Source organism: Python bivittatus, unplaced genomic scaffold, assembly GCF_059951505.1.
Source record: "Python bivittatus isolate LINGU-HERP-01145 unplaced genomic scaffold, Pbiv_v1 ctg000980_np1212, whole genome shotgun sequence".
Lineage (NCBI taxonomy): Eukaryota > Metazoa > Chordata > Lepidosauria > Squamata > Pythonidae > Python > Python bivittatus.
In genome coordinates, this window is record NW_028277125.1 from 33003955 (window position 1) to 33292312 (window position 288358).

The window sequence follows — 288358 nt, forward strand, 5'->3', positions numbered from 1 at the left end:
AATTTCTAATTGCTATTTTTTTGGGGGGAGGACCCTTTCAAATGTCCTTTAAAATTCTGATGAAAGATTGTGTAAATCAACAGCTAAGTATTTAATATATATAGTGTATACATTTAAAAAGTGTCATTTACTGGTACAGGTATGCAGTATATTAATTCCATCTTTTTCACATATATAATTTTATATTTAATAAATAATAAGCAAGCTTAGAAATAGCTTGTTAGTTGTTAATCTAACTCCAATAAGGTCAGTGAGAAGGCTTCACAGGCATAACTGAGCTTTAAACCAGGTTTCTCATGTATTACTGTTTACAGTAACAGCTATATTTTGACTGACAATAGCCTTTTTTCCCCAATATATTGCAAGAAGCTTGTTAGCAAGTTGTGTATTTAATGACCAGCTATAGAGCAAATAACAATATAATCAGTCTGTAAATGCCTTGAAAACCATGCAACATTGACTATAAGTGGGTTTGTCAAAAATAAATGTTATCAGACTTTCATGGGAATACTATGAAAAAATATATACAATAGGGTTATTACTGGGGGGGGGCAGTTGAAAATTACTCTTCTGAACTTAATGCTCAAGACGTTAAAATAGTAAGAAATTTCACTTCAATAATTATGGCAGATGTTTCTTCACCTTTTTTGAGGTGATGTAAGAAGGTCTGTTAAGCAGCCACACTGAGCCTTCAAGAAGACACAGTGCCTCAGTGCTTCAAATATATAACACACATAATATATCCTGACTTCAACAAAACATTTGACAAGACAAACATGGCATTCTGATTAGTAACATAGGTTTGTGTGGGCCAAATGGCAAGATAATTATGTGAATACATAGGTAGGTCAGAAACTGTCTGGAATATATGTTCATTAGTGATTTGTCATCAAACTGGAATGAAATATCAAGTTAGAGTGCCACAAGTCTCAGTCCTGGGCTCTATATTCTTCAACATTTTTATTAATTATTTGGATAGCAAAGCAGAAGGCAACTTTATTAAATTTTCAGGTGAAACAAATTGGGTAGGACAGAAGGAGATAGAAAAAGGAAAAAAATGATTTAATTTAATTATAACAGACATTCCCTATTCCTAATCATTGTTTTCCAACATCCTTTCTATTTCACATAGAAAGTATTTACATTAGCAAGGATGTAATTAACTAATTCCTTCCTCTAAAAAGTATTGGAGGGAGGTTCAGTTCAGAACATCTCTGTTCACACCTGGACAAATTCATTAAGATAGTTTTGCACATCTTGCTGTGTTCTCTCTATACCTCACTTGACACTTTGAATTAATATCCCCTCTCCCCATAGCAAATTGCTTGAGGTACAATACTTTCCCTCCCACACACACACACCCTTCCTTGAATCCTCACTCTTTGGATAGCAGCTTGGTAGTTCCTGCTGCTCCCATTTATCTTCCAAGGGCCACCTCACCTTGTGTCCACTCCTCAACCCTGGTGTGTGACATAGATAAGTCTCTCATACTCTGTGCTGTTTTTCTGGCAATTAAAAAGTAAAAATAGAAAAGATGGGATAATCTCTATAATGCTGGCCATGTGGTATAATAGGCATGGTGACTAGAGGATTCAGTGTTTCCTTCCCACCCCCTTGGGAGAAAAATAACTCACAGGAAAGAAACAGAATAAAACTTTATAAAAAAAGAAAAGAAAAGAAAGAAAAGCCTAGTGTAGATTACTGGCTGCATGTCAAGCTTCATGCAGCTGGGCAAGATCAAGGAAGGAAGAGCTACAAAGAATACGGTATCTTTAATACCACCCTGGGATAAATACAGAACCTTGGAAACAGTAAGAGAAATTTCCCAGCTTTATTTATAGTGAATTTATTAAGGTAGAGTGATTGGAAATAGTTCTTTCCAGTTTCTTGCCTCCTAGGCTAACATGCTGCTTGTGAGAACCTGCCAACAGACTTGCCTTGTCTAAATTTTGATTGTTTATGTCTGCACTCCCTTCCGTTCCTTCTTCAGCCTCCCCATAATCTCTCACACATATTTAACTATTTCTACAGGTAAAATTGGTTACATGGATCCATTTCAATGAGATATCAGACCTGGCAAGGGACAAAACCTGATTTTTTAATTGTTCTTGTAGATACCCTACATCTGCATCAGGTTCTAGATCACTGTTTTTAAAACTTGGCAACTTTAAGTTGTGTGGACTTCACCTCCCAGAATTCCAGTTGCCAAGTTTCAAAAACACTGTTCTAGATGGAGGGAATGAAGCCCTCCTAGATTTTTCAATAAAATTCAGTACCTTTAACTATGATTTAGCTCCTCTTGGACTAGCAACTCAAAGACAGTTGGGTAGAACATTATTCTGGCCATGAGGAAGTTTCTAAGAGAACTCATTTTCTTCCCTCTTGTGAGGATTACAAAGGATATAAAGCGGGGAGGGAAGAGTCAAGAACTGAGCCCATTCTGAAGCCAATTCAGCATAGATTTTCTGTGAAATGAAACATATAGGCTGTGTCAAGTTAACTATACATTGCAGATAGTCCTCAACTTACGACCACAATAGGGACTGGAAAATTCATCATTAAGTGGTGTGGTCATTAAGCAAGGCATCACATGACTGCACCCGATTTTGCAACATTCACCATGGTCATTAAGTAAATAATATGGTCATTAAGCAGATCACACAGTTGTTAAATGAATCATGTGGTTCCCCATTGATTTTGCTTGTTAGAAACTGGCTGGGAAGGTTTCAAATTGCAATCACATGACCCTGGGATGCTGCAACCGTTGTAAATGCTGGTTGCCAAGTGCACAAATTTTGATCACATGACCGAAGGGACACTGATGGTCCGAGGACTGGTGCAAGAACTGGTCATAAGTCACTTTTGTCAGCACTATCATAACTTTGAATGGTCACTAAATGAATGGTCATAAGTCAAGGACTACCTGTACTCAACCCAATTTTCTCCATTCACATAGAACTTCCTGAAACTTTAGTCATTTGCTAAAGTCATGCAACTAAATGTGATATATAAGTTTGTGGCTCCATATGTTGTGCAGTCAGGAAACTGAGTTAATTTGGTAGACAAAAGAAAGACTGGGTGAAACCTGGATGTTTGAGTGCCCAGAGGAAAGTAATCAGGCCTCCCCATGATAATTTACTGTACCTACTTCTGACCATTTTCAAATTTCTACATGAAATGCAGCTGCAAAGGTATATGATTTATGGAATAATTGTACTCTTCTTATATCTTTAATACTACTCTTTGTTATTAAAAATGAAAGAGCGGCTGATCTGTTGGCATCTCCTGAATGTCCCTTTCCCTACACAGACACAGGAAGATTATGGGATACTATTTCAAATTCCTGGCAAGAGTAGTCTGCAGTTTCCTGAAACATGGATTTGCAGTACGGAAATTGGGTGGTGAGATTATAGATGAATGAAGTTCATTCCCATACAGATGAATCACAGTCATTCAAGGGGTAGATTGTGTCTTGCATGAATGCAAATGCCACAGTAAGATGAAAGAAAAGCAATTAGTTCATAGCAGAAAAGTTGCATTTACCTGTCATGACACTGTTGTAGAGATTTCTATTTGACTGAAGAGTGGGGGTGACAGAAGCTTAGTTAGTGCAACACCATCTTTGGGGTCCTAATATGTCCCCAAATACCATCCTTGGTGCCTACATTACTTCTTAAAAAGGATTCTTTTAATAAAATAGCCATATTTCACTGTCAAGCTTGCCTGTTCCTGAAGTAATCTATAAGGTTAGTCATGGCTATTTTCATGAGCTTTGCCTTCAGCCCAATTTGATTTAGCAGTTTGAACAAATACAGTCTTTCAGGTAAAATAGCAATCATGACAAATTATGCTTTCTCAACTGTCTATGTAAAAAATATTTGTAATCTATTTTTCCCCCCTTTTCATATCGGAACAAGCAGGATGCAGGAATAATTGTGGCATTTCAGTATTTCATCCATAATAATTATTATTGTGCTTTTTTATTGTTACTATCAGTGGCATTTTAAGATCTTTATAAATGGACATAAATTTACACTATTTTCATCTAGTGGTTAAGGCACCAGGATAGAATCCAGGAGACTGTGTGTTCTAGTTCCACCTTAGGCATGAATGGGTGACTTTGGACCAGTCACTCTCTCAGTCCAACTCACCTCACAGGGTTGTTGTTGTGGGAAAAATAGAAGGAGGAAGGAATACTAGATATGTTCACTGCCTTCAGTTATTTATAAAAATAATAAAGGTGGCATAAAAAAAATCTAAAAAAAAATGAAATGAAAGTCACTGAGCCCAAAGGTAATTAATTTATGAAATGAGAGATGCTGAGTCTCCACCTTGGCTAAAAATATAGTCTCCAACCCTACATGTTTATATCTTATTTACAATTACATAGCCTCTTGCTATGGTTGTTTAGGTCCAACAAGATATGACTTTTATTACCTAGTTTCGCAGTGCACAAAGCCATGGTTTTTATTAGCCATGGTTTGTCAAATACACTGTAATAACCTGAATCACTGTGGCTGATTTGTATAAGACATTGAGCCAAAACCAAAGCTGTAAACCCAGAAATATTCTGTACTTATATAGTCAACCAACCTCTACTAGTGGAGAAGAAAAAGGTAGATGTATTTATTGTCTGGAATGTAAGAAAGATTTTATTTATCTGGGAAAACTTGCCTTCTGTGGTGTTCAGAATGATCTAGTTAGCTTTGGATATTAAGAAGGATCCACATTACTGGATTGCTTTATTGGTATTGTGGGAAAATTTCTGGGTGTATAAAATGATGTGTCTCCAACTATAAATCTTGATTTTTCATAGTGTCATCTTGTTATCTTGCTTCTATGCATTTCTCATGGTAAACACATGATTTTGAACAAAATGGACAGTAATGAATGGTTTATTTAGGCTCATAAACCTCATTTTTCTCAATTATCTTTATAATCATATAAAACTAGGATAGCAATCTTCAACTGTCTCACAGGTGCACTGAAGAGATTAAAGTAGAATGCTAAAAATGAAAAAAAATTATAAAGTTACATGGGAAAATAAATCAGTATTTTCAGACTTTGAAAATTGATTTTTGGACTTCTAACTACAAGTACTATTTTTTAAAAAAATGAACACTTTTGAAATACAAAGAAATAGAATGCAAAGAATTATAGATCATTAATAATTTAGGCATAATGAATAATTGTAAGGTTCCTGAATACTTTCCTTCAATACATTCATAGAGAAGTAAGTACAACATGACTGAATATATATCTGTCTAAATATGAGATTTTTCATCTAATGATAAAGAATTATGGTGTAGGAATTTAATTACCATCTGGGCATCTACTATTCATTTATTAATTTATGTCATTTTTTCCCATACCTCTAAATTATCAACAAGGGAGATCTGAAATTATAGCATCTCACAGAATAAGGTAGCATGAAAGAAACTATGCCCACTTCCTCATTAACCAATTTCTCTCCAAGGAGTCATCATTAAATTTTACTACTTTGCCTGTCTGGGTGATGTGTGCTTTCTAATTTAGCATTTAAGAAACTGAAGCAGTGAATTTTCATACCATTACTTTATTTGTTTTTGGAAAAGGAAGGGAGACATTCTTTCTAAGTTCTTCATTCTGAAGAACTCTGGAGTGTTAGTATGTTTCCTAGACCTGTCTTATACCTAATGTACATGAAATCCAAAATCTCTCAAATATTTTTATTTATTACTTTCCTCAATTTGTGAAGATGTAACCCACCCAGGGCAGCATCAGTATAACTTGGCCCACTCCCCACAAGGTCTGGACTAAAGTAATAGCTGCCTTCTTTTAGCATGTGGATCAAATTCTCATTACATCTGCAGACCCAGGTAAAACCGACTATGAGATTCTATTTTCAGTATCATCTTTTTGGTTTATTATGATATTTGCATACTGTTAATTCAAAAAAGACTTTGCAGTATCTTTAGATATATTCAATAAAAGCAACCACATAAGACAGTTTTAAGATATCCATTACCAATCCTCCTAGATTTGCTGTCCCATTAATGATCTTATAAATAAAAGGGTCTGTAAAAGAGCTTTGTTTTGTGGAGTCATTAGTGCTCTCTGAGCTTGGTTGTTTGATTGCAGACATTTCACTACCAAGCTAGGTAACATCATGAATGTGGGGTTTACTCCTTGTTTATGTACAGTAGTTTGCCCTGTCACTGTTGGTGGGGGTGTGGTTTTCTCCTTGGTAGTTCCTGGCTTAGGGTATTATTTTCTGCTTGATTGTTTGTCCGGTGTTAATCCCTGCTTATCTGGGTGTTGGCTGCTGGAGAGGATGTGTCCTGGTCTTTTTGCTTCCTTCTTAGCTTTTTTATTGTCTCTTTTGAATGGTGTGTAAATATGTTTTATCTCTATGTGTCTGTGAGATTTGTTTTAACCAGATCTCTGGGGATAGGTTATTCTAGAGGCTGGAGCCTAGACTGAAGACTATTGTCTCCTACTCACTTTTCACTGAACCTTATGTAAGGACAGAAATGTCATCACTCTAACTTGGATGACTGAACCAGATGGACTGGTTCTGCCTAAAGGAGGCAGACCTGGACACAAAGGCGCAAAGGCTGTGATTTGTACTTGGAAGCCTACTGGAAGCCAATGCAGTACCTGTAACATGGTGTTGTATGAGTATTGCAGCTCTAATCAAGCAACAGACAAGCTGCTGTATTTTGTACCAGCTATAGCTTTTGGGTATAGTAAACAATCCTAGAGGTGATAAGGGCATGGGCAACTGTCATGAGGGCCTCCCATTACAAGTAGGGCCACAAGTGGCACACCAGCAAAGCTAAGCAAAGGGCTCCCAATCCACAGCCACTACCAGTGCCTCCTACTGATGCTCCAGAAAGATAGCATGGTCAAAAAGACCAGGAGGAACCCTCTGCCTGAACAATGTCCTAACGAAGGTTATCTACCAGAAGGACCAAGGCATTCTCATTGTCCTGGCCTGAACCATGCCCAGGCCTGAACCCTGACTAGAAAGGATCCAGATAATACAGGTAGTCCTCATTTAGTGACTACAATTGGGACTGGCAATTCTGTCACTAAGCAAAACATCACATGACCATGATGGACAAACTTCCAATTTGATCATTAAGTGAGTCACTGCAGTTCGGGAAGTAAGATATCACATAACCACAACTTGTGATTTTACTCCTGGCTTCTCCATTGACTCTGCTTGTCAGAAGCTGGTTGTGAAGCACACAAATGGTGATCACATGACTGCAGGATGCTGCAACTGTCACAAATGTGAGAACTGGTCATAAAGCTACTTTTTCAATGTTGTTGTAACTTTGAACAGTCGCTAAGCAGGGTAGTCTTTAAGTGAGGTCTACCTGTATGTTTCATCTAAGACCTTCCCTAAAAAGGGAAGACTGGAGGCCAAATAGATATCTAAAATAGCTGGACCCAAAGAAGGCTTCTTCAAGGGGAACATGCCACCACCTCTTTTAAGGCAGATAATATAACACCCTCACCAAGAAAGGTGTTGACCTCTAGAATTAACACCATCAATCACCCTGCCTGCTTCCTTGGAATTCATAAATCAAAAGGAATGCTAGGTCATCTTGCAAGGCACTACCTGATTTGCCTCCTTAGATTGCCCATGTGGAGTTGGGAGATGAGCAAATTTATGTTATTTTTATCAGTGAAATGTTGCACAAACTGCCAGTCTTTGAACCAGCTATTTATCAGTATGCCCTCCCTGCCATTCTATAGCTACTGTAGAGAGTAAAGAAAATGATCTTGATGGAAAAATGCAGGAATCTTTACCTAGGCAAAAGGGTCTGAAACATTTTAAAATCAGAAACAATGAGATAACATTTGGAACTGACTCAGACAGATGCCATCCCTGATTCCCTGATCATGAAGCCACTTCACTTCTGGACATCTGTCTTCAGAGGCCAGATATCCAGCTAAGCCATTTTCAATGCCCTACCAACTCTCTTGCCAGTCCCCCAAATACTAACCTTATATACGGTATCTCTTATCTTTAGTCATGATACCTTTCTAGTGTGATATTTATCAAATATTCAGTTCAGGAAACAGATAGAAGCTAGCATTTCACAATTTGAAAGAGAAATTGCGAGTATAGAAAGCAAGAGTTTGCTAAAGTAAAGGCAACTTTAATGAAAATAAGCATTTTCCTTTTCTAAAGTTATTTGACATATCTTTTATGAAATACAGTCAATTTGCAATGCATTCTTACTTGAATGAAACTCTACTGCTGCTTCTAAAATTTCATTTGGATAAGTGGAAAGCACAGCAAATTTAAATTCTTGGCAGAATTAACAAAAGTAATGGGGAATAGTTTGGTGACAAACTTTGATGAGAATATAAATACTTTCACTCTAAAACATGTGAGTGTTGTGTCTGTGTGAAAGGGCTATGCACATTTTGAAAATTATTGGACTAAATGCTATTCATTGAATTAGCTATGTCTTTTTACAAGCTTGCTTGTGAGCCTAAAAACAAGAAGCCGCTGCTTTAAAGAATCTACTTATTAAAAGTAGTGCAACTCTTACAGCAATGTCACCTTTTTCAGGCTCACAGGATAGCTTGAAAAAGTCAGGCTGTTGAAATGAATATCAGAGGAATGTGGTGCTTTAAAAACATAATTTTTGAAGCATACATAATCTAAACCACCGAGAATTGCAGTTTGACACAGTATTTAATTAATGTCAATCTACTATTATTGTGGATTTTTCTAGAACTAAACCAAGTCCATATAATAAGTAAAAGTAATTTTAAAATATAGAAATTATAAACCAGAATTATTAGAAGTTTACTGCGATATTAATTTAATTATTGTATTATAATCCATGCTGGAATTCATTTGTAACATTAATTTGACATTTTAGGGGACTCAGAGTTTTTATGCTGTCATAGTATTATCTATCCTAACTTTAAAATTTTGTGATCCCCCCCCCCCATAATATCATACGAATGCTTCCTAATTTCTTAGTTGCAACCAAGTTTCAATCTATATACAGATACTTCCCAAACATTATGCATTGTATTAATTTCTTACTTTTCTTTTTCCACTTACAAGGAATCAGCTGTGCAGAACCAAGGGCTCTATTCTAGAAGAATGGAACCTATTGGATTAAATCATAGATTATAATGATAACCACAAAACTGGTGTGTCTTGAACAATGATAATGCATTACAGACATAGCATGGCAAGGCCAGAATATCATATTTCTATTACATATCCCACTTTCTTTATTAAGAATGAATAATAGTATAACATTTAATAATGGGTGGAAATGGTATGCTGCATTTTAAAATGTATCTATACATTATCTGCATATTTATGTACCCATTAGCATATTTTTTGCCATCCCTTGTGTCAAGATCCTGATGGACTTAATCTAGAGAATATAAAACATGTGTGGCAACATGTTATGTACTAGGGGTAGGCATCACCTTGGAGGAGGTGGTTTGCAGTGTGTGGGAGACAGAGTATGTAAAAAACACCTCTTTTCAACTCATTAAAGCAGCCATTTCTTCTTCCAGGCTCATGCAGCTGCTTCTTAAGTGGCTTCCAGCTACCTTTCCATCCATGTCCATAACCACTTTGGTTCATTTTATTCCCAATGCATGCCCAGGGATGCAGAGTCAACCAGCAGGAGTTTATGGAGCAAGCTGCACAAGTTGCAGTTGTTTTAATCAGTCGAAGAGAGGTTTTCATGCACATTCCTGAGCTTTATTAACATCCCTACTACTTTTTAAATATAGTGTCTAATTTGGCCTTCAGAGTGCTGCCAATAGTTTTTGAAATGCTTTCACTAATTTTTAGAATTGTTTTCCTCCAGACACCAGAACAGAACAGAACAGAGATGAGGTGAGATGCCAACAGCATGGGTTAATATGGTCTCGTCATCTGAGGAATTTCCAGCTAGATGGCTGGGGTGGATGTTCTAATCATCTGACACTGAGGTTAAAAGTTATATTATATTGTTTGACCCTGTATAGGTGATTCTTTTGAAACAAACAGCCAGGGTCAGAATGAGGAAAAGTGTATCCCATGCACACACATGTAAGGCCAGATACATTTTCTATGACACTTGAAACAGGGACTCATGCTACTGTCGTAAGACCAAAACAAAAAACAAAAAAACAAAAAAAAACCCTTGCTCAAGGAAAAATGTGTGTGTGTGTGTGTGTGTGTTAGCAGAGATACACTGTGGAAATCCATTATGACATGAGATCAAGAGATATGCATTTCCTTGCTCTGTGAATGTATATGTACTGTATTTGACTTTGCCTACTATGTTTAATAATTTATTGTTTTGCTTTACACAGGAAATAATAGGAACATGATTTAATCTTCCTGTCTGACGTTTGCATGTTTATTCAACATTTCATTAAAGGCACGAGAAAATAATTTAATGATCTCTCACAACAACTCAAGTCAAACCTATCACATTACAGCCTAAACTGACAGGGCAAAGACAGTAGAAGACTTCAAAGAGAAGGTTCTCTTATCTTGAGTAATAAAGCTGAGAAACAGAAAAGGTAGGATACCAAGTATTAATTCACATTTCAATACTTAGAACTATCTTGATGGATTTTCAAAATGATTTAAACATTTGCATCCTAATAAGCATGAATATATCTTGCTGTAAGAGCACATAGCATCAAAAGTATAAATCCTGACATTTGCAATGAATGGGCCAAACATTTCTATTTAAATTATATTTACACTAGAAAGTAGAGAAATGGAGACAGATATACTCTGACATATGGACTAGCTTTCTACCGAAGCCTTCATACTTGGAAACTTGTCTTCTTAGCATTGGATTATAAGACGTTTCTCTCTTTTTTTAGTCAGCTATGACAGCTGAAGAGCTAATCTGTTCATAAAATACTTAATGCATTTTAAGTATTTCTTTTAAACTGGCTAGGACAGCTAAAAGACTAATCAGTTCACAGCTGCAATACATAATTTCTGCTTAATATAGATAAAAAGGCTTAACAATCTATTAGGTTTTAGGAAAGCCTAAAATGTACATAGGTACATTTGTGTGTATATATATGTGTGTGCATGTGTATGTACACACACACACACACACACTCCGACACACACAGACACGGATACATGTGTCTGTATATTGTAGAAAATTATATGCCTACTGTTACTGTCTATTTTTCCTGACTTGTCTGTTCAAAAACAAGCCTATAGAGTTTATGTGTGTTTAGAAGCAATGCCTGGCTCTAAGATAATTAGGTGTACTTTATGATTGTTGCAGCCTTAATTTTCTCATTCCCTTATTACATTGTATATTTTTCTTTGTAAATAATGCAGAATTCAGGATAATTACAAATTGCATGTTCTGACATTCATTACCAGGTTATTGCTGAAGGATTTGCTGGCCACAAATATGCATAATGTAATACTTTAATCTCAACGCTATATATTCTTATCCTTCCTAATTCCTTTCAGATTCCATTTTTCCATCACTTATTTTACTAGTTACTTTCCTATGAATGAGTGTCAGAAGTCAGTTCTCTCGTAAAGCAAGCTGACCTATATATGTACAATACAATTATTCTGAGTTATGGGTATGGATTTTTTTTTTTAATGGAGAGCTAAACAGCAGATATGACTAAGAATGGGATGGAAATGGAGGGATATCTGTGGCTTCCTAAAGAATATAGATAAAAAAATAATAAGTTTTTTCACTGCATTAGAGAAAGTATGTCAGGAACTGGAGTGTGGATAAGACCATAATGATTAGTAGAAGAGCCAGAAATGGGAGGAGCCAGATCCCATGTTTCCATTCACACATACTTAATTTTCATTTATCCTTCTCTGCACACATCCATGAATCCATTTGCACATGCTTCACATTTTATACATGACATCCAGTCATAATCTCCTTGTGGGTCTTATCTATCCCTCCCTCCCCAACCTGCAGCTATCCATTCCTACTTCTTCATCCTTTCTCCTTCCCTCATTCACATACCTTCTACAAAAGGCAATATTCGGTCCTCTTTTCCAGCTGACTTCCTCTCAAGTAAGGATATATCTTAAAAGCTCAGATTCAGTGGGACTGTTCCTTTGATAGACCTCTCTCCCTGATTTTTATAATAAAATAGACTATTGGGAAATCATGGTTCAAAATGAAAGCATGAGTGTGTCATTTTCAAGTTATTGCACATCGTAATTGAGGCTTTTGAAGAAATTAGTGACTGTTTTAGACCAGGATTGTTAGTGTTTTAAAAACTAAGTCACATCAGGGATATCATAACTTTAAATAACAAAAATACAGTAGCCATGAAAAAAGCACCTAAGGATTGGCTTTTTGAAAATCCAATTTAGCTAAAAAGGATTTTATAATACAGATATGTTCATGTTCAGTCCTTTAATGAAACAGGCCCATAATTTTAGCTCCATAAAGTGCAGTATTATTTTAAGTGTAACTAGATCTCTCATTAGAATTTTTGAGTGCTTATCTTCTAAACCTTTGCACAGTTGTACACTAAAGCACCATTACTAATACTTTATGATAGACACCCAGGTCAGTTTAAAAAACAAGTTCTATAATTTGCCCATTTTTAGCCTATTCTTTGATGTTTTGTGGATTTTGTTCTCTGATGCTCTGCCAATTATAGCTTATGAAGAAACATATGGAATTCTTTCACAAGGATACTAAAAGTCTTTTCTACCTAGAAATAAGAAAGAAAATGTGGTAGTGATTTACAGTTTCTAAAAGAGTTAGGTAGACTGTTCATTGTACAAAAGCCTGATGTATAAATCAGTCCAAATGATTTTTTTTTAAAATTATAATTAAGGTCAGTATAGATCATCTTGCAGTGCTAAGCATGCATGTTCCTATTCACTAAGACAGTTTCCATTTTCTGGATCTTGGTAAATAATTTCCTAAATAATCTTTGGCTTGGCCTTTTGCAAAGATTTTGGGTTGTTTTTTTAAAAAAATATTTTTAGCATATGTGCACTAGAAAGTTTATACTTCTGTTTTTAGCTCCCCTGTACTAAACTGCTAGAAATTTAAGAAGACCTTTCCAGGTAAAATAAATACAGTAATGTGAAAAAGAAAGTACACCCTCTTTGAGTTCTATGGTTTTACGTATCAGGATATAAAAAAAACAAAACAAAACATCTGCTCCTTAGCAATTCTCAAAACTTTGGCTTTTATAGAGGTAGTCACACTTGCTGATGATCAATTGATGAAGGGCATTTGATTAGCAGCACCTGGCTGCTACTTAGCCTCTTCATACCTATGGAAGCAGTAAGGGTGTACTTAGTTTTTCACACATGGCTTCTCCATTTTGGCTTTCTTTTTGTAAAATAAATGATGACATGGTGTAATATGTCATGTGTTGTTCATCTGAGGTTATATTTATCTACTTTTGAGAACAGCTAAGGACCAGATGATTTTTATTATATCCTGATATGTAAAATCATAGAACTCAAAGAGGGTGTACTTTCTTTCTCACACAACTGTATATTTACATCATAATATGTTATTTGTGTGTGTGTAAATACATGTATGTAAGTGATTTCATTGATTACTGCTAAGGATAAACACTCAGCTGACCATCAGGGATAAAGTCCAAAAGAAATCCAATGGACAAGCATAGACAATCCAATACAGAAAAAGGATATGATTAGGCAAGATCAACAGAAGGACCCATATTGTCCAATCAAGGCTTATCAGTCAAGACTCCTGGCATATATACCTATAGATGTGAAGCCAACAATAATAATAAAATGAATGAGGTATACTAAAACTGTGTGTGACTATTGTGTGTATTAATGTGCCTTTGGAATTTGCAACTTTTAGAACAAAGCTACAGAAAGATAATAGTTTAGAATGTTTAAGATGCTTATATTCATCCTCATCACTCCAAAATCTAATACAGTAGAAAAAAGGACAGTAAAACAATAGCCAGGAGTTTCCTTAAGGATTCCGCAACTGGGGTACCATAACTGAAGAGGGACTTTTTCTCATCACTGCTTACTCTCCTAGATGGAAATAAAGCTGTATAGTTTTCTGTATCTCTGTGCTGCCATGTAGTGGCCATATGCATTTTTGCAGCAAATACTATAGCCCCTGAGCATGAAACTGAGCAAACTCAGGGAGGCAGTGAAAGACAGGAAGGCCTGGTGCAATATGGTTCATGGGGTCACGAAGAGTCGGACACAACTTAACGACTGAACAACAACACTATAGCCCCAGCCTAATATATCTGGGTCAGCAAAGGCAGCTGAAGGAAGTCTCTGAATATAACTGCGTAAGATTGTATGGACTTCTAAATATATTTTAAAAGAAACTGTTATGTTCAGTTTATTAACACAACAGCTGAGAAATTTGTTTTAGGAGTCTGGGTTTGTAAAGAGTGCATGCGATCATTTTATGATTTTGCACTTTTCAGTGTGAAAAGTTTATTCCTCTTTTTTAAATATAATCTCTGAAATATTGGAGAGTATAAACATGATTAGAATGTATTTTCCAATGAGATAAGTTATATAAGGGTGCACATGCAGGATTGCATTCCCAAAAGTAATAAGTGGAGCCAGGATAAAAATGAAATTTAATTTAATTCCATTTATTATTAATTCAAATTAAAAATAGTTAATATTACTAGTAAGGCTGTGCCCACTCCTCTCTTATATTCATCAACATAGCTCAATTTCTTCAGACTTTCACACATGGCTTAAAAAAAAGATGATATTAGCTTTAGGAATCTACTAATTCAAGTAAGGGGGACACGGTGGTGCAGCGGCTTAATGACACTGAAAGTTGCCGGCCAGAAATGGTCGACGCTTCAGCGGTTCGAGTCCAGCCTTCACGTTAAACAGGGTGAGCTCCTGTTTCCTCCCCAGTTCCTGTCGACCCAACAGGTCGAAAACTCATGTGAGTAGATAAATGGGTACTCTCACTCCGGTGGGAGGAAAAATGCTGGCGGTGCCTTGCAAAAAGGAGTTGGGAGCAGTTGCCGGTAAGTGCGAAAAACCGCGCATGCCCGAAAAGGGCGTGAAGCAACGGAAACCCCGCCTCCTGCACGCGCCAGCTGGGTTCTGCTCTAGGAAGGAGGGTCTGGCAAACCACTTCCGAAAAACAATTGCCTTGAAAACTGCAAGGACTTGTCCAAGCAGTCACTGCAGGGTCAGCAATGACTGAGCGCAGACAAAAAAAAAAAAAATTCAAGTAAATTTTTAAACCAACAATATCTTATTTCAGCCTAGCAGGGAACCTTGAAAAAAGATGGTCTGCTTTGGAACCAACTTTTCAAGTCTCAAAGCTTATGACCTCAGGTTATCTCTTCTGAAGGAATTACTTTATAATGGGATGTAGACAAGTTTAAGCAGAAATATTCCTAAATGTAACTGATATATGTGCATGTCTACATGCGTGCATTTTGCTGTTTTTTAATTGGGCCTCAGTGATGGTGCTTTTATGCTTTCAGATCTGAACCGGTTCAAAGCCAGAGATTCACAGTGCTCCCACCTAATTGACTTTCCATAAACTGTTAATAACTTGGTTGCCGTTCCAAGACTTGGGACAGGATAGTGATTAAGTCCCCTTGGTTTGTAGTTTGTTCTGTGATGTGGAGTTTGCCTTCCAGTTGGCTGCATTCTTTTTTGATATGGGTTCTTTCTTTATTATAAGCCACCCAGAGTTGTTGTTGAGTTGGGGGGCCTTGAAATGGAATTAATCCATTAAACCAAGGGGGTTGCTTCTAGTTTGTTATCGGAATCTATTTTTGTGACATGGGATTGTTCTGGGATTCTGTGCAGAACACCCATGCTCAGTGCTTGTCAGCTTCAGTTAAACTTGGGACTGGACAGCAAGTATTGTGAAAAAGTTACTTTAGTGATACTTGTCATGTCTGCCTTCTTTCCACCATTTTATCATGGATGAGGTTAGATTTATCACTGAGAAACCTGGCATTCAAAAACACCAATGTAAGCCAAGGTGCCCAGCAGTGCAGCCACCTGGATTACAAAATGAGATTGGGGGCCTGAATTAAAGATTGGCACCAGATTTCCAATTTCACTTGCCCCAGAATGGTTCATAAATAAAAACGATAGAGGCAAAATAAAACTAATAGCTTTGGTAGAACAGTCTTCGGAAAATATCCTTAATAATAACATAAACAGTTATTATGCATTCTATTCTTTGTTACTGCTGTTGTTACAGATTTGGCCACCTTGTAGTATTGTAATAACCTGTAGAACTTTGTATCTCCAAGTCTTTTAAAAATGCAAAATATGGAGGCTGTTTATAATAGACATGGCAATAAAAATATTTATTATACCTTCCTTTTCAGGCTGACAACATCCTGCACACGTTTGCCAGGCACAAATAGCAAAATTATTTTTAATTTGACTTTTTTACTTTTTAACAAACTTGGTCAGAGGACTGTGGCTCTTTGTTGGGAAAAGGAGATTTAAACATATATATTTGTGTCTGGCAGAAATATCTAGAAACTTTCCTCCCCCATATCTCAGCTATGTGTTATTAGTATGTAATATAGAAATAATGTAATCTCCACACTATAACTTACATCTTAAAAGAAACATTGCAGAAATCTAATCTTTATGGTACACTTCTCCAATTATTATGGATTTTATGCCTGCATTTTCCAGGTGTGAGTAACCAGTAGTTTTTTCTTGCAAGTTTCCATTTGATTTACCTCCTTTCATCTCAAATGTGTCCCTTAGAACAGGGTTCCTCAACTTCAGCAACTAAGGTAGGGTTCCTCAACTTCAGCAACTTTAAGATGGGTGGACTTCAACTCCAAGAATTCCCTAGCCAGCCATCTTAAAGTTGCTGAAGTTGAGGAATCCTACCTTAGAACACTGTATTACACAGAGCTGGGCAACAAGGTTATGTCACTTGTGGCTTTCATGCTCCCACTGAATTATTTTCTGGGCCCCTGCAGCTCCTCCAAGATACCCTAGTGAAATTTGGCAGCCAGTTACCAAAGAATGGCAACACAGTTTCCTACTGATTTTTGGCAGGTTATGAAAGAAAACTGATGTGTAAGTTTTGGACAGTTTTCAGAGTATGGTCAGTTTTAGCCCAACTAGAAAACTGGGAGAGAAAAATGGAGTAAAACCTCTGGTGCTGCACCTTTCTTGACATCACTTCACCATCCCCCTTTTCTCCTGGGAAAAATTAAAAAGCTGCCAAAAAGTGACTTACTCTGATATAAATCACAAGGTGTACAAACTTTCAAAGAAGACCCATTCAAGTATAATTGCAAAGTAAAAACCGCTCCCTCTTTTTTTCTTCTCTCCTCCACAGATGGAAAATTTCCTTTTCAGGGTTGAGGTTTAGGACAGGAAATTGTATGGCTTTGATCAGTTCCATCATGAATGATTCATCAGGGTTAGAAACAGCAGGTTGATGGCATCAGAAAGGCATCTATGCTATTTTAGAGACGTGGAAGGCTCCCCCCCCCCTTTCTAATTGTGTCAAACTTTAAAGGAACATTATTGTTGCTTTGACATAGTTTTATTTTAAGTTAGCTTCTGTTCTGGAATGAAAAACTATGTTTGCTACATTACTGCTAATACTATCTATGCTTAATTTGCATATGTTTTAATATAATTATCATAGTGTATTTTTTGAATTTCAGTATCATTTGATTCTTGTATTCACCTTTTTCCCTCTACATCTGAACATAGGTTGCTTATGTATCTTTCTGTTTATAATAAAACATTTAATGAAGCTGCCTTTAATTTTGGGGAGTTTATGCCATAATAAAGTTATTAGTGTTGATAAGACCATCAATTTGAAAGCCACTAAAATAACTATTTCTCTTGAGATATTTATGAATTTTTAAGTCTGTTTGCTGACAAATTGCTTCAGTTCTGCAAATAAAAGCTCAGTGGATATCTGAATCTTTTGGGTATAGGCGGAACAAAATGGCACATTTTAAAAGCTTGCTCTTGGGTGCATTCAATATTAAATTGTAAAGAGAGAAGGGAGACAGAGAGGGAGAGAGAGAGACAGAGAAAATATGTGTGATTGCTATTTTGTTCTGTTTTATGCTTCATAATATATCCTAATCTAAATGCTTGTAGAGAATAATCAAGTCATTGAAATTGTTGTTACCTTTCTGTCCTTTTCCATTGAGAAATCTATAATGCCAGGAAAGATGGAAAGAAAAAGAAGAATATCAGCAGCAAGGTGGATGGACTCAAAATAGTGATGGGTGTACCGTTGGGAAACCTGAAGGGCTAGGTTGGGGACAGATCATCCATCAGAAGTTGGTTACTAAAAGAAAACACTGACTTGATGGCACTTAATCAATTTGTCTCTGTCACATTCTAAATTATGTCCATAAATTTGCACTACCAATTCCTGGCCTGCAAGGTCCCCCTCCTTAACAGCTGTGATATGAGGAGTTCCACAGGTGTGATTCTGCTTAATCTGGTGTCAGGAAACTGTGTATGTGTCTGTGTAGGTATATATGTGTATGAATAGAATAGAATAGAATAGAATAGAATAGAATAGAATAGAATAGAATAGAATAGAATAGAATAGAATAGAATAGAATAGAATAGCACACATGTATATAGAAGAGGCCTGAATTGCCTAAGTTTTAGAAAATAAAGCTTGGTGAGATTAGATTTCTATCCACTGAGAAGTGGATCCAAAATGATACAGAGGATGTTAGACGAGACAAAATCCATGTGGGTGAACTCAGATACATGATGTTTTTTTCTTTGATGAAAAATAAAGATATGAAGATGTGTTTTTTCACCAGGATTCCCATGAATGTATAGCTCCTTTGACATTTTGCATTACTTCTCTATCTATGGTAATTGGTCAGCAATGTAGTAGGAATTTACAGCTCCTCGTGCTGCCAATATCACAGAAATAGCCATAAACATGGAAGAGGAGGCCATACTGTGATTGGTATGGAGCAGACAGTGCATGAGTTGCTCTGACACAGTATAGCCTTCTCATGTTTCCAGAGCAGATACAGTATTGTGCAACCCTACCCTAACATTCCAGGTTCTGTGGTACCAGATTTGTGGTGATTCATATATGCCATTATTTTTACTGCTTATTACATTTCCCTCTCCCTTTCTTCTACATTTTATAGTGGACATTGTCAGATCCCATCTCTATTTCATAATGGCTCTTGAGATAGGTTGGGCTGAGAGATGTCCCAGCTGAACGGCCCAGAAGCTTGAGTTCTCAATGCCCTTTATGAAAGAATTCCTAAATCTGGAGCTATGGAAGGGATGGAAGGGATTCAAAAGAGTGACTATATGAAAAGGACTGGGAACAGGAAAGCCTGTTCAACTTTAAAAGTATTGAAAAATAATTTGGTTTTGTGTATTGGTATGTATGTGCCTACAGGATCTTGCAGGACCAGAATGACAAAAGCAGCATCGTGGCACATTGCTGCAAGTTCCGCCCTTTCGAGACATATGCGATGTGATGCAGCCAGAAAAGGGGTGGGGCTTGTGTTGCCATGCTGTGATACTGCTTTCATCAATCTGATCTTCTTGCACCCCCACTCCCTAGATGCCACTGTACTGGCATTCAGCTGGTAGAAATACTTTTAAAGCTTTATTAAACCATAACTTTAATCTGAGTAAGACATCTTATTATGGGGGGAAAAAAAGAAACCCAACAACTCAGTTATAAATGCCAGTAAGCCATTTAGGGATTTAAAAAGTCAACTCAGCTTCTTAAACTAGGCCCAGGAGGCAATTGGTAGCCAAGATGTTTCAGTGCAGGCACCGTAGGATCCTTGTAGCTTTCATAGGTCAGCAATCTGGCTGATCCACTGTGTATCAACTGCATTTTAAGGACTCTTTTTAAGTCTGACTGGCTCAAGTACAGTTGCAGTTGGTGCACCAGCCTTCATGGTGTGAACAGGCTCTTCAACCCAGCTGTCACCTGCAAATCCAGTGACAACCAGGAAAAGGGTCAAGCATTTCTTTCTGGGGGATCCTAATCCCATCAAGAAGAAGCTTCGCCTCGGTCTCAGAGTCCACTCTTTTCCTTACCAACAATTCAATTTCAGCTTGTTCTCCATCTTTCAGCCTACTGAAATCAGGCAATGTTCAAGGTGCTGATTGTTTCCTTGGAGGTGGAAGACAGAAAGAGCTAGGATTTATTAGCATATCTGAGGACATGATACTGCAAAGATCTGAGTCACGTCCTCCAGTGGTTTCATATAGACGTTAAACAAGGAAAAAAAGAAAAAAAGAAGAAAAAAGAAAAAAGAAAAAAGAAAGAAAGTGAAACAACATAGACCCCTAGGAGGATCACACATCATGGACAGTATCAAAAGCCTCTAAGTCTTCCAAGATAATTAAGCAACTACCTTATTCTCAAGAGGCCTATAACTGAAAAGCTATTTTATGTAAAAGAAGAATGTTTTCAATAAAGTTCGTATAATCACTTCCTTTTAGTTCTCAGGGACACATTCCACATCTCCCCTAAGCATGGAGCTAGTCCCCATCTGGCCTATTTAATCAGCCAGGAAGGACAAGGGTTGCCCAAGGATGTGGCACTGCTCATTCTTGAGAAACCTGATGAGCAGTTTCCAAGGTGAAATCCAAGTGAGGCGAACCGATTTTAATTCCTACTCTATTGCAGCAGTCCTCAAATTTCCGAGCTGCCCGTGTATGCCAATCCATTCTGAGCGAAGTCAAGCCTCTCCGTCGCTCCTTACGGACTCTTCCGAAGGAAAAGGCCGGCGCTAGGACCCCGTGGGAGCGATTTGTGCGGTCCATCCGCAGCTCCTCGTTCTACCGTGACTGGTGGGTGGCGATGGCAGCAGGGCGGAGTAGCGAAGGCAGCGGATCTTAAGTCCCGTATTTTCTTTCACCCCGGGCGCTTTCGGATCTGACTTCATAAGCCAGGGCAGACAAGGACGCGCAGGGAAAAAGACTTACGGCGGCCGTAAGGGCGGCAGATGAAGTTCGGCACGGAGCTCCTGGTGCGAGGTTGGCCGCAAGGACGCTGCTCCCGCAAGCTCCAGTGCAGGATCGCGCGGTGAGCGACTTACTCTTTGGCGTGCCCGCCCTTGTCTGGAATCTTTTTACCGCGGGCGGCTGGGTGGATGTGTGCGTGTGTGTAGGAAGGGTCTTACTCTGATCTGTTGCTCTGCTGCTGCCGGCCCTGCCATTTCCCCTGGAAAATGAGCGCGTGTGGCTCGGGAGACAGGCGAGCGCGCGGGCGGGTGTGGAGGCAGCCACTCCCTTCTTCGTCTTGAGTTGGGGCTCCGGGGTTCAGCAGATCCCAAGCTCAGAACCCGGGGGAAGAAGGAGCCCGAGGCAGGGGAAGGGGGAAGGGCGGTCTCGCTGTTGTCCTTGAAAGTTTGGAAGCAGCGGTGGTCGGCGGTCTTCTTGCTCCTGTCTGGATGCAGGGTGGTGGAATGCAAAGGCTGTTTTGCGGGGGGGCGGTCTCTTTACCTTGCCGGATCGTCCAGGTTTAGAGTTGATCGTGGTCACATTCTCTGCTCAGAGGCTCAAGCGACGCTGGCAAAGGTGGTTTGGAGTTGCTGTTTGTCAGTGTGTCTTGAAAAACCCGCATCAATCCCATGATTTTGTTTTTCTTTTGGTTTTAGATGTCAAAGCCCTGTAGGAACTAAGCCACAGCCCTGTGACTACCGAGAAAAATCTCTCTCTCTTCTTTATGTGACTTAAAGTACAATAGTGGAGTGAAATCCATCATTGTTTCAACAGGATTTTTTTCCTCCCAAATCATAAGTGAGTTCATGTCTTGATAGATAAACCAATTGATCTCCCGAGAATCCGCAAAACTCTTTCTCCTCTATATCTGTGCTTTTATAAATGGTTGCCTTGAAGTTTCTCTCCCTGCTGCCCTTCTGAATTTCTTTTTATGATTGTATTCCTCTGGCTAGAAGCATACAGTATGGGAAAAAGTTTTCCAGTGGATCTGCTAAGTCACATAATTGCTGGCATTTCCAACTTGTATGTGCTAGACGGATGAAGGGCTGACTTAAAAGCTGGGGATGATGAATGTCAAGAGCAGCTCTACCAGCATCATGCTATTGCTACAGGCAAAAATGAAGGCACAGATTTTCTGCTCTTTTCCTGTGTGGAAGCTTTTCAGGGTACTGACCATATTTCGGTCAATTGGTGATTAAGCCTTTCACCTGATATGGGGACTTTTCTTTTCTCCCTCCTACGCTTGTACATCCAATCTTTCATTAGACTGAGTTCACATATTGCACTACACCAAAGTCTGGTTTCATTCTGGTCACTCAGCCAATTATCGTTTATTCAGTAAACCATGGCCTAATAAACCATGGCAGAGTGCAGCATGTACATTCGACCAGTGAGTTTACCCTTGGGCTGGTTTATTTACTTATGCTATAAGCATGTCCATGTCCAGGATTATAATCAGTGTGTACTCTTTCATAGGTTGAAATGTGTACAGTGTTATTTCAGTGTAAGTCTTGGTGTGCATGCAAAGGATTGTGGTTTTATTTATTTGATTTTTATGCTGCTCTTCGCTGTTCCTTCTAGCAGAGTCCAGAGGAAAAACATAGGAAAAAAGCCATCTACAGTAAAAAGCATAATACAACAAGCATGTAACATTTAAGATGCTGGGGCAACTGCTATCCTAGTAACACCTGTGTGAGCAAATATGCCTTTCAAGGCTTAGTAGTACTGAGGTCAGGCTAAGGTTTCCTGGGAGAGGTCTACATACGGGGCAGCATCACTGAAAAGACCTTAGTCCTAGTCTCCGCCCTGTAAGACAGACCTTCAAGTGGGGCTCGGCTGACCTTAGAACATGATTTAGGTCAGGTGATTCAAAGTCATGGCCTTTTAGATAATTTTCAGTGGCCTGAACAATACTTAGAGGAAGAAGTAAGCTTGTATGTCTCGGCTAGCCCAAAAGTCAGCAGCTTTGCTTCCTGTCTATTTCAGTGGGTGCAGCAAGCAAGATGGATGGACTGGCAGAGACAAGGACAGAGGGAAGAAAGGGGGGGGGGGGCTTGCCTGCCGGCTACAGCAGCAGAAAGCCACTCACTCACCACTTACTCAGTCAGAGAAGGGCTGTTGAGATTAGGGCAGCAGCTTGTCAGTCTCAGCCAGGTGCTGTGGATCCTTCCTGGAGCTGCAGCTGAGCTCCAGCCAACGGGCTGAAATGCTCAAGGCTGTGGCATGCAACAGATTCAGAACAGACTCTGGACTGAAAAGGGAAAAAGAACAACAACATCCAGACACAGCAGGCTTCTAGTCCCACAGCAGGCTGCTTTTACCCACATGCCTGTTCCCACCACTGCTAGAGCCTCCCCTGGCTGCCAGCAGCAGGTGTCTTGTGTCTGCTGGAGTGACTAAAGACTTTTATATCAATATATGAAGAGTCTTCATAGTTGCTGCCCTTGGGCTAATGAACTAGTCCTCATGGAGTACTCATGATAGTTGAGTCTGAGCATCCTGGTTTGGTGAGGCAGTCTTTTTTGTATTCTGTTGTTGTTATCTTTACTGTTAACTCTGGGACCAAAATAAATAAAATATAGACACAATGGCTTCATTCACACTATATACTCAGTCTAGTTTCTGAATTAAAGATAAACTAACCAGGTAGGCTGGTTTGTACTGCAGGCCAAGCAAACAAAAAGCTACCTTAGGATGTTGTATGAGTCACATCTTTACCTGACCTAGTTGTGCTGTGTGTACACCAATTTTTCAAGATTGAGTTACCAATTATCAAAGCCAGCAGAAGTAGAACTTGCATCAAAGGGAGATTTATAATAAACAATTTTCTGTTTATTTCAATATAACTGGTTTATGGCTAACTTTAAATGTATCTTTTGGGGGGGATGGAATACCTCTTTTAACCTATGTAAGTTATTGTTAGTTATTCAAGTAACATATTTTATAATCATAAAAACAATTTGCTTCAATTTCGTCAGATATCTTATTGGTTATGAATGTCCAAAGCAGCTGATGTTGGTTTACTATTGCTGGAGATTTCAAAAACTTGCACACTTTCTGTCATTTTGTTTGGTCCTTTATAAAGCTGTTTCCCAACTATAGATGATTAAAATTGCAAACGTGCCTACTAATAAAACATAATTGCCTATTCAGTTATACAGAATAGAGTCAGGAGAAAAAAAATCCTGTAGTAAGATGAATTTTGAAATATGGTCTATTAAAATAATCTTGTATCATTTCATCAGAGTTCTTCTTATATAAGGCTGTTTTTTTTTTAATGTGAACTGACAGCACTGTCCTAAATATATCTTTGGTAAATATATCCGTCGATAACATATCTAAATCACAGGCTCACTTCAGTGTAAGGTTCAGATAAATGGCTGGTGATGATGTGGAATTCTGAGGACAAGTTTTGTTTTACAATTCTTTTCTTTTCCTTCATATGTGGAAAAAAAAAGTTTCTGGTTGCAGTTTTGAACAAATGGGAGCTTCTTGCTACATCTATATGTGTGCATCTGGTTTGTACTAGCTAATGCTAGTTTGGATGAGCCAAAATCAAATTCTAGTTCTGCATCCAGGTTTAGGTAAAGCCATTATTTTCTGAGTTTGTGGTTCATTGTAGCTCTAGGATCTCCCTCTATGGGTTTTAACAGCAGACAATTGTTACCCTGTTTGCAGTGGACGCTGCCTCGCACGGCACTTTGGTTACTAAGACTTTATTATTTAGCTATTTTAAACTCAATTTTTCTTCAAGGAGCTCACTAAGGCACTTATTTCATTATGTATTTTATTTATTTATATTTATAGCCCACCTTTCTTCCTGAAAATGCCCATGCCCATTTTAACCACATAACAACTCTATGATGTAGATTAGGCAGAGAAAGAATGACAGAACTCCAGTCATTCAGAGAGCTTTATGGCAGAAATGGGGATTTGAACCTGAACCTTCTTAGTTTTAATCATTCTTGGCTCTCTAAATGACCCTTACCTCCTATCTGTCTGTCTGTCTGTCTGTCTGTCTATCTGTCTATCTGTCTATCTATCAAATTTATACAGCTGCCCATCTCACAGACGTGAGACAAATTCTGACAGAACTATGTGAGATAGCTAAATGAAAGTGATTAGCCCCAAATTTTAGAAAGTTCATTGAAGTATGTGTGTAACTCTAAGTCCAGTTGCTTTGAATGGGGTACACCAGAGTACTATCAGTAAAGGCACTTTCATATCTCCGTCACCTTCAAAAGTGCTTGATGGTACTTTTTTTATTGCCTTTTGCTGGCTTGATATGTTGAAAACAAGAACCGACAATCAGTCTTTCACCCTGAGCTACTGCGTGTCCTGCAGTAACAAAACAGTTAAACAAGCAAGGTCCTTTTATGCTGGAGAGAAAGAGAGAATGACAAAACTCTTGTCAATTTCAACCCTTCTCCTTTCCCCTGGACTTCTGATGGAGAGCTGCAAAACCCTCAGACTTGAATTTGTCCTACAAGACCCAAAGTTTAAGAACTAAGAGGAGGGTTAAGGCAAACATTTATTCCAATGAAGAAGTAGTCACAACACCTCACCAACGAAGAAAAATACCCCCTCCCTGCATGTCAGCCCCAAAGATTAAGCAGCTCTCCCCCTTCCTTCCTCCCCAAATCACAACAATACTATGCAAATCAGTTATTTCTAAGAAGCAGCAATTCCAGTTAGGAGAGCTTATATTACATTTCTTCTCAGTAAAGTCATTTTAATGTTCAATATTCATAACCTAGTTTTCTAAATCTGTATTCTAGTGAACTCCGTTTAGGTTTTGGCTCTGTTCAATATGTTTGATTATCATTTCCATCCTATTTTTTTCTTTTTCTGTAGTTTTTAATGAGTCAATTTAAAAGGAAAAAAAAGGGCTTATGAATGATGTTCAATTAGAGTTCAGGATCCAAGCTGCAACTGAATAGAATATTTTAGCATTTAACATTCTCAACTATTGGTTCATATTTATTTTATTTCTGACACAATTACAGTACATATTGTGTAATATTTTATTCCTTGTAAAGGAATGTTCATAATGTTTTGTTACTACTGATATGTGGTGGTAGTAATCAGGTCTGAAAATGGTTGGACTATGGTAGTATGCAGACTCTTTTCAGCTGTTACGTAATTGCCTAAATCAAGCCTCTCTCAACCTAATATTCTCTAGACGTATTGAAGTTGCAAAAGAGTCCCACTGCCAGTTTGGGGAGACTACTCTGAATGCGGAGGTGATTAATTAAATATTTTGGTCAGAAATCAAAAACCTCCCCACTGTAATGTGCAATTGTAAACCCAGTTCAATCTCCTCAAGTCCTGCTGTTCTGTCTCCTTCTGGCAACTGTGTGTGTGTGCCTTCCTCGGAAGGATGAGCAAAGAATGCCAGGAGTGTATGCTGACCGTATATAATCCCAGGAGGGTCACCCAAGGCATGAAGATTGTCACAGCTGCCCATCTATAGCAAGCAGAAACCTATATTGGGCAGCAGTAGTATAGAAAGATGCTGGAAGCAGATGATCACTTTAGTAACAATAGCAAAGGCAGCATAATGTGCAGGAATACAGGAGTACTTGCAAAGATCAGAATGGGGCTGGTGTTCTCTGTGTCCATCTATGAAAGTGCAAATTGAAGTAGACTAGAAAGAGTATTGTGCTTTTGAACTTTGATCTTGGAGAAGACTCTCGAGAATACCATGGTTAGGCAAGAAAACAAACACATGGGTCTTAGGACAAATCAACTCAGAGTTCTCACTTGAGGCCAAATGACTAGGTTCAAATTATATTTTGGACACATGCAAAGACCCAGCTCTGGAGAAGTCTATAATGCTGGGAAGGCTGGAAAGAAAGAAAAAGAGGATGACTAGCAGCAAGATGGATGGATTCAATTACAGCGGCAGTGGGTACACCATTGGGCAATCTGAAGGACCAGGTTGGGGACAGATCACTCTGGACAAAAACTATTTATCTTAACCAAAATCTGTCCTGGTTAAGAGCTGACATCAACCTGATGGTACATCATCAGCCCCATTTCAATATCTGATTTTCAGTCATTGTTTGACAGCAGTTTTTGTTTCGTAGTTCTAAACCACAGTTGTAAATCAGAAATACAAACTTCTAAAACTTGGAAGAGTGAGAAGATATTCATGTACAAAAGGAAAGAGGAGGCATAAAATGAAATAACATACTGAAGTTTGGCAATTGGGTTGTACAGAATCTACAGAGCTTTCACTTCTGATAGTAGCAGATTGTTTTGAATTGGGATGTCACAGAAGAATCAGTATCTGGCCATCTCTCAACATTGACCTATTTTTTTACATCCACATATTATATTGAAGCTTTTCAAGAATTTATAAAGCATGTAGTTTTTACTCATGAGGGAAGTGAGAAGACGTGCTACATCAATCTCCTCTGCCATCATTCTTGGAATTCTCACAGCTAGAGAAGAACTGTTTGCAGAAGAAAAAATGTATACTTCTCAATCCCAAAGTGTCATGATCCCATGCAGACATAAACCAACAACAATTTAACAGTTGTCCATGGTTAATTTTGTAGCCATAGAAGCCCCATTTTATTTCTAGAAGAAGTTTCCAAAGGCCTGGGGGCATTGCTTTTTACTTTGAATACTTCCATTGAGGTCTGCCTTCTCCCCCCCCCCCCCCCATGAATTAACATGCTTTCAAACTTAACACAGCAAACTCATCATAATGGTTTTTTCTATTATTCCTATGTGATTCTGAACAGAGCACTATACCTGTTTAAATTGGACTAAATTTATCCAATTGCTTTTATATTTAAAAGAATCACAACAGGTGGCAGCACCTACTAATATTGCCTGATGTTGAAGAAACTAAGCAGGTTCAGGCCTGGTTAGTAATTGGACAGCAGACTGTCAGGAAAACTTGAGGTTGTAGACTAGAATAGGAAATTGAAGAAACATCCAGGAAGAAGGTAGTGGTTCACCATCTCCATATGGTTAAATAAGAGGGACATGTCCATGTAGCCATCGGAAGTCATGTTTGACTAGCAGGAGATTTAAAATTAATAGAACAACTTGATACAGTATTTCTAGGTTGGTTACTCTTTTTACATAATACTCTGATAAAAACAATATCCCAATCCTAATACAATGTGGACTCTTTACAAGGACACCTTGATGTAAGCAAGGTTTTTCTTCATTAATTGTAAGACCACAGAAGCAAAACACTAAATGGACTGAAGCTCACAGACTTAACAAGACAAAGGCAACTTAAAGCTTAGTACTGGGATTGCGTGACTGTGGATTTATCCTTGAAATTATTGATCCAGATGAAGTAGAATTGGATTAGATATTGATTTAGTCTATTTGATTTAAGCAAACACATTTCTGTCTACCGTTTTTTATCATAATATTTATGCATATTGGATCTAAGTCAGTTTCTGATTACAGCTGCTCTCTCCCTCTCTCTTGGTTCCATTCAACAATTCAAGCTATTGTGCAAGGAAGATGTTTGAATGGAAGCTTGTTTTCAGATTCTCCACTGCATGTGGTCTGCATAGGAAATGTGATTACCCTCTCTCTAGCAGAATTTCTCAATTAAAGATACTGACATCACTGGTAGTTTCAAAACAACAAACAGGTGGCCTCTCTGATTTTCCCATTTGACCTCTTGCCCTGGAATGAGTAAACCAATAAAGCAAAGTTGGTCAATTGAAGAGTCTGAGCTTTTTCCCCATTTTGTAGTAAAGACTTGGAGGGCAGAGAATTGCTTGCTTTTTAAAAAAAAAAACTCTTTCTCATTTAATTAACTAACCAACATGATAAACAGTATTTCCAGATTTGGTATAGGAAAAGTAGGAAAAAATATTTAAAAGGAGGAATAGGACTCATCGCAGGATTACTTATACAATAGCTAAATTCTATGCCCAAGCCATAAAACTTTACTATGTTCAGACCAATAACAGAAGTAGGTGATTTACTTAATTAATGAGATTTTATTGCACTCTCAAATTGTATTTGGTTGTTTTAAATTTTACAATCTGGTCTTGGACTGTAATAAAGTGTTCGCTCATTGTAGCTGCCTGCAGGAAATGTTTGGAAGCTATTATTTCTGCCAAAAGTGTTACATAGTACTGACTGATAGGGTGTGCAGACTTTTGGGCACACCATATTTATTATTTTCACATTTTGAATTTGTAAACATCTGCCTTTAAATAGTATGTTCTCAAATTTGCAGCAAGATGTCATATTTATCTTTGCACCATGTAGAGATGGCCTCAGCTTCTGTTCACATAAGGACTGATCCTCCATGAATTTGTTTCTTTTTAAAACTATCTAAATTGTGGACCATTTTGACAATGAAATCCATAGTTTAACTGTGCTTTATATAAATAGGTACAACCTTTTCTGAGCAAATATATCCTGCTTGTAATTTCAGTGGATAATTGTATTTGGTTAGTTATGTTTTCATCTTTGATGCATTAATTCCAGGGATTGATCTGATTTAGCAATTCTGTATAATCTAAAATCACAGATTAGTCCCATTCCACATTTTTTATGAAAGCTTTTAGGGCGAGGTTAAGATGAGCTTCCTCTGAGGCCTTAAAGATGAGCTTTAAGGTCCCAGAGGAAGCAGTGACAAGAATTCTTGTTGCTCTTCTCCATTAAGGATAGGTAGATTAACTTTTAGTAGTCTAGTTTTTTTTAAAAAAATGTTCTTATTTTTCATGTCCATATAACTGAATGGATAGATATCAGGGTTTTTAACAATATTTTTTGTTTTAAAAAAATAGTATTATATAACATCTAAGTGGAGAAAGAGCAAGTAGGCAACAAATCAGAGATTAGAATAATTTAATACATTCTTTATCAGCTAGTTACAACAAATCACAACATAAACAGTATTCAGAGAGGACCAGCACCTGTTGGAGATAGTGGGGAGAGAGTAGATGCTTTGATGGGGAGAAAATTAGTATCTAATAAGATATTAGAAGGGAGATATAAGAAGAGGCTGATCTGTTTTGGAGATAGGGATTAGAAAGTGGGTAATTTAGCTTGTTGTAGTGGGAGTATGTTTTCTAGAGAAATAGGCGATAAGTTGCTTAAGAGATTCTATTGAATTCTATATGGTATGGAACAAACATAAATCAGTTCTTGACCTCTCCAAACTGGACGCTGCTCTCCCCAAATAAAATGAATGTGGTATGATTCTAAAAAGATGACTAAAGTTCTTTTGAACACTCAAAATGATTAATTTCAGAAACTGAATCAGATCATTAAACTGAATCAGACTATTCACCCATCTAATCCAATGGGTTTTTACATTGATGGTGCCTCTTCATGGTCTTGAGGATGGAACCTGGAATTTGTGCAGCCAAATAATTTGTTCTACTACTGAGATATACTACTTCTCAAAATGCACAAAGTAGGATTTGTGTGGAAGCTTATGCATAGATATCTATAGTCAGGATGGCATGATCTTAGAAGTAGGACTTATTTATGGGTGAAAACATTCATCTAGCGCTGTCTTTTATTTCACCTGCTCAGTTATGTAAACCAAGCATGGGTTCAATATCCAAGTATGGGTTCAGATGGTTCCATTTTAATAGTAACCAATTAACAAATTTTGGATAGCTTAGCAGCTTCTTATAGCCTGAAGAGTGCACTAGGGGATAATATAGAGATGTTGTGTTATAACTGTCTTGAAAGGTGTTATAAAACACAAGCATAAGAATAATCATAAAAATGGTCTAAGACTATAAATTACATAAAATGTGAAATCTAGATTAGCAGACCAATGCATAGCAATATGGTTGTGCCTACAATTGTTTCAAACAACTCTGCAGAAACGTCTCATTTACAGGCCAATGTAGGCCCTGTAATTACTTGCAGTTTACAAAATCCAGAGTAATTACACTGACTGGAATGATTTGGCTTTATTCAAAACGCAATACACCTCACTCCCTTCCCACCTCAGATTATATATCCCGAAAGCTATGGAACTAATGAGACTGCAAACAAGGTATGTATGTATGTATGTATGTATGTATGTATGTATGTATGTATGTATGTATGTATGAAAAATGTCTTTGAACCATTATTGGTCAAGTTAACTGTTATATTCAGATGAAGAACAAAAGACATTTTACATTAGGCAGTGGTCTCAAGTAATCTAAGGACCTGTTCTGCTGCACTGCTTTATTCTTTATAGTATAAATTGGATGTTTCTGATAAGATGTATAGATATATTTTACTCGAAGGTTCATTTCTTTCTCTGAGTCTCTTGTTTTCTATTTATAAAGCTATTGGTTAATTGTTACTAGAGAATGTCAGGTTAGGGGAAATGTAGAGTGTGAGTGCCAGCAAATATTCTGCATTTGTCAGAGGTAGGTTTTGTTTTTTAAAAAAATTGAATCCAAAGTGGTTTTATTATTTTTATCTGCATGCTTTCATGTTTGACACCAAGGGATTTAAACCTATTTAGCTGTCTTGAAGCTTTTGTTTCCATTCAACGGTAATGTTATCTAGAAGCCAGTGGTCTCTAAAGTGAAATAAGTATGATAAACATTTTAGTCTGCTGTGTATGAAATAGTTGATTAAATTTACAGTGTGCTTGCTTGAAAAAGACTGACAGGTGAACTGACTTTCATTTTTCAGAGTAGCCACCCAGATGTGTCTGTTCACAAACAAGACATGGTGACATAGGCCTCCCCACTGCTGAGAAGGAAACAGCATAATATAAAAGAATATTGGCAGGGCTTTACAAATTTTGTTATGCCATGGACATGGTTTGCTCAGTTTTAGTTCAGCTTGCGTGATCCCAGTTTTTTGGTTTACAATTCCTCACTTGTGCCTTAGTGTGAAGTGTGAATCCAGCCAATTTTACTTTATTCAATAATCAATGGTTAAACAAATAGGTACTTAGTTATTTGCTAATTTATGCCCCCATCTCTGCTGCTGAAGCTAAAATTTTCTTGAAAGGAAGTGGGGTGGAATGAGCAAGTCTATCTTTCGTATCACAGAAGTTTCCTGGATTTATATTGTGATTATTGCATCCTCTGCCCTTTGATAAAAGAAAAGGTATAAAGCATTGGATATTCACTTATTCATACCATTGTTGTTTGGCCTTTCTGGTCATAGAGCATTCAGGATGGCTAACAATAAAAAAGATGATAAACATGACAATAAAAAAGACACTGAAAGAGGACCAAATCTCTTCATTGTCATGGAGGTTATTTGAAACCACTGTATTTGAGCTTTGGCAACTAGAATGAATTCCACAATGTAAGAAAGGACTACTCCAATCCAGGAAGTCACCATGATGGCTTTCTAATAGTGTCCATTAAACTATGAAAGTCAAGAAGTCTTTCTTCTGGTAACAGAATTTTAAACTGATTGAATTGTCAACCAAATGCAAATGCAGCTCAGTTTTATTAAGTGTAAAGAGTAAATTGAGGCAAAAGTCCTTAACTTCAATATACATTGATGGAGTATGAGCTGTCTGTAATTAAGCAGCAAAAAGAACTTGAGCTCATTGTAGCCAGCTCAGTGGACATATCAACTCAGTGTGTGGAGTTGTGAAAATGAAACATTCCATACCAGTGACTGTTAGGAAAGGGACTGAAAATAAAATTGCCAACATTGTGATGCCCTTTAGTATCTGTGATATGTCTGCTTTTGAAAACTGTATATAGTTCGTAGTAGTATATTTGTAAAATGTTAGGATAGAGCTGTAAAAATGCAGAAAATGTGATCAAAATGATTGGGAGTGTGTATGAATAACTAGTTTAGGAAAAAGGCCAGTAAGGGAGGACATGATTGAGGGGTATAAAACCATGCAAGTCATGGAAAAAAATAGATAATTTGTCTTTCTCAAAACAATAGGGCCAGGGGCAATCCAGTGAAGCTGTATGGAAGGGCATTTAACAGGAAGCATTTCTTCATACAATGTATAATTAAGCTGTGGAACTGATTGTCACAAGATGTGGTAATAGCTTTAAAAGGGGATTGGATAAATCCATGAATGACAGACCTTGAAGATTCAGTATCTTTTCTGAGATGTGGTAACATGCTTCCCAATACCACTTGCAGGGAAAAAGCAGAGGGAAGGGCTATGTCTCCATGTCTTGTTTGTGACATGGAGACATCTGGATAGCTACTCTGAAAAACAAAATACTAGTGTAAGATGATCCAGCAGGGCTGTTCCTATGTTCTTAGGTGTAGAATATGACATTCTACTACTTGGAGTGGTATCATTGTAAGAATAAGATTGTAAGATGAATCAGTTACTAGTCATATACATAATATTCTGCTTCCCTGGTAAGGGAGGATATGCAGCTGGAATAGTATGAAGAGTAGAGTATAAGGAGGATTTCAATCTTCTTTTTATTCTCCAAAGTATTACAGGATTTTGTCTAACAAGAAATATTTGTATAATTTCAAGGAAACAGCAGGCTACATTTTAGCAAGTTGATTTTTGGTTATTAAATGGCTTGGAAAAGAATTGTAGAAGAACAAAATTTAATAGCACATCAAAAGGTGTGTTGCATTTATCTATAACAATCTCTTACTAATTGCAGAAGTAAAACCCCCCACAGTTTTAGAATAATATGATTTTCTTTGAGTTAGTTAGGTAATACTTCAACTTGTAAAGGCCCCTGGGATTTATTCTTCTTCCTCTAGATGAGATTGGTGTTTGTAAGAGAGAGGCTGGCTAACAATTTCTTGAAACTTTAATAAAAGGAAGATTATTTCAATTGAATTTGAAGTGCATTTACAGCATTACCTCTCTGCTCATTAGAGAATGGTACTGAAATAAAATTAATGGATATTTTTTTACAATCCCTTTCATCTAACCATTTAAAATAGCCCTTTCTATTTTAATGTTATCTAGCAATGTTGTCCATATTAACGGTGATGGGATAATTTCTGATAGAACATCTTGTGATGGAGAGTTGTAGTAAAATATGAAGAAATGATGCTAGAGCCTCACTAGGCCTGGTGTTTGATTTAAATGGGATATACTTTTGGGGCCCGCCAAGCTTTCTAATACAATTTGAAAAATAATTTAATTTAAACTAACAAGAAGCTGGTATTCTGTAAACAAAGCACCAGCTTCCAACATAATCTTTTATTCCAAGAATACCTCTGGATCCAGATGGATCACATAAGCTTTCTTAGACTGTAAAATACTGGAGAGTTCCAGTCCTTTGCTTAGCTTGGATTTATTTAGACAAAAGGATAAGAGTAAACAGGAATACTGGAAAGTGTATTCTGGGAAGAGGACTAGAGGGGATAGCAGATTACATTCTGGTAAATCAGTGATTTGTGACTGGATATGTGTGCCCCGTCTCCCCTGTTGGCAACCATTTGGTGAATGGGCAAATCCTCCAGCATCATTTTACAATACCATCCACCATATTTTGTCAACATACATAGTACCCACCAGCTTTAAAACATTAGAGACCCCTAAACTTAGCCAATTAATCTATGTTTAATAACATCTAAGAGCAGGCTAAAATTTACAATCAGACAATCAGCAAGCAGTATCCAATAATAAATTAATTGTGGATATAAATGGATTGATAAGAAAGTTTCTCTGTGAAGGACAAACCCCTAGATTTCTAGGTGTTACCAGTCTCTGCCACCTCCCTGGTTTGAAATTTGGAAAGGGGAAAATAATATTTATTTGGGCAAACTGATGCTATTCTCCTTGCTGGAGAGTCTATTTTCTTCTCCGCAGTTTATGACACATTCAGGCAATGGATCCAACAACACTCATTCCCTAACACCAAGGCTAGAAGAGGATACTAGATGCCAGTACCTGGAGGCACACAGTTTGCTTTCAAGCTGTAGAATATAGTAGCATTAGTTCCCTGCCAACCAAAGTTCATAAACATCTGATGAAAGGTGATTAAAAATGTATATGTTGAGTACTTGATGTACAGCAATATCGTATCCATCCAAAAGAAACAATTTAGTCATCCAAAATTGTGGTGCGACATCATTATGTCTGGAGCTTAGCCACCTTTATTTTACTTCATTGATTACTGCTATGAAAAGCAGAGAATATGGAATATAAGAATTCAGATATTTAAAATCACTGGATGTTACCAAGGGAAAATTATGGGATGCAGATTTGCTGCTTTTGGCAGGAGGCCGAGTCACTCCTTTGTGGTGCCTCCCTTATTATTCCATATCGCATTGAAAGGGAAAGTCCCAGGGAAAGTCTGAACACACAGGTAGTAGAAAGATCCTTTACTGTAGACAATTTTGGAAAAACTGCATCTCACAGGATCTGCTATAGGCTGTAAATTATTTCTACTGGTATTAGTCAAACCTTATCTCCATTGATAAAACCATGGCCCTTCAGATCAAGAGTACATTAAAATAGATCTCAATTTTTTGGAAAGGCTATCACATGAAATATTCACAAAATTGCTATGCAGATGATACTTGACTGCACAATGCGACATAACAGTAGTTTTAGTGCTGACTTTGCAGCTTCATTGCTGCTGTTAATATTCAGATCTTTTAAAGATGTGGCACATTTTGAATAATGTTAGACTTAAAGACAAAGGATAAGAGTTTTTTCTCAGAAAAAAAATTGGTAACTGTTTATAAGAATAATTATTATTGCATATTTTGGAAAATATTCTTTGACTAGTAGAGTGACTAACATAAGTTCAATACCTTCACTTCCTGGCCTTTTGGGAGGTTACAATGGGTTTGGGAACATCACTGAAATCATTCTTCCAGCATCACGGAGAATTGGAAGAAATAGACAGGGACTCTGTATCTCCCAAAATGGTAGCCCTTGGCCTGGTTAGAATGATCATACAGTATACTGCCAAGAGATATGATATGCTATCATAATTTTGATTCCTGTATTCTTGATTTGCCAAAAGGGAGTTAAAATACTTCTCCCCAATTTGGTCATTTAAATTGGCAATGGTTTTAATGCAGGTTAGGGATTTATCTAGCTCGGTTTTGATCTGATGGGTAACACTCTTTCTTGGTGTTTGTGGAAAAGTATTAGTAGTGTGTGTGTGTGTGTATATATATATATAATTAATTAATTAATTAATTTTCAGGATAGTTTATATAATAAGGCCAAATTGGTCACTTATTTCTCTGTGGAGGAAGACAGATTAGTACAATTTTTTTGTATCTGCCATTTTAATTAAACTGCTACCATAAATACCGAATTACTTTTTCTCCTTTTATTCTAAAAGTATCATCAAAATGCATTAAAATAAAAAAAAGTTGCTTCTTGCTTCATTATAAAAGTAATGACAGTTTTCTATCAGTTATACACAGTAAAAGCTTAGTTGCTTTTTATATCATTCTGTTTTTTAATCTTCCTTAGCCTTTTGCTAGTTCATGAAATTTCTGTAAAAATATTACATGATTTTTTAAAAATTATGTTCTCTATTACTGTTTTTGTCTGCAATGTTATAAAAGCCACTTTCAGTAAACACAATCTTTTGAACTTCTTTTCTTTCAGGATTTTTTTAAAAAATGTTGTTCCTCTTTGTCATTTACAATGTCTCCTTTTCTGTTAAGGAAGATGCTTTGCATGCTCTGTTCTTAAAATTCAAATGGTTAATACTGCCGATATCACCATTACCACAAGAAAATGGGCTTAAAAATTAAAACTTTTTCTGTTTATGGAACAATTCAGACATAATTTCTTTCTGTACTACAAATAACTCCTTTGTAACGTAAAAGAACTAGATTCTGCCAGTTCTGGCACTGAGTTTTATCCTTTGTAGATTCTTAACTTTGCACAGTATGCTTGGTTCTGACATGCAGTAGGTATCAAGTAACAATTTTTATCTTCAGATAATAATGCTGTGTGTATGTAAATACTTTCTGATTTATTATTTTGTTAGCATATTAAGTATGTCTAGAATGTTCTCCATGTGACAAGTTCTGTGGTAATTACCTGGTCCACATGTGCATTGTCATTCTCTGTGGTTCATCTGTGGCTATATATGAGATTGGTTCTAACTCTAGGTTCAAGAGTTGTAGGAATAGAGTACTGTCTTCTTTAGATTGACACTTGATTGTACTCATTGCACTTTTCACAGGGATTTGTGTTCATTAAATTTGTAGCCTAACTAAAGTTATCTTTTTTTATGCTTTAGGAATTATAAATAGACATTGAAAAAAGTAGCAATAAAAGTACTGAAGTATCTCTCATCTGCAGCTTTTGTGAAAGCCACTGACTGTGGTGAAATGGATAAAAATCAGGCAGATTTAATTGACAGGCAGGTGCTCCACAAAAAACAGTGCAGCAAAAGCCATCTTGTTCAGGACTTAGATGAGGCATGGTAGAATTGTGAGAGAAATATGATGGGAAACAAATGTATTAAGCTTGAATTGGGCAGAATCTTCTGGACAAGAACAATGGAACTTATTAGGGTAACTCACATCTCCAGAAGGAGTTAATGGAATTAGCCTATAGCAGTCTTGTCCAAACTTGGCCACTTTAAGATGAGTGGACTGCAACTCCCAGAATTCCCCAGCCAGCATGGCTGGCTGGGGAATTCTGAGAGTTGAAGTCCACTCATCTTAAAGTGGCCAAGTTTGGACAACACTGGCCTATAGTGACAGCATAACTTCCACCTTCGCACTATCCCAAGCCTAACTGCAGAAGTTCTAGTCATTGTGGTGGTGGTGATGATGATAGACATGAAAAAAAGAGGCAACCATTTTTTTTTACTGTTAATAATAACTCTTAGAATTTTAATAATTTTATTGGCTTCTGTTTTATAGCAATCTTCAGTATCCAAGGATATACAGAACAGCAAAGTAATAACACCTACTGGAATCTGCTACACCTGCTTCACAGTAACACTGATTTTTTGGCATCTTTGGGTCATGCATATGGAGTCCTGAAGATAGTTAAAAGTCAACTGAAAAGTTAGGAAACTGCAGGTTTTCCCAACTTCTTTGATGTAGTTTTGCTTAGGAAGTGAGAAAATGAATTTCTAAGATCTTCTCAGAGAGTTTCAACTATTTAAATGTATATTTCACAACACTTAAAAAAAAGAAACCTTTGAAAATACAATTTTACAAGAAGATGGATTTGTTATTAAGATCCATAATAATCAAAACAGATAACAAATTCCTAAAATCAGCAGCTTATCTTTCCATTTCTTAATAAGGTCTATGATGAATATTTTGATTTCGGTATATACCTGGAAATAGTTAAAAGTGGGCCTTAAAATCAGCAATGCCTCTGAACACTCATTCTGAAATGCTGCATAAAAGGTAGCACACTATATAGGAAGAAATGGAGAAGGAAAGGGCGAATTCCTGTGGTTTATGCTGGCCAGGGTTGAATGTAGGATTTCTTTCCAGTGTTGCTAATATAGGGAATAGTTTTGAAGGGTATCACAAGATTCAGTTTATATAAAATATAACTGCTAGATTGCTTTTTAGTGCATTATACTGGGATCATATTGTGTCCTTGATGAACTGTACATTCAGCAGGAGCATAATATGGGTGCACATTATTTTCTAGGTACTTTTTGTTTAGTTATTTGCCAACATGTGCTATCTCAATCACACAGTGTTGAAAATGGTGCCTTTAAAACCCTAACCAATTTAGGAGATAACTAACTAAAACACTTCCATTTTCTGGAATGGATAAACCTATGCAAACAATAGAGTGGCAGGAGAGGCATTCATAAAAACCAGTACAATTTCAGAGGCCCAGTTCTTGGGGGTATGGGAGAAAGCCTTCTACACTAAATTGAATTCCTACTCTTGTCTACCTTTAGGCTGAGCCAAGATCATCCTTTTCAACCAGGCCTTTTGAGTACGTGTGTAAAATTTTAGATATTATTCTAGATATTTTTAATTCTGTCTCAACTGTTTTATATTATTTTGTCAAGAGTTGATGATTGGACAAATGGATGGAAAAACATTGGATGGCTGCCCATTTGCTTCTGCTTTTAAGTACACGCTGCCATCTCTCCCTAAACTTTAAGCAACAAAGTAAGTTGCCATTGCTCATTTTGCCCACAGTCAAGAGATTGTGTGTGCCACAGGCATTGCACAAATTATGATCAGTAGATATGCTATAATTTTTTAAAGAATTTTAATTATAATAGTACAGTGGTACCTCGGGATACGAACTTAATCCGTTCCGTGACTCTGGGCGCATCCCGAGTTGGTCGTAACCCGAAGGAAATTTCCCCATAGGGTTCAATGTAAATCTGGTTAATCCGTTCCACCCTCCAAATTTGGTCGCACCCCGAGGCAAATTTCCCCATAGGGTTCAATGTAAATCCGGTTAATCCGTTCCGCCCTCCACCCAAATTTGGTCGCAACCCGAGGCAATTTCCCATAAGGTTCAATGTAATTACCGTTAATCCGTTCTGGCATCCACGGACCACGCGTCGGGCGGGAAAGCAGCCGGGCGTGGCATGGTGCGGCGCGACAACGGCCGGGTGCGGTGCGGTGCGGCGCGGCGCGAAAACGGCCCGGCGCGGCGCGAAAACGGCCCGGTGCGAAAACGGCCTGGCACGGTGCGGCGCGAAAACGGCCCGGCGCGGCGCGGCGCGGTGCGAAAACAGCCCGGCGTGGCGCGAAAACGGCTGCGGACCACGCGGCAGGGCCGGAAAAACAGCCGCGGACCACGTGGCACGGGTGGAAAAATGGCTGCGGACCACGTGGCATGGGCAGAAAATGGCTGCGGACCACGTGGCACGGGCGGAAAATGGCCACAGACCACGTGTCACGGTGGAAAATGGCCGCCGATCCGGTTCGTACCCCGAGGTGGAGTTCGCAAACCAAGGTAAATTTTTGGGGCCGGAGCTGGTCATAACCGGAAAAATTCGCAAGCAGAGGCGTTCGTATCCCGAGGTATCACTGTAAATCTAATACAAATTAAACTTAAAGAAAGAGAAGACAAAAAAGGGATAAAAAGTACAAGGAAAAAGAAAAAGAGAGCAAAAAGAAAAAAGTAAGAATATAATGAAGAGAAAAGAAATCTATAAAGAGGTGACTTCCAACTTTCATCACAACAAATATAAACAAATTTAGTGACTCTTCGCCACCTCTAAGGTTGCAATTATCTCTTCATCCCATAATCCATCCCTTATCTAGTCAAATCTATAAAGCATCATCTTTTCAGTCATGGTGTCAGCAGAAAGTCCATAAAAGGTTACCAGAAGTAATAACTTCTTGCTTTAATCTTGATCAAATAAACCAACTTTATATTCCTTACTTTTACTTCTAGTAGTCTTAATCTTTAGTTCATTCAAATATTGTCATAGGATTTGATTTCATTCTTCTTTGTCCCATCACACAGAATTCTTCAAGACTTAAATAAGCCTCTTCTGTAAATTCAGCAGAAAAAAATTGTTCCAGGTCACTCTCTTGGTTTATCATTTGTATTTTCCTTTTAAATTTTAAAGCATCAGCCAATTTCTTTTGTAGATCCAGTGAAATACCGTTTTCCAAGTCATTCTCTTGACCTGTCAGTTGTAAATCTACTTTAAATACCATCTCTATCTTGTCAGATAAAATTTGTCTACATTTGTCGTTTCTTTAATAACATATTTTGGACATAGTCTATCCATAGAAGCAGACATCATTACTGACATTGTTGATATTGTGGTTACTGCTTTCTGACTCCATTCTTCAAAAGTCTCCTTCAGTATTTTCATTGTTATAACGTTTTACATTTTATAGCCTTGCATTTTTTTCTACCTAAAATCTTTAGTCCCCTCTAGTGTCCAGTTTTTAAATAGTGAAATTGCTTATTTCTGTTATGCCTTCCAAAAACCAAAATAAATCCATTTCCCATGAGAAGCTGTTTGTTCTTTATAATTAATTCCAAAATCTTATTGTAAAAGTTTCAATATTCCAAATTCATCTGGACCCTTAGTCGATTTATAATTTTCTAAGATCAAAACCGTATTTAGCTTTTTGATGTTTATTTCAGATTCTTTAAGTTCTTAAGCTTCTAATTAATTTTTCTTTTGTTCAGAGTTAAAGATAAACTCACCTGATGAAGACTTTCCAAACTTGTCATTTGATGGTTTCCAATAGCTTTAAAATTATTAATAGGTAATTTCCAAAAGTGATTAGAAAGTGAGGTTTGTGATCTTAGTGGCCTTTAAAAGGCTCTGCCGTGGTTGCAAGCAAGATGGCAAATCCCTTCATCTCCTGGTGCTCAAACCCACAAAAAACTGTTATCCTGCAGCCTGGAGTCTCCTCATGAGGAGCAGCTGTCCAGGGCACATGTCCAGCACATAGGCAATCTCCCATCCTCTCCTTATCTGGAGAGGTTTCTAATCACTGGTTCCTTGAACTTTGCCACAGTTGTCGGCTTTTCAGTTTGCCATACCTCCCCCGGGAGTCACGTGATCAGTGGATTTGCAATGAGCACACCAATTCTGTGCTTAGGTTCAATAGGCTTATGAAGCTGCATGGACGTGAGACTGCTGAAAGTGTTTTAAAATGTTCAGGTAGATTTCAAAGCCTAGGTTTCTAAGCAGGTTCTAATAAAACTTGGCTAAAGTTTGTTGTGTTTTTCCATAGAACCATTACTTTCTCAAATGAAACAGTACTATCATTGTTTACACTGCTTTGCAAGACATACTAGTGTATATTGTGAATCTAACATGGGGGGAAGAGTCACAATAAAAAAAAAGTACTTTTATTTTATTTCATAAAAAAGTTTTTACAAAAATACACAAATGTTGACAGAGAAAAAATAGAAGACAAAAAACAATAACTAACTAAAGTAAGGCAAAAAGAACAATTACAATCTATCTAAGCATATCACATATATCAAGTAATAAATAACATATAAAAGTTTCTAACTTAAAGATAATAAATGATAATTCTCTATTGTAAAATAACATGAAATCTGTGCCAAAGGGAAACATATTGTACGGTACATCATTTTTTGATTAATAGATAAATTGCCTTTCCAAAAAAGATTACAAGATCCAATCCTTAATATTAGAAGTAGTGCTACTTTTTCAATTTCTCAAAATGATCCTCTAAGCAGTGGGAGGGATCACAAATTATACCAATAATGGATAAACCTTTTCTCCATTGTTAGGCTAAAAGTTAATTTTTCGGTGATTTTCTTTTAATTTCTTAAAGTTTAGAATTAAAATATTCAAAATATTAGAGATTAAAAGATATTTTAAATGACGTGCCACATTTTAAGTTGTTGAAGATTAGGATTGTGAAATCTTCAAAAGAATCTTTTCTTTGAAATACTAAAACAGCTGCATCTTCCAATTTTGGGAAGTTGCTACCAGCTATCTTCACTTCACACGCACATGTGGCAGATAGCAACCAGCAATTTACAAAGCAGTCATGCACCCTGGAAAAAGGCATGAAGACTTTAGTGATTTGAGGAGAGGTATTTCATATGCATTCTTTCAGGTTGCCATGTGCTTCTTTGAAGAATTTGCATAGTTCTATGGATATGTCATGAAGCATTTAAAAAATGATAGGCCCAAATGCATGCCACACAGAGACTTATTTCTTAGAACATTATAGAGCCTGTAATTAAAGGAAGTGTTGTTCATGTCTATAATTAATGTGTATGTGATGCAAATAATTATTTTTTCAAATCTGGTGTAGCATAGGTGCAGTTTTTGTAATAGCCATGTAGAACAGCAAACTCAAATTCTGTTAATATCCCACTGTGAGAAAGAAGTGATAACAGAAGTGGTGAAGTGAAGAATGTAGTGTTTAGCAGAGAAAGATATTATTAAGTACAGAGAAAGTTTCAACCTTAAAAACTGAAATGTAATTAGAAGGAATTGAACAAACATTTAGAAATATAAAGGGATAAGCATTGGACAATGATTCAGATAAAAAAGCAGTCTTGAGTATGCAACAATCCAAGTTATATTTGTATATTTGTACAATAAAGCCTTTTTTGTAATAAAGCCTGATTTATGCCTGGTTGCCATAATTCCTTAGGGAAAAAAAAAAAGATACCAATCATCTATGTATGAAGAACTCTACTTTTGTTGCTGTAGTGCAAAATAAAACAATATCACAAGATTTACTGGGCAGAAACATGCATCAAGAACTTGATTTAAAGGGTACCTTAAATACTTTTAAAGATTTATATTAGTAGGGTTGTATGTGTGCGCACGCATGTGTGTGTGTGAGAGAGAGGGAAGGAGCATGGACAAAGGCATTTGTGTTTCAAGGAAAATGCTTTTCTGATTAATTCTTTCATTCCTTGAGTCCAGCTATCCTAAAAACTTGCAAAACAAAAGGAGTGTGACAAGAAGCTGGTGAAGTAGAGGAAACAAAATGCTGATCAAAGAAACTTTCAGGCATATTCTTCAAAATAAAGTCTTTTTGTCTCAACTGGGACTTAACAAAATCTTGATCTGTTCCTACACATATGTCTTGTGCCTAGCTGTAATCCAGTTGCAATCATATGCATTCCCTGGATAGCACATGTTTAAGGTTGCAATTTGAATTTTCAGTAAGTTCTAGAGAATATAGTGGATTTGTTTCTAAGTCAACGTACATGGGAATGTGCTAACATATCTGCAAGGATTCCCTTTATATGAAGAGTATTGGTTTAGCCTGTACCAGCATATAGCAGATGAATATAATTTTCTTCTGTTGTGTTTGCCAGATTAAGCCCTATACAAGCCCTTATGCCCTTTATACATACACTATGGACACACATTAGAAGCAGAAAGTCAGTAATCTTGAATGAAATCACTGGAAGTTCAGGAGAAGTTTTCTCTCTCCCAATGATCTTGCTGCTGGTGGCAGATGGGAAACAGTGCCCCTGAGCAGGCTGAATGGGGAGGAAGTGGAGGCAATAGTATTTTCTTCTACTTTCCAGCTACTTCCACTATACAGCATGGTTTTCCCACTGACATTAACAGCCCATTGATTCAACAACATGAACATTGACAAGAATTATAGGTGAGGTATTCTCTCTGAATGCAGTTCCCTCCTGAGAGTTACACAGCTGACTCAGCTATGGCTGTTTATGAGAAAGTTTTAAACATTCATCTGTTCCTTTGATTTTAATTGAACATTTATACTGCATCCACTCTTCATGGATAGTTTGGCACTCATTTTTTAAATTTGCCTTTAATTTTAGATAATTTTATTTGTAGTCAAAGACTAGCCAGTTAAATGATGAAGATGCAAACAGATACAAATGAAATGAACTATAATCAGATCAAAACATCTAAATTGTATAAGTCAAATTATTCCCTGTAAGTAACTTAAACATATGTCAACAAAGAGTAACTGCAAAAGCAAAAAACAAACAACAACAATCAACCCCTAACAACTCTTAGTAACGTATTCATCCTAATGCAAGAGCTAAAAGATTGCAAGGATGCACAAAACCGTCTTCTGGACATGGAGGTTTCATGGAATATCCTAGTTTCCCTTGCAATGTGCCAGTCTAGCGACGTACTCTGGGAGTTTCTCATTTTCCAGAATGAAGACATTGCATTGAGCCAGGCTAAGGACTCTTGTAGTATGTGAGCATCTAGCTGGAGTACAACCCTTCTTTTCTCATATGACTCCTCCAAACACAGGTGTTGAGCTGGGCATTCTTTGCAACTCAGTGTCTTCACCATTTGCTTAAACACCACTTGGGCTCTATCCATCCCTGAAGAAATTAACATTGGCTTGTAAAAACATTGTGATAAAAATCCTGCTCTAAAAATGTTTGCCATGAGGAATGAAATGTACCTTGCAAAACCAGAAACACCAAGCTATCTGAGGAAAGTCTACCAATGATTAAAAAAGCAGTATCTATTCCTGCTTCCAAAGTACTACATACATGGCATAATCATCAGGACCTTCCAAAGACGTTGTTTAAATATTTTGAACTGATTCAAATATTGTCTTTGTACATGCAGGTTTGTGAGCCATATATCAGTTTTGTAACAGCCTTGGTTTAAAAGATTTTATAGGTCTGCTGTAATATAGCCCAAATCTCCCAGTTATAATTCTTTTCTCTTCACAATTACTGCTGTATTCCTTTGGGCTCTTTTTTTTTATCACATTGATTTGCACAGTGTATTTAAAGTATTTAAAGAATTTGACTTGTTTTATCTTATTGCCCTTTATTTATCAGTTATGGTTTGTCTTTGAAATGCTACAACCTTGGTCTTCTGATCTTTTATGGTCAGATGTTCCTTCTTACAATAGACAACCGATAAGTGTAGAGCTTTTTTTATTCCTGTGGCTGAAACCGATAGAATGAATCGCAACATTTATTCACAAAGTTCGAGTGTTTATTTAAAATGTTTACATTTACCATGATTTCATTAATATATTTTATTTTTATCTTGGGAAATCTGTAACCTTGGCAGGCAGTTAAATGGAGAAAATAAACATGTGTGTAAGTTGCCTCTTCCCTTTTATATTAGATTATTTAACTAATTTCTGGAAGGAATTTTGTTTTGAACATGTGGTTTTCCTCTTCAAGCATCATGATATCCAAACAGGCATATTTTTACTTCATCCAAACAATTTCAGTTTTTCTCCATCTTCAGTTGCATTTTACATTTCCCAGCGTGCTATACTTATTTTTTTTACTGTGAAACTTGGCATAGATGGCCCCAAGGCTTTCCAAATATTAACTATCTGAGTAAGCACAATAGTTATACAAGCATTCAGTAAAAGAGCCCTTATTCTATCCTGTGTATTACTTGAAAGAACTATTTGCTTCTTACATGTGATGTGCTTTTAATGCATTTCTCATAATCTTCCCTTTTATTTTATTTAAACAATTTTTATGGCCACCATCTCACTACTGTGATTCTGGATTGCAAACAAGTCATTAAAACCCAAAACCAACAAAGCAACTCAACTGATTAAAAAGAAATTACAAGAAATTAATATGTAAGATGCTTGACACAAAAAGTGCCCTGCTAGTCTTTGGTAGCCAAAAATCAGGAATCTGGTAATACCCTTTCAGACTAACCTTTGTTATTAAAAGATATAAGCGCTTGTGAGCTTATGAAAGTGAATTAAAAAATTAAAGTTATCCTTTAATAGCTAAATTCTTTCCCTTTCTTTCTCCTTCACATGAAGATTGTTTCAGGTAAATAGTTTCCTGTTTGAAGTTGAAGGCATTGTTTAAGGGTGGGTAATCTTTTGGTGGCCAGACGTCTGCTCACTATTAATATGGATTAATGATACAGAGTAGGTAGAGTTATAGCATATACATGGTTGGGGCCAAGATTTTCTCTTGTTTTCCTGAGTTTGTTTTCTTCCTTTAAACTTCTGTAATTTTTGTATGTTTCCCGCTTCAACATGTCAGGAAATGGAGCTGCCAATTAAAAAAAAAAAAATCAAATAAATGGTTTTAAAAATGGCTACTGGATGGTCTGGTGGCTCCAGAAAACGGCTCAGGAGCTAAAAGTGGCTTAAGGACCTCAGTTTGCCCAACAAAGGCAGAGTACTTTATAGAAGATTAAAAAGGCGTAGCAAGAACCGGCCTTTATATATATAACGGGGGAAAAAACTATTATATTAAAGAATATATGTCATAATAGGATTTCATCTCCATAGACAGGAGACTTAACATACATGGTCTTGGTGAATTTATTCCATTGTTGTTATTTTCGACATTGAACCAAATAGTGTTGCTTCTTTTACTTTTCAAAATGTTATGAACCTGTTGAATTTGGAACTCTTTTTTTTCTTCGGTGTTTGAACTTGGACTTCTGTGGCTCTGGCAGATAAGATCCCCTACATGGAGGTCACTGAGGAGAAATGGATTATATTTATAGATGTAAGCTTTATGAACATAATTAAATTCTAATGAAACTGAAGTACCTGTATCTCTCTTCTGTGGGAGAAGATTACAAAGCAGCGATGACATAGATAAATTATGGTGGAAAAGTTGAAAGATATTTAAGCCAAACAGATTTATATGAAGAAAATGGTCCTTAGTATAGGTGCCATGAATGATCTATTCCCTCTCCAGCAAGTCACCCAAATTAGCTTTCTGAAGCCAGTGAGATTTCTTATATTTTCAGTCTCAACAATTTGAAGGGTGTTTGAAAAATGTATTGGTGTAATAGGAACACTAAGCAACTGAGAAAAAAAAAATCTGGATACTAATGCTCAGAATCTCTCTGGTAGTCCCAGAATCTTTCAGATGAAAGGATTGAGTTCCTTAAGACTGCATTAATTCGGAACCAAGAATAAATCAATAAGATGCCTACTCAGAAATCCAGTCTCCACCGTAATTTATTGCTACTGCAGATTCTGAAAAATCAAACTATTTTCCTACTCTAATCACCAGTGCCATTCTAGTTTGGTGAAGTGTGAGGGGTAAAGATCAGGATTGTGTAAAACCTCAGAAAGAAGCACATGGGAACATGTACAAAACACTTATTTTAGAAGTATTAAAGCAGCTATGTCATGTGCATGTAGAACAGTTTTTGAAGGAACCAAATGAACCTTGAAAATGGTGCAGCTGCTTTAATTATTCTAAAAAAAGCACTTTGTATATAATCCCATAAATTTCATGGGTTCTTTTTTTAAAGTGTTACACAAGTTCAGTAAAGAGGTAATCATTAACTAGTTAATTATGATTCTTTCTTTTGTGGATAATTTTCATGTAATTGTCCTTATTGCTGAAATAAGTTTAATATCTTGAAAATATCTTGTGGATGAAGGCTGCTAATGACTTAAGAAATGTCTGTTAGCATTTAAATCCTTCAGTTACTCTAGGTATGTGATTAACTTTTCAGAACATAAATATTATTCCTAGGCACCCATGATTGGTAATGTCCGTGGGCTAATTGTTCTAAATTTATGCATATGGAAGGATACATAAACTACAGTGGTACCTCGGTTCACAAACGCTTCTGTTCACAAACAATTCGGTTCACGAACAGCTCCGTTCACAAAATTTTGCCTCCGTTTGCGAAGGCCGGATCAGGTTACGAACAGGATCCGCGGCCATTTTCCCTGCCGTGACACGTGGTCGTGGCTTCCTGTGGGGAGGGGGACTCTCCCTCCAAGCAGTAACTGCCTCCCCACCCGCCTTCCTGTCCTCCGCGCCAGAAGTCGCGTCGAGCAAGGTTAGCTTTCTCTCTCTTCGTACTGTACTTTGTGTCATATTTTTGCAGTTAAAAAAAAACAAAAACATATGGTTCAGAATGGATTAACCGTAATTACATTGAACCTTATGGGGAAATTTGATTCGGGACGCGATCAAAAATCGGTTGGCGACCAAATTTGGAGGGGTCAGAACGGATTAACCGTATTTACATTGAACCTTATGGGAAAATTTGATTCGGTTCACAACCAATTCGGTTCGCAACCAGAGTCGTGGAACGAATTAAGTTCGTGAACCAAGGTACCACTGTATATATGTATATGCACATTTCCTCAGAGAAAACAGTATGTGGTCAAGTGTTTAAAGAAGGATTCTCCAGTGATTCAGTAAGAGGAAGGCAAAGTTGCTGAAAACTGACCCAGAAATGCTACACACTGAAATAATGAGAATTTCTGTAATCTTCAGGATGCATAGATAGCCCTTTGTCCTTTTATATCATATCCTTAAAAATTATATAGGAAAATGTATAGAAATTAATCATTACATTTTACTGCATTTGTCAACTTTACGATGCAGTGGCCTATGTCTAAAGTACGTCAATTGCTTAGAAAACATGCTTGAAATACAACAGATCTTCGAAAACAACAGACAAAATACCCAGCAGTAAAAAGGTATGTTTGTGGCTTCACATAACTGACTCATTTTAACAACAGTTACAAGAAGCTTAAATATTGTATATCTGTCTGTAATCCTGTTCATGCAATATTTTGTGGACAGATATTGGTGAGCAAGGAATAGTACTTTTCCTCTGATGTGCTGGTGATATCAGTGAATTGTCAATGGGTCAGAAAAATTGCCTGCCACACAGATCCTCCATGTATGCACTAAGGCCCCCATGTGAGCTGGAAACCTGTAATAGCACAGAAAGGCATTACCTGATCAGGGCTTATGGATTTTACAAGAGCAGTGCTCCAAACATTCAAGAGACAGTTTTAATATATTAATTAAAAGCACAAAAATGTGAACTACCAACTCTAACAATATTGAAACTTGTCTTTTTGCTCTATTCTGCAAATATCTAAAAGTTCTTAGATTGCTGTTCAGTAACATGCTTTTTGAGAAACTCTGTATATCACAAATGATGTCTAAACCAACCACAGCTTTTAAGCAGATACTCAGTCTTTTTCTGTCGTCCTCAAATGGAAATGTCCTGAAGAATGATCTGCTAAATATTGTTTATGTTGACATCTGTGATAGCCAAAATGATGGGCCTCAGGTATTGTCATGAACAAGCAAGTAAAAGGGACAATTGGAGAGCAGTTGAGCATGAAATTTCATTCAGAAGAATGAAGAATGTGATTTTATTGAAGAAAAAAGCAGTTCTGTAGTGTCCATGTGGAAGGTTTTACACTGTATTTGTGGGGAGGGAAAATTACTTACCATGAAAGAGATTTTGTGATCTAGTTTGCAAATTGCTGTGAAAAATGCAGGTAGCATGTTGGGAATAATTAGGAAATTTATTTTAAAAAATATTCCAGTAATATAATCATTTTATACAAATAATATAACCTTATGGAATAGTCTGTAGTTTGCTCACCGCATCTCAGAATCAAGAAGGATGAAGAGATTGGCAATCCAAATAATCAGCTGGCTAGCAGTTGTTGAGGTTTGGGGTTAGGGTCTGTGTGAGAACATGGTAGAAATTCTGAAAGATGGATAGGAAAGAATTATGTTTTCTCTATCATAATAACAGCAACTGGATCCACCCAATGAAGTGAATGACAGGTAACTTTAGGATATGTAAAAGTGTGAGGGTTCTTTGCTTTGCAAAGACTGGACACACCACAGCATAGTAAATCTGTACAAATGCTTTATTGCAGCACACACCTTCCCCCAACAACAGACTATTGCTCTCTACCCATCTAGGACTTGCAAGGTGATGCTGCCATGTAAATATGTCTTTAATACTCAGTCCTTTAATACTTAGTTCAAGCAAAAGTCTGTAAGTCTGTAAAGTGGCATACAACCTTTGCCTTCTTCCAAAAGTTCTTACTCTGGTTGGGATGAGGTGTTGCTTCAATGTGGTTGTTCTTCTTCTAGTTGCTAGTGAGTTCTCAGCAAAGCTCCAGGCAAGACTCCGACCAGGATATGCTGCTCACCATAACTTGTGGTCTTGGCAGTTGAATGATAGTCCTCTTGACTGCTTGTAGTGGCTACCGATCTTTAGACGTCACCTCCGCTTCCCTGTCTGTATGCAGTTTGCTTATCACCTTTCCTCCTGCGCACACACACACACACACCTATCCACTCTGTCTTAGCATTTGTTTTTGTAAGCTAAGAGCCTGGATGGGGTGAGGCTGCCTCTGGATGTTGGCACTGTAATGCATCCAAGCTGGAATTACAGGCAGCTGGAATGCTGGCTTGTGAGTAAAGTCTGAGTTAGGGAAATGAGGGAAATGGAAGCGTTTCTGCCTGGCTGCAGCTACTTTTCCCAAGTGCAGATAGCAACCCCAACTTCACTCCCTCACAAAAAGAAAATACTTATTCATACAGTGCATTATTAAACTGTAGAAATTGCTACCTATGAGTCCTTTGAGGTTGTCCAGATCTGGAAACTGATTCCTCAAGTGTGACTGGAACTATACTTTATTGCTATAAGGTTCAGAAACAGAATCTTGAAAGCCTGACTGCATTTTCCCTTCTCTCCCTCTTATACCCCAGGAAGTTAGGGTGGAGTCAGTCTGAGTTTCTTCCTAATGTTTTCTTTATTTCCCAGGGTTAAAGCATGTTTCTGTAGTTTCTCCAAAGTCATCTCTGTGACTCCCTACATCACCACTATGGTGGTAGTCATCAACTTAGAGGATTATACAAATTAATAAAGGCTAGTCATTATGACTGTATTATCCTGAACAACACAAATAATGTTTCTCAGAATTAATTGCTCATGAACAAGAGTGGGAAGGTGGTGGTGTACTCATATCCTGGTTGTGGGCTTTTGAGATAAATCTTGTAGAACACTATAGGAATAAAACATCAGAGTAGGATGATCTTTGACTGAGCAGGGTTTATGCTCATAACCTCTCTCTGCTTTCTTTCTCAGATATCCTAAGGTTACTTTTTACATATCTCCTAATTACTTTATAGAAAATATGTGTTATAACACAAATATACCTTGGTCCTTATATAGGACACATAATCATATGTGGGCTAGGGAGTCATAACTGAAATATATTGGTCACCTATTGAGAGGAACCAACAAAGTTTTCTTTAAAGATTACTGAATATTTAACATGTATTTGGTAAGTGAATTGCAAACTGACTTCACATAACAGGCACTTACCTATGTAATGTGGAGAAGTAGCAGTTGATTTTTAAGACATTTTAGGTTGGACATTTTGTTTATTTAATATTTATTTATTTAAACAATTTATACTGTCTCCCATCTCATTCTCACAACACAGGGTGGCTAACAATATATTAAAACCACCATAGAAAACCCATTAAAATTAAAAGGAACTATAACAGGACCAAAACTATCTAAACAGTGTGCAATATTCAGTACTAAAAACAATCCTCAACTCAACCACATAAGTTGGGCTTATCTAGCATCTAGGCTCAAGTGAATGGGGGAAGAGGCAAGTTTTTAAGGCCCTCATAAAGATTAGCAAGGTGGGGCTATCCAAATATTGAAGGGAATGCTCTTTCAACTGGCAGGTGTCATAACAGAGAAGGCCTGGATCCCGTTAGATGACCTGCTTCATAGAGTGGACATGAAGCATGTCGACTGTGCCAAATCTAGTGAGACAAGCAGGCACAATCTGAGATAGGTGATCTCTCAAATAACCTGGCCCTATGCTATGTAGACCTTTATAGGCCAAGCACCTTTAAATGTACCCAGACGTTTACTGGGAAGCCACTGCAGCTCACAAAGCAGTGGTGCTAGTTGGGTGTGTCATGGTGCATCCAAAACTACTTGTGCCACTGCATGCAAATTGCAATTTCTGAATGCTCTTGAAGGGCAGCCCCATGTAGAGTACATTGCTAAACTCCAAAAGGGAGGTGATTAAAGCATGAGTGACTGTGAGCAGGGCCTTCCTGGTCTAAGAATGTACACAATTAGTGCACAGGATATTTTTGTGCAGAAGTCTTCTTAATCACGTGTGCCACTTGCTCTTTGAGCAGGAGCCATTGAATCCAAGAGGACTCCCAAATTGCACACTAACTCCATTTAGTGGAGTATCTACACCAGTCAGCATCAAAGATCAAAAATCTTCTGATCCATGGGAATTAAGCCAAAGATTTTTCTTCCCTATCCAACCCCTCACAGACTCCAGATACTGGGGGGGAAAAAAAACCTTTGTCAGCATTACTCAGTCAGCCAGGGGTGGAGATGTATAATTTAGTATGCTGATGATATTTCACCTTGTGTTGATGGATAACATTGTCTGGCAGTTTCATGTAGAAGTTGAATAGTAATGAAGAGAAAGTAGAGATCTGAGGCACTCTGCAAAGTAAGAGTCTAGGGCTAGACCTTTATCCCGCCCCCACCAACACTGATTGTAACTAGCCTCAAAGGAAGGAGAACCACCACAGAACAGTGCCCCCAACTCACAAGCCTGACAGAGGTCATCAACAAGTGAAGTCAATGCCTTCTAAGGTCTGAATTCCAACAGAAAAGGTCCAGATAATCTGTTTCCACCAGGACCCTTTGTAGATGAAGACCAACAATCTTCTCAACAGCCTTCCCTAGAAAGAGAAAGTTGAAGATTGGATGAAAATTGCCCATTCTGTTGGATCCAACGATGGACCTTCAGGAGATGGTGAACCACTGCCTCTTTAAGAGCTAGTGGCCCAACTCTCTCATTTACCATCACACAGAATCAACTACCTTTAACCACCTGGGAGGCTTTGACAGCCAGTAGGAACATGGAGCAGCTCAGGCAGGGAGGCTACTATGCAGCTGGGAGGCTGGTACAAGTAGCATTCTCATCTGATCCCTATAGCCTAAATTGAGAAACAGTCTCACATCTAATAAGCTACAGAGCAGTGCCCCTGGAAGCCATCAATCTCTTGGCTAACAATAAGTCACGCCTCTACCCCTACCCTGAAGTCACAGCTGGTCTACCCATGAAACCCAGACAGACACATTTCTTAGAGTGGAACACCCATCTCCACACCCAGCAAGGTTCAGATAAAGCATTGAAGGTTGGCCCTCTCATCCACAGTAAGACAATGAATGAGGAGAGCTTAGTAACATCAAGCAGCAGTAGCCAGAAACCAGGGCCACTTGGGCTTCACTCTCGCGCCAATGCCATATTCCAGCCCCTGTTCTCACTGCATTGATGCAAGACACCAAGGACACCTTCCCTGTGAACAGCCCACTCCCAGTATCCCACTATATCTCTCCCTGCCTATCAACACTGTGATGGTATCACCTTCCCTGATGGAAAATAGCCCCTCCTCCAACTCTGTCAATTCTCCCCAGGTCAGAAGGCTCCATCGTGCAACCCACACTGCAAACCACCTACCCAGCTGTTGGCCTGGACATCCAAGATGCTTCTGCTTATGTCAGCCCTTCAAGATAGGCCAGGTCAGGAACAAACAAAATCAAGGCAGGGCTATTTTGAGTTTCTTTCTCATGCTTCTCACTTTCTCAGGACCATATACTTTCTTCTGCAAGTCCCCCCTTAACAGCCTAGCACTTAGTGTCCCCTAGCCCAGACCTCCAGCCTAAATGCTAAATCCTATACCTATCCACACACTAATCCCACCAACCTCTCACCTCTCTCTCAGCCAGGTAAACTGAGAGAATAAAAACTTCTACCTACAAAGCTAGAGTATGTCAGACACCCCTTCCCACCTCTCACTCAGGGAGGGAGCAACAACTGTGTCCCTGTTGACATTAGCCCCTCAGTACAAGGTGTACTTTGTGTTATGTTGAAGTATTATGTTGAAGGATCTGAGTGATTTAAAAACCTTATTTTCTTTTTGCCTCAAGTTAAAGTATCTTTCCTGTTCCTTATTTTTTTATATGGCTTCTTGCCCAAAAGTCAAGATTATTTTTTTAATGATATTGATTTGGTGCCTCTAGGGCTTGCTAGAGGTTCTTAAAAATCATGATCATTAAGGTAAAGAGGTGACAGTTGCAAACTGAATTTTGTAAAGTGTAAACTAGCTTCTCTGCCAATAAATCCGCTTTACTGGCTGAGTTCCATAGAAATAAAGGGCCAGTTCTCACTTCTCCCCTTTTTTTATGCTCAAGAAAAGGGAATGGCTCAGGCTTCCTTTAGCACTTTGAAACATGTACTAAATATACCCTCAATATTTGTTTATTCACTATGTTACAGATTGATCAATAAATATGTAACACAGTGAATAATTAAAAATACATTTTAAAAATAAACAAAATAGTCATATCTTGCTATATAGTATGTGCTGTTTTATCAATCAGCCAACAGATTAATAAGACCTTGGCCCAGCCATGTATCATTTGTATCCCACAGTTATATTGGATTTTATCAAAATTGGTCCTCTTCATGTACAACTGTTTCCTCCATTTGGAGAAAGGATTTCAGTTTCATTAACCAAACAAATGAACCCTCTATAAATGCAGAAATGTTAGCAAGTTGTCAGATGTTACACTAAAAGATTGGGGGGGGGGAAAAACCTAGAATGATTTCAGATTAAAATTCACAGAAAATATTAGCCTTTAAGTGAAAAAAAGCATTAAGGGCTTCTATCCTTTCCTTCAACATATCATGTAAGTAGATTTTCAGCATTCAGTGTAATTGTGATCATATATTAAAATTGGCAGAACATTATACTGATGCTAAAAAAAAACTTGCTCTTGATGAAATACCCATATACAGTATGTAAGTTTATATATTCCATTAAAACTGATAAATATTGTATTAAATGTATGGAAAATGAAAGAGTAACATTAAAATATTTAATCTCAATATTCTTCTTTCTCCTCTTTTCTTTTTAAAGAAATATTCATGGGTGTGTGTGTATGCGCCCCCCTCTCTCTATATATACTGTATATACTGTATATAGTTTGATAGTTTAAAGTTTAAGACACTGCACTGGAAGATCTTACTACCCTGGAGTAGATTTACTGGAGGCCTGCAAACGGAAGGATTCATGAATAGAAACTGCTTCCCTCATGCTTCCCCAATATCAAAATTTCACTCCTGATATTCTGAATCCAAGACACAGATATGATTCACGCATTTCACTAACCCCAACTATTATTTGCTTACTTTTACTTTGATGAGTCAAGCCCCTATGATTTGTAAGTCATCAGCTGTGGCTTAGCATGTGACCCCAGCCAATTGTAAATTATCCTGTAAACCAATCTTAGCAAACTATGACTGAGTGAGCTGTAAGTCCAATCCATGTAGTTTCCATCTTGCCATAAAAACACCTCCTGTTAACAAAATACTTGAGCCCGTTACTTTTATTTAAGAAGCTATCAGCTAACTTTCAATCTGTTCGTTAGAGTCATTCAGTCAACACGTATCATTGATTTGATATGATGCTATTTCTTATACATTCTTCTGATATGTGCAATTTCCAGTGGCTTGCTATGTGAAGAAATCTGTTCTATTGCAACACTAAGCCTGTATTAAAATGTATCCTTGGGATTTTAAGTTTTGCCCAAACTTCTAATAACCCATAGTCATTAAGTTATGGGATGCTTAGCAGAAGATTTGTAGATGCAGTCTGTTATTTCAAGGGTGCCTTTGGATATATCATCAGTAGACTTTGTCATAAATAGTGATAAAACTGTCCTTAGCTGTAAATACTAGATGGTTGTTTGTAAAATCTTATTTGTGCTTATGTTCTGTCACAGATGGATTCTGCATTAGCACTGTGCTTTGACTTATCTACAATCAAGTTTGTCATCACTTCGAATTAGAAAGATTTCCTGAGGAAGCAGCTGCTTTCCTTGATGAAACAATCTCATCTAATAGACTGTTGTAGAATCACTGCAGATTTAATAGTTAAAACAAACCATAAGATTGTATTACAACAGGCCTTTTTTCAGTAGGATTGCTTAATGTAAACAATTGTCTTCAAATAGATGGGACTTTTTTTAAATAGCAAAGACCTTAGGAGCTAGTTTAAAGTTATGAGATCGTATTAGCACTATTCATGCTCATCTGAAAAAAAAATCCTTGCAGAAAGAAATGAACAAAAAAAGTTTCAGAGACAAATCTTTAGATAGCTGCATGAATAGAGGATAAATACTGTGAGCTTGGATTTCTGGCTACAACTGGTCAGCACAGACATACCATTTGCCTACTGTACATAGATATCTGCTGAAATCCTTCAGAATTATCCCAGTTTCTGGATTTAACATCAGAACTTACGTAGTCTGCTTTTGGATAGATTTTTTTTTTCAAAGATGAGCCTATTATTTATTTAGGCAATGCATACATCATCTGCCCTGCTAGGTGACAGCAGTTAACCAACATTGGCTGATTTGAAAAGTTGAAATAGGGTTAGGCTGGATTACTACTTGGATAGGAAACTACTAAAAATTCCAGGTGTATAAACTAGGCTGGCAAATTGGAAAAACATTCCAGAAAAACATCTTGGTAAACGACTACCTGGCTAAGAAAATGCCTGAAGTCAGCTCAAAGCAGACTTTACTTTGTTATGCATCATCTCTAAAAATGCATTTAAGAGGTACTGTATAAAGTACATCTTTAAGCTGCCCAGAGTTGTTTTTAAGATGCCTTATACACGTTACAAACAAACAAACAAAGCCATTTTATGCATGTCCCCAAACTTATGGGGAGCTTAAACAGGGGAAAGAACAAACTTGTTTGGAGTCCCACCCCAGTTTCTTAGCATTTAACCATATTCAACAGGAGATCAAAAGGGGCACTGTATATTTGTGTTTGCCTGCAACTGTTAGCATGGTCCAGGATAGATCATTTATTTGGATCCTGAATCCAAGTGATCTGTACACATGTTTAAAGATGTTACATCCAAGATTTCCCAATAATTTCCTTTGTCGAGTAGATACCAGATCTTCATGGTCTTAATCTATTATATTCTACTTTTAAAATTCTTTATCTGTATTCTTTTGCTGTGCTGTGTTCTTTGGGCCAGTCACTATCTCTCAGATCAACCTACCTTGCATGTTTGTTGTGGAAAAATTAGAAGAGGACTTGCTATGGACATTAAATTTTGTACCTGGAGGAAAAGCAGAATATAAATCAAATAAATAAATAAAATCCAAATATGGTTGGTAATACCTTGTGAGGAGTTTACCACATTTATCTGGTGATTACTTTTTGAAGCTGAATGGAACCTCACTGAGACTCTAGAAAATGTGTGGGGTCCATGAATAAAGAAACCTCTCTCTATCCATGTATTCCAGACATATGCCTGGAAACCTCCCTCTTGGTAAGAAATAAATGACATTGTCTTTTTTATCTGCATCATTGGAGACACCCTCTGCAAGTGGAGGGCAGACAGATTTACGGTGTTACTCCTTGAATGAGAATAAACTATTGCAAGGTTTCATAATAATTAGGTGGACTAGAAGCATTAAGGATACTTTCTGGGAGTAAGAGCCACTGAATTTGGTTTGACATGATCATGTACATATTTGTGCTTCTGAGCCCTGCACAAATGCTTGTTGAACATAAGCTTGGCTTAGCGTTTATTTCCTCTCCAGTTAGCTTTTCATTCTCTCATCCCATCCCATGTCATTCCCCCTTTCTCTTCAATCCCTTCCCAGTGCGGCTATCTGACTTACTATATTCTTTTACATCCTTCTCTTCTCTTCTCTTCTCTTCTCTTCTCTTCTCTTCTCTTCTCTTCTCTTCTCTTCTCTTCTCTTCTCTTCTCTTCGAAGAAGGGAAGGGAATGTTTATATGTGTATGGAAGAGAGAAAATAGTTCGTGAAATGAGATCTATTACTTTTACAAGTAGAGTGCCTTACTTTACAGGCAATTAATTGGAATGTGGCTTCTGGGCAATATGCATATAACACACACACACACACACACACACACACACACACACATATATATATATATATATATATTTATAATGGGGGGATTTCCAGCATTGATTCCAACTAAATTTGGCAACCTAAATTCAGGGTAGACTTCCATGCTCTTTCAAAATAGTTTGTTATTTTTGCTTATACCCATGAAATGGGGGGATACCGGGATGGGAGAAAAGAAAGATTAGTCGCTATCTGGGAACTGAAATTTTATATGACTCTTTTCAGAGGCCCTCCTCAAGCTTCCTTGATGTGTGAAAGATGATGAAACCATAATCTACTGTAGCATAGTTTTAGAAGTGCAGTTAGTTTCTCACTTGTGTTCCTCATGTAAATAAGGATGTCCTCTTTTTAAGGAATTTTGCTTAAAAATTCTGTTATCCATTATACTGTACACAGAGAGTATGAACAGCCTTGCTGGATATAGCAGGAGCACCAATGATTAGTGTATGATCACCAATCACTTTCTACAGCTGAAGAAGGGGCTCATTTGCAATCTGAAATTGCTTCAACCCAAGGTGAACAGTGCAACTGTTACATTTCATTACGATGGGTACCATGCAGTGGCGTTTTGATGCAGAACTAATCCAATAAACTAATGAGTTGAACAGATGTTCCAGACTTTTAGGACAGGTGTAATCTTGTGAACCATTTTGCCCTTTCCTTTCCCAGGAGAAAAGGAAGCCTGGGCCGATAGCCAGAAATCTGTATTGTTTCCTCCAGGCGCACGCTGTGCCACTTTCTATCTTCACTTCTTCTTTATCATTAGTGTTGGTGTAGGAGTTCATTTTTCGTCAGGAAGCAATTCCAGCTCAGTTTATTTAGGATTATGTGTAGTTAATGGAGATTAATGGAGGCAATTCAACCTTTCCATACGAAGTTCATAGCTACAGTTTTCAGCTGCACAAACATTTTGTAAAAAGGAAGGATTTATGGAATATCAGTTGGAAGAAGAATAATTACACCTTACATCAATTAATGTTTATTGTATTTTTGTTAGGTATAGAGCGATGTAAATTCTTGCTTTTTTCCTCAATTGATAATGCCTAAGTTCACTGAAAACAGTAACTTGAAGTGAAGCACATTATGTCTCTATTTCTAAAAGATCAATCAATCAACAAATACTCATAAATAGGAATGGACATTATTTTAAATTATTTTATAAGCTGTTTTGCAGGACCCAGGAAGTGTGCCTCTTCTGTTGCAATTCCTGCCCTCTAGAATGATCTTTCCTGGAGACTCATGTGGCTCCCATCCTTATATTTTTCAGGAAATTGTTGAAATTCTGGTTATTCTCCCAGGCCTTGGGAACAGGGTGATTGTGGAGCTCCCCATTTTTTGTTTTGTTTTGATTAGTTTTGTTTTGATTTTTTTGTACTGTGCTCTTATGATCTGTTGTATTTTTCTTTTAATAAGATAGTTTTTAGTTGTAAACCACACAGCTGATTGGGAATTGGATAGTCTGTAAATTAAATAAATTAAATTAACTAAACAGTTCATAGATAATTATCCCTAGCCATATGGAATTCCATGTAGAGTGATGCTGTGTCATAGAAATTGCTGGGTGCCAAGAAAAAATGCATTTCAGGCTTCAGTCGAAATAATCTGGAATGGACAAGCTTTGGTCTAAGTTTTATGTTTTCTTTAAAGCAAGGATGGATACTCTTTGGTGGCTGTGGACCACATTTTATACTTTCAAGAGGCCTGAAGGCTGCAGTAGGTGGAGCAATGATATAGTGTACACTGAGACACATCATACATGTGGATGGTGCCAGCATTTGTGGGAAAGAAATTTTTTGGAATTTTTTGAAATATATTAACACTATCTTAGGGCAAGTGCCCCTTCATGGATCACTGCCTTGTCGTGGTGAAGGGGCTTGCGTAACTCAGTGAAGCCATGAGCTATACCGTGTAGGGCCACCCAAGACAGACAGGTCATGACAGAGAGTTCTGACAAAATGTGGTCCACTGGAGAAGAAAATGGCAACCCACTCCAGTATCCTTGCCAAGAAAACCCCATGGACAATGTTAAAAGGCTAAAAGATATGACGCCGGAAGATGAGCCCCTCAGGTCGGAAGGTGTCCAATATGCTACTGGGGAAGAGCGGAGGGCAATTCCAAGTAGCTCCAGAAAGAGTGAAGCGTTGGGCCAAAGCCGAAAGGACGTTCAGCTGTGGATGTATCTGGAAGCGAAAAGAAGGTCCGATGCTGTAAAGAACAATATTGTATAGGTACCTGGAATGTGAGCATGAAACTGAGCAAACTCAGGGAGCCAGTGAAGGACAGGAAGGCCTGGCGCAATATGGTTCATGGGGTCACGAAGAGTCGGACATGACTTAACGACTAAACAACAACAACAAGGGCAAGTAGTATAGTTTCCCTGAATTTCCCATTTTTGTTTTGAAAAGTGGCAAGAGCATGGTCAAAAGAAACTTTGGAAGTTATAAAAAGAGGCTGTAAGTTACTCATCCCTGATGGAAAGCAGATTAAGTAAATGTAGAGGAAGAGGTCACATTTCACACATTATAGTAGCGGGATTCAATCTGTGAAGTGAATCTACAGAGGGAAACAAAGCACAAATTGTCCATTGTACCTAGATAATGGTAATTCTTGAGAGTTTCCATTATTGAAGTTCTTAGAGAAAGAAGAATCAGCCTCTCAATTGTGCATTGTTCCAATATCTGCTGAGCTAAATGTGATAAAAAGTCATGATAGTCTAAATTGGACTTCCTCAACCACATGTCTACAAATTGTGTTGAACTTCAATTCCCATAGGTCCCAACCAGGATCTCTTTCTGCCATGCTGCATTAGAATTTGGGACATTGAAGACTAAAACATCTGGAGGATACCAGATTCAAGAAGGCTGTTTTTACTCCTGCATAAAGGAGAGCACAGTTCAGATTCCAAAGTCTCATACATCAGAGCAAAGTTTCACAAGCTAAGGAAGTAGACCATTTGAGGAAAAAAGAAAGCCTAGCATGTAAGAAGATAAAAGATCTGGGAGCAGCTTTGGTGAATAGACAGGGAATAAATGGGTCTGAAGTAGACAAAAGTAGTACTGTAGAGAGTTTTTTTTTTTTTAATTTGCTACCTTCAATTTATTGGCAGTGGATCATCTTTAGCTTGAGAATATGGCTATTCCACAGAAGTGACATATCTCACATGAGGTGGGAACATAGAGCATACCTTGCTTACTCAGTTGTGTAGGATGGGCAGATTCTGTCTGAAGGTAACCAGGTCCCAACCCATAAATGGCTTTACTCAAGACTTTGAATTGTACTCAGAAATCTATAGGCAATCAGCACAATGACCAGAGAAGAGGTTTTTGTCCTGCTTAATAGGTTTTTGTCAGTCAGCCCATAGGCCACCAGATTCTGTACCAATTGAACTTTCTGAATACTTTTCAAAGGCAGCTGCAAGCAAAATGTTTTGCAGAAGTTTAAACACAAGAAGATGAGAGTGTAAACGACTGTAGCTAGCATACTGAGTTCTAAGAAGGATCACATCTGGTGTATCAGTCAAAACTAGGCAAAAGTTCTAGCCATGGCTTTTACCTGCTATTCTAGCAAGAGACATGAGTGGAAGAGAACATCCAGATCACAGACCTCCTACTTCTGGAGGAGCAGAACGCAGTCTAGACGGAACTTCCAAGGAGCCAGGTGATTTAATTATTTAGCTATCATATATTGGTTTATATATATATACAATAAAAAAGTAGATAATACATACACACATCAATTTAACACTGCCCAACAGAAAAATGCAAAAAAGGTAGGAGCCTATTGCGGTCTGTATTTTCTGTGGTTGGGGTAGTATTGTAACATGTTTTGTTGGAATGTCATTGTTAGCTTCTTGTCTTAAAGCTGATAGGCACACAAAAGCTGAACAAAGGAATATTTAAATGATTTTTAATCATATTGCAATAAGAAATAACATACTTTAAAGCTCTTTATTTTTCTTTTACTTTGCATGATTATCATTGCATTATTGTGACCAAGAGTGGATTCTTATGCTGCATTTTATATTCATGGAATATTTATATATTGGTGCTTTCTCTTTAAAATATAGCTAAAATTATCCAGCTTCCACACTGCATATTTTAAAGGATTAGCAATGATGATTCATTCACAACCTGTGTGGTATGTTTGCATATTGTAATGACTTATTTACATCATGGTGAAATTGTTGAAATACAGTTAATTCTGTCATTCCCCATCTCCGTCCCAAATATCTCTGGGATGTGTAGCTGTTTAATGCCTCATGTTATATTATTCTGCTTTTAACAAATGCATATTTGTTAATGTTTATTGCTATTAAAGGCTGTAATACTAGTTTTGAAATATCTCCAACTATTTTTACAAGGCAGATCAAAAACCTATTTTGGAAACAAATTCTTTAAAATTCTAGTTTACGGTGAGAATCTGTCATCAAACGTCCCTAAGTCAGAACTTTTATCAAGTCACAGTTTAGAAAAACATAATTTTATCTATTCAAACTAGATAGATAGAACCTGGATGTTTTGATGGATCCTTCCTGGATATTTGTATTTGTTTGGCAAATTTTATTCTTATTACCATCAAATTTAAGATAGGGATACAGTATGGAATAATACTGTAAATCAAATACTTTACTTACCATTTGATTCTGAAATTTTTGTCCAAATGCAGCTGTGTAAACAGTGGAGTGAATCATTATGCCTTGGGGAAGAGCTGAATTCAGAAGTGGAGCAAATAGTTTTCTTATAGAAACTACCAAATTCAACTTCCAGATAAGGCTCAGAAAGTCTTCTGTATGAAGTATGGAGATATTGCTGAATATGATGAGCTAAAAGGACAATGACCTTAGTTGCTTGCTGTGAATCAGCTTTATATGACTGCAGTGTAGGGTTACCAAATACTGAACAGGCAGAGGAGGACACAGACAATTGGAAAGGAGGATAAATGGGAAAAGGAAGACACACTATTTAACTTTCTTGGCATCCATGACAAAAATTACAGTGAAAAATTGCAGAATGTTTTTACTTAGGCCTACATGTATATAAAATCATCAGAAGGACTGGTTTTTCAATTGCAGCCCTGAGGAGGCAAAAACCTTCAGCATGTAACTGATGAGGGTCTTGTCAATTTCAGACAGCAGGGCAAGCAGGGGAAGGGTACGAATCAACTAATTAAGGTCACAGAACGGACCTTGTTAACTTGCAGTTAGCACTTATTAGGGAACTGCTGAACAATGGAGAAAAGCTGCTCAGGAAGAGATACTCAAAAAGCTGGACAATATTTGATTTTAAGGCTATGCTGGGTGGAGGACATGAGGACAAAAAGGAGGACATATCCTCCTCATGCCAGAGGTCTGGTAACCCTACTGAAGTGCCATGTGCTATTTGTCTAATGCTTTTTCCATTTGGAGAAAACACAGAATTGGATTTTGCTTATTTACTGTACTCTATTAGGTTCCACCACACCTATTTCAATTCCAGATCATAGGATCAACCAGTTCTGGATTTAACCATGCTTTCCTCCCATCGAAAGAAATTGGATAAGTTCACCAGAGGTTAATATATTTTTAACCTATTTTTGCTATACATTTATGCATGACAGTCTCTACCCCTCATTGTTGCTGTGGATTTTGAATCAGCTGAAGGTGATCTGTTTTCCTTGGGGTTGTGTTCATGAAAACAGCCAGCCTTGGAACATGTAACCTGCTTTAGTTATTAACTCCAGTATTGGATTGTGTAGTTTTTCTGTCGTGATAATTTGAATAATATTTATTAATGGAGCCCAACACATAATTGTGGGTATTCAGGGGAATGAATGATGAATGAATCCCCAGGAGAAACACTTTATTTATTTATTTAATTTGTTTCTCAAATTTATATATGCTGCCCATCTTGCTTTCATTTGAGCCTTTCAGCCCATGGTACTGCAGGGGGTGGGGGGAGATATGTAGCAGATTGTCAGTCACTTTTGTTGCTTTCCTGGAAGCATATGGAGGAAGTTTTGTACTCATTGCTGAGAGGCAGAATTAGCCAGTTCAGGTATAGCTGAAGGACCAACAATCTACCTTGTCCCAATCGTCTCTTAAGCAACCCGTTTTAGGACATACTCTACTAATAACAGATTTACAGGTTGTGAATGTCCCATAGATAGAGTTAGGCTTTGTCAGCTCACCAAAAGATTCCCATTTAGACCTCAGAGGTTCAGTGTCACTCATCCCCAAAACATGGCTGTCATATTTTCAAATGTTTTATAAATGATGTCTATTAAGTGTAGCTTTATTTACTGGTCAACATTCTAATGAAGATACAGTACATTTCACATGCTTAACTGCCACAGTGCATTTAGAGGTAGTTAAGTGTTAATATTTACATTGGCTAATTAGTAATAGTTATGTATTGGCTTACCTACAAATATTGTTTACTTAGACATGGAAGTACTATTGCTTTTATTTTAAAAATGTGCACAGTATCAATGTGAATAATGAAAATATTCACACATGTAAGGTTAAAATGCTGCATAGTATTATGTAATGCTAACCCATCATATTATGTGGAGGAAAGCGTGTATTGTAATCTGAATAATCTCTTATTGATTACTTTTATGCTAATTTGGGTTCCCTCTTGGCTATTTAAACAAAATGGAAAATACAGTCTGACCATAGCATTAAAAATGACCCAAATTCAGTAATAGTCAGAACTGTCTTTGGAGTTTTTTGATGATGATTAGCAGTAATCAGTGCCTGTTCAGCCCTAGGGCTCACAGGAGATGGGGAAACCCAGTCAGGGAATAGCTGGAGGAGAACTCTTCTCCAGAAGTAGAAACACCTGAAGAAGAGGAACTGCTATAATAAGGTTTCTTCCCACCAATCCTAGAGAGCAGAGATGCAGTGAGTGGCCGAGGCTCACTGATTATTCAAGTAGCATTTAAGATGACTTTCCTAGCATATTTAAGCAACTTTGCTGTCTTCAGCTGAAAATCTTGCCCAGATTTTAATTTCATGATGGTCTTGAATCTTTGGACTTAAGTTTTATGACTTTTTTTTTTTTTTTACCAGTTCTTTGAATCTGACCATTGCCTTAAGAATCCTGCTGCAACCTAGTTAGGACATGGTTTATACTTCTAGTAAGTTGATGTCCTTTTCTAACTCTCTGCTTTTTTCCCCTTGCCTCCTTTTAACTCCAGGTCCACTGTTTCCCTACCAGCAAAATTCATAACTACTGTAGCTAGGACAGATTCTACATTTGGAGAAGAGTAGACCTCCAACTCTTTTGAGTCCTGGCCTTGAAGAGTCACCAGCCCCTCATCAGAGGATTTTTAGAGGCAGTACAGACAATAGTAAGGCATTTTTAACTCTCTCCATGTTCCAGTCATGTGTATATTTCTCAAGGAACCATTTTCACAGATATTTAATTTTATCCTTCCCCCATATGTCTGAGATTGGAATCTGGCTTTCATCTTGTAATTTATGATGGATTTTAATAAGTTTATTTTTCCATATTAGTTCTACCTTTTCTGCTTCATAATTCAGCACTGAAGTTGGTGAGTTGAGGAAATGTGTCTTTGATAATGCTGAAGCAATATGCAAAAGTATGTTTATATGCTGTTTTCTTGAGCTGTTTATTACACATATTTATATATCATCCCATCCCAAGACTGGGTAGTTTCCAAAATCACACTTAATACAAACCATAAAATCCAGAGACTAGTGAGGTAAAAGCAAAGATAGTACTTCTGTCAAATGGCCCACATAATACTGTTTGCTGGGTTCTGGATGATCTTCTGCTGGATCCCATATTTTACTGGCCCAATGGATAAGAAATCCATAGTGGTCTCACTTGGTCAAAGTATATTCGTAATGACCCTCGTTGATATCTTCCTAATCAAAAGAAGAGGAACAGGAAACGTACTTTGTGATTGTGATGGTATGAAACTGACAGTAGACCCTTTTGCATTCCCCAACCTCAGATTCTTCAGATATGAATGACTAGGCCTATCTGGGATTATAAGAGTACTGTTCTAAATATGTGGAGGCATATGGTTAGAAAAGAAATGTCCTTACCTTTTTTTAGTAGTGCTATACTCATACAAATGAGTAGATATTGTCTTAGTTCCACCTCCTTTGTTAACTGAATGGAATGTACAGCCACAATGGTTTTGAAAGAAGCAAATGCTTAGAAACCAACATTAAGTGTCTCTTGTGGTATGTTCAGAAGAGGAAAAAGGTAAGGGTAATGGAATTCACCTATTCTGTGACCTAGATAAAATATATATATAAATAAAACATCTCAAAGCAATCATCTATTTTTCATACTTATCTCAAAGGAACTATAATTGTATCCATGGATGCTTTATGCTTAAGTTACATCTATCTGTAGCTTCTATAATTTTATATATAATTGAATATTTAAAATAAACACTACGACATAATTTATATAAATGATTAAGAATTTCCTTCTCCTCAAATTTTATATAATTTGCCTCTTGAAAGCTCCCTTTTTCCATTCCATTTTCAACAAGTTTTAGCAGCTGCTGCCTTAGTTGAGAAGCCTAAAAAATAAGTGATGTAGTTATAACCTTCCTCTATACTTGTAATGCTGCTTAAGGGAACATTCCAGAGTTCAAAGTTAGAGTTTCCTTAAGCACCATTATGGATGCCTTTGAGAATATTGCTTCAGAAGAACCGGAGGCCTTAACATTCATACAGCTGATCACAGGTGGCAGCAATAATCTAGTACAAAGGCTTTTATACCAGGTAATTGCCTTATGACCAATAGTGTTTAACCAATCTCTTTCTATGTTGCCCTCAGGACTGTAGTTTCTTTCAGCAAAACGAGGAATTGTGATTGAATCTGAGTTAAGTCAAAATCTAGCTCTGGATATCTTCAAAAGGACAGGGATTGATATATCTATATCAGTTAACAATGTTTTTGGTATGAGTGTTTTAGCCTAGGCCATTCATTTAAAGACTGGTCAAGACATATTTGATGAACTTGATGTCGCAAGTAAAAAATGAATATAAATTAAATAAAATTAGTTTGGCCAAATCATCCTTTCCTTGAAACAGACAGTGATGGTGTATCTAAAACTAAGTTTAAGGTTACCTGTTCATTTCTGACACTTGAACTTCTAGAAGAATTCTGGATCCAAGTATACCTTGAGACTAGAAAACAATTGTATGGTGACTATAAGGAAGGAACTCTGTCAGTATCTTCTGATAATAAGCAACTTTTTAATTTGGTTTACTTCCTGGTACTTGAATATTATGTTCCTGGATTTCCTTGAAGCATTTCATATTTTTATCTCAAATTCCCCAAGAAATTATCTGTAGCCTCCATTCATTCTACATTTCTCAGGTGCATATTTTAAACCAGAGTTTGGATTTATTAAGTAAATCATTTGAAACTTCAGCCTTTTATTTTTTCTCTTTGGATGACATGGTCTAGTGCATTTTATTTTAGCTTGTTGACTTTTCAGCTTGTATTTATCAGTTTTGCAGAGCTGAGAGTTTTTACAATTGAAATGAAGAGATATCTGGTGAGAGTGTATGCTGCATGTAAAGAGGCTGCACATAGCATGTGTGGTGGGCATAATTAAGTCATTGTGCAAGACAGCAAAATGAGTTCTCAAGAAGGGGAATCTGAAAAAGAAACTATTATCTTAATACACAGATGTGACCATATTTTGTCATACAAATAGTAGGCAACAGAAATTTTATTTTTTTCTGGCAGGCAGAAAACACTTGGAACTCCCCAAATCTGATACAGTATTACCACAGCAGATAGATTTACTAAATGGATTTACTAAAGGCTCCTTTGTCATAATCTGTAACCAACTTTCATGATCTTGATGTTCTGCAGATGTGATATACTACAAATTCTGTAATTTGCAATGGAAAAGGGACTAACGACTGGGAATTTTGGAAGTTTCAGTCTTGCATATGAATAATGCCAGATTAGGGAAAGCTGGTTTGCACTTTACCAATTGGTGTAACAACTAATAGCATAATATGTCAGAGGTTGCAGGCATTCAGTTTCCTCTCAAATATATATTTCAATTCACTTAGGCTTCTTACTATATATATATTTATACAATATATTAAAATTGCTGCAAGTCTAGTCGTACTTAAACAAAACACATTGATTCCTTTGTAGGTTAAAAAAAAAAAAAAAGGAAGAAACTAAATAGTTACTTAATTCCTACTCTCCCCTCCCATTCTTATGCCTCTTTTCAAAATGAAATTTTTCCAGAGTTAAATACAACAAATCTTAAAGTTGGAGATGATTTTAAATATTGTGTTACATATATAGAATTAGGTTACATTAAAAATCCATTACAGTGGTCACGGCAAAGCCTGAAAAAGGCCTTCTCTCTTTAATGAATAGCAAAGTGGTGGTGGTGTTGCACAAAGACCCAAGCACTTTTTCTGAATTGCTTTTGAAGTGTGCATAGTCCATATACAAATACAAAGATAATGCTGTTGTTTTCTGTAGTAAAAAAAATGACAACTAGATTTGTGCTAAATTAGGGTAGGTAGTTTAGTGGAATAGTTTTATGCCAATAAAACTACTGAAACAGTTTATCCTCAAAACATTAAAAGATCCAGCACTACCCAGTTATAATTTATTCCCCATTTACATTATGATATGGAACTCAATAGACCTCTACTAAGAAGAAATTTGCATTTTCCAGAGAGTTCACGCTTATAAATTAATGTAAGCTGTAGAGAGGTAAATTGGATTGGCAAATGAAGAAAAAATGCCAAGAATTCAAACAGTACCAACTTGCCTATCTAAAAGTAATAGAAGTGATTTGGATTAATGCTTGCTTGTATGCATGAACTTTACAACTTGTCTTTGAATTATGCCTCAGAGCTACTGTTGTCTGGAAACTGGAAAGGAGGGTTTATGGTATACTTTTGTAGCACAGAAGCATAAGTGTTTATAGTGGAGGCCCAGTATAGCCATACAGTGTGTGAAAACTTGTGGGCCTAGTTTGGAATGAACATAGCTGCAGTGCATACCAGAAGATAAAGCCAGCCGATTCATGACATTGGGGATAAAATGGAAGTATACACGGAAAGCCTGGTTTCATTGTATTATGCTAGCCAAAACATTTACAGTTCCTTAAACTTTGGCTACTGGGAGTGATAATTAAATAATAATAAAGGTACCTTTCAATATAGTTAAACAGGAAATCATATTACTATGAGGACACAACGTAAAGCTGATTTGATCTGGAGCTGTGCAGAGCTGATAATGGCAACTTTTTCTTCTGAGAAAAAATATTTTCTTTCTCCTCATCATAATGATTTTTTCAAATTCTCTGTCTCTGATGGAAAATTCCTACTGACTCCCCAGTACTTACTGCAACAACTACACTTACTAATCTAGATCAGTCAATTTTCTTTAGGTCCACATCAGGCCTGTGATTCAATTTGAAAGGGAGAGATTTCTATCTTGAAAAGTAAGCAGACCAGTCCCTCTTAAATCTCCCCTTCTTTTAAAGAACCATTAACTATTGCCTGGCTTTAACTCCCTTTCCCCTCCCTGAATACTTTGACAAGCCAGGTTGGTCAAGGGTTGAGTTTAGAAGTGGTGGAAAGAACTCTGCCCACTTCTTCAAGATCCATGGGCTCAAAACCCTCCTAGGTACAAGTACCAAAGTACTCTTTAAACTCATCTTTAAACTCCCAGTAGCCAAAGTTTAAGGAACTGTATACGTTTTGGCTAGCATAATACAATGAAACCAGGCTTTCCGTGTATACTTCCATTTTATCCCCAATGTCATGAATTGGCTGGCTTTATCTTCTGGTATGCACTGCAGCTATGTTCATTCCAAACTAGGCCCACAAGCCTAGTACACAAAGTACACAAACTACTCTTGGTAGTAAAGGTAGCTGTTCACCAATGCATGTGAATCACAAAGGTCATCATGTAGAGGAACTGGCTACTTGCCTGCAGCTAGAGTTTAAGTACCCATCTGTAAATTCGCATAGCCACCCACCTAGCCCACTTGGTGTTGGTTGACATTAATATTCCTTCCTGGTTGGGCTGTGTTGGTCACAGATGCCTTGCCTATTCATGAGCTCTGCTCAGGACCATAACCAATGTGTGTGAGTTTAAAAATGACCATTTGAAAGATTCCAGTTATTAATAGTTCTTTTTCAGATTTCTCATTCTGTCTCTGATATTCCTTCTTTCCAGGAGTGTAAAATGATTATTTACAGACATCACTGGGGATGTAGGTAGTCCTAGGGCCAGACATTTCCTACACCTGGTTGATAGGATATTTCAAGTTTAGTAATGGGAGACATAGTAGTTTCTTTCCATGCTACTGAGGTAATCCAAGAATTCTTAAGGTATAATGTATGAATCGTTTCATACTATAGTTGCTCAGTAGACTTTATGCTGGCGTGAGTTAGATCACTGCAACATGATCTTATCTCATGTCATGAGGCACCTCTGACAAGTGTTTCATATCATAATGATTTTATTTAATCCTGATTCAGCCTTGTTTCCTTTTCTCTTATTCTGTATCAATAATTTATTGTAAAAAAGTAGTTTATTAACTCAGTTGAAGGCCATAATTCACAAGAGAAAATTATTACCTTTTAATTCTGTCTGAACTAAATTCACTTTCCCAAATTAGTCCATTAAAGCAAATGGTAGCATTTCTCAGTTCATGACCATTTCTGGCTGAGAAGCTTACTAGGTACCTGACTAGGCAAGATAATTTATAAACTAACATTATTATAATGCAACAGTTTGTTTTTGCTGTAACATTCAAAACTGTTATCTCTCTGAAGTTTTTTACTTTAATGAATCAAATATTGACTATGATTCTTGTAGGTTAAATTGAATAGGGTGCTCAGTGAAATTCAGTTAGAAAAGCTGCAGACAGTTGCATAAATGAATGTTTCAAGGAACATAAAATATAAATATAGAAAATGAAGTGGTGAATTCCAGATCGATACGTACATATGGAACTTCTATATAAAATTTACATGAGATGTTTGCAGTTATAATGAGTTTTGCATTATTCCTGTTATGTGAAGAATGGATTGGAATTTAAACTGGTGTTACAAATGTCAATACTAGAGAATAAAGGAAACTGTAACTGTGGTATAATTTTGCAGGTGTTACTTGTCTACATAGCAGAAGATGGACAGAAGGAAATAGGAAAAGATCTGTTTTGTTTGCAGATAAAGGCTGATTTCCATTTAAATCAAGTTAACCAAAGAATCAGTGAATTAAGAATAATATTTAAACAGCTCAATAGCCAAGTGCAGAGCTAAAAATCTACAGTTTTTAATAGGCTTCAGGATTTTGCCCACAAAATGTCCTTCAGGAACTAAATGCCACCTATATTTACTTTTTCATGAGGCTCTACTTGCTTATCAATAGTTACTTCTAAATATATGGGGTTATTCCTTTTTTCAATCTGAAAAGCAATACATATTTCATTTTTTGAAACAGATGATGGTGCTTTCTGTTCTCTTTTAATTTGAAAATCGATCAATGTGTTGTTTTTTTTAAAAAGGGAGTGCTAAAAGAATATTTGTACTTGAAAAAGATGAATATACCACAGTTATTTATGCAAACAAGGCAAATGCTTTAAAAGAATTTGAGAAATGCTTAGAAATGTGGCAGTGTAATGTATATATTTTTGTGCAAAATCACAAAATTGCCTCCTTCCTAGAGCCGAGAGAATGTGACTGGCCCAAGGTCACCCAGCTGGCTTTGTGCCTAAGGCAGGACTAGAACTCATGGTCTCTAGCCTGATGCCTTAACCACTACACCATACTGGCTCTCCGGTACACACATGCACACTGTGTATGTGTCAATACACTGCAAATCCCTCCTGGTGATGGAATACAGGCAACAGTATATTGGCTTGCAGGGTAACTTCTAGAAGAGAATAGCATGGATATAGTTACACTTGTGGCACATTGGCTAAAATTTGCCAGATCTGACTGGTACTGTTCTTATTGCTAACAGAGAATGCTACATGGGTGTACAAGTATGACTGAGGCTGGTAACCAAGTCCATTCCCTCCTTATTGTATTAAGAATTGTTATAGGTAAACCTAATTGACCAAACCATGACAGGCAGTGCTTGGTATCTGTGGATGACAGTCACTGCTTATGGGATATTGTAACTTGGAATATAAGAGCAGTAAAGAGTAAGTAACATGAATTAATGCATGTAATGCATGTAAAAATGTGTGTTTGGGAGACTAAGAGAAATGGAAAGATGTAATAGATATAAATATCTGTTTTGATGAATGTATGAATATATGGAAACTGAAATATAGGTTTCATTAAGAATGAAGTTATGTCAGAAATTATGGAATCATCTAGGTTGTTATGAGTGCTGATGAAAGTAAGAATCTATAGATTGATAGCAGTTATGCTTCAGTGAATGGTGATACTGGAAGAACCAGAAAATAAGTTGTTTAAGCATAAGTGAATTTATATATACATGTGGCAAAGGAATGTATATAAATCTGAAAGCATGACTGATTTGATTTATTATGATGAAAGACTGAGAGAATTAGTAATGGATACAAGACTGATTAGAGGTTTTACCTCTCAGTATCCAAACCACAGCCTCCTTTCTACAATTTCACTGAGCAGTAAAAATATGGTGCTTTAGGAAGACATTTGGGGATGAATAAATCCCCAAATGGAGGTAATTGGTATGTATATCTGTATAATACTTATTGTAATAATACTTTGTAAGCCAGTCATGAGTCTAGAAATGGAACAGCATGTAAGTTGAAGAATGAAATAAATACATAAATAAATAAAATGGAAGCAAAGTATGTGTCAGAACAAATGGAATGGGTAGGGTATAGTTCATAATTGAGCAGGGAGAAAAACAATATCTCTTGGTTGTTTAATGTATAATTAGTGCTTGTGGTGACATTAAATAATTTGGTTGGGAACATAAATGTACTTTTCTGTGCAGATGATGCCATATTGTTGATTCACAACCCAAATAATTTGCAGGGAATGTTAGATAGACTCTATAATTTAACAAGTGGTATGAATCTGAAAATTAATGTATCAAATACAAAGATAATGGTGATTGCCTTCTTCAACCACTTCTTCAATATTAGCTAGGATCAGATCTACAACACCCAATCCCATTGTTTCTTGTTCTTCAAACTTGTGAAAAATGAAACAATCGGACAACCACTAAGGAACTTTTGGAAAACTTGCCATCTTGGCCAAGTTAGTTTTCTAATAGATGGCTGTGTAGATAAATTCTCCCATTATTACTATGTCTCTGTTCCTTGAAAGTTCTATTATCTGGTCCAGGAGGGCATTATCCAGATTTTCTGTCTGATTTGGTGGTATATGACAGACACATAGTAATATTATTGTTTTCTCCCTTCCTTGTGTTGTCCAAATGGTGTAGACAGGACCCTCACATTCCTGGATCTCAATGTGTTTTCTTCATGTATAATGCAACTCTCCTTCCTCTTTTGCCTGCTCTATTCCTTATAAGTTGTACCCTTCAATCCTTGTATTTAAGTTTTGTTTTACAAGATTTCAGTAATGACGACTAAATCATGTTCACTTTCCTGCATTAAGACTTCTGATTCTTCCTGTTTGATCCCTGAACTCTGTGCATTTGTACAGGGGTATTGGAATCTTTACGTCTTATAATTTGACCTATTCCTTCATGTATTTACATGCTCGTTATTGGGTGCCTTCCAAATGTTGCATACCAATTCTAGTTCCATAGCATCACTCTATTTTATGGACTCTCTTCTCGCTCCTTGTATTGGCATTGTGGAAGCTTGGGTGAGAAGGTATAGTGGAGTGCCAAATTTCTTTTTCCTCACATGAACAGGCTAAAAGTAGTTTACTGCTTTTCCCATATCTATTCGCACTTGAACTTCTCGTGTAGAAAAAAATAACACAAAGCTATGTAGATGAATTTTCTGCCTAGAACCAGACTATTTCCTAATGAGCACGTTTGCAAAGACCCAGACATACTCAGATAAGGATGTCCTTGGCCCTTGGCCCATGGACAAGCTTATGGTCACAACAAAGTGAGAGAAGATATAAAAGGCAGTCAGAGACAGTTGCACTTTTGGGGCCTTCAGCATACATCATCTGGAAAGTGCTGTGCTCCATTAGATTTGCTGAAGTGTCATCCGCTGCCTTGAAGAAGCCTGTGGCAGCAGAACGGGGATGTGTTTCTCTTCTCTTATGCTTCTCTTTCTACTTTGAATCCTATGCCAGATACACTTCTATTGCATTACCTATACTCCTTAGGTATCATTACTGCCTTTGAATACTGAAAGAACCTCTTGGTTTGGCTGGCTGTCCTTTATCGAAGATGCATATTGTTCTTATACAATTACTTGACAGATGATTTGGGTCATATCTTCCAGCATCCTCAGTTGTTGGCTATGCTGGGTCAGTTGTTGAAAATTATATAAAACATCTGAATTTTCCACCCTTGAATCTAATGAAAATCCTATTTTTACTTCATTTACCTTTTTTGTGCTATAGGAGTCTTGGAGGGCAGGGAATTTAAGCCTGCATTATATATAAACAGATAAAGCCTCCTTCAAGTTAAGCTCAACTCCTGATAACTTCAAGAACATCACCATGGAGTTTTCTTGGCAACGGTATGGAAATGGTTAGTGGTCTTCCTTCTTTCAAGATACTTGTGGATCTCCCAGACTAGAATTGAACCCTGGTATTCCCTGGTAAACTGCCATCCATGTACACACTAGGGCAGTGATGGCGAACCCATGACGTGTGTCAAACGTAACATGCCATGATGTTTTGAGTGACACGCCAGCATTCACCAACACCCAGCAACAACTATTCTCCCTGTTTGAGTTACCAAAGAAACTGAGTTTGTTTTACTCATATTTGATTTTTGTAATTATTTGACGTTTCTTTATATAATATATAGCACCACACATGATTGGACTGTATTTTTTTTAAGTTAATGAATATGTAAAGAATTGTTTCTCTTTTGTTTGTGTGTGTGTGAGAGAAAGAGAGACACCAGCAGAATCAAGTTAGGCATTTTCTGAAATTTTGACATGCCAAGACCAAAAGGTTCACCATCACTGCACTAGGGTCACCCATGCTTATCTTTCAAGTCCAGCTGAAGTCGGTTAGGGACCGGCACTTGCTAAGGCATGTATCATGTATAAATGACAACACGGCATTGTTTAGAGTATAAAAAGAAATATGTATAAAAGCTATATTTCTTTTGATTCTGGCCAGGTGCATATAAAAATGTAAGTTAATTTAATATATTTTAAAACGTTATGTCTCAAAGTGGTAACCTTTTTCTTTAGAAGATGTTGAAAGCAGAGAAGAAGCATAAGAATCTCCCTTACAAACCACTGATTTTAAAAATAATTTACTAGAACACAGGAAATTGATTTGAGTCTAATAAGATATGTTAGTAACATATTATCTCTGTATCAGGAAGAAATACTGAATACAGTCTCAGATATCAGACACAAAGGAGAGATATAGATAATATAGTTGCAAGATTTCATTTTATTCAAATGTATTCCACTGATTGGAGCCAAATGATACCTCTGCTTCCTTTTATATTTTTTAAGTAATTGATTATCATCAATGGAAGTATAGCAGCAACTCAAATTTGGTACCATAAATTTTAATGTAATCATTTTCCTTTCTGAAGTGTAATCCAGAATAATATACAAAACAACTGAAAGCTTCTATTAAGACTTGGAATACAGAACTGTCTGTGAAATTGGCACCAAATATTTAAACAATGTTTCTAAAGCAAGTAATCCCCCTTTGGATGTTGTACCAAACAAGAGTATGTGCAGTTGTAAGATCCTGCCTGTTGCATCTAGCCAGATATGTTTTTCTTCTGTCCTTCCCCATTAACTGTCTTTTTGCTGACCCTACTTTTTTATTAAGATTTTTTAATATTAAAGATGAGATAAAGGCAGATGAGTTTCCCTGATTATTTTAACCTTCTTTATTCAGATGCTTACCCCAAAGTCCCACTAATTAGTCTATAATGGCAGTTTATCAGCAATATCTTAGTTTGGGGATTGTCAGTACTTACAAGGCTCAGCCAGAATTGCCAGTGTTCAGTGATTAAGGAACTAGCAGTACAAAACATCTGAAAGTTTGGAGTCCTTGGTGCTCCCTGAGCTTGGTTGTTTGCTTGCACATGTTTCATTACCCGACTAAGTAACATCATCAGAGCACCGATGCTGTTACCTAATCGGAAGCACTGATGATGTTACCTAGTCAGGTAATGAAATGTCTACAAGAAAACAACCAAGCTCAGGGAGCACCAAGGACTCCACAGTTCAACCCTGAGCTACTTGTATTCTCTTCTATTAGGATCTGAGAGTTTATCTTTTTCATGGTCTGTCCAATTGCTTGAAAAACTTTCAGATCCTGTTTTCAAGAACAACTCCCTTCTACCTCTTGAAGAGACAAAAATATCTGATACTTTTTTTATACCTCTTAATTGGACTAAGATAGTCCTACTATGAATTTTGTGGTTTTTCTTATCCTTAATATAGTTATATATGCTTCATATTGGAATAGGTCCAATACTGGTCACATTCTCAGTATCCAATTCTGGAAGATCAATATATGCCTGTTGATTTATATATATTATGCTCATAGGCAAGCTATTACAGTGCCATGCCAGACATTTCCTCTGAAAGAACTGATGTAATAAATTCTTAAAATATAGTTCTAGAGGTCCCTTCTTTATAATCGCATTGTCAGGTAGTAGTGTATTATTGCTGTACTACTCCCATACTTGGCTTTCATTGAAGACTGACTTTACCTTATTTCCTCTATTACAGTGATTTCAAATGATTGTAGTGAATTTCAAATGCCATTTGGTTAGCTCATTTACTTGGAAGTAAATTCCATTGAGTTCAATAGAGCTTATAGCCAAGAAAATTTTGAAGAAATTGCAGCCTGAAGCACATTCTGGAGGTAAATAGTATTACCAAATTATTTTTGTAAGTACTATTTAGTCCAATTTGTGCCATTTTCCAAAATCACAAAACTGTTTTGCCACAGATCTGAATGTTTCAATGTCCTGGAGTGTGTTACTATATTTTTATGCAAATATCCTTTGGCTAATGTACACCAAGAGTAAAAAAAATGTAAGAAGTGCAGTGCACATATATTAGATGGGACTACTCAGTTACTTGTAGTGTTGTGTGGATTGTTAGTTGTGACAGTTTAAAATAATAGATTAAGTAGCTCATTCCTATTTGCATGATTATGCACTAAGGAAGCGAGCAAGCTAATTTTCTTTTCACCTGTGAAATGTAATTACAGCATGGCTTATGTTAAGCAGTTCAGCTTGTCTTAGCAGTTATATTATTTGCTCCTAATTTTAGGGATTTATAATAGAGGCATTTTATAATGAATAGTAAATGACTGCCAATGAAAAGGCTACTGGGACATTTTATTAAAGCAGCAACGAACAACTGACTAGCTTTAGTGAGGAATAGAAGGAGAGCAATAGAACAGATAAACCTGAAAGAAAATGGAATGATTCTCTGCTGCAGTTTGATGTTTAATTTTAAAGCTGGCTCAAGTTATGTGTTGCCTGTGCTACAGCATACGAAAAGAAGCAGGTGTGTCAAACTTCCAAGTTCTGTGATAAGTCAACAGCGTTCCTTAGAAAGTCTGTAAACTAGCCATAGGCTAACAACCCTGGCCAAATCTCAACTATATCCTCAATGTGCATTCAAATGTGGAACTCTCAGCACAGTGTTTTGCCCAATTAAAACTGGAGAGCTCTTTTGCAGTTCAAATAGAGCCAGTTTGGCGTAGTGGTTAAGGCACCAGGCTAAAAACCAGGGGACTGTGAGTTCTAGGCATGAAAGCTGGCTGGGTGGCTTTGGGTCAGTCACTTTCTCTCAGCCCAACTCGCCTCACAGGGTTGTTGTGGGGAAAACAGGAGGAGGAGAATTTAAGTATGTTCGCCACCTTGAGTTATTTATAAAAATAATAAAGGCGGGATACACACAGACACACACACATAGAGTGGGCTTAAGTGCTAGGTTGTTTTTGTGACCTGCTAAGTAGATGAGTAGTATTACAATTAGAGGAAATTGGAAAGAACAGCACTCAGTGTTTAAGAATTTTGAGTTTCTGATCTCAGTTTCCCCTAAGTATGAGTCTTTGCTCTCAACCTAATTCTTCTTAAGAAGATATAAAATGAGCTCAAGATGCTCTCACATAGCCCATCACCTTTGTAGGATCAGAAATCAAAGGTCCTTCTTAGGGTAATATGTAACAAGCAAAATTAGACAGACTTGTTTATTTTATTTGGAATTCTTAATATGCAATATTTATTTTTTCTTGTAAAAATAAAAATAGGGAGAACACTTTTTTTAAAAAATAAATCCTCATTAATACTTCACTCACATGCAGGACTAGATGATAGTATGGCTATTTTTTGTACTACTTAGATTTCCAGAGTGTTCTCTTTCTCTATTTGCAGCAAGGAAATCTAAAACACTTCTATTTTCTTCTATTGTTTGATCATAAGGAAGCATTCTTAATTAAAAACAAAGCTGACAGGCCTGGATTTTTCAAGAGGTGATTGTGGTCAAAATTCTCCTTTTGAAGGAGGAGTCCCTGATACAAGAAATAATCCTAAATCCTTAAAGGTCTGCAGATTAAAGCATAGGTATAATGGATAGCCTAGAATATTTCAAATACAATGTAGTAATCCAACTTACTTGTTTATTCTACTACAGAAATGCTGTAATATATATAATCTGAAGTGTTATAATTGTGAGAACTTTTTATATAAACATTAGGGAAATAGACTCATACAGGACGCTAAAGTGAATGAGTTGAGAAGAAAGGGAAAACAAAGAACATCATGGTTGAATGGAATTGATGAAATCCTAAACATTGTAAGAAATTTAAAGAATAAAAGCCAAAGGCTGATTTGCAAGGAGAGAAGGGTAGGAGTGGTATAGTGAATTGTGTTGGTATAAACTAGGCTTAGTTAAGTTTTCCTTTTTTTTTCTTTCTACTCTCTTTAACTGAAAGGGTGATGGGCATGTATCTATGAGTGAAACTTCCAAAACCTTTTAGGAACATAGGAAACCACCTTTTGCCAAGTCAGATCATTAGTCTAGGTAGCTTTCTACGATCTAGTGCCCTCTAGAAGTGTTTTGACTGCAGTTCCCTCTAGTCATAGGCATAGGGCCAGACTGTGATGGTCATCTGTCTTCTGTAGTTTTTGCCAGCCCTGTACTGTCTGGCAGAGTCAACATGCTCCAGGTCCCATCAGTTAAAAAGACAAAATCCAGGAAGTGTGCCTTTTCTTTTGCAGCATCTGCCCTCTGGAGCAGCATCTCCCCAGAGATCTGCATGGCCTCCACTCTAAATGCATCTTTAAAAACTGGCTTTTCTGCTAGGCCTTGGGCTAGAGTGGTTGGTGGACCCTTTAAGGGGTGTTTATTTTGGTACAGTTGGCGTTCTATTTTTGGAGATTTTTGTAGAATCATTGTATTATTACATTTCTAGCTGTCTTGCCTTGTATACTACCCAGAAGGTACAGAGTTGGGCAGCCTATAAATTTAATTAAAAAATAGTCTAAAAACTAGGGCTGGGCATACTTCAAAAATAATGTGCTTCAGACCTCACACAAATGCAAGACCAGCACTTTTCTGCTATTCATTAAAGCAGCCTTTCATTTTTCAAGACTGAAAAAAATTAAGCTGCTTTAAGGAATCCACTTATCAGAGATAATGCAGTTTAGTTTATTAAAATATATGGTCATAGACCAAATGGAGTTAATGCAACCCTTAAAGCAGCCACTACTAACACAGAAGGATAGAGTGTTAGCAGCCCCTTTGCAAAATGTTAGGCAAATTCTCCCTACCTGGATATACAGCCTGGAGGGTTCTCTCTACAAATTGCATGCCTTGTCACTGAATAACAGTTCCTCCTGTAAGAAATGGCACTAACTGAAATAATGCCTTTTTAAAGTGATTTTGTGTGGACTTTTAAGAATCGCATTAGTAGAAAAGTATATCCTGTTCTTTTGAATACATAAATATACTGTGCTTGAGGTATGCTCCAGGCAAATAATAGATTTAATAAGAAAAAATAGGCATCAAGATAAGCTATCCTTTTACTAATAATCATGCTACCAGCCACAGACGCATGAGCCAAAGGGAACATCTTGCATGAAGAAAACCTATAGAGTAACATGTTCTTCCTTGTCCAGTTCTTATCAGGATATTAATATTGAATGTGGATGACCTTGTAGTCCTTCCCCGGATTTTGGAGTTTAATTTATGTTACTCCAAAGCAGAGGTTTTTTTCATTTTTTTGTTTGTTTGTGTTTTCAGAATCCTGGAGACAGATATTGTAGTTAACACTAAAAATGTTTTATATTTTTGTAAGTAAATAAAGGGCTTTCCTAAAGCTTTGAAAAAGTCATCTGGATATGAAATCACCAAATAGGAAGATCAATCTGTATAGGAATTCTCTACTTATATCGCTAAGACCAGTTTTGCAATTTGTAGAAGAGTGAGTGACGTAGATCTGATAAATCAGTTTACAATAGCTCATGCATTTCAAATTCTTTCTGCAGTCATCGCCAGAAATCATGAATATATATTATTAGGACAAAAATACTGTATTCGTTATTTAAGTTGTCAGATTTGTTAAGGCCAACCAATTCCAAAAAGACTCTGGGTGGTTTTCAAAATATCAAATATATAATTAAAACACCGTTAAAACTCAAGGTAACAAAACATAATTACCTGGATAAGACAACAACAGTAACAGTAAAAGAGCCCAACAGGGCTCTACAAGCACCCTAACCCCAGGCCTAGGAGCAGAGGCAGGTCTTAACACTTGGAGAGGGGGAGCCATACCTATCTCTGGGAGATGCTATTCCAGTGGGCAGGACCTACAACAGAGGAGGCATGCTTCCTCAGTCCCACAAGATGACAACATTTAATTAAGGGGACTTGGAGCACACTCACTGTACCTGAATAACCTTCAGACCCTTGGTCAGTACATTGACAGCTTCACCTGCACAGCCTAGGGTTGAGATGTGCAATTGGATATCATCCACTTATTGATATACTGGGCCCCAAACTGATGGTCATCCAGTGGTTTCATGTAGATGTTAAACAGGAACAGGGTCAGAATGTATCATCTACTAGGCTTCTGAATGTTTTGGGACACCATATCCTATCCAAGGGATGTAAGCACAGTGTGAAGCTTAGCAAGCCAAATTCAGGTACACAGGATGCACGCAGGAAGAGTAGAGAGAAAACAGCAAGAATAATGAAAAGTCCAATCCAAACGCTATCAGATAAAAAAAAGAACAAGCACATAAAAAATCCACCAGAGACAAGCTCACATGGAAAGCTGCAAACTCCTTTTTCTGTTCTTCAAAGCAAGGCTATTATAGACCAATTATTACCACCTATTGACAGAACCTGTACATTCACAATAATTAACAAATCCCACAACAATATCAGCAAGAGCTGCAAAGCATCTTTTCAAATAACCCTGCTACTAAGCATTCTTCTTTAAAAAAGGAATATTTAACAATGGACTTCTGTCAGTATTTTAATGCAGACAGTCTCCAAGGATATGATTGGATTTTTTTTCCCTCTCTTCCCCAAACATTGCATAGTCTCATTGTGTCCCTTCTGATTCTGAAGATATTTCTTCTTAATGCCCAATCACCTGACAGGACTCTGAAGAGATTAACTTGTTTCATCTGTCCCAGATAGTTAAAACCCCAAAAATCATTCAAACCAGGAGAGATGGAATCAGCTCTTCTTCCTGTATGCCTAAACTCCCACTGTCTCTGCTGTTAATTTATAATCATCTGTTTACGCCTGCATTTGATCTCTAAATGAGAAACAAAGAGAGGAATATCTCTGCCAGTGTGATCCAAACCCTCCTTAACTGCATGTTTTACTTTTTCATTTCCCCAAAATATTCATGTTCTTAGGCTAAAGAGAAGTGAAATAAGAAACTTACTATGAGCAATTCTATGCTCATAAACTAATTTAATTCACCAGATTGTTTTTCATCCCATTCCTCCATAAGAGACAGCCATCAATCCTAGTAAATAATTTATTACCATTATTTTAGTTTGGACCTCCCTAATCCATTCCAAAGCTCAGAGTAGTATTGACTCCAATGCTCATATATACTTAAGAACCTCAGCTTTAGATTCTATAGACCAGTGTTTTTCAAACTTGGTAACTTTAAGATGCATGGATTTCAGCTCCCAGAATTCCCCAGCCAGCATTTTGGGAGTTGATGTTCACACATCTTTAAGTTGCCAAGTTTGAACTGCTGTAGACCAAAGACCAAAGATTAATGTCTTCCCCTGCACTCCTCCAAACTGTTATACACCATTGAAAGTTTCTGCATCCATGGAGGGACAAAAAACCCATCTTCCAATAAGGAAGCTACAGTTCCATTTTACCAACACTAGACCAAGAACAAATTCTTCTTACATAGAAATTAACATGTACTGCCTCTTTCAGAAATTAAATTCCCAACAGTCTGTGTATATGTTTATTCTTAAAATTTCATGACTGGACTTCAAGCTACCCTTCAGAACCTGATCCAACAATTTCTGTGCCAGACATGTAAGCCATCCCCATTAGTCCTTGCATAACACTGCATGGAAGGGTAAGAAATGCTCCACAAATCAGCCTTAAAGCCTTTGTTTGAATGACACCCAGTCTACAGATTTTGGAACTGATGCATATGCTTATAAAAATTCAGTTTTAACATTTCTTTCATGTAAATGTCATACTAAAGGTCTTAGCCAATGAAAACTAGAAATAGCATGCATCTCCCCATTCTTCAGTTCAATTAAAGCTTTATTTAATTCACTCATAACTATGTCCACTGTCTTATGTCTAACATATAGTATAATCAGCTGTATATATAGAATTATTTAGCCTTCAAACCAGATTATATAATTCAAGTAGCTTTACTATGCAACCCCAAAGTAAATATTGTAACATCTCATACATCATACAATTCCCACCTGAGGAGACATTGTTACATTTATCTAAGCAGTTCTTTGTTTCACATTCAAGGCATCATCTCCTGATAATTAGCCATGCAGAAAAACACACTGTAAACTTAAATATAAGGCTTTTGTCCATTGCCTAAAACTTTTTGACCAATTTCTGAATTGCTAACTTTCATAAAAACATTTTCCATGGGTTCAGCTTTATTGGTATCAGTGGTATACATGGAAAAATCTTTTAGTATGAGTAAAAGTATATTTTTCTTCCAAGATCTAATTCCATTCCTTATCCATCTGTAGACCAGAGCTATGGGCATATCCACACAGATTTCTAAAAATATGTTTCCAACTATTTCTTCAGCTTTTCCAATGGTTTTCCTAACTACAGCTTTAAAACATTTACTTTCCAAAATATCATCCCCTGCTAACGTTCACTGACATTGTCTAAATGCAGCATTATGCTCCTGAATCACTTAAACACATTCAGCACTCCACTATGGAATCAGAGTTTGATTTTTTTTTTTAGTAGGCTTCTATGGAGGTATAGCTTGATTGGCTGAAGTAAGTATATCACCCATCAAATGTTTGGAAAATTCTTCTGGATCAGTTTGTTCATCATAAGGTTCAACATAATGTGCATATTTTCACCTAAAGAGATCCCAATTTTTTTTTAATTCTTCATAAGAACCTGCTTTGCTTCATCAGTAATTGTCACATGTTCATAAGCCAGTGTTGTCCAAGCTTGGCCACTTTAAGATGAGTGGACTTCAACTCCCAGAATTCCCCAGCCAGCCATGCTGGCTGGGGAATTCTGGGAGTTGAAGTCCATTCATCTTAAAGTGGCCAAGTTTGGACAACACTGCCATAAGCAATACACACAGGGAAATTGCGACTTCCTTTGTGGTAATCTTGGAGAACTTCCCAACCACAATGAGACATGAGACATGTGGAAACTATTCCTAAATGTAAAGAGGAAAATGTACACATAAATGAATCAAACTGAGTAAGGGTGCCATCCTTAAAGAAAACCAAATCAAACTCTTCATTAAACTTTTCCAGTGATTTCCCACTCTTATGCATCTTACAATTTTTCCATAAAGTGTTTTGAATATTGAAATCCTCATATAGCATCCAAGATGTCTTCATATCTGCACTTGACAATTGAACCCATCTATATTTAGAGGAAGACACAGGAATGAATACATGTATCTCATTAGAGATCACCCAGTTTGTTCAAAGGAATTCCAACTGAAATAGGTTCCAATAATGTTTCAGGATTATTCAATTTTATGCAATTTAAATAGAAATATAGCTATTCTTCATCCCCTTTATGAAGACCAAGACAACCATGGATTCTAAAATCCAAGGTTTCCATAACAATATTTTTTGAACATAGATCAGGACTTCCAAATTGTCCAAAAATATTTTTGTTACTGACCATGAGCCATCAAACTATGCGCTTTCCAACTCAAGATCTGTAGACCAATTATGACTCAGGATGCTCTAAACATTCACAAACACACTTTCTTTCCTCAGTTTTTTCCCAATGCCTTCAGAATAATCAAGAGCTTTTCAGGCTTTTTCTTGGTACTGTCTAAATAACTTCCACAGTAAATACTACAAAACATTTCTTTTAACCAGTAACAAATGAGGGTCTATTTTTTTTCTCCACAGCTATTTTTTTAAAAGATTTTTTAATGCCACCTTTATTTTTATAAATAACTCAAGGCTGCAAACATACCTAATATTCCTTCCTCCTCCTATTTTCCCTACAACAACAACCCTGTGTAGTGAGTTGGGCTGAGAGAGGGTGACTGGCCCAAAGTCACCCAGCTGGTTGAAAACTGGCTGGCTGGCTGGCTGGCTGGCTGGCTGGCTGGCTGGCTGGCTGGCTGGCTGGCTGGCTGGCTGCCTGCCTGCCTGCCTGCCTGCCTGCCTGCCTGCCTGCCTGCCTGCCTGCCTGCCTGCCTTCCTTCCTTCCTTCCTTCCTTCCTTCCTTCCTTCCTTCCTTCCTTCCTTCCTTCCTTCCTTCCTTCCTTTTTCCACTTATCTATCAGAAGGACTAGCTATTCATGTGCTCTGAATATCCCATGCCCTCTTAACAGCCATGCATCCCTTGTACATTGAGCTATGACCACTCCAGAGTTACAATAAACCAGAATAGGGGTCTGCTGACATTGATCAAATGTGTGTGTGAACTACTGCATGAAAGGTCAATCAAAAGCAGGTCTGGCTGATTTGATAACTTCTCTGAATGTTAATGTCACATACCTTCCTCCCCAAGCTTCATTAACAATAACAACGCTCACTGAGATGTGCCACACACACAATTGCTGAAAATAGGTGTATATCCACCAGTTGGTAGGAAGAAACAAAATGGGATGGCCTAAAAATTACCTTGAAGAGTTGGAAGTGGTGTATCTCTCTGCTTATTTTTTGGTTGCAATTTTTAATGCAAGAATAGGTGGGCGATTATACTTTTTACACCTCAGAATATTGCCCTATGGGTAATTATGTCAAAGTATGGCCTACTAGTAATAGGAAATCTAAAGATAACTATGCAGGACCCAATCTAACCCAGTCTAAGCTCAAACTGAAGGCATGGTTGATAGTTTAAAGGTGGGGAAGGCAATGAATTTAGAGAATATACTTTTAACTCTATGAAGGGGGGTAATGTGGTGAACTACATAATGGTCTCTGGTCACTTAAAGAACTATAGTAAATATTTTCAGTTTTATTGATCATCATCACCTTACTACAGAACTACCCATACTGTGTTTCCAGAATTACTATATATATACAACACAGACTTCTGTCCTAAGGCCAGTAGCATGTTCAGGAAGGAGTTAGCTTAAACCAAAACATTAAAGAGCTTTGGATGTGTCCTTTTTAAAAAAGGAGTAAGCAACTGCTTTATTCAATACAGGGTGAATAATGACAGAGAATTATTATGCTGATCTATGGCCATTATAAAGATTTGATTTGATTTGACAGAGAATTATTATCACTTTATGTGCAATTAAAAATGAGTACCTTAATACCAACAAAGAAAAAGGCAATAGAGAAAGAAATTTGGTCCCAGTTGAAAGAAGGCTCATATAAGAATGATAATAAAACTTTCTGGCACATTGCTCCAGGAACCTGGAAATGTGCACATGATATTAAGGATTGCTGCATTTCGGCAACAGTATGGGAGTGCCACTTTTTCCTCTATCTTCAGTGTTGCACCCAAGGAACAGACAGGAGTAACATCTAAATTAGTAAGTGAAGAATCCAGAATATGGAATCCAGTATAGGAGTAAGAGGTGCCTAGCCATTACACAGTGGAAGCAAAGCACCCGGGCCTGACTTTATATCAAAATAAATATTGAATGGAGGCTACACGATGGCATTCCTGCTGTCTCATATTGCTAATACCGGACTCCTTCAATGCAGTCAGAAAGAGGTAATAATTGTACTTCTTCATAAAGGATCATGCGGCTGATTTTTAATCTTTTGGCAGAAAAATGCTTTAAAAAAATTAAAAGGGCAAGCATATACAATCTTTGTCAATCAGAAATAATCATTTGGCTCTATGAACGTCTATGGGGAAAAGCTGGGAAAATTATAGACAAGGAACTGTTATTTCTGATCAAAAGCCTTTACATTGGGACTTTGTAAAAAGTACCCTGCAGCCCAGAAGGGCACTTACAAAGACAATTCTGATGACAAGAGAGGCCAAAGAGGGATACTGTCAGCTCTCCTTTTATTTAATCTTTATATAAATGATTTTGCTCCTATTGTCTATCCCCCAAATTATTGCCTTCCAGAATTAGCTGGAAAGGAAATCTCTATTCTATTTTGTGATGCAGCATTGTATCAGAAAACCAGAATCAGAATATGTAGATACCCATTCACTTAACAACCAGAATTTGAACCAGAAACTCCATTGCTAAGTGATGTGGTAGTTAAGCATAACATCATGTGACTGCCCCACTTAGCGACAACAGTTCTGGCAGTCTTTGTTGCCAAGGAAATCCCACACGGTCATTGGCAAGGACTCACCCTGATCCAATCCATTCCCAGCTTCGTCCCTCCCCAGCCCCAAAGTCGTCGAGAAGTGCTGCTTCAAGCCCCTCGCTGTGGCAAGCTGCTGTGTGCCATGGTGTAAAGCTGCCCTCAGGCTCTACTTCAGCCCCAGTGCTGCCACCACTGCTGCTGAAGAATGGTGCCTCAAGCCCTGTGCCACAGCAAGCTGCCCCATTGCTGCCCCATGGTGCAAAGCTTCAGCCCTGCCATGTGGCAAGAACATGATGATCACGCTGGGGAGGAGGACCTGGAGAAAGGTGACCTGGGGGTGGCGGCAGCAGGGGGCGGTTGTAAATGCAGGCAGGCCCAAATTTTTATCATGTGACCAGGAGATGCTGCAACGGTCATAAGTCCATTTTTTTTAGCACTGTCGTAACTTCAAATGAATGAATGCACGTTAAGTGAGGACCACCCATATGTATACTGTATGTGAGGCTCTATGTGAGGCTCTTTCAATAAATTCTGAGAATACTAAGGTTTTAGTCTTTTCTGGAGGACATAAGAGATATAAATGGACTACAGATGGGCATCCAATTGAACAAGTGAAACTTTTTAACTATTTAAGAACTATATTCCAAACATCTCTTAGCTGGGTGAGGCACAGAGATTATGCCTTACAGAGTAGAGCTCCTCTGTCAACAGCTGTGATATGGTTTTTCAATACAAAAGAGAAAGATATATCCCCTTAGCTCTGGTGGTGTATAAAGCTAAGGTAATCACTAAATTACTACATGGCATTCAACTTTGGTATTTAGGATTGAATAAAAGCATGGGAAAAGTCCAGTGTACATTTCTGAGCACTAATTTGAGTTTACGCAGATGTGCTAGGAATGTTGGACTGAGAGTGGAAGCAGATCTCCCTGCAACTGATACTTTAGCTTGGACATGCATGCTGAACTTTTGGATCAGCACACACCAAAATTTAGCCACAAAGAATTACTTTCCCCTAGTGTTAACGGATACTTATGTCAGCGCCTGACAGAAGGGACTTAACTCTAAAGCTAATTCAATCAGTCTCTCTTTCATGTGTCAAGTCATGGTTGTACGGAGGCAAAAAGACAAATTAGAAACCAATTGCTGGATACTGATTTTCAGAGGGTCAAAGCACAGTTGTTCTCCATTAAAATGGGGCAAAGGGCAGAATGTTGGTCTACCTGCAGTTACCTTCATATACCAACCCAAATATAGAAAAAGTTATTCTGCTGTTCAATTTCTCTCCCCATTGCTGTTATACAGTAGGAGGTTGATTCAAAAATATTCCTTTGGAATGGAGAGTATGCCTTTGTGAGATGGGATTGTGAAATGGGAACAGGCATTGATGGTATGTACTTTTTAATGACAGTATAAGGATCAAATTTATTGCCCCGCTTTTGTTCTTATTCCACTATGCTGAATATTTCATCTCTGGCTTTGATAAAGTAAATATACCTTGTCAAATGGGTAAATGTCTTGTTGCTGTTCTGTACTAAGCTTAGAAATAGTTAAACTGAACTAATTGACAGAAAAATATATTGTGCTGTGTATAATGTTTTATGAATTATCTTATGTAAGATTGTGAATGGTTCTTATTTGTGAACTGTACAATGGCCCTTATGGGTCTTGTTTGATGTTTTTAAATTTCTCTGTCCTTAGTTTTGGTTGAAAGAACTGTTGACCACATTTTAATTTCAAAAATGTGCTGTTCAATATCCATGCTTTAGGATGTTCACAACCCTGAATTATAAACTGCACAGCTCTGGAGGAAGCCAACTCTCCACTTCACTGAAATAGTAAACATTTAACTATGATAACCCTTTCCTGCCACAAGGATCACTTTATGTCAGCCACATGACAGAACTCCCATAATTACTCTTTTCTTTTCCACCATGGATCTTGGTAATTGACACACAACTTTAAACATTTAATATCTTTTGTACTTGTTCTACACATCTGCATTCCAGGATATATTTTCTCTGCTTTCATTGAGCCTGAGCACCATCTCCCACCATTTTTCTCAATCCCTTCTGCTATTTTCATGGGGCATATATCCCACCATTTCATATCCTTTATTGAGGCTTTGACTACTACTGACAGTAGCTTGTTCTTTCTTCTGTACTAGGGCCTACATTTTCTTGTTACTTCCATCCAAGCAATGTTGGCTTAATAGTATATGGTGCCCCTAGGCCATATTGACTGATGGCACCATCTCCTGTTGCAAAGATTTGCATTTTTAGAATGATTCAGAAGGAGGGCAGGTGTTGGTACCACCTAAGCTTTGGTGACCTAAGCCAGTGTCTAAAGCTAGCCCTGCATCCATGAATGCCCTTTCCTTCCTTCCTTCCTTCCTTCCTTCCTTCCTTCCTTCCTTCCTTCCTTCCTTCCTTCCTTCCTTCCTTCCTTCCTTCCTTCCTTCCTTCCTCTCTCTGATCCTCCTTCAATCTTATACTCTCCCTCAAAATGTTTCTCCTTATTTTTCCATGTGGAAACCAAAACCACTTTTTTTCTATCTAACAACCACTGTCAGTCCAATCTCCAGAAACAGTCAAGTTTCCTCTCATCCTCAGTGTCTCCTCCATATATCCAAAATATCTATCCTAGATGCTCCTGCCAGACTGCCCAGCCAACAGCTTCCAGACTCTTCGCCAGCCAGCTTAATTCCAATTGCCCCTCAACCAGCAATTCATTAAGCCTCCTCATCAGCCCAGCTTTTGCTTTGGTTGTATCCATCTAACCTGCTATTAACTATCTACATTCTGCTAGGGCATATATGCAGAACCAGTAGAAAGTTCTACCCAATCTGAGCTGTACCTTATTAGTTCCCATCAAACATGATCAGGTCAGGATAAATCCCTAACTTTTGAGCAGTGTTTTTCTCCCAAGAAGCCTAGCCTGGATTCTTGTATTTCTTCACCATTATTTCAGAATTCTGGCATCTGGATAACAGGTTCAAAAGAAGTAGAAGGCACTACTCTAAATTCATGGCTAAATCTGAGATCACAGGAAAACAGGTTTCTTCTGGCACTAAGGAGGTTCTCTTCCATTCCTCCTTTGTCAAGTTCTGATGAGCATTTATGAAAGCAGTCCTGAAACATATTGTTTCATTAGGCTTGAAGTGTAGATAATCCAAAATACATCATACACTTCTAGTGTTCCATAATTGGATGCATTGAATTGCTGTTTGAATCATCCATAGGAATTAAGGGTGAAGCATCCTGTTTTTCTTTCAGTATGGTATTATGTTAAGATAACTATTATTAAATTAATGTTATTGATATACAAAACAGTTGCTCATGCTAATCTTTTCATGCATTCTGGGATTATCTGATAGAAAGGAAAAAATGGCTAATAGCCACACCTCCATTAGCGATGTTTGCAATTTTAATGAGAAAGGGAGTATTAGCTAATGAAGATTCCTGATCTGGTTCAGTTGTACATATGTAGGGCTTCATTCATGCTATTTCTAAATATATGTCACTACAGGTATGACTAGTGCATGAGTTCATATCAAGGTTGTGATCTTTTATGGCTTATATATTCACTGACCTTGTAATATTGGAGAATTATATAAACTATAGGGCATCATACAATATAATGCCCATATTAGTTTGCTTATTAAATGTCAGTTTTGTCTTATCTTTTTTTTAATAGCCCATTGTGATCCAGCATTTGTTCTACTGTAGCCTGTAGTTAATGCTAGCAAAAAGCCCAAAACTGGGACATGAAGGCAGTAACATCTTCTTATAATATTCCCCAGCAAGTGGAACTGAGAGGCAAAAGTGTCTGATACTATAGACTTATTCTCTATGAATTTGTATTATTCCAGTTTAAAGCTATTCCAGTTAGTGGCCATATATGCACGCTGTGGTGGCAAATTAAACATATCAGCTTTGTTATGCATGACATAATAGCTAAGACTATTTTCTACACTGGGTTGACAACACAGGTGCCTTCAGAAAAGTGAGATTATGTCAAAATAACAATAAGGATGCAGTGATGTCATGATGCAAATCCCACCCTTATGTATTTGCATTCCACATTGTATATGTGACGCAATATGCTATGATATTTCTGTTATGATGTGAGTCTCATAATTTGCTCCTCCCTCTCTCACCTTCCCCCCATGTGGATGGGGACAGCCTTTCCGTAGGCCTCTTAATTTGTTTATGCCTTAAATCTTGCAATGTTATCAAATATCAAAAGGTTTTAGGAACATCATGCAAAGCAGCCCTGAGAACTCATGCAAGTATGCCCAAATATTCTTGCCTGAGAACTTATGAAATTTGGTTGTTTCATGTGATATTGTCTCTTATTATTTAAATAAAACAATAACATAAACGGGAATCAGAAAACAGGTAATGTAAGGGTAATCTTTTACTTAAAAACAACAACCCTGCTTTCTATTCTTCAGGTTAACATTACAGCTAAATATTTCATAAGGCAATGATTGAAGTTTCCATTTGGTTACCTCATTTCTTTCCTTCGGTTAGGTTCTGCACTGAAGTATATAAAGAATGATAAACCAATCCTGATCATCAGTCTTTCTCTCAAGAATTCACTTCAGTGACTAGAAGAGGGCATCTGTCAACACTTAACATTTCTTTGCTGCATCAGTGACATGACTGTTTAGGGACATGTGTTTATTTATTTATTTGATTGATTGATTTAAAGCTATCTGACTCCAGAGTGACTCTGGGCAGCTTATTTTATAAAGAATAAAAAGCAGTAATAAACAAAGACATGAGCTTTTATTGCAGTCTTTGTTCATAACAACATTTACCTTCATAGAACTGTACTATATTATCTTTCTATGCCAATGATCTTTCATCATGAGATGCCCATTGTATAAAAATATGTGCATCTCCAAGTTGTCTGATTTGACGATTCAGGCATCTGACTTCTACTATAGGTGTTACCTATGAATATCACTTGCCACAGTCTTCTCCAATTTGATGCACTTCCTAAGAATAATCCTTGCCCAGCATGCTTTATTTAGCATTATTTTATTTAGAAAATTTAGAAAATAAATTTTATTTAGAAAATTAAATGCTTTTTCTTGGAGGAGTTTATTTCTGAAAATGCACATATTCTGCAAATATACCCCTTTGTTATCATGTACAAGAAATAGTGATTCATTTACACATTATATTAAGCCATGGCTTGCTTAACCTAGTTTATTGAATGAACCACAATTGGGTGAGTTTTACAATATGCTAAGCCATAAATTGTGTTTTACAACCACAGTGGCTAGGTTCACATAATGCTCTAATCTGAAATCAGGCAAACCTGTTATGGTTCACAGGATGTGGGACAGTGTCAGTGTCTTCTGTTTTTCATTCTGATTGTCTTTGAAATGAAAATTTTGGCACTCAAATTTACTTAAATTAAGAAACAAGTGATAGTGCCCCCTTTACACAAGTCAGTATAATAGATTCTGGTGAATTTGCCAGAGTCTTCATCATTAATGTAATGTATTAGAATTGTAAGGATTTAGTAGGATACTGAGTGGAAACGTTTTCAATTAAAAGACATAAGGAAGCTTATATTTGTATTCTTCCCCCCCCCTTCATAATTACATTGCTATTTCTGTTTTGAAATATACTCTTTTTGATGTTTTATGTAACATCAGAAGCTTTGGTTCCAGACTTCAACCAGCAGGATTTTTCTAAGTTGCCTAAACATATCAGTGATGGCCTCCAGATTCACTCTCTAAGCCTTTCTGGCTTTGAGAGTGACTAGGTATGGCCTCACCAAAGTTTTCCCACTACCAGTGTCTACCTCCTGGCCATTGATCTCTGTGGGTTCCAGGCTGTGGAAAATCTACTGTACAGTGTAGGCTAATGTGTTTTAGATACTGTGATTCTCTAAAGAACTAAAGAATATGTATGCATATTTTATTGTATTTACATAAGCCGAAATACTCTCTGTGTAGTAGCCAATCATGCTGAGTTAATTAGTTGCATACACAATTTGTGATCTTCCAGAGTAGTTAAGCAAACTGTTTATATGCAAATTGCCTTTTGAGTGTTCTACAACTTCATATATGTTGAATATAATTTTTTTCTTGTATGAAAAATGCATTAAAGGAAAAAAACTTGCATGCTTATTAATTTTGTGGCATTCTTTGTTTTATTTTATTAGTCATTGAATAGATATAATGATAACCAAAACATTAGTATTCTTAAATTAGAAAAACCCTAAAACCTTTTAAGTGAAACTGGTTGCTAGTGAATATATAAAGGATAAGACTGACTGGGGATAGATAGGTTCAAATGCCAAGTTGACTGTGGAATTTACTGGATAATTTTGGGCTAATCCTGATTCCTCATTTAAACCTACCTCATAGGATCTTGTTTTGAAAATAAAATGGAGAATTCCACTTTTTCAGCTCTTGGAGGAAAAATGGGATACAAATGTAATAATAATTTAAATAACCCAAATAATTACAAGCCATTTTAAGATTTGATGTTGTACTTCTACTTCAAGAACATGCGAACAGCATACGGCCTGTTGATACCAACAGACTGTAATTTTACTTTCTTAGCCCAACTTCTTCCATTGATTTCAAATTACAGCTGTTGCTTTGAGGGGAAAGTTGTAACCTTCTGACAGTCTTCTCTAGATCAGCCAGAGGCATCCATGCAGAGGTAAGGAGGCAGAGTGGATAAATGATGAAAGGAGTGTTATGCAATTACAGTTCAAGCTTACCTCTTTTGTATGTGTGACATGAAATTGCAGGAACATAGAAAATGGGCAAAGCTTGCATTATGTAGCATGATGCTGCTTTTCCTTTTGATGAAAGCATTGGATCCCAGAAGCACTTCTGAGACAAGGCTGTTAAAACACACACACACACACACACACACACACACACCTGCCTGGCATAGTCTCAGTAGTACAAAAAACTATTGTATTGTCTAGCAAGAAACTAGACTAGAATTGCACAGGCTGTGGTTTGAAGGGCTGCATCTGGGGAAAGTTTCTGGGTTTTTTTTTTAGGAGATAAAGTATTTCCTGATATATCTTGTCTCATCTCCCAACTAATTCAGTGCAGGAGCTTGTCCAAAGCTGCTTCTTGCATTCAACTAAATCTTTAGTCCGTGTAGCCCAATACAGACACGCAGCTGTCTGGGATTTCGAACGGAAAGTCTTTTAGCCCATCTCTAAAATCCTTTTAGCTAAAAGATACTGGAACGGGCTAATTTCTCAAGGACCTGAAATTGGGAATGGGGAGACCATTCAGGTACAATACTTTCCAGAGATGCTGCTGCCTATCTCTGTATTCCAGGATGTAACTAAAGCCTCAACAGAATTGCCCACTAGGGGCTTGGGAAATACTCCAAGCACCCTTTGAAAACCAAGTGGATCCATTAGATGCCTGGGGCAAATCGATCCATCTTCCTTGCAGAGGTTGGTTGTACTGATCAATTCTGTAACACTGAGAGAGCGATCTGATCATGACAAAGGACAGGTGTTAATATCTGTTACTTTCAGATCATGTCATACAAGCTCCAAGATGAAACCCAGATCTAATGTGTGGTTTCCCATGGGAGTGGGAACTGTGATAGGACAGACCCATGGTTCCCATGTGGCCAAGTACTCCTGGGTGGCCTATACCTCCATCTCAAGGAAAGCAAGTTGTTGTCCCCAGCACCATAGGCTTGAGATGAGGCATAGCAATTCAGACAGAGACACAGCTTTCAGAAGGGATGGGATGGAGGTGGTTCAACAGCAATAGTCCTAAACTGTCCCTAAAGCCAACTTCAAAGAGAGGGTCTCACATCCTGTTATCTGTGATTAGTGCCTCTTGTCTCCTTCATCAGATGGGCACATTTCTAAGAAGGATATGTCCTTTCCTCTCCTCCCAGTCCATCCGGATCTCAGTGATGCAACCAGATCTGCCCTCTTGTCCACAGAGGTTGTTTGCTGAATTGTTTAGATTGTTGAAGAGGAGAGATTTATTACAGGCAGACCTGGTATTCAGTGGCAACAGCTGGCCCAGAGCCTTCAAAAGCAATGTAATGGCAAGTGAACTTGGGAGCTGAGGACAGAAATATTTATCAATCTTACCTGTTATGGTGGCCTCAGCATTGTTGTCAGTTCTGTCAAAATGCAATTATTTCATACTTTAGATAAAATGTGCAAAGTTTCATAAATTGTTAATTATTCATAGATTTTTTTAGGTACAAGGTTATTGCAAGAAACTAAGACCTTATATGTCCTTTTAAAACAGTTACCTTAAAGTTTACTTTCCTTTGAAAACACTATATACCTTTACAATATAATGATTATGCAAAATCACTACTGGTTATCTGTGACTATAAACAGATCAGAAAACCAATAGTGGTTTTTCTTTTTCCCTTCCTTTAAAGCTTTTTACTGAGGTGGTTCTTGGGCACATGCTGCAGAATCCTCATAAGACGTTTGATGCCTTCCCTCAGCCTCTTTGGTTCCCCCCTCCCTCCATCAGCCTATTTTACCTGGTAAATCCCACCTAACTATACTGCTTTGTAGCAACAAGGCAAAGCAAAAGGCTAGACATGCCAGCTCTTAAACACCGCCTGGTCTTTAGAGCATCTTTTTTTCTAAAAACAGGAATTGTCAGAGATGCTGTGGGAATATTAACACAATAAGTACCATGCCTGTTCATTTTAGTTAGCCTCTGTCCCTGAATCTGCCCAGAAAGAAGCAGCTTACTTTTTATCTGTCCAGAAAGGAGAAGCTTAAGCAAACCTTCACAGGCATCTTCCTGCCATCAAGCCACCCCATCCTTAGTGGCTGCTAGAAGCTTTTTTGGGAAGCTCAATGTTATTGTGTGGAGTAGACATTGCTTTGAGAAACAGATGCTGCCAGATGAAACAGGGAAAAATATTAGGGGAGAGCTGTTTTTGTTTTGTTTTTAAGAGGCAAGAAGCCAACCAACAGAAAGTGCATGTACCAGAAATGTTGGAGGATAACATGGAGCAGCCTTTCTCATCTTGGGTCCCTCCAGATGTATAGTTCCCAGAATACTGAGCTGATAGGGCGAATGGTTCTCTGAATTCCCAAATGCAAATTCATATTGTACTCCAGTAAATCTAGAGGGAAACATGTTCAGAAGAAAAAGCTTCTATAATTGGCTGGCTAGCTTCAAAGGTGCACTGGACTTTACCAGGCAAAACATTTTCTGCAGACTTCAGATTATACCAGGGAAAAAGGAAGGCAGAATTGCCCAGAAGTGGATACACATATCTCTCTGTGGCTGATTTCAAGCCATTTTGGAAGAAGACAGTGACAAATCATTTCTATATTGTTGCCAATACTGGACTAGGAGGAATATTTATTTTAAAGATACAATTAATTAATGTTGCCAGCAGCTTCAAATTAATCCCTATTGTTGCTGCATTTAACGTCAAATGCAGATAACTGTACTGTGATATTTACTTCGTCCTCATGCAGTTGCAGAAAACTGCTTGTCATATTAAGAGTTTTTATATTTGGAGCTAAGAGGAGAGAAAAAGGGCTCAGTTTATAGGGCAGGAGATGACAGAATGTTGTTATAGAAAAAAGAAGTAAATAGAGTAATGAATAGAGGAAAGGAAGTCATAAAATGGATACATTCCTTTCCCCTGTCTGGGAACCATGAAGGATCCTAAATGGAAACTGGGAAGATGGAACAACTTATTTTTCAGTTTACAGTTTTACTGCTTAATATCTGCTACTAAAAGCACAATTTATTCAAGGGTTGGTTTATCATACACTGAGGATTAATAACTTTTCAACTGTAATGGTCCTAGCACTGAATCGAAAACATTTTTTTTCCCAGCAGTGAAATATATATATTTGTTTTGCATAAATATGTGAGCAGATTGGATATTGCTCCTGGGCAATGGTTAATGCATGCAAAAAGCTGGATATAAACGTTTTAAAGAAAAAGATATGTACAAGTAAAAGAGTGACCATACTGCAGTGGTTCTAAGCCAGTTTTTGCCAGTAAACTAACAACTTTATTTCACTGGTTGATGCCTTTGTCCTTAGAAAAGGCTGTTTCTCCCAGAGCCACTGGTTGTTAGGTATAACTATAGAATAGTTGAGGAATGTCCCTGTCTGATGATGATGATGATGATTTAAACTTGTATTCTGCCCAACTCTCAATGACTCTGGGCAGCTCACAACAATCAAAGAAATTACAATAAAATCAGTAAAACAAAACAAAAGATTAAAAATGACAAGCACAATGAAGTGAGTGGTCTTGCTCTCCCTTCTCTGGGGAGGGAGGGAGGGAGGGAGGGAGGGAGGGATAGATAGATAGATAATTTGCTGAATTTTTATTGCCTGTTTATCTTCTGTAGTGTGTGTATGTGTGTGTATGTACAGTATGTATGTGTGTATACACACACACACACATACATGTACATATACGCATACACCCCCACACACACACACAGGGACATGTGCAGCTATAGAGTTATTTCCTCTACTATATTTAAAAACAAAATCCAGAATTACCAATGATAGGAAAATGCAATTACAGTGGTACCTCGGGATACGAACTTAATGCGTTCCGTGACTCTGGGTGTATCCCGAGTTGGTCGTAACCCGACGCAAATTTCCCCATAGGGTTCAATGTAAATCCAGTTAATCCATTCCGCCCTCCGAATTTGGTCGCACCCCGAAGCAAATTTTCCCATAAGGTTCAATGTAATTACCATTAATCCATTCTGGCATCCACGGACCATGCGTCAGGGGTGGGAGAACGGCTGGGCGCTGCGCGGCGTGGCGGGAGAATGGCCGGGCATGGCGCGGTGCGGCGGGAGAACAGCCGGGCGCGGCGTGGCGGGAGAACGGCCAGGCACGGCGCGGCGGGAAAACGGCCGCGGACCACGTGTCGGGCGGAAAATGGCCACGGACCACGTGTGACCGTACCCCGAGGCGGAGTTCGCACATCGAGGTAAATTTTTGCAGCCGGAGCTGGTCGTAACCCGAAAAGTTCGTTAGTAGAGGCGTTCGTATCCCGAGGTACCACTGTATATTATTATACTACTAGCCATCTAGTAGTTATGGGGTTCTGCATTGTATTTAGATACAATGGATAAATAAGGATTGATATGTTTCAGACAACTGGGTGTCTGTACAAAAGTGACTTCTTCATTGTTTTAAATTCAGAAAATAAATGTATAATTTTGTGGCAAGGTTTCAGGTGTCCAGAGTCATGTGCTATTTAGTTACTTTAGACCACATTTACTTCTTGTATATGTACAGGATATGGAGGAGCAGAAGGTTGGAAACAAATCAGCTAACCTAGTCCCTATTTTGCTTCTCATTGAATTCACTATATGAACATAGTTATTTCCTGGCTGCCAAATGTAGGACATCCCTTTATTTTATTGGATGGAAGCCAAATTTTGAGGTTCATATTTAATACAACTGTCTTGGAACCATGGTGGATAATTTAAGTGAAACTTTAACATCCTGTATGGCTGTTTGACAGGCAAATTCTATCCTTAAAATCATTAAAAAGGAATTGAAAATCTAAAAAGCTAGTGTAATAACTTGGAATATTATGGAATGTTATATACAATACTAGCCACCAAACTGGAAAAAAATGGTGGGGATGGAAAAGGTGCAGAAGGGAACCAAGATGATTAAGTGTCTCCTATGAAGAAAGAATGAAGCATTTGGAGCTTTCAGGTCTGGAGTGAAAGTGGGTCATGAGATAGGTGTAAAATCATACATGAAATGGAAAATGTGGCCAAAACTGTGTTTTCCTTCTTTCCTTACACTGCTGGAATTTGGGGTTTTCCAGTGAAAATATAAGGAAACTTGAGATGTATACAAAGAACTGTTTCTTTACCTATATAGTTGAACCTAAATTTGCAGCCATTAGATACAATGATGGCCATGAGTTCAGACAAAAATTATTGGACAAACTCATAATGGAGGATTGGGGTATGAATGGCTGCTAATGTAGATACCTGTTCACTATTCTCTGAATTCACTGATAGCATCCCTTAAATATGAGCCACTAGGAAGCAATATAGGATGAGGGATTTGCTCTGTAAAGTTTCCAAATACCTTTGGTTGGCCATTGTGTGGTTCAGAATGCTGGACCAGATGGGCTACTAGTTGCTCCAGTGGTGAGTTCTTAATGATTTCTGGCAAGGATGTAAAGCTATTGTTTTCCTTATTGCTGGCCTCAGCTACTTCTAGTGATTTACTATAACTTTCAATTTGCTATGTTTTGATTATGGGTCTGTTAATCTTCTGTAGTTATTTATTGAAGTCATGTTTTATTTTTTATGGGAAGAAGAAATATATTAAATAAGATAAGCATCATATTTACTTGGTTCATTTTTATTGAATACTCAGTACAAGTACATTTTTGAGCATAGAGAAGATTACTATAACATCATTAATAATCTAACAAAAGCAAACACATTTTGTTTGGAGGAAATTGAGTCATGGACATTTTTTTTCAGCAATTTGGGAATCTAAATTGTGCAGCAATTCAAACTGCTTTAGAAAATAGGCTACAGGTGGCATAAAACATTTAAAAAGATTTTAAATCTCATCAGATTAAGACATAGAAACTGACTTGGTTCACATATAGCACTAAGCCATAATATGGTTTGTTTGTTTGTTTGTTTTGCTTAGTATAATGTGTGAAACTATTTACTATGGCTTATTTTAGTCAGCTCAGCTACTGAGTAGTGGTTTGATCTGTTTTCTACTTGTAGTTCATATTGCTAGAAAGAAGGGCTGATAATGATATCTCTGTGGAACACACATACAAAGAACAAAAATCCAGGTTTACATAGAGAGGCTGCAATCTTATGCACTTTTTATTGTGATTAAAGTCCAGCGAATACAATAAAATGTATTGTTCCTTTTAATGAACTTTACTCAAGATAAGAGGTAATGTATGTCTGTAGGCTGTTGACTGATATATCCTTATATCACCGTTTCCTAGTTTTTTGTGTCTCTGTATTCATTTTTATTGATAGTCAACACTTCACTGAATAAATCCATTGTATTATGCAGCTCTATACTGTACATCATTTATTGCTAAAAAGCCAGCATTTAAAATGTTGCTTCTGTTTTATGTTTTTAGTCTTTCTTCAATCACTTCAGTTTTACCAAGTACAGATATGGCCAAATAATCTACAGATAGTTCTTGCTTAACAACAGTAATTGGGACTGGAATTTCTGTTGCTAAGCAACACGGTTGTAAAGCATGACATCACATGACTTCATTGCTTAGAGATGGTGATCTCAGCAGTCCTGGTTGCTGTTGTTAAGTAAGGATCGCGGATCATTAAGCGAGGACCTCCTTGTGACTTCCTGCCAGCTTCCAACAGACAAAATCAATGGGGGAGCTGGCAGGAAGTTGCATGTCCTGGGTGGCTCGCAAGCAGGCCAGCGGGTGGGTAAGTGGCTGCTGCAGCACAGCACAAGTGTGTCCAGTTGGGGGGTGGCTGCTGCTATGTGTGGGAGGATGTGCAGGTGGCTACTGTGACATACCACGAGCGCAGCCAGGTGGGCAAGCAGGTGCTATGGAGAGGCCGGGTCAGGTGCTGCAGGTGGGTGCACGCTGCTGCATCAGAAATCCCCAGGAGGAGTATGAGATCCCTAGGATCTTGAACTCTGTAGCCAGGCTCCTTGGGAGAAAAAGTGGTGGGAGCATCAGTGACTTACAGGAGCAACTTGTGACCTTTCCTGCCAGCTTCCCCATTGACTTTGCTTGTGGGAAGCAGCAGGAAAAGTCACAAATGGTGATCACATGTCAGGCCTAGCCCAGGAACTCCAAGAGACAATGCAAATTCAGTTCAGCTATGTTTATTAGCTACAACCTCTAGCAAGAATCTTCCCAGACTGAAACCCCATCTCCCAAGTCAGCCAGCCACAACCTTGTGAATTCCTCAGGGAGGTCCCAGTCTCAAGCTCTTATATCTCCCACACTCCTCCGTCGAGCTAAGAAAATGTTTATCTCTCTGAGCCTGGCCTTCATAATTCCATTCCATTCCATTCCATCACATCACATGATCATGGGACGCTGCAACCATTGTAAGTGGGAGTTGTTTGCCAAGCGCCCAGATCACAATCACACAACCATGATTATGCCAGAACTTCGAGGATTGGTCATAAGTGCCACTCGTTCAGCGCTGTCATAACTTCAAACAGACACTGACTGAGTGGTCATAAAGCTAGGGCTGCCTGTAACTGGCTGTTCCCAGGCTTTGATGATGTGAAATAAGGAATAGTAGAGATACATCTGGCTATCAGAGTACTTTCAGTTATCAGCTTTAACAGCAACATGTAATAAGTCTCTTTCTCTTAACTTCACAGTTCCTTGTTTTCTATAAAAAGGGGCAGTATTTCCCTTCCTAGAAAGGAAATAATAGCAAAAATGGTGAAACTGGAAAATAAGCATAATAGAAAAGAGAAAAAGGTAGTAAGTGAAATAAAAGTATCCAAGAAAACTGAACAGGGTAAAGATATCCAAGGACTAAAACAGTATCTTTTATCTTTTGTGAAGTAGATGAGTAGATTACTTTATCATGTTTCAGAGCAGCTGAAAAAGGGAGATGCAAAAACATTCTGATTTTTTGTTGTATTCATTATATAGATACTAGTTATATGTTCTTTTTTTTTTCCTGTGAACTAGATCAAACTTGTTGAAATAGTTTCAATGCTTTAAAAATCCCTCTCTCCTTCTGTGCCCCCCTTTTCAGGTTTTTCAGCCACATCTGTTAGGATAACATATAGGCTAAGCCTTAGCAAATGGTAGACCAGTCTTATTTGGATTTGGAAGCTAAAGAAAGCTGGGTCTGGCTAGTACTTGGATGAGGGACCACCAGGGACTACCAGGGCTGTAGACTATTCTGGGAAGTTGAAAACATTCCTGAACAAGGCAATGACAAACCACTGTCATTGCTAAGACCACTGTATGGCTGCATCCATTCAGTCACTAGCATCAAGCATGATTCAAAAGAGACTTTACTTTTTTAATAGGTAGGCTGGGTTGTCCTTTGCACCAAGTGCTTATTTTCAGAGCAGCTACCTAGATTCATTTCTGCATAGTATTATATTCCGAGTGATTTAAAAAAAAAAAAATCACAGGTCTTCCACATTCTAGATTCCAGATACATTTTTTAGCTTAAAAGAACGTTGTGTGGAAACCAATTCTTGAGAAGGGCATAGAGAGTAGATGGGATAAGAGCAGAAAATTACTGTGTTCAAAGTGGACATAAATAATATATACAGTATATAGGCTGGATTAACACATTGTCTTTTCTTGCATATGGAATAAGGGTTGATTGATTTTTGGAATATTGTGAGGAACGCTAGAGGTAGATAACAGATAAAGCTTTGAAACAGTGCATAGGCCTAGGTTATTATGAAAAGGAATCTGTGGTCTATCCTGTTCATAAGGATAAACATCATGGAGGTATTCCTTCAGAGCTAGTTATTATGCTGCCAGCACAATAGAGGAAAACATTTTTAAAGACATTTTGTCAGCAAAGGTTCATTTTGATTTTTTAAACAGACTGTTGGTGCTGCAGCTGCTTGGTAGTTTATTTCTTGATTCCTCTACCAGGATTATCATCTTCCATACAGAGAAACAGTCCTTCAGTCAACGTCTTCCAACTGTCTGTGTTTGCATGCCAACTGCAAACTGGACTACCTGCAAAGGCTGAAACTCAGAAGCACCATACCAGTGGTTCTGTTTCTATAAGAGCAGGTGATTTTAGTCAGTAATTACAGTGGGAGAACACTTGAGTCCTTGGTTATTCAAATGCGGGGTTCTACAAAGCTTAGTGTTCACCCTAATGTTATGTAACATTTATATCAAATATCTGAGAGAGGTTACCTGTCAATTTGGGGTGAGGTGTTGCCGTTCTGCTGGTGATACACAGCTATACATCATCAGCCCAATCCAAGGCAGAAGGGCTATGGAAAACCAGAACCAGTGCCTCGAAGCTGTCAAGAACTGGATGGGACAAAACAACTCAGATGAAATCCTATGAGATAGAGCTGCTATTCATCAACTAACATTTGGGCAACCAGTAACGGCTCCATTGTTACATGCCTCCCTTTCTTTTTTGTTTCACAAATAGACAACATATGATATTCACCACTGTTGCCCCTTATGCTTTGGTCAATCAAGGCTTTCACATAAAGCTTTCAGTAAGATTGAGAATCATAGCGTTGGAAACAGCCATCCAACTCTCATTGTGAAATCTACTGAAGCATTTTGGACAGATGGTTATCTAGCCTCTGTTTGAAGACTTTTAATAAAGGAGAACATATCACTTCATGAGGAAACTAGTTGAAATATCTTGCCATCAGAAGATTCCTCCTAATATCTAATCTGAATCTATTTCCCTGGGGTTTCAACCCATTAGTTCTGGCCTTGCCACCAAGGACAGCAGACAACAAGTCAGTTCCTTTCTGTATATCATAATCTGTTACCTACCTGAAAATAACTCTCATATTTCCCCTCAGTCTTCTTTTTAGCAGTCCCTTTAAGTGTTCTTCATAGAATTTGATTCTAGAAGTACATGAAGACAAGCACTGACTTAGATTTGCTGTGGCACTGGGGAGGGGAGGCTTCAGCAGTGCACCATAATTTCTACCAGGATTTTCTCACTGTATCTCATGTTTTAATTTCTGTTCAATATAGTTATATCACTCAACTTTATTATGATTAGAAACACTTCTGGCTAATGATATTTGTCTCAGCGGACTTTGAAATAAAATTTATGGCCTAGAGGTTTGAAACAGATGTTGGATCCTGGAATCCCCTTTTGGGAACACATATTCTCTCCCCTTTCTCCACCATTAATATTTCATGCAAGCCCACCTTATATTAACCAGTGTAAATACTAGTGCATTTTTAAAGTTTTACCACTGGTTTGGAACTGTCTCTGATAATAGTTCATAATAGTTTAGGATCAGGTATAACACTAATTCCAAACAAAAGGCAGTAGGAATTTAAATCAGATAAAATATTTGTTCCTTAGATTGGCCCTTTATTTACTCTCATAGTTTGTAGAGAGTTAATCATACATTTCAGCCAGACTATTTAAACCCTTCATGAATTTAGGAAGGTGCTGTTGGTTTTAAACTAGAACCAGTGTATTATAATCAGTATGTCACATTAACCTTTCTCATGTGGGTATTTTAGTCAAGATCTTACAGTTATCTAAGATACAAGTATTGGAAAATTGTGGGTAGATGTCATAATTTTATGGTTAAATTATCCAATTTTTATGTCTCATGAAATTTCAGTGAACGTAGGGCAAGTAGGATGTAGACTTCTTTTTCCCTTCATGCATTTTCAATTTAAAGTGCTTAGTTGCATTCATTTAAAAGTAATTAGAGTAGTATCCATTATTGTGAAAACTGTAAGATTTTAGTTCTGGTCACTTATCCACTGAATTGGGATAAATGAATACTCCTTATTTGGCACTATAAAGAAGAGAATATAATAGAGAGGCTTTGGGAGATATTAAAAATAACTCAAAATTTTCTAAGGTTTTCAATTATGAAGAAATGCATTGGTTAACTTTGTGCTGGGGTTTTCATTCATATCTCAGCATATGGTTTGATAGCTTCTTCTATGCCAGGTTCACAGAATATGGCAGCCTGAAAAAAAGTCAATAATGGATTTTGCACCTATGTTGCTTAGAGGAAAGAGTCATTTGGATTCACTTTAGCCTGGCATAAGATTTTACTTGAGCAGTATGGTGTGACTCACCCAAACTGACCATCCACAGTCTGAAATTGTGTATTGGATTTAGAGATATATCATGAGTCTCTAAATACAATGAGTCTCATCATCTTAAATCTAAATATTTTAATACAGGTAGTCCTCAACATATGACCATTCATTCAGCAACTGTTCGAAGTTATGGCTGAATGAAGAGACTTATGACCTGTCTTCAAAACTATGGCTATTGCAGCGCCCCCGGAGTCTGGTGATCAAAATTCAGGTGCTTGGCAGCCTACCCACACTTATGACCACAGGGGCACTTCAACTCCCCCCACCCACCTACTTCCCCCTATCTATGCCCTTTTGGCCTCTTATACTCTGCAGCCCCTGCTGCCCTAGCTAAACTTTGCCATCTTCTTGCTCCTACTGCTGACCAAGCATGCCCAGCCTAGCCTTTCTAAGGCAGCTAATGGCTGTGTGAGGCTTTCTTCCCAAGGTTGTGCACAGAGGTTTCCTCACAAGACCTAGGGAAGATGGCCTCACATGTCCAGCAGCTGCCTCGTGAAGGGCCAGGCCAGGCATGCCTCATCAGCAGTGGGAGCAAGAACACTGGGTGTGCTTAGTCAGCAGTGGGAGCAAGAAGTTGGTGAAGATCAGTTAGGGCAAGCAGGGGCTGTGGAATACAGGGGGCCAAAAGGGTGTAGATGGGGGAAAATAGGTGCGTGGGGGGAGTTGGTGCCCCTGTGGTCATAGGTTTGGGTGGGTTGCCAAGCACCCAACTTTTGATTATGTGACCGTAGGGTGCTGCAACGGTGTAACTTCGGGGACCAGTTGTAAGTCAGTAACTTTGAACAGTCACTGAACGGATGGTCGTAGGATGAGAACTATCTATATTAAAGTATTTGTCTACCCAAGCTTATGATATTAGAAGGTTTCTAGTCTTAGCATGAAAACTATTTCTCCAACTAATCACTAAATAGAAGACTATTAACTGATTATTGCTTTCTCAAACAAAAGTGATCTACTAATATAGTGCTTAGAATTTTGTGAGCTCAGATTGAAATTCAGAAGTGCACCAAATATTTTCTATTAGATGAAACACAGTGTTGTCAAAAGTTTAAAAAGAATGTCCATTGAAAACTTGACCAATTTAGATATATCTTGTAATCATTCATAAATACCGATATTCTTTCCCACTAGTATTCAAACCTGGGGCAAGGATCACTATTTGTTGACATCTAATTTGTTCAGGAGCTAGGGGGGAATGTTGCCACATGAACTGCTATATCAGGACTGGGAATGACATAACATTATAGCCCATGGGATTGAGTTATTTATCATGTTGGTAATATTTTTAAAAATATACCTGTAGGAAATAGAAATACTAGAGAAATTTAGCATACCAGCCATTCTAATCAAGCAATTAAAGACATTGTGCACTGCACAATGTTTGCTATATGAAGAATTTTTGTCCAGAATGCTAAAGCTCTGCATATTAAGACTCATGTAAATTAAAGTGCAAGATTATCCACTGTGGTAACTGAATCTAAAGACTTTACTTCCATCAAAGTAGTACAGGAGATGTGGATTAAATTCGTCTCATTTTTCTGAAAAGAGTTTGGAGTACTACATATTCATATTGATTCAGTAGCAAGTTCAACTTTATTTTAGGGGATTAACCTTCCAAATGCTTCCTTGGAACAAGATTGTTAGCTGGTGCTGGTGTGATTTCCAATCCAGTAGTTATTGAAAATCAATTTCCTTCAGTCCATTTTTTAAGCTGTGTGAAATAAATGAAAGGAAGAATATGCTATTACAAAGGGAGACCTATTGTTAGATGTGGAAGGAATACAAAGATATTCAAAGGGAGCTTGATTACCAAATAAGCATCAGGTAAATATTTCAATTATTTATGCAATCACCCATAGAGAATTTATTTTTGTATTAAGCTGCAGCACCCAAAGAGGTAGGATTGAAAAGAGAATCAAAATGAACCCAATTTCAGAACACAACTTTTTCTTAAAGCATAGAATGATAGTGTCCTTTCCAGTAGTTTCTTGCCTCCAGGTGGAGAGACTATCTGCTGTGTTTACTTGCTACCTTGGAAAGGGTTCTCAGCTGCTGCAATTGAAACTAAACCACAGAGCTACCATGAAAAATTCATACGTGCTGTTCCCAAGTGACCTAGAGAGCTTTCATGAGATTAGAGAGTTCCCACTTTAATTTCCTGTGCTGTACCACTAGCTCGAGAAGTAGGAGAAGAAAGTATAAATCCCCTGACATTCATGAATGACTAGCCTATCTTTATGGCATATAGCCAAGCAGAGATTATGGGTAAGGGTGAAGCACCGCTGAAAATGTTCATAACTATTATTTAATCATTACAGATTTACAAGCAAGGTTTTAAAGACACAGTCTTCCATGCTGTCCTTTCTCATGTATCTCTACTGAAACTAAGATGTTAAGACATTAGATTCAGTGTGTAATGCTTCACATGAAGAAGAACATTTATTTATTTATTTATTTATTTATTTATTTATTTATTTATATTTCAAATTTAGATACCACCCATCTCACAAAAAGTGACTCTGGGCGGTTCACAATAAAACAGCAATAAATATTAAAATACAATAAAACAATATAAAATACAGTAAAAATAGAATCGTATCTCATAATATATCATAAATCAAACACATCTTAAGTTTGTGGATGTCAGGCTGGTCAGAGAATAGTAGTGCAGTATTGATTGTTATTAAAAGTGAGCTATGATTTTCTACAAACTGATATAGTATACTGTAAAAAAAGAAAAGAAAGGAAAGGAAACAAAACCAGTAACAATAACCTAAACTCTAAGCATTGTTGGAATAGACTTTCCCCTTGGATGGGCATAAATTGTGCCATTCCTTTTTTTCCCCCCCTTCCTCTCAACGAAGGCTACACAGTGGACCCTTGTATGGACTGCCAGGTGTTTAAACAGGTTTGTTGCAATCAGTGTTATCATTTGTGAGCCATTCTCTGAGAATAGACTTTTAGGGTACAGACTGAAACTGTTTTAATTTCCTTGTGTTCCTCCAAGCCTCCTACTGTGACTCCATAATTGGTGGCTCCCTTTGAGAGAGCGTTTGAATCCTCTGCATGCAGACAATACCAAGGAGATTAACTCATTTAATTCAACCAAGGCAAAATGAAAAAGAGAGATAAAAGCCCTACCACTTCCCAGATCATGGTTCCAGCAAGCTCAGATTCCTCTCCACAACCACCTTTTACAGCTCCACTACCACTGGTTCCACCATTGATGACTCCCCAAGTCTAGGCTTCACCAGCTCCTCTTTAGATAGAGGAGTTGATTTTTGGAAGGAGAGCTTGAGACAAATCTTTCTTAAGACTGACTCCACCATTTTTGTTTATTCCTTTCTTGTTTATCAGAATAGTTGAATTTTATCCCTTTGTCTGTTTCAAAATCATTAAGATTGTAGATGGTCACCATCACTAAATCCTATCCAACATCTAGTGAGATTTGTGATGTCTGTCAGCTTGGTGACTATGTCTTACTAGTCTTAATGACACCTTCTTTAACATTGTCACCCAATACTTGGATGGAGGACCAGATGCCAAGCCATCCTTCAAAAGGTCCAGTTCATGTCTGAAACAAAGGTTGTCAGTCTTGCAAACAGATAAAGCAAATTGTTCTGCACCCAGATATTCTCTCCTGTCATTGGCACTTCACAGAGCAGAGCCAAAACACTAATCTCAAGGTTCCAACCAGTTTTGACTTTGAGATTCTCCATACAGACTATTCAAGAATCATCTGTCTGAGCTTCAAGGTGTGTGGGCTACTAAAACAACTTTATATTGTTTTTCAGAGTTAAATGTGTTCTCGGCTAATGCCATATCAAACGATCTTATTATTTCTAAGGTATATCCAGACTTTTGTTAGATTTCCATCCTCCCTACAAAAAGGCTATTGAGAGCATTTCTCCAGGGGACTAGACTTTACTTAATGGTTAGGTATGTAACCATTCCTAGGAGACGCGGTGGCGCAGCGGCTTAATGACGCTGAAAGTTTGCGGCCAGAAATGGTCGACACTTCAGTGGTTCGAGCCCAGCCTTCGCATAGCAGAGTGAGCTCCTGCTTCCTCCCCCAGTTCCTGTCAACCCAACAGTTTGAAAACTCACGTGAGTAGATAAATGGGTACTCTCACTCCGGTGGGAGGAAAAATGCTGGCTGCGCCTTGCAAAAAGGAGTCGGGAGCAGTTGCCGATAGCGCGAAACCATGCTCACCCGAAAAAGGCAAAGCAACGGAAACCCCACCTTCTGCGCTCGCCAGCTGGGCTCTGCTCTAGGAAGGAGGCACTGGCAAACCACTTCCGAAACATCTTCCCTTGAAAACTACAAAGGACTCGTCCAAAAGCAGTCACTGCAGAGTCGGTAATGACTGAGTGCAGGGAGAAAAAAAAAATTCCTAAAAAGAATGGTGGGATCACATCTATGTTGGACTTTCACTGTCTCAACTATTTTCTCATTTCAGGATGATATTGATATTTTGATTCATCTTTCCTTATAGAAGGGACCATAATTCACATCTCTAAATTATCAGGATATAACTGGTATTATAACATATTTGTATTATCGTACCATCACCTCTTCCTTTGCTTTATAGTAGATGTTTTATAGTAGACCCTTTGCTTTATAGTACAGGTAGTCCTCGCTTAATGACTGTTTAGTGACCATTCGAAGTTATGACGGCACTAAAAAAAAAATGACTTATGAGTGGTGCCTGAAGTTACAAATCTCGCAGCACCCCTCCAGTCACATGATCACGGTCCAGGTGCTTGGCAGCCAGCTCGCACTTATGACAGTTGCAGAGTCCCAGGGTCATGTAATCACCATTTGCAACCTTCTTGGCCGGCTTCTGGCAAGTAAAATCCATGGGGAACCATGTGATTCACTTAAAGACTGCTGATCACTTAACAACCATGTGATTTATTTAATGATTGTGGCAATTCATTTAACAACCACGGCAAAAAATGTCATAAAATCGGGTCCAGTCATGTGATGATTTGCTTAATGACTGCATTGCTTATCAATCTAAATTCCGATTGTTAATCTAGATTGTTAACAACTAATCTAAGTTCTAGTTAAGTGAGGAATACCTGTAGATCCATTTACCAATGTAATGTCTTAACATCTGGCCTTTCCGTAACCCAGAGGTTTTTCTAAATGTATGGCACATATGGTTGTGTTTGTCTCCAAGGTAACATTTTATTTCCTTATTGTATATTGCTATGTTGTGCTGTCTAGCGATATACTTCAACTCCTTCTGTTCCTGCAGTTCCTTGGCCTCTAGGTGAAGGATGAAAAGTCTTCCCTTGCAGATTATTTGTTTCAGAAGGACAACATATAATACCAAAGGACCATCTTTTCTACCGTTGCATAAATCTGTAAACTTCAAGTGCCTGGTTACCCTCCTCTCTAACAAAAGTTGAAACATATTTTGTGTTTGCTACCTACAGAGTCACAATTGCAAGATGGGTGGCTACATAAATTGATTAAATATGAGTAAATGAATGCCATGACTTAACATTGATCTTTAATTTTATGGACTGAACAATTATAGCTTAATGTACCTAGTTTGGAAATATTTGGAGAATTAAAATTCCAAAGTATTTTATGTGTTTATGGCAAATCTTAAAATGATATTTATCCCTTAATCCTTTCTGTAACTTGAGGATGATACTGATAAATAAAACTTCTTTTTTTTAAAAAAAATTCTAAACCTGCTACCTTCTCAGATTTCAATATTTATTTTATGTCTAAAGTGATATCCTTATTTGGCTTAGACAGCATCAGAGCAATGTCATCTGCAAAAGCATTCACAAGCACTTACCTTTGTAATTATTACTAACATTACTGTTTGAGTTATTCAGTAATGTCAGTAAAAGGGGCACCAGTGACTTTGTAGAGAGCAGAGAGAGCAGAGTAGCACTCTCTCCCCTCCAACCCCCAGGAAAAATTACTGTTTGATTTTACTTTTAAAATGTTCTTAAATTATAAACTGTATATTATTAAATATATTATAAAATCCATGCAAATTTAAGTGGGCTTCCTCTAAGTAGGCAAGTTTCTATTGGCAGGAATTCCTGCCTTGTCCTGCATTTTAGCTGCCGGGATTTTCACCCCAGGCGGGGCAGACTAAAGAGGGAAAAACAATAAATGCATCCCAAACATTATAAAGAAACTTCAGGCTAATTCTAGGGTCTTGATTGCTTTCAGATTTCCTGAACAACAGATTGGTTGCTAAAGATAAAAGGGCTCATCTGGGCAGTAAGAAATATCAAATATTTTGAAGTCTTTGATTCTTTAAAAAATGGTAAGACTTCAGGGCCCAACTATTTTCTCCACCAGTTCATATGTTTCCCTCCTGAATTTCCAAGGTGGAACCGTAATCAGGTAAGTATTGTGATCAGAAAAGTATTACTAGGTAGACATATATTCCCAGAAATCTGCTTTAGACTCATTAAGGAAAAAAACAGTTACAAGTAGTTGTTGATTTACAACCTTTCATTCAGTGACCATTCGAAGTTGTTATGGTACTGAACGAATGGTGGTTATGACTGGTCCTTGGAGTTCTGGCCATCCCAGCACCCTCGTGGTCACATGATCGCAATCTGGGCACTTGACAACCAGCTTGCCCTTACAACTGACCAGTTGCAGTGCCCCACAATCACGTGACTGCCATTTGCGACCTTCCCTGCCAGCTTCCCCAGAAAGTCATTGGGGAAGTCACTGGGATGTCTCTCCCACCTGCATACTTTCCCCCAGCCCCTCTGTACTCACGCCAGCCACTTGCACACCCCTGGGCACCTTCCCTGAGTGTCATGTGCCTCCCTTTCACCCTCCCTCATGCACCATGCATTCTCGCTCAACCTCCCCAAGCATCACTGTACCTCCTTTGCACCCTTACACATCCTCCCTGAGCCTTACTGCAGCTCCCTCACACCCCTGTGCACCCTTGTGGGTCCTCTCTGAACCTTGCTGTGCCTCCCTTGCTGTGGTAGACTGCAGCAGAGAGGAAGGCTATCAGGAAGGAGGGAGTACATGCCAGGAAGGGAAAGGAGACAAAAGACAACACAGTCTGGAGGTGTAGCATGGGAAGGCTGAGAGGTTCAGGACAGCCAGAAGTCTCCCAGGTTATATCCACTTGTTGCAGTAGTATAGATTTAGTCTGGCAAGATTCTGTCTATACGGTGTAAGCAAATAAAGGAACTGAACTCATCTGGACTGTTTCACTGTTGTTCTTAGGCTGGGCCTGACACTCGCACCCCCCATGCATCCTCTCCAAGCTTCCCTGCACTTCCCTTGCACCCACACACACCCTTCCCAAGCCTTGCTGTGCCTCCCTCGCACCTCCATGCATCCTGTCCAAGCCTTGCCATGTGTCTCTCACACCTTTACTCACTGCCTCACACCCTCCCCCACTGGGCAGCAGCCACCTGCCTGCCTGCCTGCAAGCCACCTGGGGACTTGCAACTTCCTGCCAGCTTTCCCAGTGACTTGGTTGTGGGAAACCAGCGGGAATTTGCCTCACCTAATGACTGTGGGATTCTGTGGGATTAATGACGGCAACTGGGACTTTATGATCATACTGCTTAGCAATGGAAATTTTGGTCCCAATTGGCGTCATAATTCAAGGACTACCTGTACTCTTCTTTATTCAGTCAGTAATAGAAGTATGTAAAAAAACAATAACAGCTGGTCTTGACAAGCTTCTTAGCTTCAGTCTCTTTCCTTTGAATTAGACATTTGAATAATGTTTATATGGCATAAAAATACACATGAATATAGTTCCTGTGTAACAATAATTTTAGTAATTCATCTGTACACAAAAATAGCATGTGAGGAAGAGAACTAAGCAATGGTTTGTTATATAGGTAGTTCTCATTTAGTGACTGCCTCATTTAGCAACAGTTCACAGTTATGACAGTGATGAAGAAAGTAACTTTACAATCAGTTGTCACATTTATGACCTCTGCAGATCTGTAAAGCAAAAGAAAGCCGAAGTAAGTTCATAGGCACAGTTATGGTTTCACTTAGCAACTGCTTGGCTTAATGACAAAATTGCCCATCCCTATTATGGTTGCTAAATGATGACTACCTGTATTAGTTATTTATGTGCAGGATGTGTATCCTTTACAGGATTACAATCACTTTTTTCTGTTCCATATTTGAGTTAAAAGCCATGTTTGTCAAGAACAGATATAATAGTAAAGGATCAGGACTTCAGAGAACTCACTGATAAGCTTGATTTAAATGTAGGCAGATGAATGAAAGACTTAGTGACAGGGAATAATATAGTAATAACAACTGCATGAGTAATGGAAGTCATCCTGCATGAGATTAGTGCACGAACACTTTGATGTCTATTTGGAAAAGCAGCATGCATCTGCATGTATATAATGAGGTCATCACCTCAGAAAGGAGAAACCAAATGTTGAGGAAAATATGAATTCTTTTCTCAAATATTTGTGGAATCAGGTCAAATTGTGTAGGAAAAAATTCAAGTCAATGTTGGTTAGTGGGATGTATATAATGGAATGTTTGTTTGCCTACCTAGTATAGTTTGTTTTTAGTGAGAACAGCTTGTTGCTTGATCTCAGAGAATGTATTTCTAGCTGATCCTTTTAGATGCAGATTTGTGGGATTGAATCTTGGACCTTCTGTAGACAAGGCATGTGCTTTGCTGCTGAACTATAGCCCCTTTCTGAGAGGTTTATTATATAATGAAGGCACTAGAAATAATCTCAGTTAGAAGAATTCATTCATAAACATGACTTGAACCACAAAAATGTAAATATGGCCCTTAATGTATGTTTACATACTGTAGCTACTCATGGATTCATGAAGCAGCTGTGACCATGTAGGGGGTTGGTTGATCTGCAGTTGCTCCTCATTTGGTTGGGGCCATAGCTCAGTATTCATTCTGACAAGGTTGCTGACATCTCCAGCCAGGGTGGGAGAAATTCCAGGCTGAAACTTTGAAGAGCTATGCCAGTCTACATGGATAGCACTGAGCTAGAGAAAACAATGGGCTTGAATTGGAATAAGACAATTTCTATGAATTTTCAAATACTGCAAAAAAAAATACTGCAATCAAAACAAGCACATTTTCTGGTGATCTTTTGGCACTCCATTGATGCCTAGGATAACTCTCTGAACATGACAGACTGACACCTGATAGCTATTACTCTTTGGAATGGTTCAAAACATTTGCAGTTTCATACCCATTAACGGAGGAACTGCTATTTTTGAATGTTTATAAACAATGGAATAATTGCTGCTTTTGTGATCCACTGATCCCAATTTTAATAGAATCTGCAGGGAAAAATCATTTATATTTTAATAGCATTTCTTCACATATGCATGCAAATGACTTGAATTCTTGTAAGTAATTTTATTTTCATGAAATTATCCCTGATAATTTTGGAAAATATGGTCTTGGATGATGGTCAGGGAAATCATAGTTCATTATTAAAAATGGCATGTTGTGCCACTGATATTCTTGATTAAAACAGTTTATGTAACACATATTTTCTCTGAGACCCTAAGGAGACAACATTTGTGTTGGCATTATTGGGCTAGATAATGTAGACTTACAAGAACTTTCAATATTCATAAACAATTCAAACACAAGCTATTTTTTATGGCTCTTGGAGTCTACTTCAACAGAACTATAGAAAACCTGTAGTGTTTGCCTTAAAATAGACAATATTCCTTCCTCAAAATTCTCCCCTCCAAACCCATCACTTTTTTATCATTACTATCTTTACTGCATTCTCTCATTCTCCCCAAAATATTATATATGAAACCAGCTACCATGCCTGATTTAATGTAAAAAAGGCCTATGTAGTATTGTCACAATACAATAGTGTACTTGAATGAGTTAATTCCTAAACTCAAAAGGGACCATTTGTTATAGCTATACCAGAAAAGCACACATGTTATCATACCATTTTTTTTTATTCCTATGTTGTCTTTGTATGAAGAATGGTAAGGGCCTTTAAGCCAGCTATATTTTCTATATAAGCTTTTTGGGGGGGAAAATGTCAGCTACATATTTTTCAAGATCTGAGCAATAAAATCTGTTGGTTTTCCAGTGTGCTCTCTTTTTGTAAGCTTTATAGTCATTGGGGACAAGTTATGGTATATATTGTAACAAAGCAGGAAGAAAAAATTGGGTTTGTCTGAAAAAGCCCTTTTAATATAATATTGAAATAATTTTACATGTCCTCTGACAGTTAATTTGAGTTATATTGTACATCACTTCCAGTACTGCCAAAAACAACAAGCACCAACTTTTTTGAAATTATATTAATGTATAACAAGGTACCAGGGACATCTGAAATGACTGTTTCAGGAACTATAATCAAATGGAAGGTCATAATAAAATTGAATCAGTCTCTCTCTCTCTCTCTCCCTCCCTCTCTCTCTGCGTAGGGTTTGTATGAACAAAAACATTAAGCCTTTTCTTTAGAAATATAACTAACACTATGTATGATAAAAAATATGTAACCCAATAATACAATCCTTGTGATGCATTAATTTAAAAGAAATGGGTTTCTTTTAAAAGCCTTTGTGGATTGCATGACAACATAAAGCAGTTTTTAAAAAGCTTCAGCTACCTTAGTTTGTTACTGGGTCAGTGTCTCTTCCTTTCTTCTGAATTATTAAGTATTTTCCTTCAGCAAGCTTAAATAATCGTACTGTTATAGACATGGGGGTTGTTATTTCCAAATCCATGATTGTTCCATTCACTAAAGGTCTGTAGAACCTTCAGAAATATGATTGTCACTTGTGATGTTCCCTGCCAGCTTTCCACAAGCAAAGTCAATGGGAAGCTGGCAGGGAAGATCGCAAGTTGCTCCCGCCGCATTTTCTCCCAAGGATCCCCACTACAGAGTACAGGTTCCCAGGAATCTTGTATTCCATAGCATCCCTCAGCTTGTCCACACACCGTAGCGTGGGATATATAGGTCTCACCAGCCCGCCCACGCTTCCTAGTACCCATCTGCGGCACCCCCATCCCTGCACTCCTTGCCTGGGTCTCCCGCCTTTTCCTGCTTAACAACCTGCGTTGTTAATCATAACCTGGAGTTATGATAGTAACTGGGACTGCCAGGATTGCCATTGTTAAGCTATGCAGTCATGTGACATCACAATTTATGACCGCATCACTTAGTGATGGTAATCCTGGTCCCAATTGCCATTGTAACCTGAGCACTACTTGTAGCAGAAAAAGAAGTTCTTGCTGCTGGGTAGCTCTGTGTTAACGTTTGAATTTTGCAAGCTTGTTGATTCTATATGCTAGCTGGTAATTCTGAGAATTGTACTTCCAACACATCTGAATGACAGCAGTTTGGGGAAGATTAGTTTGTGCTGTGGAGAATGGATGGGCAGTTATAGCTCATGGGCCACATGAGGTTCCTGGACTTCCTTTTGTATGGCCTTTAATAGACTATCAAATGGATTATCTCTATCACTGCAGTGCAGCAACAAAGTGACAAGTATCAGGACGTGGCTACAAGAGTGAAATGACCAATTTATTTATATTTTTATATATATATACTATATATATATATAGTTGCCGGCCAGAAATGGTCGACGCTTCAGCGGTTCGAGACCAGCCTTCGCATTAAACAGGGTGAGCTCCTGTTTCCTCCCCAGTTCCTGTCAACCCAACAGTTCGAAAACTTATGTGAGTAGATAAATGGGTACTCTCACTCCGGTGGGAGGAAAAATGCTGGCGGCGCCTTGCAAAAAAGGAGTTGGGAGCAGTTGCCGGTAAGCGTGAAAAACCGTGCGCGCCCGAAAAGGGCGCGAAGCAACGGAAACCCCGCCTCCTGTGCTCACCAGCTGGGCTCTGCCCTAGGAAGGAGGCTCTGGCAAACCACTTCCGAAAAACAGTTGCCTTGAAAACTGCAAGGACTCATCCAAGCAGTCACTGCAGGGTCAGCAATGACTGAGCGCAGACAAAAACAAAAACAAAAAACATACATACACACACACACACACACACACACACACACACAATTGGGGTGGTGGTGGAAGAAAAACCTAGAAAATCATGTTTCTATCCTTTTCTATTATGTAGCCTTGTCTATTCAGACCCCTTGACCAGAAAAAAAAAATTATAAAGCATTGCTTCTAGACTCAGAACTATTATTTACCTTTGATACAGAGACTATTTCATTTCAGCAGTCTTTTTACCAACTTTGACTTACTAAGATAGCAATGAATTCAAGTTAACATGGTACTTGTTCAGGAGCAATAAAGCATATAAAGGTGTATTATGCTACTTTGAGATGCAAAATATGGAAGTGTATAGATAATAACAAAACTTAGTGAATGCTATTCTATGAAGACTTGAGCAGAAAATATAACATTAAGAATGTTTATAGGTGTATGTTCTATATAAAGTATTAGTTCTCTGTCCTTGCACTTTATCTAGTCCTGATCTTCCAGCAGCATTCCATCACTTGTATACTAATGATTAGGCCTGTGCAAGGTGATTTAAAATTGATCTGTTAATGGATTTACAACATGGAGATAATGTGATTTTCTTCACCAAAGTAAATAAGCAACCTGATTCACCTTCTCAAAGGAATTCATACTGCTTCAATCCCCTTGGGCCAATGTTGAAGACTTTTCCAGCAGTTCTGGCCAAAGGTCTTCTAGGCTGGCTGCATTCTGTACATGCTACATGATGCAATGTTTGCCAAAGCCACCCAACCTGGAAACATTTTAGCCTATGTTGCAGGGGAAGGCTCTTCTTAGCTTTCTCCTGAAATCCAGAACAGCTGGCTGGGGAATTCTGGGAGTTGAAGTCCATACATCTTAAAGTTGCCAAGTTTGAAAAACACCATTCTAGAATATCAATAAGGCACATAGGGAAATTAGATGCAAGGTTTACAGCCTTAGGTCTCATCATTTTAAGTTGATATGTGTACAGCCTTTGGTATTTCCTGGTGATTTTCTTGGCCAGCTTTGTAGAATAATTAAAATATTTTCTAATTTGTTCTGTCATTAAGAAGGCTGTTTTTTAATGGTAATGTTTAACTAAATACATAAAATATTGCTGGGCAATATATATCAGGCAAAAAGATTGGCTTAGCTCTTTTACAATATGTGAAAAGGAAAGTGCAGTTATTTTTCTCCTTACCAGGCACCATAATTGCAGAAATCTTTCATTTTCAAGAATAAGGAATTGTTAAGGGAATAAACTGAAAGGGCAAATAGATTTTAAAACTACAGAAATTTCTGAGAGAGTGTGCGGGTGTTAGAAATAAGCAGAAATATGCTGCTAAAATTGCAACCCAGTTTAATTAATATGAAGACAAGGTTTGCTTACTTTATGTTGCAGTATCCTAAGGTATAAGCAGCTGCATATAGTAAATGCACCTTTCTACTACTCAAAGAAAAGGAGCCTTACCTGTGGCTTGTTGGGGTGAGAGATTTATGGCATCCTCAGAAAAAGCCTGAAGGAAGAGTCAAATACAGAGTGAAAACAAGGAAGGATGGAGGGACAGACAGAAGGCAAACAAACACAGAGAAGCAACTAGCTTTTTGAGATAACTCCTAAAAAGATGCTGAGAATCATCCCTCAGCCAGAAGAGCATGTTACTTAACACCACCTGGCTGTTTAATTCAGCAAGAAAGATTGTCATTGGAAGGGACCTGGGCCACTCCTAACAAATTTGAGGAGGAAGTAATAATGCAAAGAAAACAGAGTACTTTGATCTGTCTTCCAAGAATGAAGGAATCCTTTTGCTCCAGCTATACTTGTCTTGTGTTGTCTGTAAAATTTAGTGAAGGAAATATAGACTATGATAGCCCTTTTTGTGAAGCAGCGTTGATATGGCTGGTGTTTCAAAGGAATGGGGATTCCAAATGTCTTATGCAGGGACAAGTCAGGGCTGTTTATATGTAGTTAAATAGAAAATGAAGCCACTTCAGTGACAATTTACATGATAATTGTAGCAAACTACTTTCATACATGAATTTCCCAGCAATAATTCTCAAACAGACCGATTTTCAGAGTTTAGAGTTTGTTTGTTAACTGTGTCTTCTGAAATGCAAATGCAGTGTGTCTTTTCTGCTATGCTTCAAAATGCTGGCCTGTAATTTTTCCTTCACTATGCAATAGCAATTGTATATTGGCATTTGGAATACAAATATTCATTAATCACAGGTGCTTCTCTCCTATCTGTTCTATGTATTAATAAAGAAAGAAGCATGGTTTGAATTTTGATATATTACTAATTTTGCAGGACAGATGTGTCCATGGCCAATGTCAACATTTGGCTTCAGGTTTAGATCTAGAATCCTAGCTTGGGATCATAGGTTTATTATCTATGGGCTGGTTATAATGAGGAAAACTTATAGTGAATGTTAGGATCTAGAAAATAAAGAACATGATCAGTAAAAGATGAGCAGAGAAGATTATGTTGATCAAGGATGGTTAAATAGAAATATCTGGCAAAAGTTCAGTCTGAGAATAAGTTCTTCTTTCACAGGAAGCAACTTGAAGTTCTTTGGTTTATTAGATCTCTTGAAATGCCAGCTCTTGACAGCTAAGAATTGAAATGCATATTCTATTGTAATGTTTTAATATATTTAGTTGCCAGGTTTTGCTGTCTTCTTGACATGTTCAATGTCAGTGGTATTTGTAGTATTATAAGGACATGCATGATTATGTTTCCTGGGCAGAGGGTTACATTAAGAGTAACAAGAATAACAAAGCTGCTATTAAACTGAATGGATATAACTTTGAGTCAAATCATTAGAAAAGCCTTTGAACTGATTACAGATAGAGCACTGTGTCTTCCACCAAATACTTATCTGCCTATCATTATTTCAATAATAAAATGTGACAGGCAATACTTTCCTAGAGGGATTATTATGTGTCTTCTGATGTAGGAAACAAGGAGGCTAAAGACTAAATGTCTTCCAGTCCACTGGCTTCTGGAACAAGCACTAAAATTCAAATGTAGCTGTGCTAGTTTTTTATTTGTTACAATTCAATATTTATCAAGGGGAAAACTGCATTCACACACCTTTGACCTTTAATCTGACCTTGTGCTAATACATTATAACATATACATAAATATTTTACTTATTGACATTTTACATCAATATATAAAATGTACAAATACAATTTGTAAGTACAATATGTAATTTAGGACCACACGTTTACAAGAAAAATGCAACAATATACTTTTAATTACAGTTCTGTTCCAACAATGTGTCCTAAATTTTGGAAGACCAATTCACCTTTCTTAAACATTGAGAAATTTAATCAACATGAATATCAATTTAACGTATTGCACATTGTATAAGTATTTGCCTTATATAAGTATCTTGACTGTCCAGGTGGATATTACTATATATTCAGGGAGTCTCTGATGATATTCAGAAATAGGATATATTAGTAAAAGAGAAAAATCAATGAGAGCTGAGACATAGTCACATTAGATTAATCTAAATCATGGATGGGTAAACCAGCTACATTTTTTCCTTGTTGGCTAGCTGATTAGCATGATAGCCTTTCACAGTACTAATCTCAGGAGGAAAGCCAGCCATCTGCAATGCATTTCTGAAAAGGAAGAAAAGCTTTTGTTTCTTCTTTCTTTTTTTAAATAACTTTTATTAAAAGACCATCTAACAAAGATTATACATAATTTTTATTGAAGATTTTAATTACAATAATACAAACTAATACAAACTAAACCCAGAGAAAGAAAGGAAAGTAAAAAGAGAGAGTAAAAACTACAAAGAAGGGAAAAGGGAAAAGGAAAGAGTGAGATAAAGAAAAAGAAAAATATATAGAGAAGTGACTTCTAATCTTCATCACAAGTATAAACAAATTTGGTAATTCTTCACCCTCTATAAGGTTACAAACAGGTATCTCTTCTTTCCATAAACCATCCCTTATCTATAAGCAAATCCATAAGGCATCAACTTTTCAATCCTGTAGTCAGCAAAAAGTCCATAAAGAGTTGACAGAACTTCATAAAAACATGTCTTATTTTAACCTTGATCAAATAAACCAAATTTATATTCCTTCCTTTTACTTCTGAAAATTTTAATATTTAATTCATTCAAATAGTGTTGTAGGATTTGATCTCTCTTCAATTCTTCTTTATCCCATCACAAAGGCTTCTTTGAGTCTTTAAGAAGCCTCTTTTGTAAATCCAATAAAAAGACATCCAGGTCATTCTCTTGGTTTATCATTTGTATTTCCCCTTTCATTTTTAAAACTTCAGCCAGCTTATTTTTTATATCCAGTAGAGTCCTTATCCGGGTCATTCTCTTGGCCTGTCACTTGTATTTCCACTTTAAATGCCTTCTCTGTCTTGTAATTCACACTTTTTAATACAATATTTCTGATTCTATTATTTCTGCATCAAGAAAGATTTGTATCACATCTATAATTCCTTCATTAACATCTTTTGAACATAGTTTATCCATAGAAGCAGACATTGTTACTGATATTGTTGATATTGTGACTTCTAATTTTTGGCCTCATTCTTTGAAGATCTCCTGTAATATTTCAAATGTTGTAGCATTTTGTGTCATTTCATAAATTCCAATACTGATCAAAACCAAAAGCTGGTGTACTTGCCTGGAATCTTTAGTCCTATCTAGTATCCAATTTAAATAATAAAGTCTTTAACCTCTGTTATGACTTAACAGTAGACAAAATAATTTTGGTTCTCACAAAAAACTGTTTATTTTATATAGTTAGTTCCAAAATCTTATAGTAAAAGTTTCAATGTTCCAAATTTGTCTGGACCCTTAATTTATTTATAACTTTCTTAGTTCAAAATCTTATTTAGCTTTTTGCCATTTATTTCAAATTCTTTAAGTTCTTAAACTTACAGTTAATTTTTGTTTTGTTCAGAAATGAAGATAGACTCACCAGGTGGCTTTTCATACTTGTTCTGAAGATCTCTAATAGTGTTAAGATGGTTAAATGAGCAATTTCTGAAAGTGATTAGAAAGCAAGGTTAGTGCTTAGTGACCTTTAAAAGGCTCTGCCGCAGTTTTGAGCTTGATGACTGATCTCTTTGTCTCCTGGCCCTCAAACTCATGGGAGACTGCTGTCTTGTGGTCTCCAAGTGAGGAGCAGCCATCTGGAACATGTGTGGGCAATCTCTCATGCTCTCCTTGTCCAGGGAGGTTCTGAAGAACCGGTCTACTCACTGGTTCTTCGGTCTTTGCTGCAGTCATCTCCACAATTCCGGAGACATGCTTAGCTCACCATGCCTCCCCCGGAAGTCCAATTTTACAAAGATTTAAAAACCTAAACATAAAAGAAGTAGAAAAAGAAATAAATAGTAAAAGGGTAAAATGAAAAGTGAAGGATAACAAAAAAAGAAGGGGAAAAAGTGACTTCCGATCTTCTTTGCAGCAGTTACAAACACAGCAGTTACCATCTTCACCCTCCCATATTGCATATCATGGTCCCTCCTTCCCCTAGACAAACCTAATCAAGCAGTAAATCCCAAAATCACCAGTTCATTTTTTATCCATTTTCAGCAAAAAGTCCATAAAGAGTTTTCGGTCTTTTTTAAAAATAGTTGTAGTTCCCTCCTTAATCAAACAAGTCAATTTAGCCATTTCTGCAAATTCAGCCATCTTCACAATCCGTTCCTCCATTATTCGTGTTTCTGTAGTCTTCCATCTCTGTGCTTCCTCGCTGCAGTTATCCTATATAAAAGCAATCGTCCATGAGCCTTTTCTAGTTGACTGTCCATAAGTTGCTTTTGTTTGTTGTTTCTAATAGTATTAGAAGTTCTTGTCTTTATCATGAACCTATAACCAAGGATAAAACAAACATAGGACAAAAATAATAGTACTATAATGTACTGCAGTCAAGTATAAAATTGTAATATAAAATAAGCCTCTGAAGGATAAAATCAACATCTGTGCATTAATAAGTAAAGAAAAAGAAAAATGTTGATGGGTTCACAGTGATCAAGAAAAAGAAGAATCAATGCTGGCATAGTAATCAGATCAAATGCCCTGGCCCATCAGCCACCAATAAAACTTTCAAATAGCTGAGAACACCCATACACAGGGCACTATGTGTCAATACCAGCAATTTACACCAGTATATTTCACAGATACCCAGCCAAAGTAAGAATTGGGAATAAAAAGAGCTAGTGGTAAAATAAGATTCATAATAGTATGAACAACAGCATTCTGGACACAAATCTAGGGCCAGAGTGAGGTCTTGGATAACCGAACCTAAAGGCTGCTACAATAATCCAAGCACAATGCAATCAGCTCATGAACCACCTATTTAGCCATCTTGATAATTAGGAAATGACAGGCCATATGAACCCTCATTAAATGAAATGTTCAGATCTTAACAGTTTTATGATGAAAGCCATTGAAGTGGACTCCCAGATTCCTCACAACCAAGGAGACCTGCAGTTGGTAGCCTTGAAAACTAATGGAAGAAACAGGAAAAAAAGGGATGAGCTAGGATAGAATACAGTCATTACTGTCTTATCCATGTTCAGTTTAAGACAGTGGGAACACATCTGTTCTTTGGTCTAAAGACTCAGCAAGTCTGCTTGTCTGTCTCTTCCTCCCGGTTACCTGCACAAAAAGCTGGGAGTGGGTTATCATGTTTGCAGAGTTTTAAATTAGTTGGCATCATATCACTATTCTAAAGTCAGTAAAAATCTAACATTTGCTGCAGGTAATCCTTATTCAACATATTCCTCTTCTTATTCCCACAAACCTCTAATCTCAGCTCAATAGTTTCTCTTTGTGAAAATTCTGGGCACAATATTCCAAAGGATCAGGACAGTGTGGAGCCAGGCCAGAAGTTCCAGTTGGGTCAATGTTATGGAAGGATAAAATATAGGAATAAGCTGAACTACAGAATACAGAGTTATAGACTGTAAAAGTGTAGTTTAAGTAAAGCAGAAGATAAAATAGAAAACATAGAAGTTAGGAAACAAATAGAATAGTTTATAGAAATAAGAATGAAGTTCTTTGTTTTATAAAAAGTTGTGTGTGTGTGTGTGTGTGCATAATTTTATTAAACATTACAATTAAAAAGATAAAAACTAATACAAACTAAGAAAAATAAAAGAATAAAAAGAAAAAATAGAAAGAAAAGAAAAAAATAGAAAGAAAAATAGAAAAGAAAGAAAAAGTAAGAATATAGTAAAGAAAAGAAATACATAAAGAAATGACTTCCCCCTTCATCACAAGTATAAACAATTTTAGTAACTTATCATCTTTTCTAAAAATACAGCAAATGATCTCTTCTTCCCATAACTAATCTCTTATCTATAAATAAATCCTTAAAACCTCGTAGTTCAGTCCTGATCAGCAAAAGTCCATTAAAGGTTACCAGAGATAACAACATAATCTATTTTAACCTTGTTCAGATAAACCAACTATAAATTCCTTCCTTTTACTTTTAACTATCTTGATCTTCAATCCTGTCAAATAATGTCCTAGACCTTGATTTTTTCCTTTTTTTTTTTTTTTGTCCCTTCTCACAAAATTCTTCAAAACTTTAAGAAGTCTCTTGTAAATCCAATATAGGAAAGTTATCCAAGTCTGTAATGGTATGTGGGAAAGACCTTGGGAGACTGGGGAAAGAGAGACTGCCAAGGGAATGGTCAGATAAGAGACAGCATAGCATGCAACTGGGTAGTGGGTGGAGCAAGAGGCTCAAAAGAGACCCTCCCTAATTTCTTTGGCTGTAAAGGAGATGGGGGTGGGGGAGAATTGTACTTTCAGACTTTCAAGATTCTGTCAATGTAGCTTTATAATAAAGTAGAGTTAGCTCATCTGGTTGTGATTCCTACCTGGTTTACTCCACAAGGCCAACAAGTCACTCTTCTGGTTTGTTATTTGTATATCTTTTTAAATTAATAAGACATCAACCAGTTTCACTTGTATATCCAGTGTAGTATCTTTTTCTATGTCATTCTTGTTAGCTTGTCATTTTAAAATCCCCTTTCAAATCAGTCTCAGTCTTGTCCAGTACATCTTGTTCCTCTTCCATAATATCTTTTAAACACAGTCTATCTATAATGGCAGACACTCTTAAAATTAACTTCTGGGTCCGTTGTTCACAAATACTCTTGAATGTGTCCATGTGTTAAAATATTTTGCTCCATTCTGTATTAGTAAGTCAAATTTAAGTGTTCTTTTCCTTCAGTTGTAAGCTTTAGTTCCTTCTGGTTCCTTCTGTCCAACCTTTAAAGTCTCATCTGACCATGTTTTGTTTTGTTTTGTTTTGTTTTGAATAATTCAAAACAACAGCATTTTCCCAAAGGAAGGATTCTTATAATTAATTTAAAAATCTTATTTCAAATCCATCTGGACCCTTAGTCCATTTGTAACTTTCCAAAATCAAAGTTCTAATTACCCTTTTGCTGTTTATTCCAAAAGAAAAAGAGCTGGTCCTTAAACTTATATCTAAAACTTCTTTCACTAAGGATTAAAGGAAACTCACCTGATGCTGTAAAACTTGTCATTCCAAAGGATCCTAATAGCTGAAAAGCAGTTAATAAGCAATTTCCAAAAGTGATTTAAAAAGGAAGCATGTGAACTCTGCATCCATAAAGGTGCCAATTGTGGTTTGGGCAAAGATGACATTCCCTCATCTCTCAGAACTCTAAGACCACAGGAGACTGTTGTCTTATGGTCTCCTTGCAAGGGGCAACTGTCTGGACGCTTGTGGGTGGTTTCAAGTCCTCTCCTTGTCCAGAGAAAAGTCCTGAAGAGCTGGTACAGTCGCCAATTCTTCATTCCACTGTGGTCATCAGCTTCGCTCCCAGTGAAGTTTTAGTTTGCCATTTCTTCCCTAGAAGTCAGAATATCCCATTTATAAGGGAATTATGTGTCTCCCTTCCTTTGACTGATGGTATCTCACAAGTTGCAACAGGTAGATTTTTTTTTAAATGGCCATGCTAATTTCAAGGCAATTTTTTTCTCCTGTATAGCTATAATTAGCAATACAGCTAAATTCTGATCCAAGAAGGGTCAAATCACCAATATTCCTAAAAGAGCTAGGAACACATTCCAGTATAGGAAGTGTATGATATGCTGGTTTCATTATATACAGTACAGCAGAACTGTTTCTCTTTGCTCATTCAAGTTTAACATGATGTATTTGCATCTGAAAATAATTCCAGAATGCTACTCCGGATAATGCAGTTTTCCTTCTATTTGTGAAATAATGATTGATCCTGGTTCTTGGTGGAAATGATAAAAAATCTGAATATTCTGTGAATGGTTCTGATTAACTTGAATATCTTCTTCATAGATGTTTGATCCCCTGCCAAAACTATTGTAAATCATTATAAAGAAGCTAAAGTCATGCCCAGAAATTATCCTGTGTACTTTCTACCAGTTCCCATTCAGTTTCATACAAGAGAATTTTTTTAAGATTCCTTACCCACATTATGACTTGGTACAATGTAATAAAACTTAATGATTTTCTTCATCATTCTCACACTGAATCTTACAAGTCTTTGGGAAATTTTGTGTATCACTTATTTCAAGCAGTAGCATGAAACTATCAAGTAATCCAGGAGTCATTGCCCCCACCCCTAATCCCCCCATTTTGCTGGTGTAGAGTTGGGGGTTTCTGTTTAAAAGCATATTTTTAACGCACATGCTTGAACTATAAGAAATACATGGATGTCTTCATGAATTCACCTGGAGTTAAACTTGACTCAAAGGAACTCGACTTTCTAATGGACTAAAATGTATCTTATAAAAATCTAAAGAAATAGAAATTGGCAGCATTTTGACAAAGAACTTCCTATATTTCAGGAAGCAGATCTCAATCTTTTCCCAAATACTTTGATATCCAAAGAATAACATGCATATAGAGTAGTTGAATGACTTTTCCATAATTTTCAGGATCACTTAACTGTTTGAAAAATCTTAGGTATTTTCAAGTGCTCAAGAAAATATGTGATAATGATGGGGTACAGTTAATTTAAAATGTTGCGCATAAGACTTTGTAATCCTGTGTTGGTTTATTCAAAAGAAATCCTTCAGTGCCTCTATTCCAGAGATATTGTCCAGAGAACTGCAGATCAGTGATTTACAACAAGAATAGGATTGGACTGCATAGTTGCACAGTTACAAAAAATGTTTTGCGTAGGCTTATATTAGAAAGTAAATAAGATAGTATGTTTAATTTGTAAATAAGTTATTTGCCAAATATAGAATAAAAAAGTGGGGCAGGGTAGAGAGATGTAACTCTCTGCATGCATAGAATTTTTTTTGAAAGTATACTTCCTAGAACATTTTTTTTGGGGGGGTATAATTTGTAGATGACAATGTGTCCTTTTAGTTTTTATGGATGCCATCCTTGCCTAGTTACACTAAGCCAATTCATGTGACTGCTAAAGCAAAAGCCTGTGAAAAAGTAGGCTGCTTTAACAAATAGCAGAGAGGTGCTGTGCTTATGAGCAGTTTTTTTGTCCTAATTTTTGAAGCCTCTACATATTCTAATATTTATATTCTACTGGCTCTGCTCTAGTAGTGTCCACCACTCATGTGGATCTCTGAAGAAACAGAAGCCTTTTTACCTTCTATAAACAGAGGATAAGACTTTTTGCTTCAGTAGTAAACTGTATTTTGGAAATTAAAAATTCCAGTTATGAAATCTCTTAACTGAACGGATCAAGATGCCATTGGTGCCACAGTGTCATGTAACTGCCAGAAAGTGTGTTTCTTTTCTTTCTAAATTTCTTTATTCAATCTTAATTTGATTGAATAAAGAGAGGGGAAAAGAACTCTTTGATCTTTTATTGTATTGTTCTAGCTTTTTATGGTTTAAACTGCCAGAGTCATTGGGAGTTGGGGAAGTTTTAAATCTGCATAAAAATGAATGAATAAAGCTGACCCCTGTGGCACTCCACAAGCAACTAGCTACAGGCCAACCTTGCCTGTCTCACTACCACTGACTGAAACTGCCCATTTAGTTAGAAACAGAACCTCTATAACACAGTGACCCCAGGGCACAGCCTCTTATAGGCAGCCCAGAAGAATATTATGGCTAATGGTATGAAAAACTACCAAAAGGGTACATAGGACCAAGACAGGTATACCTACCCCCAGCTAGGTCCCAACTAAAGCCATTCACTAAATGACCAGTGCTGTCTTTGTCCCACACTCCAGGACTAAATCCTGACTGAAAAGAGTCCAGCTAACCACTTTTCTCTGGATTGTTTTGCAACCAAATAACCGCCAGGTGCTCAACAACCTTCTCCCAAAAGGAAAGGTTAGAGACTGGGTGATAATTATAAAATACTTTTAAGTATTTTAGGAGATCCTTTTAAGCAGGGAGTGTACAAGTGCTTCTTTCAAGGCTGCTGGATTCACTGCCTCCCAAAGAAAAACAATGATAATCTGGTTCTAGGTTGCCTTGAACTTCTGATGCTATCAAGAAGCTAGTAGAACCATTGGTCAAGTCTGCAAATGGCAGGATTGATTCAGGGATAAGGGCTAAAAGCATACCTATGCTTCCCATTGCTAAAATAATTCTCCCTTCATGTGAGAAGATATAAATATTTTATTAATCTTCATTCCATTTTTCTTTTTAGAAGTAAGCCTTCTGCTAAGCCTTCAACTTCAGTGCTTAATTCTTATTTCTTTTCTAGTATATGGCTCCTATTGTGATAAAGTTTGATGCCCCTCCTTTTAAAGCACTGTAAACTGTCATAACTGTTGATGGCACTATATTAAACATAAATATTCAATATTGTGTTATTTAATGTTTGCATCAAAACAGATTAGTTCTCCCCCCACACACACACAATTTTATTTATGACAAATAGAAACATGAACATTTAGAACTTAGAAGAACTTATAAAAGCCAGAATCATTGGGCCAAATCCAGAAAAGCCATGATATCATGATTCTTGCAGAAAACGGTGGGGATTCAGATGTGTTCATGACCATCACTTCCCCTTCTCATCCCAGATTCCCCAAATTTTGGAAGATACTGCAAAGAAGTGTAGAAGGTGATCCAGAAGGCTGAAGACAAATCAGTCAATAATGTTCAGTTAATACGATAGAAATATCACTAAATACAAGTAGGTCCTCCTTTTATAGAATGACTGTTATGGATTCAAATTTTAGAAGTTATTATGAAATATGAAAAGACTCAAACATATATTTGTGAATGGAATATATCATATTATAATGGACTGGCTATACACGTGAAAATAATTAGGAAGAATGTTATTAATGTGGCTAATAAATGGTGACCAAATTTGATTCAATTTGCTCTTCACTGGGTAGTTTTCCAAAGCCTTTGTTGCAATCAAAACCATTTAAATTTCATTGTATTTGGTTTTCCAGTGTTTTGCAATAACAGTCCTTGCAACTAACTTAATCATTTTCTTATCAGCATTAGGAAATACAGACAATAAACTAACCCCAGGTTCGTTATGAAAGACTATTCAGTATTTTTTCCAGAGTCTTCGAAAGCATTCAATCAAAATTTCTAGTTGGGCATTCCCAGTTATATCACAGAGGTTCACCAGGTATTTTTAAGCCAGGTATTTTATTTTTAGTGGATACATTTGGAATGTTGAGAATAACGTGATCACTTTCACAAAATGGTTACCATAGGGACTTCCAGAGGAAGAAATGGCAAAAAGCGGAGCTGACGGTTACAGCGAAGAACGAAGAGCTGGTGAGTAGACTGGCTCTCCGAATCTCTCCAGAAAAAGAAATGATGGGAGATTGCCCACAAGTACTCCAGACAGTTGCTCCTTGTGAGGAGACTGCAGGACAGTGGTCTCCAGTGCGTTTTGAGCACTGGGAGATGAGAGAATAGCCATCTTGCTCAAACCATGGTTGGCACTTTAAAAAGAACACTTAGTTCACATACTTCTTTTTCTAATCATATTTGGAAATTGCATGTTAACTACTTTTCAGCTGTTAGAAACCTTTGGATCGACAAGTCTGAAAACACCAGGTGAGTCTGCCTTCAATCCTTAATGAAATAAAATATTGACTACAAGGTTAAGAACCTAAAAAAAAAAAAAAGGAAATGAAATAAATAGCAAAAAGCTAATTAAGACTTTGATTTTAGAAAGTCATAAATAGATTAAGGGTTCAGATAAATTTGAAATAAGATTTTGGAATTAATTATAAAAAATCCTTCCTGTGGGAAAGTTGATTTGTTTTGAACATAAAAGAGATAAACAATTTCAAAAATTGGACACTAGAGGGAACTAAAGATTTTAAAGGAGAAGAATACATAAACCTGATTAACAGCTACAGAATGACACAAAATATTATAACATTGGAAATACTGAAGGACACTTTCAAAAATGGAATTAGAAGTTAATATCAACAATGTCAATAGTGACGTTTGCTTCTATGGATAGACTGTGTCCAAAAGATGCTTTGGAAAAGGAGGAACATGTTTTATCTGACAAGACAGTGATGACATTGAAAGTGGATCTACAAATGACAGGCTACAAGAATGACATGGAAAAATATGTTTCATTGGACATACATAAGAAATTGGTTGAATTACAAATAACCAAGAGAGTGACCTGGATAATTCTTTTATACTAGATTTACAAAAGAGGTTGGATGAAAATTGTGAGAAGGGGTATAAAAGAAATCAACTTCTAAGACATTACTCGAAGGAGCTAAAGATTAAGATTGTTAGAAGTAAAGGGAAGGAATATAAAGTTGGTTTATTTGATCAAGGTTAAAATAGATATGTTGTTATTTCTGGCAACCCTTAATGCACTTTTTCAGTCCTTAATGCAGGACTGAAATGACGGTGCTTTATGGATTTGATAAGAGATGGGACATGGGATGAAGAGATCATTGATTGTAAATTAAGAGGAGGAGTGTTTATACTTGTGGAAGTCACTTCTTTATATATTTATATTGTTTTTCTTTATTATATTCTTTTCTTTCCTTTTCCTTTTTTTTCTTTTCCTTTGCACTTTTTACTTTCCTTCTACTCTTCTTTATTTTAGTTTGTGTTAGTTTTTACTATTGCAATTATAATCTTTAATAAAATTATTTTAACAAAATGTTTATTGTAGGGTCTTACCTATTCATAAAATACTGCTCCAATGGATTGCCTGTTCCCCAAACTTTTTTTATTTATGTACATTTTTTAACAAATCAAAACATTCTGCACAATAAAGTTACATAATAGTGAGCCTCTACAAAATCAGATTCAAGCATGAGACAAAATTTCAAAAGCCATTTATATCACAGTGGTTCCCAGAGTCTTGGAATGGGTGGGCTACACATTTTAGTAAATAAGTAAACAAATAGCTCAAGGAGAAATAATCTAATGGTAATAATAAATTGTACCATAAAATAATTAATAAGCATTACTGAAAAGACAGAACCACAGTGTGTGATCTAAGCCTAATTGGGTCAAATGTAGAGGGGATGGGGATATTCATTTACCAGATGGCAAATTTATGAGATTACTTCCTGCTATTTATCTCTCCAGTTTATCTTTTTTTCTGGGAAAAGCAATATCCTTTCAAGCAATGTACTGGGCTGCAACTATCTACCATTTTAATTTTATAAAAATGCTGAAGATTCGTTCTTTGCTCTGCACCATGCCAGCTTTTTTAATTAAAAAATTTAAGTTCTTCAACGTAAAAATCTTGGATGGAGCAGAAATGTATCAGTAAGCACAATGCTTACAGTTATAATTTCTACCCAATAGTTTCTGGTAAGTTTATATTCTCAGTATGTATTTGTAAGATATGTAGTTTTCAAATTTGAAAAAAAATGTACATAGGCTTGAACTATTATAATCCTTGAAGAAGGAAGCAGGGAGGGAGAAAATCTTCCAAATTTAAGTTATTTAATGCAAGTTTTTGGAAATAGTTTTTTTTTTCTGTAATACTTTTCAAGAACATTTTATCAGAATGCTACAGAATTTTTAACAAATACCTCTTTGCATAGTTTAGGTTAGTTGATTGATTTGCAAATCCAGATATGTAATGAACAATTATTCTCATATTTAAGTTTTGTAGAGAGTGCCTTGCAATTTCCCCCCCTCCTTCTCCTCTCCCTCCCCAACTCCCAGTAACAAAAGCACCAGATACAGTGCTGGCTAGTCCATCGGACTACGCACACAAAACACAAAGCCTCCTCCCCAGCAATCTCCATGCAGCTGAAATTGTGGAAATAAAAGTTTAAGCTATTCCCTGCCCCCTCTCCACTTGCCTGGCTTCTCCTGAATTACCAGTATCATTACAGCTGCTGCCACATTTCCTGAGAGTTCTATCCCTGCAACAATGTTCTTCTCCATTGTCTCTTCTAACATTTGCTTTCTAAGGAAAACCCAGTTTCTCTATGGAATTTGGTCTCATGTCGTTTTATTATCTAGCTGTAATTGCTAGCTGCTAACTCTCATCTCTGGCACATTTACAGGCAATGCAATTAATTGATTTATATGGGATGTTAATTTGATTTAACTGTTTGAAGTAAAAGAGCCACATATTATGTCATCTGTATATTGCTTACAGTCAGACCAAACTCATTAAATGTCTAGGAATATACAGTTTATAGAAAACAGACTGAGGTTGACTCCTACAAGTCTTCCAAGAAATGTTTATCATTTTCTATGGGAAGAGGCTTGCCCACTACCTGGAGCAATTATCCTGGACCTGCAAATATACAAGGAGATCACATCAAAACTGAAAAACATACAATTTAAGAAAAGAAACAGAAATCTGGAAGTGGGAACCTTGATCAGTTCAGATTATAGGTTTTTCAAACCTTATTTTTATCAACTTTGGAAGAATTGCATCTCAAAGAACAAGAAGTTCAGTTTTTGAAATGTTTAATCAATGTTTTAAAATGAATATATTTACTTGTATCCCCTCCCCCACAAGCATTTAACTGCAGTTCCCATCAGACTCACTCTTGAAAGGCCTAAGATCTAGAACTCTCAGATATGTAGCTACTTTGTGTTGCAAAGCTCAAGCACTTCTTTCTGGAGCATCTTCTAGGACAGGAATTGACAACTTTTTTGTCTGTAAGTACTACACTGAGAGGATAGTAGAATCCACAGCAGTCAAGAGGATGATATAGAACAAATGGACATGTATCATGCAGGTAGATAGGAACATGATTTATTTTTTTCTGAGAGTTTTATTTTTTCTTATGTGAACCCATTCTTGGGCTTAATACTAAAGTTTTAGTGCATTTCCTGCTTTAAAATAGCAGGGAATTCCACTATCAGTTTTAGCAACTGTGGTTGAAGGGGCTTCATGATTCCAAAAGGAGATTTGGGGCCACATGCATCACCGCAATAGTTTACTCACTCCTCTTCTAGATCAATAAAGTGTTGTCAAAGTTGGGACTGCTCTCTTCTGATCAGGTAATCCATTTGACCTTCCTAGAGAAGAATGGCTATAAGAGGTATTAGAGTCACAGTAGCCTTTTTATGCTTAGCTTCTGATTTCTTGGTCCTACTCTTGGTTTTTGGCTTCTCTCTGACAGCAGTGACATGATAGTCTTCAGATATGTTACTGAATGTGGGCTAAATTGAGTAGGAAGAAAAGATTGGAAATGTTGGCCCCATATTTTCATTCTCCTGCTGCCTTGTACCTTCCTTTCTTTAGACTTGTATTCAGGAAGGAATATGAGGAGGCACTGTACACAAATTCAGTTAAAGTCAAATAGTGTGATTGAAAATCCTAATAAATCAGGGCCACAATTGAGTTCTGCACTTGCAGTTGAACAAATGCATGTAGAACACCTCTTCATTCCTTCCCACTGAATATAAGGATCTTTCAGGAGGTGGAAGGGGAAGATGAGCAAAGTTGGCAAAGAAAGGTGATGATACCAGCATATACGACTTCATCATCCTACCCCGCTTAGTCACAATACTTTCAGTAAAATACATAAGGATCTTTCTGATAAAAGGACAGCTTGGAACTCTAGTTGAGAATAAGATCTGTTTGCACACATCTTGATGCTTCAAACAGCGAATTGCTCTGTACTGATAAATATTTCTACTCAAAGTTAGCTATCCCACCTTTCCTCTTTCTCTGTTTAGTTGCTGTGAATTATGCCTATCATTTTATAGACATTGTTTCTGCTATTAATATTTTACTTAATTTTCTGTTGTGAAACTTTGTCTGATCAGCAGTATACAAACCTTATAAATAAATGGGTCTTTTTAGCAACAAGTCTGAAGGAAATAATGCTATTTGCTATATTTGACCAAAAAAACAAAAAACAAAACAGAGTATTTAGCAGTTTTTTATTGAGGTGTGAATTTTCCTGGGATAAAATCCAGGATTTGAGGCCAAACTCAGACTGTGATTTGCAAGAAAATTGTATCAGGAATTCTGGCAGAATCCCTGACATATTCAGCAGGGGGAGTGAACTGGGGTAGATTTGGTTGTAACATATTGAATGCAAAGATATAATTGTTTTAGCTAATCCTTTGTGTCTTAGGGAGTAATTAGATCAGAATAAATTCTGCAAGGACACAGACATCTCTCTTCCCTTTTCCTTTTCCCTTTTTCTTCAGTAGGAAAAATACATTTAAAAACATCCCAATAAAACTAGTATGTATTCAAAACAAACCTTTTTAAAGATTCTTGCAGTTCTGATTGTAATAGTTTCTGCAGAGTTCAGATAGTAAAGGGATTAGGGTTAGGGTGAGGGTTAGGGTTAGGGTTAGGGTTTTCTATTAAATCTCAGCTTTTCCAGCTTCCCAAAAGATGTTTGTTTTCTGTCTCTTCACTTTGATCATGATATTTGAGTCTTCTGCCATTAAACCTAGTCTCCCCTCCCATACAAAAGGGAGCTAGAACTAAACTGTAAAACAAAGTACAGTAAATACTTCGTCAGCTTTTCTAAACTTCCTTTGTATCTGAGCTTGGAATAAATAAAACAATTGATTCTCTTAAGAGCAAATGTTGTAATTCATGCCAATTGCATTAAAAGTTGGATTCATTCATTTTGTTTTTTAAAGAAATTTCCTAAAGGTTTTTAAAAAATCAGGCCCACAGATTATCTGAGTTACTAATAAATGGCATAAAACTGCTTTTAGTCTCCCATGTATTGAACAAGTCTATTGGACATCTTTAAGTATGTTCCCAAATATTACTTTAAGAAGCTGCAGCATAATGCTGGCCTGTGCTTCTCAGGTAATGCCAGAAATTCTACATTGTATAGAAATAAATTATACTGTGCCCTGTTCCCATGTCAGTATTCTATGCCAAGAGGAACTGTTACATTTTAGGTCCCTGAATTTATAATTTACCTGGGCTCTGACAAAGAAAGTGAAAAGTATATACTAAAAACATAGTAAGTGTAGATTGCTATGAGGAAAATCAGTGTATGAAGGCTTAAAGTGCCACCTTGCTATATGGACTTTCTCCAATGTGGTGCTCTCCAGACTTGCCAAACTTCAATTCCCCTGTCAGATGGTATAGCTAAAATTGTGAAAGGCACCAAGATATTACATTGTAACTGATGGAATGAGTACTGAACATGGTGGTCGACAGACCTATCTCACAAGCTAACTTCACCCAGCAGAAAGGTACCTAAAAGTAACAGAACAGCCAACTTTGGGGAGCGGTGGTGGGTGGTGAGAAGAACAGTGATTCTGCTTCCATAATAGCAAGAATATTATTGATTATGCTGCAAGAGCTAATAATTGGAGGTCTTGCAGAAAGCAAGTACATTCTGCTAAGCAGCATTTAAAGCCTGGCAGATGACTGTGTTGGAGGATTCCACATGCCTTAGGAATTGTTGGGAGGAATAGTCCAAGTTGATAGAGCTGGCATGACTGCTTCTTCCCCTCTGTAAGAGCTTAAACAGATACCATAATGTTCCTGCTAGGGCAAGTAGGCATACCAAGAGCGATGAAGTAATGTGAGTTTAACTCAGGGACAGGGGAGGAGACCATTGAGCCATTACAAAAATATATATCTAAGTCCTGGGATAGTAGAAAGTATGAGAAAGAAACTCAAAACAACTTTCCTTGATTGTGTCAGACGTAAGTTGAAATGGCGGGGAGGGGGGGGGGCTTTGACAGGCTTTCAATTTCTATTACAATACCTTAGCTGCATTAAAGTACATTTTAAGACTCCTAGCAACTCCTGTTTCCTGACCTTGCCTACTTGCAGGGCTGACAAGGCTCTACCTTTTAGCCTGAGTAACAACCCATTAGTACTTAATTTTATATGAAAGACAGACTACCTTTATGAGAAAGTCATATCATTATGTAAACAGTAGAAATGCCAACTCTTAAGGATTGATGACATCTCTGTGTATTGAATAGTTTTCATAACTACTGTAGTACCAGAGTCAACTTGCAAATCTGTATGTCTTAAATCATCTTTGAAGGACCCCTATCACATATCATGTTACTCCAGTGCGTACATTGTTCCTTTTGCTTTCTCTATAAAGCAGGACCACAGGATATACAGACCCTGTAGGTGGGAGCTCTGCCCTCTTTAGTCTCCTTATCTTTAATGGGAGCAGATGCTGCTCTTGTGAAGGCAGATGGACTACAGAGGCAATGTATATTCATGTTTCAGTTTTCTTCTACAGTAGACAAAATCAAACAATAGACTACTTGCCTTCAGGGGTTTTGAGCATATATATGGACAAAAAGACATTAGATGGAGAATGACATTTGGTGGACTATTTTTAATTTGAAAGTTGGCTTTTCAATGGGGGTGGGAAATAATAGTTGAAGGATCATATTATAAGAGGATTTTAAAAATTTGGGGTGTTTGTTGTAAATGAAAGCAGCAGTGCAGTAGTCTGTTTTTTTCTCTATTAGCGACACAAGAAGTCAGAATTTGAAGTTAGGATTTGTTCTTAACTTCAGATTCTTAGCTTGCTTGGGAGCAACACACTAGGAATCCTCATTCATTTGTAACATGAAATGAAGTGTTGGGACTTCCGGATTTAATTAGCCTCTCCTGCCAACAAGCAGGGTGAGGGACATGCACAATTGTACTGCTCTGAAATGATAAGCCAAAATTAATAGCCATCACATTTTATCAATATTTGCAAACAAGGCCAATAAACCATCCTCATCTTTTGTTTTTGTATTTTTGACTCACAAATCTAGACATTCTTCATATATTTAACATTTAAAAAATTATTAAAGATCAGTGAATTGATTTACTCATAAATCAGTTCTTTAGCAATTTGTTTTCTGCTTGGGTAAGGAAGTCACTAGAATCCCATATATTGGGTTTCTTAACATGTATCCTGTCTGGGGAGTCAGTATCACCCACAGGAAGATTCTCTCAGGGAGAACATCCTTCTAAATCTTCCCAGTCTGATGATATAGTCTTCCATTCATACTTAAGTTCTCAGGATGACTTTCTAGAGCTTCTCCTGTTCTTCAACCATGCAGGATGAAGACATTACAGAAAAAGCTTTAAACCATTTAAGGATTATCATCAGAGTCCAATAGCAGCAGAATTTCAGGAAGGCCTGGCTTTGCTTATCTACATGGTTTTGATGGGACAACAGTTCTTGATGGAATATTCCACCCAGTATCTACAGCTTATGATCTTCAAGATCCTGTCCAAGGAGACTTAGGAACATTTCTGAGCTAGAAGAGGTCAGCAAAACAGAGTGGTGAAAGCTTTGAAAAGGAAGTATAAAGGTTATCTTAGCTGGCTCCAGGAAGCATTTGGAAGTTTTTATTAAGACAACAAGCTAGAAACCAGGAGACTGTGAGTTCTAGTCCCACCTTAAGCACAAAGCCAGCTGGGTGACTTTGGACTAGTCATTCTCTCTCTGCCCTAGGAAGTAGGCAATGGCAAACCACTTCCAAATCTTGCCAAGAAAACTGCAGAGGTAGCCACCAGGAGTCAACACTGACTCAAAGGCACCAAAGGGAAAAAGAGACATTACAAAGTACTGAAGGTTATCCAAACACCTGCCATACTCATTATTTTCTTATTTTATATCTGAAAATAACTGCATGTAAATAGTAATTGTACATTTGAATTTGCAGAAAGATGTTACATTTAACTCTGTACCATGCAAATGCTGTGTCAAGTTCTGTTCATAAGGGGTTCACTGAGCATAGAATTTGACTGGAGTGCTTCAATTTTGTGTATAACTACATATGTAACTATTAAAATTGTGATTAGCACTGATGTGGGATTCTTTTATTTGCAACTATATGGAGGAAAACCAGGGATTACAGGACTGAGTGAGCTTCCAAAGAGTTTTCAAGATTAAGGACGTTTCCAAGCAGGTTGTGAAAAGAGTGAGTAAATTTATAGGTGGGTGAAGCATGCTTTAACCTAAAGTAAATAGCTCCACTGACATTGTTGTCCTATGAAGTATTGTCTTCTTGGATTGCAAGATTACAATTTTATATCCCATAAAGTATGTTTCCCTTCCAGACGTACGTTATCAGAATTCCAAAGACAAGTGTTTAATTCAGGGATAGAATGGCTCACTTAGTTGGCCCACATGTATTGTTTATTTTTCGCTTTTGTTCACCATCTGTCCCAGCGAGAACTGATGGCTGCCATCTGAGGACTGCCTCCCTGATGTTTAGCGCTGATTAGATGCTCCTGCATTCTTTTTAAGGGAAAAGGACCTTCACCCACAACAAAAGACAATGGGGAATCTTTGTGTTGCACACGTCCAAATCCCCAAGGTTTCTTTATATTTTCACTCTGACTAGCAGCCTTTTTGTGTTCCTAGCCCCCAGATGGTTGTCTGCAGCCACATACTTTTTTGTATTCAAACTGTGTAAGAGATTATTCACTGTTTTTTGAATTTTTATACTAATTGGCCACTTATAGGAATTTAAACTAGATAGGCGGTTTGCTTCAGAATTTTGTGTTTGTTGAAATCTTGATGGCGTGACTAGGTTAAAGTATTATGTCAAAAACATTATTAAATGCAATTCATTAAATTGAATACAATTTAATACAACATTAAATTAAATATGCTCTAAAGTATTAGTTTCTGTTTTCTTTTCACAATCTGATATTAAGACTCAGATTGTAGATGGAATCTAGTGAACAACAGAATGGCTAAATACCACTGAAATTATTAGAGTGCAAAATGTAAAAATTAGTGCTTACTCTAAATTTGAGGTACTTGGTTTGCCTAATTCATATTACAATGCAGTGTACATTTTCAAATGAGTTATTATATTCAGCTACATGGTGAGGTTTGTATGATGCTGTCAAATTATTATGAATTATTATGTGCTATTTTTGATTATTGAAAAAGAAAGACAACTGTTAGTTTTTGAGCCTGTCAGAGCCCTTCATTCCAACAGATTTTTTTTCTTGCCTTGACTTTATCGCTAGTATTATTTTACAGCATTTTATGGATGTTAATGAATGTCTTGATTTTAAATCATCTGCTTCTTTAATGCTATTTTGAATATTGAAATATTAACATTATTTTTATTATTATTAAATTGTGCACTACAATGAGAGTTTCATACTAAACCTTAATTCTACAAAATTAAAGATTAAATAATGAAATAAAAGTATGGGCATAATGCTTCTGAGATACTCTGGAATGGAGGAGAAAATAAATATGAATATACAATGGACAATGCCTTCATTATTAGTTTAGGTGTTACAAACTGTGAATGTCAGAACATAGAGTGTTGAATTGTTACTAACATGAATGTTGCTGCTTATGTAGCACAGAGCATTATGTTTAATGAAATAAATACATTTTAATGAAGGGATACAGGCTGTGGTTGTATTTAACATGCTAATGAAAGAATTATCTGGTATTTAAGGATCAGCTAATATGATGGAAAGATGTTTCCTGTTATAAAAGAAAACTTAGATAAGAGCATTTAATAATCATCCCATCTTCTAAATATGTATGGCTTTATCTTGAGAAAGCAATTACTACTTCAGAGATGTGTGAAATCATTACATCCATGTCCAATTACTATAATGTGTCCTGTTTATGTTGGACTACTCTTATGGATGGTTCAGGAAATAGTAGTAACAACACAGAAAGTAGTAGTCTGATCATGTTTTGTCTAAGTTATATTGTTATACTGATTACCCATTCATTTCTAAATCTAATTTAAGCACTAGAATTAATCATCAAAGCTTTAAGATGCCTGAATGTGAATACATATAATTGCCCAAGCCTATGATAATATCTGAGGTCCTACTCTATGGCTTAGCAGAGAGACCTGTAAGCTGGTCAATATGAGGACAGGAATGGGGAGCAGGGCTGCAACTGTGCACCTCTAAAATATTTCCCAGCGACAGGCACCTTTGGCCTTTAGGAGGGTCTTAAAGACCTTTGTCTTCTAGACAATTTGTGAATGGTTCATAATTCTGTAACATATTATTTTCAGCAGATACATATCACCTGTTAATGCAAAATATACTTCAATCATAACATATTAAAACTTTAAAATCAGATACATTGTTACCTTAACACAGAACAAACTAAACAGATAAAACTTGCAATAATAAAGCAATGTTATGAGAAAAATATTTATTTATTTATTCTAAAAATATTTACTTAAAAAAAACGATACTGGTTATTCAGAAATAAAAGATGCATTCAATACCATTTATTATCCATTGCATTCCCAATAACTATCCTTTCCTGGATAAGGAATTCCAGAGACATGGGGCATTCATTTAAAAGGCCCTATGGCTGATACCTACAACTTGATTATAGGACATAGACAAATCCATAAGGGCCCAAATAGTCCCTTAGTCCCAGACAGTCAAGGACTTTAAAGGTTCACGTTAGTACTTTAAACTGAAGTTGAAATGAACAGCAAACCAATGCTGAGCTGCAAAACTGATATGATCAAGCAGCCAAGCAGCCGCTAGCATCTGGATGGTTGAGTTTTGCATTAGCTGACATTTCCAGGGTGTCTTTAAAGATAAATCTACTTACACATTAAAGCAGTCTTGTCTGGATGCAACAAATACTTATATGACTGACGCAAGGTCTACTTTCTCCAGATAGAGTTGCAACTGGCAATAAAAAGCACTCCTAGCTACTAAAATCAGCAAATTCCTGTAGCCATGAATTCAGGAAATGACAGTGCTTTCCTTTTTCTCTGTCCAGCTGCAGAGGAATTGGTAGTAACACAGAACTGCATATTAATCACTAATGTATATAGTCATTCCTTTCAAGTATCACATGAGTATAACTCTGAAATTCAGCTCTCCAGACATTAATGGCTTATTCAGGGAGTGGTTACTGGGCAGTAGTCTCACAGATACAACTAGGGTTTTGCATACAAAAATTAAACAGTACCCATACAGGAGATCTGCCTCAGTAGTACAGAAAGTAAGCGTGTATATAAATCTATGCTGTAGAGTTTAAATTCTGGGTTTTTTGTTCCTGCCCTTTTGAATAGACATTCTCGAAACAGGCCTGAAAGGGACTAGCACCTGATATATATTGACATAATGGCACTTTCTGGCTTGGGAAATTCTGGTTCCTAAGCTTCATTTCTTACAATTACGTAAGAACAAGGCTAGAAAACATTTTGGCCAAGATCAAATTTAAAGAATTGAAATTATGACATTGATCCTCCTTTAAGGAGAATTATGCAAATTATATAGGAAGCATATTAACATATTATATGTGCTGAAATATAACAAGTTCTTACTGTAAGAAGAACTTACATCTTGCATTATGAAGAAACAGTAACAGGACAGATGAGAGTTATTTTTAACAGGTTGAGAATAAACTTCAGTGAATGTATTTGCCACTTTTAGTAGATACTGATGTGCTATTTTGAGACCTAGATAAAGGCTTTATTTATTTCTTTATAGTAGCAGGCTTTAATATAGAAACTAATTGGGTGTTTCCAAATAAACTTCATTTGAAAAAAAAATCACTTTTATAAGCATCTATTATTAACTGCAAATTAATGTACTGGTACGGTACCAAAGATTTCTCACCTCGAGTTTAGGAAGCAATCCAGCCAGGGAGAAGATTTCACCCCTGTAGTCTGAAAAAGGGATGGAACTACCCTTACACTTACTTTCTACTTTGTGGCAAGAGGGGATATTGGAATGACTCCTGTACTAGTATACAAAGAAAACAAAGAAAAATGAAAAGAGGGCAGGTATGAAGAAGATTGCAAACTGAAACTATGGGTGAGCACTCATCTAGCGCACAGGAGTGCCCTTGGTAGGAAAGTCAGTGCCACCCCTCTCCTCCATCCAAGGCAGGAAGCCTCCATAACCACTATGTACTTTAGAAACACTGATGGGAACTTTTCATTTTACCAACAAGTACAGTAAGCTATGCAAAATATTTATTTCAGTTTCAGTACAAAACACATTATACATTAGAAAGCTTACACAGATCCAGAGTCCTCTGTGACCATAGCCATGACACAGTCTGCATAGTCAAATGCAAGGAGTGTGCTGTACAGGCAAATAATGCTGTGACTTTGCCAGACCTTAAAGCATAGATCTGATCTATGCCTGCTTGGGAGACTGTGTGGGATGGCTATGAACACTGCCTTGAATCTAGAAGAAAGATTGGATACAAGTATAGTAACTAACTAATAGATTAAATTGGCATTGTTGGTATTGGTTGATCTACTTAAAACACGTACTACTTTTTAAGAAAATAACAAAGATGTACTTTTTATTACTGATTTTTAACATTTTTATTGCCTTATTTTGTATACCTTGCAAAGCAGGTAATCATGGCTATGATATGAAATCTGTGCAGAAGAGTCATGTCCTGTGTTTTATGAATTTGTAGAAGGGAGCTGTGTTTGCTGGCTTCACACTTGAAATAGAAAGTCTCTTCTGAACGCTATTCCAAATATGTAGGTACTAGATTCTGTTCACATCAGAAATGGGGTGGAGCCCTGCTCTTGCCTCCACACATTCAGGGAGTAGGTTTGTATAAGGAATCAATAATACAAAATACTGTTTTATATTCTTGCTCAAATGGAATCTTGATCTGGAATCTTGGTCTCCATAGCTTTGTTTGAATGTAGTTCAAGATCTGTTCATTAATTCTTTGGGACAGAGTAAATGGGTAGACTGGGGCAGTTTTGCCAGGAAAAAAAATTACCTCTTCCTATAATGGTATTTTCAAATCCCTTAATTTCTCATATTGACAAAGATAGATACATAAAATGCTATCTATCTATCTATCTATCTATCTATCTATCTATCTATCTATCTATCTATCTATCTATCTATCCCTAGTAGACATTGTAGGAAAATAGCCATGTTAGTCTATGATAGCCAAAAAATCAAGAGGAGACTGGTGCTATTTTTTCAGACTAATACATTTTAGTAAAAGGCATATGCCTTTTTTTTTTTTTTTAACAAAAAGCTATCGGCTAATGCCTTTAACTAACATTTGGTAGTCTGAAAGATGCTACCAGATTCCTTCTGATTTTTCATTATAGTAGATAATTAGATTGGCCTCCATCAAAAGAAATTTGAAAGGTACATGTGAAGTGCACACAGAATCATGCTATATCTTTCCATTAGGAGCTCCTGTAATATGCGCAATTATGTTTCAAGTACATAAAGCGCATTTTCCTACTGAATACATATGAGTAGCTAGCCTAAACATTCTGGGGCACTAAATAAAAACAGGGCAAAGCTTTCTTGATTTTGTACATTTAGAGGAATGACCATCTTAGAGCCACTGGCCTACTTGCAAAATGAGCATTGGGTGAAAGTCCTTTCAGCTATTTTGGCCTCTTGTGTATTTTAAACCATCCAGTTTTCTTTCAAACAGTTCTTAAGAATTTTTCAAAGGATTCACTCTGAAGCTTGCTGCTTTTACCTATTGCACTTTTTAAATCCACCTGACCAGAAATATTGCACCAAAGACTGTCATAGAAATAAAAATATCTTCAAAAATACTTAAAGTGAGGGGGCGGAAGAGCTAATCCAAAATGGATGAAAGGCATTTTAGAAACACTCTACTATTGGATATTTCAGATCAAAGAATGTTAATAGCTGTAGAATAGACCCTCAGTTTCTCCATACAAAATAAAACTGTTGATGCATGAACCATCCAAAAACATTTAAATAAAATAAGAGGCTTTCAGTTTTCAGCATATTTTCCTATGGATATATATATATAAATCACATTTGAAATCATTTCAAGAGAATCAGTTGATTTATTAGACTAAATCAAAAGACTGGAACAACCCAATTAGGAGGAAGTTACAGTAGCAGCAACTTTTTAGTCTAGGAAAAAGGATGCATTTGAAGTATATAAAATTATGCATCATACAGAGAAAGCTGAAGTGGCAGAAGGATTTATATGCAGTCTTAAAACATTTTTAACCAGATGTTTTAGATATTTTATGGTTTTAATTGGTAGGTTGAATTTTATTGTTACAATATGTAACAATATAATAATTACAGTATAGTAATTTGTAAACTGTAGTGCTTTTGGGCTTGAAGAGCATATGTATCTGTTAAACAGTTCTAGATTCAGGCACATATAAAAGAAATTATTTTTTCAGTTATATTATGGAATTCATCTGCAGATGGTTTGCCCACCATGGGTACCACCACTTTAAAAAAAATTACGAAAATAAGACTTATCAGTGGTTTTAAATACTGTCATTATAACAAGCTGTAGGCCTCTTCAAACCAGCTGCTGGAGGGCATGAAGGGAGGAGAATCCCAGATTGCATGAAGGTTGAGCCCTCAAGTGTTCTTAGTTCATTGTTCTGTCCATTTGCATGTCTTAACAACAGAAAGTACTTGTTGGGTAAAAAAAAAAGTTATACCCGAGTTAGAATGGTGCTTATACTGATAAAATGTGGTAATTTTGCAAGAGAAGCATTATTTCAATGAAAGACTTTGAGACTGCCCAGAACCAAAAATGCAAATAGGCTTCAGATGCAAATTTAATCCTACCTGTTGAATTCTCATTCACTGCACGAGATTTGGGATTTTTTGTTTTCCTTCAGGATCAACATTCTGTTTATTTACCCATCAAAAGAGGAGCCTTCATTTTTATATTAACAACTTTTCTTTTTTAAAAAAGGGGGTGGGGTGGGAGCATTAATGCTTGGAATAAAGCCATCTGCATGACATTCAATCGATTCAAAAGAAAGAGCTGGATGCTTGGGTATCACTAACAATTTTGAAAAAGAGTTAGCATCTTTTGGAAACAACGAAAGCATGCTTGTTATGAACCCGTTTCTCAAAATCGCAGACATCAAGGAACTTCTTTCCTGACTGTAAAGTACTAATTATGCACGAGGAGTTAAATAATGCAGCTCCCGCCTGTGAAACTCTGGCAGAGAAGTGTGTATACAGACAGGAAATGCAGTCTGGGCCACCGGGAGACCAGTTCTGTTGCCCTTCTGCAGTCTGTTGGTGGACTCGCACTTCGTGTTCGTGTGGGCGTTCGCGCGCGCGCGTGCGCGCCCTCCGTCGCTCGCGGGCGGGCTTTTTTTTTCTTCTTCTTCTTCGCTTGTATGCTAAGCGGTGATGCGAGTTGGGGGGGGGGGGAGAGAGAAGGGGCGTCACCATCTGTTGTTAATTCTCCGGTCATTGGATTAGTAGCCCTCGGTGATGAGATCAGCAAGATCAGCTTTCAGGATGGGGTGCTGGACTGGCTTTAGCTGCAGGCTCTTCCCATCTGGGCTGTCTGTGTCATAAAAGGGGAGAGGAGGAAAGGGGCGGGGGAGAGGCTGGGCAGAGAGAGAAGAAAGCCGAGGCATAAAAGCTGGAAGAATCTTTGAAGAAACAACAGCGAGGCAGCCGGGGCGGCAAAGGGCAGGCTGCCCAGAGGCACTTTTCCTTCTGCCGAGAGTTTACAGCGGGGAGTTTCCTGTCGGTGCGGCTCGCCTCGATTGTCTCCTGCGAACGCGTGGACCACGCGAAGTCAAGAAACCGGCGCCGGGCGGGGAGCGGGGGGCGACGGGCTATTTCTGCCGACTTTTGCCGCCAGCGCCCCCAGCCCCTATCACCACGCCGTGATGAGGCTCTTCCACGGCGTTGAGCTCCAACTTTTCTGAGTCCCCCCCCCGGAGCGGGAATAGCGTAGCAAAATCAGCCGTTGGGGTGAGCAGTAGTGGGGTGTGGACGTTTTCCCTGTTGAAGGAAACCTTCTCGTAACGTCCCAAGATTCTCTGCTGCTGGCTCTGCTTCCAAGCGGCTTGTCCTTCTCTATGAATTTTACGTAGATGTTAAAAAGAACCAGGTCTTTTTACTGTAAATCCAGGTCATGCGGGATCGACGACGAGATGCTTCCTTGTTTTTATGGTAAGTGTCTGGAAAAAGTGACCGCTAATCGGGAATGATTTACTCAGCTGGCTTATAACACGTCAACATTTAACTGTGTCTCAAAAAGTGTAACGTTTAAGCGAAACAATGCTTGGCTCGGCGATTAAACAGCTGTGTAGAACTTCACCGGCCTGTTGTAGATGCAGATTTAAAGTCTGTCCAAGCTTGACTTGTTCGTATGATAAATAAGTGGCTGATTGTCCGAGAACAAATGAGCGTGTGGTAGGTTACATACAGTGACTGAAACCATTATATTTTGCTAGGCTGTTATAAACGGAGCGGAGCGGAGACGAGGTTTAATTTACCAGGCTCGCTTGTTCTGAGAGATGCAAGAATAATTTACCTGTGATCAAAGCTTCTTTAACGCAGAACTTTGATGGTAGGGGTCTGCATGTGCTGAGCCTTGTAAAAACTAATGTAGGTTTTACAATAAATGTCACGTGTTCATGCTAAAGATGCTTCCCAGAAAGCCTGAGTTCTTTTCCATAATCTGGCATTTCACATGAAACTTACTGGATTTTTAACCACCAATAACTAATTTATTATAGGGGAAAAAAAAAGGGGGGGGGGAGTACCACAGCGAGTCCTGGGGTTGCATGTGCATTTTATGTACGCCAGAGGAAAACAGTCCAGAAGTTCTGTGTCCAAAGATAATTATTGCCTTAATCACAGCTTTGCTTACAAGCTTTGTCTCTTGCCTTCCCATTCCCCCCTTTCCACAGTACTCCTTGTCCCGGGTGGTAGAAACTGTTCACTGCAAGATAAGGTTGCATTGTGAAATAACTCATCCGAGACATGCGTTTGCATGCTTTAGACCTAGGGCTGGGAAGAGGCAGCACTCAGCTAGTTATCTTTCAGCTTCTGGCTGTTTACATTTGATTGGTCAATATATCTTGAGGCATTGTGGATGCTCCATGGCCCTGTCTCTGAAACAAAACTGGTCTGTAGCTGTTTATGGTGATATATTTAATTAATTTTGTAAACGGCAAAATGGAATTATGTATGGGGGGCAGTAAATATTTACTCCAGCAGCAATAACTGTAGAGGTAGCGTGGGTGAAGAGAGCTTCCCAAGACCTAAAATGCAAGAATGGAAGCCATTCTTCTATTTGTGTCTTGTTACTTGACCTAGCACAACCCCTCTTTGCTCAGTTTCATCACTTGCACTTAGGGGAAAAGTAATACTTTCCTTTCTGGCAAGGGCACTGAAGCTTAATTTATTGATGCATTTGAGACACTCTTGAGTTTCTCAAGACACTGCTGAAGAAGAAAAACAGAGTATGCATTGGAAGCTGTGAAATGAAACACCAGATTTCTGTAGTAACTGTGAGAAACAATGGATTAGACTGGGAGTCCACTGTTTAAGGCAGCAGTTCTAATGAAACCCATTATTTCATGGTAGTTTTACAAGCAATGATCCTATTAGGAACTGTTTTGTATAGAACTGTAAAGAAAAAGATCGTGAAAGGGTACCTTCATTTATATCCTGGGCATACCCCTAGTTTGCAAATAGCTAGCAGACTTGAAAGGAGTGTCCTTACCAGGTCACATAGGTGTATACATCAACCTGTAAAAAAACCGAAACTTGGAGTAACTGCAGTGCAGTTAAGCCATGTAAGCCATTTCAGTCCCAGTAAAACCAGTGGGACACATAGGTCATAAGCCGTAGTACTTTCAAAGGAACTGCCATAGACTGGATCCAACTCAGTTGGTCCCACTGATCATGGTTATTGGATAGATAAGGGGGCAAATATTTTAGACTTCCAAGGAAAACTTTTCATTGCAGATCCTTGTTAGCTTCCAAAATAAATAGCCTCATGTAGCACAAAGCCTGCTGAGTGAAAACTGTCTCCTGCTGCTTTGTGGCAATACTCATTAAGTCTCCAGACTTCTTGTGGTAGTGTAAGCTTAGCATAATGGATTTTCCGTGTACCAAGAGTAGACAACTATTCCTGTCTCCCTTCCTCCCTAGATACTGTTTGTCCCAGTTCTGTGTGTAGGTCACTGTCTAACTCTCTTTGAAGTGAAACATTTGTCACAGTCAGTCTTTCGTGTCCTGTTTACTGGTGTTCCATCTGCTGGTTGATGATGTCTTGAGGAACAGGAATTTATTTTCCTGTTCATTCAGCATCTCTGTTCCCATGCTCAGTTCTCTCAAAGAATTTATTGCATATTTATTCCACTTACATCCCTGACTGACTGGTTTGCCATTGGCAGGCAAAATAGGGTTTGTCACAGTCCAAAGCTGAAAATTGTATTTGTTATTCCTGGACATACCCATTATTTTGCTAGAACAGCATACAGAACACAGCAAGGCTGAATCTGCTAGTAAGGACTGAAATTAAAAGGCTACTTTTTCTCATATTTTCCTTGGAATAATAGTTGGCTTGTACGGTAGGTGTGCATTTTCTCCCTCCCTCCCTCTGAGATCTATCTAACACATGGATTTTTAAACACTTTTTACTAGGTCAGGATCTAGTGCATTTTTTAAAAGAAGTTATATTTTTAAGTAGCTTCCCTTTCTTTTCTCTTCTGATTTTGAAAGTGCTAATTCCAGCTGGTACTACTGTTTTTCATACATCCTTTATTTACAGCATTCTTCCAGGACAGCAATATTACTTCAGTAAAAATGCTTTGAAACTATAAGTAAGATCCCCAAGCTTCAGTCGTAACCATCTGAGGATAACATACTTGTTATGTACTTGAAGGAAACTGAGTAATTGCTGGAGTTTCATCAATTTTCAAATACTATTGGAACATGTAAATCCCAAGCCTTGGGCCAATAGAATATGGAACCAGCAGTGGATCCTATTCCTTGGGGGTATATGGCCTCATCTTGTAATGTAAAAGCAAACCATACTATGATCATTGAACAGGAGCAAGCCCATGATATATTTTGTAGAAAGACTATTAAAAATTTAGAATGTCAGTATTAGAGAAGAGGATAGCCAGAAGCAACGTGGAGGTATTCAATTACAGCAGTGATAGGTGCACAGTTTGAAGTTCTGAAGGGTCAGCCTAGGTACAGGTAATCCTGGAGAAGGCCTACTTATGTGGTTGCTAACAGTTGATGCTGACCTGATGGTATATAATTAATTACTTAATCCAGTAACTATCAATGCTAGGTTGAAGATGGCTTGGCCTACTGACACTTTTAAAAGTATATTTCTTATATTACATGGACACATATTTCTGTCACCTTTGATTTATGTAGAATGAGCAGCTTCATTCATGAATGTGTTCTTTGCAATTTATCTGAACATGATTTCTCTATCATAGATTTCTCCATTCCAGCTTACACTGCTTCTTGTCCTCTAGTTGAATCTTGTACATCTGTTGCTTTTCTTGGTGTTGGTTTGCTAAGATTATTCCAAGGTAAACAGTCTGTTCCCAGAATGTGTGGCCAGCACTTTCCCGTTGTTTTGCCTTTTTGTATTTTTGTCTGCATTTGAAATCACTCTTCGTCTTTAAAATCAAAGCTGTCTTTCAGATTGTACTGTGGATGGAGAAGCAGAAGAAAAGCCTATCTGTCTGTCTATTTGATATAGGAAAAACACTTTTATCTCTGTCTTAGGGAGAAAATAGATATAAACTAAAGGATAGTGATGGAAAGGTGCAAGAATATTCTTATTCTAAGCTAATAGATCTTGGAAAGAGAGAGAATATGTATTTATTGATCAGCTAGAAATTTTGGTGTAAAACAGAATAACTAAATAAAACACTAACTATGTATGAGTTTGTATGTATGAGGGGCAAGTGACATTGTGTGCAACATAATGTCATCATGGCTTCTACTAGACTATATGAACAGTGCTTTGTACGTTTGAGATAACGTGACTATTTCAACTACAGTGCATAGATTGGCCTTATCTTCATCAGTACAGTCTTTTGCTAATGGACTGTGGATGCACAGTAAAGTTCCATTTGCAGATACAAAAAATGATATTTCCCACATGGAGGCATGACCACTACAGTTCTTACTACAAGGTAAAGCTACATGGTAAATCAGCCTTCCCAGACCTGCTATTGTCCAGATGTGTTGGACAAATTCTTCATGCATCATTGCCAATAATCTTCCTGGTTAGGGGACTATGGAGCCTGAAGTTCAAGTGTTGGAAAAATATCTGGCTGGGGAAGATTATGGTAAATTGAAACCTGTAGATGTAGCTGCAAGTTTATATTGCTGGGAAATCCAGAGTGTGTAATTTTATGTATTGCAGTTCAAGTTAGACAAAAAGTCAATTTCTCCCTAAAATTAAAACCCACATAAATCAACAAAATTGCAGTAGAATTTAACAACTCAGAAGTTAATGTCAAGTGCAAAATATATTGAGCATACTACATAGTCTGAATCAGTTTACATGTTAAGTCAAAATGTTGTTTGTTTAGTCTTAGCTTAGTGCAACATCTGATAATTTGTAGTTTTACGTTTATAGTGTAGTATTGAAACAAATCATAGCTTAGCATATGATTACAAACCTAATCAGTGTACTTTAATAGTTAACACAGCCTTCCCCAATATAGTGGTCTCCAGATATGGTGGGCTATAATCCCATCACCCTCAGCATGGAGATGCTAAGCCATGTTTTTCTTAAATATAGTTTATGGAATAAGTTACAAATGGACATATTTATTTATGTATTAACTAGATTTATAAGGCCACCCAACACAACAGTGTAACTCTGGGGAGCCTGAAACACAAAAAAACAACCTCTCCCCCAAAAATGAACCAAACCATATAGCATTAACAAATGGACAATATAAAATGGCAACCAAGCACTAAAACAAAACAACCAAAGGGGGACTCCACTCAGCTGGCTCTGAATGTCTGGGGGAAAAGCCAGGTCTTAACAGCTTTCTTAAAGGTTAGAAGAGTTGGGGCCTGTCATATATCAGGGGGAGATCATTCCAGAGAACAGGGGCAGCTACAGAAAAGGCATGCTTCTCAAGCGCCATAAGATGACAAGATTTAAAAGAAGCCACTTGGATGAACTGTCTCTGTGAGAGCATGTGGGACATGCAGATGTTCTCAGAAGAAGGCAGTCCCTCAAGTAACCCAGTCCTATGCCATGTAGGGCTTTAAAGGTGATAACCAGCACCTTGAATCATACCTGGAAGCCTATTTAAAACCAGTGCAGCTTGCAGAGTGGTGGTGTTCCATGGGCATAATAAGATGTGCCTGCAGCTACTTGCACTGCTGCGTTCTGGAATAACTAAAGCTTCTGGATGATCTTCAAAGGCAGCCCCAACTAGAGCAAATAGCAGTAATCCAATCAGGAGGTGACCAAGGTGTAAGTGACCATGAGCAGGGCCTCCTGCTGTAGGAATGGGCACAACTGGTGCACAGGACACAGCTATGCAAAGAGTACCCCCCCATCTCAGTTGTCATCTGCTGCTCAAGCAGAAACTACAAATCCAGGAGACCCCCAAGATTATACATCAAGTCTGAACAGAGTAGTGCCACATCATCCAGAACCAAAGATGGAAATTCTGCAGCTCCCAGTTCTGGGGGGGGCCAAAATCCATAGCTACTCAGTGTTGGCAGGGTTGAGCTGCAACCTGTTCTTCCCCATCTGGACACTGGAAAAGAACCTTGACAGTTTCACTGGGATGGCCAGGAACAGAGATGTATAACTGGGTATCATTCACATATTGATGATACCTCACCCCATACTGATAGATGATTTCCCCAAGTGGCTTCATGTAGATATTTAAAGGAGGGGAGAGAGGGTCAAACCCTGAGGCACTCTACAAAGCGGGAGCCTAGGGCTTCAGTGCTCCCCCCACCCCAACACCACTGGAACTGATCTCAGAGGAAAGAGGAGAACCACCACAGAACAGTGATGCCCACTCCCAACCCCCTCAGCCAGTTACACAATAGTAAACCAAAGCCAAACTCCATTATGGCTTAGCTTGACTGATGAGTGAACACATCTTATAACCCTTATAAAACCCTTATGAAATACAACTTGAACCCTTATAAAATACAACTTGGAACCACAGTGTTTCTTGTAAGTATCCACTGTAAACTAATTCAGCCACCCACCAAATTATACCCCTTTTTTAATTATAAAAACAATACAATGTACTTTGCTTGGTGTGATTTATTTTTTATTAATGTTAAATTGAGCATTAATTATACTACTTCAGTAATTCTCTGCTTATTGATATTAACTTTTCTGAAAACGTATCTTTATTTTAAACAAACAAACACATGAATAGACTGATTTTACCTAACACATTAAACCAAAACATGAGATCTTGGCATGGTGTCTGAACCCAGTCATTGTAGGTTGTAGACCATGGTTGATGGCTTAGTGTGCTGTATGAATTAAGCTAATAATGGCTTATTCAGCCAATCATGGTTTAGTGTAATCCATGAATTCAGTTATATTGTAACTGGATTTTTTTTGCCTGATTCAGGGACTGGTATGTTGATAATAGTTAATAATAGAATCATACAGTTTGAAGAGATTTTTAACATCATCTAATCCAACCTCCTACTCCATTCAGGATCCACTGGCATATCTCCAACAGAAGTCCACCCAGTCCCTCTCTGAAGACCTTCAGCAAAGGAGAATTCACCACTTCATGTGGCAGCCTGTTCCTTGTCTACTGGCTAATAGCTCTTAATGTCAGAAAGTTTCTTCTGATGTCTAGCCTGAAGCTACATCCTTGTAGTTCTAATGTATTGATTCTGTTCCTATCCTTGGGGGCAATAGATTTCCTGTTTGCTCCTATTAATGTAATAGTTACTGACTAGGCAGTGGGGTTTTTTTCCCCCCCTTACCAAATGGAATTTAGTACAGAATATAATGTCTATTTTGAGAAATCTATTCAGGCACCTGAATAATTAAGAATCAAGAGCAGTATGAAGCCCAGATACCTCAGCGCTGTAAAAGAACTGACATTCTGTGATGAGGATCAGCTGCCAGCTCAGTGGATTCTAGAACATTGCCTGGAAGGAAATCAAGGAACTTGAAGTACATCTTCCTTTTATAACCAATCCAAATAGAGACCTTATTCAGATGAAGACATTAGATTGAATTCTTGGGGTTTATTTCTATTCTACACTTATCACAGGCTGGTCTGTCACAATAAAAATGGAAAGCCCCTTCTTAATTAGGAAGCTTGAGATCAATCCAGTTTGGTACTAATTTCTTTTGGACTAGTCTCTCAGAAAGCAAATTGCAACATAATATTTATTCAAAAACTTGGAATCTCCTCTTCCCCTCCTTCCTCACAAGTAAAACAAAGCATCTGTTTCATGAGGGCAATTCCATATCTTTTGGATATTGCATTAAGCAACATATACATGTTTTGCAAAACTTTATCCAGTAGGAGACTCATAATTGTGTTCAACCCTGGCAGTTAAATCTTGTACTTTCCTCTTCAGAATTAAGACACGTTAAATTTAGTGGGCTTACTTCCAGGTATGAAAGGTTCCAGATTTTGACAGATTGTGTTTCTTGTACAATTTTAACTGAAAGCAGAGAGTAGGATCACTTTTGGGCAAGTATGAAGTATTTGTGGTAAAGACAGTAGAGTTTGTTAAAGCTGGTAAGATTTGATTGCTGATACCCTGGCTGAAATACATCTCATTGTAATTTGTTTTTATTTTCTTAAGTCTTTTTTTACAGTATTTGGCTAAGAGATTATAGTTTGTGATAGCAGTGTCAGATATTTAAATTTTTCAGATCATCAAAGTGATATCTATCTCTTACATACTCTCATGATGAAATAAAACCATTCTGTATGAAATTGAAAGTTTGATAGATGTCATTTCCATACATTCTCTTCTTAAATTACAGAAGCATTTCATATAGCTATCAAGCAGAGTTGTAGGGCTACATATGTGAGCTGCAAAAATCTTGGTGACTATGAGATGGCAACAAAGAGATACAGAAAAGTACAACTTTTTGTTGCTATCTAGTGATCATCCAGACTTTTGCAGCCCAGATGTAGTAGATCAACATGGATTTTTTTTTCTAGAATCTATTTTAAAGTGTTCATATTTTATTTGAAATATTCATAGAGTGGAAGGGTTAGAATGGGTGTTGGCTATCATCTAGGCCCAACTTCCTGCCCAACATAGGAATCCAGTAATTATGCATCCCTGGCAGAAGGCCATCTGGTTTCTGTTGAAACTCTCTATGAAGAACAGTTCACCATCTCTCAAGGTGTTTTTTTCCCAATGTCTAACTGAAATCTACTTCCTTCTCATTTAAGCTCTTTATTTATTGTCCTATCTTCTGGACCATTTCTGCCCTTTTTCACGATAGCCCTTTAGATACTTGAAGACAGCTATCATGCCTCCCAACAGTTTTCTCCACCTAAACATATCCAATCTTTCAAACAGTCCCTCCTCCCCCTCCCCCCCCAGCTCACTAGCCTCTTGGTCACTCTCATCTGGATATGCTCTAATTTATTGATGTACAGATCTTTTGTGCATATATAGTTGTATTATTATAACAGATTCCTATATCTATCAAACTTTGTCTGCTACTGTAGTGGTCCATAAGAATAACCTTGGGAGACAAGAGGAAGACCCACAGCCTAGACAGTGGTCTGAAAAATGAAATTTGAGTCCAAAGGAGGAATGGGGGTGGAGTAAGCATCTCAGAAGAGACCTTCCCTAGTTCTCTGGAAAGTAAAGGCATGAGAGGGGGGAAGTACTTTCAGACATGCAAGATTCTGTTCCTGTAACCTTACGATAAAGGTACTTATGGTGTTGGTTTCCTGTCTGGACTACCTTGTCTGGACTACACTCCTCCAGGAATGTATGTGTCATTTTAGACAAGGGATAAGGAATATCTTGTTCCTCAAACATTTTGGATTTCAATCTCATCACTCTCAGCCAGCTTAGCCAATGGCAAGAGATGGAGAAGAATGCTTGTCATTCAGAAACATCTGACTAGTTAACACTAAAATGACCACAGTTGGTATGTTTTACAATACATTCAGTGAATAATCCACACAATCCCATCTTTATTTGACATTAAAATCCATGGAGTTCACTGGGTTTTATTTGTAGTCAATATGTTCAGAATGTTTCAAAATGATTTGGAGGAAGAGCTTCAGACCTTGCTCAAACATAGCACCTCTCCACTTTCATTAAAGGAGTCCAACATTTTCAGTAGATGCTGCTTCAAGAAATCCATTTATTAAAGTTAATTATGACTCTTAAAGCTTTGGCGTCTTTTTTCAAACTTACACAGAAGCTGAAAGAAAAGGCTGGGCTTTAATGAATAGCAGAGAAGTGCTTTACTTGCATAGTTCTAAAGCATTTCTTCCGAATCATTTTTGAAGTCTGCATATCCTTAATGTTTAGGCCTGCTGCCATTGCACCACTGATTGTTTTTACTCCAGATTTAATAAGCTTACATTATTATGGAACAGGAACTTAAATAGGGGGACATACCTTTCCTAGTTTTCATATTCTTTATGCCAGTACTGATATTCTCTCAATCAGCTTGACTGAATCATCTTTTTCTGTAAACCATGATTGACCCAGTGGCATTTGAACCAGTTAGTTTCTGGTAAACATTTCTGAGAATAATATTTACAAGAATTGGAACCTAGTGTATCACTCAGAACTACTTGGAGAAAGGGGAGAATAAAAACAAATTCCTCCCTCCCTCCCCCCCCCAAAAACCCTCAAAATTTCCTTTCTCCTCCCAAAGATGATGGAGAGAGTTTTTTCTGCCAAACTGTAAGTCTAGTTTTCATCCAGGATGTTTTATCTGAAGAGCTACACCTACCTGTACTAAACCGTGTTTGATTTAGTTGCAAATTATGGTTTCTTTACTTATTTAGTTTTCCTTATTCAGTTTATACTCTTGGCTTTTTACTTAAACAAGTATTTGACAATAAAACATACTTTAAATTGGATACTAAAATTAACTAAAGCAAAAACAGGTATCTTTGTATGTTTTCTAAGCACCAAGATAGCAACAGACAAAAACAGTTCCAGAAAATGTGCATTCCATAGTGTGGGAGCAACACAAGAGAAAGCCCTTGTCTGCATGCTGGGTAATATGTTCAAGTAAAATCAAGACAGCTATCTCAAGTATTTTAATCTATATTCCTGCACAAATTGGACTCAGTGGTTTAAAGAGCCCTTTCAGCTGCATGATTTGATGATTTTATTCTTTCATTTAGATCTTAACGCCCAGAAAAAAGAGAGAGAGAGAGAGGTAGCCTCCTAGATAGTCAGATCTTAAGCCATTTAGTGCTTTAAAAGTAAATATGAGTGCAACCAGCAAGCTGGGCAGATCTTTCAGTACTGGCTTCATAGGAGCCTGGCACTTTGCATTGTGTAGCAGCCAGGCACTTTTTAAGTGTAACCTTAAGTTGTACGCATGGTAGTAGTCAAATTGAAATGTAAGGAAGGTAAGAGTAGCTATGAGGTCCATGGTCTAGGGCTGCTCCACTATCACTGGATTTATAGGTGAAAGCTGTGGCAAGGACATTGCATCACTAGGGCCACTGGGCCAGCTGCAAATCCTCCTAAACTGTCCAGATCTGGTGATAGAAGCATTGCCCCTTATGTATGTGACATCATGACAGATGTATAAATGAGCCAAATTTGCAACACAATGGTCATTTTTTTTGCTTGTCCTGCTTTACTTCTCCCTTTCAGATGATGGAAGCCCCACCTCTTTTGTTCACATGTTGATGTGCACACATACAAACAGTCGGAGCTTCCACCATGATGCTGCATTTTACCATCTTGCTTGTTTTATCTTTTGACCCCCAGGACTTGCACCATTAGAGGCTTGCAACCATGTCCAGAATTAGCCAAACTGCAGTCGCCCAATTTCCTATTTACCAGTGGTACCTCTTGGCACTGTTGGTATTTTATTTCTGCTTCATTAAGTGGAATGTTATACAGAATGTGACATTAAGTTCTGTACAAGTTGTTTTGATAAATAGTTATTTCCAGTAACAATGGCAAGACCCAGAATTTATGTTCTATATGTAACAAGTAAGACGAAAGGCTATAGCCAGTAAGGATACTATTTTGCAAAACAAAACAAATCAAAAATGTTTTTTTGTTAAAATACTCTTAAGAGTTTCTGTAACACTCAATTTAATTGCAGTTGCTAATTAAAACTGGATTCTGTGCCTCTCCTAATTTGGCCTCAAAAGTTAGAAATTCCAGTCCCACGGAATTATTTGTTCAAATTTGGAATTCTGAACCAGTAATTCTTGAAGTAAATCTGCATAAGATTACTGCATTGTGGCTTTCGGTTATTTTACCATTCTGTAGGTCAGGGATGGGTAATATGTGGCTGAATTATAACTCCTGCTATGCTTTATTATTTCTGGGGAATGGTGAAGTTACATACAGTTTTCCTATCCCTGTTCTACATTTTATCATATAATAGAGAAATTAGTTTGGGTAAATATATTTCATACCTTTGTCTTGCAGCATTTAAAAAATTTAAACTGGCTTGATTATAAATTACTTAACATTTTAGTTTATTCTTTTCCCGAGGAAAAAGATAATCACTAAACAATCAGGAAGGGATGGAAGTTACTACGATCTGTGATTATGGTTCTTAATATTCTGATTTTTAAAGTTTTCTCCCAAACAGTAGTGCTTTTTGGAAAGTATTCAAAGATTTGAAACTTCTAAGAAAGATTATACTAAGCTGCAAATCCCCAACAACAGCTGATATATAGTATTCATTCAGGTTCTATTCATGTTCTTATAATTGAAATTCTCTAACAGTGTCACTACATAGCATAAAGAGATCTTCAGTCTGCCAGTCTCCTTTACCACCAAAGTCTTTTCAGCTGTTGCATTGTTGAAAGCCATTGTTGCATAATCAACAGATAGTAGTAGAAGTTTGAAAGTAAAGAATGCCTGTTCTCAGTGGGGTGTATTCTTGCCTTTTGTCATTGGCAAACCAATCAACCTCACATTGAGTGCTTAGCTGAATACTTCCTCAAAATTCCACCAGAAAGGTCTTTCTCCAAGGGAGTATCCTGTAATCCCTTAATCTTTTTTTTTTAATACAATTGACAGCTCTCCTCAATGTTATAGTATCTCTCCCTAATGAAAACATATTGTTCACTTTTTTTCCTATACTTTTTGTTGTTGTTGTTGTTGTTGTTGATAAAGGTAAGATCTCGAGGAACTTCTACTTGCCCATCTGTGATACTTGGAAGTTGAGTTGAAAGTATTTAAACAGATGCGAGAAAGTAAGATCCTCAACTAGGATGGACTGCAAGTTATTCTCAGAGTTTTATTTATGTTATTCATGATGAAGTACAAGAAATGGGCAAGGATTTTACGTTATGTAGTTGTGTTTATTCATGTGTTGCCATAATTAAAATATTAGCCTTTCCCAGACTGGAGGTAAATGATGCAATCTTTTATACTGTTTTAAACACTTTATACATTTCTGAAAGTTCATGCAAAATTATGTTTTGGTTCCTGAAAAATGAAATTACATTTTCAAATTACCTGATAAATTAATCAAGATACAATGAAAACAATGGAGACATATTAAAATCAAGTTTGTGTAGTTTTTTTTTTTGAAATGCCTTGTAAAGAAAAATAAATTATATCAAGAGTTTAAAGAAGACCAATCTTTCTTTCATTAAGTTGAAATGTATACTATATTGATGTAGTATTAAAGTATCCATAATTTTGGTATCTCTCTTATTTTTCTGGGTATCAGCAAACATTGTAGGTGTGTTTCACCCACACGTTTAATATTAATTAATATTAATATTAATATTCACACATTTAACAATGGGTCAAGCTTTCTTGTGAGATGTAGGAACTGTGGTACAGCAGTGTAATGTTAGATGGATTAGACAGTCGATATCTAAGAATAAAGATTTTTAAGATCATGCTGATTTCACTTGGCTTGTGCTTGTAAGTTTACTCTAGTTTTGCTATCTTAGAAAGCTGAGACAAGTTCAAATACTGAGAACAGGCTCAGGATTGACAAATAGTAAAAGAAGCTGCAAGGCTTGAGGAAGGTGGAAAATATCTTACATTTCTGCATGTTCACTTTTGCTCTGTGCATCTGTGACCCAATAATCATCTTAATTATTCATAGTTGAATCATGGTGGCCTGACGGCAAGTCAAGAGCAATAGGTACATCAAGAGCTCTCATAATTAAGGTGCATGTACTATTACCCTAATTAAAATTATTACATTACTGTCCAGCATTTTCTATTCTTTCTGTTGTTGCAATTGCCATGTACATCAGAAGATTTCATTAATTAATTGGATTGTCTTAAAAATATGCTTTTAGGTAATATGCTTTTTTACCTCTTTAAGTAATATGCTTTTTTACCTCTTTGAATCTGAATAGTGATTTTTTTCCCTCCACCTCATGACTTGCAACTAAAATTCCAGATGTCTTCAGTCCTAATGTCAGCTCCTAAAATATTTTAATAGTGTATTTCACTGGTGTGCTATGAATTCCTGCCCAGCCTTCCCCCAAGTACTTCTTAATGGCTTCTACAAGGGTGGCTTCAGGATAGAACTGGTAGAAGTATTAGCACATTTCATGGCTTGCTTACATGTATGTGCCAGTTTCTTCAGGGAAAACCGATATTCAGAAAGAACATTTAAAAATCTTGGAAGTTTTGGGTTTGTTTGTTTCTGTTTATTTTATCTCTATAGCACCTATTGCCAATATTGTTTTCTTTTCAATGTTTGGTGGATGCTTTTGTTCTTCCCCTAATATGGATTAATATAACTTTTCTTTTTTAAAAAAATGTATTTTATAGTTAGGTATTTTACCTTTTTTTTTAGTAATCATCCTACTATAGATGCTTTGTTGAATGAAAGTATGTTTATTTTACATACAAATATTATCATATTTACATACAATACATATGATAATATAAAATAGGCCTTTTGTCCAATATAACAGTAAAACTATACATTATAGTTATGTCAGCCCTGACTGTCTACACTTATTTCTCCTCTTGCCCCTTTTGTCTGATAATGTGCCACAACTGCCTGCATAGTCCATGTATTAATATATACTGAAATCAATTTCTGTGGATGCTTGTAAGCCTGAAACAGTAGTCAGTTTGTAAGACTTCCAAATTTCCCCCCAACACACTTAGCCATCCATTAAGCACAGCTTATCTTTGCTCTAGTACATAAACTGTGCTGTAATGGATGGCTAAGTCTGTTGGGGGAAAGTTTGGAAGTCTTAAACCTCCAATCCAGAAGTTCTCTGGGTCCTCACTCTGGCATTGCCTCCTGCTTTGGAGCAGCAGCCTGGTAATTTCTACTGCCACCATTTGTCTTCCAGGGAAGCTTCACCTGGCATCCGGCCCCTAAACCTGTGTGAGAAAGATAGGACTCTCACACTCTTTGCTGCCTTTCTTGTAATTAAAATGTCAAATTACAAAGAGTTGAAATACTTTTACAGTGTTTCTTTATGTCCCTATAGTATAGAGGTGTAGCTAGAAGATTCAGTCCTTCTTTGCAAGTTAGACCAATCTAATGGGAGATAAACAAAATCAAACTTTATTGGGAAAAACATAAAGTACAAAATATAAAGCCCTTTTAAACTTTAAATATTGAAATGCAGACGTCCCTGGTAAAGGAAATAAACCACAAAAGCTGTTCAGGTCCTGGGAGAACAGCTGCTTAAACTTATAAACGGAAATGCGGTGCTCTGAGCAGACCACAAGATGACAGTGGTCTGCTAGAAATTAAAAAATAGTTTTCTATAAAAAGAGATTGAAGCAAGTTTCAACTTATAACAAGTCACAATAAAATTATATATAAAAATACCTTCATGTCCATATTCATGAACAAAGAGGTCACTTGGCTGATTAGAAAAAGAAGAACATGGGACAATAAGATTTATTCCAATTAAACCTAGTGCAGGTTCTGGCTGAATAGTTTACCTCACCCCTAACAGCAGCACACAATCAAGAAAGCTATGTTCTCACGAAGTCGTCTCTTTCTTCAAGGAACAAGGAGTTAGATTACAGAATATTGGGAAGTGAATATGTGAATATACAGTACTTATTTGTCAGTGAATATGTTAAGCCAGAGCCTCCTTGATACATTTGATCCTATTTCTAACTGTTTACTCAGGGGGAATTTCCTACCCACTTAGCAGACATGAGATGAATATCCCTCTGTACATTTTCTGCAATTTTTAGAAATATAAAGCCATCCAGAGTCACTTTTGTTTGTTCATTTGTTTGGGCATACACATTTTATTTATTTATCAATCACAGTCCCAGAGAATCCCATGACATATCTATTTCTTCAGAAATTGCTCTACCTAAAGGATGACTTAGAGGATGGGTTCTTACCACTTTTTGTTTGTGTACAGATACAGGTACCTGATTGAAACTGCCGTGACCAATTCAGAGTCACTCAGCTCCACAGATGACCAGAGATTTCACTTTGAGTTAACTGATGGCAGTAAAGAAAGAGCCAGTTTGGTCTAGTGGTTAAGGCATCAGGCTAGAAACCAGGGGACTGTGAGTTCTAGTCCACCTTGGGCATGAAAGCTGGCTGGGTGACTTTGGGCCAGTCACTCTCAGCCCAACTCTCTGAGGGTTGTTGTCATGGGGAAAATAGGAGGAGGAAGGAGTTTTAGGCATGTTTGCCACTTTGAATTATTTATAAAATAATAAAGGGATAAAGAGATAGATAGATAGATAGATAGATAGATAGATAGATAGATAGATAGATAGATAGATAGATAGAACACCTGTAGCCATTAGTACATGCCAGTTTCATTTTATCCATTGGGTTTTTCATTTTATTCCCTAGGGGTGGACAGCCTGCGGGTTGCATGTAGACATTACATGCTGAGATTACAATACTGAAATTTGGAAATAAAATGGAATTTTACTAGTATAATTTCAGACCATTTTTCAGTGTGTTTTGGTGGTTTAAGTGTAGGAGTAATAGTGGTTTTCCTCTCAGAAGCCTTCCATTCCCCATAGTTACTCCCCATCTCTGGAAAAAAAAATAACAAGAAAAAGCAGGCCAAAACATTTCAGCCAAGCCCTTCTCTACCCTTGTGCTTCTTTTGTCCCCTCCCCACTGCATAATGTTCAAGATTGCTAGGTTATTTTGGCAACTTCCCTTTCATTGGCAGGAAAAAAAAAATCCATTGACCATAATAAATAATTTGCCACTTTATTAAGCCTTATTCATCTTTATAATAGTACCCATCCTGAAACAGAATGTCACAAAATAAGGACAATCAGGATCCACATAACAAATGTTGAACAAATATAGGGTTATCATATTTGGGCTGCAGAAGCCCAGGGAAACACTATAGTTAGCTTTGTCTCTTTTACTGCCATCTAGAGGTTGTCCAGATACTTTTGTAACCTAACAACTATTAAATGTGCACCACTGTGTTTGATATTTTTAGTACCATTGACTCATTCCTTACAAAGAGCCATTTTTGACATCTATTCTGAAAGAGCCATAAGACTAGATTATGATAGTTCTTCATTTGAGAGCAATAAAATGCACCGATGAATGTTGTTCTGATTGCTTCAGTGAAGCTTTCCTTCTTAAATAATTTTGGTAGTACACTGGCTCTTGCCTGAAATCCCTTCTCCATCTTTAAGCTGTTTTCAACTTCTTGCCTCTAAATTTAGAATAATACATTATTGTACCCTGCTTTTAATAGACACTGGGCAGTTCACATATACTGTTTGCTTATATGATCAGTCGTAACTATCTGTAAATGGGTTAAAATGGGTAGCAAACATTTGGAGCAGGTGAGCATATTTAGAGATTTAGAAGCATGTTATGGTGCTCTCACAAAATGGCTGTCAAAAAGGAAGACTTTGCCTGCTGAGAAGGTGGCTGACATTATGAATATGGATAGTCAAAAAACACCACTGAAGTTATTCCAAATATCCATGCAGGACACTCTCTTCCAGCAACCTCTTTGGGGGAGGGTCTTTTTTACTGGACAAGTGGATACACCAGCAAAGAATGACAGTGGACTATGAACATACATTTATTTCTTTGTTTTCTAGAATTGCCTCTGGGACTTATGCAGGACTCAGAGTCATGCTTGTAAATAAAGATCACACTAGTAGCATGTGTATTTTTCTTTTCAGCATGCAGGCTCATTTATGAATGCGTTTGAAGAATTAGGTAGAGCAGAAAGCTTGGCAAGTGAAAAGCAAGTTGTCTATAGGAACAGTGATGTTGGCTGGCACAATGTTTTCCAGATTCACTACATAGGTAGGTGTGCAGCTGGCCTCTCAGAGACGTCTCCTGTGATAATCTTTTGGAGTTGCTTGCAGAGTAGGACTGGTAAGAGACCATAAATTCAATTCTTCTGGACAAGGAGAATATTCCCATTACAGTTTAATATTAATCCCAGATAGGCAAAAGGTGATAGTTATTGTAAGGTAAGCTTTTAGGCAAGAACACCTTAATAAGTATTTATGTTGACAAATGGAATATACTTATTGGATGATTGTGTATGTGTGGAAACAATTTTTGCAATTATAGTTAATTTGTTCTAAAATAATTATATACAATTCTAGTAGAGAAGTAGCAGTTGCTTACTTGAAAGGAGAAAACAAGGTCTGTATAGTAGTACTTTGGAATGTAAAAGAAATGTGCCACAGATTTTAATTTGCAAATGTTAAAGGCTTTTCCCACAAATGAATACTGTTTCTTAATACTTATGACCAAATGTCTGTCTGTCTGTCTGTCTATTTCTCTATCTAGATTGGTTACTTTTTTAAGAAAATGAGCATACATTTTGGAAAGCTGCATTAAAAATCTCTCTCTCTCTCTCTCTCTCTCTCAGAAAGTTAGAAAGGACAAAAATTACATTTTCTAAGTGTTTTTTGGTTCATAAAAATCAGTAGAATGGAATTGGACTTAAAACCTGTGCAGATGAGGACAGAGCTATATTATTGACCCTTGTTTCATTATGGATTCCTTGTGATATTATTTAGTTTTGTCACTATTTTTGTAGTCAGATCTTACAACAATTAAAAATGATAATCTCACTAGAAGTTTATAAATTGCTTTCAGTGTATTCTGTCTCTTGTTTTTATCTTGTCACATAGGATGCATTTTCAACAGTGGAATACCATCTGCCTAACTTAATTTTTGCAAGGTTCTACTTTCACTATTGGTGCTGACAATAATGCTCTTTAATATCTTGGCTGTTCCATGAAAAACACTAGGAAGTGAAACTAACACTCTTTTTCCTGCTTCAATTTGAATTGCTCTCTGCTGTGTGCAAACAGGGCTGTTAACCTGAACATTCTCCGTTATGTAGGGTATACATGTGAAACCACAAAAATATTCCTGCCTCCTATAGTAGTAATTTCAACAACTTTTTTTTTCTTCCAGTAATTCACTAAGAGCTAAACAAAAAATATTAGATAACATTTTAATAGAGATATAGGCCTTCAGATGTGACATGAATTAATTACAGGGCAAATGTGAATCTTAAACATAACAGTTTGTCATGTAATGTAGGGGAATTCTTCATGATCTCAGCTGCAGATAGTTACAAGTAGCTTAGGAAAAAATACTACTGTGCCAATGAAGCAGTATATAAATATTATGTATGCTCACGAATATATTTTTGCAATCATATGAATTGCATTGTATAATTTATTTCAAAGCCAGTGGTTAAACACTATATAGTCAAAATAGTTTGATATAACTTTGATTTTCCTGAATTACTTTTATAGCTTAATCATCTATAAACATGTCTACAGGTTGAACAGTAAGAAATTACAAGACTGAGATCTGAAGAAGCCTATAAGTCTCCTTCAAGCATTCATCTGGGTAAAAGAGATGCCTTTGAGAGCTTCAAGCTGGGTAGAGAATTGGGATATTAATGCACCTCTGCCCAATCTCTCATTCAGCAGGAAGATCTGAAGGGGATCTCTGTTTGCACTAGATAGCCTTGATAAGACCATATGAGTAGAAAGATGTACTGTAAGGTGTACTGTAGAAGAACAACTGAATACGGACATTCATAATTATATTTTTAAAAATTCCTAGATTTTACTGTTGTTGTACAGGTAGTCTTTGAGTTCTGGCCATTTGTTCAGCGACCATTTGAAGTTACAGTGGTGCTGAATGAATGGTACTTACGCCCAATCCTGGAAGTTACAGCCATTGCAGCATGCCCACAGTCATGTGATCAAAATTCGGGTGCTTGGTAGCCTGCCTGCACTTACGACTGTAAGGGCGCTTCAACTCCCTCCACCTGCCTATCTCCCCCCATCTCTGCCTTTTTGATTGCCTTGCACAGCGGCTATCCTCGGTGGCGGTTCTGAGGCTGAAGTAGAGGCCTGGAGACTTAAGCCTCCACAGGCCCTGCCGCACCCAGCTGACCTTAGCCGTCTTCCTCCCGCTGGTCATGAGGCAAGCCTGGTCTGGCCCTATGTGAGGCAGCTGCTGGCCACACCAGGCCTTCTGCTGCTGGCCATGAGAACAGGGCATGCTATTCAGAAGCTGAGGCTTTCTAGAGCATCATGAGAACGGCGTACCTGCTATTCTCCAAATAGCATGCCCTGTTCTCATGATGCTTTAGAAAGCCTTCAGAAAGGTTCTGAGGACTTCCAAAGCATCACAAGAAAGGGGTGCACTATTTGGACAACAGTGCAAGTGGCCTCGGGAAGAAGGCCTGGTGCAGCCAGCAGCTGCCTTGCATAGGGCCAGCCTGGGCACGCCATCAGCTGGATGCAGTAGGTCCTGCAGAGTGCAGGATGGCAGGGGCTGCGCTGTGGTGCTGTGGTGGCTGGCTGCGATGCAGGGCTTGAGGCTCTCTCAGTGGTGGCACTGAGGCTAAAGTTGAGGCCTGGGGACAGTGGTGGTTAGCTAAGACTGCTGAAAACCCTGGGCCTCTACTTCAGCCCCAGCACTACTGGCGCTGCCACTGCTGCTGTAGAATACCGCTGTGCAGGGTGACCAAAAGGGCAGAAAGGGGTAGGAGATAGGCTTGTGGTGGTGGGAGCTGAAGAGGAGACAGTCCCTTACCTTACTGAGGCTCAGGGCTGGGAGAGATCAAGCTGGGAGTGGCTTGGATCAGGTGGATCCTTGCCTAACAACCAGTGGGATGCAGTTAATGATGTCAATGCTGCGTGCTGGGATTACCGTCACTAAGCGATGCAGTCACGTGATGTTTCACCTAATGACCACATTGCTCAACATTGGAAATTCTGGTCCCAGTTACCATCATAATTCGAAGACTACTTTTATTAACTACATTAACTGGACTCTAGAAACATTCATCTGAATTGTGTATTTTGTAGTTTTAATCTGAGAGTTTTCTTAGTTTACATACAGAAGAGCTCTACCATACAAATCATGATGCATTATTCTTTGTATAGGAGATATCAATGAAATTATGTGCTTTTTATCCAGTAATATGATTAACAAAGTTGAACATTAAGGAGTATATTAGATAACAAAGGCATTATACCAAACCCATGTAATGTTGGGGTCCAGTGTGATATAACTGAGTAAGTTGCTCAGTATAGTAGCAGCTCTACTTAATAGATCTACTTGTAATTTTAAAAACAGTTAATAGGGTTTGCTAATAAAAAAACACCTACTTAAAGTTCTCTCTTCCCTACTTCTCTATTGAGAGCTCAACATGAATTGTAGAACGAGATTAGCCTTACATGTTTTTATAGGGGGCATGGTGTTTTAAAATATGATGTATCAAGTTCCACATTTTTTCGCTATCATATGAGCATGCTTGTCTGCATTTCCTTGGAATAATAAGAGAAAAAGGTAAAAGTGACTGTTTGCATAAAGAATTTCTTTAAGGTAAAATAAAGAATTAGAAGTGAAATTGGGCATACTCTTGTGCATACCTGATAACAGGAGACAAGCTGTTTGTACAATGTGACATCCCTCTTGACTAGACTATGGGTGGAAGGGCAAAAGGTGTGGAATGTCTCTGTCTATTATGGAAAAAAGGAAATGACCGTCTGTGCTTTTAAACTGTAGACTCAATATATCCAGCTGACAGTCTGGTTAACAAGCATTGAAGTACAAAGGCCATGAAGCTGAGAATGGTTAGTTCTTAATTTTAAAGTAACTTGGCACTGGCCGTACAAATTCCCTTTCTTCTTTTTCTCCCCCTTTTCCTTTCTGTTTTTCTTTTTAAAGAATAGTTATGTGGTTTATAATTTGGCTACTTTTTAACTGGTAACTTTCTGCTTTATTTCAGAAGTGTGTTTTCAGAAAACATTGGCTCTGAAAGAGTCCAGAAAGAAGTAAATCAAGTTGGTGCATAGTGAGTCATTGGCTCAGCTTGAAAGTGCTTTCATGACTTGACACTGGGCCCACAGTCACCCTACATTCCCTGCAGCCAAGCAATCTGCAGCTGAGCGATGGGCCAAAAAATCTCAGGGAGCATAAAGTCTGTGGATGTTCGGGATCCCCCTTATAGACCAGTTAAACGAGAACTGAGGGGACCAGATTTCTGCAAGCCTGCACGATTGGATATGTTGCTGGATATGCCCCCAGCCCACTTGGAGGTCCAGTACAAACATGCTTGGAACAATGAAGATCGATCCTTAAATATATTTGTGAAGGAAGATGACAGATTAACCTTTCATAGACACCCGGTTGCCCAAAGCACAGATTGCATCAGAGGAAAAGTTGGCTATACAAGGGGACTGCATGTTTGGCAGATTCACTGGCCCACCAGGCAACGAGGAACACATGCTGTAGTTGGGGTCTCAACAGCAGAAGCTCCTTTGCATTCTGTAGGATATACATCATTGGTTGGTAGCAATAGTGAATCATGGGGCTGGGACCTTGGACGGAACAAACTTTATCACAACTGCAAAAACCAGCCTGGAGTGACCTATCCTGTGTTTTTGGAACCAGATGAGTCTTTTGTACTTCCAGATTCCTTATTGGTGGTTTTGGATATGGATGAAGGAACCCTTAGCTTCATCGTGGATGGACAATACCTTGGAGTGGCCTTCAGGGGCTTAAAAGGGAAAAAACTGTATCCTATAGTCAGTGCGGTGTGGGGGCACTGTGAAATAACAATGAGATATATCAACGGGCTTGATCGTAAGTGTTTCATTAGCATTTTTATTCTTTTCAGAATATGTAAAGGTACTTGTTACGTTGCCAGGCTGACTTTGTCTCCAAATTAAATGGACTGACAAGGCAAAAGTGCACCTGCTATTCTATATCCTTCTGACAAAGTATTTCCAGGGTTGATGGTTGTGTTGATAGCTGCACTTTCAGCTGCGGGAAAATAGGAACTAGTTTTTGCTGTTTTCTCTTTAGTATGTATGTGTGACTCATCTAAGGAGCCAAAATAGAATGAATATGTTCTGTCTTTAGTTTCTTTGAAGAATTCTGCAATATTAAATATTATGAAAAATTGTAACACAAATCCTGTTGATATCCCAGAGTAAATGGCTTTGAAAAATTATATCTATCTTTGGGATTCAAACTTAAGAACTAGATTGATTGATTCAGGAAGCTTTCGAGAACCACTCCTAAGTATATGCTTAAAGGTTATGTTGCATCTGTGGCTTTGCCTTACTTTCTTTTTACTTTACACACACAAAAAATGGTAGACAGTGGGGGTGGGTTTTGTAAGAGTTAAGTGTCTGCAATATACACTGCGTGCACAATTATTAGGCAAGTTGTATTTTTGAGGATGAATTTCATTATTGAACAACTACAGTGCTCTCAGTCAATCCAAAATGTTAATAAACTTCAAACCTGAATATCTAAGACAGTAAAAGTGAGGTTTTGGCTTTCTTAGGAGCATATCTATGTGTGCACAATTATTGGGCAACTATTAGTGTGCAGAATTATTATGCAACTAAATGAAAAACTAAAATTCCCCCATCTCGCTCTTTTATTTTCATCTGTTAAAGTGAGAATAATGAACAAACTCAAAATTTACAAATTGACATTTCAAACAAAAAATCAGTGACCAATATAGCTACCCTTCTTTGCAATAACAGTCATAAGCCTTCCATTCATGGAGTCTGTCAGTTTCTTGATCTGTTGACGATCAACTTTTTGTGCAGCAGCAACCACAGCCTCCCAGACACTGTTCAGAGAGGTGAACTGTTTTCCTTCACCGTAAATCTCCCGTTTGGGAAGGGCCCACAAGTTCTCAATAGTGTTTAGGTCAGGTGAGGAAGGGGGCCATGTCATTATTCTTTCATCTTTGAGGCCTTTACAGGCTAGCCACACAGTGGAGTACTTCGATGCATGCGATGAAGCATTGTCCTGCATAAACATCATGGTCTTCTTGAAAGATGCAGATTTTTTCCTGTACCACTGCTTGAAGAAAGTGTCTTCTAAAAACTGGCAGTAGGTTTGGGAGTTGATTTTGAGTCCATCTTCAACCCAAAAAGGTCCAACTAGCTCATCTGTAATAATACCAGCCCATACCAGTACCCCACCTCCACCTTGCTGGCGTCTGAGTCGGTGGAGCTCTGTGCCCGTTACTGATCCAGCCATGGGCCCATCCATCTGGTCCATCAAGAGTCACTCTCATCTCATCAGTCCGTAAAACCTTTGAAAAATCTGTCTTCAGATATTTCTTGGCCCAGTCTTGCCGTTTCAACTTATGTGTCTTGTTCAGTGGTGGTCGAGTTTCAGCCTTTCTTACCTTGGCCATATCTCTGAGCACTGCACACCTTGTACTTCTGGGCACTCCAGGTAGGTTGCAGTTCTGGAATATGACAGCACTGGAGGATAATGGGTTCCTGGTAGCTTCGCATTTGATTCTTCTCAAATCTTTGGCAGTTAATTTGCGTCTTTTTTTCTCAATACGTTTCTTGCGACCCTGTTGACTATTTGCAACAAAACGTTTGATGGTTCTGTGGTCACGCCCCAATATCTTAGCAATTTCAAGAGTGCTGCATCCCTCTGAAAGACTTTTTACAATTTTTGACTTTTCAGAGTCAGTTACATCTCTTTTTTGGTCCATTTTGCCTGAGGAAAAGAAGCTGCCTAATAATTATGCACACCTTGATATAGGGTGTTGCTCTCTTTAGGCCACACCCTCCCTCATTACACAAATATACATCACCTTATATCCAATAAGCATTCAGGTTTATACAGCTTGGAGGTGGAAAATATGCATAAAAATGATGATATGGTCAAAATACTCACTTGCCTAATAATTGTGCTCACAGTGTGCTTGTACTTCCTTCACCTTCTCCTTGCATGCTTGTATTGGATCTTATTGGGTCAGCCCAATTGTGAGGCTCCATGTGACTTCCTCATAGCAGCTGGCCTTCTTCAGAGCTGCTTGCTGAGCGGGGAGGCAGGGAGTCGTTCCATTTGTGTCATGTGACTCATGCTGTTTTCTCCACGGGATACAATTCCTTCATAGTCTGGATTGAGGAGCCCCTCAGTTGTATCACTGCATGTTAGCGGTTCCTACTAATCACTCACGGCAGAGTGAACTATAAGCCATCTGCAGGCTCCACAAGAGTGCCTATGAAACCCACCTAGTGGCCTGATTAAAAGATTGCCACAAAGGCTCTGCAAGCAGCACTAGGATCCCATGAGGCCTCTGAGCTCATTGAAGTGACTGAATGGTGCTTGAGGTTGGTGTTGTCCTCTTTTCTCTGAGGCCTTCAAGGTTTGTGGTGATAGTGGTGTTGGAAGTGCTCTTTCTTTCTTTTGAATCTTCAAAGACTTCAAAAGAAAAAGTTCTACTCCAATACAAACACCATGCCGTCATTGGAACAAGTTGCGAGTGGCCTGTGAGCAGCATGAGTATTCAGCAGTGTGATCAGGAGGCCGCTCACTGCAATAGTGAAAGAGTTGCACAGAACAGAGAAGCCAGCATGAGCCATTTGACGTGAGGAGGGCGACTCCCTCCATCACCAGCTCAGAAAATCAGCTGTCATGAAAAAGTCACATGTAATCATGCAACTGGGCTGCTGCAGCCAGATCTGCTGCCTCTGAAGGAAGAAAAGGAGAAGCAAATAGAGAGAGGTATGTTGCAGAGAAGATTACTGTGGGACAGAAAGGGAAAAAGTAGTCCTGGAAGAAAGACAAACAACAGTAAGCTCCCACATTTACCATAGATTCAAGGTCTCATTTGCACTTTTGATATCTTCAGTTTTATGCTGGAATGGCACCAGCCGGAATAGCAGAGTATGCTTTATTTTGTCCCTGATTTTAGAGGAAGTTTCCCCCCCACTTTTATAAGGTAGGAACTAAATGCAGTATATTCCTTTGCAGCTATTGAGCTGTTCCAATGCTGAATATTATACATTTCTGAAATAATTTCTTGGTATAACTGAGAATTGCAAACCCATCTTGAGTCCTGTTCAGGTATTTGCCTAAATGCTCAAAGATTTCAAATGGATTAAACCAGTGTTTCTCAGTGTTTCTAAATAAGCATGCTGGCTGGGGAATTCTGGAAGTTGAAGTCCAGACATCTTAAAGTTGCCAAAGTTGAGGAATACTGGATTAAACTGATAAGCAATTCATGCTGGCCCCTGCTGCTATGTATTCTGTGAGTGCATATATCTCCTCAATTTCAGATCTCCTACATTGAGAGGCACATGCAGGTGAGCAAACGGGAGAGATCATCATGTGCAATTCCATCACTCTAATCCAGGGGTTTCCAAACTTACCTCGGAGGTTGCTTGATGGGGCCAAATGTCACTGAATGGCAGCATGTTCAGACAGATGAAGCAGAAAGCTATTATTATAGAAACAAATACAATTTAATTTTGTGTGAGAAATATTCATTTAGCAAGAGAAGACATCATTTTTACAGGATATGTCTTGTTCTTTTATTTTAAAAGTTATACTGATATATGTATTGCTGTGGGGCATTTTTATCTGTGGAGTGTTTGGAAGAACTTGGGGCAATTTAGTTTAGTAAAACAGCCTCAACTTTCATTTATTTATTTACATTATCTGTTTGTTTATTTTTTGTGGCCACCCATCTCACCAAGTGACTCTGTGTGGCAAACAAACCTTAAAAAATAAAAACAATTACAATAATACAAAATTAAAACATTAAAAAACATAGCTGTTTTAATTTGAAACAGCAGCGTCATTAAGTTATCCAAGGTAATAAAATGAAAAGATTTTTTCCAACCCTTCATTTTAGCTGTTAGTGAATCCTAAAACAGAAGCCACATCGGTAGTTGCTTTGCGTGACTACAAAGGTAGAACTCTCTAAAATATATTCTGTTCTTAACTCACTAAAGAAGTTTGTGTTTACATGTACAGTATGTTTGAGATGCCATAAATCCACATATGCTTGTTTTACCTTTACACATACACAGCCTGTAAGCTACTATGATTTAAATGTACCTGGAATTTATCTGTTTAACTAGACATTCACGCAAATTGATTGTGAGCGTTCTGCATAGATTATTTCAGGTTTCATTCCACGTTTCTGGACCAAACCCTGAAGGTTCAAAACACCTTGCATTAATAAGCTTCTAATCGCTTAACTTTTTTTCTTAACCCGATAAGCCTGCATGGGATAATCTGGCTGAAACAAAGTAACAGGAAAAAAGAGGAAAGCTTCAAAGTGAACGATGCCTCTAGTTAAACCAAATGTTATATTAAATATGTAATCTATAGCTGACTTTTAAATCCTCTCTCCCGATTTTAAATCAGAATCCCACAAACTTTATACAATTCAAATCAGGGGAAGATTTAAAACTACTCCTCCTCTTCCTTTCTGCACCTATTTACTTGTGTTCCTAAACCATCCCTCTATGTGAGAGATGAAAAGACTCTCAAATGCTGCAAAGGTCTAGGTTTTTTGTTGTGGTGGTTTCCTAACCCTGCTAAGCCAGGGGAGAAATTAGGAAACAAGCAGCTGGGGCAGGAGGAATAAATCACTTTTACCTGTGAGTAATGGTTCTTATCCACATTGGGGCTCAAAAGGCTTGCTTTAGAATTAAGACTAAAGAAGGTCAGCTACACACCACATATTTAATGTAAGTTGTAGTTTGACCCGTCACTGTCCCCCCCCCCCCCTTTTAACCTTGCATAGGATCTGTTCTCATCAGCTTTTTCTATTTTTTCACAAGCTGTTTTAAGGATTGGAAAAGCTTGAACTTTATCCTTTTTAGCACCTCCATCTTACCTCTTTTCCATTAGGAGTTTCATGAGTTCAATTTTAGACAGCACATGGTTATTATATTTTTACATGAAAATGATAATTTTTAAAAAAGGGAGATGGAAAGAACAAAAGCTTTACAGCCATTGCATTTAAATGGGAGAATATCTGTTTTGACTTAAGGTATAAAAATGGTTGACATTTCTTTGGGAAGCTGACAAAAGTTGACTGAATAAAAACGGAAATGACCCCAAGCAGTGTTGCATTCAGAGACAAAAGAATACAATTAGTTTTACAGGCAAATCATGTTCCCCCACCCCAGCTCATTCATTCAAAACTTTCACTAGCATGTGATATAACAACTGGATTTATGTCCTGGATTTTCTGAGGTGCTTTACTTAAGCAAGGAAATCCTTAGACAGGAAAATAATTTTACATTTTAACATTGGCTTCAGACTAAGAGTGAAAATTCATTTTGCTTTGCTTGTATAGTGGCTTATTGAACTATATGAGATACAAGAGACTTAATTTTTTGTAAGAAATATTTCTGCTATTCTACAAGCTTGATCAAACTCTGACATCTAATTAGTCTTGTCTCTGTGTGTGTGTGTGTGTGTGTGTGTGTGCACCAAGTCAGTCTTGACTCCTGGTGACTGGCAAGATTTTGGAAGTGGTTTGCCATTGCCTCCTTCCTAGGGCTGAGAGGAAGTACCTGGCCCAAGGTCACCCAGCTGGCTTTGTGCCTAAGGCGGGACTAGAACTCACAGTCTCCTGGTTTCTAGCCCAGTACCTTAACCACTACACCAAACTGACTCTCCTAGTTAGTCTACTGGAGCAAATCTGTGCTCTGCACTCGTCTGGAGAGTTCTCGAGAAGTAAGGAAGGATAGGAAAATATAGGGTGACCATTTGTATCTGGTCTCCAAGCAAGGAAGGTTTATGACAAACCTAGGAACCATGAATATATTCAGTCCTTGTTAAGGCTTTTATCTTCAGCTAAGCAATTAAATTTACAAAAAAGCTCTGCAAACTCTTTTTTTGGAGTTGATCTTATAATGAAATATTTATCTACCCTAAAATCAAGAGAACTGACAAATGTTTTGTATGGTAGGCACTTGGAATGCTTATTTATTTTGTGCCTTTGAGTCAGTGTTAACTCCTGGTGACTGCCTGGACAAGTCCCTGCAGTTTTCGTGGCAAGGTTTTTCAGAAGTGGTTTGCCATTGCCTTCCTCCTAGGGCTAAGAGAGAATGACTGGCCCAAATTCACCCAGCTGGCTTTGTGCCTAAGGCGGGACTAGAGCTCAGGGTCTCCCAGTTTCTAGCCTAGTGCCTTAACCACTACACCAAACTAGTCCATTACTAGGAATGTACAACAGTTCATATATGAAGGCAAATCTGCTTTGTTGTGTATGGGACACATAATATCTGTCTGCAAGTCTTAAACCAAATGTTTAATTTTCTAGCTGTGGTTGCCAGCTGCAGTGGGCAACCATGTGATGGCATCAAATGAGTTATTTTATCAAGTTATAGACAGGTGCTGTGGGAGATATTTTGCATACTCCAAAGTATCCTTTTGTCTTAAGATACAAAACACTGCACAACCGTAATAGCCAGATTCTGAGAAAGATGGTGCCTGTGTTATGGACCCCCCCAAAAATTTTGGGTGTGTGGGATTATTTAGAATCTTGAGAATGTGGCTGTCATGAAGCAGATGTTTAGTGAAGGTGTTTTCTTCCCATCACACTTAATTCCACACACCCCCTGCCTTCCTTTGCTGCCTAAGCTTAATAACAACTTTTTTTTCTGGGCAGATGGTCAGCCTTCCCAAGCAAGCACCGGGCTGCAGCTACTGCTGATTTTTGTTTGTCCCCCCCCCGCCCCCGCAAAAGTCTTGATTTGGAAATAAAGCATTTATTAATCCTGGGTGGTGGGTTTATTAATCCTGAGAGACACTGACTGGACCAAAGTTAGAAGATGAAAGGGAAAAAAAGGCAGTTTAAAATAAATAAATAAATAAATAACCCAAATGAGATTTAAGATTTTCTTATTTATACTGCATTTAGAATAGTCTTCCCATTGTACATGAGTTTGAAGATTCTGCTGCTGGCCTGTCTATTCAGCTGTTAAAAGCAGCGCCTTTTGGGGCTTCATAGTTCACCAACAGTTTATAAAGAATGCCCCAGCAAATTCTCCAAATATTGTGTTACAAAGTTTTCAAATTCAGTCAAGTCTTTAAGTGTTCCCCCTTGTTTTTACAGTTCCTTTAAACAAGTTAAAGACTGTATGACCAAATGGATGCAGAATTTAGATGCAACGATTGATATGCAATAAGGATCAAGCTGCCAGTCCAATTACCATAGTTAAGTGAGGACTACCTGTAATTCTCTTTGTGATTTGTATTGTCTGTATTGTAATGTTACTTCGCTTCAGTGTGAGCATGAAGTGCGGTTTAACTGAAAAGAAAGATTAATGCATCATGTGAGATTTGGTTTGCCCAATAAAATTTGTTTGGTGTTCTCAGAAAAAATAGTCATTAAAAGCAAAAGGCCATTTCAGTGGAAGACAGGAATAATCATCTTAGTAATTTATTGATGACCATACTGACCTTTGAATGTCCATAACGTCCCAATTAGTTGCTGAAAAATGTAAATGCAGATTGGGATAATCTGTTTGCTTTCTATTTCTCAGCCAGCCTACCAAATTAATGGATGAAATCATTGTCTTTGTAGACAGCAAATTAATAGCACAGCTTGTCAGGGCATCCTTTGCAAATTCTTCAGTGAAGGTCAGCTTCTCTGCTGTTCTGATGCAGTTTCAAACTACTTTTGCCTTTGACTGCTGTACCTAGTTACTAGACATGCATCTTTCTTTCATGTCTACTTCAGTGGGAAGGGAAAGTGAAATATAAGGGATATCTGTAACTTGAAGAAAGTTTCTAACATTTCATTATTCACATCTGTGTATAAATTATTGACCTCTAATGAAAATTGTAGTAATGGTGGTATGGGATATATTTTGCCAGTTTTATGATTGTGTCTCATCAGGTAGCAGGAACTGGCCAACCTTGTCTGGGTTTAGAAGTTAAGTTTGGTCAGTCCTGGATATTACTTGGGTGATCCCTCAAGGAACTTCAGGGTGGTTGGCTGAACTGGAAAGTCAAAAAAAGCATCATGGAAGAAGATAGTGCTTCATTTCTGTACTGTTGCCAAGAAAACTACATTGATGTCCATGAAATCACCTGGAATTGAACATGATTTGAGGACATCTTTAACTTTTTTTATTATTATGGTTCAAATTTTATAACAAAAAGTTTAGCTTGAGTAAATCTTGCTTTATTAAACTGGCAGAAAGCTGGCTTCAGGTATGTGTAATCTTTGTTTAGGTTGTTTTTACTGAACCTGAGATCCACCAGTAACCCCAGGTGCAGAAGACATATATAAGGCACTTACCTGCACACAAGTATGCGTAAAAGCAGAGTGGGAACAAAGGTAGAGAAGTCATCTCTAAATTACAGCGTCCCTGTACATCTGGCTGCCTTCTCTATTCTTGTGCATGTCACTAAACATACAGTACTTATAGAACTCTTGTGATTACAAAGCCATCTTATCAGGGCTGTTGATCTGTTAAGTGCATTTGGTTGAATGGGTCTATGGAATCACTTTTGTAGCTTCAGTTCAAACATGCAAAACTCAAGAAAATAGCCACGCATGCAGAGACACTGAAGATAGAGCTTATGACTGTGGTCACACATTGCAGTAAGCTGTGATTTGCTTAACCATGGTTAATTGAATAAATTACAATTAACTGGGCTTACTGTTGCAGAATATCAGATAATTATGTGATCTTTATAAAATCAGTCACTAAGCCCTTCCATGACTCAGATGAAATGCTGTCCTTGAATCATGTTTGGAGGTGTCAATGTTATGGTTTCAGAAGCAAAACTAAGATAATTCTGAAGGAAGAAATGTATGTCTTTTTTTCAGACTTCAGTGCTATCATAATTGATATTCCATATCTCCCCTTCCTTCTTAATAGTAGTGACATCTCCCAAAAGGCATCCTTGAGGAAACAAGTCTTCTTAACTGATGTACTGTATATGATAAGCAAAATCCATAGGTTTTTTGGTATCTTTATTTTGTGTGTGTGTGTATGTGTTTACTGTCTGCGTGCTTTATAAACTCAGCATGTTGCTAACAATTGGAATGCATTTTAGGGTTCAACCTCTTGACATACCAAAACAATATTGATCTCCCAAATCATTCTTCAAATAGCCTTCACATTAAATATGTTAATTAATCTAAATAGACAGAAATATTAGACCTTGAAAAAATGTTTTATATTGCTGTTGTTTGCTGTGACTCTGCCAGTGTAATTTATGTACTTGTATAGTTTCCATCAATAAACAGATAACACATGAATGATGGGCACATATTCACGTGCTTTAAATCTTTTGTATACATTCCTGAGTGTTCAGTTTTGAGTGATTCTTATTCACACCTCACTCTTGGAAATGCCAGCATAAAAACCAGCAGGGCTAAACCCAATTGCAGATGACAGTTGTAAAGATTAGATTAATAAATTGGAAGATGAAAGGACTCACAACTTCTTTCTTTCTTTTTAGGTGTGATGTGCGTGTTTTGTTCACAATTTGTAATATCCTGCTTTGCTAAGATATGGCATTATTTGTAGTCATTGCTTGTAAGTGAAATCTGACTAAACTAATTGGATAGGAATTTCCTATTAAGGGAGAGGTGTCAGTGAAAAAAAAAATTCTTTGCTTGAAGTCAAGCCTGTGTTTTTGGGTTTTTTTTGGTTTGGTTTTGATTTTGATTTTGGGTTTGGGTTTGGGGTTTTTTTGTCCACCATGTTGTTCTGTTGTCTGACTTCATGCACTCATGGATGTTTGTGAAAGATAGTGCCCTATATTTGCTCATAGCATGTTTATAAAATAACTACATGTCTTACAACATAATTTTTACACACTTTGCTTTTTCAGTTCATTTTACATTCTTTACATTCTTGGCTAGGAATTCTGCAAAAAGGAAGTCAGTTGGCCTCTCCCTCTGTAGATTCAGCAGACTTAAGTGTATCTGTAATACTGAGAAAATGCACAGAGCAGAACAGAGCAAATATATAGACAATATATTGAGAGAATAACGTTTATAGCTTTTGTAATTTTCTTGGTTTTGTTGTATTTTTTTGTTATAGTAAATAAGAGTCTCTGTAAAGTAGCTTGTAATCAGGTGGGGAAAAAATGTACTCCATCAGTTTCTCCAACATGTAGTTTAGAATTAATTTCCATGGACTCTTCTTAAACCTAATAAATGTATTTAATTACAGCTTTTATTACCTTGTGTATGTAATCCAAGGAGTTCTCTAGGTACATAGGCTTTATTTTAATAGGGAAAGATTTATTCAAACTGATATTTTGTGAAAAAAAAATTCCAAAATACTTTTGGTATGGCAAGCAAGTTTAAGAGTGTCTTTTGGATTATGTTCAAATGAACCAGTAAGAATGTTTAGGAGATCCTCTCTTAACTAACTTTCAAAAGGAAAGGTACATGATTTTGGAGGAACCATATGCATTGTTTCAAGGTTGGTGTCAAACACAGTTGGCTGTGTTACATCAGAAGAAAATTCAAAACAGCTTGAAAAATCCAGCCTTCAAACAAGTACCTTTTGCTTTGTTATCAAAACACTTGAAACACTCCCCTTCAAGGCTGAACAGCTCATTTCAAAGTTGCTGCATATAGACTCAAAATGTCACTGCTCAGTACAACCAAGCTTTGTTTCAGCATTAGAATGAAACAGCCAACTTTTGTTCCAACCTCAAAATAAAACTCTCAGAAAACATTATTTTTGTTTCAGGCGCAAAACCTTTAAAAGGCCATCTAAAGTGCTAAACATGTATCACATCCCTAATTAATACTTTGCATTTTATTGGTGAACACTGAGGTAGGGGAGAGATAATTATCAAAAGGAAAAGGCTAACTGGTTATTTTAAAACTGTTGAATGAGTTGAAATCTGTTAAATACTGTTGCTAGTAACTCTAGGATCAACATTCTACACATATGTCTGCTGTCACAAATTTTTAGGGAAATTATCCTGTGCCTCTTTGAAAGTGAAAATGTAATGCCTGGTTTCCTCTAACAGTGAAAAAGGCACACAATGAATAAAGTGACTGACTGATTCACCCAGACAGACTGCTGAATATCAAGTAATACTGATCAGGATTAATGGAAAGAATAAGGAGCAATTATGAATAACGAAAAGAAGGGCTGAGGCAGTAATGTCATATTTTGAAAGGAAGGCCACATTACCTGCGTGTCTTGCATTGAAGCCTAACTGTTGCATTCTTTTAATTGTTTTTGTCATAATTCTGGAAGGTAAAATAATTGGAAGGAAATATATCATACAATTTGTTTATTCAATTCCTTTTGTTTAAATTTAAAATGATATTCATCCCACCAGGTAGTTTATACCCTGGCCCTTTGCAATAATCCTCTTTTTGGAACTAAGCACTCTTGAAGGAAATTGGGATTTGGCTTTGATTCTGTAATAGCATACCTTATCTAACTACAGAAAGAGAGCATTCATATGCAGTCCCTGGCTTCAGATTCTCAGCTGCTTTCTCCTGGTCTTTTGTGAAGGACCGTAGACCTTCTACCTGCCTTTTGTTTACAAAACGGTTTGTTCAGTTCTGGGGCTTCTTGTTTCCTGTCTTTCCAGCTTTCACACAACTTATTCATTGACCCACATGGACAAACTATGAGATTTGATGAATAATTAAGCAGGTGATCAGTTTCACTTGCAGACTAAAAATTGGATAAGAGACAAATTTTATTAAAACTATAATGAGAGTGTTTTAGCTAGTCATTGAACCGGATCCCATACAAGTAAATCACTGATACCAATCTACTTTGGAGCAACAACAACAAAATTTTAACCCTGCTGAAACACATAAAGCTTAAGAAATCTGACTATTAAACCTTTTCACCTATCTTGTATATCTCTCAACTCTTGCCATGATTGTCTTTAGGTAGGTTGATGGGAACAGATTAGCCTATCTTCCCAATGTAAACTTCTGGGCTGTGTTTTGTTTTGTTTTCCTCCTCTTAAACATTCCTTGGGTATGTAAATGGATGACGATTGGTCAGTTATTTGGCAGACAGCAACTATGACTCCTCTGATAAAACAACATAAAAGAGAATATATGTACTGTAGCTCAGGGTTGAACTGTGGAGCCTTTGGTGCACAGTGTACACTGATGTTAAATCAGTGAACATCATCAGTGTGGACTGATCTTACCTAATTGGGTAATGAAATGCAAGCAAGCAACCAAACTTAGACAGCACCAAGGACCCCAAAACAACATAACATATGGAAAATGGAAGCTATGATTTGTATGGGTTTTTTTTTTAATTTTTTGTGCAAGAGACTTCCTTGTATGTCTAATGCACCATACTATAAATCTGTTGCTGCACCAGATTGCTTTTTTATTCATTCAAGTAGTTCTGGATTTTGAAATAAGTCAAATCAAATCTTAATTACAGTGGTACCTCGGGTTACGAACGCCTCTGTTAACGAACTTTTCGGGTTACGACCAGCTCCGGCCGCAAAAATTTATCTCGGTTTGCCAACTCCGCCTCCTACGCGGCCATTTTCCCTGCTGCCACGCGGTCGCGGCTTCCTGTGGGCGAGATCGCAGTAGCAAGGAGACGTTCGGTGAGGCTTGTGGTGTGTTTTGTGGCGTTTTGGAAGGTTTTTGGTGTGCTTGTCAGCATGGCTCCAAAGAAAATGCAGAGCAGGCTTGGCAAGAATAATTTGCTCTGGGTTGCGACCAATTCGGGTTGCGACCAGAGTCACGGAACGGATTAAGTTCGTAACCCGAGGTACCACTGTATAGTCATAGACCAGCATAATATTCTAATACAGGATTTATGTTCTCCTTTATTTTCCTGTTTTTATATTATTTTACAGTATAATGTTACCCAGTGAAACTTTTGGAATAGACATTGTACCCTTTTTAATGAGTGATTTCTTCTCCATTCACCACACATTGTTACAACCCTTTGTATTTCATATTTTTATCGTTTATTTTGTGGTGTAAAAGAAAAACAGGCAGTGGATAGAATCTTAATTTACTCTGTCACTGTTTTGAAGTGAATATCTCCTAAATCAGTAGAAACTTGGTCAGTATTTGGTCCAAGATAACCAACGGTGTGTTCCTGAAAGTGAAAGAGACAGGAAGTGATTGCCAGTGATCTGCTCTGCAGGATTGTCATTAGAAGCCATCTGCTGTCATGAAGGGAAACTTCAGATCAAACTGTCAGTATTGTGACACTTTTATGTAAACCTTTGGTGAGACCACACTGATGTGGAGTTCTGATACTTGACCAGCTCTGAAAGAATATTGTTTGATTGGGAAGATCAGCAGAAAAAATATCAACCAAAACTGAATAGGATATCTTCCATATGAAGACAGCCTAAGGTTGGTTCTATTTAGTAGAGTACAGACAAGGGTATGAAAAGATGTGATAGGGATTTATAACACTGAAAACTGACTTTGATAGATATTCTTGCCCTTCTCTCTTAAGAATTTCTAGTGAAAAATAGACTAGAGTAAAAGGCAAGACAATTTTATTATGTGCCTAATAATAATATATTTAATATATTTCTTGCAACTAGATAGGGTGACTTCTAGTTTAGAGAGCTCTGCCTCAGGTTTATACTGGATTAACTGCAGTTTATTGCAGATAGATAAAAGAACAACCCAAGTTCAGGGATAACTGTCTCCAAATACTATGGGTTGTAGATATTTTTATCTCAGTTTCATGCCAAGTTGGTTTTCAAGATTTGTTTGGATGGCATAAGAGAATAGTTTAGATAGTTCCATCAGTCCAATCAACTTATTTTGACATTTGTGACACATCTTTTAAATGTGGAGATCTATCAGTCTGTCTACATGCATGGACACATATAAGGTAAAAATTGGATATTGCCCAATAATGAAAGCTAGAAAATAAGGATTGTCATACTTTACAGCTTTGGTAAGACATTTGCAAAGCCTGTTCATATGCAAGGCTGAAACCTGTTCATGTGGAAGTTCTTCTGAAAATGTAAATCAGGGAAGAGTGTTTAGGTCCGGAGATTATTCTCATATTTCTAACAATGGGTTTGTGTTATAGAACATCTGAAGTGCAGAAGTATTATAGAAATACTTCTAAGCAGATGTTTTTTGCACAATAAATACCTGAAGCTGCTCAATTTCTTTTCATACAAATATAAATGTAAATATAACACTAGATAGAATGTAACTGACTTACAGTGGAGAGCTTTTCCATTATACATTCTGTCCTATGTCAAAAATATTCATGGATCCTCCGTTCCACATTAAAAGCTTTCCACTCTTACATTTCTTGTGAAAATAGCCTCATAATTGGTAGTTTAATGTAGGAACAAACAAGTTAATGCTCTTTATAGCTACCATCAATGGCTGCTTATAACAGCAGATGTGTCTTCACAATGTGCTGGACAAGACCTAAATACCAAAACCTTTTATCACTGACCTTTTATTATTGCCACGCTTACATCTGAAAAATTGAATATTCATTCAGCTGATCAGCTATTTAAACATACATACTGTGTATTTCTGTGAGAGTGTGAGAGAGAGAAATTTCAGAAAACACAGTGTAATGTTTTTGCAAATAACATGAATTGGTTAATCTATAAAGATGCATGAAGATGTTAGAGGTGGAAAGCTGATTTACTAGACCAGTCTCCTATCAAAAAGGCAGTTTGTATATTTTCAGATGTTAATTTAAGTATAATAGTTTGATTCTTTGAAAGCAGTAGAACATTAAGTACTTTCTGGGGTTGTAATTGGTAATTAAAAGTAATCACATACAGGAATTTACTGTTAAGAATACTAATTATAGGAACATACTATAGAAAATATTGAACAATGTTCTGAAATAGCAATAAGCAACTGTTTCAGGGAACAGTGAGCTAGAGGACGCATTTTGTGCTTCTTACTTAGTGCAGATTTTTAAAGTTTGGTTCAACGTGAGGAATTATAAAATATGCCAGTAGTCTTGTCCCCAAAACTTTATTTGTGGTTTTTGTGCATTTAATGCATCTTCCTCTTTGCAAAGTAGGCTGTTATACCTACTGAATACCAGTCCAGTAAAGGAGCCAGAATGCTGGTACATGATCCTCAGTCACTCTTCTCCCACCAGCAGAAACCATGAGGCTGGGGATCCCATGGAAGTGTGGAGCCCATTAAATGGCTGGTATAAGTTTGATTGCGTTCTTCCCTGTCTTTTTGTTTTTAATTGTTTTTAACTGGTTTAAATAGATAAATTATACTGATTAGTTTTTAAGTGTGTATGCTGCCCAGAGTCACATGCAAGTGAGATGGGCGGCTAGAATGAATGAATGAATGAATGAATGAATGAATGAATGAATGAATGAAAGCAATTACAGTGGATTTGTTTCTCATAACCTAGCCACAGGACAGAAACTAAAAACGAACCAAAAACGAGAAGTCAGGTTTATCAGTACTGAAGATACCATAAGCAAACTGCTGAACGAATGTCTGCACTGTCTTATTAGCTTTTCTTTTGTAAGCAGATCTGTGTACTGTACTGTACACAGCCGACTGTATCCTTACAATAGTGTAACACTAATGCTAAACACTGGAGCTACTGTATATATAGTGAGATGGAGTTTTAAATCTTATATTTATGCATTATGTTTTCAGAAGCATAACTTTGTGATTCCAGTTTATTCTTATCCTGCATTTTTTCTTGATTTTAGCTTCATATTACACCACCAATCCATTTTTATACTGCATTAGCACTCTCCACATGGACTGCAAAACCAAGAGAATCTTTGCTAACAGTACTGTTCCTTTTTGCCAAAAGACATTGATTTACAAAACCTTTTTTTGATATGATGCAGAATCAGCATAAGTCTGCACTTGGCTCATTAAGAAATAGAACTCATGTTCATTGAAACACTGTGTACTTCCAAATAATAGATGCATAGCAGCTGCCTTGTAAACCTACAACTCCCTATATTATTCAGTTACACATATTCCAGTTTCTGTTCTTTGTTCTCCCCAGATACACTGCTCGTGAGAGTGTATGTGGGTATGTGAAAAACCTTTAATAAGAATAGTTGGAAATTTGTTTGCTTGAGTTTGGCAGAGCTATTCATAAAATTAACTGGCCAAAACTTCTTAAAATATTTAAATATGGGGAGAGCAGGAATACTATAGGGTCCCCCCCCCCTTCTTCTTCTTTTAAATGCCAAAAGGCTTATATTGGGATTGGGCCAAACTAAACAAAATTGACTTTGGCTGTCTAGCATGTGTTCCTCTGTTTTCAGTTATTCACGAATAAAATAACTTCAGTTTATTTCTTCCTTTTTTAAACAGCCCTTGGAAAAATGCAGTCTGTGGTATGAAGGCACCAACTTTTTTCTACAATTTCTAATACCATTTCATATATCTATATCCATACATTGCTTTTTATCCAAGATTCTTAAAATCAATAGGAAGAATTATATAATCCACCTGAGATATACAAATTGGCTTCTGCATCTGGCATCTTTCCACCAGAAGGGGTTGCAAGCAGATTTGACTTAGGCACCTTATGAGAAAGATGTCATCAAAGCACTTTTATTGATTTTTTTTTTTTTTTTTTTAAAAACAGTGTAAGTATGTGTTATTTGTTGTTGGTAATCAAAACATTTAAGCTGTCTAAAAGCATATGAAATAGGTCCTTTTCACTAGGAACTCTAACAGCAGTAGGTACATTATATTAAGAGGTCCCAGCATAACCTCTGTATCCAGGTGCCTTAACGCAATAAGCTACTGAAGTGGAAGAAGCTTTTTTCCTCCCTAACTCATGTTGGTAGTAACCCAAATGCTGAGCGATTTGCATGGTTGAGTCGATAATGCGCCAAGAAGAAACAGCAGAGCTTTAGGTTCATAAATCCTATGCAGTTCCTGAATAATACATGAATACCGGAATGACATCTGTTTTAATAGGAGGCCATGTGTCAGGATAAACTTTGAGCTGTCTGACTAACCTTAAGGATGAGATGGAGGCTTTTTTCTCTTTTCTTTTCTTTTCTTTTCTTTTCTGTCTTTCCTTTTTTTGGTTAAAGTTCATATACTCACTAACTTACCTTTTAGAGGTCAGCTAATGGATTATGGATATGGTTTGCCTTATAATGGCTGCTTTTTTAGTTCTCTGTTTTAGCTACTTATACTGCCTATAGGGGCCAACTACAAGTAAAAGGTTACATTCTTTTAAATTCTCTCTCTTCAGGGCAGGAGCAGATAGTGAAAGGGCTTAGCAGCTGAGGCTGTTGGTAGAAAGTAGAGAGAGACAGTATCTTTATCAGTGTTGCATAAGGTAAGGAAAGAATGGAAAGAGCATTAGGAGTAGTAAATTAAAACAGGTATGGTATGTAGGCAGGGAGCCAGTTTGTTGTAGTGGTTAAGTTACCAGGCTAGAAACCAGGAGAGATTGTGAGTTCCAGTGCTGCCTTAGTCACGAAGCCAGCTGGGTGACTTTGGGTAGTCACTCTCTCAGCTCGTAGGAAGAAGGTTGTGGCAAACCACTTCCAAAAATCCTGCCAAGAAAGCTCCAGGAACTAGTCCAGGCAGGTGCCAGGAGTCAAGACTGACTCTAAGGCACACACATACAAAGTATGTAAGCAGATGCATTAAGTTACGTTTGGTTAAGCATGATTTGTACTTGTTTCAGATTAGTTCATAAAAGACAAATCCAATAGTTATTTTTGGGTGACTGTGACTATTTAATTCATATTTAATGCATTTGACTGAACTGCTCGTTGAGGACCACATCACTGGTAAGGGCTGTCTATCACATTTTTTCCCCCAAGCTAATCACACAGTGAAAATTAGTAGAGATGAGGGGATTTCCTGTTCTGCCAAGGAGAAGGAAACTCTTAAGGACAAAATTGCTGTACCAAGAAGATACCTCTGGATAACTTTTGATGGGTAGCTAGTCAAGGAAAGGATAGCATCATCAAAAAGCCAAGGGAAGAGGTGGGGAGTGAGATAGAAGGATAAGAGTTCACCCTGCTATGGCATTACCTCTTGTGCATATTAAGAATTATGACCCACTCAAACCATCCAGTTAGCTATCTGAATCTTACTGTACCTGTGCAATCTAATAATTGTATGTAATCAGCAGCAGTAAAACAGTCACTGACTTTATAGCAAGTTCAAAAAAATGCTTGTGTTATTCTTTTTTTAAAAAATTAAGAAAAGCCATCACATTGTTCTACATATGGAAGAGTTGTTCCTTACAAAATCATCACTGCAGGTTAACACAAATTGGTATGAACAAGAAAGTACAGTGAAATACTTGATAATCTGTACCCAGATATTAACCGTCAGATTTCCAGTCCAAATAACTTTAGTCAGAGCTTTTAGTCCTGTGTGAAGCAGCAAATTCTGTAGAATTGTATTAATTTTGCTGTCATTATGGCTCCAGATGACTACAGATGACTTTGGCTAAGAAAATAGCATGAATCATTCTTCACTTTATTGTAAAGCACTATAGACACTGTTGTAAATATATCCTGTCTGGAGAGATCGGATTCCAGTAATTGATTTAAAATACTGCTGACATCACAAATGGTAACTCAAACTGTCCTGGAAGAAAACAAACTCCAATGACTGTTCCAACTTTTGGTTTCTAAATACTGTTTGTCTTAATATCATCTAATCTAAAAGGTAAATTTGAGCCAATTTAGGAATGGTACATTATACATTTCTTCCAGAGCTGACTTCTCATTTTTGAGGTCTGCCTGTCTGCACACATCAGATTTTTCAAATATGCCAATCAAACCAGATTAATTTTAACCTAAAAAATATAGCCAATATACATTAAGAAGATTTTCCTTCCTAATATATATTGGCTATATTAATTTGTTTTTATCCCACCTTTATTTTTGGTCAACTCAAAGCAGCATATGTACCTAATCCTCCTGCCTTCTGTTTTCCTCACAGCAGCAGCCCTGTCAGGTGGGCTGAGCTGAGAGAGTGTGACTGGCCTAAAGTTACCCAGCTGACTTTCATGCCTAAGGGAGGACTAGAACTCATGGTCTCCCTGTTTGTAGCCCAGCCCCTTAGCCATGACACCAAATAGGCTCTCTCTATTATTAAATCTCTTTGCTACTACCACCTTAAGTTTCGTTTTAAACAGCTTTAGTTACTGTTAAGTTTCCTTTCTAGCAGCTAAAGAAGAGGAAGTCTAATGCTCCAGGTTTCTTTATCATGCAATTGAACTAACTGAATTGAAATTAGTACAATTACTGTGCTGCAGTCTCAAAGGAGATGCCTTTGCCATACTCCAGCTTCAGTACTCTGAATAGCTGGACTACTTTGAGGAGCTTACATTGCATAGATGATTTTTAAGATCGGTGAAAGTAACTAGGTGTTCTTGGAATTATATTACTATCAGTGATATAAATAAGTAACTTGACGTTTTTAAGGACTTTATCTCAAAGGTTAGGATTAGCGTTGCAAATGAATCAGATTTTATTGTACAAGGATCATTTTTGCAGTAGTCTGTTAGATTACATTATCTAAGTACCCATTGATGCTCATATTTAATTAACTTTGGATCTGGTATATGTTATAGATTAATTCCCCATGTCCCTTGGAGTATGTTCTGATTTCTCACATTTAGAAAAAAAAATCTATTTAATTATTTAATTTTGGTTTTTGTATTCTGCAGTAATTGCAGCCTAAATGTATAGCAGGTATATGTGGCAAGTCTTTCTTCAGAATGCTGTCTATGACTTCACTTCTGCTGATGAAAATTCCTAGACAGAACAGGATCTATACATTTACAAGCAGGGTTTACACAACACTCCAAACCAAACCAATCAATCGTAATATAATTTATTATGTTACATGAACTCAGCAGCTATGGGTTGTGAAACGCTCTTTGTTAGCCTTTATAGTACATCTTTCTGCTGGGTGAAAGCATAAAAAGTAAGCTCCTAATCACACTTCTCTCACTTAGCATTTCACCTGTGTCAAGGAAAGGCGGTGCTCATCTTCTCAGGTTTAATCCCCAGTATCTACATGTAGTCCTGCCTGAAACTATTAGAGTGAACACCTGTTAGTCTGTGTCAAATATACTAAGCTAAATGAATCAACTAGGTATAAGGTATAATTTGTAAGCAAATTAATAAGTCTAATCCTACAAACTAAAATGAGATCAACTCCTTTGATTTATATTCTACCTTTCTATCCATAGGAGACACAAGATAACTAATGCTGCAATAACTCTAGCATACTGTATACTATAATAATAATAGTAATAATACTGTAATAAACATTATTACCATTCTGCCCGGATATAGCCCTCCAAATACAACATTTTCTCTGTGCCATTTTTTTTTTTTGAAATGTTAATTGCAACTTGGCATTCACCCAGCATGCTAGGTAAAGAACACCAGCAAATACTTGAAATCTGTGGTATATGGTTGGTGACATGGCCAAACCATATCTAAGGAAGCACTTTTAAATTGACTTATGTTACATAGACTTGTATAGTTATATTTACGCCCCTTACTCAGGCAGAGCTAGAAGCAGGACAAGGCTTGTGGAAGGAGATGAGAAAATACGACAATTTCTTTTCAAAGTCTGTGTTTGCTTTCAGCGTTGTGCTGTGCTACTACTTGAGCAGGATTATGTAGTCCTTTAGCCTAGATTTCATCCGTTTACCACTTCAGGTCAAGGTGCTTGGTGCCTAATCTGTCTTGAAAATCCTTCCTGAACAGATAAGTAGTAAAAAGTAATGAAGATTTCAGTTTTGTTAAAAGAGCCATCCGTGAAATATGTCAATACATCGGCCCATATGGGATGATTAAAATCCTGAGCAGACAGTGAAAGTAGTATGTGGACTTGCATCACTTGCAGTGATGCAATGGAATTGACAGTGGTTATGTTTGAAGTGCTGTCCCTATAATGGAGTGTCATTGAGCTGTCGGAACAATAGCAGGGCTCACTTGTCAGAAGTAAACAATCAGTTTTTGCCAGAGCTTTTATTCTGCATGATGGTGTTTATGTTTTTTGTGCAAGCACAATGCGTTTAAAATACCTGGTGCCAGTTATCTATTTATATTTAGTAAAAAGCAAATTTTAATGTGAACGACACAGGTGAAAGAATATTAAAAGGGATGATACCTTACTTAGCCCGAATATCATTCAAATCCATGCAACGTGTTTGTTTTTAGCTTTGTTGTATGCCACCCAGAGTCGCCTGTGGTGAGATGGGCGGCTATATAAATTGGTTTAATAAATTTTAAATAAACATCTTTTTCTTCTCTATTTCATTCCTGCAGTAAAGTTCTTCTCTTTTAGTTTATATTGCTCTGTGCAGCAGCTCAGGGAGGATTGTTTGCACCTCCAAACTGCATGATAGGACAGGCCTCCTGGCCTGCACAGATCTCACGTTGTCTGTGTTCAGTTTTGCATGTACCAGCTTTCTGCCCCACTAAGGACAATAGATATAGAGTTATGTAGCATGAGTACATGGACCCTGTCCTTTTATCTTCTTTTCTTCCCAAAAAGACCTATTTTGAGTCCTTTGGAGTTGGGTGGCTAATACATTCAAATAAATACACACATACATATATACGTACATGCTTAAAAGAGGGATCATCACTTCCCATTTTTTTCCAGGAGAGAGGCTTGCTTTCCTTCCTTCCCTGTCTCTCACCCAGATAGTGAGCCACAGCTTTACCAGATCCAATATTCTAACAGCCACAGGTAGATGTGGAATAGTACCTGATCAGCCTCCAGCAGCGGTCCCTTCACATCACCCAGAGCTCATTTGTTTTGGAGCATGTTGATTTTTGTTGTTGTTGTTAAATAAATAAACAAACCACACTGTGGCTCTAGAACCACAGTGCCTTCCCTTAGCCATGCCAGCCCCAAGAAAACTTTGGCCTGACAGCTAACCTTTGCTTAATTTTCCTTTGCCTGGCTCACTGCAGCTCTTACAACAGCATTTCCTACAATCACCACAGAACCCTAGCAGCTTCTGCTCTACTTCTGCCAAGCTACCCATTGCTTCAGAGAGGCACAATTCATTGCTGGAGTTGGCTCTCTGCTGCATGCTCCACTCATTCATTCTCAACACTTCCCCGATGTTCCATTATTTTGACTCTTCCTCTGTCTCTAAACCTCCATCTTCTCCTCCTTCCATCATCACCTTCTAATTTTTTCCATCCAGAGATCAAGTCTCCTAAATAATTACACAACCTCTATCCATGGTAATTCTTCTCTCCACCAAACACCTTCAGTTTCTTGTCCACTCCTTTTTCAGTCCAGTCTTGCCAGTACAATTTTCCATTGATGCAATATTTTACCCACGTTTGCTGTAGCCCTTAGCTTTGTTCTCCCATTTTCTTCTAAGCAACAGTTCCAGCTTCCATCTCCAAGAACTACCAAAGCAACAACTCCATTAACAACAATAAAAACCTCCAACATAGAAAGAATCATATTTCCCAGGCCATCCTAAAAAACAAACAACAACAAGAAAACACACTTTCTTTTGGCTGTACAGTGTTCAATATAATTAACCAGAAATGATATATTAATTTTTGTTTGTCACTAGCTTTTCTTAAGGTCTTTTTGACATTTTTGGTACATACGTTTCAGACTTATGGTTCCCATTGCATTTGTGTAGAAAAGAACAAGTAAATTATATTATTGGAGATGTAATGAGAATTATGCTTCATTAAAACACATGCCTTTGCAATGTCCTAAAATTGTCAGGTTCTGGGAAGAAACTGTTACATATATTAATATGACTTTGAGAGAGAATTTGGATCTCTAAATTGCCCATACTTTGAATTACATGCCGATTATATGGATATTGTCAAAACAGAAATTGATTCTCCGCATACTTATTGCTAAGAAACTAGTCCTTCAACATTGCAAAGATAAATTTATGGTGCCAATTACTTAATGGATTGAAGACCTGATGTTACCTGAAACTTGTGACCAAGTTGCTTACTACTTTATTTTTATTTATTTATTCATTAAATTTATATGCTGCCCATCTCCCCCAAAGGGCGACTGTACTTTACTAACAGAGATTATATATGGATGATTATAATTAAATATGGTCACCTTGTATTGAAACTGTTATATAAAACTTTACATAGATATGTGTATAAGATATCTATATATTTTTGCTGTTTCTTTTCTGTTATTTTTTCTTTGTTTTGCTTAATTAAGTAAAGGCAAATTAAAAAAAAAAACAGAACTGAGAATATTGTACAAAAGAGATGTTTGGATTCCTGTGGATTTCTACCACTGACATATTATTTTAAATGAACAAATTTACTTTCAGTCAAACTCTGAACATTCTTCCTGTGGCAGCTTAAAAGGTTTCCCTGTCTTGTGAAAACAGCTTTAATGGAATTCATTCTCGCATAAAGGTCACCTTTTTTACAATGGCTTGCACATTACCTTCATAATCTTGGCAGTAGATAATGATTGCACAGTGTGAGGAGTTGAATTTCTACAGGTATTGGATTTTTGACATAGGTGGCTTTTTTTAAAGGAAATTCTGCATTTTCATTGGATATGGAAGATATTGGCAGTAAATTACTAGCTGGTGACCACTTGGACTTTATAATTCTGTTATGAAACTCTTAGAGTATTTAAAAGCACACCTGCTTAATAGAAGCAATAAGAATACTACACAGAAGCATTCAATCTTGTGTCTTTAGAATTCGATAGGCCCCTGAGAATAGAACTGTGTTCTGGATCTCACATTATATTGATACACAAATGCTTATGTGTAACAGGTCACAACAGGTGGCAGCCCCTAACTGATTCTAAAAAAGTTTACTAAGGTTGTCCCTAGTTAGCACTTGGATGGAGACCATGAGAAAATAAAAGTTTAAAAATCATCATGTAAAAAGGCAATGGCAAACGACTTCTCTATTGTTGCCAAGGAATAGTATGGATGAATTGAACTTGACTCAAGGGAGACGCTACTTTTTAATTCTAATGAAGTGGTACAGATATTGGGCCTCGTCTTCAGATACACTACAGAGAGTTTGTGTTATATACTTTATACCAAGGGAATATTAGCTAAGGAATACAGATCAGTAGTTAATTAAAGACGTACATGTTCTTTTACAGAATATGCACAAAATTCAAACATACTGTATGTGGCTTTAGTATACCATGAAAAACTTAATTTAACCCAATTAAACGTGAACTGTCAATTATCATGTGAACATATTTGGTCAAGAAATAATGAGCCAAAGGGAATAGTGGTTGTGCAAAAGTTACAGTTGGTAAAAAAGGAAGCAGGAAAATTGGTAATGCTTTTCCTAGTAACATGGACACAATAAGCAACCACTGAATGTAAATTTTAAGCAGTGTAAGAGATTACATTTAGAGCTGATAAGGGAAATGGGAGGAGAAATGAAATAAACATTTCATTTAAGCATGGATATTTTCCTGTGAAAGAAATAAGTCAAACAAAGATACAGTATATTGAGAAATGTCTTGAGCATAGTTGGGAGAACAAAGTAAGTCCCCACCTAAAGGCTGTCTAGAAAAATGTACAGAAGACCAGATTAGCAGGAATCAAAGGAGAGGAAACAGGGAAACTACTTCATATTCCTTGTGTTCCTCAACTGTTAAATCAGATTGTGTGGTTCTTCATTGTGTTTTGTTTTTTAAATATTTCAAAATATGATAATGAATAGATTGTACCTATTCCTGTAAAATATTAATTTAAAAGCCTTCTTACTCAAAAATAATGAAGTACAAAGTACTGCGTTGATCTGTATAAGTTAAAGAGAATGGTCTATCTTAGAACGTTAATTCTGCTGGTTTATCTTGAGGTGGGTGTTAATAGTCTTATGCACTGCTTTCTTATTTGTCACAGACTTTTGACAAATGGATACTGTTACACTATGGAGGGACTTTTTTTTCTCTCTCTCTCCTTTTGCAATAACATCCCAACACTTAGACAATCTTCATTGGATTATCTTTTTCTCCAGTCAGGTTTGTCAACATTTTTAGAAACATTAAAGGATATGCTGGGTACATTGAGCAGTGAGTACATTGTGAAGTCCAATGTACTCTTATGGATTTGTGATTAGATTCACATTTTGCAATGTGATACCAATCACTTGTATTTTGAATCAATTTATATCTTTATTTGCATTTTGGATAAGCTAACAATGTTGTACTGTCAGAATGAATGGAATTGAAGGTTAACATTCTGATTTCTAGTTCAACTGATTTGTCATATTTGATTTCCCTAGTTTTTCTACTTAGTTTAGTTCTGGGAACAACTATTGGTCTGTAGGCATGAATTAGAACACAGTTGTGTTGGCTTACAGGGTTTTAACATAATCTCATCTTTGTGCCCTGATGTCATACAGAGTGGCATGCAAACATTTATTCCTATCTGGTCAAATTATATATTTCAGTGAATACCTAGTGAAAAGAAGCTGACATAAATGCCACAACATTAAACAGGACGTTTTCACAAATTTGAATGCAAACTTGCTATTTATGTTCAATTGTTTATAGATTCAAAATAATAAAACAGAGAATAAAGCAGGTGCAGATGTTTGCACACCCTCTCAGTCAATATTTTGTAAAACCTCCTTTGGTAAAAATAACAGCCTGTGAGTTATGCCAGCTAAGGGTCTTTCTATTCCTTTTTTCAGAATTTTTCCCCACTCTTCCTTGCAAAACTCTTGTAGCTGAGAAGGATTCTGCATCTCCTTGTATGCACTGCGTATTTGATATCTGTCCACAGATTTTAAATAATATTCAAGTCTGGGAACAATGAAAGCCATTCCAAATCTTTAATCTCCCTTTCCTCTAAGAAATATTTGATTTGGAGGTATGTTTCTGATCATTGTCTTGCTGAAATATCCAACCTCTTTTCAGCTGAGAGATGTATGAAAACATACAATTAGACAAAGGGTGCCAGATTTTTTGCATGCAACTATAATTTGAAACAGAGTTGTTAAGGCAGAAAATGAACAGCTGGCTGTGTGTATATAGGGTTTTGTGCCTATGTCTTTAATATTAGGAAAACATTTGCTAAAGAGTCTAAGAGATAAAAGGAAAAAACCATATACATCATTATATAGAAAAATTATTTTATTTCTATAGATTAGCTTTATCGTTCAAAGTCCCCCCAAAGGGTTAGAAGCAGATATTGATCTTGTCAGACATATGGAGGGCAGTAATTAATAATGCATGGTCTTGCTTGTGTATGTAGAAAGTACATCAATAAAGTAAATTGTATGAAACACTTGACCTTTTTCAGGATCAAGGGGAGAGGCAGATGAATAATTCAAACTTCATCTCAACTTGGAAGGTGTAAGTGTGATGTGCTATACCATACTGAATAGATCCCTGCTTTGGGACTTAATTGTCATCCTAAGGTTGTTCTAAAAAATTAGGACACAATTTGCAAGTATATCAACAGAATTTTAATTCAGACTTTGAAAATAATGAATGTTGACTTTTTATATTTAACTGCTTGGCTTGACACTTAAAAGTATCTCAGATTTCATTTGCCCCATTTATGTATTCATCCAAATGAAATGATGGTTAAAAGCAGTGACAAGGGCATGCACACAATGTTCCATTCTCCTCCCCAACCCCGTCCCAGTGTTTCTTGTCTTGAAAGAAGGGTAGAAGAAGTTCCAAACAATTATGTCATGCTTGCATAGGAGCAATTCTGTCCCCTTGATATTTCCCAGCAACAGTATACCTAAGTGTCCCCTGCTCTGCAAAGAGGTTTCAAAACAGCCTCCACTGCTATCAACAAAACAATCATACTCAGCCATGTTTAAAAGTCAGCTTGTAAACCATGGCAAGCAAAAACATTGGGGTGTGTCTAACCTTTAGCTTTGAAACAGAAAGGAATGGGAAGAACTGAAGAGAATGAAGGAGAAGTTTGGTGTCTGAGTTAGCCATAAAGCAAAAACTACTTTGACAATACAAGAGAGAGAGAGAGAGGAATGTTAGACTAATTTGTGCGTTGACTGGGCTTAATTTTCAACTCAGCTGTACAAAATCACTGTATGGTTGCAGATATCCTGTTATTTTGAATTTTAAGAAGTTTTAAAAAAACAAACAAAAATAGGATACATTTCTCTTCCGAAAAGTCAGTGACTGCAATAGAAATTCTCTCTTCTTTGCTTCTCTGAGCACAGTCTGAGCCAGTCAGTCTACAAAACAGCTCCCCACAGAGAGGCATGACTCATCAAGAAAGAGAGTGACATTTAAACCACTGCAGTCTGGAGGAGAATGCAGAAGAGAGGATGGGACAACTGGGAGATTTCAAAAATATTGAGTAAATGTATAGGCAACGTTGTCACTGAGATTCTAAGACTTTTCAGATAAACCAAACTTTTAATATTTCACAAGATAACATTGTATGAAAGAAGAAATTTTATAGAGAAAATTGGCATGCTACATGCTTGCTGGCTTTTGTCAATACATGAGAAATTATTATAATATTTAGTCTGAAAAAATAAAAAACTGAAAGATATGACTGTTACCGTATGTAAGCATTTGCCTGGTATGTGACAGGCCCAAACTGTATTTGAAAATTCTGGAGTATGCCCAAGGTTATCCCCACATGTCCTGATGTTGAATTATGGCTGCAAATGCGCTTAGGTGAACCCTCTTACTGTATAAAATTACATACAATTGGGAATCTTGTGACAAAAGCTTGTTTTGAGCTTGGGTGACAAAACTGTGACTTACTGAAATCATTTTTTTCAGTTAAAATAATATGTTAATCCAAATCAGTAGCAATTAAAATGGTCAGTACATGATTAGCCTGCTGCTTGTGCAATAACTGATATTCAAAAACACGCTGCCTCTCATCCTGGAAGTAACATCATCTTTTTCTCTGGATAGGTGTCTAATCACCATTCAAAGCCATTCTGGTTGCATCCGCCATTATTTGTAGCACTGAATTCCATAGCTGGACTATGCACTAAGGAAATAAATATTGTCTTAATTATTAAATAAGGTCTTTTTTTGTCCCACAGTTGCACCTTATCAAATCTCATGTTAATTTATTAGGAGAAGGAAGAATATTTTTTTCTGTCCCTGCACTGTGATTAATTATATATGTTTATCATACCTCCCCCTGCCATTTATTTATTTGGTCTTCAGTGTTAAAAAAAAAAAATCATTTTTCTCCCAAATTAGAAAATCCCAAACTGGGCTGGATGGATCAATGGCCTAGGTTACTAAACACAAGCATCCTATCTTCTGGCTGTAACATCCACACTTATGCATAATATTACAAGTGTGTTGAATCATGAACTTTTGTGAAGTCATTACGGTACTAGTAATCTTATATCTTTAGCATTGTTTTTATAGCTTATCTGTCATCTGCATGCTTCTCCAGAATTTTATCCAATAATTAACCTTTTCATTTTGGCATAAAACATGTTTCTTTCCATTTCAGTAGAGATCATATTTGGCAGGTTATGAAACTAATTAAATGGGCCTAACCATATGGGCTAGACAGGAAAGTAAAAAAAACCTCCTAAAAGAACAGTGGTAAATCACTTCCATACCTCTGCCAAGAAAACTGCATGGAGGCACCTTTACCTCCCCGTCACACTGCTGTAGTAGGGATAAGAAGAGAAGGAAAGAAAACCAAAGCCATAGGACATAACTATTTCACCAGAAATACTTGATGTTTGCACTATGAGCCTAATTAAGAACCAGGTATTCCATATGGAATACACACACACACACACACAACTGAGAAAATGCAGAATTTTTTTTTTTAAAGTAGCATCCTATGTTTGGGTAGGAAAATTAAAAATACAAATATAGGAAGGAGTGGGGAGAGCTGGTACATGTGAAAAGGATCTGGATGACCACAAGCCAAACAAGTATGATGAAGATGAAACTTGTATATGCTAGAAGAAACATAAATCTCTTTCCTTGTGAGATGGGCAGTATCTAAATTCGAAGTATAGGTAAAATAAAAACAAATAAAAAAGTATGTTGAATGCAGTGGGAAAGGGTAATTAAGAAGTATGTGTCTGTAGGAAAATAAGAAAAAATCAGAGTGAAGATTGAATGGGTGCTGAATGAAGGGTATTGAATGAAGTGCATTGAGTGATTTAGTCCTATAGACAAAATCAATGAGGATCAAATTGCAGAATAAAGGAAGGAAGGAAAAGTGAATGGGAAGAGGTGAGAAGTTTAAGAACAAAAGGTAATATATAAAGTAGTTAATGGATGTGTGGAAACCGGGATAATTTGAAAGGAAAAAAAGTTATATATATGACTTTTACAATAACATTTCATCTGCCCTAAGTTGTCTAGAGGCTAAAGTTCTGCCTTATTGATGTTAGCTGATGATAAGATCTTATCATTTGTATTTTTAAGAAGGCATCATAGTAGCTTCCCGCTGTGATATGGGAGAGCCTAGGAGGGAAGTGGGGGTGGCCAGTTATATAGATTAACATTACAAGTTCACATTTCACTCTTAAGGTTATGGCTTGGGTTTTGTTTTTTGTGGGTTTTTTTTTTTTTTTTTGTTATCACTGAATGCTTTTTTCATGATTTGTTTTATAATGTATATTGCTTTTGTTCAAGAAAAACATGGAATTTACATGTAATTTTAGAAGTATATTTAGTGTGGGTATATATGAGTTTTAATCCTGTGATTTTCCATATCCTTGCTGTTGTTTTTCTTTGTAACATCAAATTGATAGGGTTGGGGGGGGGGGGGTTGCTTATAGAAGCATGTTTTTGAAAAAGGCATGGCATATTCTTATTAAACTTATGATCATGATTTTAATTAACATTAGCTAAGCATGTGTGAGTGATGCTTTTAAGGATTGTCCCTTTAATTGAAATATTTCCATTTATTAATAGCTGATATTTCTATTGTCTGGAAAAAAAGTGTCTTACTATGCTAATTCTGAATAATGTGTGTCCTATTGTTATTCAACTTTATATTTATAATGCATATATGCTGACATAATTTATATCATTTGTATACTTTCCAGTGTAATAGATTAATCATTAATAATGGAAACTCCTCTCCCCCCCCCATTTAGTCAAGTAAAATGTGGTTTTATTGAATTTCCAAGGAATAGCTATCTAAATTTGTATTTGCATATTCTTACTTTTGTTTGCACAAATGCAATATCTGTATCTATAATTATGTAATTTAGAAAATCTGGGACTTCAGTTTTTGGTTTTGGTTTTTTTTAAACAGGTTAGGAATTAAGTTGCTTGAACTGATTTTGCTTCATTTAATTCTTTTTCAATTACTCAAGATGATTGCAGTAAGTGAAATAGAACTGAGGGGAGTGAATTTTAGCATGATAACTGGAAGGATCCGCTCACATCTAGTAGTAATCCAAGAACAGCAACTTATGAAAAATTTGTATGGTACCTCAGTAAATTGTTCTTATCTTTCCAATGAATTGTTTTTAGTTTCCCTGTGAACAGAGAGTGGGTTCAACATATTCTTACCCATTACACAATTTTTACCCATTTCTTATATCTTGGGAAGGTAGATTATAACGGAATTTAAATTAGAATTTTAGTGAATTAAACTATGGATTAAGTAATGAAACTTTTTGTGTCCTAGGTTTAAATGCCATAATAACATTCGTAGCATTTTCTGAATATTTATTTTCTTACTCATGAGCATAATTCACAAATGGGTTAGAAGTCAGCGTAAGCATTATTTCAAAACTTTTAGACCTTCAGAATTGTTAATTGAAAGCCAATCTCCAGCTATGTGACTAGATATGGCTCTTGTTGAACACTGTTTTTGGCTGCCATAGTATTAGTACATTTGTCTTTGAATTGGCTATACTTTTTTTTCACTTTCATTTTCTTTAAACTTCGCTTGTCTTCAAAACTTTTTAATGTTCAACAGATTACCTTCTCTTCTAATCATAGGTATCCCATATTAAGGCTGTACAGGACCCATTTTTTGTCTTAGTGAAGGTGACCAAGGCCACTTATATATGCTACTAGGCATTTACTAAACAGGCTTGTTATAAATATTATTCTCATCTGCAAGCCACCCACTATGAGCAAGCTCTAAGAGCTGCAGACATATTGTAGTTTTTTTATGGGCCTTGTACCATATTTCAAAAATTATCTGGTGGCTCTTTCATCTTGTTGAGAGATAGATTGAATTTTCTCCTGTCAAAGATCCTCAGGCCTCTGCTGTGCCATTATCAGCATCAATGTAAATGCTATTAAGTGTTCAAAGCCTTCAAGAGACATGCTGCACCCGATTCCAACTGGTTTTCAAAAAGAAATATGAAAAAGATGAAGATCCCCAATTCTGTCTTCAGCAGCCTTTGGTTTCCATCCACTTTGACTTTCCCAACTTTGGTACTACAGCTCCAGTATTGATGATTATGATGGTGATGATGTGCCATCAAGTTGGTGTCAATTCTTAGCAACCACATAGGTTGTTTTTCTCCAGGAGGCACTATTCCCAACTTGGTCTTCCAGCACTGCTGTAACTGAGTCCTTGCTACTAGTTATTCTCTTCTTTTCTTTCTTTCCACTTTTCCCAGCATTACAAATCTCCCCAGAGAGCTAGGTCATCATGTAATCTGTCCACAGTATGAGAATTTCAGTCTGATCATTTGTGCCTTCAGTGAGAACTCTGGGTTATTTTGTTCAATGATTCGTTTGTTCATATTTTCAGAAGCAGAATTCAAAAATATCAATACTCTTTCTATCCTGCTTCTTCAAAGTCCACATTTTCACTTCATAAATTGTAACAGGGAAAACCTTTGCCTACACAGTTCTGATCTTTGTAGGTATACACATGGCATGACATCTGAATATCTTTTCCAAGGTCTTCATGGTTACTGTACCAAGTGCTAGTTTGTGGCATGTTTGTTGACTTCTTGTTCCTTTACTGTTGATAGTTGATCCTAAAAGACAGAAACTACCCACTACTTCATTGTCTTCATTCTCAACTCTAAATCTAGTTGCTGTACTTATTGTCATTAGTTTGATCTTCTTTACATTTAATCTTAGTCCCATTTTTTTCACTGTCCTCCTTGACCTTCATTACTAGAATTTGTAGACATTTGCATTTTCAGTTATCAGTAGTGTCATCAGCATAGTGCAGGTTATTGATGTTTCTTCCTCCAGTTATAAAAGCATGCTTATCTTCTTCCACCTCCCTTCCCTCATGATATATTGTCCCACTCTTTTAGGGCAGATCGTCATTGTCTCGATCATATTCCCTGGAACAGCCCACCTATAGTGAAAAATGGCATTACTTGTATTAGCCTTCTACTCCATATCCTTCTCAAATTCTGTTGTCTAATCTTGCCTTGGACTGATGATAGCTATTACAAATTTCTTTTTCTTACCCTTAGAACTTTTTTCTTTTCAATGACCACCCGTTGAAGCATATCTGAGTTCCAGGCCCATATGTCCTGTTCTCTCTCAGTCTCTCTCTCCCCTCAGTCAATTAAACCCTGTGAATTCATACTATCTTCTACCCTGTTTAGTCTTAGATAACCTCACATTTTCTCTGATCTTAGGACTCATGGGGTTGGTGAGAGCTACACACATTGGGGGAAGGAAGGAAGAATCTGCCAAACAATTCTGTAAGCTCTGGAGTATCCAGATTGACTCTGCTCAGGTATATAACCCATGTGTGTGCATTCAAATTAACCATTTAAGCTACCAGGTTTTTTTTTCTTCTGTGCTAGAGAAAGTAATATTAACAGAATGTCAATTTGAACATTAGATTATAGGATATTCATAACTGTGCAACATATGACCTGGTTTCTAACCCCCCCCCCTTTAAGGGAAAAATCTAGATGAGGAGGATAGTATGTTTAAAAGTTATACAGAAAAAGAGCAACCTGTATGAAGATTGATTATGCATGAGGTCAGAACTTGATTAAGAATTACTTTAATGTTTTTATGTGATTAGAAAAATGTGGCTGGCAAGCTACTTGTGTTCAGGGAAAAATATATAATAAACACAGCAAACACAAGGGAGATTTTTAGAATGGGCAAAAAAGCAGTATACTATCTACTAGATGAATGAAACAAGGAGTTGACTGGGAATCTTATTTATTTATTTATCTGTAAGTAAATAAATGCCAGCACACCTGACCTTATCCCAGATGATTCAGCAGCACCCTTAATGTTGTTATTTTCAGTTCTGAAAATAATCAAAATTTTGTATATTTATCAGGTAGCAGGATATGGTGGTGACATGTGTAAAAAGAAGATAATAGATGCTTCACATTTAGAGAAAAGAGAGATTGCAGTAGAGTCAAGAAGTTGGAATGATTCATTGCAATAATTATATAAATATCACCCTACGAGAACATTTTTGGCATATCAAGTCAGTCACTTAACATTTTATGTTCCACGTATAGTTGCATACACATACTGCAAATATACATTCAGTTGTGGATCATGTGGTAATGTGCTTATTTAGTATACCCAGTATTTAATATATATATAAAGTGGAAATTATTTATTTTTGTTATTTCTAAATAGTTTTTCTAATTTTAAAAACTGATTAAGAGCTGCAAAGTCAGTGTGAACTCCTAGCAACCATATAGATACATTTTCTCCAGGATGACCTGTCCCCAACCCAGCCCTTCAGATTTCCCTATGGTGTAGCCATCATCACTGCAATCAGATCCATCTACCTTGCTGCTGATTGTCTTCTCTTTTCTTTCACTTTTCCCACCATGAATCTGAATATCTTTTCCAAGGACTTCATTGCTACACTACCAAGTAATAGTCTGCGGTGTGTTTCTTGACTGCTTATCCTTACTCTTGATAATTAATTCTAAAAGGCAGAAGCTCTCCACTACTTTGACATCTTCATTAGCAGTAGTAAGACCAGTTGCAAGCACTTGTTGCCATTAGCTTGATATATAAATATAGTTCCATTTTTTCATTGTGCTCCCTGACTTTCATGACTAGAGCTAGTGTCATCAGCAAGTTATTGAAGTTTTTTTTTCCTTCAGTTTTAAAATTACACTCATATTCTTCCAATCCAGCTTCCATCAAGATATATTCAGTATATAAGAATAAATAAGGAGAGAATATACCACTTTGTCTCATTCCTTAGTCAGCCTGGAGCCAGTCTGTTTTAGCATGTTTTGTCCGGTGTTACACACGCTCCTCCCAGGTTCGGCTTATGGTCACTCACTCACACACTCACAGCCTGTTGAGGCACGCGGATCTTGTCAGCCCCCCTTGCTTTCTACCTGGGTTTTCCAGATAGGTGCGGCTGGAGCATACAGACACAAAGCCCTGGTCAACAGCGGGGAAATAATTGGGGATACACACAATCACTTTCAACCGAACACTGAGGCACAAGAGGTTCTTTGTAATACACGGAGACCCAGTGAATTTAAAGTAACAGTAAAACTTTACTGGTTGTAAGGTACATTTGCTCTTCCTCATACACACACACACACCCACGTCCTTCCCAACTAGGCTGCCAGGCACTAGCTAGAGGGACGGAAGCTGCCAAGTCTGGATGACTCAGATGACCAAGACGCTTTGGGACCCCTTTAATCCCCAAAAGTACAAGTTGATGGGATTGGGGTGAGGGCTTCCATGTGCTCAGGCCCAACTTCCTCTTTCTGGTTCAGGTCCTTTTGTTTTTTCCTTACAACTTGCTTCCTTCTTATCTACCTCCCTGAAGGGATCTCATAGATAAGATTCCTGGCTTTTGTCCTCTCTGCTTACATGCCTGCTTCATCTTTAGGTTATGGCAGCTTCAGCCTAGTCTCACACTGCATGGTGACTTTATGTTGTGTATAGATTTTATATATGGACAGTGAGAAATTCTTGGATTCCCATTTTCCTAAGGAAATTCTATTGTTTGACATGCTTGACACAGTGAGTGCCTTTCTATAGCAAGTGAAGTGCATATGGACTTCTTTTTAGTATTCTTTAGCTTTTTCAACTAACCAGCAATAATGTCTCTTGCTCCGTTGCCTCTTCTAAAACTAGCTTCACATTTCCATCCTGCATTGGATGATCCTAAGCCTTATGTTGCTAGCATGTGAAATTAAGAATATTGTATAATAGTTTGCACGCCCTGTTAAGTCTTCTTTCTTTGCTACTGATATGTAAACTGACTTCTTCCACTTTGTTGACGACTGTCCAGATGTGCTGGCATAGTTTTGTTAGAACATTTACTGGTTCTTCTTTTGGACAAGTTAAACTAGTCTTCCTGTAGATTAGAAGGTATTGGCTTGAGAACTCATCAGGATTCAAAATTCAGTAGCTAAAGAAAGAGCAAAATTGAAAGGCCTTGACCAACAGAAGGGTGAAGGACAGAACAAACAATTAAAACCAATTTGTTGTAAACTGTAGACCATACTTAAATATCTAGAGGAAATCTTTTACTTTGTATATATTCATTGTAATAAAAAAATTAAAATTCTGTATGTATTCCATCCCAAATAAATATGGATTCTCACTGACCTTTTTCACCGGAAAGTGGTGATATTCTATAACTTGACCATTAGTCCATGAATCTGGTAGCACTGCTAGTAGTAATATAACTCTGCCACTTATTCAAGTTTTCCATTAAGCTATCATTACAGAAATATTTTCTGCATAGATCATGAGGAGAAATCTATTTCATTCTCATTTTCCTCCTTTGGAATATCCAGAATTTTTATTTAAAATATGACAACTGCTTTCTGTGCAAAATAAATTTGAAATTTGAAGTTGTATAGTTCCAAGAATATATATATATATATTGCCACCAGCAACTAACACGTACATTTGGAATGTGGAATAGTGCTGCTGCATTAGGTCCCATCAAGGTAGAAAGAGAAAAAAATAGCAACTGGGTTTGCCATAAGAGTTGGTTCTTACCTAGTTTGTTGTTGCTCTTCTAGTTCATAGCTGTTTTAGGCTGACTGGCTTTCTATAAAGAAGTACAGATCTACCATCCAAGCCTACAGCCAGAATGCATAGATGACTGATCATACACTTCAGTGGTTTTGCATGGGAATTGTAATGTCTGCCCAGTATTCTGTTATATTCTGTTCTGAGCTTTTTTTTTTTTTTTTGTTAATTAAGATTGGGAACCAATGTGGCCCTATTGATCCATTTTTAACTCAATGGCTAGGGATTATAGTTTGAGATAAATGAGACTTTTGTTTTGCTTCATTGAATTAATACATCTAACCTTCTGGAAGCTGGAAATGTGTTATATTGGGAGAAATTTTGTGATAATTAATAAACAAGAATTACAGAGTAATAAGTGTGAAGAAAAAAAAATTCTGTTGCTAAACATAGACTATCTTTAAGGTATATTTTTGGTCTAAGATTTAAATAAATATTCTGAAATATAGGCAGGTTGTATTCAGTGTATTCCAATCATTCCCAAACCCTGCCTACACTCCTCAGTATGTAAAGGTTTTCATAGAATTAGAAGATTAAAAAGGGCATTTCTCTGTTCATTGTAGCAGTCCCATTCAGTACATCCTGGACTGAGAGTTATCTATTTTCTGCAACATAAAATATTTCCAATAACAACAATGATAATACTCTCATTCCTTATTTTACATCCTGGGACAATAGACAACAAATGATAATATATTTAACGTATTTATACCACCTCTCATGCACTGTATCATGCACTAGGCAGTGAACAAAATTAGAAATGTATTTCAAAACAATTTTAAAATGCACATTGCAATAATAGCTAAAATTAATATAGTAGCACTACTGTGGAATCTCAGATGCCAGGGTAAATACATACATTTTTTGCATACTCCTAAATTGCAGGAGAATCAGTGAGGCTTTATTTTTGAAAGGGGGTGGTGGTCCATTTTGTATTTTGTAGTCTGTGTTTATCATATATACATTGTCATTGTATTTATTCTGTTTTTATTCTTTTGGATTGTGAGCCACCCAGTTATTTTTTAAGATGGGCAGCCATAAAGCATTTTAAACATAAATAAAATCCAAAGAAAGGGTTGTAACTATACACAAAGCAGTCCCTCTTCCTGGTTCATATCAGATTAACATCTCAAGATGTGGTACCGCCAAGAGGCCTTCTAATGAGGTTCAGAATGCTCAGGAAGATGTCAGTGGAATAAGGTATTCTTTTAGATATCATGATCCCAGTTATTCAAGATTTAAAATAAATGCCAAATCTTAAACCTTGGCTGGTGTAGTTTTTTCAAAAATAGTGTTACACAGTGGCAGTGGTGAGGTGCACCATATAGAGGTAATGCTGCTATTGCATTTTGTACTCTCTGTACCTTTTGCTTTTTTTAATAGTAATTTTATTAAAAATTACACGTACAATGATAAAAAAAAATTAATACAAACTAAAAAAAATGTAAAAAAAAAACTTATCACCTTCTCTTAAAATACAACAGATGATCTTTTCTTCCCATACCCCATCTCTTTAAACAAATCCTTAAAGTCTTGTCATTTCAGACCTGACATCAGCAAAAGTCCATTAAGGGTTACCAGAGATAACAACATATCTATTTTAACCTTGAACAAATAAACCAACTTTATATTCCTTCCTTTTATTTTTAACATTCTTGATCTTTAGTCCCTTCATATAATGTCCTAGAACTTTATTTCTTTTCTTTTTTCTTTGTCTCTTCTCACAAAATTCTTCAAAGCTTTAACAAGCCTCTTTTGTAAATCCAATATAGGAAAATTATCCAGGTCACTGACGTGGTTTGTTATTTGTATATTCCTTTTAATTATTAAGACATCAGCTGGTTTTTTTTGTACTGTATGTCTAGTGTAGCATTTTTTTCCATATCACTCTTGTAGCCTGTCATTTTTAAATCCACTTTCAGATCAGTCTCAGTCTTATCCAGTAAAACTTGTTCCTCTTCCATAACATATTTTAAACACAGTCTATCTATAGAGGCAGATACTCTTAACTTCTGAGTCCATTGTTCAAAAATATCCTTCAGTGTGTCCAATGTTAAAATAATTTGTTCCATCCTGTATTAGTAAGTCAAATTTAAGTGTTCTTCTCCTTTAATTGTAATCTTTAGTTCCTTCTGGCTCCCTCTAATGTCCAGTCTTCAAAGTCCCAACCTATCATGTTTTTTTTTTTAAAGAATTCAAAACAAAAGCATTTTCCCACAGGAAGGATTCTCATAATTAATTCCAAAATCTTATTTCAAATCCATCTGGTCCCTTAGTCCATTTGTAACTTTCCAAAATCAAAGTTCTAATCATCCTTTTGCTGTTTATTCCCCCCCCACAAAAAAATCCTTAAACTTGTATTTAAAACTTCTTTCACTAAGAATTGAAGGAAACTCACCCAGTGTTGTCAGTCCAAAGGTTCCTAATAGCTGAAAAGCAGTTAACAAGCAATTTCCAAAAGTGATTAGAAAAGGAAGTATGTGAACCCAATGTCCATGAAGGTCTTTGTTGTTTGAACAAAGATGGCTATTCCTCATCTCCCAGAGGTCTAAACTCGCCAAAGACTGCTGTCTTGTGGTCTCCTCATAAGGACCAACTTGTGGCCAATCTCAAGTCCTCTCCTTGCCTGGAGAGGAATTATGAAGAGCTGGTCTATTTGCTGGATCTTCATTCCACCGCAGTCATCGGCTCCACTTTTAGTAGAGCGGTCTTCAGTTCACCATTTCTTCCCCAGAAGTCCTACTCTCTGTACCTTTTGGATCACATGTAAGGACAACCTCAAATAAAAGCACATTACAATAATTAAGTCTTTCAGTGTCCAGAGATGTCTGTAGCTGGAATAGCAATGAAAGCTAAAAGCAAAGTAGAACAGTACTCTTTATTCAGACCACCATTGCATCAACTCACTAATCTAGGATCTATACAAATTTCCCAATGTACATAAAATATAGAAATATAGTTGTGACATTAGCATCCCCCGTAGTTTTCTTCTCTACCTAGTTTGTTTTTTTAATGTACTTTACATAAACCTACATAAATGTTGCACCTAATTGTGGCTGACACTTACGTAACTCTTTTTGTTTGGTTTTAAATGTGCAATGCCTGGGGAAGAAAGGAGGTGTTAAAATTTCAACTTAGAAAAACATATTTGAGAGGTAATGGTTAAAGGTGCTGCAAGTAATCACTAATCCTTTTAATTTCTCCTTTTGAGAACTGCTTTGGTTGGTTGGTTTGTGTGTGTGCGTGTGTTTATATGTGAACAACTTTATAAGGACCGACTAACAATGTTACAAGATAATCATAAACAGTCACTACATATGTGAATTTGCTAATTTTGGAGTTACTACTTACTTAACATTCTGAGACTGGCAAAATTTAATACTTGTCTGTATTTAATCTTGGTTTTAATTTCTGAGGAGGCAGTTCAGCATTTCTGGGACAATGGTTGGCACAACATTAAGTACTGAACTGTTACCTACGATGGGTATGAAAGAGCTTTATATGTCCAGAACATTTTGACATTTTAATTGAACTTTTCTGTCCCAGAATGCTGAAAGTGCAGTGTGTACCCTGTCATATCCCCCCCCCACGTTAATGAAATGTTTTCTCTGTGTTTTGTCTTTAAGCATAATAGAACTTTTTATAGCTCTTAAACGTTTGCCTGTAGAGAAAAATGTCTTTTAACTCCAGAAGCATAAATATCTTAAGCTTTTACATTCAACTTCCACACACAAGAGACACAGTGTTTGAGGTGAGAATGCATACCCAGGCCAGTTAGCCATATGCTCTTACAGAACCACCTGCAATCCTCAGCAGTCAATAGCTTCAGTAGAGGATAGTCTCAAAGTCTCCAGAAGCAAAGTGAGGGCAGTTATATTCTCTGCAGCATGCTTTGAAACCTTGTGTGTGAAAGCTAAAAAACGTTGGGGGGGGGAGGGTTATTGAAATGAAAACAAGCCTTAAAACAAAATTATGGTTCAAGTATTGAACGCTTTTGTCTCTAATACTCATGTGATTGTTTTAAAGCTATTTAAGAAAATATTTAAGAAAAAAAATGTCTTTAAAGTGAAGGAACAAAATCTGTTTATTACCTGAGATGTCAGAGAGAAAGTCCTGCTTCTGTTTACTTCAGTACCTCAATGGAAAGTCATACTGTACTAAGAGGGTTCCTTTAGATGTTCAATTACTTTTTAGTTTCTTTTCCTAAATGGGAACAGATATAACATTTAAAGGTCAGGCATCTCTCAGTCTAACTGCAGAAAATATTGTATTTCAAGGGATTTCTATCTAAGTTGAAATTCCTGATCACTTGTACAGGTTTTCTTTAATTGATTTAAAACGTTATAATTGTAATGCTCCAAGAAATAGAACATAATACTTGTCCATTTGGTAGGAATTGGGGCCAGTGTCTTTAGCATATTCCTCCCACTATGATCAGTTCATACTTAATGCATTTATTTAAAAGATTCTACTTTAAAAATGGCATATTATATATTTCCTATTACAGTTTTATGATCAATGACGATAATAAAGAAAAATGTTGATACTATGTTTCTGTTTCGCTTTCAGCTGAACCTCTACCTTTAATGGATCTGTGTCGAAGATCAATTCGCTTTGCTCTGGGAAGAGAACGCCTGCATGATATAGAAACTCTACCTTTGCCTCAGTCCCTGAAAAATTATTTACAATATCAGTAATATGATTCTAGATCTCTAAATGGTAGAAATTGTTTACATCAGAATATAAATCTTCATGGTGGATATTTTGAGTGTTATTTAATTTTTTTTTACATTTTTAAAAATCAACCATGGCAGAAGATTATGGAGACTACTAAAAAATGTGAAAAAAATGAATTGATTTAGTTCTTTCTGTAGAATAATTGTTGCCTATACTGTTACGCGGCCTCGTTATACAAAATCCAAAGCTTGTTTTCACAAGTAAGAGCCAAATGTGAAATGTGTGTTAGGCTAGACCTGATGTTGGATGTGTACCAGATGTGCAAGAGATGCGAATATAACTCCTCAAAGCAGTGTTCATGCAAGAATATTCTTTTGTATAGGTCACAGTATCAACATGTAAAAGAAATAATCACTGTTGGTGTTTCTCAAAACTCTGGAAGATAATATGCCAAATAATTAGAGTTCTTATAATATCAATTATGATGCAAAGTTCCTTATTCATGGGATCTGTTTATTCTCATTTTGGAAGGAAAATGCTCTGGGGAACACATCACATTCTAGTGTGCATCATAGGAAGACATGGGGGATCCTTGGCATATGGAACATAAGAGCCGCAGTGGAACTGCAAGATTGTGGCCTCTTACATTTAGGTGCTCAGCCTTTCAGAAAATAATGCTCTTGGTATAATATACCACCTGCCATATTTTAACTTACTTTATTGAACAAGGTAGTTGATCTTGTTTTCCAAAGCAACTCAGCTCAATGTGCAAATTAGTTAAGTTAGCTGACTTTCTTAAATGGTGTTTTTGGTCTTATTTTCTCAGTAGGATGGAATTTGCTCAAATCAGTCTTTCCCAATTTAACTTATGACTGATTAAGCTAAATATTAGTTCATGTTCAGGTATCCTGGTTCAGACCTATTTTATTTTGTCAAATATCATGCTGCTTTTTTATTCTTGACCACATTATTTTATTTTCTTTACTTTTTGAGTTCCAAATACCAGATTTCCTTTACTGTGCCTATGGCATAAAAGGGCTTGAATTAACCCATTTCATGCATACATGGAAAGATTCCAGAGCAAAGAAGTTAGCCATGCCCTCTGCCAGAACTGTGTGCCACCTTCCCACGTGAACATCCAAGGCCTAGATAAGTTTTCCACATGTTCATATACATTTGCCCATACATTTGTGCATAACTTTATGTGAATATCTCATTCTCTCACATAGGTATCTGTTTCTAACCATGATAATGCCAAAATGGCAAAACACGTGTTGTCATGACATCACACACAAGTACATAAAGGGCAGGATTTACATTGCAACATGTTTTATTGTTTGCCTCCCACCCCCCACCTCTCCTGCAGACCCCATTCCCTCAAATGTCTATCAAACATCCCTTGGAGAGGCAACATGGTTCCGGTAGCAGGCAAAATTAGCCTATAGACATCTTGTTTTAAAGCTTGCAAGGGACAATAATGTATAACCTTATAGTGTTTTGTTTATCTTGTCAAACTTTTGAGTATCACATTTAGAATTTCTCTCTCCAGAATAGAGTGGAATTTTTTTGTTCTTACATCTTTTTCTCCTCTGCTTACAATGTGTGTTCATTTATCAGGATCAACTTATTTTTTAAGGGAACTGCTTTTATTTTTAGGGGTTTTTTTCCTGCTACATTCACAGTTCTCTGCCTGATCATTATCTAGTTTTTAACTGGAAGTTGTTGTAATGGCAGGATATCAAATGTTGATAGAGCTGCCTTCAGCATATTTTAATGTGAATTCACCGAAGAATGAAGATATTTCTAATAAACTCTACTGTCCAAATGACTATTGGTGTATTATGTTTCCTTCCTTCCCTGTTCTAAGTTATTTGCACACATATTATAATAAACCACTTAGTAGTTCATTTTTTTCTCTATTTGAGCATTTCTGTTGCAGTATCTTTCATACAGATGCTTTCCCAAGGGACAGAAATTAGTAGAACTAAAAATACCTGATTTATAGAAAATAGGTTACAAAACATCTTTTATGGCATAAAAATCCTCTGCTTCAGTCATACAAACAATTTAACTACTAGTAACGTCTGTCTACTCCCTTTGTTCACTTCTGACTTCATCCTGTTTTCTTTGGCATAGTTCTCTGTGTCAGACATCCACTTCCAGTACCCTTCATGATACAGGTCCCACTACATAGAGAAGAGTACAGAGTTTACTGATAGATGTAGTTGCATGATTTTGCTTTCTACTGCTTATAACATTTGCATTCTTTTTCAAGCACAAGTTCTGTCCTATTTTCACTTTTTTTTTCCCCTTAAAACTTTCTCTAAGCATTGTTGGGGACATTTTTTGATCAGACAATTGAATTAAAGAATTTAGAGAAATGCGGAAGTTGAAAGTTATTTGAGAAGTGTGAATTAAATGAAGCAAATTTATTTCACCAACATCTTGACTGATGTTATTGTTCACAGCTGTTTCTCTAATGTCAGATTTTGTTTCAGATCTCAGTGCAGCAATCTTCACACTTGGCACACTGCAATCTTCTGTTAGGAGATAGAATTTTCTTTATCTTGGCATGGAATAAACTTTTCTTCTAGCTAAATAGTTAGTAATATGACTTACATGACCCAGGGTTATTTTAATGCTTACTGGATATATTTTATTTAGCAAAACATTTAATTTTTTTTATTTTTTTTTTAAATTTCAGGTGCATTTAGTTCTCTGTCGAGAAAAATTAGAACAGGAGTATACAATATGTAGATTATTTCCAACCTTACTTATAACTTGGAGTGAATGGTATTGATAGCCGCTACAATACCATTGTTATTTATACTTTTATTTAAAAAATCCAGAAATTTAGAGAACTCTTCTGAGTTCTGAGAAAACTGTCTAACCAATAGATAGAATTATCCTAGATAGAGACCACCAAATAATTTAATGATGCCATGGCCTCCCTCTCACAGTGCCTAGAGGCTGTTAAGGTCTGGATGGGGAGCAATGGGTTGAAACCGAACCATGGCAAGACAGAATGGCTCTGAGTTTGGGGTCCTCTGGCCCTGGAGAATTGCCATCTTTGGTCTTGGATGGGGTTGCACTGCCCCAGATGGACCCAGTGCATATTCTGGGGGTTCTCCTGGACTCACGACCCCTGTTCAAGATACAGGTGGCAGTCGTGGCCAGAACGGCCTTTGCACAACTGCGGGTTGTGCGCTAATGATGCCCTTTCCTGGAACGATAGGCCCTGCTCACAGTCACCCACACCCTAGTCACCTCCCACCTTGACTACAATAATGTGCTCTACATGGGGCTGCCCTTAAAAAATATCTGGAACCTTTAGTTGGTTCAGAATGCAGGGCCCGCATAGTTGTATGCACGCCTAGATTTGCACACGTCACCTCTCTTGCAGGAGCTGCATTGGGTGCCAATTTGCTTCCAAGTCCAAAGTGCTGGCTGACACCTTTAAAGTCCTACATGGCTTGGGGCCAGGTTATTCAAAGGACCACCTTTTCCCAGTTTTATCTGCCTGACCCACCAGATTGGGGAAGCAGGGTATGTTACAGGTCCCCCCATTAAGGAAGTCCATCTAGTGGGACTGAGAAGAAGGGCCTTCTCTGTCGTGGGTCCCTCCCTGTGGAACATCATCCCGCAGAAATAAGACTGGCCCCCACCTTGATGCTTTTCCGCAAGGCCCTGAAGACATGGTTTTGCCAGCGGGCCTGCAGATCCCAGATCAACCCAGAGCACATCAAATGCTAGCACAAATGTATTGTTGTCGCCAGGGGAGTGCAGGGTGGAGTGGGTTTTGTATTGGGATTTTTATTCTTGTAAGCCACCCGGAGTCACTGTGAGTGAGTTGCGCAGCCATATAAATTGCACACATATATACATACATACAATAAGGCTTCCTTCCCTGTAACTGTTGCATGAATGAATGAATGAATGAATGAATGAGGCTTCCTTCCCTGTAACTCTTCTCTCCATCTTATACCAGCAACACCTTGTATGGGGAATTATATAACACAACTAATTATATATTACACAATGAGGATAGCTGCCATTTGTAATAGTTATCTTGGTGGACTTGTAGTTCTATCTGTGGACACAACATCAGCGTCCAACTTCCAGGGTATTCCACCTGATACAAGAGATCATGTCGTCTTTACGTTGAGCTCAGTCTTGGTGACTTTATGCTGAAGTTGGTGTGAAATTCTTGGAAACAGTATGCAAATGAGTTACATTGCCTCTTTTCAGACTGTTTATTTCAATTCCCAGTTCAGTCCTCAGATTTTTCCCTGGATCCCATCCAAGTTCTAATCAGTCAATTCCTGCTTAGCTTTTTGAAATCAACAAAGGTCTACCAAGTGCTGCTGAAAATACAGAGTATCATATCATTTATAGTTAAGTTCCTATGTCATCCTTATTAGTAAGTTTACATACTTTTAAATGACAAAAGCTTCCTTGCTTCTTCTATTAGTATTTACATGCATGAGATTGTCTGAAATATATAAAGGTAGACAATTCAACTAAAATGTTTCTCCTACTTTCAAGGAAAAACATTAGAAACGATATTAAATAGATAATATAGAAAAAACAGAAAAAGGGTTTTAGAATGAATGCATTTACTTCTTTGTGTGGAAACTGCTTCCAGTCAGAGCCAGCCCATAATGTTTAATAAAAGAAATACTCAGTGATTCAATTAATTAAAAAAAAGAATTGAAAAGCAGCATGCATAAGTAAAATAATTAGTATAAATAAATTTGGAACATAACTTTGGAACAGCAGACTAAACAAAGCTACTATGACAGAAAAGGTAATGTAGAAAACAAAAACAAAATTCAAATTGCCATTAAAAAAAGCCAAAGAAGAGCTGATCCAGCTATAGGAGAAGGGAGAGAGAAAACAAATGAGACAATGTTAATAAAGAAACAACTCTTATGCATTATACAGGTACTTGTTAACTTCCATTTATTAGGACAATAATACACTCACTCTAGTTACTCTTCTGGGTCTCCTGCTTTTTCTATTCATGAACTACAAAACATTTTGTGATGTAAAGTAATGCTACTATTTCACAAATGGCACCAATTAATAATCTTAAGAAATATTATCTGTTAAAATTACACTCTTGGTCTGATATCAGTACAGATGCTTATATTTCAACATTGCTAAATAATCAAATACTTTACCATTCACAAGAAAAGGAAGAGGTGGAAGGGGAAGTGAACAAATGCAATCATATTTCAAATTGTAGCAAAGTCCATTCTTTCTAGCAGGCTTTGAGAAATTGTATTGTGGCACTGACCTTCCAAAGTTTGCTTACCTCTAAAGAAGAAGAAGGAGGAGGAGGAGGAGGAGGAGGAGGAGGAGGAGGAGGAGGAGGAGGAGGAGGAGGAGGAGGAGAAGAAGAAGAAGAAGAAGAAGAAGAAGAAGAAGAAGAAGAAGAAGAAGAAGAAGAAGAAGAAGAAGAAGAAGAAGAAGAAGAAGAAGAAGAAGAAGAAGAAAGAACCCACACTTATGACCCTGGCAAAGTATTAAGTAGCCTTAGAAATGCAGAAAGCAACTTTGTAGCATTATATATTTCTTTCCCACTTATTTATTCAGTTCTCATAGGTGGCCTACCTTTGATCAACAATGTCTCTTCTCAAAGGTATGCTACATTTGCAAGAGCTATTGGCTTGAGTAAAAAGTTTACTTTAGACAAATAAATTGGCAGTCTATTGTATTAGTAGTTATAAAGGGCTTAAATAATTAACGTGTTTGATTTTTTAAAAAATATATACAATGAATTATACTGTCTGTTTGAAATAGTTCTCTTGAAAGTTTGTCATAGAAGCTATCCTAGGATTAGCATGTGCTCTATATTTTGTTTAGATCACATGGTTTCTTCATCAAAAGGACAGAAGAAATGGGAGAGCAATGTGATATTATATAAAGTAGAAAAAAATAACTCCAGTGTCAGGTTTCATCTGAAATTCATATTCTCTGAAGGAATGCAATCTGTTGCAGAACATACATTTGGAAAAAAAATACATAAACATACCTAAATCCATTCATATTCTTCAGAAAAAATACTGTGAATGTAAATAGAATATGGCTTTAATCTGTTCCAGAAATTCAGCTGACAAATTTAAACATGGCTGAGGGAAAATATTAATATTTTAAGATACTTGTTTTGGACATCACAATTAATCTTACAGGATTATTATGTCAAAAGCAAAGAAAAATATGGTGATGATGTCACACAAGAATGTAGAGCTGTAGGATAAGATACAGAATTCAGAGTTTTATACTGCTTCACGTGAATTCATGCCTCTTGGATTGTTACCCTTTGCTGGAAAAATTATGATTGTTAGGCTGTTGCATTTTACTGAGCTGTCATTTTGTTTTGTGGTAAAATTTCTGACTTTTAACACATAGCTGTGTCAGGCAGTATCTGGTGGAGACAACATGTTACTGAGATATATGATAGTAAAATTGAAGTTCCATCATGGTGATATGTTTAATGTTGGCCCATTGTTTTCATGTAACAATGCAAATTACTTGTTTTGTAGAACCTTAGGGCAGATTAATGTAGTCTTACTATTGATCTCTTTTTCCTCCTGCTGCAATCATAAATTTAAAAATTGAGGAAACAAAAGTAGAATTTTTAAAAAATAAATCATAAGACCAACTCCCTTTTCTAGATTGAGCATATGGATGATCTATCATCTTATGAATGTTTAAATAATAGGAAACCCTATTGAGTTCAGTCCTGCTTATTTCTGATTATACAAATATATTTCAAAATGTAGAATCTACTCCTAGGCACATTTATTTAGAAGAAAGTGTCATTGAATTCAGTTGAATTTTGTTCCCAAGTGTGCTAGCTTTAATCTGTTCTGGCCCAAAGCTCCAGAAAAACGGAGAAGAACATGAATCACACTGGGTGTTTGGAGCCAGGGGAAGAGTGGAGGGAATGTTTCTGGAGATGGACACTTAAGGACTGTTAAGAAAAAGTTGGATGAAGGAGAGAAGAGAGGGAAAGGCATCTATTTCAATCCATATGAAAAGGAAAGAAAAACGATCTAGTCAGCAGCAAAGGAGGAAAAGGAGTCATGATTCTTCCAAGCATAAAGTCTGAAAGATTCCTCATTTTAATCCCCATTTCCTTATCATGAATTATTATTGTCTGTAAAACTGAAGAATAATTGCTTGCTTAAAATAGCCCACAAACTTCAAAGTTTCCCAACTTCATTACTTTTCATATGCAGGTTTTTTCCCCTCTTTTGTGGGCAGGCATGAAACTTTTTAAAAGGAAACTATTTTTTTAGGAAACTACTTCACCATTCTAACATGCCTTGGTATTATAGGAAAATAGTACTTCAGCAACCTGGACATGGGATGGATGGATGGATGGATGGAAGTAAGGAAAGAAGGAAAGAAGGAACGATTTGAGCCTTCACTGCAAGCAAATATGGCAGAAGTAAGGAACTATAAGCTTCCTAGTCAATACTGAAATGAATCCCATTTCCCGCTTCACCTTCCTGAGGTTCCAGTTCATAAATTTTGACTCCTACTATGTTCAAATCCTACTTTTGGTCATACCAAATAAAAAAGAAAGAAAAAAAGAAAATCACAGCAGAAGCTACGATATATGGATCCCAAAAGAAAGGTAATTATTGTAGCCATTGATGTACTACAGTCACTATCTCTCTATATTGAAGAGTTTGTCTGACCCTCCTTTTCAAAAACAGAGATTGCTAAAAGAGGTCAATCAAATTTTAGAACAGTGCAAATTTTTAACTTGATCCAGTAAACTGCATGTTAAAGGATCAGGACAGTTTCCTAACTATTCACACATGCTCTAACTGTACATTTTAGATATTTTTTTTAAAGAAGGGAGAGTCAAACAAAGTCAATGATACCACAGCAAAGTCCACCCCCGAGACCTCACAGATCAGGTCACAAAAGTCCAAATCTAAAATTCAGCCACTGAGATAATCCTATCACTGCCAATTCTTTATTGCTTTTCCCTTTTATGGTATACCTCACACTGTGGAGCATAACTATCCTTAATGCTTTGCTTGCATAGAGCAAGAAATTATTCATTCTGCTATCAATAAGACTGCAGAGGTGGGCATGGCCTCCAGTTTATCTCAGCAATAAGGAAGGAGATGTGGCAAAACTTTATCAAGCTTCTGTGTGTTTTTCCCTTCAGTAGCTGCAAGCATGGTCCCTTCCTCCATAACTTCCAAGAAAGGGATGGGATTTTGCTTATCTCCAGTTTATGATACCTGACTTCAGTTAGTTTCAAATATGTTTTCTGCAGTTCTTGTTTGTGATGTGAGCTAACCGATATTTCAGCATTCCAAATTCATCTTAATTTAAATAAAGATCAAAGTATTTTTTCTCATTGCAAAAATTACAGCCTTTTAGCAAGATGTACTATCCTTTTTTGCAAATGAAGGTAGCTAGTTGTTGAATCAGAGAAGCGATTGGCCTTACACTTTAGCATCACACTGAAGATGGTAAAGACGGGGGTGGGGGAGAGCATAATAAGGTGTTAGAGCTGTGGAGCCATCAGATCCCTCTCCCCCAAGCTACCCTTGGGGGAATATCAGTTCCCAATATTTAATTTTAAGCTTTCAGTCATGGCTTACGTGTATAGTAGGAAGGGGGAAGGAAGGGAATCATCCCTTCACATCAAGCAGCAAAACGCTTCTGACTTGTCCTCAACAGCAGGGTTCAGTTCTACTTCATAAGCAGCCTTTGAAAGTCACTAGTTTCAAAAAGAAGTCAAACACCAGTCCAAGGGTGTGCAAAACTAACTCTGCAATTCTTTGCATTGTATTACTGCCAATATTGCCACAATATTGCCCCTGTTGTTTCTGGAAACAAGAAGTGGAAAAGCTATATAAAAGACAGCCAGAAATGGACATTGCCCTTTCCATTCACAAAGACAGGCAACTATGTAGAAAATCATTTCTTCTCTCAGTAAAAAGGCGAGAGCATCTTGGACTGAGCCAATGAGATGATTAATGTATGAGTATATTGGCTTTTTCGAAATAATCAGTAATGGTGTCTTGTACTTGGTCTCTTAATAGCTACTGAGCAAAAGGCTACACTCTTCTCAAAGGCATTTTGTATGTTTACCTTTGAACTCCATAAAATAGTACGTATTTGTCTTTCTTTTTTCTATTTGTTTGGATCAGCCATTGCTAACAGTCTTTATTTACATTGATTTATTTTGACTGTGGTCATTTCCTTTTGCAACTTTATTTCACCTTCTTGCCTTCTAGTGCTGAACTGGGACAGTTTCCAAGCATTCTAATTTTGTATAATTATAACAATTTAAAGATAAATGTCATAAATGTAACCAGTTGTCCTTAAGGAGGTTTCTTTCATTATTAACTTCAGAAATCAGAGGGGAAAAGGAAATATATTTAGCTATCTGTGTTTTGCTGACACTTCTTGCCTGTAATGGTTTGCTCATTATATTGAAAAGTAACAGAAGAAAAGCTTTCAGGGACATACAAACCAGAAAACAAAACTGGGCATTTGCCTTCTATTCCTAGACTCATCACTGTGTTTTGGCAGCTTCATTTACCAGAGGTATCTTATCAAGTGTTCACTTTTATGAGAGGAGTTCACAATTCTTCACACTAGAAGAAAAGAACTTGAGTGAATTCAGGATAATTCATGCAGCAAAAGGCACTGTTTGTACCTTTTCCTGCCCTTGGGTAAAAACAAACAAACAAATAAACAAAACCCTTAGGAATTAGGGCAGCCTATGGCAAATGCAGTAAGATGTTTGTTTGTAGCAAACTATTAGGCCAAGTGGAAATGATTGTAAATATTCAATAGTTAGGTAAATATTCAATTAATTAGGTAATTAATAAGAAACTTCTGCTCAACAGTAGAAAGCTCAGAATTTTCTGCAGAAATTATTATACCACACCAGAAATAGGTGTGAATCTAAGATATGAAATGCATTCCTCCACTCATTCCATGCTGTGAAAATGCTCCTGGTGGGCTATATAAGATTGGAAAAGTACTTTCCTCTTCTCCACCATCTACTCTGGATTGTCCATTCTTTATTTTCTTTTTGCCAGTTTTCATCTCTCCTATTCTGAACTTCTCCTGAAAGAATCCTTCCATTGCCTACAACTTCTCCCAAGTGCCCCCAGACATCCAGCAAAAGGAGGGCACGTCTTCCTTTTGATCCTCTTGTGCTCCATCTGACAGGCATAGCCTTAAAATAAAATATTGTCCAGCTTTTTCAGTATCTAACTGAGCAACCTTTTTCCACACTTCTGTAGTAATAAGTGCTAACCGCAAGAACAAGCTCCACCTGAAATTGAGAAGACCTCAATCGGATTACCCACTGAAGGCTTTTGCAACAGCTAGTGCTAGCCATTCCTCTCAATGTATATTCCCCATTGTGTGCCTGTTTATTCACTTATAATCTCTTCCTCTCCTATGAATGTAGATATACATATTAAACAGTGTGTCCTCCTTTGGACCCCATTTGTCCTCCTTTCCAATTGTCTGTGTCCTCCTTTGCCTATTCCAGTACCTGGCAACTGTGCCCCAAAGGCTGTGCTTCATGCATTCTGTGGTAAGATGACAGTAACATTCCATTTAGCTTCTGTACTAAAATGGTAAAGGACATGACATCTTATTCAGCAATATGGCTTGGGCTAACACTGACTATGTGTATTTGAAATTTTGATGTTTTTGAGCATTCTTTATTGCCACAATTGTGTATCTCACCTCACCTTTTGTTCTCTCAGAACTCTTTCCATACAGAAAGCAACAACCAGACAAGAATAAGGCCCAGATGTTTGTTCTGACTGTGTCGTTTTTGTGATTCTTGACTCAATGTGCTTACTGTTTCTATTGGAACACCAGGAGCAGGGCAGACTGCCAGCTCCACTAATTTTAGGAGGTCACAGAGCATAGCATTGGGTGGCTTATGGTCAGGTGATGGTAGGTTTAAAAACCTCTGTATCCTGCCAAAAGAGAGAAATGCCACAGACATTTAGACTCCATAAATAAGGATCCCAAAAGACACTTCAATGCAATTAAATTTTTGTCTGGCTGATATTTTCACTATCTGAATTCAGTCTGGAGAATATAAAAACCTTGTGTGTAATCAGAGCAAGTTTACAGTTTTCAAAAGGCAAACTGTCCTATCAGGAAATATGCAAGGAATGTAATCCCACATGCAAGAAGCCACATCTTTTTGCTGCCCAAATTACCAGCAAAGCCTCTTGAAGTCATAGATATGAAAATGAGGTCAGTTACAGTAAAACATACATACGGTATGGTAGGCCAAATTCTGTGTTGCCATGATGAAAATAAGGCATAACTGGTCACAGAAATAACCACTTCTGTTTTATTTATCATTTCAGGTTTAATACATGCTGACTATCTTGATTTAGGCTATATATTTTTTTACTTCATAGATTGTAATATATGAGACTTACACTTGCACAGGCAATCAACACTCCATTTCAGTGGTGTATGTTATATTTTTATCTGTTTTTTAATCTTTGTTATGTTAGTACTTTATCACATCTGCTTAATTTTACTTCAGTGTTGCATTTTTTCAAATTGTGCTAGCCATTGACCAAATAAACAATATTGGTATTGTTGTACGGTAAGAGCTGTATGGGTAGTAGAACTTCAGAATGAGGGTACATAATCAATGAGGAATACATACAATAACATATCCAAGCAGCAAAACTTTATCTGTAATAATTCTGAGGGGGGGGGGGTGTTCTTTCCCCTCTTTCCTCTGAAGACATTTCTCCTGATTTCAGCATTGCTTGGGAACAGCATTGATCTTCAAGGAAGGAATATTTACATACTAACTATAGAAAACAACCTAATGTCTGTGCATAAACTGTGAAGTACATTAACTTTTCACAATTCCGTTTGAAGTCATTTCTTCTAAATAAAACTTTATTTGCTTTGGTAGATTTTGCAGTGCTGCCCAGGCAGCATCACTTGATCATGGGTTCAGACCTCACTGAAAATATTCCTTATCCAAAGCATTTTTTAATATTAAGTTTGGAAATGCTTGAATATCTTACAGCAGAGGTGGGGAATGGCTTGTTTTGTCAGGTCATCCCACTGAAATTGGAGACATCTGCAGTGAGCTTCTCCCCATTCTGCTCTTTCAAAAATGGTTAAAGGAGTCGAGTCTCTGGATATCAGAACTGAATTCACTCATCTCTCACTTTCCCAATTTAGAAAAGCAAGGGGTGACTGAAAAGATGACACAGACAAACAAATTGCCATTTAAACATGCTCCTGATACCTTAAGGCAGTGTTTCAATCAAGGCACTGCTGAAGCTTTCCCAACAAGCATTGTTAGATGACCTTCCGATCCCTTGAAAATCTGCTTGTGGAACCAGCTTTCCTGAGTGCTCTGGGGACCTACTTCTAGCTGGTTTGTTGAAGCTGGTTAATCCATGGGACAGGGAAGCGATCCAAACATTTGATCCAATTGTTCCTAAGACCTTCCTTCAACTGATTTTTTAAAATAAAATTTGTATTACCACTGGATCAATACGGAGTTATTCAGCAGAGTTATTTGTGAAAAATGTGTTACAGGAAGGACTGGTCAAATTTGAAGAAACCTGTTGCCCACTGTAATGTTCTTCTAGATACTTTGTAGAGAAAGTTACTTTTATCTGCTCTAACTTTGAGCCCATGTTTATCATAAATATTCTCTGAGTTTTGTCCTGTTGTAATCGAAGTGTTGTAATTTAATTAGGGCCAGATAATATGGGCAGAATTCTTTGTATTATAAAATAATCTACATCTTACCTAATTAAAGAAGGCAAGAAAGGTCTGGCCAAATACAGATACAGTAAGTAACAAATACATCTTTGATGGATGGAGTTAAGTTATCCAGCTTTAAAATAGTTGTGGCATCATCTTCAATCTTTTCATTTAATTTCCTATAAATCTCCAGTTTATCATGGAATCTTAAAATTATGGAATTGGAAGGATTATCTAGTACAGCCATCAGCAATGTGCAGGAAATCAAATTAAACTTTCCCTGAAAAATGGCCATCCAGCCTCTTAAGAAACTACAGAAAGGGAGAACCCCCAACCTTTGCAGGGAGACTGATCCAATATTGTACAAATCTTACCACCAGTTCCCCCCCCCCCTTTATATTTCAATGAAATCTAGGTAGCTGCAACTTAAACCCATGATCTCTGGATCTAGTTTATGTGGCAATGGAAAACAGTTCCTGGCCATCTTCCTTACAGAATCCTTTTATGTCTCTCCTTAGTCTTCTGACATTGGGTGAGTGCAAGGTGCTAATCATGTTTCCACAACTCCTGGAATAGTAGCTAGAGGTAAGACAAAACATATCATCTTGGGACATTTTTTTCATGGCTGGAGGTAGCTTGGGGTGAAAACAATATCTTTGTTTTTTATTAAGAGAATGAACAATGGGAAATGTGGAAATAGATCTTTACGAGCTGGGTTGCACTTCATTTGAATATCAGTTACTATTTCTGCAAGTAATCTTGCATGTAAAGAAATTGATTGAGTTGATTTCAAATTAAAGATTGTGCATGATGTAAATAAGAGGTAGTTACATTTTTTTAAAAAATGCATATTTTATATGAAGGCAAAAATAAAGTCTCCATCAAACTGATCTGTATTCCTGGTGAAATTATGGACATGCCCATATAATTTTATGACAGGCCACAACTCTACTCACTTTTAAGAAAGCCTTAAGACCAGACTCTTCCTTCAGGCATTAGTTGGATGGAGTCCCCTTTTGGTTGTTATGTTATGATACTTTGTTGCCATTTTGTATTTTGTATGTATACATTGTACATGTTTTAATGTTATATGGTTTGAAGTTTGGTTTGGTTTTGGTTTATTGTTTGTTTTCATGTTTTATGCCGCCCAGAGCCACATAGTTTAAATTGGGCAGCCTTATAAAACAAGCAAGAAAATAAATAAATAAATAACCTATTTAACTGCTTAATTTATAATATTAGCATTCTATTAAGTGTTAATTTATAATATAGTCATCCTTTGTAAGTCTGGTAGTATTACATAATACTGCAGTTCCCAAACTGTGTGCCATGGTACCCCAGGGCATCACAGCAAACTGACAGGGGCACTGTGAGATATTTTACTACTTAATAAATGGAACTGTCATGAGTTTGCTGCAGCGCCCTGGAGACCGCATTCTATACAAATGTGTATTTGGTTTTAAATCATCCTAAATTGATCCTGTTTAGTTTATGTGATCACACCATGCACAACTCCTTTTATCAAGAAGTGAATGAACGAAATCTCATCAGCTGTTAGCAATACCAACAATTGTGCCTAAGATATAGTATACTCATAAAAGTTTAATTTGGGCATAATATCAACATCCTCTCTTCAGGTTTAATGGTATTTTGCATTAATTAGCAAACAGTATAAGTCCATAGAGATATGGATAGCACTGCATGCACATTTACAACACGATGACTGGCGCCACTTTCAAAGCAAAGTGTCTGTGCATCCACATAAACATGTATACTGGAAGCTGCCACATTGAGCTTTTTGGGCAACATGGCTGTTTTAACACTTCCAGGAGTGGTGCTTCACTCATGCCCACGTGCTTTGTAAATAAAAACATTCCTTCTGGATGTCTTGCACAGCCCCAACAAACACATCTTCCTCTGGAAGCCATAGAACTATAAATGTTGCTCTTTAGCAAGAAGTTCCAAACTGCTTCATCATGCAATTAGCAGGTGTAATTTGTTTAAAAAGGGCAATAATTGCCTGCAAATGTCATTCCAACTTGCAATTAAAACAAAAACCTCCCCATTAAAGAAAAAAGAAGAAAAATGCACAAAACACACAGACTCATACACCTCCCCACCTCTACCCAATTTATTTATTTGGTCATTTATTTATTTATTTACCCACCTGTCCAAGAAACTCTGGGTGGCAAACACAAATAAAAACAAATAATTCCATTAAATCAAACCAACTAAGCAAATAAAACTGTATTGAGGCTCAATAAAACCCCCAAAAGCTGGTGTTTTTTTATTTATGGCATGATTTATTGTTTATGAAATATGCATCAACATTGTATGTAAATTGAAAAATGCATAGCCATTGGTTGATTTGCAGAGGTGATCAAGTGAACTATGCTTAATCAGTGTCTAAACTGAATCATGTGGCAATGCTTTCCCCTAAACAAAAATGGATCTAATTCAATGAGTTGAATTTAGTTCTCATTGAAATAAATTTATGTATTTATTTATAACATTTATATTCCACATTTTGTTGTTGTAATCTCCTGTTTGGTTTTATGCAATGCATTATACATGTGGTTTAGTTGAAAATACTCCAGAAATTTCAGGTGGTACAAAATAGGATCAACTCTTAACAGGGAAATGGTCAATAGATTTATATCAGGCCAATGTTTTGCAAGTCTTTCAGTCTATTTTCTTGAGCAATTCAAAATGCTTGTATTAATATTTAATTTACCTGAAGAGTCACTTCCCTGCATACCTAGGAGCCTTAAGATCATTTATAAGAAGCTTTTCTCCAGGTTCCTATGGTTAATGAAGTGATATACAAGGCCAAAATGGAGACATTCATTTTAGTCATGGAACCCTGATTAGAGAATTGTTACTTTGAAAATAAATGAGTGGAAGTTGTATCTAAAATTTAATAAAATTATGCTCCATCTTTACTTTACATTGCTTCTCATCTGAGAAGAAATTGCCAGTCATCAGAGTATATGTAAAATCCTTACAGTGCCATGCGGAAAAGATTAGGGATAGCAAAGGAAAGAGAAATTCTTCATTATTTCACGTTACATGGATAAAAAATTTTGTACGTAATGTGTACAATTTGAAATAACTATAATAATAATAACGTATTGTTAAGAAAGAAAGAAAGAGAGAGAGAGAGAGAGAAAGAAAGAAAGAAAGAAAGAAAGAAAGAAGAGAGAGAGAGAGAGAGAGAGAAAGAAAGAAAGAAAGAAAGAAAGAAAGAAAGAAAGAAAGAAAGAAAGAAAGAAAGGAAGCAATGTTGAAATCATCTGTGTACTAAAGCTGCTTAAATCTCATTGGGACTTAAACCAACTAACTATGTACAGCAGGACTGCAGCCAATAACTGAGGGAAGGATAATAAACATGATAGATATGCTATATGCAGCAGGCACCACATTTATGAAAAATATGGTGCAGGTTATTTTAGAAAAATCATTGAAGCCATTAGGACTTACATACAACCTGGTAGAGGGAAAATGCTTATAACAAGCTAGAATAGCCTGGTATAGCAAATAGATCCAATGTTTCATTGTTTGAAGCATCCTTGCTATAAGATAGTCATTCACACCAATATTTTATGTAAGTTAACTTGGGAAACAGTATGCAATAATATGAAAACTTAGTAGCATTCAAAGAAGGAAGAATTGTTGCAATTGAGCAGTTTGAGAATAACTTATCTGAAAGATATCTGAAAACAGAAAACACTTTTTCCCTAGCTACAATTGTTAAGATGGGAGAGGGGAGACATGTCCTGAAGCCATCTTCACCCATGGAAGTTTCTTTGTGAGTCCTTCACTATCCCAAAAGCATAAAAAACATAGACCATGATAACTTACAGGAAGTCTTTGGCTTACGGATGCTTTATGTCCACTTTGCATAATGAATACAGTAAGTAAGTAATACCTGAAACAGAAGACATTATAACTCCTGCACTTAATATTCATGTGAAAAGGTTTCTGTGCATTAATCAAATGAAGGCAGCTATAAAAAGACCTCCTTGATATAGTGGTCCATTCATAATGTGTGTTACAGGTGGAGAAAACGGTTAGGGGTGGAGTAAGGAAATTGTAAAACCTCTAACAAATTAATCCACTTATTCATAATGACAACTGACCTTTTTTTGTCAACTTGTTTGATTACAATGAGGAGGGACAGTTGTCATTATAAATATCTGATGAAATAATTTCCTAAGTATATGCAACACCATATCTACATGGAGACACTAGGAGCAGGGTCTTCTACCTACTTACCAAAATACATAAACCAGGCAACCAAAGCTGTCCTATTGTCTCCAGGATTGACACCATCACAGCTGGAGCATCAGCTTATGCAACTTGCACTCCTTGTAATATAAGAGACACCACAGACATAAAAAAGACTGAAATCTATTGGTAATCTTAACAACTCCATTTAGGCACTGTGAAAGTTGAGGCGCTATATACCAACATCTCCCACACCTTGCTATCAGACAGTATGACTTCTTGCTCACTGATAATTACTTTACCTTTGATAATAACATATAGCTGTGGATGACTTCTGGTGACGAATGGCAAACTGGACATCTCTGGAGGAGCAGGGACAATGTTACAGTGAGATTGTGAGATCACTCACATGTTCTCTGGACATCTGCTTCTCTTGAGTAGACTGCAGGAACCAACTAGACTGCAAGAACCAAGATTTTTGCAGTTGGCTTATGAGTCGAGTGGCTGGGTGCTGAGGGATTCCAGCTAACCTCACAGTTGTGACATAGCCTACATGAACATAAAGTTTGGCTGAGCCTAATTTCTTAATCACTTCTGGAATTACCTTTTTACTGTTTTTCAAATATTATGAATCTGCAGAATGGCAAGCTTTATGGCATTCACTGGGTGAATTTCCTTCAATTCTTAACAAACGAAGTTTTAAGTATGAGTTTAAGGACTTAGAAAAAAAATTTGTCTTGGAATAAACAGCAAAAGGCTTATTGAAGTGTTGATTTGGAAAGTTATAAATGGAATGGTCCAGATGGATTTGAAATAAGATTTTGAAATTAATTATAAGAATCCTTCCCATGGGAAACTGCTGTTGTTTAGAATTCTTAAAAGAAAAGCATAATAGGATGGGACTTTGAAGGTTCAACACTAGAAGGAACTAGAAGGAACTAAAGATTACAATTAAAGGAAAAGAACACTTAAACTTGACTCACTAACATAGACTAGAGCAAACTACTTTAACATTGGATTTATTGAGGGATATTTGTGAACAGTGGACTCAGAAGTTAATTGTAAGAATGTCTCTTATTACAGATAGACTGTATAAACAATGTTTTGGAATAGGAACAAGTCCTACTGGACAAAACTAAAATTGAGCTGAAAGTGGATTTTAAAATGACTGGTTACAAGAACAATATGGAAAAAGATTATAGCTGGATATACAAATGAAATGGGTTGATGTCTTAATAATTAAAAGGGACATACAAATAATAAACCAGAAGAGTGATTTGGATAATTTTCCCATACTGGATTTACAAAAGAGACCTGTTAAAGTTTTGAAGCAGAAGAGATTAAGAAGAGGTGGCAAGAATACACAGAAGAACTATACAAGAAAGATCTTAATGTCCCTGATGTCCATGCTGGTGTGGTCACTGACCTTGAGCCAGACATCCTAGAAAGCAAAGTCAAATGGCCTTCGGAAGCATTACTAACAACAAAGCTAGTAGGGATGACAGTATTCTAGCTGAAATATTTAAAATACTAAAAGATGATGCTGTTAAAGTGCTGCACTCAATATGCCAACAAGTTTGGAAAATGCAACAGTGGCCACGGGATTGGAAAAGGTCAGTTTACGTTCCAATTCCAAAGAAGGGTGATGCCAAAGAATGTTCAAACTATCGCACAATTGCACTCATTTCACATGCTAGCAATGTGAAAGTTATGCTCAAAATCCTACAAGCTAGGCTTCAGCAGTATGTGAACTGAGAACTACTGGATGTACAAGCTGGGTCTCAAAGAGGCAGAGGAACTAGAGATCAAATTGCCAACATTCGCTGGATCATAGAGAAAGCACAAGAGTTCCAGAAAAACATCTACTTCTGCTTCATTGACTATGCAAAAGCCTTCATTTGTGTGGATCACAACAAACTGTGGTAAATTCTTAAAGAGATGGGGGTACCAGACCGCCTTACCTGTCTCCTGAGAAATCTGTATGCGGGCCAAGAAGCAACCGGTCATGGAACAATCGATTAGTTCAAAATAGGGAAAGGAGTACGACATAAGTTACTGCTTATTTAACTTATATGCAGAGTACATCATGAGAAATGCCAGGCTGGAAGAATCACAGGCTGGAATTAAGATTGCAGGGACAAACATGAACAACCTCAGATATGCAGATGATACCATCCTAATGGCAGAAAGTGAAGAAGAACTAAAGAGCCCCTTGATGAGGGTGAAAGAGAAGAGTACAAAAGCTGGCTTGAAACTCAACATTCAAAAAACTAAGATCATGGCATCTGGACCCATCAATTCCTGGCAAATAGAAGGGGTAGAAATGGAAGCAGTAACAGACTTCATTTATTTAGGCTCCAAGATCACCGCAGACGGAGACTGCAGCCATGAAATTAAAAGACGCTTGCTCCTTGGGAGGAAAGCTATGGCAAGCCTAGATAGCATATTAAAAAGCAGAGACGTCACCTTGCTGACAAAGATCCGCATAGTCAAAGCTATGGTTTTTCCAGTAGTAATGTATGGCTGTGAGAGCTGGACCATAAAGAAGGCTGAGCGCCGAAGAATTGATGCCTTTGAACTGTGGTGCTGGAGAAGACTCTTGAAAGTCCCCTGGACTGCTAGGAGGTCAAACCAGAAGGCAAAAGGAGAAGGAGATGGCAGAGGATGAGATGGTTAGATAGCATCACTGAAGCAATGAGCATGAAACTGAGCAAACTGAGGGAGGTAGTGAAGGACAGGAAGGCCTGGCACGATATGGTTTATGGGGTCACGAAGAGTCAGACACAACTTAACAACTGAACAACAACAAAAGTTTTGAAGTATTTTATGAGACAGGACAAAGAAAAAATGAAAAAAAAAATCAAGTTATAGGACATTGTTTAAAGGGATCAAAGACCAAGATTGTTAAAAGTATAGGAAAGGAATATAAAGTTGGTTTATTTGATCAAGGTTAACATAGATAGGTAGCTATCTCTGGTAACACTTAATGGGCTTTTGCTGACCAGGAATGACCAATGAGGCTTTAAGATTTTGTTTATAGATAAGAGATGGGATATGGGAAGAAGAGATCATTTGCTGTATTTTAAGAGAAGGTGATAAGTTACTAGCATTGTTTATGCTTGTGGTGTAAGGGGAATTTTACATATATATATATGTGTGTATGTGTGTGTTTATTTTCCTTTTCTTTACTATATTCTTGTTTTCTCTAGCTTTTCTATTTTTCTATTTTTCTTTTTATTCTTTTTTTCTTTTCTTTCCTGCACTTTCTTTTCTTTTCTTTTCTTTTCTTTTCTTTTCTTTTCTTTCTTTCTATTCTTTTATTTTCTTTCAGTTTGTATTAGTTTTTATCTTTTCAGTTGTAATGTCTAATAAAATTATTATTAAAAAATTATAATAACATATAGCTGCAAATCAGTGACCCAGCTATTGGCACATATAGTACATAGCTCCACAATGAACCAACATCTTTATGGATGACTTAGAACAACACTTTCTCAACTCTTACCCCTGGAATCCCTCCTTTACTTGAGATTCATTAATATCATTTTCATCAACTGGACCCATGACAATGAATCTCTCATCAAATTCCATCATGACTTCAACAACTTTCATCCCACCATCACCCTCAACCTAGATCTATCTACAGAACAAGTCCACTTCCTTGATGTCATTATAAAACTACACAATGGGCACATAAGCAAGTAAGTTAACATACCTACACGCCAAACCTACAGTTCACCATGCATGCCTATATGCTGCTGGCTTCCATCTAGAACAGACTACCACATCTATCATCTATAGCTAGGCTCCACCCTACTACAACCACATTTGTTCTGGCACCTGAGACTGGTGGTATTCAACCAGGCATTCAGAGGGCAGAACACTCAATGATATCAATAAACAAATCAATACAGCCAGATTGATTTCCAGAGAATACCTGTTAAAAGAGTAACCACAAAACAGAACAACAGAACACCACTGGTTGTCACCTACGGCTCACAACTCAAAACATTCAAGCACATTATTAATAAACTTCAGTACATACTGGACAATGACACTGCACTTTTTCAGGCACTGGTGGCAGGCCCATACTTGCTTATAGGCCCCCAGCCTGAAGCAAATTCTCACAAGCAACAGCAGGACAATAACATGGGAACCAGATCCTGCAACAAACCCAAATGTCTACTTTGTCCTCACATTTACACCAACAGTATCAACACAGACCCCAACAAGTACACAGACAAGATTAGAGTGGCCTTCACATACTCTTCTTCTAATGTGATACCTTCCATCATCTTCCAGGAATGTCCTCCAGCTTCTAATGGGATGAATGGGACAAACTTTGCACAGAAAAAATGAATGACACCAGGACTCAAAACAAGGACAAAATAATATCAGAACATCTGAACCTCCGAGAACATTCTATTGCAGATCTGAAAGTAAACATTTTGAAGAAAAAATAAATGAACAGCAAGATTGAGGCATGACTGAGTGAGAGACAATTGAACTCACATCAAAAGGTTTCAGGCTATCTCAAAGTGTCTCAACAAACACAATGGGTTTATAATTGTTAATTGATAAGATACTTGCAATCTGTCCAACATGTAACCTGCATCTGTATAATCAACCTGTCTTTTCTTCCCTTCTCCCTATCCTAATTTGAATCCTACATCAGTTTAGTCACTCTATGCATCTGATGAAGTGAGCTGAAACTCACACAAGCTTATGCCTTTTAATAAAAATGTGTTAGTAAGAAAGGATGCTTCGGCTGTTATAAAGTAGCACAGCTCTCCCCGTACAATGCTTGTCCATTACAAGGGGCAAAAAGTAACAGCCCCACCTCCAGATCATGTCACCACTGCTCCAAGACAAAACTCAGATCTAACATGCAACCTCCACAGTGTATCAGGACCTTGATAATCAGGGTCAGGTCCATGGTTGTCTTGGTGGCAATGAGCTCCCACACTGCCTCAGCTCCACACTTTGAGAAGGCAAGCTGAAGTCTCCTAGTACCATAAGCTGGGGAAATGCCATCGCCACTCTGTTTCCAGAGTTGAGCAGCTGAGACAGGGAAGCGGTTATACTTAAGGGAAGCTGGCACAGTAGCAGCAATCCAATCTGTTCTGTAGAGCTCAGCTTCACAATCATGTTCTCACATCTGGTTATCAGAACAGCAGTGTCTCTGAAACCCACAACAGTCTCCTAAATGACTATAGCCAAACCACCACCCTGGTCACAGCTGGTGCCATATTTGGAAACCAAATAAGTGCGTCTCTGAGAGGTGCACACCCAGTTCTCAGCTAAACAGCCTAGGTTGGCTCTCTCATCCATGATTAGATCCTGGAAAATGGAGACCTTATTACAGGCTGGCCTGGCATTCAGTGGCAACAGAAGGAGACCTGGGTCACTAAAGCTCTGATGACAGGACACTGGAGCATAGCCTAGGGGGCTGGAATGTGGAATCAGTATAAGAACCGAAACTACCTTCCCTGAGACCAGCCCACCTTCTGTCTTATACCATATCTCCCTCTACCCACCACCACCATGATGTTATTGCCTTCCCCTCCCCACTCTAATTATATAAGAACCAGGCCACATTGATTGATTGTCAGTCAACCTTTTAAAAACCTTGACTTATACAATGTGTGAACACTGCAATTATCAACAGTTTTCTTTCACCCGATCCATTCTGTCTAACCCCACCCTGCAGCTAATAACACAGCCCACATATAAATCTGCTATCCAAAGTTGGCAAAGATATGTTGAACAACTGTTGCCCAAAATATACTGAGAAACATACAATAAATATAGTCTTAGTTACACACTGGACATATGGTGAAACTGATATATGACTACTTCACTATATACTGAGCTCTGTATACATTTATCATTTCACATTCTCAATATATCCATTTGTTTGGCTTATGTCTCTTAATGTGGAAAGTGTTCTCCTTAGTTTCATAAACCCATTGTTCTCATAGAGAGTTTATGCCGTTAAGGAGAACATTTTACACCATAAGAAAAGATGTAAAAGGCAAGACTTAACATGTCCTAAAATCATTTTATGTCTAGCTGATTCATTTAGGAGGTAGTTTAGTTCTCACTCAGAGGAAATTGTTTACCAGAAATGTGACAAGCAAACAATGATCTCCTCAGATTAACTGTTCCTTTTTTTTTAAGGTTGTATTTGTATGTTTAAAACCCACCAGCTTGCAGACGTTGGATTTTCTGTTTGCAAATACTTACATAGAATTTATTTTAAAATATACATGTTTGCTTGTTTAACATCAGGCAAAATATTCGCCTGTTATTTACAGTTTCAAAAGTCAAATCTTTTAGTAGAAAGAACACTATTTTATTTCCAGGGCATCATAATACAGATGTTGAATAGCCAATGCTCTAGTAAGAAAGTCATGTGTTGAAAAGTAGGAAAATGTTTTCCAGACTGAACTCCAAGATCAGTCAAAACACTGTCAAGTCCAACTGAGTGAGAATATATGAAGTATTACATTTCCCACACTATAGCTTAGCCCATTGTAACCACAAAGAAACACACTCTATACAGTGTTTGTATTTTAAAAATGTTTCTCCAGCTGTCAGGGAAGTAGAATTGTGAGAAAGTAAAGATGTACAGATTGACTAAATTCTCTTATCTCAGATAATTTGTCAGATAAGAGGAAAGCTAGCCAAAATCAGAAGTGCAAGTATTAAAAAATACATATGTATTGAATTAGGCTGAGTCCAACTTAATGCATATCTTCAATCCCAAGAGGACTGGGACAATTCAGGTAGATTTTTTATTTACCTGAGACACTTTTGACTGATTTAATTTAACCTGTCCCTAATTCAAACTCCTCTAAGAAGCTCTGAGATGTAGTTTAGCAACCTTCCGATGCTTGTTCTTTCCAAAAGCCTTTGTGAGGAGGGATGTGGGAGGGGAAGTATTGAATTCTGTTTTCAAATTATGACCCTTATAATGAGACTACAACCTATTGTTCCAAACACAGTGTCCTGCAGGGTAAAGTAGAGAGAACTTGAGAGAGAAATCATTGAAGATTTTTTTTGTTTTTGTCTTCCATCTTCTGTCCAGAAAAGTAACAACAGAATTTGTACTTTATTTAGCTGATTGTAGATAAGACAACATACTATATTTAAGCTTTTATAATCTTCCCATCCTGACAGCCCTCTACATTCAGGAAGAGTCATCATGTCACTACATCTTCCATTTGCACAAAACCTCATCAACCTGTCTACCCTACCTATAATTTCCCCCAGATATTCCTCAGAAGTTGAAATGCAATACAAAGCAAATTCTGATTTCTGAGATTAAGAATATGGCTATGTTACAGGTTTAGTAGTCTTGCACAGCAGTAGGCAGTTGCAAATTTTCCCTTTATTTTGTGTTAACTTGCATTTTAAATTGTAACTCCATAATTTATACATATGTTTGCCATTCATACTTCAGGCAATGTATGTAGTAGGTTTGGGTGAATCTATCAGTTTCAGCTTCTTCAGTTTTTCATTTTTGCACATATGTCAAGGTGGGCTACATCAAATTTGAGAGTATTTGAAATTTGCTTTTGGCACAGTATGATGTACATCAAGATTCATAATAAACCTACTCTTCTCATATATTACAGGCACACTGTTTGAAAAAATAAAATAAAATTGGAATTAGTTCTGTGTACATAATTCTGAAAGAATGTATTCATATCAACAGATACTTATAGATTCTAAAAACACTATACTATAGAAATCCTATAGCACCAAATAGCACATGATAATTATTCTCCCTTTTTTCTATCTCTGTGTTAAAAAATTGGACTGGATTTTTAAAAGATGCTAAATGATTGGCACTGAATGACCCTTATTTGACCCTAAATCTCAGCAAACTCAATGGGACTTTCTTCCTTTGATGTGAACAGATTTGTATTGAGTGTGTATATTAAAATGGTTAATAAAACATAAAGCTTAAATTTTAAAAGCAAAATGTTTCAGTTTCTGCCTTCTTTAGCTACCTTGATATGAATAAAAAGGACATCGTCATTAATGTCACAATTATAGAAGTTTTAAGATTGAATATTTCGGTGTATGACATTTGTTGTAAATGAGTGTTGTTGTTAAACACATATGGTATTATGGTGTTATGTAAATGTATCCACAAAATTTCTCTTATTTGCAATATTGCTAAATCAGATTATTTATTTAAATAGTTGTTTATTTATCCATCCATCCATGCATCTATCATCTATCCATCCATAGCTTATCTTGTTGCAATACTGACAAATCAGATAGGCTACATTTTTATAAAACTGAATCTTTTCCTCTTGATAAGCTTGCTGATTTATCATTCTAAGCTGCATATACAGTTTATGCAGTTTGGGCATTTATAGTCAACAAAAGAAATTAAGCTGCAATGTGTGCACATGTTGTTCATTTTATATAGTAATTTCTGCCTATCACTGAATCTGAGAAGGTAACATGTCACCTTGAGATAAACTCCTGTGATGGAATGCTTGAGTTCACAAGGATGTACAGACACATGCACACTCCTGTGCACACTGTCTTGGCTAAGGAAAGCAATGCTATCTTGATGCAGCTCAACTTTCTTGTTATGTGGCAAAGTGATATGGCAAAGCACAAGCACCATAGGACTATGTTCAAACGAAGAGAAAGAGAAATACAGCAAAATAAATAAATTAAATTGAATCTGTAAAATTATAATTCAGAAGACTGCCCATGCTGGCTTTCAGAACAGATAAAATTAATAGCATTCAGAACTAGCTTCTATGATCCTGAATGCTATTAATTTTATCCCTTGAGCTAGCAAACATGGAATAAAAAATACCAAAAATTATTTAAACATCATTAGAGTTGTAGAAATTCAAACTTCCCATTAATATATTATATGCTAACATGTATTCTTGAATCTTTTTAATAAGTGGGATTACTTAAACTCACCTAAATAATTTAGTTCATTGTTCATCGGCAACTGCATACTGGAAAAAGAAACAAAAACAAAATATGGTCAAGTAGATCATACTTTGATATAACCATTTAAGTAGATACTACTCTATTTAAATGCTAATAACACATGAGTTATAGTTTCCATAGTATATTTACTGGATCCATAATAAATAAAAACATACCCATGGGTGGAGCAAAAATAGTACCACAATTTAGCCAAGCATATTAGTTTGCTTAACTTATATAAATGGGTTGATGGAACAATGCCTTCCTTATTCATTAGTGAAAATTTCCATTTACTGAGATACTAAATTATTGATAGAAATGTGTTGGTAAATTACTATTGACAACCTATACAGTTCAATAAGGAACACAAAGCTTAATTCATTAAACTGGCACAGGGATGGCTGGATAAATTATTACTAACTGCAATCCTGAGTACTTTTGTGGAATAAATATCATTAGATTCAGTATTGTTAATTCTAATCAAACATGCTTGACATCATGCTCCAGAAATATTTTATATTCACATCTTCCACAGTTTTGTTTATCCCTATATTCGATGGTTGTGGATAATGCTTACTAATCCTGTCCCCAGTCTTCATTCATTCAGTGTAAAGATGGAATAAAACATAGATGAGTAAACATATACTCCACAAAGCCAACAGCAGAGTTTCCATTTACACGTACAGTTGTTTATGAATGAATTGTGTCAGACCCACAACAAAATATGTAGATGACGAGGGTCAAACCAGCAGATCTAATTCCATACTTTCATATCTAAGAATATAATCACATAAGCAGCAGAATATACCATTAAAAAGTAGCAGAAGCCAGAGAATAAATGAAAAACATGAAAAGCAGAAAAATAATGTTACAATAACTGAGATTAAAATTAATTTAATTTGCTTAGGAGAATGTGGAAGAGAAGAATAATTCAGGACTTCAGTAAGGTTTTCTTACAATTATAGAAAGACATTACTGTAATTCATAGTTACTATGTACTGTATATGTGGAAATCCTCAATGCTGTTTATTTGGTCTATGCCTACTTTATCTACTATTGACCTAACAATTAGCATTCTTGACAATGTCTGCTATCCTAGGTGTTCTGATACCACTACATATATGAGATCTCTTTGTACTATTCATAAACACACAGAGAGAACCAAATTCTTGCATTTCTTCCAGCTGCACTGCCAAGTGAACAAAGTTTTATCTTTCAACCGTAACTGTGTGAGTTACAGTTTGGCCGAGAAAGCATGAATAATGCAAAGTCACTCAATGGGCCCTTGATTACCCAATCTCAGTTAACCACCTTAACTAATGCATTATACTAGCTCTATATATAGAAAGTCAATAGAATATTTCTTTGCAAGGCCAGAACCCAATAAGCTCATATTGAAACAGTGATATTTAGCAGAAGTTGTATTTCTGATTCCATCACAGTATATAAGTCAGACATTGACTTATTCTTTGTAACTGTTGACATATTTTTGATTCAGAATAACCTAGCCAACAACATGAGGTATTGCTAATCAAGTAAACATGTCTTTACCAACAATTTTGCATTAAGTAATTCATTTGCTGATGGATGAAGTAAAGAAGTTCAAAATTACACAAGGAAGGTAAAACAAGTTTTGTGAAGCAGTAGAGAAAGTGGCATGTGTTACCTAAGCTGTCAAGCATGAGAATAGTTTTATGTAGTTAAATGAGAGGTGACAGACTTATTTTTACAACTTTACTGTGTAAATTATACATGATTTTAACATGATGGACCTTATAATGCTTACAGTGAGCCCTTTCTCTTCTATCAAAAATCTTTTAAATCAAACGAAGTACAAACAATCCAAGAAGCTTCACAAAGTATATAGATTTGTACAATAACAGTGCAGTATATAAGGCAATGTTTGAGAATTCCTTATCACAAAGAATATGTTTACTTTACAATGACTATATAACAGATAGAAAACTTACTGTAAGGGAAAAGATCATCTCCTCCTCCTCTTCCTCCTCCTTCTCCCTCCTCCTCCTCCCCCCATAATTCTTCATTTAATTAGTATTTGGGGATGTCCACATTTGCAAAACAAAAAAATAAGAATAGGGCAATTCAAAAATTTAAACAAAAAATCATTGCATTAAGTATTGCTTTTATCCACGAGATAACCTGGCCACCTTAACCATGCTATCTGAGGACAATAAAAATAGATGATGTATATTTAATTTTTGCACTTAAAATGATATCTTATGAATTATGAAAGACAGCAAAATATAAACATATAGTAATATGTACATAATGTATATATATGTATATAAGGTAATAGTAATAAAGTAATATGTACATAATGTACATATGTACATAATGTAATGATATTAGATTGAAAGGAAAGTTTCTATGAAGCTTTTTTTTTTTAATTAAGCAAGCATTTCAACAATTAGAGTCATATATGCTGATCTCATGATAGACACTTTGGAAAAGTGATAATGGATACAGAGTTTGTGTTCTGTAAAATTTTACATTGCATATACTGTATATACATTGATTGTACACTACAGATTTAGAATGTTTCACTGCTTGTAGAGGGCCTATTGTGTGTGCAAAGTTTTTAGATCATGGTTATTTATAAAAAATAATTGGAGAACAAAGGAAATATACAGGACAATCCTAACTCCTTATGTCAGCATAACCACTAGTGACTGGCCTTAGCAAATGGGAGGTCTGATCCATAATTGCATCTCCTCCTAAAGCACTTCATCAAAATCAATGGCTAAGATTAGATAGACCTGATTTGACTTAATGTATAAGTAATTCATATGTTTCCATATATTCCCTAGTGAAGGTACTCATCATATATTGATGTACAAAAACTACTTTCTTTCTTGTGCCAAAATATTACTCTCCTAAATCATTAATTTGTCTCATCCTGATAAAAAGTCAAAGCACTAGCTTAAATATAGTTTTCTTACACTTTGTAAGAAAAAAAATCAATGTAAATACCATTGGTATTTTATTGGCACACATAGCCTTGATTTTTAAATAATTTGAGGGCTAACAATTCTAACAGTTTATTGGAAAAAAAAATAGTACTTAAGAAGCAACTTCTTGGAAGAAGGTACAAAAGAGTCAAGGCATCAACCTACAGAGTTTAAATAAGTATAATTGCAACATTTAAAAATAAAATGCAAATCAAATTGCAGTCAGTCTTTACAGACCCATAAGATCAATTTGCTTTAGTTTGTACTTTTTTTTTTCTTGCAATAAATAAAGTAGGTGCATATATCAAGAATAATACAAGATGATGAAACCAATATGGCTTAGCTAATGCTCCTACGGTTTTAGTTACTTGTTTCAAATAATTAGGTTGTTTATCTACATTGAGAATTAGACAAAAATAATGTTAACTCTCGTAGACATTTCAGCAGCATTTCCTTGGACAAGGATCTGGTCTGCCTTTGGTGTTTAACATCAAAAGTTAGTATTGCAATATTCCTGTTTTATTCATTGGTAGTTATGGTATAGGGGGTCAATAATGAACAAATATTGTTAAATGTTTGATGTGATAATTTTTTCTAATATGATGAAGATATGTTGTTTGCTCTAATATCTCTACCAATTCTTAAAAATTGCTGATGTACCGAATTAGGGTACATCAGATTATGTGTTAGAGAAATGACAAACTAAAGTTTAAAGCAAACAGAATAGAGATATTCCTAGTTAAAAAAAGAGTTATAATTTGAAATAAAAATTCAGGCTGCTTTGATCAGCGTTTAGCATTCATTTATTTATATGCTACTTTCTTTCAAGTTTGTATTAACAGTAACTCATTACATAACAAATAAATAGTGATACCATTAAAAAAAAAAAAACCTTAACACCAATAACAGTTTCTGTTATTTAATGCATACCAAAAATATACATCAATCCATATAATATTGAACTAAATAATGCAAGTAAATTGATTTATAATCTGGATTGTTCTTATATTTTTATCCTTGAAAGTCTTAAATCTTCTGTTTCCAGATTTAGTTTTTCCTACATCAACTTGCCTGTTTTGTAAGCTATGGTAGCATTATTTTTATCTCTCATTAATGGCATGTTCAATTGATTAGAACTTAAAAAGGCTCTTTTAGCATTGTAATATCCTTGCAACACCAAGATCAGCTTGCCTCATTTTCTGTTATTTTTAAGTAAATAGTAAAGGTTTAAATTAAAGTAATACTTTCTTTGTTAAGTAAACAATACTTTAAGTCAGAACTCCTTTTTATTTGTGAGCTTGTCTTTGATTTCACTTTTTAAAAATTGAATGGTTTGTGTTACATAAGTGTCCCCTGTTCTATATTTTAGGAAACACTCAACTAGTGGTTTTTTTAAAAAAAACAATTAGATTAATTTTCTCACAAATTTTACTGTCTTCATTCCCCTGTTTCTGAGAGTTTCCTGTCCAGGCAAGAGTACCTGAGTTCTTTAAATTCAAAAGTACTTATCATGGTTAAGGTCAAGGCATTTTGGAAAAACAAGGAAGGTGGGAATCTAAAAGATAAGCATCAGATTTCTGAGTTCTGTAAATCTTTAAAGTGGGACTGTTACAGTTGCCCTTGTTCTCTGTTAACAGTTTCAATGTTCATACAGGAGCGCTTGCCCTCTCTTCCCTGATACTATCAAGGGGAGGGACCATCTTCCTTGTGGCAATTATCCAACTTGTCATTGGGAGATTATTTCACTACAGATTTGCTAACTGCACTTTCTGTTTGGTTTAAAATGGTGTAAACTGTCATGAGAGAAGGGCGGTCTGTACATTCTCTTTCACTTCTTTCTCTAACGTGCTACTCACAAGCTGCATCTGGCTGTTATGATGGCATTTTGTAACTTCATAACCCCCTCCTGTTTCCCTCTAAAATTTGGTGGAGTTATTGTTAAAATTTGACAGTTATTGTTTACCACTAAGAACAGGTGGTGTATAGCTATTTTAAAAGCAGGGATGTTTCTGAGTTTATTTCAAGCACTAACATCTTGAATTTTTTGAATATGTTGAACTTAGTATAATAAAGAAGACACAAATCTCTTACAAACAAAAAAGAAAACCAAACATAAATCCTCATTCTCAACTATTTCTATTTCTGGTAATATAAAAGGAGCTTCCTTTATAAGAATACATTTTTATTAGCACATGAATCCTTAGAAACCTCAAAAAAGTAGCAAAATATTGTTCAATTTTTATCACTCTAAGGCAAGGTTAGATATAATTAAAACATCTGTCCATCTTTCAAGACTATACCTTTTGCCTTTGAATAAAGTTAGCTTTTATTATATGTTTTGTTGTCTTATGTTTTGTACAGAATGAGTATAAATACAATTTTAAAAACTGAAGCTTTCCTTGATTTAAATTTCTTTCTGAAAACTGGCAGACCTTTCAAAAACCACAGAAATTCATCATAGTGGCCTCTGGAATGATATCATCCCAGAAATCCATATTGCTCCCACCCTAATGATATTCCAGAGGTCTTTAAAAACATGGTTGTTCTCCCAGGCTGTCAGGTAGGGCAGTTATGGAGCCCCATTAATGTTCTGTTATGTGGGATATTGTTATCTGGATGCCTAGTTCCTTTTTATTGCTTTTCTATTTTAAGTTATAAGCAACCCAGAGCCCTTATGGAGTTGAGCAGCTTCCAAATGCAATACATAAATAAATAAATCTAATCAAGTTAATAAATATATTTCTCAGGCTCTTGTCTGCACCTGAATAGAAGTGGACGTGAGCCCGTAGACAATCCATTTTTGGTGTGGCCCCCATCTAATGAAATGTTTTGCCCCAGAGATGTGTCTGGCATCCTTCCTATTAGCCTTCTGTAAGCTGGAAATTTAGGGTTGGACGTTGGAGGATGATTGCATGGGCACTTATCTATTCTGGTATTTGGATATGTTTTATGCTAATTTTCCTGGACTTTTTATTTTATATTTTGGACTTTATATTTGGACTTTATATTTTGTGTTTTGTCATTTTGAACTGGATCATATAGATATATCTGTAATCAATCAAATAAAAATAAATGAATCAGGCATAATGCTTAAACTTCTTTATAACAAGGTGTACCTGTTATTTTTTTTCTCTCTTGAATTTTGTAGATTACATTTTTCCTCCAGTTAGAAAATTGTTTTTTTTTTTAATCTTGTTCAGTATTCATAAGAATAATAGTAAGACTGAGGTTCACAGTAAATCTTTCTTTCTTATGGGATGACCATAAATAGTCTAATGGCTATAGGAAGAGCTTACAAGAAAATAGCATAAGAGAACTCCCTCTATGGAGTTTCAGAGATAGCTGAAGCATTAACTCAGAATATTTTTTTACTTTTTTAAAAAAATAAAGTATGGTTTAAAGCACCATCTAGTGTTCATTTCAGAAAACAGGACTTTTAATAAAAAAAGTACAGTTTATTCCCCGAACAAGCCACAAATGTATGAGAAATAACAACAATCTAAATTTTCTGGAATAGCACATCTGTGGAAGGGAATCTCTTAAATATTTACTTCTTTGTAAAGATGCTCAGTTTGACACTTGCCTGATGGAAAAGATAGGCAGGTGAAGTTCTGCAACTGATGCACGTAGTACCTTGAAACACTCTTGATGAGCCACCTTTGTCCGTTCAGTTTTTCCCAGTAGGAAAAAGCAAAGGATTGGTGAAGCTTCAGGTTTAGCTTCCTTTATGCATTTTTCAGTGTGGGAAGAGGGTGGATAGGAAAGCCTTTGAGATCTTCTACTTCAAGAAGCTTGGAGAGCCAATGGCGGGGGGGGGACAGCCAATGGAAAAGGGCAGAAAGCCTTCTGAGTCAAGATAGGTCATGGTTTAGCAACAATATAACCTACTAGGTTGAGACTCCTTTGCTGAAAGAGTAGTTGTGCTGCATTTCTGTTCTATTTTTGAATCACCCAACTAATTGGAAGGATTTAGTTGAGAGAAAGGAGGTAGGTGAAAGCAATTATAATGCTTGATTTTAACAGAAAGAAAAAATGAGTGGAGTCAAAAGTGCTTCAGGAAAAAAAAGGCTTAATAAACTCAGAGCAACCATAAGTAGTATTCTATGGCAGGAGGGGCTAATGAAACAGGAAGGTAAGATGGATTGGAGTTCCTAAAAGAGAAGATCATTGAAAACAATGTATTGAGGAAAAAAAGGCAGCAGAAAAAGCCAGTGGAGATACCTAAAAGCTTAATCAAGATCTAAAAACAAAAATGAAATGAAAAAGGTGGGGAAACTGGGACATCTCAGCAACTAAGAATACACAGAGGTAGCCTGAAATTCTAGAGATGTGTCAAAAAGCTTAACACTCAGAATGAGGTGAAGTTGCTGAAGGATGCCACAATCAACCAAAAGAGCTTCTCCAGATATATTGGGGAAAAAAAAAAGACTTCCACCAGGGAAGATTAACCACAAGAGCGCGGACGGTGTTCCTCCTGCCTTTCCTGGCTTCCACCACAGGAAAGCCAGTGAGTAGAATAGCGAAGGTGGCTGGGAAACATCGTGCTTTACAAATGCAGAGAGCCTCATGAATGAGAGACATTAGCGCTACAGTCTGGTGTCTTAGATCACTTTAGAAGAGGAAGGGTTTTTTTCTCTACTCTCCTCCTCTTTGGATTACTTTTTTTTTCTTTCTTTTTTCTTTTTATTAATATCGAAGATCTATCTCTGGACTACACTTCCAGATGCTGGTGAGTTACTTTTTTATTCTCTGTCATGGAATGTAATGGGTGGAAACTGACAAATGGACTTTACTACAATATGGAAATTTTCTATGGATTTTATAAATTGTTAATGGTTTGCCTTTTTTATGGGATTATAAATCTTTCTTTTTTCTTTTTTCTTTTTTTTTCTGGCTTATAAACTTATATTGGACTACAAATCTGCTGTTGGATTTCTATAGCTGAGTTTTCCTTTTTTTTTCATGTTGAACTTAAAAGCTTGAGAACTGAGAATTGTTTATATATTTTATTATCTATATTTGGGAACAATAAGAGACAGCTTTCTATAGCTAGGATTATAACTGCTGTGTTGTTAGAGAACTTGGAAGAAAGCTGTTGCTATTGGATTATAACTGTTGTTCTTTGAAGATATTGAACTTCGCACTGTCTACAATGGCTTCAAGAGGGAAGAAGGATAAGGAAAAGGAAAGAGAATCAACAAGAACTTCTATAGAACCAGCTGAGGGGGGTGGAGATATGAAAAAAGTACTAGATGCAATTGCTGCATTAAGCCACCAGATGGACCAAAGAGATATAAAAATGAATGAAAAAATAGATAATTTAAAGAAGGAATTGACTCAAGAATTTAGAAATGAGGTCCAGAAAGTGAAGGATGTGGTTGATAATTTGTTAACTGATCTCAAGAATACTCAAGGACAGGTACAGTTGTTAGAAATTAAGTCAGAAGCAGTCACTAAGGATATTGATCGAAATTTGGATGCTATTGCATTAGCAGAAATGAGGGAGAAAGAATTTGTATTGAGATTGAGGTCAATAACAGAAAATCTTGGGGAAGATGTAAGACAATCCATTATTACCGCATTAGCACAATTTTTGGAGATAGAGGAACAAGATCTAGATTCTGAAATAGACAAAGTTTATAGAGTCAATTCACGTTATGCTAGAGAAAAAAAGGTCCCAAGAGACATACTAATTCATTTTGTACGGAAGGTCACAAGAGAACAAATCTTGAAAAAACACTATAATGATGGACTGAGTATCGCAGGCAAAAAGGTGATTATTTTAAAAGAAATACCTTTAAGAATCTTGAGAAAAGGAAGGATTACTCCTTCTTTACAGATAAATTAAAGCAACACGGTATTTCTTTCAGATGGGAGAGACTAGAAGGAGTATCTTTTATGTATAAAGAGCAAAGATTTAGAATAAATTCTATTTTAAAGGCAGAAGCCTTTTTGGAAAAATATAAGGCAGACTTTTGCAATACCCATAAAGAAATAGAAGACAAAGAAAAAGAAAAGACTACAGAATATATTGAGACCAGTGTGGATTTAACAAAACTTGGGGCTTCTGGAGTGGATTATAAAAGACTCTAATACAAATATACTTATGGATTACAAATGCTTAACTTGGAATATAAACAGAGCAAATGCTCCTCAAAAAAGAAAGAAAATTTTTCACTTTTTAAAGAAACTGAATTTGGATATAATCTGTCTGCAGGAGACACATATTTGTAAAAAGGACATTAAGTACTTGGTTTGGAAACAAATTGGAGAAGAATTCATATCGGCTGGACCAAAAAAGACTAAAGGAGTTGTTTTGTACATACAATCAAAATTGAATCCACAACTGATCTTGACTGATGATGGAGGAAGATATGTGGCAGTTGAAATTAGTATACAAGGGGTTAAAACACTAGTTGTTGGACTGTATGCTCCAAATGTTGATAAACGGATATTTTATAAAAACTTAATGGACAAATTGATGGACTTACAATATGAGAATTGGTGCCTTATGGGTGATTGGAATGGGGCGATTTCTTCAATGGAAGATAAACAGTCCCCAAAGGGGCTGAGACTTAAACAAGGAAAACTACCCCAAACATTCTTTGATTTGAAAGACTTGTTGGATTTACAAGATATTTGGAGATTTTTAAATGGAAATTCTAAGGAATACACATATTTTTCTGAGAGATTTAAATCCTTCTCTCGAATAGATATATTTTTGATTTCTAAAACTCTGATGATGGATGTTACTAAAGTTGAAATATTACCTAAGACCTTTTCAGACCATAATCCTGTTAAGTTGACTATTAAAGGGAAAAAGAGTACATTTCGATAGAGATTAAATGAGACAATTCTACGGAAAAATGAAATAGTTGATACTGTAAAAAAAAGATAAGAGAGTTTTTTCAATTGAATATGTACAAAGGCACTAATACACAGACTGTTTGGGATGCTAGTAAGGCTTATATGAGAGGTTATTTCATTCAATATAATGCCCAGTGAAGAGAAAAAAACAAGAGAAGATGCAATTGATTTTAGATGAAATTAAAAATAAAGAGATTGAGATGAGAAACAATCCATTGGATGAGACTTTGAATACACAAATTAATTTTTTACAAAAACAAATGTCAATGTTAATGATACAGGAATTAGAAACTCAATTGAAATTCATGAAACAGAAATATTTTGAATTTGTGAATAAACCAGGTAGATGGCTACCTTATAAATTGTGTAAACAAAGACAGAAAAGATTAATTTCTAAAATACAACACAATGGGAAGACTTTAATGGATAACGCAGGCATTCAAGAGGCCTTTTTTTGTTATTACTCATCATTATATAAAAAACAAGATGTTCATTCAGATGATATTAATAAATATCTGTCTAAACAAAAATTACCTATTCTTACTGATCAACAGAGAAAATTACTTAATGATTCCATAACATTAGAGGAAATGTCAACTGCCTTTAAGAAAATTAATTGTGGAAAAGCACCTGGCCCAGATGGTTTATCAGCAGCCTACTATAAATATTTTGAGGAGGAGCTTTGCCTTCCTTTACAAATGACTATGAATTCAATTTTGGACACAGGTGTAATGCCAGAAACTTGGAAAGAAGCCCATATTATCCTGATTCCAAAAGATCAACAGGATTTGACCTTGACAAAGAATTATAGACCAATATCTCTATTGAATAATGATTATAAGATATTCACAACAATTCTAGCAGAAAGAATGAAGAATATTCTTGTAAAATTTATCCATCAGGATCAAGCAGGATTTCTACCAAAAAGACAAATTAGAGATAACTTCCGAAATGTTTTGGATATATTAGAATACCTGGAACTACATTATGAAAAACAAGCAGCTTTGATATTTTTGGATGCTGAAAAAGCCTTTGATAATTTAAATTGGCCTTTTATGTTTAAAGTTTTGGATTTTATGAAATTTGGGGAAAACTTTGTTAAATGGATTAAATCAATATATATACCACAAACCACAAAAATAATTGTTAATGGAGATTTTACTAAACCATGTGAAATTCAAAAAGGTACTAGACAAGGATCCCCCTTGTCTCCATTATTATTTATATTGGTTTTAGAAGTATTACTTAGAGATATTAGACAAGATTTCAACATTTTGGGAATAAGAGTTAAAAAAGAAGAATATAAGTTAAGAGCCTTTGCTGATGACCTAGTCATTACTTTAGAAAACCCATTGGAGGGGATTGAATCGTTGATGCAAAAATTGAGTGACTTTGGGTCACTAGCAGGGTTCAAAGTAAACATACAAAAAACAACAGTTTTAACTAAAAATATGGATTTTTATCAACAGAAGAAACTGAATGAATTAACTGGATTTACAATAGAGGAAAAAATAAAATATCTGGGTGTATATTTGACATCAAAGAATGCTGGTTTATTTCAGAATAATTATGTTCCATTCTGGACAGATATTAAAAAACACTTAGACCGATGGGAAAAGTTATAATTGTCACTACTAGGAAGAATATCAATGATTAAAATGAATATCTTGCCGCAAATTCTATATCTTTTCCAGACAATTCCAATATTGACTTCAGAAGCACCCTTTAAACAATGGCAACATGACATTTCTAAGTTTATATGGCAAGAGAAAAAACCAAGAATAAAATATAAAGTTTTACAAGACGTGAAAGAAAGAGGTGGTTTGGGTCTTCCTGATTTGAAGTTGTACTATGTAGCTTGCTGTTTAGTATGGCTTAAAAAATGGATCACCTTGAGAAATGAAAAATTATTAAACTTGGAAGGTCATAATTTGAGATTTGGATGGCATGGATATTTGTGGTATGATAAAGTTAAAGTTAATGTGGACTTTAAAAACCACTATATCAGAAGATCTGTATTAAAAGTTTGGACTAAATGCAGACCACTTTTATGCCCTAAGATGCCGATGTGGACCTCTATACAAGAAGCCTTCTATAGAACTGAAACAAGAGATAAAAATAAATGGATGAGATACAAGGACTTATTAGAAAAAGAACAAGGAGAATATAAAATCAAATCAAAAGAGCAATTGGTTTTAGAAGTACATACGTTTCAATGGCTTTCTTATACGCAATATAAAGAAAAATTTAAAATTGATAAAAAAGAATGTGTATTTGAACAGAATAAATCGGAATTTGAAATTCAATTATGTGAAACAGATGAACACGTAATAGCAAAAATGTATAAATGATTGTTGAGAGAAGAAATGGTTGAAGAACAAGTTAAAGAATGCATGATTAAATGGGCAAAAAATATTGGACATAATATACATATGCAGCAATGGGAAAATATGTGGTCTAAAGGATTAAAATTTACTTTATGCTATAATTTGAAAGAAAATTTTTATAAAATGATGTATCGATGGTATATGACACCCCAAGACCCCAAAGACTATCAAAGATGTATGGGACAATTTCCAACATTTGTTGGAAATGTAACCAACAAGAGGGGTCGTTTTACCATATGTGGTGGACATGTAAAATTGCAAAGAACTTTTGGACTTAAATACAAACCTTGATGCAGAGCACACTACAAATACAGATTCCATTTAAACCAGAACTATTCCTGTTGGGGATAATGGACTTTCAAATAGGAAAACATCTTATTAGAATTACTCAATACATGATTACCACAGCAAGACTTCTTTATGCACAATTTTGGAAAACCCAGACACTACCAACAATACAAGAATCGTTGTTAAAACTGATGGAAATGGCAGAAAATGATAAACTGACTTGCTTATTAAAAGAAAACTCAAATAACTATTATCTTAAAGAATGGAAACCACTGATGGACTATTTGCAAAATGCAGGTGGGGTGAAGCTTACATGGGGATTTGATGATTAGATTATAAATGTAATGGGATATGTTTAGACAAAGAATTATTCCTACTTAATATATTAAAAACTAGGATGTTTTTAATAATAAGGCTTATGATAGCCTTATTATTCCTAAGACCAGAGATAGATTGGAAGTTATCTATTTTTCATATCTTTTTTTTTCTTTTACTTTATCTCACTTTTTCTTTTCCTTTTCCTTTTCTTTATATTTTGTATTTCCAATTTTCTTTTTCATTTCTAACTTTTAAATTTGTAACTTTAAAATTTCAATAAAATATTATAAAAAAGAAAGAAAAAAAAAGAAAAAAAGGTTCAGTAAATCATTCATTCAGCAAAGAGTACAAGTGCTTAAGATATCAAAGGAAAGGAAAAACTACTTAATTTCACATTTGGTTTGGTGTCCTCCAACAAGAAAGTAGCTACTGCACTAGAGGGTGTGAAATGCAGGATGAAGAAGGTGTAAGATTTGCCCCGTTTGACAGAGAAACTCCCGTGACACGTGTGGTTCACAAAAGAGGTTTACTCATGCGTAACGTAGCAGTCACAAGCAAAGCCAGGACTGGCTTGGTACAATTGCATCACTCGTTACATTCCCCCCTTCCCGCGCTTTTTTCCGCCCCGCGATCACGTTACCGCTGCGGATTATCGGCCCCCCAATAATCCCTCTTGATTGTCCATGATGGCAGGTTCAGTCAGAGTCCATTGTCCTTGATTGGCAGTCCCCTCCGGCTTGGGTTGGTCCCTCCCCGTTACGTGCAAGCCCGAGGGTTCTGTGCTGTGCGGCGATCTTGTTTCGCTGCCTGCGGCCCCGTTCATTGTTGGCTCGCGCCATTATCAGTGTATAGTTAAAGCTTCCGCTGCGGTTTTCCTGTTTGGCTGGGCGCAGGTGGCCCATTAATTAGCGGCGCTTTCAGTTCCTCTTTTCCTCGCTAGCTACCACCGGTGGAGTTCGCGTGGTCTGGCTGCGAGCTTCCCCGAAGCCCCGTGCTGACCGAACCTGACATACCGCCCCCCTGAAGACAATTCCCCCCCCAACTTTATTTTGGTTTCCCGGGGTATTTATTGTAAAAGTCCCGCACTAGGTCCGGCGCTCTTATGTGGGTTTTGCTTACCCATTCACTGTGGGACTTGGGAAAATGTTTCCATTGCACTAGGAGCTGGACCTGCCCCTTGTGCCTCCTGGCGTCCAGTATCTGGTTGATCTCGAAATGCTGCTCCCCACCGACCATGATGGGTGGTGGCACCCCCTCTGCCTTGTGCCAGGCGTTCCCCGGCTGGTGCAGCTTTAGCAGGCTGCAATGGAACACTGGGTGGATCTTCCTGAGGCTTTTTGGGAGCGTCAGCCTGATGGTTACTGGATTGATGACCTCTGCAATGGGGAACGGCCCCACAAACCTCGGGCTGAGTTTTTTCGATGTCTGGTGCATCTTTAGGTTTTTGGTTGACAAATACACCTGGTCCCCCACTTTCCACTGCCCCTCGGGGAGTCTCTTGCAGTCCGCATGTTTTTTGTAATCGGCTTTGGCTCTTTGCAATGCCGCGTGCGCCGCTCGCCGGGTGGCGTCGATTTGGGCGAACCAGGCGTCCAGGGAGTTGATTTGGGATTCCGGCTGAGGCAACTCCGGCATGGGGACAAAGTCTCTCCCGGTGGCTACTTTGAATGGAGAAAAGCCGGTACTCTTGTGGACGGCGTTATTGTATGCTACTTCCGCGAATGGCAGTAGCTCCGCCCAATCGTCCTGTTGGTGCCCCATGTAGCAGTGCAGGTACTGTTCGAGCCCCCCATTCAGGCGTTCTGTGGCTCCGTCCATCTGCGGATGCGCCGCGGAGGAAAGGGATTGCTTCGTCCCCACCCGCTTCAGGAAATCCCTCCAGAACCGCGCGATGAAGTTGCCACCCCGATTGCTGACGACCCGTCGGGGCGCGCCGTGCAGCCGGTAAATATGTTGCACGAACAGCCTCGCCAACCTCTCTGCCGTGGGGACTCGCCGGCACGCTACAAAGTGCGCTTGTTTGCAGAATAAGTCCGTGACCACCCAAATGGCGGTCTTCCCCTTACTCTCCGGGAGCTTTACTATGAAGTCCATGGCGATCTCTTGCCATGGGCCGTCGGGCTCCGCTACCGACTGGAGTAACCCCCTAGGCTTGCCTTTGGCCCCTTTCGCCGTCGCGCACACCGGGCAACCCCCCGAGTATGCCTCCACGTCCTTCCGGAGCGTTGGCCACCAGAACTGCCGCCGGATTAAGTGGAGCATCTTCACGAAGCCGTAATGCCCCGCGTTCCGGCTGTCGTGGGCTCTTTCCATGACCTCCCGTCAGCACCCCTCGGGCATGTACAACTTCCCTTCGTGCCACCACAAACCCTCTTGGCTCGTTAGCGCTTCTCAGTTTTGCTTGAGCCAAGCGTCCCGCTCTGCCGCCTCTGCGAACCCTTGCTTTACCTCAGGCGCTACGTCCCGTCGTTCCCTCTTGGTCTGGCTCCGGGTCACCGCCTTTGCAGCCAGCCTGCTGGCAGGGATGATGGAGTCCACGATCTCCTCTCATAGGCTGGCGTGCTGGGGCATGCGAGACAACCCGTCTGCTAGGAAGTTGCGCTTCCCGGGGATGTGTTTTAGGGTGAATCTGAACCTCCCGAAGTATTGGGACCACCGCGCCTGTTTGGGGGATAGCTTACGCGGGGCCTTCAGGGCCTCGAGGTTCTTGTGGTCCATCCACACCTCGAATGGTTCAGCTGCCCCCTCCAATAGATGCCTCCACGTGGCTAGCGCCCACTTGACGGCGTACGCCTCTTTCTCCCACACCATCCACCTTCTGTCTGTCTCTGTGAATTTGCGGGAGGCATAGGCGCATGGGTGGATGGCCCCCTCCGGACTGGGCTGGAGCAGGACCGCCCCCGTTGCCACGTCTGACGCATCTACTTGGATGATAAACCGCCGATCTGGGTCGGGATGGCGCAGGATCAGCTCCTCTGTGAACCGCCATTTTAGCTCCTCAAATGCCCCCTGGCATTCTGCAGTCCACGCAAGTGTCATGCTGGGCTTGGGGGGTTTTCCAGTGCCCTTGGTTTTTAGCAAGTCTGTTAGGGGAAGGGCGATTTGGGCGAAGTTCGGGATAAACTGTCTGTAGAAGTTCGCAAATGCCAAGAAGCTTTGAAGTTGCCTCCGGGTTCGCGGCGCTTCCCAGCCCAGAACATCCTTTACTTTCGCCGGGTCCATCTCAATTCCCCGACTGGATATCCGGTAGCCGAGGTAGTCCAGCTGCTCCCAATGAAACTCGCATTTTGATAGCTTCGCGTACAGCTGCGCCTTCAGCAGTCTCTGGAGCACCGTGCGCACCAGGCTCATGTGCTCCGCCAGGGTTACGGTGTAGATGAGGATGTCGTCCAGGTAGACCAGGACGCCCCGGTAGAGTAGGTCGTGCAGTACCTCATTTATTAGCTGCATAAACACCCCCGGGGCCCCTTTTAATCTGAACGGCATCACGGAAAACTGGTAGCTTCCGAGCGGTGTGTTGAACACCGTTTTCCACTCATCTTTAGCGTGGATCCTGACCCTAAAGTAAGCTTCGCGCAAGTCCAGTTTTGTGAACACCATCCCCTTAGATAGGTGCGACATTAATTCCTTCATCAGGGGGAGGGGGTATTTGTACTCGGTGCTGATTGCGTTCAGCCCCTGGTAGTCCATGCACATCCGGAGCGAGCCATCCTTCTTCTCCCGGAATAGTACCAGGGCCGCTAATGGTGACTTCGCGGGTTGGATGAATCCCCGCGCTAGGTTCTTGTCTATGAACTCCCGCAGAGCCCCCATCTCCCTCATTGACAGGGAGTACATTTTCGGTTTGGGCAGCATTGCCCCTGGCTCTAACTCGATGGCGCAATCACTGGGTCGGTGTGGAGGGAGCTGGTTGGACTCCTTCTCCCTGAACGCCGCCGCCAGGTCTCAATATTGCCTCGGGATTCCGCCGCTCGTCGTGGGTTCCCCGGACTCTGTCTCTCATTTTGCAGTTGTTCCGCCAGTGGCCGCTGCCTCCCCACGCCTCAGGATCGTTCGAGTCTCCGGGGTTCCGGCGCTGCTGTTGCTGCTGTTGCCGCCCGGGTCTCGGGCTCCGTCTGCTCTTGCCCCGCCTCCCTGTGCCTCGGATCCTCCACTTGCCCGTCTGTGGTTGCGGTCGCGCCCGTTGCCACGGCCCGGTCCCCTCTGCTCTCACACTCTGCCGGCCTGTCGACCCCGAATCGCACTGCCTCCGCCGTCCAGTCAACCCGTGGGTTCCGTCGCCACAGCCATGCCAAGCCGAGCACCACCGCGTAGTCGGCCACCGGGACCACCACAAATCTTAGTTCTTCCCGGTGACTCCCGATTGTCATCTGGACCGGCTCGGTGTAATACTGAGCTGGCCCCCCCCCTGCCAGCGTGCCGTCTAGCTGGCTGAATGCAATGGGCTCCCGGAGGCACCTCAGCTGTAGTCCGAGTCCCGAGACCACAGCTGGGTGCATCAAGCAGTGGGTGCAGCCTGAATCCAGCAGTGCCCGCAGCTGTGCCTCCCCTCTGGATCTCACCCCCCGGATGTGTATTCTCACCCGGAACGGAGGGCAGTCCTCATCCCCGATTGGGTCCGCGCGCCTCGGTTCCCCTGCTCGCACTGGGACGCTGTTCAGTGCGAGCGCGCCTCGTTTCCTGCCGGCTCCGAGTCCTCTCCGGAGGATGCCGTCTCCGGGGTCGACCACCCCCTCCGTCCTCTTTCGGTCACCGCCGCCACTGCACTCTTCCGCGGTCGGTCGCCGGCCCTTTTCCCGGTAGGACGCTGGGGCTTGACTTCGGGCCGTGGTGAGGCTCCTTCCCGCTCCGTCGGGCACTGCGCCACTTGGTGGCCTCTGCCTCCGCACCGGAAGCACAGGTTCGGGGTTCTGGTCGCCTCTCGCCCCCCGGTGGACTGCCGCTGACTGCTCCGCCTTTCCTCTGGGGGTCTCTCCCTCGGCCGGTCCCTCGTCTGGTCCCGTCGCCTCGTGCTTTGTTGAATCTGCCGCCACGCCGATTCCGCCGTTCCGGCCAGCCAGATCCAATCTTTCACTGTGGACGGGTCATCCCGCCCCAGTGCCCGCTCCAGGATCTCTGGATTGAGCCCCCTCTTAAAATACTTCACCCTCAGGGACTCCGGCCAGTCCGTGAGCTTCTCTACCAACCTCCGGAACTCCAGGGCGTACTCGAATACCGACTTGTCCCGCTGTCTGAACTGCAGGATGTCGTCCTCAGCCCGCTTGGCGCTCAATGTGTCCTCGAATCTGTCCCAGAGCGCCTGCATGAAGTCCGGGAAACTCCGCAGTTCCGCCGCATTGGCGTTGTATAGTCCGATCACCCAGCTAGCCGCTTGGCCGTCTAACAGCTCGGCCACATAGGATACTCTATCCTCGTCCCTAGCGAATAGGTGACCACCCCTCTGTATAAAACCCCTGATGTGCATCAAAAAGTGCGGCAGCTGTTCAGGGTCCCCTGAGAACTTCCCGGTGATGCCTTGAAGTCTCAGGGCGTCCGCCGCCCGTCGGTCTACTGACCAGGGCATCGTGGGCAGTGCTGGCTGGGGTGCCGGACTGCCACCCCTGTTGCTTGTGCCATCGCTCACCGCCAATGGTCTCACTCTCTGTAGCAAGGTCTGGAGCATCGCCTCCACGGCGTCTAGGCGCCGCTCGACCCTCTCCTCTAGTCGGGCGAACTTCTCGTCCCACTCGCGGTTTCGGGGCCCCGAACCCCGGGTCATCGTGACGCCTGAGCTGTCTGGCCCTTGGTTCATGCACATCGACCACCGCTCGGTTGGAGGGTACCCGGCCCTGGCCGCTGTCCCATCGCTCCCGGGTGGCTCTGACCGTCCCTCCTCAAGCCTGGGTTCCTCATGCTCCAGCTGACCCACGGATTCCTCATCGCTGGTCATGCCTGTATTAGAAAGGGAAACGCTCCTCGGTGGCACCGGGTAGCGCTAACGGTGAGTCCTGGCTTTATGTAAGGTTTGCCCCGTTCGACAGAGAAACTCCCGTGACACGTGTGGTTCACAAAAGAGGTTTACTCATGCGTAACGTAGCAGTCACAAGCAAAGCCAGGACTGGCTTGGTACAATTGCATCCCTCGTTATATTCCCCCCTTCCCGCGCTTTTTTCCGCCCCGCGATCGCGTTACCGCTGCGGATTATCGGCCCCCCAATAATTCCTCTTGATTGTTCATTATGGCAGGTTCGGTCAGGGTCCATTGTCCTTGATTGGCAGTCCCCTCCAGCTTGGGTTGGTCCCTCCCCGTTACGTGCAAGCCCGAGGGTTCTGTGCTGCGCGGCGATCTTGTTTCGCTGCCTGCGGCCCCGTTCATTGTTGGCTCGCGCCGTTATCAGTGTATAGTTAAAGCTTCCGCTGCGGTTTTCCTGTTTGGCTGGGCGCAGGTGGCCCATTAATTAGCGGCGCTTTCAGTTCCTCTTTTCCTCGCTAGCTACCGCCGGTGGAGTTCGCGTGGTCTGGCTGCGAGCTTCCCCGAAGCCCCGTGCTGACCGAACCTGACAGAAGGCAGGACTGAAACAGGATGCAGGATGAATGATGCAGGAAGAATTCAGGATTGGAACTTCAAATCCATAGAAACATTAGTAGGGAAAACATATTTAACTGAACTGTTTAATTCTCCAAGGTCAAATAAATTTCATCTTAGGGTATGAAATAGCTAATGCTCTGGCCATTATTATTATTATTATTAGTAGTAGTAGTAGTAGTAGTAGTAGTAGTATATACACAGGAATGTGAAATCACAGCTGCCAGTTCTTAAGCTGGTGTTGGCCTTCATTCACATCAAATTCTTCCCAAGAATTTAGGATGTCATAACATATTGGTGTAGTACATGTGTGGATCCAAGCAGTGTGGCCTTTTATAATTGACAGATGGAAATTTTGTCAATGTGCAGATTTTCTAAGTGCTGTCTAAGGTTTTTTTGGGTATGGCATCCAGTATGCCATTGACCACTGGGACTACCACTGCTGGTTTATGCCATAAACTTTCAACTGCGGTTTTCACAACTTTTTTTAATAATAATTTTTATTAGTGTTTTCAAATACAAAGATACAAACTAAGGAAATTATAAAGAGTAAAAGAAGAAGAAAGAGAAGTGCAAAAAGCTATAGAAAAGAGAAAGAAAGAAAGAAAGAAAGAAAGAAAGAAAGAAAGAAAGAAAGAAAGAAAGAAAGAAAGAAAGGTAAAAGATGACTTCTCCCTCCCTCTAGACAAGTATAAACAGTTTCAGTAATATAACACATTCTCTAATATTTCATAAAAGAATTCTCTTCCTCCCATATCTCGTCTCTTATCAATAATCAAATTGTAAAAATTCATCTTTCAATCCTAATCAGCAAAAGCCCATTTAAGCTACCCAAAATAGAAACATATGTGTTTTAACCTTAATCAAAGAAATCCATTTGATATTTCAATTTGTCACTTTTTCTAAAAAGTAAAGCAAAAAAAATCCCTCCCCACTTATACACAAATCCTAAAAACCTCGTCCTTCATCCTGGTAAAAAAGAAATCCCATTGGTAACTACCAGAAACCACATCTTATATTTTAACCATAGTTGTATAGATTCGCTTTATAAACCTTCTTTTTACTTTTAAAAAGTTTAATCTTTAATCCTGACAAATAATGTCCCACAAATGATTCCTTGTCATTTTCTCTTTGTCTTCTTTCAGGAACAACCTCAATAGTTTCTCTTCGTCTCTTCTCAGGAACAGCTTTGTTTATTTAACACATCCCTTTGTAAAACCATAATGAAAAGGCTTTCCAAATCACTTTTCTGGTTTATTATTTGTATATCCCTTTTCATCTGTAAATCCATTTTAGCATCTTTTTCCATTTTCACATCCACAACATCTTTTTCTAAATCACTTTTATAATCCAGCATTTTTTTTAACTCCAAATCCACATTCAAATCATCCTCAGTCTCTGTTTTCTCCAGTGAAATCTGTTCTTCTATAACCTCTATTAAACTGTCAGACAGTTTTTTCAGTCCATTTCTGGATATATTACTCCCAAACCGACTTAAACTCTTCTATAGTCAAATAGTATTGCTCCATTGTATTAACGGGTTTCTTTCCCTTTAAATGTAATTGGTTGTTCTCTCTGGTTCCCTCAGTCAAGTCCCCCTATCATCTGTTTATTTTCCAGACAACAAAACTTTCCCACAGGAGGATTTCTTATGATTAATTTCAAAATCTTCATATATACATATTTTAGAAATTTTTAAACACCCCACAGGAAACATTCTTTCAAGTCCATCTAGCCTCTTAACTTTTCAAACCCTTTTGCTATTCAAAAAATAAATATTTTCTTTTTAATCCTTAGACTTACATGTAACTTCTTTCATCCAAAGTAGTAGGAGATTCCTGGTGTTACTTACTTACTTACTTACTTACTTACTTACTTACTTACATATTTATTTATTTATTTACTTACTTATTAATTTATTATCTGATTTATCTCCACCCATCTCCCCCTGATAACTGATAATAAAACTTGTCCTTCAGAAGTTTCTTAACTTCTAAATAATCCATAAAAAGCAACTTTCTAAAGCAGTTAAGAGAGGAAGAAGGCGAACCTAGGGTTCCCTTTGTTGTTGTTCAGTCGTTAAGTTGTGTCCGACTCTTCGTGACCCCACGAACCATATCACGCCAGGCCTTCCTGTCCTTCACTGCCTCCCTGAGTTTGCTCAGTTTCATGCTCATTGCTTCAGTGATGCTATCTAACCATCTCATCCTCTGCCGTCCTCTTCTCCTTTTGCCTTCAATCTTTCCCAGCATCAGGATCTTTTCCAAAGAGTCCTCTCTTCGCATTAGGTGACCAAAGTATCTGAGCTTGAGCTTCATTATCAATCCTTCCAATGAGCAGTCAGGGTTGATTTCCTTTAAGATTGACTGGTTTGACCTCCTAGCAGTCCAGGGGACTCTTAAGAGTCTTCTCCAGCACCACAGTTCAAAGGAATCAATTTTTCGGTGCTCAGCCTTCTTTATGGTCCAGCTCTCACAGCCATACATTACTACTGGAAAAACCATAGCTTTGATTATGCAGATCTTTGTCGGCAAGGTGTTGTCTCTGCTTTTTAATATGCTGTCTAGGTTTGCCATAGCTTTCCTCCCAAGGAGCAAACGTCTTTTAATTTCATGGCTGCAGTCTCCATCTGCAGTGATCTTGGAGCCCAAATAAATGAAGTCTGTTACTGCTTCCATTTCTACCCCTTCTATTTGCCAGGAAGGGTCCCCTTAAAGGGTGCCAAACTGCAGCTTAGGCAGGATGTTTTTCCCTCAGCTCCCAGAACTCTCAAACCTGCTGGAGATCACTATTTTGTGATCTCTTTGCAGAGAGATTCTGTATGGAGCAAACTAGCAGATGCTCCTTGTGCTCTCCTTTATCTGGAGAGGGGTTCTGAGGAGCCAATCCCTTCACCGGCTCCTCTTTTTGCTGCGGTCATTAGCTCTGTGAAAGTGGAGATGTCTTCAGCCCACCATTACTGTCCCTGGAAGCCTGCCTTCAGTTTTCGGATCTTGACACTTTATGATCTTCTCCAATTCTTTGTCTTCTATTCTACTATCCCCTGGTATTGTGCCACATCCACACTTTCTTCTTTTCAACCACAGTTAAATCTACTGTGTTTTGCACCAAAACTTTATCAACCACAGTTAAATCTACTGTGTTATGCACCAAAACTTTATCAGCTTGTATTCAGAAAGTATTCACGGTATTTTTACCTGCTCATTTTCAACTACTTTTTCAACAATATGTTCCCACCAATTTTTCATTACTGACAGATGATAATTTTTACAGATGTCCCAGTGAATTATTTTGGCAACTGTGTTATGTCATTGTCTATAGCCAGTTTGTGCAATCTTCTTGCATGAGCTGAGTATATGACATACTGTTTCTTCTGCTTCTTTGCACAATCTGCACGTGGAATCCTTTGATGATTTTTCAGTTCTGGCCTTGATTGCATTAGTTCGTATAGCTTGCTCTTCAGCAGCCAAAATCAAGCCTTCAGTTTCTTTTTTTAATGTTACAGTTATAAGCCATTGCCAGATTTTATCTTTATCCACTTTACCCTCCATCTTTTGTAGAAATTGACCATGTAATGCTTGTCCTTGCCAGCATTCTGTTTGGGTTTTTATTACATTATTCCAATATTCATGTTTTGTTTCCTGTACATTCAATAAGTTCCAATTTTTAACTTGCATCAGTGCTTATTCTTGAGTGTCTTTTACATAATCAGCCAATGCATGCTGTTCTTCTTCGACAACTTGTTTGACTTGAAGTAAACCTTTGCCTCCGTTTCTGTGGGGCAGGTATAATCTATCAATATCACTACAGGGAGGCAATGCATAGTGAATAGTTTTCTTGTTTTTCGGTCCAAACTGTCCAGTTCAGCTTGTGTCCAGTTAATAATTCTAGCAATGTATCATATAATAGATATGGCCCAGGTATTGATGGCTTTGATGGTGTTTCCACCATTCAATTTTGTCTTTAACAATTTTCTTACTCTTTGGATGTATTCTTTACTGATAAGAGTTTTAACTTGTCCATGCTTGATGTTATCCAACTGTAAAATGCCCAGCTACTTGTAGGCTTCATCCTGATGGCTCCTGATGGTTTGGCCATTCAGTATTTCAATTCTATTACTGTTTGTGATTTTACCCAATTTATTGCTATAGTAACACATTTTTCTAGGCCAAATTCCATTGCTATATCTGTGCTAAAAATTCTTACAATATTTGTCAATGACTGGATTTCAATTTCTGATTTTCCATAAAGCTTCAGATCATCCATATAAAGCAAATGTGAGATTTTATTAGCAATTTTTGCTGTTTGGCACCAAAGGTTTGTTTCTTTGTTTGTTTTTTTCAAAATCACTGAGAGTGAGATCATAGCAATGACAAATATTAAGGGTGATAATGAGTCACCCTGGAAGAGGCCCCTCCTAATGTTGATAAGCCCATAATTTTCATTTCCAACCACCAATTCTGTCTTCCACTGCTTCATTATTTTTTGATAAAGATTCTAATGTTTTTACTGACACCAGTTGTTTCCAAACATTTGATGATACAACTGTGTGCTAATGAATCAAATACCTTTTTATAATCAATCCAGACTATATGTAAATTTTTGTTTTGTTTTGGCTTTTGTAATTCTCCAAAACCATTTTATCAATCAGAAGTTGATCTTTTGTACCTCTGCTTTTCCTTTTATTTGCTTTTGGTTCTACTGGAAGGATGTTATTTTCTTCCAAATAATTTTGGATGTTGTTCGTTATTCTGCCAGTGAGTAATTTAAACATTGTAGGCAAGCATGTCATTGGCCTATAGTTTCCTGGTGTTGTCCCTTTTGCTGGGTCTTTTTGAATCAGGTAAGTTTTTCCAGTTATTAACTAGTCACTGATGTTTCCTTTATGAAATACTTCATTAAGCTGTTTAGCTATAATTGAATTAAGCTAGTCAGAAATATGAGCCCAAAGTCATACAATTGATCATTTCCAGAAGAAGTCCAGTTTTTAATCCTTTTCATTTGATTTTTAACCATTTCTGTGTTATTATTAGTTCCTCCATCTGATTTTTACTAAATTGATCTTCAAATTCTTTTATCCATCCAGCATTTTTATTATAATCTTTCTGAGTTTCCCACAGATCTTTCCAAAACTGGATTGTTTCTTTTTCTTTTTTGGTTTTCCATTTTTAAAATTTCAGTTGCTATTTATACTTTGATAGAATCACCTCTGGTCTGATTAGAATAGCTTCAGTTGAGTAATTCGTGCTTCACAGCATTAAATTTTCCCAGCTATTGCTGTTATTTGTTGCTTTATGTTTTCCAAAGCTTCTTCAGTTTTTTCTGGTGCTGAGCCAATATTTTTTAATTAGGCTTGTCTTGATCCTTACATTCTTCAATTTTTGCTCTTTCATGTACTTTATATTACTTGCATCTGCTCTAAATTTCTTTATCTTGGCTTCCAGCCTGATCTTCCACTTTGGGATTGAATATGATTTTGCTTTTGGTTTTTTAATTTCAATACCTAGTTCTTCTGTAACCACCACTGCTGTACTGTAGGGAAGCTGATTGGTCTGTTCAAGAGATGTACAATTATTTAACAATTATTTAACAATTATTTTAATTGTTGCAAGTGCCTTATTCACAATCTTCATTATAGATGCGAGGTCTTTTTTGGGCACTACTTTAATTGCTGGCAATCTTTGTCTTTCTACTGGTAATTGTGAATATGCCATATTTTTCTCCTTTAATTCTTCTTGTCAGAGAGTTAGTTCATAGGTTTTTTCAGTGCTGACTGTACTGGTTCTGTTGTTATTAGTTCTTCTGAGTTATCATTTCTATAGTTCCTATCACCTGTTTCCTCTGAGTCAAGAGTTACACAGCCTGCAGTTTTTACAGCCTGTGGATTGTCCACCCTCATTCTTATGAAAAGCTACAATGGACAAACTCAGAAGATGTACTGCTGCCTTTTATCTTAATCTCTTACAGGCTGGAGCTATAAAAGATTTTAGAAGATTGAAATATAGATGCCAAACATTACACTGGACATAAATATTTACAATTCTTTCAGAAGTATTAATGCACCACCTGGGCAGTCCCTCAGCATTTCATAACCAAAATAACTGAATCAATAATATTGAAATATTGTAACAATTTTAATAGATTATAAGAATACTTTGTAATTGTTACCAGATAACAATCTGACAATCCTGGAGTAATTGTTCAGTTACTTTTTTGACTAACTTTTTTAACTTGCCATATTCAGATTTTCCATACTTCTTACTCAGAAGAGCCATAGAATCTGTCTCCTTGGCTCTGTGTTTTCCCGATATTTCTATAATGCTTTGTCTTTTATATTTCCAGTGAATTTAAATTACAGTCTTTAACTGTACTAGCTTGCTTTGTAAAAGTTGCTCACCAGATGGCAATGCAAGTACAACAGATGCTGCTCCCCTCAAATACTGCCTGCTTCTTACAAAAACAAATATAATAAAACATAAGGGAAGCAGGCTTGACCTTTCCTTGCCATTTTAACATATTGCCAAGCAGGAATAGATTTTTCTGCCAAATGAAGCATGTAGCTGCATTGATGAGGACCCATTGCTTCATTTTCAGCTGAGATATAGCAGTTAGGAAAGGAATCAGAATCATTCTCATCCATATCTGCTTTAATCTGCAGGATAGCCAAATTAAATGTTTGCCATCTATTACCATTCACTGTCAGAGATCAGAGATCAGTTAAACCATCATGTGTTCAGAGGATTTATATTAGGCTTGCCCATCCTGGCCTTCTTTAAATGTGTTAGATTTCATTTCCAGAACTATCAGCCAGCAAGCTGACTGGGAGTTATTTTTATTTTTGTGGTAGTTGCTCTTGTTGCTGTTACTTTGGTAGAATGGGTCCTCTAGACTTCCATATTTGTTTGAACTACACTCAACAGCCCCACTAGCATAGCCAGTTGTGATGTATTATTACATGGCAGTATTATTACATGGCAGGACACTAAAGGAAGGATCGGTAATAGTAGGATAGAAGAAGTAACTTTTAAGGAAAGCTTGCCTAGATAATCCTTGAAAAACTTCTGAGCTATAATACAGCTTGAAAACCACACCTATGACATAAAAGTATGAATAATCAGCAAATGTGACGAAGTAATAGTACAAGGTATCTAATTTATATAGGGAAAACTATAGGTAATATAGAGTAAAAGATAAATACAAATCATAGTTCTATTTCCACCATTAAATTGTATTTTTCATGTGAAATAGCTTTCCCAATTTGGCATGTAAAAATCATCAGTTTCATTTGATCTCAATTTATGTTCAGAATAGATATTACGAGACAATGAACATGAATGTACTTTAATACATTTAATGCTTTGAGAAACAGGACTCAGAAAATTATTGTGCAATAAATACAAACTGCAACGTATTTACATATGACCAGATGCCTGTTAAAGTGGGAGGAAATCACGCATCCTCTTCGTTCGGAATAGCTTGTGGCTCAGAAAGATGACTCTTAACCAATTATGTTATTTGTGTATTTATTTATTTATTTATTTTTCAAATTTGTATGCCACCCATCTCCCCCAATGGGTGTATAATGGAGAGGGTCAGAATTAATGTTCCCATTGAATTATTTTTAAAGAATTAATTATTTTTACAATCAATTATAGCAAAAAATTTCACTAGATGAGCCAAAGATCACAAGATCTCACATGAAATTCCATGTGTATGTGTGTGTTTTTTGTATTTTTAATTTAAAAAAAAAGATTAGGGATTTTTTATGTTTGGTGGACTTGAATAAAGCTAGAAAAGTTTAGGTTCACATATACACAATGATACAAAGAATTTTAAAGATCAATATTCAACTGAAAACAGAACTTTTCTTGCTGAGTCTAATGGACAGACAACTAGAAAAGACTTATGGACAATTATTTTTGTACATGGCAACTGCGGCAAGATTATTATATGCACAAAGATAGACAGACTCTGAAATATCCACAATGGAGAAATGGTTGGTGAAGATGACAGAATTTGCTGAGATGGCAAAATTGACCTGTTTGATTAGAGAAAGGACAATAACTACATTTGTCAGTGACTGGAAACCCTTTATGGACTTTTTGCTGAAAATGGAGAAAAATGAACTTGTGATCTATGGGTTTGATGATTAGAAAGGGTAGAATATGGAAAGAAGGGAGCTGTAAGAGAGAGGATAAAGCCACTTCCTTATACCTTTTTCCTTTTTCTTTCTTTGTCTTTTTTCATTTCTTTTCTATTTACATATCAGTTTTCTTTTACTTTACTTTCTTTTTTTCTTTAAATCTGTATTATATATATTTTTTACTTTGTAAAAAGTTCCTTCAATAACAATTAATTTTTTAAAAGTTAGGGATTTTAACATTTTTTTTATTTGGGGATATCTGTGACACCTGGAAAATCACTCAATATTGCCCACTGGCTAAACGGTTTGCTGACTCCTGCCTTTAGCTCAGTCTTGGTGGTGTATTGTTCTCACCCACCTAACACATTCTTCATAGACTCTGGAGCACAAGATTTTCAATACAGAATGAACTGAGGTTTATGGGTAGCTTGGGATAATATTCAGCACACACTCTAGTGGAAATTATGCTTTAAATTTCTGTAGCACCCACTCCCCAAGATGCTATTGATGGTGCACAATTGTGGTCTTGTGGGAAGGTAGAACGAGAGTCTGTTTAGAATATGCAGACACTTTCAATTAACGTGGAACCAACCTGAAGATTAGGAAGTAGTGCCCTGTTATGGTGCACTTCTATGAAATAATTTCAGATTCTATTACCAGTTATACAATCTTATATAAGTCCTGATTGTTTTATTAGACTATTTAGGAAGAATGACTAAAAATGTGATCTATATGTTATTACCCATTTGATAGCAACATCCAAAATGGCAGTTACATTTTACTGGAGAAAACAGTGCTCTTCTTTGATAAAGTGTTTCTGCAGACTTTTAATGCTGTAGCAATTATAAAACCTATCAACATTCATGAACACAAACTGCTAAATTCAAGGGTTGCAAAAAACAACAACAACAACACTGACCTTTTTCACTTGTATTGGAATTATAATGGTAATTTTGATCATTTGTTTTCTCACAAGTATGTTATAAAAACTGTTTCATCTGTTGGTTTACAAATTTAGGAATGGATTCATAAGAATTAGCATTTTAACCCTACTGATAAACCTTACTGCCTTTGTAATCTATATATATGAGGAAATGGGCCCATCTTTGTTGTTCTAGCAAGGAAGCCACCCTAAGCAGTAACTGTTGGGATCAGCAATGGCATTCCTGTAATCTTTCTTCTATAAAACCTCAACCATTCCTCTCTGAATGGAGCTCTGCATTTTCCAGAACCTGTCTTAAATTCTCTCCTAACCTTGGGTTAAGAGGCTCCTAAGCTAGTGCCCACAATGAAATATGCTTGAACTGTTTGCCTCAGTAAACAAAATTTCTTAGGATGCCCCTCTGAGGAAAACTAACATTGACAATGCAAATTGACAGATCATTATTCAGAAGAATGTCCTGTTATATTAAATGGGCTCATTTCCAGATGGATGGACATAGCAAGAACAGGCAGTTCCTTGGCACCCACTAAGGAATTAATAAAGCAGAACACCAGCCTCAAGGATCATCATGAATTAAGTGAATGTTTCTTGGCCTCATACGCATTCCTAAAGCATTTTATAAAATTAAAAATGGCAGGTGGTAGAATAATGTTTTCTTAGAAGTGTGTCTACCTGCCTCCCCCCACCACCAAAGAAAAAAAAGGGAAAGGGAAAGGGAAAAAATGTGGGATAATAAAGAACATCTTAGCAGTCTAGAAAAATGACAAGGAGCAACCTAATTTGCTGTCTAATAGATTAATATTTTGTGAATGACTAATTCTACCACAGTGTAGCAGACATACTGTATCTGTAGCATATTATCAAAATTCCAAATGTGCCCATTCATCCAAAAAAGTTATCCATACCTTGAGATAAACAATTAGAGTTAGAGAGACTTTCATAATCCTTATATAATTCAAAGATATTGTGTTTAGCAAACTAGCTAAGATATCTGGAACAATACTTAACATTGAAATGGATAGGCGCACGTGTGTGATTTAACCCACCAATGCCTACCAGTCAATAAGTCAATGTCTACTATTTATTATATAGCTAGTGAGAATAATGGAGACACATTTACATGTAGTTAAAAATGTGCTAATCTAATTAATAAAGAGTATAGATATATACAATGGGTTTTAATAAAACAACAGGACTTCAGAATTAATGATAATTATTATACTGTATAAAAGAGAGAAGAAGAACTGGTTGAAAAATTACATTAGACATTAAATTATATGAGACCCCATTTCACAAACATCTTCCTTGTCCCTTTATTGGGGGGGGGGGGAGAGAAATAACCAGAACTTAATTTAAATAGAAGAGAATATATATAGCTCAGGGTTGAACTATGGAGTCCTTGGTGCTCTCTTGAGTTTGTTTTTTTGCTTGTGGATTGTTTATTACCATCAGTGCTAGTGAGTGTGGGGTTTGCTCCTAGTCTATGTGCGGTAACTTGCCCTGCCAGTGTGAGTGGGGGTGTCGTTTTCTCCTTGGTAGTTCCTTGATTAGGGTATTGTTTTCTGCTTGATTGCTTGTCTGTTGTTAATCCCTACTTATCTGGGTATTGGCTGCTGGAGAGGATGTGTTCTGACCTTTTTGTTTCCTTCTTAGCTTTCTTCTTGTCTCTTTTGAATGGTGTGTAATTGTGGTTTATCTCTATGTGTCTGTTGATGGCTGATGTGTCTGGGTGCCAAAATTCCAGGAATTCCCTAGCATTTTTGGATTTAGCTTGGTCTAGGATGCTCACAGTTTCCCAGTTGAATCTATGGTTGAGCCTGTCCATGGGTTGTGAGATTAAGGAGTTTTCATAACATCTTCTGACTGCTAGCTGGTGTTCATGGATGCACTCTGCTAGTCTTCTGCATATCTGTCCTATATAGTGGCTGTTACAGTCTTTATGCTGTAAGTTATAGATGACTCCAGTTTTTTAGTTCTTGGGCTATTGGGTCTTTTAGTTTACTTGTTTTGGAGGGCTTCAGATGGCTTGTGTGCTATGGTGATGCTATGTGGTTGTAATAGGCTGTTGATTGTTTCTGAGATGTTTTTGATGTATGGTAGTGTTATCCTTTTCATAGCTTGTGTTGGTTGTGCTGTAGTGGGTTGAGTGGTCAGGTATTTTTTGATAAAATTGCATGGATATCTATTTTGTTGAAAGATGTTGTATAGGCAATCTGCTTCCTTTTGTGTGTGTGTGTGTTCTGGGTTGCTGTAGGATGTTTGTACTCATCTGAATAATGTTCTTATACAGCTCCTCTTGTGGGAGGTTGGGTTGTTACTCTGGTAATAGAGCACTTGGTTAGTGTGGGTTGTTTGCATTTCTAAGTTACTGTTGTTACCTCTGCTGATGAGGATATCCAGGAAAGGTAGTGTGTTGTTTTCTTCTTCCCTTGTGAATGTTACTCCTTTGAAGATGTTGTTGATTGTTTCATGTGTCTTCTCAAGTTGTTCCTTTCTTATTATGACTAAGATGTCATCTACTCACCAGATCTATACTTTTGGTTGGAGTGGGAGTGTGGGAGTGCTATAGTTTCTAGATGCTGCATTATGGTCTCTTCTATTAGTCCTGAGAGTGGTGATCCCATGGGTATTTCTCTATTTAAATTTAATTTAAGTATTGACAAACAATATGTTTCAAAAATCCATTGCTGCAGGTGTAGATTTCATCTTCCACTATATAGGTAGGTCCATATCCCCCAAATCCAAATCTTTTTGTGTCAATAGATTTCAAATACGGGTGATAAAGTCAAAAAGAACACATGTATTTTTAATGTATGTTCTGTATTGTTTCCAAGAAAACGACATGTATACATCCATGAAGCCATCAGGAGTCAAGTTCAGCTTGAAAGAGATCTTATCTTTACTTATTTTGCATTTTCTGAACTAACATGCATATTGGGACAATACCTCTATTTTGGGTGTTTTGAATAGGAGTAATGTCATAAACAAACCTATTATCAGGATTCTGAAATGTGTGAAAAGCCACATATATGAAGACCCACTCCTGGCAGAGGTTTGCATTTCACATGTAGATGGCTACAGAAACTCTCCTCTCCTCTCCTCTCCTCTCCTCTCCTCTCCTCTCCTCTCCTCTCCTCTCCTCTCCTCTCCTCTCCTCTCCTCTCCTCTCCTCTCCTCTCCTCTCCTCTCCTCTCCTCTCCTCTTTCTCTTTCTCTTTCTCTTTCTCTTTCTCTTTTTACTTTTGTGATGTTGGGAGTAGACTGTGTAGGCTAACTATTTTATAACTTGGCATTAACTCCACTCACACCATTTGAGTGAGGCCACACTTACAGCATGAAATCTGCACTTTCCAGAATTATGCAAATCAATTCTTTACTGTAAAACATGCACACAAAAATGAGTACATAACAGAACAATGTACACAAAAATGCATACATTTGAGAAAGACAACAAAATACACTAGATAAGAAAATGACTGCTTATAAGAAATACACACACACACACATAAATATTGCATGAACAAAAATGCTTGCAAAGAATTCTTGAGCTTATTTTTCAGATTTGTAAAATGAAGTGGATGCAGGATAACTGAAGTGTGTGGGCAGCCTATGGCTGCATGTGTAAATCTCCTAAGACCCCTGATCCAAGAAATATTGAACTGCTTCTATACTTCTGAGAGGGTTTCCACACCATCATTCTCTTCTTCCCCCTCATGGTTACAAAAGTATCTGTGGTATGTCTTGACTGATTGATTGATTATGTGCTGTTGTGTAATTTTCAATTCTTAGCAACCAGATAAATAGATCTCCTGATGATCTAACCCTAACTGTTCTTTCAAGTCTCCCAGTTGTGCACTCATCACCATTGTAATTGAGTCTATCCATCTCAGTCCTGGTTGTCTTCTTCTCTTTCCTTCTACCTTTCACAGCATTAGATCCTTTTCCAGAGAGCTGGGTCTTCACATAATGTCCAAAATAGGATAATTTGAGCCTGGTCATTTGTGCTTCGAGTGAGAACTTTGGGTTGATTTGTTCAATGATCCATTGGTTTGTTTTCTTGGCTGTCCATGGTATTCTCAGCAGTCTTCTCCAACACCAACATTCAAAGGCATCAATACTCTTCCTATCCTGCTTCTTTAAAGTCCACCTTTCGCTTCCATAGAGTGTCACAGGAAATACCATGTCTTGCATGAATCTGATCTCTGTAGGTATAGACACATCAAAGCATTTGAATATCTTTTCCAGGACCTTAATGGCCACTCTACTGAGTGCTAGTCTAAGGTGTACTACTATTGGGGGGGCGGGGGGGCGGGGATCCTCTGTTAAGGCACTCTGAAACACTTCAGTATACTTGAAGTAGCAATCCTGGCCAAAACATTTAATAAGCAGAATATATATGATTCAATTAAGATTTATAAAACCTAGCAGAAGAAATGTACAAGTCGAAGAATGCAAACCAAGTAAATCAGAGGACTAAGAGTAATGATAGCTATAAGGGATCTGTTTCTGTCTTTCACATCTGCAGTTTTGCTGTATGAGCTCCAATCTTACATTTCTGTTCAAGCTGTATTTTGGGTGTCAGATAAAGTAACAGTTTCCACTTTGGTTGGGTAATACCACTCTCTTACTTCTTATTGATGCGGCTTGGTTACTGTTCCGCATTTTCAACAGACCCACCTGGTATCTTTCAGCAGCCTTCTAAAGTAGTTTAGAAGCTTTCTGGTGTGTGGACTCCAACTAAAATTGGAGTGTGTGGACTCCAAAATTCTGGGAGTTGGAGTCCACATGTCTGAAAGCTGCCAAAGTTGAGAAACACTATTCTAAAGCAATTAGAAGACTCCTTCCAATCAGCAAGCTGTTTTCATACTGGTGGAAGGCTGGTGGTGTTGGGGTTTCTATGAGAGTTTTGCTGCAGACTGAAAAGAAGTGTTTCTCTAGTGTTTCAGCCTGCATTTTGTTCATAGTCAAAGGAACCACTTTTAGGATGGATGTCTGCAAATGATTTTAACTAGGTATCTGAAAATTAGTTTTTTCTTCCTGTACTAGATTTTTCTTTGTATTCCCCACCCTCTATTCAAGAGATACTTCCAATTAGGTTTTATTTAAAATAAACTTGAAAGTGCTGACAGGGTAATTTAATTTATCTCTGCACTAGCTTTTTTTTTTTTTTTTGGCTGTACAATGAAATTGAAGAAGTTTCAGAGTTTGCTGTATATCAAGCTTATTGGTTGTAAAACCTAAATCATAGCAAAGGTAAAAGATTAACCTTTTCTAGTATATCACACTGGCAAAAAGAGCAATAACATTCTATGAAGAATATGAAGAACTGAGATCCGAGAAGAAAAATAATGAATATAAGCACTAGGATATATTGTTATCACTATCACTATCATATACTTGGGATTTATATATAAAATATTCCAAGTGCAGAGAAGAGGAAATATTATAACTCCAAAGTCAGTTTGCCCATACACACACAGATGAGACACATACAGCATGTAATGTTTCTGCTTGTTTTGAAACATTAATTTTTAAATGAACAATATGTTTCACATACATTTTTATACCTTAACCCCCAACCTTATCAATGAATAAAAAGGGAAAAGGAGAAGTTAAGAAAAGTAATTGTGGAAGGGAGGGAAGATGGTGCCAAATTAGATAATCATGCAGGAGTAGGCAGTAAAAGTGATTGCACTGAAGGAAGTTAGAAAGATTTGGGAGGAGTTGAACATTATATTGGAATTGAAACTAATTAGAAGAGGTTTTGTGAGAGGAAAGAGTATTATCAGCAAGATTAAAGAAGAAGAATTGAATGAGGTAGTTGTGGGTGTGGTGTGGAATAACCTGGCCTAGAGCTGTGGAAATCATGGATTGTGCTCCTCAGAAAGCTGGAGGGACTGAAAGCAAGGCTGGTGTATGAGACCAGAAGTATGCTTGCTTGGAAGGATTCTCTGGCAGAGAGGGGAGAAGCCAGGATCAGGTATTCTGAGCAGCTTATTGTTGAGCCTTACAGCTGCCAAAACTATGAATATCTGCCAGACAGAATGCCATATTACTGCGTCAGCTTAGTCCCTGAAAATGAAAACACTTAGATGACATTTGTAAGCCTGTCCACCTGAGGAGGCAGTCCCAGTCCCAGACAAGCAGTACTAGAGAGTGCTACAGCATGTGGAAATCGAAGGGGAGGTATGCAAAACTAGGAGGGAAAGGGATTTTGGAAGAAGAAAAAGTCAAAGAGAAAGAACTGAACTGTGGGATTTGGACTGAAGGAGGATTTGGGTTCAAAGGATTCACTTTAATTTTATCCCAAATTGTTTCATCATTCCATTCACTTTGTTGGATAATAAAAATTAGTATTTGTATATCATAGTTTCTTTTATATAGTGTCAAACAATTGCAGTATTGGATGGGACTATTTAGGCTATTGAGCTGGACCATTTACTTCCTGCAAAAATTGATAATAACACATCTATGACAAATAATCAATTTTTAAGTATTTTCAGGGGGGTTCCAATTAACATGAGAATAAAAAAATCCCTTTCTTTCATGCATTTCCTGTAAGTTTGTGAGTTAATGGGGAATAAAGTTCCCATGGAAACACTGGGAGATTAAAGAAATGAAATACTTCTTCCTTATGGTTGACTCTACAACAGGCTGTTCCTCCAGGCTTTTGGGCCAGGCAGTTAGGCAAGCTCTGTTGGTGATGTGCTTTTGTTTTGGGGGTGTTGTTAACTGCTGGAAGTAAAAAGAAAAGTTTCTTTCCAGTTGAATTTCATTCATGATGACTTCATGGATTCATACATGTAGCTTTCTTGGCAACAGCATGGAAGTGTTACAACGTAACACTGGTGGGTTGTATTTTTTAAAAAATGCCAGTTTAAACATATCAGCTCCAGAGATGATATAAGTGAAGTTTCCCTTGGCCATTGGATTAGATGTAATTCCTTTTAAAATTTCCAAGTTTTATTATACACATCACTAAGAAGTTAATATGAGATTACAACCTTTATTTCTCCAAAATGTTTCAGTTATATCGTTATTGTTTTATAATTGCATTTCTAGCTACAATTTTATCCTGCTCTTTAGATGTCCTAAATTACCCACATTTCATTTTTTATGGTACCCAATTAAATTAGAATATTCCTTCACATGTGATTAGTTTGAGTAATTTGTAAGGAATTTGCCAAACAGCCTTCTCCACTGAGATATGGGTTGTTAAAATAAGCCAGACTGAATCTTAAAGGAAAGTTTATGCAAGAGATAAAGACCTGGAATTAACTGCTAGTGTGTTCATGTATAATTAGAAATTGTATTCTTCTCCAATTAAGAAAATTAATTAAAACCAATCAGATGGCAATCAACGCATATTGTAATATAATTATAGCTGGCACCTGTATTGCTTTTATGTTCTATTGATGGAATATTATGTTTTCCTTTGAAAATATAGTTAAAGAAGATTTTATCTTCAATATTTTGGCCAAATGTATTTAACAGTACAATACATTTAAAGTCAGATATGTTGCTTCAAAATCTGCTTGTTTATGAACAAGCAATTTAGATCACTTGCATAGCTCCTGGCGAGTACAACTGAACCATGGCCAAAGGCAGTTTAAGGCCCAAAGCTGTAAGCATGCTGGACATAAATACCCACCTATGAATTCTATCAACTTTGTCCTGGAGCAGAGCTGGAAATAGGATATTTAGAAAAGAAAAAGAAAATGAAACTCTGCTCCATAAGAAACTATGCGTATTCTTGTACTCTTGTGATGTTAAATACTTTTAATACCATATTAAATGTTATTGACTTGATTCACAGATTTGCTAAACCATAATGTTTAATTTTAACTTCAGCCAGATCTTCACTTTGTGCTTGTCCCATTGCTAGCACGGGAATCTACCATTTCTTGAGTGCAGTAATGGTCAAAGTCACATTGCATCTATTCCCAGTTCATTGTAAATATACCATCATCTGTATTGGAATGTTTCAAAGTACTTTTTTTTTTTTTTTTGCCCTGACCCATCTTAAGCTCCTCTAACTAGTTGGTCTAGAAATTTTATTCCAATCTAGTATTATCCCTAGCTCTGACTAGTGGTTGGTCACTGCCCTATATAGCCATTTCATCCTGGGCTGCTATTTTCTCAGCTGATGACCATCTTCCTTTTTTATTTTTTATTTTCCAGTTGATCTAATGATGGCCCATGAAGTCCAGTAAAATGTCTTGGCTGCCATATTTTTCCCACATTTTCTGCCAATATGCTTCAATTTCACCCCTACATCTTCCAGTGGGTACTCTTTCAGATTCTGCCCAGGTTGGAATACAATACCCCACTCCCCACCTTTACACCTTTAAGTTGCAATGTGGGCATGTTGGAATTAAGCTACAAAGTTTCAATGAATGCTACTCCTTTGCTGCTCTGAATCTGAACCATCAGTTCTTCCTTGCTAAAAAGTTTCTAGGAATCTACAGTGGAATGAAGGAAAGAAGTTCCTTTGCTCTGATCATTCTAGCACCAGAGCAATGATGGTACAATAAGAGGAAAAATGAAAAGGGGAAAAAAAAGGATCTGCACTAGTGTAAAAGGAGAGAATATGAGAAGTTCGTATGAAAGCATTCATCTGGGAAAGCAAACATCTGGGAGAGCAAACATCTGGAGAGCAAGAAAAAGAACAAGGACTAGTGAGGAGGGAATAACCCCTAAAAGGAAAAGGTCGGTACTAACACACATGGCCTGGCCAGTGAGATTTGTCTTCCTTGCACAGATGTGTAGGAAAAGAAGGAGGAGAACAACCAATCAGATCCTGTGGTAGCCAAAACCTGAACTGAGCACCAACCCAGTCTGGCTGCCAAACCACTGCAATCCAGACTGGAATTTGTTAAGTCCACTTGAGGAACAAGTGGAAGCAGCATGGGTGCCAAATAGGTTAGGCTGCCATATTGAATTGCCCTTGTATGATTTGGAACCAAGCTATTGTGGCTTGCAAACCATAGTTTATGGCTTAGTGTAGTCTGTGAACCCAGCCAATTGTGCCTTATTTACCAAGCCATGCTTAAGGAAGCAGTAGATTACCTTATGCTAGGGTATGAACTAGTAGTAATTTCACATGTTAATGTGTAGTTCATTTTAGCAACATGCTGAACTATAAACTAACCACACTGGGTTGGTTTGCATACCACACCGAGTACACAGACTTTTACACTAGCACATTGTGTGAATCTGGCCAGTTCTATTGTACCTTTGAATGATTCAGAAGCTGGATGTGAGGTCAATATATAGACTGAGCCCTAGTTATTCACAATAGTTCTAACAGGGTGGTTTGTTGCTGTAATGTAATCCTGTAACAGGATGGAGAGAACATATCCAGGACTGATTTGGGCTGTAATGAGTTTGCAGATAATTGCAGTCCTTCTCAGATGCCCAGTATTGCAAGCTGAGGTGAAATTGACAAGAAATTGTCTCCTTCCCCTTCTCCTTGGCAGAGGCCAGCTTACTACCAAGTGCCAGGGTGTTGCTTTTATTCAATCCATTCAATAACTGCCTAGAAATATCTGTTCTCCAGAGATAAAACTCTATGGTGCTTGCATGAATAATGACTGCCTTGACTTCAGGAGACTGAAGATGGGCTGAAGCAAAAGTTTCTGCTAGAAGGAAAACTACACCATCATAATCCCAGCTTTTCAAAGTCCAGGGGAAAAAAAATGCTGCCTTTCAGATATATCACTGCTAAGCTACAAATAAATTATCTTGTCTCTCAGATGCTGTTGAGGTTATGGGATCACAGCAGTCTGGACCTGTTTTTAAACTTTGCAGAATCCTTGTGTTTATTACATATTTGCAGTGTTATTATTACTGCAAATTATGGTTTTGAATAATACTAGGTGCTGAGGAAGACATTTCTTGTAAAAACTCATTTATTGTTCCTCAACATCAGCAAACACAGGCGCTGTTGAAGGACAGAACTCAGAACTGGAATGATTTTACAATAATTGGATGCCTGAATCTTCAAACTCTGGAATGTTTATCAGATTTATTAAAGATTAAAATCATTTTATAGCAGATTTTTTCAGAATGCCACAAGGACAAAAATACTTTTTCAATAGGCAACAGGATCAGAGAAAAATAAGCTCTTAAATGTAACAAATAATCCCAGCACTATCCTGAGTTTTAACAACAAACAAAAATGAATTTGGATTTTAAATCAAAGATTGAAAGTGGAAAACAGAATGTCAGGTCTTCATCTGTCTGCTCCTTTAATGCCCCCCATTTCACCCATGACCCAACTTGTATTCCTCAATTCATTTGTTCTAAAATGGTTTTCTTATTTTTATTGAGATGCTGTGTGTATAACTTTTTGTTCATGATGAAACAGATTATCTGGATCCCTTTCTGTGAGGGTTCAGCCTTGACATATCATGAAAACATGTACATAACCTCAGGAGGACATGGATGAGGGTGAATACCCCTCTGGTCCTGGTAGGTCTTTTATTAGCATTTGATAGCATCAATGATTGCATTCTTTTAGGCTGGCTATAAAGGTTGGAACTTAAGAGAACTGTTCTGTGATCATTCTGTTTTTTCTGAGTAGATGCTAGGAGAAGGAGGGACCAAGCCCTTGGGCTTTGCATTATGTGATTCATTAGAGCTCAGCCCTCTGGCTCATTTTAACACCTTCATGAGGCTTCTGTGAAAAATTATTTGTTGGTTTGGGATTAGTAATGTCAATATGTTGATGATACCAAACTTTATATTTCTATCCCAGGCTGAATAGGAAATACAGTCTTGACCTAATGCCTAGAGGCTGTCAAGGATTAGAAGGAGAGAAACAGACTTAGAGTGAATCCCAGAAACATGAAGTTATCGTTGGTACAAAAGCTGAGGTTCTATGGAAACTCCATCTATTGCTTGTGCAGAATGTGTCTGGCCACTTGCTGACTAATGTCAATCAGTTTCTCATAAGAACACTTATTTTATGGATGCTGCATTGGTTGCTGTTGGTTTCAGGCCTAATTCAAAGTAATGAAACATCTGCAGAAGAAAATCAAGCTCAGAGAACACCAAGAACCCAATCAATTCAAGATGTAGTCACTACTCTAAAATCTTGTATGGCTTGGGACTTATTACCTATGACACTGTCTTCTCCAGGTGGAATCTGCTGCCTTATGCAGCATTCCCAAGGGATCAGCAGGCTGAGGGCTTGGCAGATGATCTTCTCAACAACAGTCCTTGTATTATTAAAAAAAAACCCATGCCTCCTGGAGGCAGATTAGTGCCTATCTTGCTATCTTAGAAAAGCCATGAAAACAATCCTCTTCCATAGCGTATTTGGTGAAGAAGGTTTTTAACTGTGGACAGCTAGGCACATAGATATTGTGTGAAGAGTTTTACATTGTTATAGTTTGAATCTGTTTTATTTTCCTGGAGGTTGATGAATCATATGTAAAACAAATTGCAATAAATTTTGTCAAGATATATTAGCAGCTCCTTTCCTAGTATCAGTATTGGAATGTGGTTTGGATTATTCTAAATCTACGGTACTTTTTAATTAAACAATTTAACTAAAGAGTATTCCTAAAGTAGATATTAACGATTTGAAATAATTCTGAAATAAAAAGCTAACAAATCAATGGTTAAGGGTTTGAAAGCATATAAAGTATCTTTTTTATGATCTTGAGATGAGACTAACTCAACAAAATACTTTTTTCACATTTACTGGACACCCCAGTAATGTTTGAAGAGTTACTGGTCAATCTCATTATGTTGGAAAATTAAAATGGATGAGGGGACACTTATGCATACAGTACAGGCTTGACCCACTATTGCAACATTTTGGTTTAACATCCATAGATTTATTAATATGCTGATCAAAGATCAATAGAATGTAAAGATTTGAATTATATTCTAGATTATATCATTATATGAGGGATTTACTGTACATAAGGGTGAATAAAAATGTTACTCATCAATGTTATGAGGACAGTATTTGCATTCTCGGATCAACAACATATGTTTCTTTCTGATACGAACTGGCTCTCTGTTAATGCAGTGCAATGGAATCAATCAATGTAATCAATAGTATTACATGTGGTAAAAGGTTTAACTACGTGCTGAAAACTTAGGCTGAATATTTTTTCCCATGTACCACATAATATGTCTTTGTTGTTTCCTGTTTCCTGCTTTTTTCTTTTTCTTTGGTCTCTTTGTTTTTAAAAGCATGTTTACTAAAGAAAGGAAGGATGGGTGGAGAACAAATACTGGTAGAAAAGTAATGGGTACTGTGTAAATAAGTTATTGTGAGAGAAATGAAAGTTATTGTGGATAATACTTCCTTTCTGCATATTGTATGATGTTGTTTACCCTAGTGTATGTGTTTTTATGTGTCTGTGTGTTTATGTTTGTGTATATTATCTATCTATCTATATCTATATCTATATCTATATCTATATCTATATCTATATCTATATCTATATCTATATCTATATCTATATCTATATCTATATCTATATCTATATCTCCATCATCTGTTAAGGCACAGTGGTTATTTCCTTATCACAGCAAATAAAAATTAAATATTTTTCTATCCACTGATTTATCACTTTGCCCACCAGTGTTAGGTTGGTATGAAAAATAAAAATTGTATAGCTGATATATTGATTTCATGAAAACACAGAAAAGTGACTTCATTTTCATAATACAATTATTTTACTGGAATCAGTACCATTTGGGTTTGCCAGATGAAACTTGAATTTCTCCAATGAGAGAGGGAGAGAGAGAGGGAAAGTGGGTGAGAGAGACATTTTTGTTTGTATGATGCTGAATTGGTTTACTTTGACAGAAATTCAATCAAAGAACTTAACTTTTCAGCTGTTAATTCAATAGTTTTAGCTATGATGGCTCTTCACTAGAAACACCAATCACTGCAACTGCTGGTTTTACCCTTTCACACAACAATGGAAATAACATTTTCTGAAGCTGTTAAAGTGTCAAAAAGAACCCTAAAGTGATGAATGAAAATTATTTAATGTACATCATTTAAGCCATGGAAAATAACAGATATTTTCCTCCAAAAGTAAACTGCGCCATAGGGCAAATGCTGTGACAGACGTCACTATGAGTTAGGATCACTATGAATAAATTGCAAATATTACTTTTTAAAAAATCTAGTCTCTTATTCTCTTTCCTTTCCAACCTTGGTGCTCATAGGGTAAGATCTAGTATATAAGAGAACAAAGTTTTTCTTTTCTTTTTGTTTAAAGATGAATGGTAATGCTGCCTCTTTTCTCAGTCCAAATTCCTGGGAAATAAAATAGAAACAAGGTATAACTTCATAGATTTGGAAAACCCTGGATGGATATGACTTCAGAAACAGTTTTATACTGATGGCAATTCAAAGGTTACAATTTTATGGTTCTAAGAAATATTCAAGGATTCCAACAGAAGAGAATATGTGTAGCTGAGGTTTGAACTACATGGTGCTCTCTGAACCTGGCTGTTTGCTTGCAGATGTTTCATTACCCAACTAGGTTACATCATCAGTGTATCATCATCAGTACTGATAATGTTACCTAGTTGGGTAATTCAGAGAGCACCAAGGAGTTCAGAGAGCACCAAGGACTCCACAGCATAGGATTCATCAAAATCCACCACCACTCCCTCTGAAGTTAGACGCGTGGTACTGACTTGCATGGGAGAAATTTGATATTGAAAAGTACTTCCAGTCTCTAATGCCATCTAATATTGGGGAAACTGTGATATACAGAAGGCTAAAAAGGAAGTTAAGGAATTGCTGTCTGGATACTAAACCCCTAATTTCCAGCATCTTAACCTACTACTGATATAGATTGATATATTTTATTCCATCCCTTTAGGAAGGAATTTGGGGGGGAAAAGTGAACAGAAAAGAGAAATTGAACTAAAATAGAGGCTGCATTGTCTTTCATTTGGCTAGCAGAAGACAACCAGCATCAAATGTCACAGTAATCAACACTCAGGTGGGATTGTTCTACTAAAAAATTAATATTCTTAGGATTTTATATATGAGAACTTTTATATACCCTCCCTTAGGCACATGAGCATGTGCTCACATTCCTAGACATTACCTCTGGCTCACAGTTGAACAGTGCTGGCTGGAGAACTCTGAGAGTTGAAGCCCACACATCTTAAAGTTGCCCAGGTTGAGGAACACTGCAGTAGAACCTCCAGATTTTATTAAGATCTCAGACAGGATAACATCTGGATTTTCTCAGCCTCCTTCTTTTGGCTGTATCTCCATCCTTTCTGGCATTTTTTTTTCTACCACTCACTAGTACAGAGGATACTGCCTCTGCATTACTAATGCTCACACATTCACCTGCTTGTCAGCAGGCAAATTCACTATTTTCTTCCTCATCCTCACTTATTTACCCACCATACAATAAAGCTATTCCCCAGCTTACTTGCTTTCCAGCCAGCCAGCACACAGAAAGGCATTGCTGTGTTAGCCAGTTAATGCTGTAAACTCTGCATGCTATTTCACTTATTTTGCTGTGATTGGAATGAATATGTATAGCTCAGCGTTGGCATACTGCATTGTTGAAGAGAGCTTGGTTTGTCAGTTGCAGATAATTCATTACCATCCTGCAACTAGTATAAATTTTTATTTATATAGCATTTATGTCATAACAAGCTCATTTGCTAACCTACTGGGTAACATCATCGGTGCCGGAGTTTTGGAACTAAAAGTTCTCTTTTATTTGCTTTGCAGATACTTGAACAGGACAGTCCTTTGGCAGATGTTGTTTTGCAAGTTATTGATACTTCATTGTGGTACATTATTTACTTGGCTGATAAAATGTCGTGTCTCTGTGTTATAGCTGTGTGATGGGACTGCTCATTGGGGAAGTATTGCTTTTTTTCCTGTGTTTGTCGCATTGTAATTGTTTTTTAGTTATTAGGTTACAGAAATGGTGGTGGTATATCTAGATGTTGACTGCTGTATCATGGGGGTATGTTGCTATGTATTGAGCTGATGCACTAGTGTTGGCATTGATTACGTGTTTAATAAATCCGTAGCTGTGGTTTACATCTATGTGTTTGTTGGTTGCTTCTTGGTTGGAAAGCCATGCTTCTACGAATGCTGACCTGTTCTAAGGTTTTCACTGTTTCCCAGCTGAAGATATGTCCCAGGTTTTCTGTGCGGAGGGAGATTAGTGGAGTCACACCATGTAATTTTGACAGCTAATCTTCCCATCACACAGCTACCAAATCAGATAGGAAGCAAGCAACAGACAGATAAAACAGAATCAGCCAAGGGAAGGAGGTTGAGTGCCCCAATCTCATCTTGCACAGGTCTCATTCAGGATTGCTATCTGAATCAGAGCCAGTTATCATCAACTTACCATGAGGGTAGGAAAATAAATAGAACTTTAAAATGGGTTGACAGACTTAATGCCTTTTTAAATAAATTGGAATCAGACTTGCTAAGGCAAAATCTGGTATGCTTGTTTTTATGGTATGTTGAATGAAGCTAGTCATTATGGTTTATAAACTGTGGTTTATAGCCTACATCTGGTTATTGTTGTTGTTATTGTTTAGTGTACTATCAAATTATTAGACTAGCAGTAGTTTACAACAACATGGAGTACAGCAGACATCAAGGGTGACAAACAATAACCTTTAACCCCAGCAATAACAATGAAATAATGCAGTCTCATAAGCAAAATCCAAAACCACAATTAAAATAAACAGTAATAAATAACTACTTAGTATATTGATCTTGATAATGGCATACAATCATTCTGCAAAGGTCCTCTGGAAGAGTTTAGTCTTCACTGTCTTCTGGAAGACCATAATGGAAGAGGCCAACCTAGATCTTAGAGGATGGCTGTAGTAAAGGGACCATGACTGAAAAACAGAGTTCTTTGGCTTCAGTCCACATCCCCTCATTAAATTGGCATCAACAGGAAGCTTCTCCCAGGAAAATCTCCTCAGACGGGTTGAGTCAGATTGGAGTAGGCAGTCCTAAATATTATGCAAGCTGACCCAATTGTGGATAAACAAACTATAGCATAGCATAATATGTGAATGGTCATACTGTGGCCAATCAAGGAAAGGGATTGTTTCATAGCCTAAGGCCCTATGCCACCACCTTAGGAATGCTACCAGGTTTATGAAGTAAAATAATTTTCCATGCCATTTCATTTAGTTTATAATAGACTTCAAATAGACTTCAAATTGTCACTCAAATGCACAGGTATAGAATGGAGATACCTGGCTTGGTAATAGCACTTATGAAAAAGATCTTGGAATAATAGCTACTTACATATCAGCACTGTGATGTGGCAACTAAAAGGGGAAATGTAATTTTAGGCTGTATCATCAGATGTATGGTTTCCAAATCATAAGAAATACTTCTTTCCCTTCATTCTATGTTGTCAAATCATCCACAGTTCTGGTGACCACACTTTAAGAAGGATTCAAGAAAGGCAATGAGTATGAACAGGGAACAAGAAAGAAATTTCATGAGGGAGAGTGAAACCCGTTCCTTCATTTCCATCTAGGCTATCATTCTTCCTATCTTTTATCTTTCTTCCTTTTAACTGGTTTTATTGTCATTTCCTTGTTTTGATTGTTTTGAGCTGCCCAGAATCATTGGGAATCAGGCAGAATACAGGTAATATTTAACCTTAAGAAGAGAAGACTGGAGGGAAATACAATAATGCATTTCAAGTACCTGAAAGAATATCACATAGAGGCAAGTTAAGACCTTTTCACTACTGTTCCACCATGTAACGCACACAATAATGAATTACAGTTACAGAAAGGCAGATTCCAATTGAATTTTAGAGAAAAGAATCCTAACAGTAACAGCAATTTGACAGTTGAATTAATTACCCAGAGAGGTGGTGGGCTCCCTTCACTGCTGGCATTCAAGTAGAGTCTAGAAAGCCATCTGCCATGGATGCTTTAATTTGGGTTCCTGCACTGAGTGGGGTTGAGCTTCCAACTCTATGATAAAAACCTGTGTCAGAAAATAATTATCTGAAACTAGATACCTTTATAATCTAAAGTATTATTATATTATGGTTTCAGGTATTTCTTGATGGAAGTCATGTGACTTCTCACGGGTAATGAAAGGCCAGTGTCTTTCAGTGATGCTTTCTACAGTAATTTTATTAAACATTACAATTAAATGATAAAAACTAATACAAACCAAAAGAATAAAAGAATAAAAAGGAAAATAGAAAGGAAAGAAAGGAAAGGAAAAGAAAAAAAAAAAAAAGGAAAAATAAGAACATAGTAAAGAAAAAGAAAAGAAATATATAAAGAAATGACTTTCTGCTTCATTGCAACAAGTATAAACAATTTTAATAACTTTTCACCTTCTCCTAAAATACAACAAATGATTTCTTCTTCCCATATCTCATCTCTCATCTATAAACAAATCCTTAGAGCCTTGTTATTCAGTCCTGATCAGCAAAAGTTCCATTAAGGGTTACCAGAGATAACAACATATCTATTTTTGATCTTGATCAAATAAACCAACTTTAGATACCTGCTTTTTACTTTTAACAATCTTGATCTTTAGCCCCTTCAAATAACATCCTAGAACTTTATTTCTTTTCATTTTTTCTTTGTCTCTTCTCACAAAATTCTTCAAAGCTTTAACAAGTCTCTTTTGTAAATTCAACATAGGAAAGTTATCACTCTTTTGTATTGTTACTTGTATATAATTATTAAAGACATCAGCCGGTTTCATTTGTATATCCAGTGTAGCATCTTTTTCCATATCATTCTTATAGCCTGTCATTTTTAAACCCACTTTCAGATCAGTCTCAATCTTGTCTGGTAGAACTTGTCTGGTAAAACTCTTCCACCACATCTTTTAAACACAATCTATCTATAAGGGTAGACACTCTTAAAATTAACTTCTGGGATCATTGTTCAAAAATTTCATCCAGTGTTAAAGTATTTTGCTCCATTCTGTATTAGTAAGTCAAATTTAAGTGTTTTTCTCCTTTAATTGTAATATTTTGTTTCTTCTGGTTCACTCTAGTGTCCAACTTTCAAAGTCTTAATCTATCTTTTTTTTTTTTTAAGAATTCAAAACAAAGGTATTTTCTCATGGGAAGGATTCTTATAATTAATTTCAAAATCTTATTTCAAATCCATCTGGACCTTATTCCATTTGTAACTTTCCAGAATCAATTTTCTAATTAACCTTTTGCTGTTTATTACCCCCCAATTTTTTTTAAGTCCTTAAATTTGTATTTAAAATTTCTTTCACCAAGGATTGAAGGAAACTCCCCCAGTGCTGTAAAAATTGTTGATCAAAAAGTTTCTAATAGCTGAAAAGCAGTTAACAAGCAATTTACAAAAGTGATTAGAAAAGGAAGTATGTGAACCCAGTGTCCATGAAGGTGCTAACTGTGGTTTGAGCAAAAATGGCTTTCCCTTGTCTTCCAGAGCTCTAAACCTGCCGGAGAATGCTGTCTTGCAGTCTCCTCATGAGGAGCAACTGTCTGGAGCACTTGTGAATGATCTCAGGTCTTCTCCTTGTCCAGAGAGGAATTGCAAAGAGCCAGTCTTCTTGCTGGCTGTTCATTCTGCTGCAGTCATAGGCTCTGCTTTTAGAGGACCTATCTTCAGTTCACCATTTCTTCCCTGGAAAACAGCTTTCAGTGATGCTTTCAAGTGGGTTTATAAACAGGGTCAAAGAAAAGAGCAAATACAACCCAGGAAATTTCATGGGTTATCTAATACTGTCACATGTTCAAAGACCAATACGTTATTGGGGAATTGAGGTGGTAGTCCTGTGTTCATCGTCCTTTCTTCATCAGGTTCATAAGCAGATAAAAACAAATCTTATTCCTGTATGTGTTTATCCCTTTATTTAGTTTACCTAGCTTTATGGGCACCCATGATTCTTACTGTTGGGTACTCCTCTTCCTGTTCTGATAACATTTTAAACACACACACACAGATATTACTTTGCTCTTTTGTACCCTACCTGTTCTTCTAAAAATAGGTTGTGCTATAAATATTGTGAAATAAATAAATAAATAAATAAATAAATAAATAAATAAATAAATAGAAACCAATGTTTGCTTTTGTACACAAAGAAAAGACAAGATAGAAAATGAGATACAATACTTATTTTAATTACTACATTCAAAGGAGGACTTGGGTCCCTGACTCTAAGCCTCATTTCATATTTATGGGCATTTTTGATGTTCTTCTCTATCTTTGCCCTTTTCTGTCTTCTTTGTTTCTGCCCAGGATCTCTGATTTCCAGTTCTATAGACAAAGATTCTGAACGACTTAGAGATCAAGGCACTATCAAATTGAGATATGACACTTTTTAGCTGAAAGTGAAGAAGATGTAGAGGAACTCATCAGAAAAGTATGAATGGAAATTTTTTAAAAAATGGATTAATGTAAAATATTAAAATAGCATGGATGATACTAATCAAGCTTAATGAATTTACGCTTGCCAGTAAAGAAATGAAGGCAATATATGGCTGTGACAGTTGGGACTTTAAAAAAAAGCAACAAAAATGTGATACATATCAGAGTTATACTGAAGATCTGGAAGCAGTTACTTTTCTCCTTTCTCAATATTTTGTTAGGGTTTTTTTCCCCAAGTGTTTTATCATAATTGTTACTTTTTCTTTCCACAGTTGGTCAAGCACATTATTTATGAAACTGCATAGTATCTGTTCTGGTTTCATATCCGCTATCATGAATTGAAAATATCTAGGGTATTTTGAGTTTGCATTTTCAATATATTGCTTTTATATAAAAGCAATAATTTGAATAAATTGCTAAGTTTTTTTTAGTAGTTGACCCATCATGTTAACATTCTGCCTTCTAATTTCTCTGATGAATGTCTCAAAAGCACACATTAATGGCCATGTATGCTATCCAGTATGTGTGCATACAATAGACATTGTGCTCTGTTATCTTTCCATACTATAGTGATTTTTACTGCCATCCTCACAGTGTGATACCAGAACATTGGAATACACCTTGAACTGTCTGAGAAACTAGGCAGCATTCTGTGTACATATCATTATGCTGCCATGTGATGTGACTGGCTAGAATATTGTAGGAAAGGGAGGGGAGATATCTTTAAACAGCAGCTGAAAAGTTTCCCTTGTAATTTCTAGCCTATATTGAACACACTAGTTTTGCATTTCTATTTTATTTCCCCCATGGGATATCTGAATATCTGAAAAATGTAACATAGGTATCTAAAGATACTCATATATTCTCTGCTCTTTTATAATGCAGCAGGGAACCAGGAACTGACCTACTTTTCTGGGGTCTTGAACTAAAGCATAGAAAATCTTTAATGATTTATGGATTGTAGCTGGTGAACTTGTTTTCTGGATGCATCAGCAACTGAACAAAATTAAGTTACCTTCCAGACAGTAAAACTATAAGCTGTACATTTTATTTGGACATCTTTTTAGCATTAATGATGCATCAAGGACAGTCAGCATACAGACAGGTTCATAATAGAATAGCTCCCTGTAGACTAGCCCCTACAGTATTGTTTTGGAATTGTTCTACGTCTAAGAGCCATTTTAATACCCCCCCCCCCAAAAGCAGGGCATTATTCTTTTTTTAAAACAACAGTGCTTTTCCACTTTTATCCTAATGGTATTTATATCTGTTACTAAGCAGCCTACCTGAAATATAACATGCAAAGATGGATTCCACTTAGTTCAGTAAAAACAATGATAATAATTCTTAAAATGCTACATAGAAGATTAATATAAATACTCTTTTCCTTCTTCAGTCTCTTTCATTCAACCATCTGTAGCTTAATGAACATTTCCATAAGCAAGTGTTCTTTTTAAAAGTGTGTTCTGTGAAAAATCTGCTGAAAAGAAAATCCTTTGTTACAGATTTTAATAGAGCTGGGCATCTCATATTCCTTATTATCTCTCTTCTTCTTCATATCAGACAATCCTATTTTAGCTTTTTTAGGTTACATCTTGAGTATATTTCTGTTTATCTTACAAGGCAATTTTAATAAGGAAATAATATTCCCTTCTATTCCAACATATTCTTATATTCTTATATTTGGAGGATAAAAGATGGTGATAGATAAAATGTGTTTCTTTCTTTCCCAGTGAACTTGCAGATAGTCTGCTAGACTAATTCCACATCACCACATCACTGATACAATATCTGTGAGCCCATGTCTTTTACTTCCCTTATGTTATGTCATTAATTTGGGGCAGGGCACTTGAATGTCTTCACTTTTTCAGGACACACTGGCTGTTTGCAGGCTAACACTGAAATTTCTCCAACATCTTTAAAAGGGCTTTGAAATATTTCTATAGATGATTATTGCTGTGAACTGCTCCACTACAAAGCGCTTCTTGATCCAGACAGTGGTTGTGGTTCAGTGCCTCATGGTGAAGTGTGAAAATAAGCTGACTCAGAGGATCGTCCCCGCAGAGTGGCCAGCTGTGTTCAGTGTGTAGAAAGTGGCTGCTTTGAAGAGTTCTCCTATTTTGTGAAGATTGAAATGGAATGGTGTTCCAAATAGTGCTCTGAAGGAGAATGTCAACTCTCCTTCTACATGGGGTCTTACTTTGAAAGGGGGCTTTAATCAAAGTTTCATCAAATCAGAGTTGTCTTTCAATGGCTTCTGCATTCCCTGTCCCAAATTCTGCATAGCCCCAACCTTGCTGTCATTTAGAAAAGCTTTAAAAACTTGGCTTTTCTGACAGGCCCTGGACCAGGGTGAGTCGTGAACCTGCATCATAGACATAATATTTTAATTCTTTTTGTATTTCCTTGGAAGAATGTCTTGTTCTTTTGTTTTTATCATTGGCTCTTTTTTCCCTTGTTGTTCAGTTTCATGATTGTTTCATATTTCTGAATGTTGCCTTGAGGCACTTTGTTACTTGGTGACTTGTAAATCAAATAAATACATAACTCAAATAAATACATTAGTGGTGGTTGTGTTCTGCTGAAAAGAATGCATGGAGTGGAGGCAAACAGGTCTGTTAATTATATTACATGAAAGCTGCTATTCTATTCTGTCTTATTTGGGAGTACGTCATACTGAACTCAGTAAAATATACTTCTGAGTAGACACACAGTGTAGCTCTAATGTTTTCTGAGTTCCCTCTGTCCCTTAAGGATGATGACATTTCCCTTTTATGCACGATAGGTGGCAGTATTAGCTAAGATGAAGTACTAAAATCTCAAGAATAAGTTGTCCCCTTATTCAGTTAGGGCAATAACCAATTAACTGTATAAATCCCATTTTAATAAAGCAAATACCAACACCTACTACCTCAGGAGGTCTATGTACAGTGAACAATCAAGATCTGCAGTAGAGATTCTATTTTTGTTGTTGTTGTTATTGTATCACTGAAAGCTTGAAATAAATGATAAAGATGTAAAAAAGTTAAACATATGCATAATTTTTGATGCATCTTTTAAAATTCATGTGCTTTTCTAAAACTACAGTGCACTTTTGATTGACCATGTAATTGGTTATATCAACTTACAATTCTATCAATACTTCAAAATGTTGTGCAAAGAATTTGTCACCCATGTCTCAGTATAACTATGAGTCATTTGGAATGGATAATGTCAATAAAGATTTCAATGCTGAGATGACATATAACATTATCCGAACCATAAATTGACGATACATTTTAAATTTCTATCAGTCCTTAAAACTTGATTAGCATTGTACAAATCAAAACAAACTTTTAGCTTTCTCCTTTGGTTTTCTCCTTTGCTAATTTAAAAACCAAGTTACTGTAGAAACTGCCTGTTGTTGTTTTTTCAACTCATGTGCAGCAAACATGAAAAACAGGCAAAACTTCAGTTGTACCATCACAGCCACCATACCGACATTTTTACCAGGCTCTGAAGACATTCCTGCATCAAAATGCATTTCAATGCGAGAGCTACTTTTTTACTCATCTGTAAATTTTAAGTAAACTAAAAGGGGACAACGTTGCTAATCAATCAGAAGAAAAACTGTGGCCTGTCTGTTTTGTTCATTAGGTTCTGCTGTCTTTGAGGTCAAAGTGGAAGGCTTCTAGAAGTAGAAGGAGTCATTAGAAACATGTTATAAAAATCAAAATTAAACAGTTGTAGAAAATAATTTCTGTAGTGAAGAAAGTATAAAACAATTGAACAGCATCATTGGAGATTCTAAATATGACGTAGTGATGTGAAATATTCACATGTAAATGAAAGCAGACAGTTCCTGCAGCTCATTGTGTAAAATGATAAACTGTGTTATAAGCTTAGGGGTGGCATCTGCTATATTGTGTCTTCAGGGAATACTTTTGTTTTAAATAATGAAGTGTAATAACCCTAATCCCTCCCGATCCAAATCCAGTTTTGTTCCCTGAAGGTGAAAGTCTGCAAGAAGTTAATAGCCTGCTCAGATACATGAAGGATTCCTGGTAAGATATGTATGTGAAGTTAGCTGTTTTAAAATTACTCAATTTCTTATTTTTCTGTAGATTAGGACTGTTAAATTTCTTAATTATCTCTAGTTCCTGACCATATGAAAAAAAATCTATGTATATTTCTCCAAACTTATAAGGACTCTCACTTTAGACTCAGTGTAAAAAAGGTTAGGGGTAAAAATGGGTGAGATGGGGTGTTCATTTTGCAGAGTTCTGTATTTTCCAACTGAAAGAGCTAATTGGGATGGTGGAGTAACCAAGAAGACCATTTGTTCTGACCTGAAGCTCATGTGGGATGTCAAACACTTGCTTTTTTATTTTTAAAGAATATAGTGGAACATAATTTGAATATGTTTTGCTTTGTTTTTCCCTTCTTTTGCTTTCATATATGAGTTTCTGGGAATCTCTGCAGAATTATGGGAATGCAGCTTTATTTTAAGAGTTAAGAAAGTAAGATCCCAATGACTTGCCACAACCATTGCTGCTTTAACAATTAATACCTTGATTTATCTCAAACAGCTAAGTAGGATAAAACCTACTTATTACTTGGATGGAGACTCTTAGGAAACCCTAGGACTGTAGGCTGTATTAGGAAGCAAAATTAAACAAACAGTTGAGAAAAAGACAATGAAAAACCACTTCTGTGGTATTGCCAAAGATTCCTAATGGATGAATCCATGAAGTACCAGTAGACAAGCTCAACTCGGGGGAAACTTTTGGAGTAGTCTTATTAGATTAAGAAAGATATTTTTTAATTTTATAAATTCATTCTTTTCTTCCTAAGTCTTCACATTATTATTGGTTAAAAAGACTAGGAAAACAGCACTAAATTGGAGCAAATAAACATTCAAGGACTGGCTCAAATGGTACAAAACTAGACCACCAATGCATGCAAGCCAAGGTTGCCAGACAAGCAGGAGACATTATTCCAACACTGATCTGTTATAAATTGAAGACTGTTATGTTCCAGCTTTCTGAGCACCACTGTGAGCTATCAAACATTGTCAGATAAAATGAGCTACTTGCTAGCAAGGACTTACTCCTAAGTAAACATTTTATTCCCTGCAAAGAAAGGACTTTCATGGCTATCCCTTCTCTGGCTTTGAACAGTCACCCACACTCAGGGGTTCAGTAATGCTGTGATCTCATCCTCCAAGTTAATCATAGGCTTCTGGTCACCAGAAGGCTTAACTCTGGAACTACAGCTTCTGCAGGTCCTGGACTCTTTGGCTCCTGTTATGGATTCCTTGAAGCCAGCTATTTTTCTGGGATGTATCAGAGTCAGGGGTCAGGGAGCAAGATGATTTGTCTCTGCCAAAAACTCTTTTAGCAGAGAGATGACAGAAATATTAGTGACAAACATGAATTCATTTTGGGATGAGTGAGAAATTGAAGTTATGATGGTCCATTTAGCTTAGATACTATTTGCAGGAAAAACACATATATAGAAGGATAAATAGATACAATGCATGCCCCATGTGGAATGCCAATTCTTGTCCATTCATTCCCTTCAGTAATGGTCCTTTAATACTGAATCATTTTGGGTCCTAGCCACCACCATAATCACAACGATAATAATTTGTTTCACAGAATTCTTGGGGGGAAAAAACCCTCCAAA

The 288358-nt window shown here is 37.3% G+C and overlaps 1 protein-coding gene across 3 annotated transcripts; it reads left to right on the plus strand.

Annotated features, from left to right (window-relative positions):
• The first annotated feature begins 20778 nt into the window (after positions 1-20778).
• On the plus strand, positions 20779-210690 carry SPSB4 (splA/ryanodine receptor domain and SOCS box containing 4). Of its 3 annotated transcripts, XM_088132100.1 has the most exons (4): positions 20779-21032; positions 65203-65355; positions 167322-168178; positions 208755-210690. In XM_088132100.1, exons 3-4 carry the CDS (start codon positions 167485-167487, stop codon positions 208880-208882), a joined length of 822 nt encoding a protein of 273 aa, XP_087988226.1. In that variant the 5' UTR covers positions 20779-21032; positions 65203-65355; positions 167322-167484; the 3' UTR covers positions 208883-210690. The 3 variants fall into 3 exon arrangements, with proteins under 3 accessions (XP_087988226.1, XP_087988227.1, XP_007438023.2); XM_088132101.1 differs by lacking the exon at positions 65203-65355; XM_007437961.4 differs by lacking the exons at positions 20779-21032; positions 65203-65355 and adding an exon at positions 145519-146100.
• The last annotated feature ends 77668 nt before the right edge of the window (positions 210691-288358 follow it).

What these genes read in the sequence shown, in the direction of transcription:
- SPSB4 (XM_088132100.1), top strand. Translation starts at nt 167,485, where the DNA reads ATGGGCCAAAAAATCTCAGGGAGCATAAAGTCTGTGGATGTTCGGGAT. An exon ending in ATATATCAACGGGCTTGATC is followed by an intron (nt 168,179 to 208,754) that starts GTAAGTGTTTCA and finishes TTTCGCTTTCAG; the next exon opens with CTGAACCTCTACCTTTAATG.